The sequence below is a fragment of the Dryas octopetala genome, chromosome 4, assembly GCF_963921425.1.
Source record: "Dryas octopetala chromosome 4, drDryOcto1.1, whole genome shotgun sequence".
NCBI lineage: Eukaryota > Viridiplantae > Streptophyta > Magnoliopsida > Rosales > Rosaceae > Dryas > Dryas octopetala.
The window spans coordinates 11,270,442-11,515,509 of record NC_141369.1 but is presented as its reverse complement, the minus strand read 5'-3'; the positions used below and the strand labels follow the sequence as shown (position 1 = coordinate 11,515,509).

The 245,068-nt window shown below is 36.3% G+C and overlaps 26 protein-coding genes, 1 long non-coding RNA gene, 1 other non-coding gene and 4 pseudogenes across 44 annotated transcripts; 20 read left to right on the top strand and 12 right to left on the bottom strand.

Annotated features, from left to right (window-relative positions):
• The first annotated feature begins 1,978 nt into the window (after nucleotides 1-1,978).
• LOC147286808 (G-type lectin S-receptor-like serine/threonine-protein kinase RLK1) lies at nucleotides 1,979-2,323 on the top strand. The gene has a single exon (XM_086240835.1). The coding sequence runs from the start codon at nucleotides 1,979-1,981 to the stop codon at nucleotides 2,321-2,323; it is 345 nt and encodes a 114-aa protein (XP_086096961.1).
• Nucleotides 2,324-4,450: 2,127 nt separating this feature from the next.
• On the bottom strand, nucleotides 4,451-9,041 carry LOC147286807 (putative alpha,alpha-trehalose-phosphate synthase [UDP-forming] 7). The gene is given in 5 exon segments (XM_086239048.1): nucleotides 4,451-4,469; nucleotides 4,471-4,760; nucleotides 5,387-5,660; nucleotides 6,205-8,249; nucleotides 8,884-9,041. Coding segments are annotated over 4 exon segments (2,562 nt in total). The 5' UTR covers nucleotides 8,184-8,249; nucleotides 8,884-9,041.
• A 1,987-nt stretch (nucleotides 9,042-11,028) lies between these two features.
• On the bottom strand, nucleotides 11,029-11,181 carry LOC147286806 (U4 spliceosomal RNA). Its single transcript, XR_015122140.1, has one exon. It is a non-coding gene; the product is annotated as a U4 spliceosomal RNA (small nuclear RNA).
• An 8,764-nt stretch (nucleotides 11,182-19,945) lies between these two features.
• On the top strand, nucleotides 19,946-22,290 carry LOC147286805 (receptor-like protein 3 pseudogene; annotated as a pseudogene).
• Nucleotides 22,291-24,770: 2,480 nt separating this feature from the next.
• LOC147286804 (uncharacterized) lies at nucleotides 24,771-28,124 on the top strand (annotated as a pseudogene).
• A 9,009-nt stretch (nucleotides 28,125-37,133) lies between these two features.
• Nucleotides 37,134-38,763, top strand: LOC147286803 (receptor-like protein 2; annotated as a pseudogene).
• Nucleotides 38,764-47,150: 8,387 nt separating this feature from the next.
• On the top strand, nucleotides 47,151-55,800 carry LOC147286801 (receptor-like protein 3). Its single transcript, XM_086239304.1, has 2 exons — nucleotides 47,151-49,477; nucleotides 55,665-55,800. The coding sequence occupies exon 1, from the start codon at nucleotides 47,198-47,200 to the stop codon at nucleotides 49,472-49,474; it is 2,277 nt and encodes a 758-aa protein (XP_086095430.1). The 5' UTR covers nucleotides 47,151-47,197; the 3' UTR covers nucleotides 49,475-49,477; nucleotides 55,665-55,800.
• On the top strand, nucleotides 52,531-54,862 carry LOC147286802 (uncharacterized). Its single transcript, XM_086239303.1, has one exon. It carries the CDS (start codon nucleotides 53,348-53,350, stop codon nucleotides 54,860-54,862), a length of 1,515 nt encoding a protein of 504 aa, XP_086095429.1. The 5' UTR covers nucleotides 52,531-53,347.
• LOC147286800 (protein AGENET DOMAIN (AGD)-CONTAINING P1-like) lies at nucleotides 55,698-56,270 on the top strand. Its single transcript, XM_086239308.1, has one exon. The coding sequence runs from the start codon at nucleotides 55,698-55,700 to the stop codon at nucleotides 56,139-56,141; it is 444 nt and encodes a 147-aa protein (XP_086095434.1). The 3' UTR covers nucleotides 56,142-56,270.
• A 2,854-nt stretch (nucleotides 56,271-59,124) lies between these two features.
• Nucleotides 59,125-64,779, top strand: LOC147286799 (ras-related protein Rab11D). The gene is made up of 2 exons (XM_086239307.1): nucleotides 59,125-59,774; nucleotides 64,076-64,779. Exons 1-2 carry the CDS (start codon nucleotides 59,554-59,556, stop codon nucleotides 64,509-64,511), a joined length of 657 nt encoding a protein of 218 aa, XP_086095433.1. The 5' UTR covers nucleotides 59,125-59,553; the 3' UTR covers nucleotides 64,512-64,779.
• Nucleotides 64,780-65,530: 751 nt separating this feature from the next.
• On the bottom strand, nucleotides 65,531-69,615 carry LOC147286798 (putative WRKY transcription factor 69). The gene is made up of 3 exons (XM_086239306.1): nucleotides 69,266-69,615; nucleotides 69,001-69,147; nucleotides 65,531-66,103 (listed from the first exon to the last, which is right to left on the bottom strand). Exons 1-3 carry the CDS (start codon nucleotides 69,400-69,402, stop codon nucleotides 65,596-65,598), a joined length of 792 nt encoding a protein of 263 aa, XP_086095432.1. The 5' UTR covers nucleotides 69,403-69,615; the 3' UTR covers nucleotides 65,531-65,595.
• Nucleotides 69,616-84,217: 14,602 nt separating this feature from the next.
• On the top strand, nucleotides 84,218-85,313 carry LOC147286797 (DUF1685 family protein). The gene has a single exon (XM_086241981.1). The coding sequence runs from the start codon at nucleotides 84,295-84,297 to the stop codon at nucleotides 85,090-85,092; it is 798 nt and encodes a 265-aa protein (XP_086098107.1). The 5' UTR covers nucleotides 84,218-84,294; the 3' UTR covers nucleotides 85,093-85,313.
• A 1,609-nt stretch (nucleotides 85,314-86,922) lies between these two features.
• On the bottom strand, nucleotides 86,923-91,808 carry LOC147286796 (DNAJ heat shock N-terminal domain-containing protein). The gene is made up of 9 exons (XM_086239820.1): nucleotides 91,500-91,808; nucleotides 91,044-91,172; nucleotides 90,816-90,945; nucleotides 90,483-90,603; nucleotides 89,719-89,800; nucleotides 89,424-89,474; nucleotides 88,987-89,025; nucleotides 87,927-88,026; nucleotides 86,923-87,239 (listed from the first exon to the last, which is right to left on the bottom strand). Exons 1-9 carry the CDS (start codon nucleotides 91,725-91,727, stop codon nucleotides 87,109-87,111), a joined length of 1,011 nt encoding a protein of 336 aa, XP_086095946.1. The 5' UTR covers nucleotides 91,728-91,808; the 3' UTR covers nucleotides 86,923-87,108.
• A 2,963-nt stretch (nucleotides 91,809-94,771) lies between these two features.
• On the top strand, nucleotides 94,772-101,412 carry LOC147286795 (T-complex protein 1 subunit theta-like). The gene is made up of 13 exons (XM_086240119.1): nucleotides 94,772-95,029; nucleotides 95,165-95,427; nucleotides 95,511-95,657; nucleotides 95,800-95,961; nucleotides 97,209-97,286; nucleotides 97,590-97,723; nucleotides 97,939-98,011; nucleotides 98,091-98,168; nucleotides 98,279-98,401; nucleotides 98,575-98,669; nucleotides 99,331-99,540; nucleotides 100,317-100,374; nucleotides 101,059-101,412. Exons 1-13 carry the CDS (start codon nucleotides 94,894-94,896, stop codon nucleotides 101,128-101,130), a joined length of 1,629 nt encoding a protein of 542 aa, XP_086096245.1. The 5' UTR covers nucleotides 94,772-94,893; the 3' UTR covers nucleotides 101,131-101,412.
• A 1,620-nt stretch (nucleotides 101,413-103,032) lies between these two features.
• On the top strand, nucleotides 103,033-105,216 carry LOC147286794 (uncharacterized). Its single transcript, XM_086242423.1, has 3 exons — nucleotides 103,033-103,339; nucleotides 103,959-104,069; nucleotides 104,836-105,216. The coding sequence occupies exons 1-3, from the start codon at nucleotides 103,094-103,096 to the stop codon at nucleotides 104,914-104,916; spliced, it is 438 nt and encodes a 145-aa protein (XP_086098549.1). The 5' UTR covers nucleotides 103,033-103,093; the 3' UTR covers nucleotides 104,917-105,216.
• A 510-nt stretch (nucleotides 105,217-105,726) lies between these two features.
• Nucleotides 105,727-107,716, bottom strand: LOC147286793 (large ribosomal subunit protein uL5-like). Of its 2 annotated transcripts, XM_086239688.1 has the most exons (5): nucleotides 107,658-107,716; nucleotides 107,443-107,550; nucleotides 107,314-107,356; nucleotides 106,489-106,684; nucleotides 105,727-106,134 (listed from the first exon to the last, which is right to left on the bottom strand). In XM_086239688.1, the coding sequence occupies exons 1-5, from the start codon at nucleotides 107,658-107,660 to the stop codon at nucleotides 105,933-105,935; spliced, it is 552 nt and encodes a 183-aa protein (XP_086095814.1). In that variant the 5' UTR covers nucleotides 107,661-107,716; the 3' UTR covers nucleotides 105,727-105,932. The 2 variants fall into 2 exon arrangements, with proteins under 2 accessions (XP_086095814.1, XP_086095813.1); XM_086239687.1 differs by lacking the exon at nucleotides 107,658-107,716 and having other exon boundaries at nucleotides 107,443-107,556.
• Nucleotides 107,717-110,682: 2,966 nt separating this feature from the next.
• On the top strand, nucleotides 110,683-118,691 carry LOC147286792 (uncharacterized). The gene is made up of 7 exons (XM_086242128.1): nucleotides 110,683-110,756; nucleotides 110,863-110,894; nucleotides 111,016-111,057; nucleotides 111,139-111,225; nucleotides 117,909-117,997; nucleotides 118,146-118,196; nucleotides 118,327-118,691. The coding sequence occupies exons 1-7, from the start codon at nucleotides 110,683-110,685 to the stop codon at nucleotides 118,348-118,350; spliced, it is 399 nt and encodes a 132-aa protein (XP_086098254.1). The 3' UTR covers nucleotides 118,351-118,691.
• Nucleotides 118,692-119,208: 517 nt separating this feature from the next.
• On the bottom strand, nucleotides 119,209-120,293 carry LOC147286791 (uncharacterized). 2 transcript variants are annotated; one of them, XR_015122105.1, is made up of 3 exons: nucleotides 120,109-120,293; nucleotides 119,752-119,887; nucleotides 119,209-119,355 (listed from the first exon to the last, which is right to left on the bottom strand). It is a non-coding gene; the product is annotated as an uncharacterized LOC147286791 (long non-coding RNA). The 2 variants fall into 2 exon arrangements; XR_015122104.1 differs by having other exon boundaries at nucleotides 119,752-119,867.
• A 1,127-nt stretch (nucleotides 120,294-121,420) lies between these two features.
• LOC147286790 (cytochrome P450 71AP13-like) lies at nucleotides 121,421-123,391 on the top strand. Its single transcript, XM_086241264.1, has 2 exons — nucleotides 121,421-122,459; nucleotides 122,606-123,391. The coding sequence occupies exons 1-2, from the start codon at nucleotides 121,557-121,559 to the stop codon at nucleotides 123,233-123,235; spliced, it is 1,533 nt and encodes a 510-aa protein (XP_086097390.1). The 5' UTR covers nucleotides 121,421-121,556; the 3' UTR covers nucleotides 123,236-123,391.
• Nucleotides 123,392-132,575: 9,184 nt separating this feature from the next.
• On the top strand, nucleotides 132,576-139,478 carry LOC147286789 (T-complex protein 1 subunit theta). Of its 2 annotated transcripts, XM_086240273.1 has the most exons (13): nucleotides 132,576-132,851; nucleotides 132,989-133,251; nucleotides 133,349-133,495; nucleotides 133,637-133,798; nucleotides 134,340-134,417; nucleotides 135,620-135,753; nucleotides 135,977-136,049; nucleotides 136,125-136,202; nucleotides 136,315-136,437; nucleotides 136,607-136,701; nucleotides 137,398-137,607; nucleotides 138,171-138,228; nucleotides 139,161-139,478. In XM_086240273.1, the coding sequence occupies exons 1-13, from the start codon at nucleotides 132,704-132,706 to the stop codon at nucleotides 139,230-139,232; spliced, it is 1,641 nt and encodes a 546-aa protein (XP_086096399.1). In that variant the 5' UTR covers nucleotides 132,576-132,703; the 3' UTR covers nucleotides 139,233-139,478. The 2 variants fall into 2 exon arrangements, with proteins under 2 accessions (XP_086096399.1, XP_086096400.1); XM_086240274.1 differs by lacking the exons at nucleotides 138,171-138,228; nucleotides 139,161-139,478 and adding an exon at nucleotides 136,793-136,837 and having other exon boundaries at nucleotides 137,398-137,539.
• Nucleotides 139,479-141,306: 1,828 nt separating this feature from the next.
• Nucleotides 141,307-143,599, top strand: PNSB2 (NDH-dependent cyclic electron flow 1). Its single transcript, XM_086241528.1, has 3 exons — nucleotides 141,307-141,835; nucleotides 142,463-142,906; nucleotides 143,213-143,599. Exons 1-3 carry the CDS (start codon nucleotides 141,371-141,373, stop codon nucleotides 143,405-143,407), a joined length of 1,104 nt encoding a protein of 367 aa, XP_086097654.1. The 5' UTR covers nucleotides 141,307-141,370; the 3' UTR covers nucleotides 143,408-143,599.
• A 3,803-nt stretch (nucleotides 143,600-147,402) lies between these two features.
• LOC147286787 (Pentatricopeptide repeat (PPR-like) superfamily protein) lies at nucleotides 147,403-152,922 on the top strand. Of its 2 annotated transcripts, XM_086240556.1 has the most exons (4): nucleotides 147,403-147,992; nucleotides 148,249-150,095; nucleotides 150,256-150,353; nucleotides 152,453-152,922. In XM_086240556.1, the coding sequence occupies exon 2, from the start codon at nucleotides 148,339-148,341 to the stop codon at nucleotides 149,707-149,709; it is 1,371 nt and encodes a 456-aa protein (XP_086096682.1). In that variant the 5' UTR covers nucleotides 147,403-147,992; nucleotides 148,249-148,338; the 3' UTR covers nucleotides 149,710-150,095; nucleotides 150,256-150,353; nucleotides 152,453-152,922. The 2 variants fall into 2 exon arrangements, with proteins under 2 accessions (XP_086096682.1, XP_086096681.1); XM_086240555.1 differs by lacking the exon at nucleotides 152,453-152,922 and having other exon boundaries at nucleotides 150,256-151,722.
• A 3,961-nt stretch (nucleotides 152,923-156,883) lies between these two features.
• On the top strand, nucleotides 156,884-162,294 carry ASP1 (aspartate aminotransferase 1). Of its 3 annotated transcripts, none has more exons than XR_015121753.1 (10): nucleotides 156,884-157,161; nucleotides 157,849-157,934; nucleotides 158,892-159,098; nucleotides 159,230-159,335; nucleotides 159,495-159,599; nucleotides 159,693-159,865; nucleotides 160,559-160,718; nucleotides 161,385-161,480; nucleotides 161,764-161,838; nucleotides 161,929-162,294. XR_015121753.1 is itself a non-coding variant. In XM_086240193.1 (10 exons), exons 1-10 carry the CDS (start codon nucleotides 156,991-156,993, stop codon nucleotides 161,980-161,982), a joined length of 1,245 nt encoding a protein of 414 aa, XP_086096319.1. In that variant the 5' UTR covers nucleotides 156,884-156,990; the 3' UTR covers nucleotides 161,983-162,294. The 3 variants fall into 3 exon arrangements, 2 of the variants coding, with proteins under 2 accessions (XP_086096319.1, XP_086096318.1); XM_086240193.1 differs by having other exon boundaries at nucleotides 161,744-161,838; nucleotides 161,937-162,294; XM_086240192.1 differs by having other exon boundaries at nucleotides 156,885-157,161; nucleotides 161,744-161,838.
• A 1,062-nt stretch (nucleotides 162,295-163,356) lies between these two features.
• LOC147286785 (shaggy-related protein kinase eta-like) lies at nucleotides 163,357-169,205 on the bottom strand. Its single transcript, XM_086239614.1, has 12 exons — nucleotides 168,931-169,205; nucleotides 167,221-167,313; nucleotides 166,827-166,886; nucleotides 166,460-166,732; nucleotides 166,281-166,355; nucleotides 166,144-166,200; nucleotides 165,592-165,732; nucleotides 165,433-165,483; nucleotides 165,256-165,351; nucleotides 164,840-164,923; nucleotides 164,482-164,583; nucleotides 163,357-163,853 (listed from the first exon to the last, which is right to left on the bottom strand). The coding sequence occupies exons 1-12, from the start codon at nucleotides 169,054-169,056 to the stop codon at nucleotides 163,758-163,760; spliced, it is 1,254 nt and encodes a 417-aa protein (XP_086095740.1). The 5' UTR covers nucleotides 169,057-169,205; the 3' UTR covers nucleotides 163,357-163,757.
• A 6,584-nt stretch (nucleotides 169,206-175,789) lies between these two features.
• Nucleotides 175,790-177,794, bottom strand: LOC147286784 (peroxidase P7-like). The gene is made up of 3 exons (XM_086239615.1): nucleotides 177,529-177,794; nucleotides 177,114-177,305; nucleotides 175,790-176,494 (listed from the first exon to the last, which is right to left on the bottom strand). Exons 1-3 carry the CDS (start codon nucleotides 177,742-177,744, stop codon nucleotides 175,943-175,945), a joined length of 960 nt encoding a protein of 319 aa, XP_086095741.1. The 5' UTR covers nucleotides 177,745-177,794; the 3' UTR covers nucleotides 175,790-175,942.
• Nucleotides 177,795-185,374: 7,580 nt separating this feature from the next.
• LOC147286783 (peroxidase P7-like) lies at nucleotides 185,375-192,804 on the bottom strand. Of its 10 annotated transcripts, none has more exons than XM_086242405.1 (5): nucleotides 192,622-192,741; nucleotides 188,605-188,619; nucleotides 186,652-186,705; nucleotides 186,335-186,526; nucleotides 185,375-185,929 (listed from the first exon to the last, which is right to left on the bottom strand). In XM_086242405.1, exons 1-5 carry the CDS (start codon nucleotides 192,724-192,726, stop codon nucleotides 185,375-185,377), a joined length of 921 nt encoding a protein of 306 aa, XP_086098531.1. In that variant the 5' UTR covers nucleotides 192,727-192,741. The 10 variants fall into 10 exon arrangements, with proteins under 10 accessions (XP_086098531.1, XP_086098529.1, XP_086098530.1 ...); XM_086242403.1 differs by lacking the exon at nucleotides 188,605-188,619 and adding an exon at nucleotides 191,052-191,056 and having other exon boundaries at nucleotides 186,652-186,722; nucleotides 192,629-192,741; XM_086242404.1 differs by lacking the exon at nucleotides 188,605-188,619 and adding an exon at nucleotides 188,046-188,055 and having other exon boundaries at nucleotides 186,652-186,722; nucleotides 192,634-192,741.
• Nucleotides 192,805-205,285: 12,481 nt separating this feature from the next.
• On the bottom strand, nucleotides 205,286-208,381 carry LOC147286782 (Protein kinase superfamily protein). Its single transcript, XM_086239721.1, has 6 exons — nucleotides 208,135-208,381; nucleotides 207,570-207,808; nucleotides 207,138-207,273; nucleotides 206,397-206,655; nucleotides 206,113-206,245; nucleotides 205,286-205,884 (listed from the first exon to the last, which is right to left on the bottom strand). The coding sequence occupies exons 1-6, from the start codon at nucleotides 208,286-208,288 to the stop codon at nucleotides 205,600-205,602; spliced, it is 1,206 nt and encodes a 401-aa protein (XP_086095847.1). The 5' UTR covers nucleotides 208,289-208,381; the 3' UTR covers nucleotides 205,286-205,599.
• An 8,448-nt stretch (nucleotides 208,382-216,829) lies between these two features.
• Nucleotides 216,830-219,531, top strand: LOC147286781 (putative disease resistance protein RGA3). The gene is made up of 3 exons (XM_086240834.1): nucleotides 216,830-217,221; nucleotides 217,264-218,847; nucleotides 219,348-219,531. The coding sequence occupies exons 1-2, from the start codon at nucleotides 216,936-216,938 to the stop codon at nucleotides 218,688-218,690; spliced, it is 1,713 nt and encodes a 570-aa protein (XP_086096960.1). The 5' UTR covers nucleotides 216,830-216,935; the 3' UTR covers nucleotides 218,691-218,847; nucleotides 219,348-219,531.
• Nucleotides 219,532-220,256: 725 nt separating this feature from the next.
• Nucleotides 220,257-221,382, top strand: LOC147286780 (arogenate dehydrogenase 2, chloroplastic pseudogene; annotated as a pseudogene).
• Nucleotides 221,383-222,082: 700 nt separating this feature from the next.
• On the bottom strand, nucleotides 222,083-227,309 carry LOC147286779 (Ribosomal protein L1p/L10e family). Its single transcript, XM_086239857.1, has 10 exons — nucleotides 226,620-227,309; nucleotides 225,891-225,962; nucleotides 224,757-224,798; nucleotides 224,563-224,665; nucleotides 224,273-224,337; nucleotides 224,118-224,162; nucleotides 223,924-224,031; nucleotides 223,730-223,817; nucleotides 222,415-222,461; nucleotides 222,083-222,283 (listed from the first exon to the last, which is right to left on the bottom strand). The coding sequence occupies exons 1-10, from the start codon at nucleotides 227,262-227,264 to the stop codon at nucleotides 222,203-222,205; spliced, it is 1,296 nt and encodes a 431-aa protein (XP_086095983.1). The 5' UTR covers nucleotides 227,265-227,309; the 3' UTR covers nucleotides 222,083-222,202.
• Nucleotides 227,310-228,075: 766 nt separating this feature from the next.
• On the bottom strand, nucleotides 228,076-234,746 carry LOC147286778 (vesicle docking protein). 2 transcript variants are annotated; one of them, XM_086240294.1, is made up of 8 exons: nucleotides 234,420-234,746; nucleotides 233,694-233,837; nucleotides 232,945-233,094; nucleotides 230,980-231,489; nucleotides 228,859-230,412; nucleotides 228,714-228,782; nucleotides 228,269-228,435; nucleotides 228,076-228,163 (listed from the first exon to the last, which is right to left on the bottom strand). In XM_086240294.1, the coding sequence occupies exons 1-7, from the start codon at nucleotides 234,465-234,467 to the stop codon at nucleotides 228,307-228,309; spliced, it is 2,604 nt and encodes an 867-aa protein (XP_086096420.1). In that variant the 5' UTR covers nucleotides 234,468-234,746; the 3' UTR covers nucleotides 228,076-228,163; nucleotides 228,269-228,306. The 2 variants fall into 2 exon arrangements, with proteins under 2 accessions (XP_086096420.1, XP_086096419.1); XM_086240293.1 differs by having other exon boundaries at nucleotides 228,076-228,435.
• Nucleotides 234,747-239,361: 4,615 nt separating this feature from the next.
• On the top strand, nucleotides 239,362-241,090 carry LOC147286777 (alpha/beta-Hydrolases superfamily protein). The gene has a single exon (XM_086241287.1). The coding sequence runs from the start codon at nucleotides 239,490-239,492 to the stop codon at nucleotides 240,774-240,776; it is 1,287 nt and encodes a 428-aa protein (XP_086097413.1). The 5' UTR covers nucleotides 239,362-239,489; the 3' UTR covers nucleotides 240,777-241,090.
• The last annotated feature ends 3,978 nt before the right edge of the window (nucleotides 241,091-245,068 follow it).

Genomic DNA, 245,068 nt, shown 5'->3' with positions numbered 1-245,068 from the left:
AGACCATGTATATTAGCTCCAGAATCTAACCACCAATCCTTATTTTGATAAGTAAAATTAATTAAAGGGCCATACTTGAAAATTGGTTGAGAGGACTCTTGCTCCAATAGCATATTCACTTGGGCTTTTTGACCTTTTTGATTTAGTTTAGACTTGTATTCCTCAGTCTTCTTGTAATAGCAGTCCTTTGCTACATGATTGGTCCTTCCACAAACAAAGCAAGACCTCTTCTCTCTCCCTTGGTCCTTATTTTTATTTTGACTATTCTTAAAGTTTCTTCCCCTTGGTTGTAAGTTGTTCCTATTGTTCCTATTGTTCCTATTTTTCCAATTGTTTCTATTGTTCTTTCTGTTGTCACTTTCAACCAAATTTACAGTAGGTGAGTTTTCAGTTTCTTTCTTTTGTTTTAACCTATGTTTCTCTTCAACTCTAAGTGAATTTAAGACTTGGCTTAAAGTAAACTCCCCTTGTTTATGTCTTAGAGTTCTTGCAAACTCATCCCAAGATGGAGGCAACTTGTCAATAAGGCAAGAAACTTTAAAATCTTCACTGAACTTGGTTCCTTTCTTTTCTACTCCTCTTAAAAGCTCTTGAAACTTATGAATTTGTTCTCCTACAGGTTTATTGTCAACCATTTTATAGCTATTAAAGTTTGAAGCAGTGAACCTATCAATGCCAGCATCTATAATTCCATATTCTGATTCTAAAACACCCCAAAGTTCTTTGGCTGTTGATGTAGTAGCATGATACACATCATAAAGATGATCAGACAGGGCACTTAAAATTCTATTATGGCAATGGTATTCTATTTGTTCAGGAGTAAACCAAGAAGTAGATTCATTGTTTGGTTCAGAGTCATTTTGTTCAGATTCTTCAAGGGCGGAAATTAGTCCTAAGACTGTTAACCAGTATTTCACTTGTTTTTGCCACCTACGAAAATGTTGGCCACTAAATTTTTCAGGTTTGACACTACTGGCTTCTTCTAAATTTATCATTTTATTAAACTAATATTTAATTAGCAAGAGAGAGATTAGATAGCAAGAACACTGTAGAAATTAAATATTAACCTGTCACTAGATGGATTGACAGATAAATGTTACTCTAATTTATGGATGTCTAAATACACAACAACATAAATTATTTGAAATTAATCTAAGATGATTTCACAGAATGAGAAAGTAAATTTAAGTGAACTGCAACACAACTCCTAATTAATAATGGAGCCCAAATCAATCAGATGCTATATATGGATGATATATAACAAATACGCAGAAAAACTCATATATGCAATGCAATTTCTTTTTACGGCTTTAGATTGTTAAAGTTATAGTAATTAATAATTATATATCAATACATATATGACTAATTAATTATATGACAATCAAGAAGTATATATCAGACTTATCAGTAAATAAATAAGATGAAAGATTCTGGCCTGTGAATTCAAGAGAGGCACGACAGTCGCTGTCCTAAAGCCGTAGACGCCTTCCTACGTGCAGGTTATGGCGGTCGCCTACAACTCCAAGATACAACCCAATGAACTCACAGATGTCTGATCCGCTATGCACGTCAAACGGCAGACCGGTTGTCAAGTCAATATCGATTGCCCAAAATAGAGTATGAAAGTTGAGAGAGTAAGATATGGAAGAGGATGATGAAAGTCAGAATAAAAGACAAGTGTAGAACGTTCTTTCTTCAGTCTGATGAGATTTCTATTAATAGAAATCTACATGCCTCTTTTAAAGAGTCATGACTGTTGTATTAGGCCCATAAGAAGTTACCCTTAGTGAAAGTTGTAACTGTTCAATTAAACTGACAGAATATTTAAAATCAAATAAATTAGTTTTGAATCTTAAATATAAATAAATAATATTATATTATATTATACCAACATAGCTTTGCAGTTGTTCTTCTTGAAATTGTTGCTCAGAGGAGAAATGTTGATGGCTCGTGATCAGAGTCTAGCTTCCATTTTCAGATGCTGCAGAAGAAGGCTGCAGATCAGGACCAACTGATTGATATTGTTGAAGATTTAGACGAAGACATGCAAAATCATAGGGAAGAAGTGGTGAGGATGATCAGGATCGGAGCTTGGTGTTTGCAGGATGATCACACAAGAAGGCCTCTCATGTCAACAGTAGTGAAGGCCTTGCAAGGAGATATGGAAGTAGATCCCAACATCATCTATAAGTTTGCTCATGCAAGTTATGCAGTGGCCTCCCCTATTGCTGCAAATCATGATCATCACATTATTTCTGTGGCACCAAAAGAACCTGTTCTTTCTGCAGCACCACAAGCATCTAATCTTTCTGGTCCAAGATGAAAAGCAATTAAGGTAAAAACAACTTAGAGCATTTTGAAAGTTCTTTTCAACATTTATTTCCATTTGTTATCCTTTGTTTGCAAACAAAGTTAGAAAGTAATTAAGTTTTCATGCATGTGACCAACTATATATATAAATTCATTTCTACATATTTATGATTTGTAAGTGCAAGATCAGCCTGCCAGAAATTGATGTATGATTGCAATCTCAAAAGACAATTTGAATAAGAGTTTGCAATTTCACGTCATTCATTCCCACTACTTCCCTATGTAAAGCCTTTAGCTTATCAAACAAGACTAGGAATAATGTGCATCATTAAAGTATCATTGTAAACAAGCTAGGCAGCTAGCTATAGCTCTGAAATTGTTCTTGAAATGATTTGCTAACAACCAAACATTAGGGCCAAAAATTCATCCATAAAAGTTAAAAACAAATTATAAGTTATGTAGGAATCGGTTGCATGCTCTAGGTTCCATTTTGCAAGATATTTGGGATTACAGGGCTGTTATTTCAATGGAGTTTCCCAGCACTGTCCCAACCATTTTCCGGGGAGTTAAATTAACCCATTTGACCCCATCATCTCTCTATTTGTGTACTGTGTGTGTTTGCTGAGAATAATGTCAAAATTCATGGTGTCTTCATGGTTCATGTAGGTGGGGGCATGAATGCATTCTGCATAAGTATTGGTGTCTTCCTGTTTTTTTGTTCTACTTTCAGATGTTTACTTATTGTATGATGGCTATCATGTGGAATGTATAATAAGCCCATTCATGCTGGTAACTAAGCTAGACTGCTCTGGTGTGAAATGGTAATCCAAGGAAAGGATATGCATATCATGCATCCTCCAACATTGCATCTTTGTGCTCGTTTTTTGTTAAATCAGTGCACTCATTCAGTTGTACCATCAGTTATTGTTTTTATACCTAGTGAAACTGCTAATGGTCGTGGGGTTTTATAGCTATGTCCCCCCACACCAAACATCGGATAAAGTTCGAAAATTGGTAATAGACTAATAGTATAAGTTTATTTAAGGCTTTTCCTCCTATATTGTTTAAGGATAGGGATATCAACTGTCTATTGAGCTGCGAGCTTACTCTGTTTATTAAAACACTTTTCAGGAGAAGTTTAGATAAGCTAGCAGCATAAAGAGGTGTGCTTAATAGTCCACAGATGACAGAACCCTAGTTATTTAAACTTTTCTTTTCCGTTAGACTCTCCAAAATTTAACATTTCGGATTGTAATATGATTATTAAGTTAAGGGATATTATGCTAGAGGTTTTAGAATGATACTTTAAGAATTATGTTTAAATCAATATTAGTTTGCTAAGGGAATTCCCTCACATTGTTCTATCCTTCAGTAAATATCACATGGTTTCCCTTAGTCAACATCACATGGTTTCCTTTTTTTTTACTAATTAGGGATCACCTTCTTGCAGTTATTGAGAAATTATAAAGTACAATAATTTACATATTCATATGACCTTGGAAGAACAGAACAATGAGAAGGAATCTCCTTAGCCAACTCAAGTGACATTTAAAGCTACTGGTTGGAGAATTAAAAAAAAAAAAAAAGACATTTAAAGCTACTGGTAGCAGAGACAAATAGGGGCAGCAGGTTAACCTTCAGATGTGCATATGCTAGCCACCAATGAAATTTAAAAGTTTGGCATTTTAAACCTCTGTCAGAAATTGCATTTTTAGGGCATCATATCAACAAATTGATGCATGTCTAGCGTTCTTGACCCAAAAAAAAAAAAATGTCAAAGTTGCTACTGTAGTAAAACACTGTCAAAACCTGGTCTTTCTAGAGTGCAAAAGTGTGCAAAAAAATTGGATCTTCCTTCATGATTTCAAAGCCTAATTTGATAGTTTTAGGAAGACGAAGACCATGATATCATGACACTGAAAAGTAGAATCTCCCAACATTAACTACCTAGGCTCCCATTTTCTTTCAAACTCAATCAATTTTTTCCTTTTATCATTGTCTGATGAGGAACACTATATACAAAGAGAGGGGGAAGTGATATAGGAAAATCTACAAGCTTTATACTACCCTGTCTAATCTATGCTTATGCCTCAAAAAAAATGGTACTAACTTTCTTATTAAAAAAACTATTGACTTATTTTCATGGAGAGCTTTCATACTTCTTCAATGGCTGGCAAAGAATCAAAGGCTTCAGCAAGACATTCAAGCATGGTTATCACTTCAGTTGTATCGTCCAAATAATATGTAGCCTTGCTTGGCTTTTGTCCAACTGTGCAAGCAAAAACTGAAGGATTGGGAGACAGACTATTTCTTAACATCGCATTCTCAAATATCTCAAACATGTCCTCATCAGATCTGTCATCACCAATACAAAGCACAAAGTCCGCATGTTTTCCATTCTCGGCCATTGATGAGAAGATCTTCTCTGCAACAAGCCCTTTACTAACTCCCTAAAATCATAAACAAACAAATAAAAGTGAAAAGGAAAAAGGTGAATTCTTTCATTCTTTCTGGGCTCCAAATGGATATAAATTCAAATTATTAACTATTAACTTTGTACATGAAATAAAAGACACCAGGTCCATAAAAGAAAAAATTCTCATACATACGGAACGATGACCCATGCCAGCAATAGAAATAACAACAGGAAGGTAAATCAAAACAAAGCCATGGTTTCTTAAGAAAAATAAATATCAAATATTAGTAACAAGACCACTAGCTGCCAGTTTGAATCAGAGTACAAATTTGGAACCCCATATACATGTCCTACATATATATTGAATTGAAACAAAAAGAGTGAGGAAGTAACAAAGGACCATACAAGGCAAAAGTGTGTTACGTAGGTGGGGAAAGCATTGCATGTGAGTGAGAACAAAAACATGAGGGTTTGTTTAGACATATTTTGGTTTTTTAATCCTTACGAAAATTAAGATGTAATTAGGGACTACTAAAAATTCTTCAAGAATCTTCCATTAAACAATTGTCTAAAAGTTATCTTCTTTTGACAGCCTTACTATATGTAGCCCCCTAGAGAAGTTTTTTAGGATTGCAGAAGTTGAGATTCATGGATACATACCTGAGGCTTTACTTCTACAATCGACTGACCCCTCTTGACAGCAACAGGTTCATTTGCTAAAACACTCTCTAGATGATCTAACATCTCCTTTGCTTGGGAGGAACCAAATCCCGGGTCTGCATCCCGATATTGCCACACCAAAGCACTTTCCTTCATTTCAATAGAAGAACCATCAGTAGCCTCTGTATACAAATTCATCACTGGTTCAACAATTTTCATCCAGCCAAACTCAAAACCCTGACGACAGATTTCCCATTCCTGATTTTGCGACCATCTGAGAAGTTACATAAATTGGTGTTAAATTTAATGAAAGTAAAAGATTTTTTAAGCACACTCTACTAGCACAACGCATTTAGCACATTGACAATAAGATTAATATCCTCTAACTGAATACAATAATTTTATTATTGCTCCTGCATATATTTATCTTTGGTATTTTCCCATGATTGGCAAAACCACAAGCTATAACTTCAAAAACACAAAGGACCATAACTTGTGGCATTTTGAGATGTTTCCAAAAGTGGCCCTGATTGAGGAAGGACCAAAGGAATTTGCCTTTTGCCGTAAACTTAAAAATTTTACATCATTAGTTGCAGTAAGCTAATTAATTCTCTAATTCATAAAATTATTTGAAGAGAATGATTCTAAAGTTCAAATTCATTATTTTATAAAATTATCAAGATGGCATGCAATCTTACAAGCAGTGGCCAAACCAGTGTCCAAATAAGTAACCAGGCATATAAACGCATACATGCACATGTGTGTATGACAGCTATGTGTGTGTATGAGGAAGAGAAAGAGAGAGAGTAGAAGCAAACCTCAAGATATACCCATGTTCTGCGGCAATTCCGAGCCTCTGACACGGAGAAAACCACTTGCTTAAGCTCTCCCTCCCTCTACCAGTGACAATGAAAACTGTGCTTTTTGGGTCCTCACAAAGTTTGTTCATAATTGAGATCACCTTCTGACTAGGGGACTTGTTGATTGAGTTCTGTGGCATTACAGTACCATCGTAGTCCAACAGAATGGCCCTAGTTTTTGCTCCTCTGTAAGCCGATACAATAGCATCAATTGAAAGCTTTCTGAAATTAGAATCAAGTGCCACAACTCTGAATCCAAATCCAAAACCAATTCCCCAGCATCTTCTCTTAAAATGGTCAGCACAAGCTCTCTGCATGTCTTGCAAGAAACTGCGCGACCAATAAGCCACATCATGTGTACTAACATACCGATAATGCTTCTCATGTCGTAATTGTTTCTCTGAATCACACATTGAAATAGCCACATTCATTGCTTCCGCAGTTGTTTCAACATTCCATGGATTGACACGGATTGCCCCACTGAGTGATGGAGAACATCCAAGAAATTCTGACACCACTAACATGCTCTTCTTCGGGCCATCAAAATTCGAATGTGATTTGGAACAAGAAATTCCCTGTCTACAGACAACATATTCATAAGGAGTAAGGTTCATCCCATCTCTAACAGCTGTCACAACAACACACTCAGCGATGCTGTAATACGAAATCCTCTCGTTAATGGAAACTGGTCTGTCGATAATAAGTATTGGCTCATAGCCCGGTTGCCCAAATTCTTCATTGATCCTCCTGCAGCTTTCTTGTATTTCTGCTCGTATTTCCTCTAAATCTATCCCTTTACCTCTAGCAGGGTTCAGAATCTGGACCAGCACAGCCCTTCCCTGCCACTTTGGATGTTGCTTGAGCATCTGTTCCATTGCTAGAAGTTTCAAATTAAGACCCTTAAAAATGTCCATATCATCTACACCAAGCAACATTGTTTTCCCTTCAAATTGTTCTTTAAGCTCCCTCACTCTACACTCCTCATCTGCCACTTTCATCACCGACTCTATCCAACCCATATGAACCCCAACTGGCATAATCTTGATCCTAATAGTCCTTCCATAATATTCCAACCCTAAGTATCCCCTCTTTGACTGATATACCAAGCCCAACATTCGGCTGCAACAAGTAAGGAAATGGCGAGCATAGTCAAAGGTATGGAACCCAATAATATCTGAGTTGAGTAAAGCCTTCAGTATTTCTTCTCTTACAGGAAGAGTTCTATAGATCTCAGATGAGGGAAATGGGCTGTGAAGGAAGAAGCCCATCCGAACCCGATTAAAACGCCTCCTCAAGAAGGTTGGCAGCACCATCAAATGGTAATCATGAATCCAGATGTAATCGTCATCTGGGTTTATAAGCTCAACCACTCTTTGAAAAAACAACTTATTAGCTGAAATATAAGCTTCCCACAAAGACCGATCAAATCGGCTTCCTTGATCAGCTGAAAAAGGCAACATGTAATGAAACAGTGGCCACAAATGCCTCTTGCAGAAACCATCGTAGAATTTTTCCAGAATATCAGGCGGTAGAAAAGTAGGGACGCATCTAAATTTATCCAATAAGACATGTGACACATCATCCTGCTCAGTAGGATCGACATAAACCTTCAATGACCCAACATAAAGAACCTCCATGTCTTCTGGCAGCCCATCCTTAAGGTGCAATAGCAAAGAATCCTCATTCCAACTGAAACTCCACCCTTTATTATCCTCCCTTCGCTTTGCTTTCAAAGGAAGCTGGTTAGCTACAATAATCACCCGATCAGAAGAAATCGAGGATGGGTGATCAGATGACACACTACGTGCTTGATCATCATCAAGATTTGACAGATTGCATGGAGCTGTGCTCACCCTTGGAAACCGTCTCCTCTTCCCCTCCATTTCTGGGAAATTCCCCGATGCCAAATCTAAAAGATTTATGTATGATTTTGACATTATTTCCACCCTTTATAAATGGATAATCTCACAACACTTTTACTCCAAATGGTAAAATCAGACAATCTGCAAATAAGCCACCAATTTCACATCAGTAACAAAACAATCCTAATCCAAACCTAGAAAGGATAAATTCCAAAAAAATATAAATAAAGAACTGAAGTGCAATAAAACACAATCTAATTCGTGTAATCTAACAGAGTTCATACATCGATCAATGCAGTGAAAATCAAACACATGACTAAAATAACAGAAAGAACAAAGATTCCCATCTGCAAATAACAAAAACAACTAATATACTTACAATTGTTTCTGTACATATACTAATCTTACCGAATGCAAAAAGTCCAAGATTCTTTTTCCTTCTAAATGGGTTATACTTATACCACAGAATGTTCTCAAGAACTCACCGTTTCTACAAAACATATACACTTAGATACCACATTCAGATCTATGACAACCACAGAGCCACACATTGCACAAAAATCCGATCAAAACCAAACAGAACACCCTCCAAGATCAAGATCATAACGCTACCTATGACACTAAACCACCACCAAAAAAAAAAAAATTGAAATCTAAACCATACCCAGATCCTAAAAGGGTGAAAAAAACAATGACCCAATTCCTCAAAAACCCTAATCTTGCAAAAACAAAAATCATTCTTAAAAAAACAAAAAATAAAGAAAATTGTACTGACCTCTGTATTAAAAGCAATAAGAAATAATCAGTTTGATTTTAGAAGCCAAATTCATGAGCATTTTCCTCTAAGGGGTTTGATTGTATTGTGGTATGAACAAGGGTCTGTCTCAATTTACATGTATTATAGTTCGACATATACAATCTTTCCCAACTTGAACTGTGAAAATTAGGGCTATGAATATTCAGAGAATGGTATCTTACAGATTAATTAGGTAAAAAAATATTAATAAAACGATTAAGTTGCCTCTCTTGAAAACGTGGAACAAATCCAAGAGAAACGTATATAATTACCCGCTAGCCCACGCTAAGAACCAATGAGAGCGTAGAGCGCCACGTGAAAGTGCTGAGCCTAACCAATAAAACAAAACGTTAATGAAGGAGTGTTGTATATGGGGGTAATTTTAACAGAGCCCTATAAGAAATTGGATAAGGTCAGCCAGCTGGCCGCATGCGGCAACTAGACACACGCTCGACACGTGAGCAGTGGGAATTTGACACGTAAGACGTCGCGAGTAGAAACTCGCAGAGGGAGCGAGCGCGTGAGAAATCACCACGGGGTTGGTGTGTACAGGCCGACCAATCAGGGGCGTGAGTTTAGTGCTAACTGGGATTGACAGCTGGGAGGTTGGCACCTGCGAGGAATACGTGGCGAGGAGTGGACAGGTTTACGTAGAAGGCGCGACTTTAAGTGACGACTTTTGGAAAGGACAGCTTGACGTCATTGGAATGAGCTGTGAAAGTGCGAATAATTGTGTGGGGATATTATGATAGTGTTGTGATGTAGAAAGAGTAGCTTTAGATTTAACGATGTGGGGACAGCAGTATAATCCTATCCTTTAATTAAAATTTCTATTAAATGCAAGAATATGGTTTGATTAAAACAAATACAAGAATATTTCTTTTCAAGTACTTGGGAATTCGTAATTGAAAAAAATAAACTTTTTTTTTTTAAGAAAAGAAAATTTAATCTCGTTAACTAAGAAATATCTCACATCAAACATGTAAAACTTTGTATTACAATATATATAATATCATAAGTGTCTCCACCTATTTTTGATGGATTATTTGTTAAATATTTTTAATTTCTATAAAATTGGCTGACCGTGGTTAAATTAATTTTCCAATATAATGTCTGAAAGAAATTTTTTGAAACTGACTAACTAAATGAAAATAATCTACCACAAGAAATGCACTCGTCCTCAACTTTGAACTGAAAATAAACATCGGGAAAAATCCTTTGAAGACCTTCTCATAAAATATAGCATTTAGTAAACAATATTGAAGCAATCCAAGTATTTTCCCTACCTATACTCAGATAAACAACACTATCCTTATTATTAAGTTTCCATGAATTTTATTTTTTTTCTCTATGCAATTTTATAGAAAAGAAAAATATCTAGGAAAGAAAGAGAATCAAATTTGAACTTTGTCTTATGCGTAGGGATAAAATATTCTACTACTAAAATTAGAAACCTCCACGTAAGTTTAAAAATTTAGCTATGATTTGGATGTAGACCGCTCGTTACGGCCTAATGGATTCCAAAATATGAGAATATGTCAAATAGAAAGAATAAATTTTGTCTTCAAAATTGTACTATGGAGATTCATGAAACATTTTGAAAAGCGACTTTTTGTTAATGAATCCAACACTCTTCACGAGTAAATAGTTAAATACTATATATATATATTTTTTTTTTTTTAATGTTCTTACTTTTCTAATTTTTCATTTATCAATTCGAATTCAAGATAGGTCTAATTGTTGGTCAGTGTTATTCTGATCATCTTAGACCACCTTATTTCAAAATTTTAATTTTATTTGTCGGATCATTCGACATTTATTTACATAAATGTTTATAATTATTCAACAATTATCTGTTGAACATTGTGAATTATTTGGTGAATAACCACCAAATGAAAATAAAAAAGGTATTCAGTGAATGGATCTGACAACTTAGTAACTAAGGGTTAATGGATCTGACAACAACTTAGTAAGTTACTAAGGGGGGCATAATTTCACTCCTAATTGTTATACATAAAAAGGACTAAAAATCTGAAAACCATATGATTGTTTGGGCCTTTAAGAGTTAAAAAGGCCTATTTTGCTAACTGGTACTCAAATAAAAAATTTGGACTAGAATTGTAGGGCCTAACCCCGAAGGGTAGCCCTTCCAGAAATTCTCGAAGGCCATAGGCTGAACCCAGGCCTTGGAGGGGGTTTGGAAATAGTTTTCAACCAGCAATAGACGCGCCTCGGTTAGAACCTCATTAGCTGCGTCATTGCCCCAAGCGCAAAGATGCCTTGCAAGCTCACCTTTGGCTTTGTTTTATATCCAGCCGTGAAGCTCACATTTCTATTCATTGTCGATGTGGGACAAAAAGTAGGTGATCAGCTTCAGCTACTAACATTGGCGTATGTAATCCACCACCATTATTATTAGCCAGAAGCAAATTATTAAGATGTCAACAATAAATTCATACTCTACTCCACAAAGTTGTTTGAATAGAAATATATGATAAAGGTGTTGGAAAAAGTGGCTTAGATTAGAATAGAGCCATGTTTGTAATTTCATGTTGGATTTGTGATGAGTTCATCATATGGTGTATACACAATTAGATCATACACACTAACATCGAGGCCTTTTAATAAAACTCTATACTCATTTGGTGTTTTGGCTAGCTAAATTAGAATAAATATGAACCTGTGTAATGTATATGGATCCCTAAAAGTGTGTAATTAAACTCATAACTTGATTTTCGCACAATTAAAGGTACATGAATAGAACACGCCCAAGTTCTTATTTAAGTCACAATTTTGTCTTCCTTCTTTTCCTTTTTTTCAGACTATTCTCTATTAAATGAAAGCATAATAAACATTGTCTGAATGGAACAACCCCAACATTTGAAACATCATATATATGCTTTGTTTATTACCAATACTTATGGAATAATTGCTCCAACTTAATTCATATTCGAAGACATCCCAATAGTATAATACATTCCCTTGTAGAATTAAACTTTATATGAAGCATGTCCATTAAGTACATAACAAACTCAATTATTTCATACTCCTACATTTTTTTATTTATACTACTTTTCCTTGTAAAAATACTGTTGGACAACAAGAATAAAATACCACAGAATAAAACTATTACTCACTTAATGAGGAATCATATATTTTCATATATTTGGGCTTTTTTGTATTTTACCCACCTGAACTTTGGACTCAATCTCACTTTACCACCTAAAAAAATATATATCAATTTACCACTTGAATTAAAAATTTGTTGCAATTGACTAATTTTGTCTAAACTTTTGTTAAAAATAAAAGTGTTTTGGTCTTTTTCAAGTTCCTATTGTTAGAAAAAAAATAGTTTTTTTACATTTTATCTGCTTTGATATAATAAAAATTGACTTGAAAAAACCAAAACATTCTTATTTTTAACAAAAGTTTAGATAAGGAGATAGAGGTGGTACATTGCAACAAAATTTTAATTCATGTGGTAGTTTGACACAAAAAATTTTTTTTGGTGGTGAAGTAAGTATGAGTTCAAAATTCAGGTGAGTAAAGTATAATAAAAGCCCAAATGCAATATCAGTTGGCTTCCTCACAAATTGTTGCTCTCCATCTCTTTGTCTCTATCCTTTCAATCTTCTGACATACTAGTGAAATTAATTAAGTTTTGATCATGTATGTATCACTATAAGCACAGTGCCATTAAGCCTTGGTGCAGCACATGGTGGCAATCCTGGATTATAATGTGTAATTGCCTTTCGTGTGGACCAAGTACTTGGAAAGAATGACACTATCTTTTAATTTTCTAAGAAAAATCATGGTTTTTTATCACAAATAGTTCATCAATTTTTACCAAAACATCAATTTGGTCCATAAGTGTATTTTCACTCAATGTTATCCCTTATCTTTGCCACTGAACATCAATTTGATTCCTAGACACTGTTGAACAAAAATTGTAAATAAATACAAATAATATTACCCAACATAATTTCACCCAAATTCATTTAAGGAATAAGGGTTTTATTATTTTGGGTACGACCCATTCAAGATGGAGTACATCTCTTAATTACAATCCCTTGACTTAAGGGAATACCCTTTGATTCCAATTGCAATGAAACCAACGGATCACTTTGTGAGTATTTGAATTTTTAATAGGTGAAAGACCTATTGAAACGGAATTTATTTGCGGCTGCGGTTGCACCCATATTTTAGGTTGCCTACGTACCCATTGCAGGATCAAACCACACGTAGTTCCAAGCTTTTGGGATTTAAATGAGTAAATGACCCATTTAAATTATTTGAGTAATTTGGGTAGGGTTTAAAGCCCTTGGATTTTATTTGAGAAATTAATTCAGAGATTTTTGTGTGTAGAACTAATTTCTGAAGGATTTGGGCGGATTTGATTTACTAACGATTGCACCTAAATTTTAGTAGGTTGCCTACATACCCAAATGGGATCAAACTGAATGTAGTTCATTAAAGAATTTGACTTGATTGGCCTTGTGCCATTTTGGAGTTAAATTTAGGATTTAGATTTGAGAGATTTGGTTTTGTACCAATTTAAGAGTTTGAATTTGGGATTTGGAGGAAAATGTGCCCATTAATATTTTTGTATCATTTATTTGTTAAATGACACATTTTTTTATAATGGGCTAACATGAATTTGGTTATGTGCCCACTAATATCTTTGTATCAATTACTTATTAATTGACACACTCTTTATTTATTAATGGGCAAAAAGAATTTGAGAGAGATCCATTAGACTTTGTACCAACTAAATGTTAATTGGTAATTATTTATTAATGGGCATTGTAATTTTGGAGGCAAGCCCAGTTAACCTTAATTTGAATTCACACCAATAAAAGATTTGTCAATTGGTGGTTTATTTTGTTGATGGGCTGTTTCGGATAGACACATGGCTATTGAACTTTGATTGAAGACATTTGTCTTTCTACTGGGCTTTCTTTAGTAGGAACTGCTCTTGAGAAATGAGATTTCTTTGTGACTCATTTTGCCTTGAGAGTCCTAGGCAGCAAGTTTTTTGTTTGCTTCTTCCAAAAGAATAGTAATCCATTTGCATGGGTTCTATATTGTGACTTTGAAACCATACATTCTTCACAAAGAGAACAAATGGCTGATTTTCTTTCTCCACCCAAAGGTAACAAGCCTTCCTTGTTATGATTGCCTTATCTTATTGTTTAATTATGTTCAATGGCAACCCAATGGCTTTCCTCAATCTTCCCTTCCGTCTTTTTGTGGGCTGGCCTTTCAATCCTTTTTTTTTTTTGTTGCCTCCGTTGAAGACCTTGCCTTCTCTTGGTCTCTAACTTGCAGCAATCCCAAATAGCAATCTTGTGTCCACAGGCCCGCAAAGTGAGATATTTTTTGTTTACTTTGCTCTTGTAGCTGGAAGTCTCCATTCATTTCTGTTTGACGTACAGAGAGCAAGAAGGCCAGTCATTGCTTTTTGCTTGGCTTTCTTGGCTTTATGCTGCTACAAAGATGACAAATGCCATTTATATTTTCCCTTGGCTTTATGTCATTTCTTTGCTTTCCTTGTCTAATGCAAAGGAAATATATCTCAGCCATGAGACTTGATTTCTTTGTTGGCTGATGGTAGAAAAGGTGATTTCCTTTGTGGGGTTCAGCATAGAACCACCAACTTGGAAAATTAATTTTGTGGGGTTCAGACCAGAACCCTCATCTCTTGAGAGATGATAGATTTATGGGGGGTTCAGACCAGAACCCCCATCTTGAGATGAAAGTAATTTATGAGGGGTTCTGACCTGAACCCCTATCTTAAAAGAAAGAACACCGCCAAGGGCCACTACCTGAATTTGAACAGCAACGGTCTTGCAGTAATTCTCTCTTCTTTCTGCACTTTCTCCTTCAGCCTTTCGGTCTCCCCCCTCTCTTTTTTTTCCTCATTTTTCTGAATCCCTTATGCTCTATTTATAGAGTCCATGAGAAGTCCAAGTGATGAGATCAGATGGAGATGAGATAACTCTCTCCATTTAAATTTAAACTCATCAGATAAGAGATAATTAAGCTTTCAGATAAATCCACATTATCTCACTTTTCAATTTGTTTTCATTTGAAATTAATGTGGCACATGGTATATGGGGATCTTATCTCAACCTCAACCTTTGTATTTTTTTGAATCTTTTTACGGTTCAACAGACACACTTTAAAAATTCGTCAAATATAGTTCAGGATATGAAAAAATTCTCCGAAAATTCTTATGAACTCGTCTTAACTACTACTATTTTTATATGGGGTCAAATTATCAAATTGAAGTTTAGTATTTTTTCAGAAAATTCGGAAAATTAATTTGGGAATTTCAAATTTTCTGGAAAATTAATTTGATAATTTGACCCCATATAAAAATAGTAGTAGTCAAGACGAGTCCGTAGGAATTTTTGGAGAATTTTTTTCGTATCCCGAGCTATTTTTGGCGAATTTTCAAAGTGTGTCTAAGGACCAAATTGATGTTCGATGGCAAAGATGAGGGATGAAATTGATTGAAAATGCACTTTAGGAATCAATTTGATGTTTGAGTGAAAGTAGAGAGATTATTGGTAATAAAAAGCGAAAAATCATTAACAAAGAAAACAACTTAATGCTTGAATTGATGCTGATACAACACATCTACAGCTTCTGATTGATGATCAACCCTACAAAGCGACAAAAGAAATTTTAGCCAATCGGAGAGTCGTGAATTTTATTTTTTAAATCTTCATCATTTCAAATTTGGAACTGGATGTGGGTCAATGTCTAAAAGCATACATGACCTAATTTTAGGTTTTAAATATATATTTTCCAAAAGTAAAATCATAGGGAAAAAGTGGTGAGGATGATCAGGATTGGAGTTTGGTGTTTGCAGAATGATTATACAAGAAGGCCTCTCATGTCAACAGTAGCGAAGGCCTTGCAAGGAGATATGGAAGTAGATCCGGACATCATCTATAAGTTTACTTATGCATTAATGGCTTTGTCTTCTGCAGTAAATGATCACATTATTTTAGTGGCACCACATGGATCTAATCTTTCTGCTCCAAGATAAAAAGAAAGGTAAAGTAAACATAGAGCATTTTGAAATTTTCATTTGTTAATTATATATCCTTGTTTGCAAACAAAATAAAAAATTCATTGCATGTGGTCAACTATATATATAAATTTTCTAAATATGATTTGAAGTGCAAGTTGAGCCTGCCAGCAATTGGAATATGATTCAAATCTGACAAGACACTCTGAATAATAGTTTGCAACTTCACTTGGTGCATTCCCACTACTTCCCTATTGAAATCCTTTAGCTTAATTATCAAACAAGAGGAACCATGTGCATCAATGAAGTTTCATTGTAAAGAGGGCAGCTAGCTATAGCTCTTCAGTCTGAAGTTGTTCTTGACATGATTACCAACCAACCAAACATGAGACAATTGCATGTATTTGATCTCACACAATCCCTAACACTTGTGCCAAGGGCCAGCCGATTTAAATCACTGGATGCTTAATAATTGTTTATTTTTTACATGATAATTTTAACGTGATAATTGATTTCTCAGTCAAACTTGGTTTCCAAGCCGTATGTTGTGGTCTATACCTTATTTGAAAAGTCTAGTCCTCCATCACCTTTTCCTCATTTCTTCTTTTCCGCGTTGGGTTGTCGACAATCGACATCTGGGTAAGGCCAGTTGACTACTTGACTCCATTAAGTGCCTGTGGGGTTAGCATAATAGTATGAGCAAGCTGCAAACAACTACTTTAAGTTTGGCGTCTGTTACGAGTTGATATCCCAATTTTAAAAATAAGAAAATTTAAGCAAAGGACTTTAACTATACCCTATATCTTTATTCATGACATAAATTTTACTTTGTGTCAATTGAGGGCTGAAATTTTCATTTTGTATTAATTAAGAATCTTATTTTTTCAGTTTTTATCTCAACTTTGATCCGACGTTGGACTGATTAAACTTTTACCAAATTCAGAAAAATTATATTGAGTTTAAAGATATACATCTCTTCTTTACAACTATATAAAGATTACCCAAATCGAACCTCTACAATCCCAGATAATCGGCCCCAAATTAGGTCCGATTGAACAATTTTAGATATCCTACTTTGGGGCCGATTATTTGGGATTGTGGATGTTCAATTTGAGTAATCTTTATACAGTTGTAAAGATAAGTTACATAGCTTTAAATCAAGTATAAGTTTACTGAATTTAGTGAAGGTTTGATAGGTTCAATGTCGGGCCAAAGTTGAGATAAAAATTTAAAAAAAAAAAAAACAGGATCCTTAATTGACACAAAATAAAAGTTTCAATCTTCAGTTGACACAAAGTGAAATTCATGTCCTGAATAGAGACATGAGGTATAGTTGGAGTCTTTTAGCTAAAATTTTCCCTTTAAAAATTAGCTTTAAGGTACCTCAACTTCAAAGTCTTAGCTTTTAAATACCTCAATTAAGTTTTCTGTCCATTCTCTCGTTAAATGATGACGTGGAGTGCCAAATAGCCTAACAAAAACGCCACGTGGCTTGACACTATGCCATATAATATAAATAATATTAAAATAATATAAAATTAATTAAAAAATAAACCAAAAATTAAAATTAAATTTTCCCCCTTTTCTTCTTCTTCCCCACACCTTCTGCAAACCTCTCATTCCCATTTTCTTCTTCTTCTTCCTCCCTTAACAATCCACAAAAATTAAACACCCCACCCCAACCAAAAAAATCAACAACAAATCAACCAAAAATTTCATTTTTCTTCTTCTTTTGTCTGCAACTCTCCCATTAATTAAACAAAAAACAATTAGGATATCCAACCCACCCCCACCCCCACCCCCACCCCCACCAAGCAATCTTGTGCCTCCCGTCACCGCTGGCCGATCTAGACGCCGGCACAATATCTTCCCCCCTCATCACCCTCTCTTTCTCTCTTTCCTTTCTCTCTCTCCTTCTTTCTCTCTCTTCCAGGTACAAGGGACGCCAGATTCAATTAGAATGACACTATCTTCCAATTTTCTAAGAAAAATCATTAACAAAGAAAACAACTTAATGCTTGGATTGATGCTGATACGACACGTCTGCAGCTGTTGATTGATGATCAACCCTATAAAGCCACAAAAGAAATTTCAGACAAGTTGAGAGCCGTGAATTTTACTCTTTAAATCTTCGTCATTTCAAATTTGGAATTGCATGTAAGTCAATGTCTAAAAGCATACATGACCTAATTTTACGTTTTAGATATATATTTTTCAAAAGCGTACAATTCTATGAGAACATCAACAATGCGGACACTATATCATGTAGTACAAGCACATTCAATGGTGGAGAATCTATATCTAGTAGTGAAAACGATAATCTGTCAACATCCAAGATTAAAGATCATATGCATAACTGGAGTGTCCACGTTGTAGAATTTTCTCAATTCCTTTTATATACAAACAAATTGTGATCAGCAATCTAAATATACCATAAACATGGCCCAAAAGTAAAGAGACTAGCTAAAGACAAATTGAGATCATGCAGCTATCTAAATATACCATAAACAAATTTTGATCAGCAATCTAAATTGCGATGAGTGCACCTCTTCACTTTTTAGCTGAGATACGCATATAATATAATGTACAAGATTAACTCTATTTGGAAGCTAGATTGCACCTACTTTATATTTTATGTACGTTTTTCAGTTTTTTCTTTTGGCGGCTGATTTAAGGCACAGTTCGTTTCACATAATTCTGATTCTTTTTAAACTATTCTCTATTAAATGAAAGCATACATACTTAAAACATTTTTTATATATCCAGCACTTTTCTTTCTCTATGTTAAATATATGGAACAACCCCAACATTTGAAACATCGTATGTATGCTTTGTTTGGTACCAATACTCATGGAATAATTGCTCCAACTTAATTCATATTCCAAGACATCCCACAAAGTATAACACATCCCTTGTAGAATTAAAACTATGAAGCATGTCCATTAAGTACATAACATGCTCCGTTAATTCAAACTCCATATATATATATATATATATATTATTTATACCTTTAATTAGTTTCCCTTGTAAAATTATAAATTAATTGCTGTGTTGGACAACGATAATAGAATACCACAGAATAAAACTGTTACTCACTTATTAAGGTGTCATATTTTTTCAGTGAATGAATGCAATATCTAGCTTAGCTTCCTCACAGATTGTTGCTCTCTATCTCTCTGTCTCCGTCCTTTTAATTTTGTGACATGTAGTAGTGAAATTATCACTATGAGCACAGCACCATTAAAGCTTGGTGGTGGGGTGGTGGAAAATACCCTCCAGGTGGGCCAAGTAATTGGAAAAATGGCACTATCTTCCAATTTTCTAAGTAAAATCATTAACAAGAAAACAACTTAAAACATGGTCTGGTGCTGGTATCCCATGGAGTCATATATAGTAGGTAGACTTTGAAATAAGCAGGTCATCCCATGGAGACCCTCTAGCTATTCAGATCCATTGACGGGTCTTCCGCTTTGGTCTCAGAACTGGAAATCTCTTTTGACGTATTCACGGGTTTGGAAAATTTGATTTGGGTGCTTCGAGCATTCTTCGCCAATTTGCAAGTGATTTTTTGTCATTTAATCAAGCAGATATATATTTTTTTTTTTTAAAAGAAGGCTTTTTTCTTGGCTCTGATTCCAACTCTTTCTAAACTTGTGATCAGCACTAATTAATCTACCAATTTTCTAAGAATGATCATTAACAAGAAAACAACTTTAAAACTTGGACTTTAAAATAGAGGTTTTTAGTTTAAAGCCCATTTTGGCAATGAAGGTCATCCCATGAAGACCCCCTGTTCAGATCCAATGACAGGTCTTCGCTTTGTTCTCTGTACTGGAAATGGAAATCTCTTTCCACGTATTGAGGGGTTTGGAAAATTTGTATTGGTGCTTCGTGCATTCTTCGCCAATGTGGAAGTTATTGTTTTTCGTTTAATCAAGCATCATTTTCAAGTCAAGATCGTAGAGAAGAAAAAAAAAAAAAGCTTTTTTCTTGGCTCTGCTTCCAACTCTTTATAAACTTGTGACTAGCAATCTAAATCTAACACAAACATGGCCCATCCACAAAGAAACATGCTAGTGCACCCTGCAGATCACCCAATGGCTCATGGCTTCTTTCTCATCATGATCTTATTCTCTTCCATGGTTTCAACAAATATTCATGCATATGCATGCAACCAAACTGAGCGCACCGCTCTTCTGTCCTTCTCCCTCACTCTGTCTTCTCCATCCTTAAATTGGACTTCCTTTAATTGCTGCAATTGGGAGGGCATCACTTGTAATGAGGATGGTTGGGTCACACATTTACACTTACCCTCCAAAGGACTCAAACTCAAAGCAGCTGGTACTTTTCCCTCATTCTCACTTTCAAATCTCACACATCTCAAATACTTGAATCTCTCCAAGAATTCACTTTATGGTACACTCGATCAAACTGGATTCTTCTTGTCCATGAATCGCCTTGAGATCCTTGATTTGAGCTCTAACCTTCTTTCTGGAGAGCTACCATTTTCTTTACCATCTCGAATTCGGACAATGAATTTTTCCAGCAATGATTTCCATGGTGCAATTTCGTCTTCATTTTTCCGCCAAGCTAGGAATTTGACTAGTTTCAGTGTCAGAAACAATACCTTCTCAGGTTCTATCCCAACTTCTGTTTGTCTGCACTCTTCTCCCTTGATTAGGCTCTTGGATTTTTCCATCAATAAATTCAATGGCAGTATCTCTCGTGGGCTAGGAGAGTGTTCCAAACTCCAAGTTTTTCGTGCGGGTCACAATAACTTCTCAGGAGTACTTCCACAAGATATGTATAATGCTACCAAACTTGAAGAAATTGCATTACCTTTTAATTCGCTCTATGGAGCAATTAATGATAGAGTTGTCAACCTCACCAACCTCATAATCTTTGACCTCTACTCTAATCAATTGAGTGGCGTCCTTCCTCTCCATTTTGGGAAGCTCTCTAAGTTGAAATTCTTGCTCCTTGATTTCAACAATCTAGAAGGTTCTTTGCCCCTTTCTTTGATGAATTGCACAAGCCTTCTAGAAATACATCTGGCATTCAACAACTTGGAAGGCAACCTCTCCACCCTTAATTTCTCCAAACTTGGTCAACTTACTAAACTTGACCTAGGGCAAAATAACTTCACTGGTATGTTTCCAGCAAGTCTTTACTCATGCAAGTCCCTGAAAGCAATTCGACTGAGTTATAACAATCTAGAGGGACAAATACAACCTGAGATTCTTTCATTGAAATCTCTGTCCTTCCTCTCCCTTACTTCCAACAGACTGACTAATGTCACAGGAGCACTCAAGATATTAGTGGGTTGCAAAAGTCTCGTATTCCTATCATGTGGTACAAATTTTGTAGGGGAGAAAATGCCAACAGCTAATGATATTGGCATGGTTGATTATGATGGTTTCAAAAATCTTAGATTATTGAGTTTGGCTAAGTGTGGGCTCACTGGTGAAATACCTGTATGGTTGTATAAGCTCAAGAAGCTTGAGATCTTGACACTGGGTGATAATAGAATCACAGGGTCACTTCCTAGTTGGTTGGGGAACCTTCCAAGGCTCTTTGCGATAGACTTGTCATCTAACTTAATTTCAGGTGAATTTCCAAAGGAACTTTGCAGACTACCCATGTTGGTATCTAAACAAATTGCAGCTCAAGTAGATCATAATTATCTTGAATTGCCTATCTTCGACCAGAGTATGGGTGGAATTGCACAGTTCAATTATTTGTCTTACTACCCACCATTCATATACCTACGGAACAATAGCATCAGTGGCAGCATACCTACTGAGATCGGCCAATTGCAGCTTCTCCATTGGTTGGATCTTTCCTTCAACCGATTCTCCGGCATCATTCCAGACCAAATATCAAACCTCAAAAACTTGGAGAAATTGGATCTCTCCATGAATCACTTGTCTAGGACAATTCCAGCATCAGTGGCAAGTCTTAATTTCTTGTCTTATTTCAATGTCTCATACAATAATCTTGAAGGACCAATACCAATAAGCACTCAGCTCCAAGGCTTGAATGCCTCTGCATTTGAGGGGAATCCCAAACTTTGTGGTGACCCACTTCCAAATCATGAGTGTGGATCAACTAGTGGCGTTGATGTAGATACAAAGAATAGCAAAGATGTAAAGAGTGCGCATCGGATTCCATGGTTTTATATTTCTGTTGCACTTGGATTCATTACCGGATTTTGGGGAGTGGTTGGTCCTTTGATGCTCAAGAAGACGTGGAGATATGCATATTTCCAATTCCTAGATAAGGTACAGGATAGGCTCTATGTGATCATAGCGGTGCGTATGACCAGGATGAAGAGAAGCCTTCATTAGAACCTACATTGCACTTACGTAATCTATATTTTATATTTTCAGTTTTTTTTTTTTTGGCTGAAATAAAGCATATCTTGTTCTCATATTATTGTCTTTGTTCGTTTTCTTTTATGAATATTCTTCATCTTAAATGAAACTAGCAAAAACATACTTAAATGAATCTAACAAAGTCTAATAATTCATCTCCAGTTTAACAATTTTATGAAAATGCGTTGCTTCGACCAGGTAAGCCAAGTTGTGTATAAATTAAAAATCTTGTATAAAAATTGTGAATCCAATCACACATTCTTAATTATCAGAAGATCGAAACTCATTTTCATTCAGAAATTGAAATATACCTTTCATAAATATCGACAATTACCCATGCACATTTTAAAAAGAAAATTGATTCTTTTTAATCATTCAAGGAATCCTAAAAGGGACGCATTATGAAGCTCGCACAATTATCAAATGGAAAGCATAAGCATAAAAATTCGATTGCAATAAAAAAATAGCAAAGGTGAATTAATAATTTATTAATTAAGTAATTAACAACCTCCAGGCTTCAGAACTCGTTTTGACGACCTGATAATGAGGTCTTCTCGTAGTACACCAAGCACTCGAACTGCACTGATAATTGGGCCTATTATCATGGGCTAATTACATGATATAATTATGGGTTGTCTTTTGCTTATGAGTTTTTACTATTGCCCACTGCTCTGATGTCTCTATTGGGCTATAAGTGGATGAGTTATGTCAAGAGTGCTGCTATTTGCACTTTTTTTTTTTTTTTTTTCATTTTTGCACACCCTTCTCTTCTATTTTAGTAAATTACAATTTTAACCTAACATAAAATGACCATAAAGGACAACCACACAAACACAGCCACCCCAAGTCCTAACCACCAGCCGCCACTGTTGCCGGTGGTCCGTCCCGCTGGCCTCCCTTCCTTTCTCTCCTTCTGTCTAACTCGTTCCCTTTCTCTCCTCTCTCCCTTTCTCTCTCTGAGTCTCTTCTGTCCCTCTCTGTCCTCACCACAACTCCAAAAAAGACTTCACAGATCTAAGACTTGAAAACAATCCCAATCCATTCAACCCCCACATAAATTCTTTGAGATAATTTGAAAAGCAAAGCAATCTGAAGAAGCAGATTGCAGAAAAGCAATTCCCAAAACTAAAATGGTTGAGATTGCACAAGAAAAGCAATCTCGAATCTGCAGAAAAGCAAGTTCATGAAGCAGAAAATTTGTAGCATCTCTAATCTTTAATAAAAAGGTGAGATTTCTTATCACACAGAACACAAAAAAAAAAAAAAAAATGTTTATAACATAAAATTGAAACATGTTATTAGATCCCCTGCATCAAACAAGAAAACAGAATGAAAAGGGGGGAAGACAAAGAAGAGGGGGATAGAGGAAAGAAGAGAAAATGGAGAGCAAAGAGAGAGGGAAAGAGACAGAGGAGAGAGATGAAGGAAAGAGGGGGAGAGAGAAAGGGAGGCCGGCAGCCAACTCGCCGGCGGCGGAAGGACTGAGTGGTCGGAGGATTGGGTGGCTGGGTTTTGGGTTTTGATTTTTGATTTTCTGATAATGAGGGTATTCTAATAAAATTAAGGATGTGTAATGAGAAATTTAATAAATTGAAAAGAAAAATAGGTGTGAAGTGAGAAAAGTGTGTGAAAAAAAAAAAAATGTGTGCAAATAGCAGCACTGTATGTCAATTGGTGCAAGAAGCTCCCAAAGGATTCCAAGAAGTTAGCCGTTTTCATTTTAGCTTCTCTTTTAAATAGCCAGCTTGAGAATTGTAATAGCATTTTGCTAAGGTTTTTTTTTTTTTTTTCTTCATTCTTTCTTCCCTTTGGGATCTTATCATGCACGAGGTTAACCAGAACTAACATATTAAATTTTCGTAAATTACTAAAAAGTCTATTTTAGAACCTTTTATACAAAAAAAAAAAACGCACCTACAAAATTGGAATAATAAATAAGCTTACTTTGTACAAATAAAATTCATGTTATGTTTTTTTTTCATGGATATTTTTTTTTTATGTTAACTATTTAAAACCCCCAAGTTTGAGCATGGTTATTTATAAACCTCCACCCTTAATAAAACTATTTCCCAACCCCCTATTGGACATTTAATCTCTCCCAAAACCCCCTAGTCAACTAATAGTTTGACCCATATTTTTTAAATATTTCAGTTTTACCCCTGTTTTGTTTTCCTACATCAACAGGTTTAATGACCGTACCGTTTTTTTAGTTAGCCCTGTTCTCGCGCTTGCGATGTTCATCGTGAGCTTGAATCTTCATTGAGCTTGAATCTTCATCATCGTGAGCTTGAATCTTCATCGTGAGTTCTTCATCTTCAAATGCGATTCTCTTCGTGAGGATTTGAATATTCGTGAGCTTGGGATCGGATTCATCGGGGTGTTTTCTGTTCTTGGGCGAGGTCTTCATCGGATTTTGGAGTAATTGAACCTGCGCGAGCTTGTTATCGGATTCTTCGGATTGTGATCGGGAGGTTTTCATCGGAGCTTAGTAGACCAAATTTGATTACTGTGAGTTCTTGAAAATTGAGTTTCAATTGACTAAGTGATTTTAAATTTGTGTGTTGATTATGTTGAATTTAGGATAAATTTGTGTGTTGATTATGTTGAATTTAGGATAAATTTCAATTGATTTACAATTTCTGTGTGTGATTTAGTTACAATTTGTTTGAGTGATTTAGTAACAATTTCTGGGAGTACCAATTCTGTTTCAAAACCTTAAAGAGAATAATTCAGTTTCAGTGTACCAATTCTGTTGAAATTCAGTTTCACTGTAGGAATTTTGTTGAAATTCAGTTTCACTGTAGCAATTATATTGAAATTCAGTTTCACTGTAGCAATTCTGTGGAAATTCAGTTTCAGTTACACTTGTGTTTTTTCTTTGTTTGTTTTATTTTAAGTCACAAATTGAAACTGATATTTCCTAAACTTATTAAGAAATTGAATTGCAATACTGATTATGTTGTTTTGTTTTAACAGTTTCAATTGATTTTATTTTGTTAGTCAGTGTTTACTTACTTTTTTGTTTTATGTTTTCTTATCATGCAGCTTAATGGATGTTGGTGTGATTTCAAGAGTTACTTGTGACAGTAAGTCAGTTCTTTTGTCATTGTTTTCCGGTGTTACCTATGAATGGATTTGTAGTGAAGTAATAAAGAGATTCAATCATTTGAAGGCAGGGCAATTTAGGTTATCTTACTCTTTACCGGATCTTGAAAGTTGCAAATTGGAATGTGATATGGATGTTCACTTGATGTTAGCTTCTTTGCCGTTGTTTAAACTTTCATATGTTGATATACTTGTGAATCACGATGGTGTTCTTGTTGAGTATGTTGCTTGTAGTGCTCCTAGTACATCATCTAAAGATACAAGTGCTAGTGAAGTCTCTTATACAAGAAAGAAAGGTGCAAGTTGTTCATCTTCTGAAGACTTTGAGAGTTTGATTGATCCGAATCAGTATTTAGGTGATTTTGGAACTGCTGAAACTAAAAGTTATCTATCGAAAGAGTGGGAAGGTTATATTGATCATGTTGGACAAAAATTTGAGGGCGGTGTAGCTGAGTTTCGTTTGAAATTGGTGAAATATGCTGTTCAGATGGGATTCAAATTTGTATATGCGAAGAATGACAAAGATCGGATTATAGCTGAATGTTTTGAGAAGAATTCACATGGTTGTAAATGGCGTGTGTATGCAGTGTTATGTAGAGCAAATGGATTTTGCTATATTCGTACTATGAATAATCAGCATACATGCCGTGGAGTTGTTCGTGAGACTAAAGGTAAGATGATGAGTTCACGAATTGTATCATCAATTGTGAAAGATGAGCTTCGTTTGAAGCCATCTTTGAGACCTATTGACATTGTGCAGGAACTGAAACTGAACTATGGTTTGGATATCAGTTATCAAAATGCATGGAAAGGTAAAGAGATGGCAAAGCTTCTTGTTCATGGTGATGAGGAGGCCTCTTTTCAAAAGTTAGCTTGGTACGTTGAAGCTGTGAAGATTTCAAATCCAGGCACACATTGTGTTTTACAGTTGGATGAGTCAAGTGGTCGGTTTTTGAGATTTTTCATTTCATATTCTGCATGTATTCAAGGATATAGATGGTGTCTTCCCATGGTTCATGTTGATGGAACTTTTTTGAAAGGGAAGTATTTGGGTCATTTGCTTGCTGCAAATGGAAGGGATGGTGATAAAGGTACGTCTTCTTTTTTTAGTTGCAGTTGTTTATTGATTTCGTTCATTTACCTTTCAACTCTTTTTTTTTTTTTGCCGTTGCTTCCTTCCTCGATTTTTAAGGATAAATCCCTATTTTTGATCCAATCTCCTCCTAGGGTATAGAATGGGCTTGGTGGAGGCATTATGTTAGGGTTTAGCTACGGGATTTTGGGCGGAGCCCAAAATCCCGTAGCTAAACCCTAACATAAATGCCGACAAACCAGGTATTTGTAATATTGAAACTTTTAATTGACTTAATTATATATGGCTCTAAAGAGATTAATTCAGTTCAGTGTACGAATTTTTTGGTAGTTCAGTTTCAGTGTACCAATTCTGTGGAAATTCAGTTTCAGTCTAATATGGCAGTGAAAGTTAAAAAATAGAAAGATTGAGTTTATTTGACTTAGTAAAATTTATCTTCAGTCCAGTAATTTATCTTAGTCAAATTCAGTTACAGTTCGTAAATTATCATATTTTATTCTTTTGCTTTATTAGTTACACTTCGGCTTTTTCTTTGTTTGTTTTATTTATTTTTCTGTAGGTATATTTCCTCTTGCTTATGCTATTGTGGATTCTGAGTCTGAAGACAATTGGACTTGGTTTTTTGAAAATTTGTATCAAGTTTTGGCACCCCAAGGTCGTACAGTTACATTCATTTCATATCGTAATCCTGGCTTGTTAGAAGGTGTTAACCGTATTTTTCCTTCCCCACCTCATGCATATTGTTATTTTCATTTGGTAGGAAATTTGAAAAATAAGTTTCCTGTGAAAGTAGTTGGTAAATATTTGAGAGAACGTGTTCTGAATTTATTCATGAAATGTGCATATGCGCCAACGGTTGAGATTTTTTACAAACATTTGGCTGATTTGGAAAAAGAAGGGCATGACAATGCTAAGAAATTCTTAGAGAGCATTCCGTTTGAACATTGGGCGTGTGCTTTTTTTAAAGGTAATCGGTATGGGGTTATGGCAAATGGCTTATCTGAGTCTTTTAATTTTTGGATCCTAAAGTTTCGTTCATTGCCTATATTTGAAATGGTATGGTATTAGAGTTCAAATAATGGAAACTATGGACAAAAGAAGGACTGAGGCTAGTAGTTGGCATAATGTTCTTTGTCCTAAAATGGATGAGATGTTGAGGAAGTATATGGAAGTGGGTAGGCATTGGAAGATTGCCCGATCATATGATTCTGTTTATGAGGTGTTCGGTCCACATTCTGTTTTAGTTGATTTGAACTCCAACTTTTGTACTTGTCGTAGATGGAAAATTGAAGGGTTCCCTTGTGCTCATGCTCTTGTAGCAATTCAAAGAGAGGGTAAAAATGTCTATGATTACATTGAAGACGAATTTAAATCTGGTTACTATATGAATTCCTATGTAGCTGCAATTTTTCCCATTCCTGATATTGAGATATCTGCTTATGATGCTTCTGATTTTGTTATTCCTCCTTTTACAAAGAGGCCTCCTGGAAGACCAAGATCAACGAGGTATAAGTCTATTGGAGCCAGTTCAAGATCTATTAAATGTGGTAGATGTGGTAAAGTTGATGGCCATAATAAGAAAACATGTACTGCTCCTTTGAGGAATTGATTTCTTTGTTTTTGTAGTTTAGTTTCAGTTTATGAAATTGAATTTAAGGATTTCTTGGAATTATTACATTGAATTAGATTGATGATTCTCGAAATTTTGATTATGTAGTCCTGTATTCTTGGATTTTGGAATTTTCAAATGGAATCTGTTTGGTTTTCTTGTTTTTAGTATTATTTTCGAAGGTGAAACTGTTTTGATATAGTTTCAGTTGAATATTTTGTATTATTAGGGATTTTGGTTTATGATTGCAGTTGAATGTTATTATCTGACTTATGATACAAATATTATATTCCAGTTGATAGCTTATTAACAATGAGACTGTTCATTCTCTTGAAACTGAAAAGACGTACGCCTCTTTCTTTGAACATGGCAACTGAAACTGTTTTTTAAGTGAAACTGTTTTGTAAGTGAAACTGTTTTGCAAGTGAAATTGTTTTTCAAGAGAAACTGTTTTGTAAAAGTTGACAAGTGCGTTGGTGTTATTGCGAGTTTTTTTGTTCCTACAAGCAAAGTTGACAACATTTAAATACAGTTTCAGTTACTTTTAGTGTCCAATTTTAGTTATTGTTTAACAGTTACACTAACTTAATGATCAAGAAGTTTTTTTTTTTTTAAAGTGAAATTGTTTAGACAGTACAAAAATTACAGATATAAAAGAACTATTTATATACAAGTTATAAATTAAAGAAATTAGATCAATGTTTGAATTTAGCCAAAAATTACAGAAATAAACCAACTACTTATATACAAGTTATAAATATAAAAGTCTCGACATTTTATCAATGTTTGAATTTCGCCATGATATGATCAAACTTGTTGTTGGCTTCTGGTCTCTTAACTTTTTTGCCCAATATGTTCAACCAGCTAAGTGGATGATCCATGAACTTCTTCAGGACTTGTATTTTGAATTTCTGCACATCTGTCTTTGTGAAAGGGTTCTTAAATGGAGCTCCCCTTTGAATTTGCTCTGTGTAGTACATGACTAGGAATCCACAATCATTTATGCAATAGACAAGTTACAATTACAGTCAAACTTACAGTTACAGTCATTCCTTTATTCTGAAATATATATTTGCACTTTTTAAAATATGTAATAATACTTACGTTCCCGATTTTTGCTGGGGACAGTTGTTGTCATCTTCAATTGGCATTTCAATGTTGTGTTCCAACAGCCAAGTCAATGTTACTTTCTCATCCTCATTCAGTTGCACTTGATATAAGTCATCTAGTTTCTGTTGATTTGCCTGGTTTAGGGAAATTGGACCTATTTGTTTCACTAGATTCTGCTTCCTTGTCCCTTTAGCTAAATCTTGTGCAGCATTCTTTTTGGATTCTGTGAGGAATTGATCCACGTAATCTTTCTGCATGTTTAAGACAACATATGTCAGTGTAACTGAATGAATCATATGTTAGTGTAATTTAATGTTAATATACATTTTGTTTGTTTCTTACCAAATACTTTGCATTTTCAAAGCATACATCACTTCCGTTCACATTACTTGATCTGAGGGAATTGAAATGCATCCACTTTCTATTCTTCAAGTCAAGCATAAGTAGTGTGAAGTGGCTCTTTTTTGTAGATAGCATAGGAAACAGGAATTTGTCATATTTTGGCAAGCGTTGCAACAATTCTTTCAAAAGGAATCCAACGATGCCATTGTCGTTTTTCTCTTCCAAAAATCTCTGATGTTCTCAAGAAAAATAGATTTGAATTTGATAAAGCATACATATACACATTTAGAATTAATAGTAGAAATAAATAATGCAGTTTCAGTTCTTACCCAGGCATAAGTACTGAAAATGAATGTACCACTTTCTTGTAGCTCTTCTTGCAATATGTGATTATATGAGTCGACAACCTATGTTTTGTGATGAATTTCAATGTTAGAAATTAGTATTTTAAGGTATAAGAAGTATAGAAGAATGAAATTGAGCATGTGTTACTTTCATGCTTTTATCTTACAGTATTTGCCACATCATGCTCTTTGATCAACTGGTCCACATCCTCGCGTGATACTGTCCATCCAGGTTTACCACACCAAAAGAATTCACTGTTTGATAAAGAAAACAATTTCAATTACAGTATAAATTCAATTGCAGTGTGAAGATTCAGTTTCAGTCTAGTATTGCACTGAAACTTCATATGTAAAAAGATGGAGTTTATTTGACTTACTCAAATTCAGCTTCTTTCCAGTAATATATGATTTGTGCTTTCAATTCAGGTTCCATCATCTTGTACACTGCACATCTGCCCCATGGGATTTTTCTCCTCTTTTGATCTACTACTGCTGAATCAACAGTTGCAGTGGTTTCAACAGTTTCAGTGGTTTGAGTGTTGTCGAGTTCCTCAACATCATCAGGACCCACTTGTGAAATTGGCATTGCAACTTCGGCAGTTTTGATGGTGGTCCTTGTCTTTTTCTTTCCACAGTCATAATCGAATTCAGGGTACTCCAACTTCTTCCTCTTTCTTTGTTTCATCCGTAATATTGCTGACAGGTTTTGGATGAAATGCTTATTTGATATCTTTAATGCCTGGCAGGGAGTTTCAGGAGTATTCTTTTCCTTCAAGAACTCTACCTCTTTGATGAATTCGTTCTTGATGTGGATTATTTCACTTTGGATGTCTTCTAGGTTCTTGATCTGAAGCTCTAGGCTGCAGTTCTCAGTCGCTATTGCCAAAAGGTCATTACTCATTCCCTTCACTTGTTCATTCAATCCATTTACATGTTCATTTAGAGATGCATTTGTAGCATGCAACATTTGCATCTGAAATTCAACTTCAGAATTTTGTTGTTTTTTAAATTGCAACATGTGCTTCAGTTCTTCATTTTCTCTATTTTTTTCCTGTAACTGTTCACGAAGTTTGTCAGCTTCCTCTTTCAGCATGTTGAATTGATGTTTTAGATCATTCCTTTCTCGTGTAAGCTCCTCATTCTCAGTCATTTCTTCTGCCAGCATTTCTTGAGTCGATATTCTTTGATATTCGACTCCATGTGGAACTTTAATTTGCCTATAATTTTCTTCCCTTTCTCTCAGATAATGATCTTCCAATGAGCCAACAATGTCTCGAAAAACATCATTGCCGCCTGTCTGGTCTCCACCTTCGACATCTTCATTTTCAATTGCAGCATCAGATTCAGTTTCAGTTGCACTGCTGTCAGATTCATTCCCTTCTTCTTCATTTTCATCTTCTTCTTCTACAGGTTCATCCTCATCTTTCTTTTCCTCTTGTTTTTTGTTGTCATTTTTCCCCTTTGCAGTGTCATCCACTTGTTCTTCCTCATCAGATTCAGTTTCAGTATTTCCACCTTGCTCTTCTTCCTCATCCTCACTTCCTTCCTCATCATTGCTTTTTCCCTCATCCTCCTCGTCAGATTCAGTTTCAGTGTGTCCACCCTGCTGTTCTTCCTCATCGTCACTTCCTTCCTCACCATCGCTTTTTCCCTCATCTTTCTCTGCAGCCTCATCCAGTACTTTGTGTTTCTTTTTTGGACCCTCTTGGTTTGTATTTCTTCGCCTGATCCTTAAGTTCTTTCTTGCCATCTGCATAGTTGCAATATAAGGTATTGCAATAATAGTTACAATACAATAATTTCAGATTCAGTATAGATAATGTTTTTTTCACTTACCATTTGTACTAATGACATGTCTTCTTCAAAATCATCATCATCATCATCCTCATTACTACTGTCAACATCTTCTTCTGCAAACTGCACATTTACATTAGTGTTAGTATCATTGAGAAAACAGTTTCAGTATATTAATAATACAATTACAGCTTAATTAGAATAGAAATTTTTACCTTTATATCTGCAAGTTTTGTCTTTCTCAAAGCTGCAATCAATTTCAACAAGTCCCACTTTACAATTGTTGGACTCATGTTTTCTCTTCCTTCTATTGGTTTTATAACTCTAGTTTTCTCACAAAACCAATACTGTGAAGATACAATAAATAAAGATATAGTTACAATCATATCAACATATTGTAAAATAATGTTAATAAAAAACAGAAAAATGTAATTACGTACCAAAATCATTATAACACATCCACTGACAGAACTGCCCTGTGGACTATTCCTCAAATTATTTCTCAAGAAATCTCTTATGGCTCTTGCCCATGCAAACGATTTCATTTTCTTGATGTTTTCTATCGGGGAGACTAAATTCCATGCAAGTGTGTACCCCAAATTTGCAAAGAAGATGATAGTTAACATCAAGATAACAATCAGCCTCACCACATCATCCGTTCTGTCTGCTTGAAGGGCTTTTGTAAGTGCATTTTCAGCTTCTTTTTTGGTCACTCTTATGTCTTCACTGAAATATCTCTTTACAAAACTTGAATCACATCTTGTGCAGCCATAGTTGTCGATTTGTACTTCCTTTCCATGACTTGGCAACCCAAACATCTTTGCAACATCTTCAACTTCAATTGCTTCAAATCTTCCCCCAATTTTGAATTTGTGTGTTCTTGTGTCATACAAGCTGAGGATTTGGTGGATCTGCTGGTCTGATTTCCTGTGCTCTTTCTTTGTTATTAATCCTCTGTTGCAGGCATCGAAAAAAGTCTAAAAAGGAGTCTGTTTTAACTTGTCCAGATGCTTCTGCTGTAGACTAGGCTTGATGCTTTGGAGGATATTCAAAAAGCTCACCAGGTTAGATCGATATTGTATACCTTGATTCCTTTTAGCGTCCTTCACTGGTGATTTTTTCTGACTCTATAAATGTTTAAACAGTTACACTTATTAGGATATGCTATGAATTGAAACATGTCAAGGTATACTCAAACATAAGAAACATGTCCAGGTACATTTCCTAGTCCCATATTCAGTTACATTGCATTTATAGTAAAGTAAAGTAAACATATGCAAATGGATAATTATGGTGAAACTGTTTATGTGTAAATGGATAATTATAGTGAATTTATAGCAAGTGAATTTATATCAAGAACAATTATGTGCTTGAAATTAGCTCAGTCAAATGATGAAACCATATTACATTATGCAACTTAGTGAAACTGTTTCCTCCTACACTAAGTGAAACTGTTTCCTCCTACACTAAGTGAAACTGTTTCCTCCTACACTAAGTGAAACTGTTTCCTCCTACACTAAGTGAAACTGTTTTCTCCTACACTAACTGAAACTGTTTTCTCCTACACTAAGTGAAACTGTTTTCTCCTACACTAAGTGAAACTGTATCCTCCTAGACTAAGTGAAACTGTTTCCTCCTAGACTTGGTTATAGTTACATAAATTTGTGCAACTTGCATAAACTAGGTGAAACTACATCAGTCAAATCACGAAACCATATTACATTATGCAACTTAGTGAAACTGTTTCCTCCTACACCAAGTGAAACTATTTCCTCCTACACTAAGTGAAACTGTTCTTATTTAGAAATTGAGTTGCAATTGTTTTTTGTCGTTTTACCTTATGTTTCGGTGCTTTGTTTTGTTTTGTTGCTTGCTTCCCCTTTGCCATTTTTTAAACCCTGCAATTTTGAAAGTAGTCACAGTTATTAGAATATACTAGTGACCTTGCTGAAAGTAGTCACAGTTTTAGAACCCAACAAATTTGCATAAGAAACACAAATTCAATTCAAATATAGTTACATTAGTACACTTATCCAGAATACCCACAAATTTTTATGTCCCAGAATACCGAGAAGAAAATTATGTACACTTACCTTTTCTGCAAAAATTCTTTATGTTTGTTATCGATTTTGGTTTCTTCAGCTAATATATGTGTTGGTTTGTAGGAGAAGGAGTAGATTTCAGAATGAGAAATCGTGGGGGGTGAGTGGCGGAAGTTGAAGAGTGAGTGGGTTCTGAAACTGTTTTCGGAGGGGGGAGTGGGTTCTGAAACTGCTTTCGTGATGGAATCAGAAATCGTGGGGGGGGGGGAGTTGGGGGAAGTTCAGAGGGAGTTGATTCTGAAAATGATTTCGCAATGGAATGAGAAATCGTGGTGGGGAGAAGTGGGGAAGGTTGAAGGGGGATGGGTTCTGAAACTGTTTTCGTGGGGGGCAGTGGGTCTGAAACTCTTTCAGTGATGGAATGAGAAATCTTGGAGGGGGGAGTGGGAAAGTTGAAGGGGGATGGGTTCTGAAACTGTTTTCGTGGGTGGAGGGAGTCGGTTCCAAAAATTTTTCTAATGGAAGGAGAAATCTTGGAGGAGGGAGTGGGGAAAATTGAAATGGGTTCTGAAACTGTTCGTGGGAGAGAGGGTCTGAAACTGTTTTCGTGAGAGATCGTGGGATATTTTCGTGATGTGGGTTGGGCTGCTGGGGGGGTTGGGCTTCCAGCTGTCCTGTGGACTTGCTTGGGTGCGGTTTGTTTGTGGGCTTCTGGCAATTTGTGGGCTTGGTTGCAGTTTCTATGGGATTGGTTGCGGTTTCTGTGGGCTGTGGGCTGTGGGCTTGGTTAATGGCATAGATGTAAATTCTAGTAATTATGAAGCCTAAACTATTGGTAGGCTGTGTTTAGGGTGCGGCTGGTTTGTTGGGTAAGGGCTGGGTGCGGCAACAAATTTTTTGCTATAATTGGGTGGTATAAATTACGGACTATTTTTTTTTTAAACTAAGCTAATTGCCACTGTCAAATAGTGACAATTAATAGAGTATTTTTACAATTTAATTAAATAGTTACTGTCCTACAATAACAATGATTGATAATTAATATAGTATTTTTTGTAATTTAAATAATTACTGTCTCACAATAAAAAATGATTGTCACTATCAATCAACTTCTTCTTCCAGCACCTGGACTTGTCCCAAACCCTGGTCTTCACGCTCAGTCTCCTCCAGTCCTTCGGCACCATCTTCTTCTTCGGCGTCGGCAAGTCCGGCTTCGTCGCCAAGAACGACAACGAATCAGCAATCGTCGGACAAGGTGTAATTTGAATATCAGGCTGGTAAAAGCTGACTTAACTAGGCTTAGTGTATAAGAACGGGTCCATCTTGGAATGGGCTTCTATGGATACCTCAAATTACTCACTATACCCCTCCTATAAATTGTTTTCCTCAAACTTCCATTTTAGTCCTCGAGTTAAGTTTAAAAAAGAAATTAAAAAATAATAAAAATTTGCAGAACTTTTCCCCCACCCCCACCTGCCTTAGCAAGAAGCCTTGTCATTGGCCGAGAGACTCGTCACCGAAAGTATTGGAAATAATATGTTTTTGAATGGGTACTACGAGTTTGCTAAATGCTAATAGGTGATCTTCTCGATATAATGTGCAAATGTCTTTCATGTGGGCCAAGTACTTGGAATTCAAGAATGACACTATCTTCCAATTTTTTAAGAAAAATCATTCACAAGATGTTGATACCCATATTGATCCAGCAAAATTACGCGTGGAAGTGATGAGGCTTAAATGGGGTTCGAATCGTTGTTTTCTCAAGCACGGGTTAAGGAAAGAAGTCCAAGAGACTATAAACGTGTTCATAGGCCCGAAAGGTCTAGTGAATAGGGTGAGGCCCAAGAATGGACTCGAGACCCAGGGACCAAGGCCTAACTGTGGGCTTGGCGACCAATGGGCCAAGGCCAATGAGGCTTGGTGATCCAAAGAAGCGAGGTTAGACTAACCTCGGCTTAGGACACGGGTTAGTAGCCTGTGATGGACCGTGGATTAGCCCCCATGGATATGAATACTCAATATCATAGAAGCGCAAGGCATGAATGGGCTTTGGTGCGATGAACGTGCGAGGCCAAGGGTAGCTCAGCCTTGGCACTCAAGGAAGGCCCAAGCCTCAATGATCTAGGCTCGAGGCTTCGTTTTAAGGAGAGTCTCATAGGCCCACACCCCAAGGGACGCCTTGGGAAAGTGGGGTACTCTGGAGATGGCTCGGTACTAGTGTTGGCCCAAGATGACACTTGGAGACTCATAGAGTCCCAGGTGGTGAGATTCGCAGGCAATTAGGGTAGAGTAGATGGGCTTCTTGGCTAGAAGGCCTAGCTCGCGCAAGAGATAACTTAGGAGGAGGCGTGTTCTACTTGAACAAGGAGTCATGACCCTATCCTAAAGTTAACTTAGGCGGCAAGCTATTATGAATCCCAATCAAACAATGACTAGAAGACCTCGGTCAGAATCACTATAAATAGGGGACCCTTGCCCTCAGGTATGATATGCAATCCTAACTCTCTAGAATACTCTGAAACAAGGTGTGTTTATTGACTTGAGCGTCGGAGGGTCCTTGGCCGGTACCACACCGGTGCCCCCCTTACGCTTAGTGTTCTCTGTCCTAGTGTGCAGGGGAGAAGGAGAGTGACGTAGTGCTCGATATAGGCCTTGACGTGGAGGTCAGAGGCTGGGTTGATCGCGTGACGAATTTTGAGCATCAACACAAGAAAACAACATAAAACTTGGATTGAATGACTGTTGCTGATATGATGTGTCTAGCTGCTGCTGCTGATCGATGCCATCTAAAAGCAGAAAATGAAATTTAGGAAAATTCTCCAATACAGTTATTGCATACTATACAACCACACCTTTCTATTATCAGCCCAATGAAGAGTCCTGAATCTCTTACTCTTTAAATCTTCATCATTTCAAATTTTGATGTACTGAGGGGTTTGGAAAATTTTGTCAAAACTAATGTTTTGGGGTAATTCTGTGTTATTATTCTTCTCCTCATGGGAGGTTTATATAGGAGAAACTCAACAACTCTTAGTTGTACAAACAGCTATGTAGCTCACACAAAGTCAAGAATCTGCCTTAATTACAAATCTCTGTCTAAATTGCAAATCTATGACCTTAACAGCAGCTAACTCTAACTTCTAATTTATTAGCTGAAATCTCTGACTTTAACAAATTTGTATTGGCTGCTTCGTGTAATATTCTTTGCCAATTTCTCAGTTTGCAAGTGATCATTTTTTGTCGTTTAATCAAGCATCATTTTCAAGTCAAAAAATCGAAAAGAAAAAACAAAGGCTTTTTTCTTGCTCTGCATCCAACTCTTTATAAAACTTGTGAATTGTGATCAGAAATCTAAATCAAATATAAACATGGCACATCCACGAAGAAACATGCTAGTGCAGCCTGCAGATCACCCAATGGTTCATGGCTTCTTTCTCACGATCTTATTCTCTTTCCTCTTTTCCACTAATACTCATGCATATGCATGCAACCAAACCGAACGCAACTTTCTTCTGTCCTTCGCCCTCACTTTGTCTTCGCGGACTTCCGTTAATTGTTGCAATTGGGCTGGCATCACTTGTAATGAGGATGGTTGGGTCACACATTTACACTTACCCTCCAAAGGCCTAAAACTCAAAGCAGGTACTTTCCCCTCATTCTCACTTTCAAATCTCACACATCTCACCCACTTGAATCTCTCCCACAATTCACTTTATGGTTCACTTGATCAAACTCAATTCTTCTTGTCCTTGAATCGCCTTGAGATCCTTGATTTTAGCTCTAACCTTCTTTCAGGAGAGCTACCGTTTTCTTTACCATCTCATATTCGGACAGTGAATTTGTCCAGCAATCAATTCCATGCTGCAATTTCGTCTTCATTCTTCCGCCAAGCTAGGAATTTGACTAGTTTCATTGTTAGCAACAATACCTTCTAAGGTTCTATCCCAACCTCTCTTTGTCTCCATTTTTCTCCCTTGATTAAGCTATTGGATTTTTCCATCAATAAATTCAATGGCAGCATTTCTCCTGGAATAGGGAAGTGTTCCAAACTCCAAATTTTTTGTGCTGGTTACAATAACCTCTCAGGAATACTTCCAGAAGATATGTATAATGCTACCAACCTTGAAGAAATTGCATTACCTTTTAATTCGCTCTATGGATCCGTTAACGATAGAGTTGTCAACCTCACCAACCTCACCAATGTCTCCTACAATAATCTTGAAGGATCAAGGCTTAGTTTGGGATTGCTGTGAGAAAAAACGGTTGTGAAGTAAAGCAGCTGTGAAGTAAAGTCAGTTGTGAAGTAAAGCAGTTAAATGTTTGGTAAATTATATTTTCAAAAATGTTGTGAGTACAAAAAATAGTATGAAAGTGTTTGGTAAATTGTAATATAAAACTGCTGTGGCTATTTATAATTACTAAAATAAGGGTATTATGGGTAAAATAAAATTTTCATTATTGCTGTGATTCACTGCAGCTTTCAAAAGCACCTACAAACTTGCTTTCTATTTTTGCTGTGGGAAGTTGAGAATTGTGGGACAAAACACTTTTTCATTTTTTTACCAAACACCAAAACTGCTGTGGGTGATTAAGAATTGTCATCCACAACAGCTTTTGGGTCCTCCACAACAATCCCAAACGGAGCCCAATACCTATAAGCAGTCAGCTCCAAAGCTTCAATGCCTCTGCATTTGAGGGTAATCCGAAACTTTGTGGTGCCCCACTTCCAAATGAGTGTCGATCAACTGGTGAAATTGATGCAGATACTAAGAACAACCAAGATGTGGACAGTGCGCATCGGATTCCATGGTTTTATATAAGCGTTGCACTTGGATTTATTACAGGATTTTGGGCAGTCGTTGGTCCTCTGATACTCATGGGGAGGTGGAGATATGCATATTTTCAATTCCTAGACAATATACAAGATAAGCACTATGTGATGATGAGAAGGCTTGATTAGAAGGTACATCGCACCTACCTACTTTATGGTTTACATTTTCATTTTTTTTTTTTGTGGCTAATGTAATGCACTGTTTTTCTCATAATACTACCTACTTTCTGATTATGACGAAGTATATGGACAATAGTTTCAATAAAAGCTTAATTATTATTAAAATCTATCAGATTCTGATCAACCAAACATACATTAAAAGAGCAATATGAAAGATTGAAATAATTTCTGAATAACTTTTCTTTCATTTAACTAAGTGATGTGAGAATCACATATATATAGTGCTTTGGTTACAAACATCACAATAAGAGACCCAAAAATAGCATCCAGGTCAACATTCAATTACTCAAAATACTACTGCCAGTTTCACTTGTCAGAATAAGCCCCAAGGTGCAACAAGGCATTATGTAGATACTCCAAGTCAGCCTTATACATGCATATACATATCAACACATAGAGGAGACATGTTAAAAAGGAAATTGGATCGTTTAATAAACAATATGTACTATAATATATCTTATTTAGCTCTAATTCTATAAACCAACATGGAATTGCTAGGCTCAACACAACAACAATTCAAAGAATCCCAACAGGAACGCATTAAGAAGCTCACAAAATTATCAAAAGGAAAACATAAGCATAAGCATAAGCATAAAGATTTAATTACAATCAAACATAGCAAAGGTAAATTAATTAACTACCTCCAGAACCTGTTTCAACGACCCTATACAAAAGGTCTTCACGTAGCATCGCTTCTCCAAATTAATGAGGATTATGAGGTTCTCCAATTGGCTGAAGGTGCTACAAGTAACCAGGCTTCAATTGGGCTTTGTGTATAGGAATGGGTCCATCTTGGAACGGACTTCTATTGATACCTCAAATTGCTCACTATACCCATCCTATAATTTTTTTTACTCAAACTTCCATTTTAGTCCTCATATTAAGTAAAATAAAATTATAAAAAATAAAAAAACTTGCAGAACTCCTCCCCCACCCCAACTCCCATCGCCAGAAGCCTTGTCACCGAAAGTATTGGAAATAATATGTTTTTGAATGAGTACTACACGAGTCTGCTAAATGCTAATTGGTGATCTTCTAAATATAATTAATGTGCAATTGTCTTTCACGTGGGCCAAGTACTTGGAAAAAAATGACACTATCTTCCAATTTTCTAAGAAAAATCATTCAAAGAAAACAACTTAAAACTTGAATTGAATGATTGTTGCTGATATGATGTGTTTGCTGCTGACTGATGCCATCCAAAAATCCGAAAATGAAATTTAGGGAAAATTCTACAATGCAATTATTGCATTCCACACCTTTGAGTTTTGACCCTTAGATATAAAAAGGTTCACCTTTTCATTATCAGCAAAATGAAGAGTCGTGAATCGATCTTACTCTTCAAATCTTCATCATTTCAAATTTGGAACTTCATGTAATTCAAAGTCTACAAGCATGAAAGACCTATTTCTAATGTATTATACATGTGGATCAGTATCAATGCTAGTTCTTTAGGGTCATTGTAGACTTTAAAATAAGCAGCCTCTTCAGAAGCAAATTATTAAAATGTCAACAATAAATTCATACTCTACTCCACATAGTTGTTTGAATAGAAATATATGATAAAGGTGTTGGAAAAAGTGGCTTAGATTAGAATAGAGCCATGTTTGTAATTTCATGTTGGATTTGTGATGAGTTCATCATATGGTGTATACACAATTAGATCATACACACTAACATCGAGGTATTTTAATAAAACTCTATACTCGTGTGGTATTTTAGCTAGCTAAATTAGAATAAATATGAACCTGTGTAGTATATATGGATTCCTAAAAGTGTGTAATTAAACTCATAACTTGATTTTCGCACAATTAAAGGTATATGAATAGAACACGCCCAAGTTCTTATTTAAGGCACAGTTTGCTCTCATAATTTTGTCTTCCTTCTTTTACTTTTTTTCAGACTATTCTCTATTAAATGAAAGCATAATTAAACATTGTCTGAATGGAACAACCCCAACATTTGAAACATCATATATATGCTCTGTTTATTACCAACACTTATGGAATAATTGCTCCAACTTAATTCATATTCGAAGACATCCCAATAGTATAATACATTCCCTTGTAGAATTAAACTTTATATGAAGCATGTCCATTAAGTACATAACAAACTCAATTATTTCATACTCCCACATTTTTTTATTTATACTACTTTTCCTTGTAAAAATACTGTTGGACAACAACAATAAAATACCACAGAATAAAACTATTACTCACTTAATGAGGAATCATATATTTTCATAAATTTGGGCTTTTTTACATTTTACCCATCTGAATTTTGGATTCAATCTCACTTCACCACCTAAAAAAAAAATTGTATCAATTTACCACCTGAATTATAAATTTGTTGCAATTGACTAATTTTGTCTAAACTTTTGTTAAAAATAAGAGTGTTTTGGTCTTTTTCAAGTTCCTATTGTTAGAAAAAAAATAGTTTTTTACATTTTATTTGCTTTGATATAATAAAAACTGACTTGAAAAAACCAAAACATCCTTATTTTTAACAAAAGTTTAGATAAGGAGCTAGATGTGGCACATTGCAACAAAATTTTAATTCATGTAGTAAATTGACACAAATTTTTTTTTTTATATAGTGAAGTGAGATTGAGTTCAAAATTCAGGTGGATAAAATGTAATAAAAGCCCAAATGCAATATCAGTTGGCTTCCTCACAAATTGTTGCTGTCCATCTCTTTGTCTCTATCCTTTCAATCTTCTGACATACTAGTGAAATTAATTAAGTTTTGATCATGTATGTATCACTACGAGCATAGTGCCATTAAGCCTTTGTGCACCACGTGGTGGCAATCCTGGATTATAATGAGCAATTGCCGACCAAGTACTTGGAAAGAATGACACTATCTTTTAATTTTCTAAGAAAAATCATGGTTTTTTTATCACAAATAGTCCATCAACTTTTACAAAAACATCAATTTGGTCCATAAAGTGTATTTTCACTCAATGTCATCTCTCATCTTTGTCATTGAACATCAATTTGATTCCTAGACACACTTTGAAAATTCATCAAATATAGTCAGGATATGAAAAAATTCTCCAAAAATTCTTATGGACTCGTCTTGACTACTACTATTTTTATATGGGGTCAAATTATCAAATTGACGTTTAGTAATTTCCAGAAAATTCAGGAAATTAGTTTGGGAATTTCGAATTTTCTATAAAATCAATTTGATAATTTGACCCCATATAAAAATAGTAGTAGTCAAGACGAGTCCGTAAGAATTTTTGGAGTATCCCGAGCTATTTTTGGCGAATTTTCAAAGTGTGTCTAAGGACTAAATTGATGTTCGATAGCAAAGATGAGAGATGAAATTGATTGAAAATGCACTTTAGGGACCAATTTGATGTTTGAGTGAAAGTAGAGGGACTATTGGTGATAAAAAGCGAAAAATCATTAACAAAGAAAACAACTTAATGCTTGAATTGATGCTGATACAACACGTCTACAACTTCTGATTGATGATCAACCCTACAAAGCGACAAAAGAAATTTCAGCCAAGCGGAGAGTCGTGAATTTTACTCTTTAAATCTTCATCATTTCAAATTTGGAACTGCATGTGGGTCAATGTCTAAAAGCATACATGACCTAATTTTTGGTTTTAAATATATATTTTCCAAAAGTAAAATCATAGGGCAAAATTGGTGAGGATGATCAGGATTGGAGTTTGGTGTTTGCAGAATGATTACACAAGAAGGCCTCTCATGTCAACAGTAGCGAAGGCCTTGCAAGGAGATATGGAAGTAGATCCGGACATCATCTATAAGTTTACTTATGCAATGGCTTTGTCTTCTGCAGTAAATGATCACATTATTTTAGTGGCACCACAGGGATCTAATCTTTCTGCTCCAAGCTAGATAAAAAGCAAGGTAAAGTAAACATAGAGCATTTTGAAATTTTCATTTGTTATATATCCTTGTTTGCAAACAAAATAAAAAATTCATATAAGTTTGCATGTGGTCAACTATATAAATTTTCTAAATATGATTTCAAGTGCAAGTTGAGCGTCCCAGCAATTGGAATATGATTCAAATCTGACAAGACACCCTGAATAAGAGTTTGCAACTTCACTTGGTGCATTCTCACTACTTGCCTATTGAACTCCTTTAGCTTAATTATCAAACAAGAGGAACCATGTGCACCAATAAAGTTTCATTGTAAAGAGGGCAGCTAGCTATAGCTCTTCAGTCTTAAGTTGTTCTTGACATGATTACCAACCAACCAAACATGTGACAATTGTATTTGACATGAGAAAATTGTATTTGATCTCACACAATCCATAACACTTGTGCCAAGGGCCAGCCGATTTAAATCACTGGATCGATGCTTAATAAATGTTTATTTTTCACATGATAATTTTAACGTGATACTTGATTTCTCAGTAAAACTTGGTTTCCAAGCCGTACGTTGTGGTCTATACCTTATTGACTTTTCACTTTAGTAATCCCTGAATTTGAAAAGTCTAGTCCTCCATCACCTTTTCCTCATTTATTCCTTTCCGCGTCAATCGACATCTGGGTCAAGGTCAGTTGACTAACTCCATTAAGAGCCTGTGGGGTTAGTATAATAGTATGAGCAAACTGCAAACAACTGCTTCAAGTTTAGGGTTTATTATAAGTTGGTACCTCAATTTTAAAAATAGAAAAATTTTAGTTAAATGACTTTAACTATATTCTATGTCTTTATTCAGGACATAAATTTCACTTTGTGTCAATTGAGGACCGAAACTTTCATTTTGTCTCAATTAAAGACCCTATTTTTTTAGTTTTTATCTCAACTTTGGCCCGATGTTGAATCCATTAAACCTCTACCAAATTCAAAAAAATTATACTAGGTTTAAAGATATGTATCTCTTCTTTACAACCATATAAAGATCACCCAAATCGGATTTTTACAACCCTAGATAATCGGCCAAAAACTATAGTACTCGAAACTATCCAATTTTCCAGATGTTTTCCCAGAGGTCTGATTGGACAGTTTCGGGTACCCTACTTTGGGACCAATTATCAGGAGTTGTACGTAGATGTCCGATTTGAGTGATCTTTATATGGTTGTAAAGATCGGAGTTGCGTAACTTTAAACCTAGTATAAGTTTACTGAATTTGGTGAAGGTTTGATAGGTCTAATGTTAGGCCAAAGTTGAGATAAAAACTGGAAAAAAAAAAAAACAAGGTCCTTAATTGGCACAAAATGATTGTTTCAGTCCTTAGTTGACACAAACTGAAATTCATGTCCTGAATAGAGACATAAGTTGGAGTCCTTTAGCTAAAATTTTCCCTTTAAAAATTTGCTTTGAGGTACTTGATCTCAACTTCAAAGTCTTGACTTTTAAATACCTCTGTACGTTTTCTGTCCATTCTCTTATTAAATGATGACGCGGCGTGCCAAATGGCCTAACAAAAACGCCACATGGCCTGACACTATGCCATGTAATATAAATAATATTAAAATAATATAAATTAAATTAAAAAATAAACCAAAAATTAAAATTAAATCCCCCCCTTTTCTTCTTCTTCCCCACACCTTCTCTCATTCCCATTTTCTTCTTCTTCTTCCTCCCTTAACAATCCACAAAAATTAAAAACCCCTCCCCAACCAAAAAAATGAACAACAAATCAACCAAAAATTTCATTTTTCTTCTTCTTTTGTCTGCAACTCTCCAATTAATTAAACAAAAAAAAAATAGCATATCCAAACCCACGCCCACCAAGCAATCATGCGCCTCCCGTCACCACCGGCCGATCTAGACGCTGGCAACATGTCTTCCTCCCTCATCACCCATAATTCCTCTCTCTCTCTCTCTCTCTCTCTCTCTCTCTCTCTCTCTCTCTCTCTCTCTCCTTCTTTCTCTCCCTTCCTGATACAAAGGACACCAGATTCGATCAAAATGACATTATCTTCCAATTTTCTAAGAAAAATCATTAACAAAGAAAACAATTTAATGCTTAATTGGATTGATGTTGATACGACACGTCTGCAGATGCTGATTGATGATCAACCCTACAAAGCCAGAAAAGAAATTTTAGTCAAGCGGAGAGTCGTGAATTTTACTCTTTAAATCTTCATCATTTCAAATTTGGAATTGCGTGTAAGTCAATGTCTAAAAGCATATATGACCTAATTTTAGGTTTTAGATATATATTTTCCATAAGCGTACAATTCTATGAGAACATCAACAATGCGGACACTATATGTCATACAAGCACATTCAAGGGTGGAGAATTAATCTATATCCAGTAGTGAAAACGATTATCTGTCAACATCCAAGGCTAAAGATCATATGCATAACATGGAATGTCCACATTGTAAAATTTTCATAATTCCTTTTATATACAAACAAATTGTGTTCAGCAATCTAAATATACCATAAACATGGCTCAAAAGTAAAGAGACTAGCTAAAAACAAATTGAGATCAGCTATCTAAATATACCATAAACAAATTTTGATCAGCAATCTAAATTGCGATGAGTGCACCTCTTCACTTTTTAGCTGAGATACGCATATAATATAATGTACAAGATTGACTCTATTTAGAAGCTAGATTGCACCTACTTTATATCTTATGTACGTTTTTCAGTTTTTTCTTTTGGCGGCTGATTTAAGGCACAGTTCGTTCACATAATTCTGATTCTTTTTAAACTATTCTCTTTTAAATGAAAGCATACATACTTAAAACATTTTTTATCCAGAACTTTTCTTTCTCTATGTTAAATATATGGAACAACCCCAACATTTGAAACATTGTATGTATGCTTTGTTTAGTACCAATACTCATGGAATAATTGCTCCAACTTAATTCATATTCCAAGACATCCCACAAAGTATAACACATCCCTTGTAGAATTAAAACTATGAAGCATGTCCATTAAGTACATAACATGCTCAGTTAATTCAAACTCCATATATATATATGTATATATATATATATACAAGAATGCTCTAAAATTAACTAGTTAGTAAGTTAATGCAAAACTAATCACCCTATTGGGCCCACTGCACAATGTAATTTCAAAATCCGAACCGTTTATTTTTTAGGCCCTACTTCAAAGATCATTTCTGTAAAAAATCTTCAAAATCGAAAGTCATTTAGCCATTTAATTATAATAACAACTATTTTTATGCTTTTATCGAAAATACTGATCGTCTATTTATTTGATCTCAATTAGATGACTAAATGATTTTCGATTTAGTTGATTTTTTGCAATGATGATCTTTGAAGTAGGGCCTAACTAATTGATGGTTCGGATTATGAGATTAGTGATGTTGTAGGCCCAAAAGTATGGTTAGCTTCGTATTAACTTGCTAACTGGTTAGCTTTAGAGCACTCCTATATATATATATATTATTTATACAATTACACCTTTAGTTTTCCTTGTAAAATTATCAATTAATTACTGTGTTGGACAACGACAATAGAATACCACAGAATAAAACTGTTACTCACTTATTAAGATGTAATATTTTTTCAGTGAATGAATGCAATATCTAGCTTGGCTTCCTCACAGATTGTTGCTCTCTATCTCTCTGTCTCTGTCCTTTTAATTTTGTGACATGTAGTAGTGAAATTATCACTATGAGCACAGTACCATTAAAGCTTGGTGGTGGGGTGGTGGAAAATACCCTCCAGCCTCCAGGTGTGACAATTGTATTTGACATGAGAAAATTGTATTTGATCTCACACAATCCCTAACACTTGTGCCAAGGGCCAGCCGATTTAAATCACTGGATCGATGCTTAATAAATGTTTATTTTTCACATGATAATTTTAACGTGATACTTGATTTCTCAGTAAAACTTGGTTTCCAAGCCGTCCGTTGTGGTCTATACCTTATTGACTTTTCACTTTAGTAATCCCTGAATTTGAAAAGTCTAGTCCTCCATCACCTTTTCCTCATTTATTCCTTTCCGCGTCAATCGACATCTGGGTCAAGGTCAGTTTGTGAAATTATCACTATGAGCACAGTACCATTAAAGCTTGGTGGTTGGGTGGTGGAAAATACCCTCCAGGTGGTTGGGTGGTGGACTTTAAAATAAGCAGCCTCTTCAGATCCAATGACTGGTCTACGCTTCAGTCTCTGTACTGCAAATCTCTTTCGATGTACTTATCAGGGGTTTGAAAATTTTGTACTGGCTGCAGCTTCGTGTGATATTCTTTGCCAATTTCTCAGTTTGCAAGTGGTTTTTTGTTTTATATCCAGCCGTGAAGCTCACATTTCTATTCATTGTCGATGTGGGACAAAAAGTAGGTGATCAGCTTCAGCTACTAACATTGGCGTATGTAGTCCACCACCATTATTATTAGCCAGAAGCAAATTATTAAGATGTCAACAATAAATTCATACTCACTCCACATAGTTGTTGCATCCAGCTCTTTATAAACTTTTTATCAGCAATCTAAAATCTAATATAAACATGGCACATCCACGAAGAGACATGCTCGTGCAGCCTGCAGATCACCTAATGGTTCATGGCTTCTTTCTCATGATCACGATCTTATTCTCTTTCATCTTTTCCACAAATATTCATGCATATGCATGCAACCAAACCGAACGCAACTCTCTTCTGTCCTTCGTCCTCACTCTGTCTTCGTCTTCCTTAAATTGGACTTCCATTAATTGTTGCAATTGGGATGGCATCACTTGTAATCAGGATGGTTGGGTCACACATTTACACTTACCCTCCAAAGGTCTCAAACTCAAAGTAGGTACTTCCCCTTCATTCTCACTTTCAAATCTCACACATCTCACCCACTTGAATCTCTCCCACAATTCACTTTATGGTACACTCGATCAAACTAGATTCTTTTTTTCCTTGACTCATCTTGAGACCCTTGATTTGAGCAATAATCTTCTTTCTGGAGAGCTACCAGTTTCTTTACCATCTCATATTCGGACAGTGGATTTGTCCAGCAATCACTTCCATGGTGCAATTCCATCTTCATTCTTCCGCCAAGCTAGGAATTTGACTAGTTTCAGGGTCAGCAACAATATCTTCTCAGGTTCTATCCCAACCTCGGTTTGTCTCCATTCTTGTCCCTTGATTAGGCTATTGGATTTTTCCATCAATAAATTCAATGGCAGTATCTCTCGTGGACTAGGGGAGTGTTCCAAACTCCAAGTTTTTTATGCTGGTCACAATAACTTCTCAGGAGTACTTCCAGAAGATATGTATAATGCTACCAAACTCGAACAAATTGCATTACCTTTCAATTCAATCTATGGAGCCATTAATGATAGAGTTGTCAACCTCACCAACCTTGCAATCCTTGACCTCTACTTTAATAAATTGAGTGGTGTCCTTCCTATCCATTTTGGGAAGCTCTCCAAACTGAAATTCTTGCACCTTAGTTTCAACAATCTAGAAGGTTCTTTGCCCCCATCTTTGATGAATTGCACAAACCTTGTTGAAATAGATATGGGACTCAATAACTTGGAAGGCAATATCTCTACCCTCAATTTCTTAAAACTTAGTCAACTTACTAAACTTGACCTGCGGAAAAATCACTTCACTGGTATGTTTCCTATAAGCCTTTACTCATGCAAGTCCCTGAAAGCAATTGAACTGAGTTATAATGATCTAGAGGGACAAATACAACCTGAGATTCTTTCATTGAAATCTCTGTCCTTTCTCTCCGTTGGTTTGAACGGACTGTCTAATGTCACAGGAGCACTCAAGATATTAATGGGTTGCAGAAGTCTCGTATTCCTATCATGTAGTACAAGTTTTGTAGGGGAGAAAATGCCAACAACTGATGATATTGGCATGGTTGATTATGATGGGTTCAAAAATCTTCAAGCTTTGTATTTGAGTCATTGTGATCTTACCGGTGAAATACCTATATGGTTATATAAGCTCAAGAAGCTTGAGATCTTGGATCTGAGTTATAATAGAATCACAGGTACACTTCCTAGTTGGTTGGGGAATCTTCCAAGGCTCTTTTCGATAGATTTGTCATACAACTTAATTTCAGGTGAATTCCCAAAAGAACTTTGCAGATTACCTATGTTGGTATCTCAAAAAATTGCAGCTCAATTAGATCATAATTATCTTGAATTGTCTATCTTCATCCACCGTATTGGTAAAAGCACTCAACAGTACAATTGCTTGTCTAGCTTCCCATCATTGATATACCTAGACAACAATAGCATCAGTGGCAACATACCTACCGAGATCGGACAATTGCAGCTTCTCCAAAGGTTGAGTCTTGCCTCCAACCACTTTTCTGGCATCTTTCCAGACCAAATATCTAACCTCAAAAACTTGGAGCAATTGGATCTCTCCATGAATCACTTGTCTGGGACAATTCCAGCGTCAATGGCGAGTCTTAATTTCTTGTCAGATTTCAACGTCTCATACAATAATCTTGAAGGACCAATACCAACAAGCAGTCAACTCCAAGGCTTCAATGCTTCTGCATTTGAGGGGAATTCAAAACTTTATGGTGCCCCACTTCCAAATCATGAGTGTGGATCAACTGGTGACATTGATACAGATACTAAAAACAGCCAAGATGTGGACACTGCGCATTGGATTCTATGGTTTTATATTTCTGTTGCACTTGGATTCATTACAGGATTTTGGGGAGTTGTTGGTCCTTTGATGCTCAAGAAGACGTGGAGATATGCATATTTTCAATTCCTAGACAATATACAAGATAAGTTCTATGTGATGATGAGAAGGCCTGATTAGAAGGTGCATCGCCTCCCCATCGCACCTATCTACTTTTTGGTTTATATTTTTATTTTGTTTTTTTGTCGGCTAATGTAATGCACTGTGTTTCTCATAATACTACCTTTTTTCTTTTTCTTTTAGACTACTAGCCTCTTGACATGCATAAATGCATTCCGCACATCTTAATTAATTGGCATTTTTATTGTATAATGAGTTCTGATAGTTTTATAGCTTTCCACTGTTTCTATGTTTTTTGGTGCTGGGGAGCTTTCCCTCATTTATTGTACTGATCTTGTGTGACTGTTTTATTTAATAAAATTATTTTAGTCAATTCCATTTTTTAATGAAGCGTTTAACAACACTAAACCTGTTGTTAAACCCTCCTTCTAATTTAAGTGAAACAAACAAAAGCATCCAGATCAAAAAAAATAAATAAATAAATAAAAGCATACTTAAATGAATCTAACATAATCTCATTCTCATCCCAGTCTATGTCCCATATTATAATACAGTACCTGTCCTATTCTCGAAATTCTTTTCTATGTGACGAAATTTAAAATGAAGTCACTTTTCCAATAAATTGTCCTAATTAATTAAGACTCTGTGGTTTTGATTCAATATCATAATGCTCACATACTAGCTAGACTTTCATTCAGTTTTCATTAAACTTAAAAATCATGATCATGCTCTCTCTCATATTCCAAGAATTCAACTATTTTATGAAACCACACAATAGCTCCATTCTACAAATAACTACGCCTAGTCCATTCGAATTTAGTGCATGTATATATAAACTTCATAAAACCAGATTGAGCACTTCACTAACATGATATCCGAATACTCCATCCTTAATTAATTATCAAAAGAAACTTATTCATAAATTAAAATAAAACTCTCATAAATTGAAAATAATTGACGGAGCGGACTGAAGTGAGTAATGTGAAAAAGTTTGTAGACTCAAAAATGTAAAAATAAAGTTCGCATACATAAGTGAGACTTGAGATAAAATTTGCTGATTATTGCTATAATTAACTCTAAACGCAGGCATATATATATATATATATATATATATAAACATATTTGACATTGAAAAATCTATACCTTAGTATTAGAAAACTACCGAACAATAACCTCTTAGGATTACTTCCAGAAGATATGTATAAATGTATAATGCTACCACACAAGAAGAAATTACATAAAGTGTTAATTCACTCTATGGAGCCATGCATTAATAATAGAGTTGTCAACCACACTAACTTCGCAATCCTTGACCTCCACTCTAATCAATTGAGTGGCGTGGTCTAGCTCTCTCCACTTTGGGAAGCTCTCTAAGCTAAAACTCTTGCTTCTTCATTTCAACAATCTAGAAGGTTCTTTGCCCTCGTCTTTGATGAATTGCACAAACCTTGTAGAAATAGATATGGAAACCAACAACTTGGAAGGCGATTTATCCACCCTTAATTTCTCCAAACTTAGTCAACTTACTAAACTTGGCCTACGGAAAAATAACTTATGGAATGTTTCCAATAGGTCTAGTCTCTGAAAGAAAGGGATTCGACTGAGTTGGAACAATATATAGGGACAGATACAACCTGAGACTATTTCATTGAAATCTTTAGGCTTCCTCTCACTTAGTTCGAATAGACCGACTAATGACGTCACAAGTATACAATTTTGTCTTTTTTTTTTTTCACTTTTTATATACCTAGACAACAATAGCATCAATAATCATTAATGGAAACATTTCTCCACACAATGTAGCCTATATATTTTTATTATTTAAAAAAAGGCTAAACAGTTTAAAACTGAAATGTTTATTTTTTTTTATTAAAAAAAAAAAAAGACATATGTTGATATGTGATTGAGACCAGGACATCATTTATAAGAGCTTCACTTTATGAACCATTAAAATGTCCAAAATGCCCACCCATGAGCCAAACACGTGCTATTACGTTAGATTTCCATGTCTAAAATAAATGAAGGTAACGATCTGATCAGGGGCGGATCTACAGTGGGGTCAATGGGGTCAATTGACCCCATGAACCCAGAAATGCTGAGCTTAAGAGAAATTTTTGACCCCATGAAGATTGGGTGTTACTGGCAGGCAGAGGGGCAACTGGCAAGAGAAGCAAGCGTTTGTGAAAATGGCTGAGAGAGAACCAGAGAAATGAAGAACAGATTTGAGGAAGATGAAGGTGTCAACTGGGTCACATGAGATGCATATGTTGTTTTTTGAATTCTAAACTTGCCAAAACGACGTCGTTTTGGCAAGTAAATTAAACTAAGTCTGAGTACCACTACCAGCCACACAGAACAACAAAAATTGAGTAAAATTGAAAGTCTGAAAGACTGAAACCAAAGAAGTGTCGTGGCTGTCGCAGTGTCGCCCCTGGCCCCTTGCTCCTTTACACTCGCCGTCGGCGCCGACGCCTGCTTGGTTGCTTGGCCACTTCTCCCTCGTGACGCGACGCGCCGACGCCCCTTGCTGGCCTGCTTGCTGGCTTGCTGCCGAATGACGAGGCGAGGCCCCTGGACTACCGCTGTCGCCACTGGCTTGCTGTCGCCCCTGGACTACCGCTGCGCTTGCGCGGCTGCGCCTGCTCACTTGCTCAGCCTGCTCCCTCGCCGAGTCGCGACGCGCCGACGCCCCTGGGTTCAATAGATTCGCCCCTGCCTGGGTTATAGTGGTTAGTTACTTTACTTAGTTAGTTTTATGTTTGTTAATTAATTGGGTATTTCAGTATTTGGGTTAGTTTTGTTATTCGGTATTTGGGTTAATTTGTTTAATTGTTAATTGTTAATTGTTAATTGTTAATTGGGTATTTGGATTAATTGGGTATTTGGGTATTTGGGTTAATTGGTTAATTGCTAATTGTTAATTGTTAATTGGGTATTTGGGTTAATTGGGTTAATTGTTAATTGTTAATTATTAATTGAGTATTTGGATTAATTGGTTTGGGTTAATTGGTTAATTGTTAATTATTAATTGGGTTAATTGGGTTAATTGTTAATTGTTAATTGGGTATTTGGGTTAATTGGTTAATTGTTAATTTAAATTTCAAACAGAAACAGTCATGGAGAGGTATTTTAAAAGAAAATTTGGTGAGAGTTCGTCATCTTCTCTGACACCAAATGATAGTATTGAAGTTGAAAGTTCAAAACAAAGTGAGCTAGATGCAATTTTGGCGAACCTTCCTACAGACCCTGGACTTCGACCTCCAATGTCGAATTATGATTTTAATATTCGAGATCAAGTTCGAAGAGCTTATCTACAAAAGGGTCCGTGTCAACCTAGAAATCATACGTTTTAGCCCTCTTTGGTTTAATGAGTTTCCTACTTGGTTGGAGTATAGTATAACTAAAGATGCTGCATTTTGTCTTTGTTGCTATCTCTTTAAATCGAATTTTGAACAAGTGGGTGCGGATGCCTTTACTGGTGAAGGTTTCTCTAATTGGAAGAAAAAAGATAGACTGCAAGTTCATGTTGGAGGCCCAGGTAGCGATCATAATATTGCTTTTCTGGATTGTCAAGCTCTAATGAATCAGAGGCAACATATTGAATCAGTTATCATCAAGCACTCATCTAAATCTCGTACTGACTATCGCAAGCAAATGACTGCAACACTTGATTGCATTCGTTTTTTATTGCGACAAGGTCTTTCTTTCCGTGGCCATGATGAAACAAGAACTTCAAAAAATAGGGGAAATTTTCTTGAGCTCTTGTAATTTCTTGCTGATCATAATGAGAGTATTAAGGCGGTTGTGTTGGAGAATGCTCCTAGGAATCTACAATTAACCGCACATGATATTCAGAAAGAGATTGTAAATGCAGCTGCAACTGAAGTCATTAATGCTATTATTAGTGATATTGGAGATGCATTATTTTCTCTTATGGTTGATGAATCGCGTGATGTGTCAATAAAGAAGCAAATGGCAGTTGTGTTTCCATATGTGGACAAAAAAGGCCAAGTAATTGAAAGGTTTATGGGCATTCAACATGTTACTAGTACAACTGCACTTTCATTAAAAGAGGCTGTTGATCTATTATTCTCTAGACATGGATTGAGTATATCCAAGCTGCGAGGACAAGGATATGACGGAGCTAGTAATATGCAAGGTGAGTTTAATGGCCTTAAAACTCTTATCTTGAATGAAAATCCATGTGCCTTTTGTATTCATTGTTTTGCACATCAACTTCAACTAGCTCTTGTAGCCATGGCAAAGAATCATATTCAAATTGCCACTTTCTTTGTCTTGGTGAGTAGAGTGGCTAATGTTGTTGGGGCTTCATGCAAGCGTCGTGATTCACTTAGAGAGAAACAACAACTTGAAGTTATGGAAGGTATTCAAAATGATGAGATTCTAACGGGGCAAGGTCTAAATCAAGAAACTAGTGTCAAACGTCCTGGTGATACACGTTGGGGTTCACATTATGGTACCTTGCTAAGTATGATTTCTATGTTCTCTTCTATAACTGGTGTGCTTGAAGATATTGTTGAGGATGGATTAAGTGTTGATCAAAAAGGTGAGGCAAATCTTGTGATGGAGTCTATGCACTCTTTCAATTTTGTTTTTTGTCTATTTGTGATGAAAACTATATTGGGAATTACAAATGATTTGTCACAAGCATTACAAAAGAAAGATCAAGATATTGTGCATGCTATGATCTTAGTCAATGGATGCAAGCAACAATTGCAAGTCATGAGGGATCATGAATGGGATACTTTGCTTGATAAAGTCTCTTCTTTTTGTGTGAAGAATGATATTTATGTTCCCAATATGGATGATGCATTTGTTCCTCAAGGAAGATCACGACGTGGAATGCAAGAAATTACCAACCTTCACCATTATCGTTTCGAGCTCCTTTACACTATCATTGATATGCAACTTCAAGAATTAAATAATCGATTCAATGAGGTAAGCACAGAGTTGCTTATTTGTTTGGCATGTTTGAGTCCGGATAATTATTTCTCTGCTTTTGACAAGCAAAAGCTACTTCGTCTTGCTCAATTGTATCCGAATGATTTTTCTGACAAAGAGCTCTTGGCACTTGAAGATCAACTTGGGACTTATATTACTGACATGCGAATGAGTGGTGACTTTTCTCAAGTGAAAGGAATTGGTAATCTAGCAAAAAAAATGGTGGAAACAGGGAGAGACAAATCATACTCATTAGTGTACTTGCTTTTGACATTGGCTTTGATTTTACCAGTTGCGACTGCTTCAGTGGAGAGAGCATTCTCAGCTATGAAGATTGTAAAGAATCCACTTCGTAACAGAATGGGAGATGATTGGATGAATGATAGTTTGATTGTGTACATTGAAAAAGATGTATTTGATAGTATTGATAATGAGGCTATAATGTTGCGTTTTCAAAGTATGAAAACCCGTCGTGGACAATTATGATTTGTAATATTGTGCTATTTTCTATGAATGAAGTTTTTGTTCATTAATATTGAAGAGTTTTTTCCTATCCAAGATAAATATTTTTTAGCTTCTTAATCTTGCCCCCATAACAGAAGGTTTCTGGATCCGCCACTGGATCTGATTGCAACCATTAAGAAACATTTTGACCAAAAATTGCTTCAAGGCCCTTCAACTGAAATGATGGGACTAAAGTGAAAACTGGGTCATACTAGGGATACCAAAAATCTAATTTGACATTGAGCAAATTTATAAGTTGTACCCAAAACAAAACAAAAATATTGTAGTTGTCGGGATTCAGGGTCGGATCAAACTTGGGCCATATCTCAAACCCACCTAAAATGTGAGATCAGACTGGCCCATGGTCAAAAAATAAGACCGGGCTCGTGCCTGCCCGTCAGCTCTTGGCTCTGGCCTCTGTATAGGCCTAACCAGAACTCAATCATTACATTTTGTTTTTGGTCTGATACACATTGCGTTTAAGAATACCTTTTTTCCTTTTTCATTTGTTTTTTTTGTTTTTAATTCAGTTTGAACGACGATGTAACCAGTGTGCTACTACTTCTCAGTAACTCTAGGAAAGTTTCCATATCGTAAAAACCTGGCTTAATCTCCAAGTTTCCTAATTAAACCTGGCTTGGCTATTCCTAGCGCCAATAGGAGAACCAAAACCAAAACCTCTCTATATATACACCAACAAAGCTTTGGCTTGCACACAGTACAGAATTAATAGTGAATTACTGAATTAATCAAAGATTTCAACAACTCTCATTCTACTTAGCAGTTAGCACACAAACAATCAATCAAGCAATCAACAATGGCTGTCCGCACAAAATTCGGTTTCCAAAGAGGCGACGAGGTGGAAATCTGCAGCAAAGAAGAGGGGTTTGTGGGGTCGTACTACGCGGCCACCATAGTCGCCAACATGGGGACCAACTACGTGGTCCAGTACAAGAACCTGGTGGAGAACGACTTCTCCGACGAGCCGCTCAAGGAGACTGTGAAGCCAGAGGAGGTCCGGCCCTGCCCACCCGACCGGATTCGGGCATCCGGGTTCCGGTATCTGGACCGGGTCGACGCTTTTGACAATGACGGTTGGTGGGTCGGAAGTGTTACAGGGAAGAGAGGGTCCAGTTACTATGTGTACTTTGAGACCACTAGGGATGAGATTGCTTACCCTGTGGACAGGTTGAGGGTTCATCTTAATTGGAGGCATGGGAATTGGGTGCCTTCAAAAAAGAGAATGACTGTTTCTTTCTGATTTAGAAACTTTTGTTTATTCAATGTTTCTTTCTGATTTGAATGAATGTTTCTTTCTGACTTGTTGATGTTAATTCGTAGCTACTGTCTGGGTGTATGCATATATGGCTGGGGAAATTGTTGTTGAATTGTTGTTTATTGTTAAATCCAACGTGCGTATGAAACTGCATTTTCGTTCTTTAATTTCCAATATTCATGTTGATTTTCACAATAGGCAAGAATAAATATGCCCCTAATTTCTATTTTAGTTGTATTCTATTTTAGGTGTCAATCTGCCCCTAATTTCTAACATAGGGTATATTTTGATTTGAAGCATATATATAATAGGCCAAGACCACTTATTTGATGTTAACAATACAAGTACAAAACTAACTTTAGAATCAATCCTAAATCCAGGATCTGCAAAAAGCCCAGGACCACCCAATTAGCATTCTTGGAATTCTCAGAGTCTGGAAATTAACTTTCATCTTAATTTCAAGTGATCAGCCTTCACCCAATCCACCCAAACATTCTTTTTCAACCCAACATATATGAGAGATCGACTTGTTTCATAAATCTTAAGTGTAATCTCCTAAGCCCAAGTCAGCTTGGGCCCTTGCCATCTCCTCCCTTGAAACTTTGACAACATAATGAGTTGAGAGTATTATCTACAATATTGTTTCCATACAGTACTAAATATATACTGTCATGAATCTCATGATATGCCCAAAATAAGTGCTAACTCTAAAGGCTGTATTTTTAGAACAATGCTTGGCTTTCTACATATAAGGAGCTATCTCTCTTTATAAACTAATTACAATTTGACCATGTTGACTTACAAAAAAACAAAAAACAAAAAACAAATTGGTCGGTAATAGAAAAAATTCAAACAAAATCAATACAATATTATTGACTTCCAAAGAAGAATGACTCCTTAAAAATTGGTTTTCCTTTTCTTTTCTTTTTTTCTAATTCTAAAAGGAATTCCAAACATACTGGCAATTGCAACCAAAAGAAATATGGGACAATAAGAAATACAAAAATATTTATGGTAATTGTATTAGCTAGAGTGTGTGTGAAATGCTTAACATTTGAGACAGAAATGACTTATGCCACTCCATATTTTCTAACTTCAGTAACCATTAATCTTTATGCTAGAGGAGAAAGCTACTAATGCATCATTACATGTTCTAATTTATCAAACCACAAACTCCTTCAATACATAGCAAAGCTTCTCATAATCATATTTTGCATGTTTCCCCAGAGCAAGCAATTCGGGTTGGTCACTTGTAAGTTGTAATCATGTGATTGTAAGGCCTTTTTTCCCTCCTTAATACCCAATGGAAAGGTAGATTTTTTTCTTATGGGTCTTTCTCTGCCTATGAAGGCAATAAAAGACAACACTCGACACCTAGTTCTTATGTCCGCCAAGGTTCTCAACAGAGCAAAATGACTTGGTTATTAACAATATATGCCTTACCGCTTCTTTAATATCTCCAAACTGTTTTGGACTTGACTTTCTTTGTAGAAGTAAAAATAGAAAAAGAAATTGGGTGGATGGATTCATTTTAGTGTGACTGAAGAGTTGTCTATGTTTTGAGGATTTCTCTAGCATATATTCCTCGTACCGAAGTCTTAATTTAGCTCTAATTCTATATATAAACCAACATGGAATTGCTCGGCTACATCAGAATCAAACAACACAACAATAATTCGAAGAAAATTGAGGTGGGTAAAGGCCCACTTGGGAGCCCAAATTTTGGTAAAATGATGTCGAACACTTGTTCCAGTGTTCAAATGAGGTTCTCAACAAGCTGAAGGTGCTACAAGTAACCAGGCTTCAACTGGCGTTAGTGTCTAGTGTCGAATACATTTTGATATTATAACACGTATATAATAATTAATTTTTAAGACTTTAAAAATTACGAAAAACTTTAAAATTTAAGAAAAATCTTTAAAATCGTCCACATATTATAATTTTAGTAGATTGATAACATCACGTCATTATGTCACGTGGTATTATAGTCACATACAATAATTTTTCCATATTGGAAGGGAATTCTATTTAAGACAACATGTGGACAAAAAAATCAATAAAAAGGACCTACCCGTGCCACATAGGTGCCAGGTCATATTTTCTAATGACTGGGCTCATTTACTTGACCGTTTGAAGTTTGGGAAAAAAGTCAACTATAAAAAATTTGACTTATGGCCAAAGATAATCAGATGCGGAAAAAAACTTAAATCTAATAATTTCTCAAATTATAAAACTATTGACAAAATCATAATTATTTGATTTTATTAAAACAGTACATTTTGGCTAATTTTAAGAATTTTCTCTATTGTCATCATGGGAGTGATCGTCATTGCAATCTCAAATCGAGAGTTAATATAGCATAGGATAGATGCAACTTGGGTGCAGATGCATCAATTCTACCTCTCTTCTTATTTAACTATTACAACTGCAAAAAATATAATTATTTTTTAGTTGAAAAGAGGGGGGATCGAACTTATGTGCTTTATAAGTAATTCTACGATTCTTCCAACTACGAAGAATATTGTGTTATTAGACATACAAATAAATTTAATGGTAAAAAATTACTATACTATTAGAAAAAATGTGACATCTAGATGTTAGTTTAGTAATGTTTATTTCCCCAATATTGAAATATGTTTTGAATTCCCTCCTTTCAGATAAAACATAACAAAAAAATAAATAAATTTAAAACCCTTCAACATTTAAAGATTGGAAACGAGCATTTTATAGCTAAGAACTTTTTAATAGAAATTCGAATTTATAGAATTATAGTGTTGTGTTATCAATTTATCATTTAATATTTTATTTTTATAAATTCTTAATGATCATCATCAAAATCTATATCATCGTCACATCAATGTCAAGTTCATAACAAGACCGCATCATCTTTTGTCTTCTTGTGAGATGAACACGATACATGGTGAGAGCTCAACCAGTAACCGCCACACCAGTTCACGAATTCGATTCCAACAAGTAACCGCAGCAAAAGATATGGGTTCCCGCAATTTTATCCCCAAAGCAAGTAGAGCCTCGTTTGCAAAACATTTGTTGGATATTGGTGTCAGTGTGTCTGTGCGTGTCTACTAGCACCATTCTCGTATCTTCGGCTTTTATACTCTTCCTAGATTCCAGGCTTTCCAAGTTTCCATCCAAACCCACTAAAACAGTCTCTATCATTTTCCATTTTTCCCATTTCAAAGCCTTACCTGGCAAAGTAAAAAATTCTTCACAATATTAAAAACTATACAAAATTAAAGACCAACATATCCCATTTCTCATTTCTCTCTCACGCTAATCTTCCACACCTCTAAGACCAAACCAAGAAAACAAGCTCTGTCCTTTTCTCTTTACTCTTTTCTCTTCTTTCTTGATTTCCTCTCAAGAAACAAGTATATATATGGCTGGGTACAAAGCTGAGGATGAGTATGATTACCTGTTCAAGCTGGTTTTGATTGGTGATTCTGGTGTGGGAAAATCGAACCTGCTCTCCAGGTTCACTAGGAACGAGTTTAATTTGGAGTCCAAGTCCACTATTGGGGTGGAGTTTGCTACCAAGACTTTGAACGTTGATGGCAAGGTCATTAAGGCTCAGATTTGGGACACTGCTGGCCAAGAGAGGTGTGGCTTTTGTTTCCTTTCTTTGTGGTCAAAATTTTTGGTTACTGTGATGTGGGTTTTGATTGTTTTAGCTGATTATACATGGGTTTTATCGAGCATACTGAGAACATTTTGATATTTACTATCTGGGTTTGAGTTTGATAGTATGTTCAGGAGGCTTACTCTTTTTTAAGGTTAAAGATCATGGGTTTTGTTAGCTTGTCAAATTCTTCTGATTATTTAAGATAGTTGTACTTCCCTTTGAAATTTATGGCCTATGAAGCCTTGGAACATAGGGGTTTGTATGTAATACTAAATACTGATAGCTGAGGTAAACAGGACAGAAACAAAATTCAGTTTTGTCAAAAGGGTTTTTACATTTTTTTTTTTCCAAAATTTCATAGGGGTTACGTTGCTATTTCTTTGTCTCCCTAAATTTGAGGCGCTTACAACATAGGTTTTTGAATTCTTATCTGTAATATAGAGGTATAATGGCTTTGTGAAGCCTTTCATACTATGAATATTTCAATCTTATTGTATGCTATTGGTCTCCTAGTGAGTTAGCACGGCATTAACCTTAGGGAAAGGAAACTTCTTTTATGCAGAATTGGTTGAGGAAGCTATTCTATTGTATGATAGTGAAGAACTTGATATTAAATGTGCTTTGATATGTCATTTTATCTGGTTAAAAAATCATTTAATTCACTTGATAATCAGTAGAAAAATGCTGGGAGGCACTACTACTATCCCTATTTTCAGTTTTGAAGTATCCAGCTTCCTATATGGTTATGATTTCAACATCATCTACAGTTCTTTTAAAAGACATGAATTCAATGTCATAGAAAAAAAGTTACAGTCACCCTTGATTAAAAATTGCATCATTATCTAAGTCAGAGGGTAAAATGGATTTTATCAAACTTCTCAAACTATGTTACTTTGTATGAAGGTTGGCAATATCGATGTTATAATGTGAAGGAGGGTTGCCTAATGTATGACCTCCATGTTACATTTCTACATTATTTATATTTATGGTCAATTTTGGAAAGCCTAAGAAACAATTACAGGCGTTCAGAACTGTTGTCTATAGTTTGCTTCTTCTATCAATATTGAAGCAATATGTGTGATATGATATATGAAGGAGTTATAAATCATAAAGTCTATTATTTCTGTAATGCTTTGAACAATTAGTTCTTGTGCTTTTATGTTGGTTCTCCCCCCTCCCCGCTTTTAATCTTCTCCTGATTGAATTATCTTCCCAAATTTCTATAACATAAGTCCAAAACTCTCCCCATCTGTCCCTGATATGTCAAGGTTGTTGCCACCTTTTGCCCCGGCAGCATCTTAGGATTTTAGATAGTGGTAGTTCTTCAACTGGCGATGCTGATAGTACTGTTTTGAGATGTATTAATAGACTTTTCCAATGCATGTGCGTTGTGAGACAATTGTTTTGAAGGAGTCTCAGATACTTTTTGAATTATTACAAGTTTCATTATATTTTTGGGCAACAAGAGATGTGAAGAAAAAGTGATATCTTCTAGCTGGAAAGGATAGGTTATTCTAGATCTTATGGGTCTAAAGCACTATTGTTTCTTTGGTGGACATGTCATAGGTATTAGGCACAAACATGCAGCTGGCATAAGGTGTCATTTAGTTTAAGTTTCCATCATTAGGCTGTGATGGAAATACTTTGTAATTAATTACTAGATGAGTAATGATGAAGAGCTGCATCCTAAAACTTCAAATGAGAGGAGCATGCATTTAATAAGGGTGTGAAGTCTCAAAATGTTTTTGAATGTAATATTAAGCATAAGGAATCACACGATGACAGTTCATTATACTTTTTCTCCTTCTTTGCAACTTTCTTCATGTGGGAAGCTGTAAGATACTTCTCTTGCTTGTGTTTCATTTCACTCTCAGGAAGTTTGAGACTCAGAATTGTTGCTATTATTTAAAGTGTATGCTTACTTAGGCTATTCTTTTATTTTATAAATTAGCTTGTTTTCAATGGTAGGATTTTTCAATTATTTGGTTGTTAGTGTGAATTTGTCCAGTGTTACACAGTTGATCTCAATTATCATTGAAGCATTTACTTGTCTCCCTTATGCCTACTTAAATGTAATTGGTAATTACTCCAGTCTTAAAAAAGTTTGATTTGCCCCTGTGGTGGTTGGAAAACATTAAGTCCTAGGGTGAGTTAAAATTTGATAAGGCGATCAGGGAGGACTCAAAGGGAGAAAGAAAATAAGCAGATATTGATGTATCACGGTCATAATCTCGATATTTAAGGAGAAAGAAAATAGGCAGATATGGAAAGAAAAACTACACAGAGCCATCCCGACACTAGCCAACTCTGACAAGATCAAAGCTGGATTCATTAAGGATTGGAGAGGGAAGTCCAATCATTCAAAATCTGCTGTCAACAATTATATGCCCAAAATTAGCAAGTGGATCTCCACCAGATTCGTCTCCCTGAAAACATTTGGATTTATATGTGCTCCGTGTGGGAGATGATGAAGTGGATAGGATCATCCACAACCACTATGGCATTTTTGTTTTGCCCATGATGCTGACAGTTACTAGTTTGGAGTCGACCTCTATTTGTATCTTCATCCACCTTGTTCCATCGCCCGCTGTAATCACTCCTTTAGGTCTTTAGATTCTGCCATTGGGACAATTCGATAGCCTGGGTTTTTGGTGCCTGCGAAGATAGGGTTTCCATTAGAGTTCCTAATGATAAAGCCAGGCGTGGCATGATTTCGATTCTTGACTGACCATCCAGGTTGAGTTTAATGAGTGCTCCATTTGGGGTTGCCAGCTGATCTTCTTTGTGAGAGGGGATTTGTTTGGTTCTTGTATGGTGTTCTATCAAAATGCAAAGTTGTGAGACATTTAATAGCAATAGTAATGACTTGAATAGATTAGGCTTGTGGTTCTTGCATAACATTGCAGTCCATGGTCCTAGAGCTGCAACACAGCCAACAGTTTTACACTTTTACCAACAAATTAATATTGTCATATGGTCAATGTCTTCCAACACCTCAACGCAAAAGTGGCTGTCTGGTCTATATTTGGATTAATCTCGCAATCTGCAGTTCCATGTTGAGTCTTCCTCGTTGAAGGATCCAACTGAAGATTTTGATTTTGGGCATTATGTTCAGGTCCTGGGTCTGTTTTAGAAGAGGTGCTCTGGGGTGTGCGGCCTCTGTGTCCTCATTTTGATCCAAGGTGTTGATTTGATAGAAAAATAGCCATCTAAATTGATATTGCCTTTAATTTAATGTCATTGTAGCTCAATTTGTGCAGTACTATGCTAAAGAGCACCTGTAATTGTTACCTACATGCCAGTCTTTTGCGGAAAAGAAAAGAGAATCTGAAAGTTCAGTCTTAAGCGTGGTTGTGAACAACTCTGTAGTTCTCTTAGCAGCCATTTTATTTCTCTCTAGTACTTGTAATCTCCATCTGCTGGAGCATGAAACTCTATTTTGGTGTTTGACTTAAGGAAAGCCATTTGTTTATGAGGTCACTGTCTTTCTGGCTTTCGTAGTGACCAGAATTCTGTTCTATGAGTTAGTCATCGTGTTAGAAGAAGAGTTTACCTAATTTTTCTGATAAGAGAAGTGTTTGCCTAATTATCATTGGCAAATGCTTTTAACTATCAGGTCCCTGACATGTGTATGCCTATTATTTCTCAGCTGCCTGTAAGTGATTGGTTTCCACTGAGTCCAGATGGTGAATATTATTTCTAGGTGAAGCATGAATGGGCTAACAACACTATCTGTATGTGGTACACTAAGTCCCTGGCCGGCTAATTGCTGTTACTGCCTAGGAGTGGAGAGTGTTTTGTCTAATTCAGAGCTCAGTATATGCTACACTGTTAACATGATTTTTAGTGTGCCAATTGCTAAACCATAGAGGAATTCAAAACGAGTAGCATGGATGTTCAATTTTCAGGGAGCTAACTGTTATCAGGGCATTTTCTTTTCACAATAATACATGATAATAAGTATAATTTTGATGTTCTAGGATCTATGATGTTATCAGAGAGCAAAAATGGGTGGATTGTTAGATCTGAAGGTGCATATAAAGTCACTTCTAGGCCCCCAGTAATGAACACAGTATTGATTGCCCATATTTTGTATTGGTGTGGTATCCTTAAAATTGAGTGTCATGTTCAAGTGCAAACTGCATCCATTGTGGTTTCAAATGCCCTGCTGGTGAATACTGTTTACGGTTGCAAGTTGGTATTTAAAATTGTAAAATTGCTGATTGGTTATAAATTGACAGATATAATTTCATTTCTACTAATTTCCTTATTCTTATAGGTACCGTGCCATTACAAGCGCATACTACCGGGGAGCTGTTGGTGCTTTGCTAGTGTATGACGTCACTCGGCATGCCACATTTGAGAATGTGGCAAGGTGGTTGAAGGAATTGAGGGACCATACGGACCCCAACATCATTGTCATGCTCATCGGCAACAAATCAGATCTTCGTCACCTGGTGGCTGTCTCAAAAGAGGATGGTAAATCTTTTGCAGAAAGAGAGTCCCTCTACTTCATGGAAACGTCTGCATTGGAAGCAACCAATGTAGAAAGTGCATTTACTGAAGTCTTGACTCAAATATACCGGATTGTAAGCAAGAGGGCAGTCGAGACAGGCAACAATGGAAGTGCTTCCGCCGTTCCATCTCAAGGACAGACCATAGATGTCAAAGATGATGGCTCTGTTTTGAAGAGGTTTGGATGCTGCTCAAACTAGAGTTGGTATTCTCCTGCTGGTGTTTTTTATAGCATTTTTTCTTTTTTCCTTCTCTTTGTATATGATCACCGGCAATCTGTCCTTAGAATAAGAAACTAATTTGTCAGATATATTGTTTGCAAAAATTGCCAAAATAGGTCAGGTTATATTTGTTTGCTTGTTATAATATTTCAGCTGATTCACTCCCCATTTTATGCTCCTTGAAAATCATGAAACTTGTTCTGGTGAAGGAGGAAACTTGTTATGTATGTATTTATGCATGAGAATATATGAGAGATTGTGGGATTCACGTAATATAGTTTAATGATCTGCTCTATTTAATTTTTAAATTTACATTAAAAGATCATTTTTGCAAAAAAAAAATCAGCTAAATCAAATTTGGTATGTCTATATGGATTTGGCGAGCCAATTTTCCACTCCAATTTGGTGATGAATATCGTTGTCATCAAATTTCATCTTCTGCCTCATTTTTGTGGCCAAGGAACCAAATAAATTGCTGCCACTGAAGATGTTTTAATTGTTAAACATGCCAGGTTTTTGCGTCCGAAAAAACATACAAGTTTCTTTTTATGATACAAGGTGAACTAATAATTATAAAAATCACGGGCGGAAAATGATGTTCCAACTTTTGCTGTTTTTGTCCGATTAAATTTTAGACTTCAATTAAGAATTTAAGACAAAAGAAAACAATACAAATTGCAAACATTATTCTCCAAAAAGAAAAGTTGCAAACCTGAAAATTATATAAGAGAAATTTTATACAAGAAAACTCTTATCCTCTTAGGGAGTAGGGTCCAATATTCAATCAATCAACAATGATATTAACTATAAAGATTTTTATTTTTTGAAAAAAAAAAAAAGGTGAAATTTTCTACAATACGGGTAGAAAGACAAAGACTTAAAGGAATCACATTTTCTGACACATTATATAGTAGTTGATATGTCAATTAATAATTTTTCATACCAATTGATGTAAAAAGTATACATCAACAATCACATCATATAACCGGTTAATGTGATTAATTAGAAAATGTAATCCCTTTAGCATTATTCTTAACTATTTGATTGACAGTCTACAATCTCATCATGTATTGCCATAACAAGAAACCGAATTTAAACTACATTTCTGATTCTGTTCGTCCGGTTCCACCATCCTATTTCGGAAAACCACCAAACCCTCTGGTAACTCGCCCAAATCAGCAAATAAATACTCGTCCTCATCCTCCAACCTCGTTGACACGTCATTATTTATGCAATTATTATTTCCTAAACAAATTGGGCTTTCTAGTACAATTGTCGATGCCACGTCATTAAACCAACCAAAGTCGTTAAGCAACGTGGCAGAGTCGTTGCTAAGCTCAAGGTCAACATGGCTCGCAAAGACTGGGAGCTCCTCATTCGGCTCGACTTTGGCGGGAAGTTCGGGTTCGGTGGCGGTGGCAGTTGCGGAGGTGTGGTGTGCTTTGCTGGTGGGCATGGGGTGATTGTGGTCACAAGCGTAGGTGATTAGGAGCATGGTGGGGTCCACACGGCTTCTCTCCACTTGTTTCCTCGCTGGGCAGCCCTTTGAACTACTACATCGATAATATCCCCTGGAAAAGATACCAATGTAGATGAAATTAATATTAAACAACAAGTATTTTCTTATAAAAATAATGGAGAAGAATTATTTATAAGAGAGAGAAAAAAAAGGCATCGGAGAAAATGTCAACAGGTTGATGTCAATAATGTGCACGCATATTGTCCTATACTCCTATCACACCAGCACCAGGGTGTGCTACTGTGCTGTGTGCACAGTAAAATCAATTCATAATCAAATTTATAAGGTTGGAATGTTGGATTCATACGGATATTAAACAAAAAAAGAAAAAAAGGTTGAATTCAGTTTAGTTGCTAAAAATAATTTTTCTTTTTTTACATTCTGTTTTTTATTAGTTAATTAGCGTATTAGTGTTATCCACTAGATCAAATGGTCATTGATTTTTCAATATTCCTTAGTTGCTAAAAAAACTTTTTCTAATCCTGATATCATAGCAAGGAAATTTTTTTTTATGTTTATATACTAAACAAGTGAGATGTAAGCAGAGCTGTCCCTGAGCATGGGCTGGAGGGGCGACCGCCGACGGCCCATCTTCAAGGGGACCCCAAATTTATATATATATATATATACACTATACAATAAAAATATAAATTATAATTAAAAATATGTGATTTGTACGATTCCTATAAAAGTGTACAATACCTTATTTCTAAAAGGCCCAAATTAGTAAAAAGCCCAAACTAATTTTTTTAAACTAACTAGTAAATCAATTTATGTTTTAAACTTTCAATTTTTTATTGAAAAATTTAAACGTCAAAATTTTTTTTTGTTAAAAGAACGGGATTTATTTCTCTCTCTCTTTCTCTCATCTTCCATTCCTTGCATCGGATCGGATCTTAATTCTATAAGCTTCAGCCCGAGAGTCTTCTTGATTCTATTTCAATTTGGGGTTTCTCTTCTTTTAAATTAGGGTTTACTGTAATTAGTTTAATTAGTTTAATTAGTTTGGGGTTTCTCTTTTTTAGTGCTCATTAATTCCCTTTTTAAAGCTTGTATGTCCAAACTCCAAAGGCCCTACAACTTTTTTTTTTTTGGCCAAGGACCTTGCAACTTTAATTAGTTTTGTTTAAAGCTTGTATGACCAAAGGTATGCAGCTTTAATTATTTATTATTCAAAGTTTGTACAAACTGTGATATTATTTCATTTTGTATGAAATTATTATTTTTCAAGAATATATAAATGGAAAACATCTCTATAAAAATTTATAATATTTTTTTTGTAAGATTGTGTACAAAAAGGCTCATTTCATATTTTCGCCCCGAGCCTCCAAAAAGTCAGGAACGGCACTGGATGTAAGTAGTTTGAGGTAAATATTGTTTTGTAGCGTTTGACTTTCATACAATATAAATTTTTTTATAATCCAAACTGGGTAACTGCCTCAAGTCTCATAATTGCATAAAAACCTTATATATTTCTATATTATGTTACGCCAAAATAATATACATAAAAGGTCAAAAGGTTCATTTTTATGGGAATAATGTTATACTCACCACATTTTTATACCACCTCACGTGTCATTACTTTATTAGACAAAGTTTTTCTTTTTCCTTTTGTGGTTTTATTTTTATTTTTTAGTGTTCAATGTATGAATGTCATGTAAGTTGCCACATAAGGTGGTATAAATATATGGTATAAAAATGTGAGATATCTAACACTACTGTTTTTATGGTTCACATTGAGTCATATAATCTCAAAGCCGACCATGTCTAGATATATTTTGGAGCTTAAATTTTAAGTTTTAAACTCTTATAAAATCTTAAACCTAACTTTTAAAGGAAAAGCTTAAATCTTTTTACACCATGATATAAAGGAAGTTATACCATGTGTGACTACTCTACAGTCGCACATCGGTCTAAATGGAAAAAAAATAAGCATTTAAATGTTGGGCTAGATGTTCGAACACTTTGTAAAGGAATTCTGCATCCCAACCTAATTTCACCTCAAACTAATTGGTGTTTTTTAGTTTATTTTAGTATATATATATTTTTTTGTTTTAATAAAGATTACAAAAAATGTTAAAAGAAAATTTTGGATGAAAGGTATATGAAGAAATCCCCTCTCAGTCACTTACGAACTCGATGGCCGATGGTGGATCCACCTCAGTAAATTATTTCAAGAGCGTGATTTTCACGATATTTGTGGGAGCGTTTACAGTTACCTACTACTACAGTACTACCACCACCATATCAGGCGTATTTTAGTAAAGCCGCCTCTAGACTAAAATACGCCGCAGTGTAACAAATAAACGAGATGAGATCATGAGAAAATACAGTTATTAGTTTCGGCGGCCAAAACAAGAATATTGCATGCACATTCATTTTCATTCAAGCACTCCACCACCAAACTTTTAAGAGACAAACCATATTTATGATGATTTCCTCATTTGCATCAGCTATTTTCTTTTATTTTCTAATTTTTTTTATTTAATATGTTTAACATAATGAAGACATAAATTAATGTAAGTCATTGTGTGGTAAAAGTTGACATATTATTATTTTTTAATTAATTAATCGTTATTTATTCCTTTAAAAAAATAATAATAATAATAAAGAGAGATTAAGCGTCATTACCAGACTAAATGATAATTTGCAAATACATTATGTTAAGAGGCTACAAATTTAAGAATCCTTTAATTATAAGGGTTAGATATACACTTTAAATTTTACTTTTTGGAACAAAAATTTTTGTAATTACCAGTTCAAATCTAGCTCAACTACAACTGCAATTACAATACTACAGTTACACTATATATTTATGGTGATATCACTACTATATATCCATATGGCTAGGCAATTAAGACATTTTCATGTTTTCTTTGGAAAATTAAGACATTTTCATTTTGAGAAAATATATGGAGCAACAATAACATTTGATAATAATATACTAACCTGGGATATGGAGAGCCTTTGATGGGCTTTTGTCCGTACTTCCTCCAAGCCCACGAATCTGACGGTGGATATCCCTCCCCTTTGCTCTTGGATCCCTCCACGTCTCCTCCGATCGGTACTGACACCACCCTCTTCTGTACTCCCCTCCTATAACCACCATAACCGTCAATTTCCCAAAATTCAAAAGTAACCCGCAATTTTACTTTTCTGTTTCTTTTAAAAAATAAAACTTAACAATTAAAAAATAAAATCAAGGAGGGCTTACCTTTTTTTGGGTGATGGTGCAGTGGTCACCTTTGTGTAGTCCTCCCCTGAGGAGGGTGAGTCCGGATCATTATTCTCTGAGATGGGCTCTGCTGGGTCTGTGGCAAATGTGTAATTTCTGTAAAATTTAGGGTCCATGATGATATTCCAGAACTCTGCAGGCACAAGCTGATGAGAAGGGATTATATAGAGCGATCACTTTATTAAGTTATATAGATTCTACACCAATTTTGGTGGGAAAGATGATCATGGGTTTCCTGGAAAATGAGAATAAGAAGTGTTTGGCTGGAGAGAAAATTGAAAATGGGAGAGAGGCGAGTGCATGTGTGTGTGTGTGTGTGTGTGTGTGAGTGTGGGAAATGGACCAAATGGTTGGGGTGTTTAATATCGTCATGGTGACAGATGGGCAACATAGTAGTTTATTAGGGACGTGCAAGCAAATAAGCACTAAAATGTATATAATATGTATGATGTTGCATTATATGTTGTATTATATGTTGTATAAACTATAACTATAAACTAAAGTGGGTGATGGATAGGCTAAGACTGAGTTTATCGTAATGACTAAGGAGATGTACTGGAGTCCTGAAATGATTGGATTGGGATTGGGATTGGATGGGACAACAAACGGTCCAAAGCAAGTGGAGATTCATATAGAAATTAAGAAGATTGGGTGAAAGAATGTCAAGTGGTTACAAGTTCATTAATGTTTCTATTTTTGGATTCTTTCAACCAAAAAAGAAAAAAGAAGAGTGTTGCTATTTGCACATTCTTTTTTTTCTTTTTGCACACTCCTATTGAAAAAAAAAAAAAAAAAAAAAAAAAGGACTAAACAGCCCCTCCCCTCCCCTCCCTGTTTCCCTCTTTTTTTTTTTTTTTTTTTCTGTCGTTCAGACCCTCCTCTGTTTTTTTTTTCCTTCCAAGCCCGGTAGCCCTCCTCGGCTCCTCGCTTTCTCCTCTCCACTCGCCCGATTACCATCTTCCTCGCACCACCACTGCACGCAGCACTACCTGAGCCACCACTAACCACCATCTTCCTCCCTCTCCGCATGCACCATCACCACAGCACCCCCAAAACAGCCACCACAACCAGCTCGGCAGCCCTTCCTCGGCTCCTCCCATTCTCCTCTCTCTCTCTCTCTCTCTCTCTCTCTCTCTCTCTCTCCTTCCCTCTCTCCTCTCTCCCTTCTCTCTTCCCTCCCTTTCTCTGTCGCTGCGGTTGGTTCTGTAGACAGCAACCGAACGAAACTAACGGCTTCGGCAGATGACTGCTGAACGAACCCACCGTTTTCGACGGATGGCTGCCGAACGAACCCGCCGGTTTTAGCGGATGACTGCTGAACTGCCTACGAAGCTCATCCTCTTGGCTGGCACTGCGGCGTAGTTGTGCGAGCTGGGCAGAGCTGTCGGGCGTGAAGGAGAGAGAGAAATAAGCTGGGCAGAGTTGTCGGGCAGAGCAGCAGGGAGGAGAGAGAGAAATGTGCAGAAGGTGGTTCTGCGCGCGGTGGTGGTGCGAGGAAGGTGGTGCTGCGCGCGAAGAAGGTCCGGTGGTGGTGCTGCGCCCGGTGGTGCTGCTGCGAGCAGGGTGGTGGGGAAGCTGGTGCTGCGCGGGTGTGTGTTGAGAGAGAAAGAGAGAGAGTGAGAAAGAGAAAAATGGGGTGTGTGGGTGTGTAATGAAATGAGGGTATTTTGGTAATGGGTTAGGTGTGTGTTGAGAGATTTTGAATTTGAGATGAGTGTGTGGGGTGTGTAGGAGAAAAAAAGAGTGAAAAGGTGTGCAAAAAGAAAAAAAAAAGTGTCCAAATAGCAGCATTCAAAAAGAATATGGATAAATCATAATGCCATAATTTAAAAATAAATTACTTTGTTTCATGTTAATGGATTGTTGCAATAATACTTTGGAGTTGCCAAATTATTCATATTAGTACAAAATTGTAGTAATTAAAATTAGAGATAATTAAGCTTAGGTCCTTTAGAAAAATGGTTTTTAAATGAAGACCGGGGGTATTTTAAAATTTATAAGGAAATCATTTTAATTAATAATAAAGTCCTTTAATTTATAAGAATTTTTTTAATTCATAATAAAGTCTTTTTAATTTATAAAAAAATCTTTTTAATTCATAATAAAGTCCTTCCCCGATTTGAATGGTATTTCCTAAGGGTGTGATTTGGATTGGAAAATCCGAATCCGACCGATTCCAATCCAAAAATTTTCAATTTTGGAACGTCCGAATCAAATCCGAAATCTGAAAAATACCGAATTTCGAAAATTTTGAAAAAAAAAATTGGATTGGAATTGAAATGTATCTGTAAATTCCGATCCAATCCAAATTCCGATCCGAAAAATTCTGAAATTTTTCAACGACATTCCGATTCAATATTTCCAAAATTATGTCAATTTATTCCGTATTTATATTAATATTATATCATTTATTTAGTTTTTTACTATATGTTTTATTAATTTGTTATTTGTTTCAAACATACACATACATATATATTAAAAAAATAACTAATATTATTAATATAAACATATGTACATTATAAATATATGTGTATCATACTAACATAAATGCTATCAAAAACACCCACATTTTTTGTACGTGTAATTACTATTTTTTTTTGTTTGTTTTTACTAATAACAAAAGGTAACGTGAAGATTCTGATTTTTTATCTGAAAATTTCAAATTTTTATCCAAAAGTTCCGAAAATATGATATTCCGAAAAAATCCGAAAATTCCGAATTGGAATGAGATGTTGAAATTCTGATTTTTTGGAATCGAAATTTCATTCCGAAATTTTTTTGATTGGAATTGGAACACTCTATTTCTGATCCGATCAGTCCTAAACACACCCCTAGTATTTATCCTCCTAAAGTGTAGAGTGGGCTTTGTAAAGGCTGCATGTAGGTTTTAACTCCAGCCCAAAATTTCGGAGTTAAAACCTAACATAAATCCGTCAAAGAAGAAAAATAAAAGGAGTTGATTAAAAATCCTAAATCACTACCGGTCTTAGTCTAAGAAAAACTCATAAAATAGACTGGATTCTAAATCTTCTTTAAAATTATAAACAGATCCCAAATTTGTATTAGATTAAATGTTCCTGTAAATGGATTATCTTACTAGCATGATAAAGGTGAGCATGTATAAATTTGAGAATTTGAATACGAGTCATTTGTATGGGTCTGAAAGTGTAAGTCATTAGATAACAAGATTTTTTTAATAGGTGCTTTTTAATCCAATAACTTATTTTTTTCATGCTGACATTTTGATTTTACATTTGTGTTAACTCCAACCACTAATTTCTCACTTATCCCTTATTTTAAGTCTTTTAGGTGAGCTTTATTGTGAGAATCATTTTTTGTTTCGAGAGTGTGAGTCATTGGATAACACAATTTTAGTAGGTGATTTTTAGTCAATAACTGAATAACTCACCTTTCCCATATTTATATATGCTTGCATTTATCAGGCTCATACAAAAATTCGTCCTATTAAGTGTTGTATTTGTGAATTTAGTTTTATATTGTTGGGCTTAAATGCGATTCCTCAACCACGGTCCACAATTGCAGTCCAAATCCATGACAATGGCCCATTCGCGTCCAGCACATAGCCCATCCCAGGAAGTATCACATTCTGCCAGCCATGCAGTGTTGTTATGAGGTATGTCAAGTTTTCAGAATTTCCAGAATTTTGAAATTTGCCATGAGTTTTAATTTTTTAATTTTTCACTTGTAAGGAAATAAAAAAAAAAATTAACAAGCAAAAATGAAAATTTTGGCAGCATTTTTGGCATGATGGCCCTTAGGGTAGGCAATCGCTTCAAACTCTGAAATGTTAAAATCTCCTATTTTTTAAATTATTTATATACTTATATACTATGTTCGACCCAAATAATATACGAAGGATCGATGGTCCCATGGTCCCATTTTTATAATTCTAGGGTTGGCCCTCTCTTTTGGAGCTGGGTGTACTAATGAAATGTTTGAATGTAATTAATTAGAAGCTCTCAAGCTGGCACCTTCTAATTTTGTACACCAAGACTGGAGCCATTTGGCCCATTATTGTAGGGTCAAGTCTATAGTGAAGGAAATTGAAAATTTTTATACATGTGGTGCTACTTTAGTCAAACACATGGACAACTTATATTGGGTGACGCACTTGTGACCATTCAGCCTAACACACGTGGATAAACATGCTCTGATAACATAAAATTGTGTTTGTTAAAGAATTTTGAAGTTCTAAGGAATTTTAAATTGATGGAATTTCAAATGAAAGAATTTTAAGTTATGGGATTTGCAAAGTAACTTGTCTGGATGAGGATTTGAAAATGATGTCGTCTGAGGTCAGGTCTAGGTTCGCATCCCAGGTCTGGGATCCAAGTCTTAGGTCGCTTGTTCGGATCTTGGGTTTGGGTCTCAGGTCCAGAGTGCCAAGTCTTGCGTCCTAACAGTGTCGTTCCTGACTTTTTAGAGGTCTCAGGGCGAAAATCTAAAAAGGGCCCTTTTGTATATAAAGGAAAAAAATTATAAAATTATATAGGCATGTTTTCTATTTACTTTTGCTTGAAATAAAAAATAAAATGATACTTTCATTAAACATGAGATAATATTATAGTTTGTACAAATTTTTAACAAAAAAACTTGGGACAATAAATAATCAAAGTTATAGGGCATTTGGACATACAAGCTTTGAACAAAAAGTAATTTAAACTTTGAAAAAAACCCTAATTTCTTTGGAGACAATGGAGAGAATATGAGGACTAAATAAGGGATTAAGAGAAACCGATAGTTAATCGAAGAAGAGCATCGAGTTGAAGCCTTGAGAATTGAAAATCTGATTGAATGGATTATGGATCAGGAACTTCGATTGAGGAAGATAAATTAATTGATTGAGAGTTGAGAGAGTCTGAGACAATGAGGGAGGGAGGGAGAGAGAGAAAACAAAAGACAAAACCCTTATTCGTTTAATATAAAAAAACTTTTGACGTTTAAGCTTTTCAATAAAGAAATAAAAGTCTAAAAACTGAATTTAATTATTACTTTAGTTATTATAAATTTAATTTGGGCCTCTTACAAACTTGAGCCTCTTAGATATAAGCCTTGAACACCTTAGTTACTACTTACTAGGCCTCTATATACCATAGCTTTAAATTTAATTTTTTTAATATTATATATATATATATATATATATATAATTGGGCTCCCCTTGAAAGTAGGCCCTGGGCGGTCGCCCCTCCAGCCCTTGCTCAGGGACGGCTCTGCGTCCCAAGTCCTGTGTTTTTTTGTTGAAGTTTTGACAAAGTCACATTGGAAGGAATTTTGAATTGACACATACTTAGGTCGAACTTTGACAAATCTCATCATTTGGTTCCTAAACAAGGTACTTTAGCAAAAGGGATTTGGAAATCCCAAGTTGACCTTAAATTCCACATCCAAACACACTTAGGAAATTAGAGTATACATCCTAAAATCAATTGGCAAAAATTAGGGGTGAGTTTGAAAATTGAAAAACCGACTAAACCAACCCGGACCAAATCAAAAAAGTTAGTTTTTGACAAAAAAACTGAACCGAACTGACCATCCCGTAGGTTCGTTCAGTTTTGATCTTCAAAAAACCGTAAGAACCAAACCAATGGCCTCCATTTTTCTTTTTCTTTTTTTATCTTTTGGATTGTAATCTTAACTTTGATTTCATGTTGTTTTTTTTTATTTTTATTTTTTTATCTTTTGGACGGTAATCTTAATGAATTTATAGTTTATTTAATTTCTTAGTTGATGCATTGAACTTCCATCAATAGTTTAGGATGTTCTAGCCTTCTAGGCTTCAAAAAAGGCAAAAAAAAAAAACAAAAAAAAAAAAAAACTGAAATTTTCGAACTTTTGGACTCTAAATGTTAAACAGGAAAAAAAAAAAAAAAAACAAGCCCAAACCGATTGAACCAACCGAACCCAAACCTTAATGATTTGGTTCAGTTTAGTTCTGTTGTGAATAATTTTAATGGTGAAACCAAACCGAACTGATTCCTTATAATAGGTTCAGTTCGCAGTTCAGCCATAAAATCGGGCTGAACCAAATTGAACCCATCTCTAGCAAAGATGAAGAGGCCCAAGACTCTTATAAACACTTATATAAGGGTATTATCTTTTTCTTTTTTTTTCATTTATTAGTAATTACCATTGTTTGGCACGAATTTTAATTCATACATATTTTTAAAGGGTTTCATTATCTTCTTCTCACAAAAAAAAAAAAAAAAGGTTTCATTATCAATGCCAAGAACTATGCCTTCAATGATTTTTCATTTGATATGCTGTATATGCACAACGGATTACCATTTTTCATCATTGTTTTTCACAATTTCCTTTTGTAGGGGCACAAGTTTAATTTGTTTGGCTAGGGGAGACCGCCTATAAAATGTTCCACTCAGAAAATTCGAACAATGTTGACATATTTTATACTAGAGGTGGAAGTTGGAACTTGATGTTCCATTCTTTAGGTGGAACACACATGAAATGTTTCACTCTTAGCCTCTTAGGTATAACAACAAAATATGAATGATAAAAGAAGGAAAAGCATGAACCTGTAGTCTTGTACGATGAATTTAAAGTTCGGTGGCTAGAGTTAAGGTTTATGAGAGAGAAGATATGGATAAAGAAAATGGGTGAAATAATAACCTTAAAGGCGTGAAAAGAATGTTAATTAATTAGTAAAGTGAGTAAATTGATAAAGCATTACAGACAATAAGAGGTGAGAAGAGATAATCATTATTATTTAAAATATTTTAAAAAATAGTACAGAGAGTAACAACACTTTATTAGAAATCGCCCTTTCTGTAATGAATAATGACAATTGCAATTGTCTGGTCCGACTATTGTTTTTTTCTTGGGTCAAAAGGATACTTCATTTCAAGAGAGCTAAAGACAATAGTCAAAACCTTTTTTTTTTATCATTTTCATTTCGCAATATGGTTTTATAATCAAAATCGTTCAGTTTTTAATTATTCTATCGAGAAAATTATAAATTTGGTTTACTTATTTTATACTTAATTCAATTTTAGTCCACGATTTTTTTAAAGTTCAATTTTGAACTAGGTATAAAATAAGTGAACCAAATCTGTAATTTTCTCTATCATTTAAAGATCATTTATCCAAATAACCAACCAAATTGAAAGTCATTTTGTTGATTATGTAGTTGTTATCAATAAACAAACAATGAATCTAACTGTTACCAAAAGTATCTGTTTATTTGATATAAGTTACATAACTAAATAATTTTTAATTTAGTTGATTTTTTGAAGAGATAATTGAATGATGATCTAAACAATGAACGGTTCTGATCATTAGACTATATTGCGGAATGAGAATTATCAAAGTGAAGATCGAAGGAGAAGGGAGCCAGCCTTTCTCTGTTCTATTTTAATTGTCACTAACCATTTCTTTCCCCTAAAGATCACACATCCTTTTTCATTTAATTTAATAACTCATCTCATCTTAGTGAAACTTAATCCAAATAAAATGCGCTTACTTGAGTTAAAGATAATGCAAAGTTATATTGTACGTTGTGTGCATGAACAAAGAATGGTCATCTCATCCTTTTAAAAACTGTTTTTTTTTTTTTTTACAAAAAAAAAAAAAAAAAAGAAGAAAGAAAGAAAGAAATCAGGTCATCTCATTATTTGAATATGAAGTAACATAGATTGAACAAATTATGTTCATATATATATATATCAAACCTTGAAAACAATTTTGCTTAATTACCACATTTAGCTGCACCGAAGTATTACTACTTCATTCAATGTGTACCACGTTTTATGTTATAATTAATGGTAGCTAATATGTGTGAATGTATTTGTTACAAGAAGATAACTATGGTTATGAGTGAAGTAATGATAATTACCACCTTTGCTCATCATTAGTACGTTAAGACTACTTAAGGGTGCTGTGCAAACTTAATTGTTTCCCTAAAAAGCTTAATAAGTTGAAGAGGTGATGAAAGCTGACTTCATGGTTTCTTTTTTCTTTATTTTTTGATAGGTTGTATTCTTCTTATGATTAGAGAAAAAAATCATATAAAACCTACAAAAATATCCAGACCAAAAAACAATACCTACAAAAATATCTGTTAAAAGGTTCCAATAATCTTTCTCTGTTTGTCTTGCTCACGTTAAATTAATGGTGTTGACACATGAAGACGTGCTTTGCGTTCCATATATTTAATGCGACTTGCATAGGTTTAGTTCACCGACGAGTCAACTCAACGATACATTAAAATGACACCAAAGTGGATATTAAAAGTTTAAAAGTCTTTAATGGAAACTAAAATAAATTAATTTTTCAAATTTCTCATGATATTTATATTAGGCTTAGGAGTTGGTCTTCTGATAGGGACGCCACACCAATTTATTAGAATTAGTGTGACCAGCCGATAGCTAGCCAGATCAACATCTAATTAGTCAATTTCTCATGGCTCATTAGGCTATTAATTCAATAAGTAATGAAATCTAACAACTAAAAAAGACCATTGTTCTCTTTTAAGAAAAAAATACTAATTTTGGATATTTCACATATTTTTTTAATGACGAGCTGAATTTCAATGGTGCAAATTTGACTGCCACATTACTGCGAAAGTTATCCTTATCACTTATATATGCCACGTTAGCGTAAAATATTTAAATGGATGGTCAGATTAACGAAAGTTACACTGAAATTTTTTGAACAATAAAATTGAGTGTGTATACTTTAGGGATGCAAAATAAAATTAACTCTAGCTTTAAAGTGTTTTTACAGTTACAGGTTAAACTCGCTATTTGAATCCAATCTCATCAATTTAGATGAAGTAATGTTAGAAAAATTACATTTTGAGACTATAATTAGATAACGATTGGACTTTAAATGAGTTAACTCAATCTAATCAAACTCGAATCTCGAAAGTAAATTGAGTTTATCGAGTTGAGTTTGTGTTGACATCTGAACCACTATCAACTTGCTTACTTGCACCCCTATCAACAATCGAAAATTTGCTGAAGAAAATGTGCTGGAGCCCCTGAGTTTCTGGTAGAAATGTTCCACTAGATATATACAATTTTTCTTACAAAAACAAGCAACTTTTAGATAATATTTTAGTTAAAAATATGAGCCTCAAAAGAAGGGCAATAAACCAATATATGTACGGCAACCCCCATCGTTCTTATCTAAAAAAAGTCTTTAGCCTTCTCACATATTCTCAAACCTCTCTCCTTCCCTATAATTGCCAACAAATTCATGGCTGCAGAAGAAGTACTTCTCAACCTCTTTGATTCCTTCTGGTTTGAACATGCAATTCTCAGCTCCAAATCCCCATAAACAACCACAAGTCCTCAAGTGGACCAACCCCAAGAAGAAGAATTTCAAGTCCAAGAAAATCAAATCCAAGAATCACCAAAAGGTCCTCCAAAATTTTCAAGCTTACCAACCCTTAATGTAAGGTCTATGAGTGACCAATTCTTTAAAGATTTTCCTTTAAAGATCATTTATCCAAAAAATCAACCAAATTAAAAATCATTTGCTCGATCATGTAATTATTATCAATAAACAAATAATGAATCTAACTGTAACCAAAACTATCTATTTACTTGATAAAAGTTACATGATCGACTAAACGATTTCCAATTTGGTTGATTTTTTGAAAAAATGATATAAATGGTGATTTAAACAATGAACGGTTCTAATCATGAGATCGACTACATGGCAGAATAAAAATTATCAGAAAGAAGATCGAAGGAGAAAGTAGAAATGAGGAGGAAGCGACTTTCTCTAATATTCTATTTTTTCACTAATATATATGTGTTCATATATATCAAACCTTGAAAACAATTTTGCTTAATTTCCACCTTTGGCTACACGGAAGTATTACTACTTCATTCAATGTGTACCACGTTTTATGTTATAGAGCTAACATGTGTGGATGTATTTGTTACAAAAAAGATAACTATGGTTATGAGTGAAATAATGATAATGTTAGCTCATCGTTAGTACGTTGGGTGCTTTGCAAAATTAATTGTTCCCTAAAAGCTTAATAAGTAAAAGCTTAATAAGTTGAAGAGGTGATGAAAGCTGACTTCATGGTTTCTTTATTCTTTATTTTTTTGATAGAATGTATCTTCTTATGATTAGATTTAGAGAATATAAGAAGAAGAAAAAATATATCATATAAAACCTACAAAATATCCAGAAAAAATATCATATAAAACCTACAAAAATATCGAGAAAAAAAATCATATAAAACCTACAAAAATATCCAGAAAAAATATCATATAAAACCTACAAAATATCTAGAAAAAAAAATCATATAAAACCTACAAAAATATCTGTAAAAAGGTTCCAATAATATTTCTCTTTTTGTCTTGCTCACGTTAAATTAATGGTGTTGACACATGAAGACTCCATCCATCACGTGCTTTGCGTTCCATATATTTTCAATGCAACTTGCATATGTTTAGTTAACCAACGACACATAAAAATGACACCAAAGTGGATTTTGGATGTTCTTTATGTAGTCTTAGGATTTGGTCTTCTGATTGGACGCCACACCAATTAATTGATTAGAATTAGTGTGGCCAGATACTCGATAGCTAGCCAGATCAACATCTAATTAGTCAATTTCTCATGGTTCATTAGACTATTAATCCAATAAGTAATGAAATCTAACAAATGAAAAAGACCATTGTTTTCTTTTAAGATAAAAAAAATACTAATTTTGGATATGTCACATAGTTTTTCAAAGACAAGCTAAATTTCAATGGTGCAAATTTGACTGCCACATCACTGCAAAAGTGAGCCTTATGTATGCCAGGTTAGCATAAAATATTTAAATGGATAGTCGATCAGATTAACGAAGGGTTACACTGAAATTTTTTGAACAATAAAATATTAGTAAAGTTGAGTGTGTATACTTTAGGGATGCAAAATGAAATTAGCTCTATCTTTAAAGTGTTTTTGCTGTTCGGTTAAACTCTATTTGAGTCCAATCTCATAAATTTAGATGAAATAATGTTAGAGAAATCACATTTTAAGACCATAATTAGATAACGAATTGGACTTTAAATGAGTTAAACTCAATTTAATCGAACTCCCATCTCGAATTCAAATTGAGTATATCCAAATTGAGTATATCGGGTTGAGTTTGGGCTGTAAATCGAACTCTCATCCGATTTACAGCCCTAACAATTCAATAAACAATCATTTCTTTTGTTAAAACTTCACTTCTCTGCAGTGCCAACGTGCACTGCAATGTGGCACACTGTGATTTGCAACAACAAATATTTAGACAGCCAGCGCCAAAATTCCAGATTTTTGATGTGAAGTTGTGGGATGTGGACATGGAGGCTAGCGCATTCACACATCCCTGTTGTGAATGCAACATCTTAAATTCTTAATTTCCATTTTAGCCTCATAAAATAAACAAATCAATGCTAAATCCCCTGTTTTCTTAATTTCTTTTTAGGCAAGCAATGCAAGGCTACTAGTATACCAGTACTGTATGCCCTTTTTATGCCTCCTTTGTTTAGCAGAACAAGCAATTATGTAGCATAATTGATTGATTGATAATTATATATCACTATAATTTTTAAACATTTTTGAATAGTTGGCGGCGTGCCATGAATACTCTTCTACCCCATATGTCATACAGTGTTACATATATTATCTATTTTAAACTTATCTTTGTACCCCAAATCCATCCTCTTGAATTGACCAATGTCTACATCTTCCATGTAATTACAAACCTTAGCATTTTCTTTCATGAGAGAGAGAGATTAGTTAGGTTGGTGTATATGACTTCCTATTATGAAGCTAAAATAAAAAAATGGAATCAACTTCATCTCCAGCATCTTTATGTCTTGTCTCATTCTGTTTTCACCACCTTCAAGGCCTATCTATCTCCTTTATTAACCTTAATATTTATAGCTCTTTGAATCCTCCGCTTTAGCATAGTATCAATCTGGAAGGTGATTCCAAGGCTCCAGTTGTAACGAAAACTAAACTATGGGGAAGAAACTAAGCCAAACAACATCACTGAATATATATATCTAAGAAAGAGAAGAAGAGAGAGTTCAACAGTTTGATAAGACTCTTGCGCCCCAAGGTCTACATCACTGACAGCTCAAGCTTCAAGAGGCTTGTAGAAGACCTGACCGGCAATGGAACCTCATCAACGAATTCAATTACAAATTCCTCGCACCCCCAGAAACACAAACTGGTTGAAGAAATCCCAGTAGTTATAGATATTGATGATCAAGGAGACCCTGAAGGCAATGTTGATGTGTCCACTGATGCATCTGTTGATTCTTCGGAATTATGCAACCAAGAGTTCATGAATCAAGAGTTCAACCAATTATGTTATCAGATGTATTCAGATAATCATACAACAACTTTAGAAGGTTCATCAACAGCAAATCAATGGTTGGATATGTTGCCTTTTCAAGATCTTGAGTCATGGTTTTTGGACAGTGAGCCTTATGATCATTTTAACAATGGTTATGCTCAGATTTTTGAGCCGGAGGTCAGCATATATGACTATGAGCTATCGGGGCTACTATGATTGGATTGTTTCTTGTATGACTGTCTGCTTTGTACTATTCTTCCTCTTGATGATTAAGTACGTATGTTCATAGTAAAAGATGTATTTATTCAATGTGTATTCTTTGTATAGAGAGCCTATTTCCGCTTTTACAAATTACTGTCTGTAATTTGTTCAATCCACACTTTGTATCCATCCATGGTTTCTTTCTGATACGTTATTATGCATGCTAACTTTTAAGACTCAATGCAGACAATCGTATGGTAGAATTATGTTCGATGAATTGAATGGTTTGTTTATAAAAGGCAAAGTTCTTAGATTCCCAATATATAAGGCTAATTAAGAGCATCTAGCTAGCTTTATATCCTTTAAAGTTCTAAAATCTTTGTATACAGAAACCTCAACAGCTTGGCTTGATGTCACTGCTGGAGTAATTGGGCAAGAATCACCACCAGGCTGGTTAGGAGAAGTAATGTCAAAGGACAAATTGTTAAGCTGAATCTTAATGCTTCTGATCTGTCCTTGGAATGATTGCAAGGATTGGTATCAATGTTTGTTCACCAAGCATAAGTTACAAAATGTGGATTGATAGCATGCTTTATATGTTGGTTGTTATGTTAAGATATTTGTCGTATCTTAAAAAACCAAACAACATTTAAAAAAAATATTACAACCCTTGGTGAGATAATTGTATGTCACATTATAAACAAAAGATAAGTAATATTTAATTGGTCATTGTTCAAAAACTTTTTGTATGGGTGTTCTGGGGTGGTTAATTTAAAGGGTTTTGGGGGATTCATCTTCACTGTTGGTGGGTTTCTGACTGCTTTTGTGTCTTCTCCATGAGGCTTCTCTTCTTTTTTGCTATCTCATGCAGGGGATTCTATCTTCACTGTTGTCCTTTCCCTTGGTGTCTTGTACTAAATTTTTAAGAAAAGAAACCACAGCAAATTAAATTCACATGTTAAACATTAAGAAAATAAACCATAGCAAACCAACACCATCTCCCAATGAGGAAAACAGGGTCATAAACCAAATGAAATCAACTACATAAATCTTAAACTGCTAAAATGACGAAAAAGGCTATTTGACCCTTAGTTTATTAAATTGACTTGCTTCAGGTCTTTTTTTTTTTTTTTTTTTTTTTTTTTTTTTTTTTTTTTTTTTTTTTTTTTTTTTTTAAGTGAGGACTGTCAGGGTATATAGATTTCAAAACAAATCATAAAGCTATAACATATGTCTAATAGGGCACAGTTGCAAAACAAAACCCAATAAAAAGTGAACAACATAAATTAGGATTTCTTATACCTACTCTAGCATTTTTCTCTTCCAATTCTATCACTGTGTATTCTGGTAATGAAAATTTTTGTTGGGAATCATTTCACCTTGCATCAATTATCTGTCTTCATTCATCCTAATCTAGCGAGTGAAAAAAAAAAAAAATGATTCACCAATTGACACTCACCAACAAACCATATAAAAGACTACGAATTAGAATAAGTGACCATATAATTGATGAGGGACTCAATCAACTCACAAACATATATTAAGTCAAGCATATATATATTTGCCTAAAAACATTGTCACATTTGATAAGCTAGCCAGACATCACTCAAGAAAATAACATTAATTGCAACCATGTCATCCATAGAGATTTTATCTGAATCCATATTGAGTTTGAAACTAGTATTGGCATATATATATATATATATACATAAATTTTTTTTGGCATGTAAATTGTTTCTTTTTACAATTAATCAATATAGAAACTGATAAAGTCATTCACATGAATTAAAAACTCTTCACATCATTTGAGTTTTTTTTTTGGCCACTCACATCATTTGAGTTTTAAAGAATGTTACATCTGAGATTTAGAGATCATTTTCCATTCTCTTTAATTGGTAAGCAACTCCACACTCTAGAATTTGTCAAAAAGTAAGTAATACAAAAATTACGATAGAGATATGTGTGTAGCTCAAATGAAAGACAGTTTATGAGTGCTTAGCTTAATACGGCTGAACCTGGGTATTGTTTTTGGGTATTAAGTCAAGCATATATAGATTTAACCTTAACAAAAATGACTGCCATATTTGACAACACAAAGAGAAAGAATCAGCACACTTAAAAAAAAAAAAAAAAAAAAGCTGTGAGAGAAAACCAAAAGAATGGCAGAAACGTAAAAAATTCAAAAAAGCAGGGGTAAAAGGTAAGTAAAAGTGAAATGAACAAAACGGGCTCAACTTATCCGGTTATCCCACAGATTACAATGAAAAACAACCGAAATAAAAAACCAGAGGGGCAAAGAAGTCTTTTCAGTGAACAGTAAAGAAGGGCAATAAGCCAATATATGTAGTGGCAAAAAAAAAAAAAAAAAGCCGATATATGTAACGTCAACCCCCCATCGTTCTTATCTACAAAACGTCTTTAGCCTTCTCACATAATCTCAAACCTCTCTCCTTCCCTATAATTGCCAACAAAATTCATGGCTGCAGAAGAAGTACTTCTCAACCTCTTTGATTCCTTCTGGTTTGAACATGCAATTCTCAGCTCAAAATCCCCAGAAACAACCACAAGTCCCCAAGTGGACCAACCCCAAGAAGAAGATTTTCAAGTCCAAGAATCACCAAAAGGTCCTCTAAACTTTTCAAGCTTACCAATCCTTAATGTAAGGTCTATGAGTGACCAGTTCTTGGACACCAAACCAATAAGCTGCAGCCTTTTCTCTGGTTCCAGCAGCTTCTCATCTCCACACTCAGTCCTCAGCACCACACAAAAGCTGCAAACAATCCTCTCTGGAAAAGTCACAGAGTTCTCTAAGCAAAGTGTAGTGAAGCAAGAAGAGGTTGGTTGTGTGCAGAAAAGGGCATTTAGGCAAAGAAAAAGAAAAGGCAGAGGAAACAGAGGAGGTAGCAGTAAGAGCTTGTCAGAGCTTGAGTTTGATGAGCTCAAAGGGTTTATGGACCTGGGTTTTGTGTTCACTGAGGAAGACAACAAGGATTCAGAATTGGTCTCCATAATTCCTGGCTTGCAGAGACTGGGATTAAATAAAAGTGGGGATCAAGATGATGGGGAAGAGGATCAGAGGGTGAATATTGATGGAACTCATCACCATGATCATCATGTGGTTTCAAGGCCTTACCTGTCTGAGGCTTGGGATGTTTTGGATCAAAGAAACAAAGAGAAGCAATTGATGAATTGGAGAGTACCAGCTGATTTGGGTAAGGACATGAAGGTTCATCTCAGGTTCTGGGCTCATACAGTTGCATCAACTGTAAGATAACAACACTACTACTTAATTTTCTTTCCTTTTTTTTTCCCCCCCATCTTTAGTTAGATTGTTTGGAGTTAGTCCTGTTTAGGTTAATATTTCTTTATGGCTTTGTATTGCAAAATTTGTATATCATGTGAATTGAGTAGGATACCCTCTTTTTTTGTGCTTAATTTTTCTTGTCTTGTTATTTCAATTCTTTTAAATTTCACTTGGTGCATTTTTCTGGCGAAGTTTGAAAAATGATATTATTTGTTTGTTTCGATTAAAAGAATTTTTAGAAATTTAATTCTCGAATAGTGTTCAAATTTTCATTTGGAAGTGCTCAAACCCACACATGCATTACTCGATAGAAGTTGAGCACTACTCAAATGTGGTTAGAGCACTTCTTAACAGAAGCTCGAGTACATATCGACATCTAGATTTCTAAATTCTTAAAAACAAAAAGAAAAAAGGCTAAAAGTCTAAAAGTCTTTAAATGTAACAAATTGTGACCAAATTTTAAAAATTTCCAATTTTTTTAGGTTTATTTGAAAATTTTGTTGTAAATGATGAAGGAAATTTTTTTCATAGGCTGCGATAAATTGGTAATCGTTTCTGACATCAAAGCTATTATTCACAAGTGATTTGTGCACGTTTATACATCTAATGTTGTGCAGGTATCAAGAGTTTGTTGTGTTCCTATATCATGTATTAAAATAAAATGAAAGAAATAAGCAAAGTAATAAAGAAAAAGATTTAAAAGTGGGGTTGCAGAAACTCTTATTTTATGACAGTGGAGGCTGGCAGGCTGCATCACATATTAAATTGCCTCACCACCTTCCTCGCGAAACAGATGCGCCATGGTAATGGGGTCTTCTAATGTGTACACAATATATATTGACTTGGTAGTCAACTTTGGCCTTGACGATTAATACCTACTCTAATTAGGTATTTAAAAAATAAAAAAAAACGAGATTGGCCAAACAAAAAAAAAACAAAAAAAAAGGAGGTTATAGTTTGAGTATTGTTATCTCTATCATCTTTAACTGTTATAGATTATATTATTTCTTCGTAGGAGTAAACTTTTCATGAAACAAGTATATATTTTTATTGTCTCTATCTCTCTCATCACGTGCTAATGAGAGAAATACATATAGATTGTATATATCCGTTACAGATAAGTTTTTTTCCTCTTACAATAATAGAATTCATATAAATGTCTTACATAAATATATTTCACATCTATTAAAGATATGGTGAGACATGATCAGATGATTAGATCAGATGATACAAATAGTTTTATTCTTACACTTTTAGTCTAAGTCGGTTAATTATCATATAGACTTTTGTGGTATATGATGTATTAAAAAGTTGACCAACTTTGCTAAATAATTTAATTAAAGAGAAATTAGGATCCACCCCTTTTAACAGCCAAAATTAGGCAATACATCCAGCTTTGCTTCGGCATTCGTTGACTATTATACTATGTATTAAAGCTGCTGACCCTGTCTGACTTAGAATAACCTACCAGTCGTGCACCAGTTATAGAGATATTATGAGATGTAGCCAACGCACCACATGACATACCAATTGGGACATGTGAAACAACCGTATTACATAAGGGGATACTTAGTATTAAGACAATGCTCTTGACACTTCATTTTCTATTTTGACACTCCATCATGTCATTGCCAAAAAAAAAAAAAAATTATAAGGAATGTAATAGTGTTGCGCTAGAATTACACGATCTTTTACGTGATTACTTTCCATACTTAAATTTTAAGGATATGGCGTAAAAGGTCGCTGATACAATCAAAAGTTAAAAACCATACCTGCATACTTCCATAAATATATATATATATATATATATTTTTTTTTTTGCCTTTTTCAGCTTCTATACACCATTTTATGGTTATTTGATATCATCATCTATACTAAATATACAGATTTTAAATCTGTGCACATTTTACATGATTACATACAGGCTATAAATTAATTACTTACATTTTGACTCTAAAAAATACAATTGGTGTTATAAATAAATGGTCATTTTTCTTTGTTGGAGGTTTCCTCTGGAAGTTTATAAGTGGGACGCTTATCAACACCCCTCCTAGAGTACTCCCGCCATCTTCGAGCTGCAGCAGCAGCTCTCCTTGCCCTTTCTTTTGCTTCCTCCTCTGCAAAAACAAATTTTAACCTTTAACTTTGATTTCCATATAAGTAATTCACAGTAAGTTTGGAATTAATTTTAATTTTATGATGGGCATGCCTCATTAGAAAACATCTGTTTGCATGAGGTGCAAGCTTTTGACATAGAAGGACAAGCTGGTATACGAGCATTGGGATGAAAAATAAAAAAGGAAAAGTCTAAGGCTTTTATAATCAGATTGCAATTCAAGAGAGGAAGACGGTAGACAGTCTAAAATTTAAAAAGTGTAGCAGTCACTGAAATTTCTAAGAATCAAGGCTAGTTCAGATCAAATTGAGGCATCAACAGTTTTGCAAGTAGTACCTTTTTTTTCTCTTTTTCCTGGAAAGCTTTGCAAGTAGCGTTATTTCCTAAGGTAATGATCAAAGGGAGGAACCTTTTGAGAGCAACTTGATTGCCCTTGTGAAGGAAGATAAGTCAAAACATTCAAACCTCCATAGGGACTAGGTCTACTATGGAAGGAAAGTAATTCTCAAGAGATTATGGAGTAAAATGGTGAGACGTGAAGAAAAGGGTGAATGAAACTCATCTAGAGTAAGTTCCATTATGCTTGTTCGGTAAAGTGATATTTCAAACATTAAGTATCATTGTTTATACTGTTTTTTCTGTATTTTTTTTTATTTTTTTTCTTTTGGAAAAGTAAGGTTCCTTATACCTGAATTTTGGTAGTCTCTGGGCTTGCTCCAAATATTATCCCAGTATGATTCTGTGTTATCTGAATCCTTCTGCTTTGTCATCCTCATTTTAGCTTGTTCCTGCAATAGAACCCAGGTTTTTGAATTGTCATACTTAGTAATTAAATGGAAAGTAGAATGCAATTAGTACGTACAAATTTATAGCCAGCCATCAAGAATTTTTCTGCCAAGAGGAAAGAGCAGCAGAGAAGTCGGAAATTTATGAAGATGGTTCTTTAGGTCAGAATATCAAAATATTCAACCCTTGGTTCATACAACTGACACACCTAGTATCACAGATTTAACATTACAGTCCACTTCCTTTTTCCCTACTTCCACCCCTTGCCACCCCAATATGACTTTCCTTAAAAAATCCTATCTATGGTGAAAAGCATTCATCAATTCTTGCACGTGGTTACAGATGCAAAACCCTGTCTTTTTTTACTTCTCATACTAGCACTCTGGGAGCTATATTACTTACCTGTTGCTTAGGTCACTATGGCTTCATTAGTCTTATCGTCTTTTAGCAAAAGCAAAAGAGTATGTTTTCCATTATATTTGGCATACCCGAGATTGACATAGCATCTTGTCAATCTGTAATAAAGATAATAAATTTGGTGTTGAAAAAGTTTTAGAATTTACAAGGCTGTAATAAAAGGTGCCTTGGAGTAAATCATAGGTTTCAAAAGTATGTGATAGGTTGGAAGTCTTCTATCTCAATATATTCAGGAAAAATGTTAAATTTAATATAAGAATGGTGAGTTTTAAGTGGGTTGAATGATTCCAATCAATTATGTATCATTGTATCACATGTTGACATGACTAAACTTTCATATTTTAACTGCCACATTTACATGTCTTTGGCAAAACCCCAAAAGCAAAAATTTAGTCATGCTGACATTTGAAATTTTGATCACTTCATGTGGGACAATGCAAGTCATGAAAAGGAATGTATTTAAAGGAAAAAAAAAAACAGTAATACACAGCAAAATAATTCACAAAGCATTAGATTAGTTGAAGGTGAAAAGAATGAGTTCCTACCAAGACTTTTGATTGCCTCTTTTGCCATCGAGAGCTTGCCTGCCACACATTAATAAGCAAAATGAATAAAACTGATAAGCCAGTTATAATGAAAATAAAAATAGGCTTTCAATAATATTCGTCCTAAAGAACTTCTAAGCAGATGAGTTTGAGAACCAAGAGTGAAAAATTATGATAACAACAACAACAACAATAAAAATAAATGACTATCAAAACATTTCTACACCTAATCTCCAAATAGCCTCTTGATTACATCCGAACTGTTTCAAGAGCTACAAGGAATAAACTTCCCCATTTTATTTCATTTGATCAGTCTTTTTAAAATATGCAACAGATAATGAAGCAAGTGAATATGAAGATGGCTTCAAGTCATCAAGTGAATATTGTTAAATTGATATAACAGATAATGTACATATTAAAAAGAAAAAGTCACATACCATTCTAAAAACATCCGCTGATGCTCCCATACCTGCAAGCATCAGTGCAACCTGACCATTCACAAAACTCTTTTAGCCACTGGAATGACAAATGAAGCAAAAAACATAAAATGAAATTCTCTTGGTTTAAGAAGGTTTAGAAAGTTAGATAGACTTAGAATTGATTAGCTATTGATTAGAATTTAGAAGGCGTAGATTAGCATTTTGAAATGGTGACATAAGATTAGAATTTAGAAGGTGTAGATTAGAATAAAACTTAAATGAAAATAAATATTACACTGACTGTTTGACTTACATTTACTCTTTCTACTCTGCGCATTTCATCTTCCAGCAATGATAGTTGTGCAGCAGAAGTCCAATGGATGCAATCAACAGGGCTGAACCAAAGAAGATTTTGTCAACTAACAGTTAGGAACCCATTAATCTAGCAATTTCTGGACATCCGACAGTATAATTGATAATTATCTTGATACATGATACTTTTAAACTTCAAGTTTCAGACAGTAGTACAAACATGCATGAAAGCCTAGGAATAATCTGAAGAGTTATAGACTAATTATTTGATTGATTGTCAGAAAACAGAAAACTCTAAATAGCTAATGAAAGACTTTTAAATGAGTCTGAAGACAAATGTTTACTTTTTAGTTTTTAGAACACTTTTTGAGCACTTGCAGCTATATTGGGAAATGAACATAATAAAGCTGCAAACCTGCAACATTTGGTTTCTCACGAGAGTTAAGAGTAAATTAAAGCTCTTCTGTGAAGTGAAATTAATTATCATTCATCTTGGAAGTGCATTCTGTTCTCTACCCATTTAGAATACAAGCATACCATGGACATACAAAGATACCTGATTCCTTATTGATATGTGGTTTAGGGTTATTCTCCTAATGCCACATTGAATATCTGTTCTACAGACCTTAAACAAATGCCAGTAAAGCTAGAAATTATACAAGCATATGAAATTTAAAGAAACAAAAGATAAGAATGAAAGTAAGACTTGACAGTTGTCATCACAAATGTTCATTATATTAGCAAGACCCATGAAACAGGACCTACCAACTATCAATTGCTTGTTGAACTAAATCTGGGTTTCCACACTGATTGTAAACTCTGGCCCTTCCAAAGTCTTCCTCGATTCCAAAAACATCTGGGGCCACATTGGCACAGTTTTTGCAGCCTGCAAAAATTAGAAAAAAAAAAAAATGTTATAGAGTTCCTACCAACATCAGTACTCAAAGATTGCAAGGAGTTCATTCAGCTCCTTTGTCATAGTGGGCAGTATGTCTTTGGCTCAAAGTTTTATTTTCCAGATAGACCTAATGCTCAAAAAATCATGATCCAATATATTTATATATGGAATAGCATCTTAGTATCTTAACTTAGGCTTACCTATGCAGCTAAACTCATCAACAAATGCATGATCCTTTGGTGAGGAGTCATCCACGAAAGGATTGATTGCTGTCAGTGCATAACCATGAATTTCATCGTAAACCATGCGCTGCACAGGGTCACTGAGCACCTGCACTGTCATCCTTTAATTCTAGTGAAAGCACACAAAACATCCAAATTATAATTGCTTCAAAGCTCAAAGAATTCCAGTTCAAACGGGGAACCCACCTCATAGACCTCATTAATAAACATACAGAAATTTGTGGCCTCCAGATTATCACCACTCAAGTCCGGATGGCAAGATTTCATACAATTATAATAGGCTTTTTTGATTTGTGCTGGTGTGGCATCTGGCAGCTAGTAACATAACATAGACCAACCAATGATCAGACATGATATATGAAATCTAAGCATTGCACAAGAACAAAACATAAAAAGCCTCAAGGCAATTACTTACTTTAATCACAAGACAGTGAATGTAATCTGAAAATCATAATTCAAAAACAGTACTTTCCACAAATGGGTATTCATAACTACCTTTAATAGACATACAAGCCTGGCTAAGTATAACATTTTGCATATTCAAGAATATTAAAAAATAAATAAAGAAAATAACTTTCTTCACTTTGTCCTACACTTTCTGAGCAAGCAAACAAATCCCAGATCAAATTATAAAAGCATTACCAAACCCAAGACCGAGTAATAGTCATCAGCCATAGCCCCAGTCGAAGCTGAGTCCTCGGTTGCCACTCTGACCCTGCCGCAGCCTCTTCGTCTCCCACCATGACCCATCAAAGTCAAACCACTGCTGGTCTTGGCTAGCATGCGCCATGGGCTTCTTGGGCACCCATTTAGCAATGGGTTTTGGAATTTGAGAGCTTCAGTGAACACAGGAGACAGTAACTGAGCCATTGGACATGAAACTCAGCGTTGCTTTGGGCTAGTATGGTACAGAGGAAAAGGAGCTCAGAGTCAACGAAAATGAAATAAAATAGAAAAAAAGTCAGATTTTTTGGGAGATAAATGGAATTTTGGCGTGGAAGAGAGTGGCACTGACATGGCAGTTTCAGAGCCAAATGTTTTGGAGAGAGTGGCAAGGTACGTCTAAGCATACATGTGGCACGTGTTGCCCTCGTGAATCATTGTTCCTTCACGCCTCAAGCAACCAACTGGATTTTTGTCAACAGTCCGCATTCCACACTTGGATTCTTCTTTAGTTGTTCAACAAGAAAACTAGAGGTAGAAAATATTCAAAATAACAAGGAATAAATGTTGTTTTTAATTGAATTCCTATAGTTTTGACTTTTTCAATTAGGTACTTGTAATTTAAGTCTTTTAAAATCAAGTCAAATTGAATCCATAAAGTTATCAAACACAATTATACAAATGTTAGTTCTTTATTTTTAAATCAATCTCTTATCCATCAAGCTAGTTGTTTATGAATTCATTAAGTTTTAAAAGAACTGATTTTCCTTTTAAAACAAAAGTTTTAAATAACTGATTTAGGGAGACAATTTTGGAACTCCAAAAATCTCCAATGAATTAGAACTCCAACTCTCATATGAATTAAAGTGGTTTGAATCATTCTCAAATAACGATTAGTATAGAAGTTGGTGGGACCATGAGTAAATTCCCATAAACATCCACGGGCAATTAAGGAAAGCACGTGGAAATCGGGTAGTATCTATAATATGCGTTAGTGCCTATCATAGGTGGAGGTACTTGTAATGGTAAAGGACCTACATCTTAGTTAAGGAAATGACCAATAAAACATGTAACTACCATGAAACTACCATAGTAAGGTGGTTACCAAGTAAGGTAGTCACTAAGTGAGGTAGTCACCTATTTTTAAGGTACTATAAAGACCTCCACTCATTTAAGAAAAATGGAAGTACCTTTTTAAAAGATAATTAATTGAAGAACCTAACAAGATCGAACCTCCTTGCAAGGGTAGTAACTTTGTCGGTACGAACTTTTACAAGGGACAAGTGTTTTCACATTAGAAACGCATGAAGGACCTCCTCATGTTCATCGACAAACAAGGAAGAAGAATCCAATTGGGATTAGACTTCTTCTATAACACAAGATGGACTTGAATCCTCCCCAAAAAAAGATTCAAACATAAAAGTTCACTTCTACAAGGAGTATTCTTTTTGGTGACTACAAGTTTGATGAACTTACAGTCCTAAGACTAAGAGGATTATCCCATCCTCTTTATACCCTTGCACAACTCCTCGGTTTTCACTCAAGCTTCTTGGTATTCGGTGGCAGATTGTTGCCAAGAGGAAATCTCCTTATGGTAAGACTCGAGCATGGTATGATCCCTTCTTCTCATGGATTCTATGGACTTGATATAGTTTTCCATAATAGCTTAGGCCTAGAAGAGAAAGACACAAAATGTACTTCAACAAACAACAACAACCACCAACAATAAAGGTACTTTATTCACTAAGAACATGCCCAAAGTTTACAATACCTAATGGGGGTTGGAAAATGTGCAATCAAAAGCAAAGGGAAACTCACCAAGTATCTTAGGTAGTAAAGCCTCCTCTTGAGCTCACTAGCGTCGTGCTTCTCCAAGGTGGCATTGTTGGCGGGAAGGACTACCCATCACATCATTGTTGAGGCAATAATGTCATCTTTGAGGCGGGAGGATTCTTCCATAATTTATTTTCCTTGGACAAAGAAGATGGGGTGCCAAGGCTTAAAGCAATGGTGGCTCCACCGCGAGGGGATTTGACTCCTAAAGGGGTGCCTTCTCCTTCGATGTTGCGCTAGAAGGACTAACTTTGATGCTACCTTTCCTAAGGTGCGACTATGTCGTCTTGAACATTAAAATGGGTCATGCTTTTCCATTATGTCAAGTTCCAAGTCAAAGCCCTTTGAAAGTGATACCAATATTAATGGGGAGGCCAATATCCCCGTGGAAAAGTATGAGCTTTTGGGGAACATTTGCTAAGACTATTGCCTTCTCCGCATTGGTGCCATTCGCCCCTTTCCTCTTTGAAGGACCTTTCTTCCGCAAACCAACCTGAAAGAGAGGTACCACTATCTCAAGATCGCCAAAAAGTTTGTCGATTTTAGCCTTCTTATGGATCTCGTTCATACCTTTGGAAGTACCCCCACGTTCTTTTGATGTTAGGCTTTTACGTTATCTTTTCTTCACCTCTTTCACCACATTCTCTTTGGGCAAGGTACCCACGGATTCAACTCCGGGAATAAGCATAACTAACAAGAGGATGTGAGCACCAAGCAGCTTGATAGACTCGAGGCCCATGGGACAAAGGTGCGCTGGATCAAGGAATCATTTAAGGTCTCGGTGCTCCGCCTTCAAGATGTGGTACAATATATCAACAAGATCCGCCCAAAACTCTCAACAAAATTCAATTGCTCCAACTCTTGTAAGTGAGACACGAGATATAACATCATGGGATAATGTGAAATAAACCAAACATCATGGGGTGATGTGAGAATTCGAAATACTTTCAGAGGGCAAACCAAATAATAAGCCTAGTTTTTATGCTTTTGGTTTTTAGTTTTATGGATCTAAATAAAATAATAGAAGAAGAAGATAGAGGTGAGGTTGGTGAGGTAGAGAAAAGAAGAAGATGAATTGCCCCTCGAAACATCACATTTTTGTGAAGTAAACTAACGAAAATAGGATTTGGTAGTTAATAGAGACAAAATAATAGTTTGGGTCCTCAATTTGGTCAAATTATAGTTTAGGTATCAATCAGCCAAAGTTTAGGTATTAGAAATGAAAAAAAACCTTTATTTTTTTTGGCCAGATTGCTATAAAAGTTTTTTGTTTTTTGTTTTTTTGTGGCCAGGTTACTATAGAAGTTAAATAATAAAGGGTGACTGATTTAAAAAGTAATATTTATAAAATTGTTACTGTGGTTGAGAACTGTAACACTGTAAAGCTCGGCTTGCCCAACAAAAACAAAAAGTTTAGGTTGAAAGAGAAAAACCTTCAGCTGCAGTGTGAGGTTTAGAACTTAGAAAGCCATTTCTAGGGTTAGGGTTTTGGTGGAAAACAAAGAAGAAAAAGAAGAAGAAGAAGAAGAAAGTGTTCGCAATGCAGCCCTACGGAATACAATCAATGCTGAAGGAGGGGCACAAACATCTCTCCGGTTTGGACGAAGCGGTGGTCAAGAACATCGAGGCCTGCAAGCAACTCTCTACCATCACTCGCACTTCTCTGGGTCCCAATGGTATCGTTTCTTACTCTAGAACTCACAGTCTTTGTAAATCAGATGGATCAGATTTCTTGAACAAGCAGAATCCATTTGCAAGTAGTAGTTTTATTTCTCTATTTCTTAATTGTTTGTTGTTTACTCACTACTCAGGTATGAATAAGATGGTAATCAATCACTTAGACAAGCTGTTTGTCACAAATGATGCTGCCACCATTGTCAATGAGCTTGAGGTTCAGCATCCTGCTGCCAAGCTTTTGGTTTTAGCAGCCAAGGCTCAACAGGAGGAGATTGGTGATGGGGCTAATTTGACCATTTCTTTTGCTGGGGAGCTCCTGCAAAATGCAGAGGAGCTTATTCGGATGGGTCTGCACCCAAGTGAGATTATTAGTGGATACACTAAAGCCATTAAAAAGGTTTGTCAATGCCTTGTTCACTGGGTTTGGTTGTTAAAATTCTTGGGTTTTGATTTTGGTTCTCTGTTTTTGGGATATGTCAGACAATTGAAATCTTAGAAGAACTGGTTGAGGAAGGATCTGAGAACATGGATGTCCGCAATAAAGAACAAGTGGTTGCTAGAATGAGAGGTGCGGTTGCCAGCAAGCAATTCGGACAAGAAGATATCTTATCCTCACTTGTTGCAGATGTAATTAATACTTGCGTATCCTTAATTATAATCGATTAATTTCTATTACAGCTATTTAGCTATTTACAGGAAAATAAAAGAAGAGTATGTCACTCTTTTTAAGAGGGTTCTGAATGTAGCTCTGTTTTATTGGACAATATAGGCATGTATACAAGTATGCCCCAAGAACCCAGCAAACTTTAATGTGGATAATGTACGTGTTGCAAAAATCACGGGAGGGGGTTTGCATAATTGTTCAGTAGTTCGAGGTATGGTGTTGAAAACTGATGCTGTGGGGAGTATAAAGCAGGTGGAGAAAGCCAAGGTTAGCACTCTTTTACAGATATGTATTTAACTTTTGCATAACATATATATATATATGTATACCATTAAATGAAGTGTTGTGTTTGCTCATTGTCTATTATAAACTTTGACAAATTTACTCTTTGAATGACTACTTTGAGTTGTCCTTTTAGTTCCATTTCGTGAGTATTCATGATTCTTTTGCTTTAGCTTTTGCTATAAATGCACAGATGATTGGTTCCTGTTGGTATTTTAACTTGTAATGATAGTTGATTGTGCATCTCATATCAAATTGAAGTAACTTGTAATTACTGGAAGCAAAAGTATGTTATTGCAACTTGCAGCATGGATATCGGGTGTATGGAAAAGGAAATCTAATGATTTTAACATGAATCTGAGCATGATTATCATGCCTTTCCACTACCTTCAAATGTCATTAAGGTGGTTTGTGATTGCAAATGTCAGCAGTCCTAATTCAATTGCTGTTTGTATTAGATAGTATGATGTAATGATATTTCAGACAAATCTATGAAAATGGTAGGTCTGTTGAATGAAATGTTATGATGGAAAATTGATGATAATTAACCAAAAAAAATGTCAGTTAGAATAGGGCAGGTGTTAATCTGTTGTCAACTTACAATGCCCTCTTGCCTATTTGTCCCATTTCACAATTTTTAATTCAGGGAAAATGTTGGCATGAATACCACATTCTAGTGTATTACATTGTGTTTTCAATGACTATGATGACATTCACTTCTGCTTTCATGATCTTAAATTGCGAACCTTCAAAACAATAATTTTAGACATATAATGTTCAACAATATGCTGTGCTCAAAGCATGCAGCAGTCATCTTGTCATGACATGTGCTCAAAGTGTGCAGCAGTCTTCTTCATCAATTTTGTGATTTGTGGTTTAGGGATTGTACATATGTCTTTTAAGAGTGTATTTAATTGTTTCATCTCTACATTGTGAATTATAAAACTAGATTGGGTTTGCTGAGCTACAATTGTTAATAATATGTTTCTGTGTGTGTGTGTGTTTTTTTTTTTGGGAACTGTTAATTTGAATAATATTGACTAGCTCTGTAGTCTTGTGGTGTTATTTAACTTTCAAATATGCTTCTATTGTAGTTTATAATTCTCTATGCATGGTCATACCTGTTTTTTTGTGTGATCCAATTGCAATATTTTATTATAAAATCCCTTACCTTCTTATTTGTTTGAAAGGTTCAGGTTTCTCAGATTGTATCTTCTGTTATACCATTTCAGGTTGCTGTGTTTGTTGGTGGTGTTGATACCTCTGCAACTGAGACTAAAGGAACTGTCCTAATTCATACTGCTAATCAGGTATTTATCGAAGAGGGAGATTCTTTCTGGATTGCAGTTATTTTTTAGAGAACTCTTGTATGTTGTGTATGTAGCAGGAGAATAATCATGCTTAATTAGTGGTCGCTACCTCTCCCTCTTCTTTCTGGTGTCTGTGCATGTGCTTGCAAATTTATGTTTTATGCAGTGATCTGTCATTGAAAATGGCTTCTGGTTGATCTTTCATTGTGTGTGTGTGTGTGATATAACATTGCAAAGTTAGGTTTTATGTGGTTGATCTGTCATTGAATATGGCTTCTAAGGATTTTCTTGGCCATCTTGTAGCTAGAAAACTATGCAAAAACTGAAGAAGCTAAAGTTGAGGAGCTCATCAAAGCAGTTGCAGATTCAGGTGCCAAGGTAATTGTCAGTGGAGCAGCAGTTGGAGAGATGGCACTACATTTCTGTGAGCGTTACAAGTAAGTGTCAATCTAATGTCTTGCTTTATTTTTTATTTTAACCCTTGTTGCAATAATGCATGCATATATGCACTAATGCTGTACTTGTATGATAAATTGAGACTTGGGAGTTTAGATTGGCACTTCATTGTGTAATACCAATGTAAAGTTATTTATATCTCTTTAGAGATCGTTGAGCTATTTTAGTGTTTTAATTTTTGAGTTCTTCCTTCCAGGCTCATGGTCCTGAAAATCAGTTCAAAATTCGAATTGAGACGATTTTGCCGTACAACTGGAGCTGTTGCTATGGTAATTGTACTAGAACTTTTTGACAAAGCAATAGCACCTTATTGAATGCTTCTTAATGCACTTTGTATTTTTGCAACAGTTGAAGCTTAGCCAGCCTAACCCAGATGATCTGGGATATGTTGACTCTGTCTCAGTTGAGGAAATTGCTGGTGTTAGGGTATGTTGAAAGACGTTTTCTTAGACATACTATTTTGTCTATAATTCTCTTATTCTTGGCTCATTTGTTTTTTCTCTTTAGTGTTATTATGTCCAATGATTTGTATGCAGGTAACTGTTGTGAAGAACGAAGAAGGTGGTAACTCTGTATCCACTGTGGTTCTACGAGCAAGTACTGATAGTATATTAGATGACCTTGAAAGAGCAGTTGATGATGGAGTAAACACTTACAAGGTAATTTATGTGGAACATTCGGAATTTTGTATGTTCTTGTTGGGCTGGTTTTGTTTTACGTCTGAAATCATTAGTAGCATATGGTTCTCCGGAACTTTTGAGATAATTGTTTCTTCAGGTGTCCAAACCTTGGACACTAATAACCTTGCTTAACTAATGCATTTCATATCCAGGCTATGTGCAGGGATAGCCGTATTGTTCCTGGGGCTGCAGCTACTGAAATTGAGTTAGCTAGAAGAGTGAAGGAATTCTCTTTTAAAGAAACGGGGTAAATTGTCGCTGCTTTTGAATTTATTTATTTTTAAGTGATTTACATAATGCATATCGATATGCCTACATTCACCACTCTTAGAGCTTTCTGGTTGATTTCTGGGGTGGGAATAGCCTCGTAAGATTTTGTGTATCAGAGTGAAGTCATACCCATATTAGAAATTTTATTGAAAACATGGGGCACGATACATGATGTATACAACTTTAAAATAGTATCCCAATTAACATCTCAGAACTTCAGTAATACCTTAAAGAAGCATCATGGATATTACAAACTAACTAGAGAGTATTACCGGTTACAATTAAAAAAAAAAAAAAACTTAAGTATACGTAAAGGAACAATTGCCTAGCAAAAGATATAAATATGTATAATAATAATCAAGAAGAAAGAAAGAAACAGATATATCATGGATGATCTTGTCTGAAAAAGTTGTGGTTGAGATAGGTAATTCTAAATGGCTAGAATTTTGATATCAATCATTTAGAGTTCTTTTAGTTGATCTGGAACATTGGCTTTCATAATGTGCCTGAAATGTTGTCCCTTGAAGCGTAAAGTAAAATGTGATGCCATTGGAACTTTATTTTTTAATTTTTTGTCCAGTCATGGGTCTCGATTGGCATTAGTGAATTAACCTACTAAAGAAACAATGGTGTTGCAGATTGGATCAGTATGCCATAGCAAAATTTGCCGAAAGTTTTGAGATGGTGCCTAAAACACTGGCTGAGAATGCTGGGCTTAACGCAATGGAGATTATATCTTCTCTATATGCTGAACATGCATCAGGAAATACCAAGGTCGGCATTGATTTGGAGGAAGGCCTTTGCAAAGATGCGTCAACTATAAAAGTTTGGGACCTCCACATAACTAAGTAAGCTTTTCTTTGTCTCGTAAGTTGTAACAGTTGATGCTCTTATGTGAAATTTTCATTACATTGTTCCTAGAACTGTGATGCTTGATACAATATTGGTTCTGAAAACGAGTCTAAAATTTGCTTGTAGAAGAGACTTTTAATCCTATGCCCTTTCTAATGGTTTTGATAGCCAATTAGTTCTTGATGCTTCTTGTAATGGTTCATTAATCCTTTGTGTTGATTTTATGTACCAAACCCTAAATTAGCTTTGTGGGGTATTGTGGTGAGCTTTGAAGTTTCAATATGGCTAACAGGGCATAATAGGCCCTGTTATTTTTACTGTTTGGCTCATGATTTTGTGGTATGATACATTTTTGTGCCAAAAGCCTTGACCTCCGGGTCCCAGTTATTCAATCAATTGCCCTTCATTTTATTCCATTTTCATAAATGACTGTAGCCATATATCCATTTGAAAGCTTTATTTGTCCTTCTTTTACAATAAATTGCCGGTTTCTTGTGGTAACAGATTGACAATGCCAACCTTTTTATAATCCTCCATCAAATAATGTGGATGGGTTCTAGGATTTATATTATTTTGGAATTAGTGAAGATTCATTAGGTTAACTGATGATAATACCTTGAAAAGATATCAAATTCATTCGATGTTTTGTCAATTGTAGATAGTTATTTTTCATTGATTTATTGGAATCATTATTTTTATTTTTATTTTTTGCCAAAAAGTTGTTTCATATGAGATATAGGCATTGATCTTTTTCTTGGGCTGTTCCTTACAGGTTCTTTGCCCTCAAGTATGCTGCAGATGCTGCCTGCACTGTTCTTCGAGTAGATCAAGTAAGTAACTAGTAACTACTGGTCAATGGTTTTTTTAGTTTTGGAGTACCCAACTTTGGTGTGAACTCTGTTTTTTTTGTCCCTAATTGCATCATTCCCCATCTGGTTTGAAAAATGGGTTGAGGAGTTATGATGGATTGTCTATTTGTTTTTTTTTTTTTGTTATGTTTCTTTTCTCCCACAATTTTTTTGTCTTGTTTTTTGTCTTTGAGCTCCTATAAAATATTTCTTTAAAGTTTCTTTTAGGAAATGTAGGATTTATGTAATAAAATATGGCATCATTGCAGAAGGTTTGAAATTTAATAGAAAAAATTTATATGCTTGGTTGATAGATATGAGTTCTGATTTGCCAAGATTGATATAGGGATTAGGCTTTAGCGGTAGCTTGCAAGGATTTTTATTATTAATTGAACTGTGAGGGCCGAGGGGGCATTATTTTTTAAAATGTGTGAGAAAGGGTGTATTTAGAGCTTTCAAAGGTATTCCTAATATACCATCTGTTAGGGATGCTCATATTGTCACAATAGAGTGCATATAAATTGGGGGTTGCTTTTCAAACTCTTAATAAAACTAAAGTTTACAAACACACATGAAAGTAAGTTTACAAGCATATGTGATGTTGGTTATCATTTTTTCTTTTCTTTCATAAAGAAGTTTGTTGACAATGCTTTGACTATGTTGCAGATTATAATGGCAAAACCAGCAGGTGGCCCAAACCCAAGGAGTGCTCAGCCTGCAGGGATGGATGAGGACTAATTTTGTTTGTGTGCACTGACTATCTTGCTTGTATTGTTCTAAGTTAGGCATCTTTTGTTTTCTTCGGATACGGAAAAGGCATGTTTTAGTAGAAATTTTGTAACAAATTGAATGTTGAAAATTACAAAGTTATGATTTTTGGTTGTCAGTTGAAGACCTAAATACACAGAAATTGTAACCTGCATCGAGTGGAGTTTGTTTAGGCTGGTATGACAATTTGAAGGAGCTGAAAACAGTGGTTAAGAAATTTTTTGAATGAACTCTTCTCCCTTTTTAACCTCTTATCCTTTTTGTTTACGTTGCAATATTGTCATATGAAGAATCAATTGCTTTGTTGTGTTGGTGTTTCTTTTGATTAAATTATAGTTTTGGTCCTTATAGTATGAGTTTTTTTTCTTTTATCAAGGCAACAATAGCCATATTATTCATTAGTAATTTCCAAAGCAAAGCCAGGGAGGCCCTTCTTCCATCCAAATACATGGAGTTTCACAACTCAAACCAAATTTTGCTATTTCCCTTATAGTTTAGGTTTGATTGCACTTTTAATCTTTGTAGCTATAATATCAACAAATTTATTTTTGTAGTTTGTTGAAGGTCTTAACATGATCTAAATAGATACAGTATTTGTTCTTTAGTTAATGAAAATGTATGAAATTAGGGCAAAAATTGACGTTTTCCGTTAAATTTGGATCACAACTTTACAAGTAAACTATAAGGAAAAATTGTTTGAAATTAGTACTACATGAACTAAAGTGAAATTGAGTCAAAGCACGCGCTTGTGTCTCCAGATTTCAGGTGTGATAGAAGGTCTTGATTGGTTAATAATGTATTGCAGTTTTAACTATCTAAAGAAGGCCTCTCTATTATTACCAACAAAAAAAAAAAAAAAAAAAGTGGAATCTGAGTACTAAACTAGGACCAGTTTTTCTGAGGAAGAGTAATACATTCAAACATATGATTCAAGATTCACTAGAAGAAAATAGGAGGATTATAATACTCTTTTGGACTTGCTTGGTTTTGTTTAAGTGTACTATTTTCCATCCCATCTTGTGTGTGTGTGTTTTTCTTGTACTGTTTTATTTTTTATTTTGTGTACAAATAGCATTACTTCGAAAGACTTGACATCGATCTCTTAATAAAATGAAGGCTTAACAGCCATTTTGCCCCTTCAAATAAGACATGAGTATTAAATTGGCCCCTCAAATTAAAAATTTGAATAATTAAGCCATCAAACTTTTAAAATAGGATAATTTATGTTCAAAAGATATCATGTGTCTTTCGAGTGATGGCAAAATGGACAATTCATGCTTAAAGTCCAAAGTCTTACATAGGTCATGTAGATTAATTTGTCTCAATTCACTCTCAATTCGACTAAATTTTGTTCATTTTCATGTCCTAAATTTTTAAAAATGAGACGAGTTTTAGTAATATAGAACTATGTCCGACTCATATAAGGTTTTGGGTGTAAATTGTCCATTTTGTCCTCATAAAATATTTTGAACGAAAACTAGTTCAGAATTTACCTATTTTTAAATGTTTAATGGCTTAATTAACCAAATTTTTATTTTATAGGGTAATTTGACTCACAATTCGTAGTTAAGGGGGGCAAAATGACCAGGCAAAGAGCAGAGGAGGTTTTTAATGAAGGTTTTTGAGTGGCCAAAAACAAAAAAAAGGGGGGGGAGGGGGGGGCGCAAAATGACCATTAAAACTTAGAATGAAAACAAATATTATCAAACTTGAATTTGTAATTTTGTACAAATCGCTTACCAAAAGAAAAAAGAAAAAAAAAAAAAAGAACATTGGACTTTCTATGATTTATTGCGGGGACAATACGGTGCGTTTTAAGTGTTTATATCGCAGACACGGGTATCCTTCATTCCTTCCTTGTCGGTAAAAAGATCCCTAAAACCCCAACGAAAACTCTGAAGCTCCTTCCCCCTCAACACCATCCCAACCCCCAATGTCAAGCCCACGCGCCACCGATGGCGACGGCGGCGATGCCAAGGACAACTCCGTGGCCAAGACTGCCGGGTTCGTGGTCTTCTCGGGCATCGCCATGAGCATTCTCAAAAGCTTAAACCCTTTTAACAAAAACAGAAATGAAGAAGCTCCGCCACTCACTGAGTCAACTCAGCCCACTCAGCTCCCACCGCAGCCTCTCCCTCCCCAACAACCCGTTGTCAAGGAACCACACCCTCCTCTGCCAGTACATCACTTCTTCACTCTCTCTGTTACCCATTTCTTTGTTGCTTTTGGGATTCGTTTGATGACATTCATTGCTTGCATTGTTGAATTTTAATTGTTGTTTGAGTGACCTTCATCTGCATTTTTTATTGGTGTTTATACTTTGGAAAAAAACAAAAAAAACCCATTTCTTAGATTTTAAATTTGTTTGATTTGATACATTGGTCATTGAAGGTACCACTACTTGTTCATTGCTTGTGCAGTTGATTAATTATATTTTGGAGAAAGCCATGCCTTTAAACTCTTTTGAATTTTCTGAGTATTTTATAAAAGCCCACTAATTTATATTCATTGCTTGCTTTGGGATTTGTTTGATGACATTCATTGCCTGCATTGTTGGATTTTGGTTGTTTGAGTGACCTTTCATCTGCATTCTGGATTGGTGTTTTTATTTTGGACAAAACCCCATTACTTAGATTTTAAATTTGTTTGATATATTGGTCATTGGAGGTACCACTACTTGAGCATTGCTTGTGCACTTGATTAATTTAATTTTGGAGAAAGCCATGACTTTAAACTCTTTTGAATTTGCTGGGTATCTTGTAAAAGCATATTTAATTGATTTGTGGATATTATTGTAGAAAACCATTAGCAGCATGGACCAAAATGTGCCAGACACACCGAAACTGTCGCATAAAACAATAGAGATTGTGAAAGGAGATACTCTTTGGGGACTCTCTAGAAGGCATGGGGTAAACTTTTATCATCTCTTTAATATTTTGGTCTTACACAGATACATGAATGTTTACATTTGCTTAGTGAAAAATTGCATGAATAGAAGCCCTTCTCAGTTTATGGTTTAAACCATATGGTTTGTCTGAAATATGTTGCATAGATGTTAGAAACACCTCTAACTTGCACCCTTAGAAACTGTTTGAAAATAAATCATATATACTGCCAATATGTCCAGAGACTTCCAAAGATGTAATTTGCATCCTCATGACTACATTTCTGTAAAGTTCTTGCCCTTTTATCCGGGAAGTCAAGGAATTGTCACGACTTGCAATGAAGTGACTGTAATTCTCGTTCAACTAAACTTTGATGCAACTAATTGGCTTAACAGAGTTGAAATTTTACTTGGTTACCAGAACAGCATAATGCTTGACTTTGATTTACTTCCATTCTAAAATGCTTGAGAGCAGCCACTTAAGGGAAATACGAGGGTTAAGAGTCTCAATGTAGATGTCTCTTGCCAATGATCTATTTCATGGAAACAACAATGATGATATGACTTATTATACTTAGTGAAACAGAGGGTGAGAATCCATTTATGGTGGACATATATCAAGAAGGTTAGGAAAGTAATCATATTTGCGTGCCCAGGTGTGTTATTTTCTTAAGAAACATTAACCATGAAATTTTACCACTGATACAGAATGGTGCTATGATATTTTTTTTCGTTTGGTAGTCGTGTGTCTGCTTTTAATGACATATTTATATTTTTGGTACACGTCTTAGGTATCCATTGATGCGATCAAAGAGGCTAATGGTCTTACAGGGGATACCATCTACGCAGGCAAGAAGCTTATCATTCCATGAAAACTCTCTCTGTCATGGGGACATTCAACATGTATTATGTTAAAAACTGATTTTTACAAGTGTTATGGAGAAGTAGTTTTGGTTGCATACTTGCATGGATCCCTATGAGGACCCCTCCGCCTCCTCCATCTCTCACTTAAAAGCCAAGAGCAAGTAGCTATCGTCTAGTCTTATAGTTTAGACATTTTCAAAAAGAATGAAGATAATTCTCTTTTCGTCTGTTTGTAGGGTTTCTTACTTGTCTTGATTTTGTATGGGGTTTACTGGAGTTGTAAACAATTTTCAATGATCTAGTTTTATCAGGCATTTTTAGTGTTGCACTTTTAATTTTTGATCCTTTTAAATGCCTGAAATTTCTTCGACCAAAATAAAAAGCCTGAAATTTGGTTTATTTTGCTGACCCAATAATTAAAAAAAGAAAAAAGATCTGCTTTCCTTTGTTTATTACTTTATTTCATTGTCATGAAATTGAATATGTCACCGTAAATACTTTACCATGACCTTTATCGTATAATGGGATAAATCTTGTATGGGGCTGCCCTGGGGCACGCCCCACTGAAGACTCACTCTCGTATAATGTCCTAGACTTTAAATTGGAGAGCTAGGCACTTGTGTACAGAGATTTTCACAGATTACTTCATTCCTTGAATTTACTTCAATTTATAGATTTTCATCAGATGCGCATGTGTTATCATTGCCCAGCCACAAAGGAATTAGAGTGACTTTGCCGTCTGAAATTAGATATCACCTACTCTCCTCTGTAACTAGGAAAAAAAAATCTTGGCTAGTGCAGACACCGGAAAAAAAAAATTCCAGGCAACTCAGGAAGCTAATCATATATAGTAACTATCAAAAGCTTAAAAGCGTACTACTAGAAAAATGTAATTCAAAAAACAAAACAGCTTACAAACTTTTGTCCACCAAACATTAACTCGAGCTTTGACAAAACTTGAAATTGAAAGACTCTGGTCATGGAGACTGATAAAACTACAATTTCCGAAACTATTCCCAAGAACCTAAGAAGCTGAGAGTTGTTGGGACTTGTTAAGGATCACACCCTCATATTTGACCTGGAACCACTTCATGGAATCCTCCTTTGTGACCCTGTGCTGGATCCCAACACGAGACTTGCATCTACGACGACGACCCACACGATAACCCGGGCGCTCCAAAACAACATAGAAATCCATTCCATAAATACCAGTAGAAGGGTCGTACCTGAAACAATGATTTCAAAATTAACAAAAGGCAGAAAGAGAGGATAGTATTAAAATGAAGTTCAATGCAACCAAACCAGGAAATAGCGATAACATTCTACTGGATGTTACTATGGTATTTGCTTTCTAAGATTCAACTGTAAAATGATCAGACAGTCCTTAACAAACATATGAAACAGTCATGCATCTGCTAATATTAAAATTTAGCAATGAATGCATTCGTTAGTAAGCAGGAAATAGTTCCACCAGTTCCAACGTACATGAATTTATGGTAAGATAATAACAAAATCAATGATGCAGAACTTTTGAGAATAAAAATTTGGATGAACAAAACTTTGTGAAATAAACAGCTCACTTGATTCCCAAATCAATGTGCTCCTGGATACCAAAGCCAAAGCAGCCACTATCACTGAAGTTCCTTCGTAGCAACTCATATTCCTTCACCTTCAACCCACTCTCCAAAAGTTGCATGGCCTTGTCACCCCTGACAGTAACATGGCAGGCAATCTTCTCATTACGCCTGATACCGAAGGACCGAACAGTGTACCTTGCTATATATATCAAAAGATCAAATGACATAAGAATACAATACAAAACAAATGAAAGAAAGAATAAAAAAATAATCATAACCAAAAGTATGGATGCTGTCCAATATGTTATGTATAAGGAAATGCTAAAAATTAATACGTTCATATATTGTAGCTTCATAAACCAAAATAAAATGCCAGATAGCTAAATTCTATTGTATTAGGAAAAATTTACTGCAAGTAACAACCTCAACAATCACTTCTGCTACACTCCATAACAACTCTTCTGATGTATCAGTTCCAATCCAAACTACCCTATTAAACATATCTAAGTAGAAAGTCTAAAAGCACATAATTCAGAACCCAGCTACACCCAATTGAACTTTATGCCTATAAAGAAGCTTATAATTGTGAAGCAATTAAAAAAAGCACAATTTAAGAAAACAAATTGAACAATCACAAGGCATATGAACCTAAATGAAAAGGGTCCAAGAAAACTATCCTCAATTCCAAATTCCTTACCAAAGAAACCCAAGTCAAGAAAGCTAGTATGCAGTAGTATAGAAAACGATAAAGGACATAAAAATGAGTTACAAATAAAACATGATTCAATTATACAGACATTTCTTCAGAACCCAGACTTAAAATGATACCTTTGGAGAAAACAGGGGTTTGGCCACTGAGTTGCTCCAACACCTAAATAAAAATAAAATAAATAATTTATAACAGGTAATAGAGGCATGGGATTTGTGTGAAACAGGTGGTGAGGAAGCAGTGATTACCTTAGCAGCTCTGGTGAGTCTATCACCGCTCTCACCGACAGAGATGTTGAGGACCAGCTTCTGGACCTTGATCTCCCTCATGGGGTTCGCTAACTTCTTCTCTGAAGCCTGCATTTCAAAACCCACAAAAAATCAAAAACAGATAAACAGTAAGAGGTTGAAAATACTCAAATGCAAAGTAAACAGTGAAATCGATGAGAGAGAGAGAGGGAGACCATTAGGGCTTTCTGGTTGCAGCCGCAAGAGGTGGTCTGGGTTGGGATGAGAGGGGCAGAGAGAGATAGAGGCAAAAACCCTAATATGGCGAGCGGATATGGAGCTAGGGTTTTGATGGGAGTGTTCGATTTTAATGTTACACTCAGGACGAAATTACCCCTCTTGAACATTCAAAATTACGGTTTTGTTTCTACTGGGTTTCGGAAGCTTGAAAGCTTGGCTTCGTGCATCCCAGGGGCAAGTTGTCATTTGGCACCGTTAGCCTTCTACTATGGTGAGAGCCAAAATTTGTGACCCAAATTCATTTTGGGCCTGTGCTCAAATTTTGGGTATCAGCTTTTGCAACACTAAGGCCTGCTACAATGCTGATCTCCAATACCAAATCAATTTTGGGTATTAAAAAGTGTAAAAATATAGATTTTGAGGATCACCAACATAATGGTGTTGAGGCCCAAATATGGAATATTAATATTTAACTCATTTATTTGTTGGTGGGCCAGCCATTTAATTTGGTGATGGGATAGCCATTTAATAGCTTTTATTTAGAGCTGGTTTTTTTTACCGATTTACCAAAAAATACCGTTGTCGTACCGATACCGTACCGATCCGTATGATATTTTTTTTTTTAATTTTTCGGTATCGGAGTAAATACCGTACCGTACCGACTAAAAACGTGATTGAAACGGTATTGATATACTCACACCGACGGTATACCAATCTGTACCGATACCTCTTCTTCTTCTCTTATTCTCTTATTCTTCTTCTCTGGTTTCAGATTTGCAGAAAGCAGTTCATCATCTTCTATTTTTGATCTGGTTTGTGGGTCTTTTTATTTTTTTGGCATTTGTCTTGTGTTTTTTTGGGCCTCTGTCGTGTATTTTTATTGGGCCTTTTGTTTTTTTGTTTTTTTTTTTTGTAGTCAAGCCCAAATCTCACACACCCACACCCTTAAATCCCTAATACATTAGTACAATACACCTAATTACTTACCCAGCCACTATCGATCCCAACTCTCTCTTTCTCTCTCTCTGCGATTCTCTCCAACCTCCACCATCAATCCATCATCTCCACCATTTCTGACTTTGAACCACCAGTACCTGATAAATATGTCTAAGCACTAATTCCAGTACCCCAGATCAATTGATTAGTATTATTGTTTTCTGAAATGCCCAAATTAGGTCTTGTCAAACTACGCCCATGGCCATTATCTTCCATTTTCACTAGAGGAGCCCTAGAAGAAGTAGTCGAGGCCATATTGGTCCTTAGTTGCTGGCTGATGCACTCTCCATTAACAATACCACCTTGCTCACCCCCAGTTTGATTAAATGCGTATAACAAACCTGTTGACGGTGTGATTGACTAATCAAACCCACCCATGAAAGGAATTTGCTGCAAATTTCACCACTGATCCACTCCTTGATGATCTCCACCACCACCAGTTGATAAACTATTCATCATGTTGCCACCGATCTTTCTCTCTCTCTCTCTCTCTCTCTCTCTCTCTCTATCTCTCTATCTCCATCTCTCTGTCTCGCTATCTCCATTTCTTTGTCTCTCTCTGTCTTGTTCTCTCGATCTCCATCTCTCTGTCTCGCTGTCTCTCTGAAGTTTCGGCAAGCCGAGTACCATGCCGATGTCGCCCTTCTCCGACCGCAACTGAAAATTGCGATTACCGCAAACCGTCGGCACGGTATCAGAGACAAAAACAGGGGTTTCGACCTCTAGCGGTCGGCATGCGGTATCAAGGTTTCGGTACGGTAACCGTATCGTTCCCACCCCTACTTTTATTTGTTGGTGGGTCAGCCATTTAATTTAGTTTTGGGTATAGCTTATACCCAAAATTGGGGATAACTTTTGGGTCTCAAAAAATTATGGGGATCACATTCCGGCCCATTGTGGTTGGACTATACCCATTTTATACCCAAAAAATGAGTTTGGGGATCTGCATTGTAGAAGGTCTAACGATGTTGAGCCCAAATTTAGGTATCAAACTTTTGTATTAAATTAAAAACTGCCTAAAATTAATTAAGTAACCGTCAATTTATAATTTATTAACTTTAATGTTTAGGAAAATTATATCATTTTTAATATTTTAATGAGATCTTCAAAATGAGATTAATATTGAATATATTTAAAATTTGTTTTAAATACCCATGTTAGATTTTCTCTATTTTACTTTACTTTGATTTATTTTCTCTTTACTATTTTTTTTTTTTACACTTGTTTGGTAATATTGCAATGTTTGAAAAGACTTAAAAACGATAAATTTTATAAATTAGACAACACATAAAGTACAATAGCTCGGCCACGTCAGTTCATGGATCTGGTTCACTCAACTGCACCGATGTATTTGTCATTGCATACTTAGCGTTTTCTAGTAAATTAAACATATGTCATGCAATTAAATATCTTACAAAAAATAAAAATAAACTTATCACGTTGGTGTCATTAGCACCGCTAGGCTGTGTTCTATCGGCCTCCATTAACGAACTATAAAAAATTTGTTGCAAGCCTACACTATGTTCCTCTATCGAGATTTCAAGCCGCCAATCTCACGTACGGTTAGAGTCCCCAAGTTACACTTAAAAATAGCATAAATTTGCTCCCAAACTACTAGGTTTCTTTGATTGGCACCAAGTGTCGCATTTGGACACTTCTGTAGCTAAACTTTCACTAGAGCGTCAACTTCATTTGCTGACCACGAAGCATCTCTAACCATAGTGAAAACTAAAAATTTAATGAAAATTTGGTGTAAAATTGAGAAGGACCTGAAGAAAAACTAGGAATGAATGAGGTATATTATAGAGTTTAGAATTTTTCTGATTTTTTTTTTTTAAATTTTATGAATTTTTAATGATTAAAAAAAATGTAACACACACAAGATCTAGGCCGTTGATTTGTAACGGCCCATAAAAATGGGATCGTTGCATTTAAACCAAGGCCGTCATATTGCAATTGGTTATCTAATCTCGTCCGTACGTTTGCCACACACTCCCTCTCTCTGTCTCACCACCGTCGCCTCCAATGGGTCCTCTACTGTGTCAAGTCTGCTGCGAAGCACAATCCAAGTATAAGTGTCCCTCGTGCCTTGCACCTTAGTAAGCACCTAATCCCAATACCTCAATATTCCTCACGTTTGATTTTGAAAACCCTTTTGGTTCTTACTGCTTCTGATTCTTGAAGAATAAAACTTTTTGCTTGCAGTTGTTCTGTGGGCTGTTTCAAGAAACACAAAGGTAGGACACTTCGACTTTGCATTCTTGTTATTACTGTTTCTTTTAGTTTCAGAAACTATTCAATGCTTTATTTTTGGTGTTGATATCAGAACGAATTTGAGCTTATATATGAATGTTGCAGAAAACCCATGTGCTCTGCCAGTATCTTCTGTGGAAAAACCAAGTAAGAATTCTGTCACTCTACATTTCACTCTAACACGGATGATTTTGACAATTTTATTTTTGTTTATTTCTTATTCTTCAGCTGCAGTTCCGGAATCACAGGTAGAAAGGGCATTAGCTGTTGAGGAACCGAGTGAAGTTCTGCAAAGGTTGCAACTAGAGGCTATAGGTATGGATTTATAACTATCTTGGAAATACTTTAGAGCTTCTGACGCACCTACACAAGATGGGCAACTGGGGCGTGCTGGAACTTGCAACTCATCAGAGCATGTAATTAGTGAGGGGAAACCAGGAAACAAATTGGAAGTGGGATAGCCATGAGAATAATGGACATTGAAAGAGGATATTATCTCTCCACTTTTTCAAGAATTTGACCCTTTTATGGTGCATAGTAAGACTTGTGTGCCAAAATCTTTGGAAGTATAAATGGTGGACATGCCAAATTTAATCTAAATGACTTTTCTCAACTACTTAGAAAGGAAAACCAGACTACTGCTTTTAAGGTGAACTAGGAGAACGGAAGAAGCTGTTTTGAAACCAACCAAATCTTGAATAGAGTGTTAGAGTTTGAGAGCAAATAACGTGGGTTGAACTCAAGATGTGGGCTCTTGGGCTCTAATAATATTAAAAAGTTTCTTCTGGTTTTAACTGCATAATTCAAAATGTTAGGACATATCTTTTCATTTGAATTTTGAAACTTAAAACTGCTCTTAACTGATGTCTCTTTTGAAAGGTTATAATATCTATCTTATAAATACAAGTCCTAACCAGATTAATAGGAACGATCTTTTCATCAGACTTATTAACAAAGAAAAACTTTCTTGTTCATACATACTATATTGGAGAGGAGCACATCCAAGTTCGCCAGAAATCAAAGATCCTGTGCTGGGTCTTTGATTTATAGATAGTTGAATCCTGGGAGATAGACACCTATTGAACTTCAAGCACAGAGAAGGGGTGAAATTCTGTCTTTAGGACATTGCCAAGTTTGCAAGCCTCTATCTACATATTAAGTCAGTACTTTGTTTTCTTCACTACTATTATTTATTTGCAGATTAAGTTTTGTTTGTTTTGTTGTTTACTGTAAGTTATCTATTGAATTAATAGTGTGATCATTAAATTATCACCTACTGATTTTCACTAACAATCTAAAGACAGAATTATCTTCCATGGGAGAATCAGTGAGTGGTGTCAATATGACTGAAGTGGTCAATGGCGTCAAAACTCATGTTAAGGAACCAGAGAAATTCAAGGGAGTGGATTTCAAGCGTTGGCAACAAAAAATGTTGTTCTATTTGACAACACTGAACTTGGCTCACGTGGTCAAGGAAGAAGTTCCTGTGGCAACAGAGAATCCAATTCCTAAAGATAAGTTGAATGCTATTGATGCTTGGAAACATTCTGAGTTTCTCTGCAGGAATTATATTCTCAATTCACTAGATGATACCTTATATGATGTTTATTCATCATATAAGACTGCCAAAGAATTATGGGAGTCTCTAGAAAGGAAATATAAAACAGAGGTTGCTGGGACAAAGAAATTTGTCATTGGCAAGTTTCTGAATTATAAAATGGTGGACTCCAAGTCAGTGGTCAATCAAGTAGAGGAACTCCAAATCATTATGCATGAACTACATAATGAGAATATGATCATGAACGAGAATTTTCAAGTGGGTTCGATCATAGAGAAGTTGCCTCCCTCCTGGAACGATTTTAAGATCTATCTAAAACATAAGAAATCAGAAATGACTCTGGAGGATTTGGTTCTGAAACTACGAGTTGAACAAGATCACAGGATTAATGCGAAAGTGGATGGTGCTTCCTTTGAAGCCAAGGCCAACATTGTTGAAGGGAATGCTGCTACTAAGCCAAAGTTCAATTCTCAGAAGAACAAAGGCAAGTTTTTTGCTGGTAAAATCGCACCAAATGGCAAGAATTTCAAGAAAATCAAAGGGAGTTGCTGGGTGTGTGGAAAGGCTGGTCATAAGGCACAAGATTGCCGCCACAAGAAGGATGGAACATCTGCCAATTTGGCCAACAACAATAATGGTCGAAATAATCAAGCTAATGTGACTGAGGAGTTTTTGGCTGCTGTGGTGTCTGAAACCAACATGGTTTCAGATGCAAATGATTGGTGGATCGACACTGGTGCAACTAGACACATTTGTGGTGACAAAAGTTTGTTCTCTACATATCAAGAAATATCTGGTGGTGAACAACTCTTCATGGGAAATTCCTCAGCCTCTGCTGTTACTGGGAAAGGAAAAGTACTGCTGAAATTTACTTCTGGGAAGGAACTGACCCTTCTTGATGTGCTTCATGTCCCTGAAATTAGGAAGAACTTGGTATCTGGTCCATTGCTTAGCAATAAGGGATTTAAACTTGTATTTGAATCTGACAAGTTTGTTCTTACTAAGGGGGGAATGTTTGTGGGGAAGGGTTATTTGGCTGAAGGCCTATTCAAACTCAATGTATTGTTTGCTAATGCTATTAATAAAATAAATAAGGCTTCTGTTTATATTGTTGAATCTTGTGATATTTGGCATTCTAGACTAGGCCATGTAAATTTTCGTTGCTTGAATAGAATGATTAATCTAGGATTATTGCCAAAGTTTAACATTGATTACAATAATAAATGTGAAATATGCACAGAATCAAAATTTGCAAGGCAGACCTTCAAATCCATTTTTGGAAGGTCAAATGAGTTGTTGGGTTTGATACATTCAGATCTTTGTGATTTTAAATCAACACCAACTCGTGGTGGAAAGAATTATTACATCACTTTTATTGATGATTGCAGTAAGTATTGCTATGTATACTTGATAAATAGCAAAGATGAAGCCTTGAATATGTTTAAGACATATAAGGTAGAAGTTGAGAATCAACTTGAACGAAAAATTAAGGCACTTAGATCAGATAGAGGAGGAGAGTATGAATCTACAGCCTTCTCTGAATTTTGTGCAACACATGGAATTATACATCAAACAACAGCTCCTTACACACCCCAGCAAAATGGTGTTGCTGAAAGGAAAAATAGAACATTCAAAGATATGATTAATTCCATGTTAAATAGTTCAGGGCTTCCACATAATTTTTGGGGTGAAGCTCTACTTACTGCAAACACAATTTTAAATAAAATCCCACATAAGAAGACCAACAAATCTCCTTATGAGGTATGGAAAGGAAGAATTCCTACATACAAAATTTTAAAAGTGTGGGGTTGCCTTGCAAAGGTTCAAGTACCATTACCAAAACGAGTTAAACTTGGACCAAAGACGGTTGATTGTGCATTTATTGGTTTTGCAAATAATAGTGCAGCATATAGATTTTTAGTAGTTAAATCTGATATATCTGATATTCATGTTAACACTATTATTGAATCTGTAAATGCTGAATTTTTTGAACATATATATCCCTATAAAGAAAATAGATTTTGTTCAAATAAAAAGAGGTCATTTGATCAAAGTCAACATGACATTCCATCTTCATCTGGTGTTCACGAAAATGAAGTGGAACCTAGAAGAGGAAGTAGAACGAAAATCCCAAAGAATTTTGGACCTGATTTTCTAACCCTTTTGTCAGAAGCTGAACCACAAACATATAAGGAAGCAATGGCTTCAACTGAGGCTCCTTTTTGGAAGGAAGCTATTAAAAGTGAAATGGATTCCATTTTACAAAACAATACATGGGAATTGGTGGATTTACCTCCTGGTAATAAACCAATTGGCTACAAATGGCTATTCAAAAAGAAATTGAAGGCTGACGGTTCTATAGACAAATATAAGGCACGTTTAGTAGCTAAAGGCTATAGACAAAAAGAAGGGCTGGACTATTTTGATACTTATTCTCCTGTATCAAGAATTACATCCATAAGGATGCTAATCTCAATTGCAGCCATACATAACTTAGAAATACATCAAATGGATGTTAAAACAGCCTTTTTGAATGGAGAATTAGATGAAGAAATCTATATGGATCAACCAGAAGGTTTTGTGGTCAAAGGACAAGAAAAGAAAGTGTGCAAGTTGGTTAGGTCATTATATGGACTTAAACAAGCACCAAAAATGTGGCATGAAAAATTTGATCATATAATGTTGTCAAACGGATTTAAAATTAATGAAAGTGACAAATGTGTGTATGTGAAGAATTTTAAGAATTCTTGTGTCATTGTATGTTTATACGTTGACGACATGTTGATAATGGGAACAAGCAAAGATGTTATCAATTCTACAAAAAAGATGTTAAATTCCAGTTTTGACATGAAGGATTTAGGACTTGCAGATGTCATACTTGGAATTAAAATTAAAAGAACTGAACAAGGTTATTTTTTAACTCAATCCCATTATGCAGAAAAAATACTTAAAAAATTTGGTCACTTTGATGATCCACCCGTTGTGACACCATTTGATACATCAATTCATTTGGTCAAAAATCATGGAGATGCAGTATCTCAGTTGGAATACTCCCAAATAATTGGAAGTTTAATGTATATGATGAGTTGTACTCGACCTGATTTAGCTTATGCAGTAAGTAGACTCAGTCGATATACAAGCAAACCATCCAAAGATCATTGGACCGCTTTGATTAGAGTGCTTCAATTTATTAAAGGCACAATGAATTTTGGATTGCATTATACTAATTATCCACCTATATTAGAAGGATATAGTGATGCAAATTGGATTTCTGGTGAAACTGAAACGAAATCCACAAGTGGCTATGTATTTATATGCGGTGGGGCAGCGATTTCATGGAAATCAAGTAAACAAACATGTATAGCACGTTCAACTATGGAATCAGAATTTATAGCCTTAGATAAGGCTGCTGAAGAAGCAGAATGGCTTCGTAACTTTATGGAAGATATTCCATTACTGTCTAAGCCGATAACAGCCGTATGCATCCATTGTGATAACATGGCAGCCATTGCAAGAGCTAAAAATAAAATTTACAATGGTAGATCAAGGCATATTAGACGAAGACATAGCACAATTAGACAGTTGCTCAAAAATGGAATTATATCCATTGATTATGTGAAGTCAAAGGAAAATATAGCTGATCCTTTTACAAAAGGCCTACCAAGAGAGCAAATTAAGTATGCATCGAGGGGAATGGGTTTACTGCCAATTTCATAATGAGTCAACTTGACGGAAACCTAACCTAGCTGATTGGAGATCCCATGGTCTAGGTTCAATAGGCAAACTGGTTGGGAACGACTCAAAGGTTGAACACACTAAATACTCATTCCTATGACCAAAGTGTGTTGTCTGCAGAAGAATTATTTTAGGATATGTTTTTACATTTAATGACGTTAATATCTTGTTAATCAAGAGAAGTATGGCAGAATACTTTTAATTAACGTTACCTATATGGGAGTAATTGTGGGGTCGCATTTATGAGAATTATATGGCTATGTTCTCTAAAGCTTTCATGAAACCAGGATTTGTTCAGGACCAAAAATGAACACAACCGCATGAACCGAAGTGTGTAGAGATGTGATATATGTGTGGCGTATTGTCTTGGTTTACTACAAAACGGTGAACAGTTCAAGGGTGTTCAGTCCACTGATTCATCAGGTAGATCCGATGCGTCTTCACTAAGGAAAGTTCAAATCCAAAAGACACTTATCCTGAAGTATGTCATATCTTATTTTCTCTCCAGTTTTCGTGTCTGCATGTAGTCTTATTTGCATTCAAATGTGGGGTATTGTTAGAGTTTGAGAGCAAATAACGTGGGTTGAACTCAAGATGTGGGCTCTTGGGCTCTAATAATATTAAAAAGTTTCTTCTGGTTTTAACTGCATAATTCAAAATGTTAGGACATATCTTTTCATTTGAATTTTGAAACTTAAAACTGCTCTTAACTGATGTCTCTTTTGAAAGGTTATAATATCTATCTTATAAATACAAGTCCTAACCAGATTAATAGGAACGATCTTTTCATCAGACTTATTAACAAAGAAAAACTTTCTTGTTCATACATACTATATTGGAGAGGAGCACATCCAAGTTCGCCAGAAATCAAAGATCCTGTGCTGGGTCTTTGATTTATAGATAGTTGAATCCTGGGAGATAGACACCTATTGAACTTCAAGCACAGAGAAGGGGTGAAATTCTGTCTTTAGGACATTGCCAAGTTTGCAAGCCTCTATCTACATATTAAGTCAGTACTTTGTTTTCTTCACTACTATTATTTATTTGCAGATTAAGTTTTGTTTGTTTTGTTGTTTACTGTAAGTTATCTATTGAATTAATAGTGTGATCATTAAATTATCACCTACTGATTTTCACTAACATAGAGTGTTATTTTACAGATAGAAACCATCAAGAGGATAAAAAACCTTTTAGATGGTTTCTGCAATACAAGGCCAAACACTAGAGAAACCACGGTTTATGGTGTTGTTTATTCCAAACCTTGTCATGGTGTTATGGTTTTTGGTAAAACCTTTCTTGTTTCTTTCCATCGTTGGGCCATCACCTTTACCTGAAACTCCATACAAATCTCCCTTTTATTCAGTATTTGAGGTATTCCTAAATGTTGTTTACTTATAGTCATTTATGATGGTTCCAATTATGTCGAACTGCTGGTCTTTTTAGTGAATCTATCTGTTTGGTAGTTTACTTTAGTGAACAATTTGTTATGAGTGGCATGGACTGATGGACATAACTTTAGGATTTTGTAATTTTCTTACCACATGTTTGATGGCCGCTTAAGATCTATGGTTGAAGGGTTGATTACTTCTGCATAAAGAAATTGTTGAAATAGGCAACTAATAATAATTTACAGTTTTGAATCCACAACCGATGAAATTTCTCCCCCTAATTATCAAATCTTCAATTTTTTTTTTTTCTCTTGCAGCTTCTTCCAGTGAAATATGCAATGCTTTGAAAGATGAAAAACTTCAGAAACTTGTTCTGAGTATAGATTGTTCACCAGATGCAGAGAAGGTGAGTAGTGACATTTACTTCAATCAAGACCAAAGTATTTTCTTTATCAAATGTTTTTCATTAAGACATGATACTCATTGTTAAACCAAACTGTGCCTGACTGAAAGGGGGAGCAATGTTTGCTAATCGTGTTGTATACTACTATTAGGAACTTGATAAAGCTCTGGGCGTGGAGGAGTTTCGGATATTTACTGACAAGGTGATTTCTCTGTTGCTACTAATCAATACTCTCCAGTTCTTAAACATATATGTATTGTATTGTGTTTACTGACAATTCACTTGAATTTGCCTGAGCTTTAATTAAATACTGTTTGGATTTCTATCTTCAGATCCTATCAACCCTCGGCCCATAACTACAGGCAGTTTTAGCTAGACAAGGCCAAATTTTCGTGGGGAATTGAAATCTGATTTTAAAGCTCTCCACCATCCAAATCTTTGCCTTCACCAAATCTTGCTGCCATCTTGGTCTTGGTCTTCTACTTTTATATCTTCTTTGGCTCGAGAATTCGGTAACTGGGTTTGAACGATGGCAAGTTTAATGTTCAATAGCTTGATGTAAGTTGAAGAGCTTATAGTTAGAATATCAATGTCTTCTGAGTTTCTTAACTTCTCCATTATCATTTCATCCATTGCTTTTCTACAGGTGTTGAGGCTATGAAACTTTTGGGGAACAATTCTCTTGTTTGCTATAACTATAAAGAATAATATTAGTAGGATAGACTTGTAAGAGTACTTTGTTTTGTGTATGTAATTTTCTCTGTGCTCGTCTTTTACTCTTCTCATGGTTAACCAACTAGTGTGACTTTTCCATGTGTTGTCTTTATCTCTTCTCTCCCATCGTATCCAAGTACCCAACCAAAGGCAAGCACCATAACTTGTTTCGCTTTTGAGAAGAGTCTACTTCATATTAGTAATAAAATTTAATAAAATAAAGAAAATCAGATTTTAGGGTTTTCTTCTCCAGAAAGCATGGATTTTTAGTTAAAGATATTTGATATCCCATATCTTTGGTGGAGCGTGTAGAAATTTAAACATAATTTTTGTGAAATATATTCGGTTTCTGACGCCTGAGCAGATACTGAGCACAAAGATAGACTGGTCCATTTTCATGTGACTAATCGTTTATTGTTTGCTTGGTTGTCCTTTAGTGTTATTAGGAGGTTGTCACTTTCTTCAGCGAGAGAAAAGAAAAGGACCAAACACAAAATAATTACAGGTTAGCTTTGTTATATGGCATTAGCCAGACAAGGGAAACAAACAAACAAAAAAAAAAAAAAGCTACTCTCAGAGCTTAAACTACAAAATTTAGCAGGCAAGAGCCTTCTGTAATCCATCTACTCAGAAGTCAGAGCTTCAACCTGCAATGCACAAAATTTCCACCATTAATTAGTTCATCCAGTTTCCTCCCATCTCTAAACGACCCTCGATAATTAAGAAGGACGTAAAAACAACACTACACTACCATTCTCAGGCAGTTGACACTAACTATATAGAATGCATGTAACTTGTGATTCCTTGGCCAGCCATGGATTCTAGCTAATGATGGATCATGCCTTGTTAGTAAATCATCCAATAAATTTAGTGCTGAAAATATTTAATAGATAGCTTCTGGTAAGATTGTGAGGATTCACTGGGAGAATTTCCATCTGAAGCAATGCTATCAACTAAGGCACTCATCATGTTGTCCTCCCTATTAAAACCAAATTAATCTTGTAATTATATTCAAAAATAAAAAAAAATATAAAGGCACCTACCTTTTTGATGATTTCCAAGATTTTCAGGTCCCCTACTGGAACTTGGCTGAGCCATTGCTTGGTTCTGTAATTCCCATCCCCATTGGCATATACTGCTGAACACCAGGAAACATCATCTGCAGAAATTGGTTACAATCTAATTTTGTCATAAATAATGCAGGAGCTCATCATCATTAATGTGGCCCTAAGATCTTTTCTCTTCTTAATATTTCTTTATCGGATAAAAGATTGATGCTCCATTAATTTGTCACTGTTTTAAGCATTCTTCTTTCTTATTGAAGATTGGACTGTGGTTTTAGTTAACCAACAATTTTCATTCGATACATGGCATTTGAAAACAAGACAATGACAACATACCTGTACTTGCAACTGAAGTGATTTCAAGTACTCAATTGCTTCATCTAGCATTGACGCTTTGTCTGACTGATATGCAGCAAAGGGAAAAAGAAGAAAATATTGTTAGAAAAGATTATATATGTAAGCCAACCTTGTTGCACCGAGGTACTAGTTCCTGTAAAATGTTAGAAAATGGGCTACTAATGTTAAATGTATATCAAGTTGACTCTTTGAACAAGCATAGGAAAATGCTTATTTATGCAAACATACTCTAGCATTCACATGAGCTAAGCATTCAACGAACAGAAAGATCCTCGAGATTCTTTCTCACATGCAGCTCCATAATTGTTTTGTACATTTTCTCTATCGATCTGTAACTTATTTCCGGGACCAGTGGACCACGACGACCTGTATATATAGCGTCATTCATTACCATCTGCCCACCAAAGATGGAAATTATAAGCATTTTGCTGAATTTTCTGGTTAATAAAACAAGGACCACAACATCTAGTGTGGAAAAGCTGAATGATACAAAATAATTGACTTATCTTCATTTTCTAATAATGACAGTAGATGCAAAAGCAAGTCTCCCAGAAAATGTTTCATGAAACAGAAGGGCCATACCAGAAGCAAGTATAAATAGATGAACACATGCATTAAACACAAAGGTAGACTCACCATAATCCTACAACCACTAATTGAACCAATTCCTCGATCTATTACTCATCAATATTGGCAAAGTAGTTGACTTCTTAACAATATGAACTTTTATGTTTTATCTTCTAAAAGTTCAATTAAACAGCTTTACTTCTCTTGAGTTACTTTGAGCGTCCTCCAAATTCCTTAATTACATTATCTAGGGCTCTTCAATTTCTCTTTTCAATGTTTTGTAATAATATTCCTTTTTGAGCCAAACTTTAATAGGATCTAAATATTACGAGTCTACAATACAATGACAAGATTGTTGTATAATTGAGACATTATAACCTACTACTCTTCTCACACATAGGCCTAAACCAAGTGTCCCACATGCAAATTTTCTCCATCTTTTCATTCATGCAATCATTTCACAAATGTCCTACATGGAAAACATCATCTCATGCAATAAGCTTGACATGTGTCATACATCATACGTACATTTCACACACCACTTGCCTCTTTTTTACTTTAATAATTACGTCACATGATATTCATGCAATCACACACCTTCTTCATCATGTGATATCTGTCAAATCGGTAACATTGAGAATGGGCCCTCGCGAAAAACTCACATGGGTAATATCTATCAAAACCTGATACCATAAGCAGTCTAGCGCCATTGTTTCCAAAAACAAGTTTTCCAGAATATTCCTCCACTTTCTATAAAATTGGCCCAAGGATGATAGTTGTGGCACACCAGCAATATCTAGCTCCTTATTCAATTGCTAAGTAGTACCACTCATTACCCAATTTTGTTTTAGAAAACTCCAATGGCTCTTCTTCAAATGCTAAAGGAACCCTCTTTGATTTTTGCATTCAGTTTCCTCTTAGTGTTGCTCAACTTCATCTTTAAGGATAAGTCAAAAAAGAGAAAGTTCAAATTTCCACCAAGCCCTCCAAAGCTACCCTTCATTGGTAATCTTCACCAGCTTGGAAACAAGCCTCACCTATCCCTCCGGTCCTTGGCAGAAAAGTATGGTCCAATAATGTTCTTACAACTTGGTGAGATCCCAACTGTGGTGGTTTCATCAGCTAGAGTAGCCAAGGAAGTACTGAAAACCCATGATCTTGCACTGTCAAGCCGTCCACAAATCTTCTCAGCCAAACACCTCTTCTATAATTGCACTGATATTGCCTTCTCCCCTTACAGTGCTTATTGGAGGCATATACGTAAAATCTGCATACTTGAGCTCCTAAGTGCCAAAAGAGTGCAATCATTTAGCCATGTAAGAGAAGAAGAAGTTGCTCGTCTGGCTCGTCGGGTTGCAGAGTCCTATCCTGGCACCACCAACCTTAGCAAGATGCTTGGACTATACGCAAATGATGTTCTCTGCCGAGTGGCATTTGGAAGAGATTTCTCAGCAGGAGGAGAGTATGATCAACATGGGTTCCAAAAGATGCTGGAGGAACATCAGGAATTGCTTGGAGGGTTTACGATTGGAGATTTCTTCCCTTCCATGGAGTTTATCCACAGCTTAACAGGAATGAAATCTAGACTTCAAGAGGCCTTCAGGCGGTTCGATAAACTCTTTGATGAGATGGTGACTGAACATCTCAATCCCAAGAGAGAAAAAGAGGAACACAAGGACCTTGTAGATGTTTTACTTGATATACAGAAAAGAGGGTCTGCTGAGGTGCCTCTCACCATGGATAATGTCAAGGCTATTATCTTGGTCAGTGTAGATCGACTCTTGGATTATTTAGTTATATTATTCACTCTCGCAGCCATGAAATCCCATATATACTAATTTAAATATGAGTTACACTTAAACTATTTGCACAGAAATTAACACTCATAACACTGCTGCTGCTGCTGCAGGACATGTTTGCTGGAGGAACTGATGCAACCTTCATCACCCTTGATTGGGGAATTACAGAGCTTTTGATGAACCCCAAAGTCTTGGAAAGAGCACAGGCAGAAGTACGAGAAGTTGTCAGAGAAAGAAGGGTTGTGTTAGAGAGTGATCTGCCTCAGCTGGATTACATAAAAGCTGTCATTAAAGAGATATTTCGATTGCATCCACCTGCTCCAGTACTACTCCCTAGAGAATCCATGGAAGATGTAACCATTGATGGGTATGATATTCTAGCAAAAACACGAATTTTTGTCAATGCCTGGGCAATAGGGAGAGACCCAGAATCTTGGGAAAACCCAGAAAGGTTTGAACCAGAAAGGTTTATAGGTAGCAATATCGACTTCAAGGGGCAGGATTTTGAGCTTATACCTTTCGGGGCTGGTAGAAGAGGTTGTCCAGCTATTACATTTGGAACAGCAAGCATTGAGCTAGCTCTGGCTCAACTTCTGCATAGCTTTGATTTGGACCTTCCTCCTGCTATTACAGCTAAAGATTTGGACTTGACAGAAGTTTTTGGCATCACAATGCACAGGATAGCTGATCTGATTGTTGTTGCTAGACCACGTTTCCCTGAGACAAGAAATCATCAATAAACAAGTAACATGGCTACTATATCATGCATCAATTTGTTTTGATTTTTAATGTCGGTCAGGTCATTTATATTGCGTGGGGTAATTAGTTTAATGTGCAATAGCTTGATGTAAGTTGAAGAAAATCACGTCTATATAAAGAACTTATAGTTAGAAAAATTCAGTCAAGCCTGCATATTTCTGCCTCATGGATGGGCTACATTGGGGTTACTACCATCTTAAGCAGAAGCCATAAAAACTTAAATGAGATAATGGGAGAAAAAATTGTAAGCAATTAAGGTACTGAGTAATTAAGGTTTGTCTGGTTGCCCCATGGACTTTCAATGGCTCCATCTGAAATATACATGGAATTGTATTTAGCCACAAGTAAATCATCTCTAGACCAGACCAACTGGGATAACCAGGAAAAATCCAAAAGTCTATAAAACCATCTCTACATTTTTGTATTGGTTTAATCCAAAACATCAATCTAACCAAACCAATTAACTATTTGTCAAAAGTAGTACTATTCTTCACAATCATACAGCCGAGGTCTTTCCTCTAATTCCAATTCGGCTACTCTACTACTTCACATTACCATTGTTGATGCCCAAAAATGGTAAAGCAGTCAACGTCGAGTCGAACCACGTAGGCCCGTTGACCCACCACTGAGTGGATGACACGTCGAAGTGGGGCAGGAACGGGTAGCTGGGTCCGACTGGTGAGTAATGAGAGAGAATGATATCCAAAGCACCCTGCACAGGTACACAAAAGTAAGCGGGAAGGGCACCGGTGTGGTGCCGGCCAAAGCTCCTCCGACGCTCAAGTCAGTGTTCAGAGAGATCTGAGAGCAGAGTGAGTGAATAGTATAATAATGATTTCAGTTGTCCTTTTGTGGCAAGAAGGTACCTCTTTTATAGTACCTTTGGAAGAGTGTCAACCAATCCGGTGATGACACGTGTCCCTTGTGATGGCTTGCACTGTAGGAGCGCCACGTGTCACCGGTCTTGAGGATCCGAGTGAGTTGACACGGGTCGGGGCCTAGAAGGCTGGAGCTTAGGAGGCCGGAGCCTATGAGGCCGGAGCCTAGGAGGTCGGAGCCTAGGGGGCCGGAGCCTATGAGGCCGGAGCCTAGGAGGCCGGAGCCTAAGAGGTCAGGGGCTAGGAGCCCAGGAAGGGTCGGAGCCCAGGAACTTTAGGAGGGGCTTATCCTTTGTGCCCAGGCCCAAACGACATGACGTTAAGCCTTATGTGACTTGTCGTTATGCGCAGATGATTAGTCATATGAACAGAAGTCCCCCAAGTTTCCGAGCAAAAGATACTTCTTGGTTGGGAACTTTGCACACAAAGAAGTCCGAGCAGAACGACAAGTCCACATACTTGTTCCTGCTTAAGATACTGTCTAGAAGTTCCCCAAGTTCCTGAGCAAGAAAAGCTGTACTGTAGGAAAGCTTGGGGGGTTAGATATAAAAGATCGTAATTTTTTTTTTTTTTTTTTTTTGAGTTTCTGATCACTCTGTATTCCGGGCAGTAGACGCTTCGTGTAATCCCAGTGAATCTCGTCCGATTTTAATGGTGGGATGTCGCCCTTTGTAGATGAGAATCTTGCATGAAATGGTAGAGCCCAAATATAAAGATTTCCACACCCTCATCTCTCCCCCCCTTTCCTTTTTTTTTTTGTTTTTTGTTTTTTTGTTTTTTTGTTGGTACTATGTTAGGAGAGAGAGAGCTGCCCCCCTCCCTTTTTATTTTTTTTTTAAAATGACTCAATATAGAGCTGCCCCCCCCTTTTGTTTGTGATAACCGAATACAAGGGCTGCCCCCCCCTTTTTTTTTTTGGCTGTCTTGGAGAGAGTATGTATTTGCTTGGCTGTGTTTGAAAAAAAAAACAGGGAAGCCAAAGGGGGCTCGGGTTGGGGGAAGAGCAACTCGGGTCGGAGGAACCGGGGTGGTGCGCGGATCGGCGGCGAGGATTTGCTCGGGTCGGCGCCGCCTCGCAGTGGCCTCGGATCGGATTGGGCTCGGGCCGGATTTTCTGCGCGGGGCGGAGGTTGCTGGTTTTGGTGGCGGCTCGGAGGGCGAGGGCAGGTCAGCTCGGATTGAAGCTCGGAGGTGCGGCGGGGGGGCTCGGTCGCGTCTCAGAGGTGCTGCGCAGGGAGGGCTCGGGCCGGATCGGAGGAGGAGGCTCGGATCGGGCTGGGTGTGTGCGCGGATCGGGCCGGAGGCGTGGTGTGCGGGCTGGGCTGCTTGGGCTCGGTGCTGTGGGCTGCTCGGCTCGGAGCAGCTGGTGGGCGAGCTGGGCTCGGGCCGGAGGTGTGGGTGGCTGCTCGGGTTGGCGCAGGGGTGGGCTGCGCGCAGTGGTCGAGTTCCTTGCCGGTTGTGGCGCGCAGCCTGTATGTGCCTGGACGGACGACCTCAATGATTTTGTAGGGCATCTGGGGTAGGGCAGGTGTTGGAGACACAAACAGCCATAGAGGGCTTGACCTCTTTTTTCCTCTTGACTGAAGTCATATAGCAGGACCTAGCTGATACTTGATTGCCTTTGACTACCCCCGTTCCACATGGGGTCGGGAACTTGATCAAAAGCAAGTGAGTGGAGATCATAATCCTCAATTGGTTAAGGGCTGGTCGTCCCAGGATGACGTTGTAAGCTGTGGGGCAGTCGACCACCAAAAACTGAGTAGTTGTGGTAGCGGACGAAGGATACCTCCCGAGGGTGAGGGGAAGGTAGATCCCACCAAGAGGGGTGACCATGTCGCCCGAAAAGCTGAGCAAAGGAGCGACCGACTGGTCAAGCCTCTCCTGGTCGATTCCAAGAGCGGTGAAGGCTGGAGCGAAGAGGATGTTGACGGAGCTACCACAATCGATAAGGATCCGAGCCACATCAAAATTAGCTATGGTGGCCTCAATGACCAAAGGGTCATCGTGTGGGAAGATCAAATCACGTTCCTCTTCCTCAGCAAAGGAAATGGGCGACCACCCAAGCTTAGGAGTCTTTTTGCTACGGTGGAAGTCTACAGCCATAACGCCGGAGCATGGTTGAGCACTTCGGGCGTATTCCTTCCTAGCTCTGTTGGAGTTGCCAGCGAGGGTCGGGCCCCCACAGATGGTATTGACCCGCCCCCGGCGTTGTCCGTCGGTCTTGGCCTTCTCGGTGGCCTCCTTGTCTATAAAACCATCCAACTTTCCTTCCTGTACCAAAGTTTCTATTGCCTCCTTAAAAGCTCTGCATGCTTCGGTGTCATGGCCATGGTCGTCATGGTAAAGGCAAAAGAAATTCTTGTTAGCCCGGTACCGTGTTTGTGGTGGGCGGGGTGGGAGCTTAGGAAGTATGTCCTTGATCTGGGGATACAACTCTGTATAAGTAACAGTGAGAATTGTATAGACTTTGAACCTGGAGGCATAGGATGTCTGATAGGTTTCCTCCCTTCGTTGTCCTCCACCTCTACCATCACCAAATTGTTGTTTGGTGAACTTATTGAACTTTTTCCCGGACCCCCTATGCTGGTTACCCGAGTAGGGCTTGGGCTGGGGTGGCACTATGATGGCCTGGTCGGTACTTGGGCGATCCATGGTAGGCGGCTTCTTCCCATATGTTTTGAATTCAGCCGTGACATAGGCAATGGCCTCGTGCATGAGTTCCTTGTAGGTGTGCGGATTGCAGCGGTTGATTTCAAACAGGAAGTCCCCCTTTAGGAGACCACCCTTGAAAGCAGCGAAGGCTACCTTCTCATCACAATCGCGACACCGAGATCGTTCTAGCTGAAATCGAGTGATGTATTCCCTGAGGGATTCCCTGCTGCCCTGGCGGACCCGCGTCAGGTCATCCGTGGTGTAAATTCTATCGGTTTGGATGATATACTGGCCCAGGAAGAGCTCTCGAAGCTCGCTGAAACAATCAACTGAGCCTGGAGGAAGTTGGTAGAACCAGTCCCTTGCACTGCCAGAGAGGGTAGAAGGGAAGATTCGACACTTGGTAACGTCATCAGCACCTTTGGACTCCAGGGCTGACCTAAAACTCATGAGGTGGTCATATGGGTCTTCCTTCCCTGTGTACGGAGTTATTTTGGGAGGTCGGACGTCGCCAACCGGGGGAGTAGACAGGATGCGAGCTGTGAAAGGTCCAGGTAGCTCCCTTATTTCCAAAGATGGGTGCCCACCACGACTTCCTCCCTCCACTCTTCTCAGGCGCTCACTGATGTCCATGAGAAGTTGTTGGAGCTGGTCTGGTGGAAGAGAGCCGCCGTTACCGGAGTCAGCGACTTGTTCACTTATGAAAGTGTTACTTTCTGCGCGGCGCCCAGCCGAGAGGACCTGCTCTTCTCCCCGTCGTCGCTTGGGACGGGGAGCCTGTTCCTCCTCCAAGTCTCGGGGGCGCGGGTTGGATCGCCCCTGCTCCTCCTCCAAGTCTCGGGGACGCGGGTTGGATTCGCCCCGGTTCGTCCGCTGCTCTTCTCGCCGAGAGCGGTTGTCGTCGAGCAGATGACGACAGTCCCGATAAATGTGGAACTCTTCAGAGCGGGTGGGATGCTCGCCAGATCGAGCCCGGGCGACCGGGTGGATAAGTCTCTTTTGGAAACCTGGGGGTGGATGGCTACCTTGCCCTACATCCAATTGGCGGGGAACATTTTGGTCCCTTCGGGGGGGGATCCCTCATCTCACCACTCCGGAGAGTGGTGTGTTCGTCCCTGTCATGGGGGTTCCTCCTCTCACCACTCCGGGGAGTGGTATGTCCTTCCCTGTCACGGAGGAGTCGCTCATAAAGCTGTGTTGCACCTTTTTGGAGGTCGAGCTGTTCCTGGGTTCGTTGGAGCTGAGCCTCCAACCGTTGGATGTACTCTTCCTGATCAGATTCGGCAGTCTTCTTACCTCGCTTGTCAACCAGCGGGGTGTTGTCGACTTGGTCGAGGATAGGACCTCCGTCAGACATTGTGAGGGTCGGTAGCTCGGAAGCTAGGAAGCTCGGAAGCTAGGGAGCTCGGAAGCTCGGGAGCTCGGAAGCTCGGAAGGTTTTTGCACCTCAACTGAGGGTAGAGAATTCAATGGGAAAAAGTTGTAAGTTTCCCACAGACGGCGCCAAACTGTTGATGCCCAAAAATGGTAAAGCAGTCAACGTCGAGTCGAACCACGTAGGCCCGTTGACCCACCACTGAGTGGATGACACGTCGAAGTGGGGCATGAACGGGTAGCTGGGTCCGACTGGTGAGTAATGAGAGAGAATGATATCCAAAGCACCCTGCACAGGTACACAAAAGTGAGCGGGAAGGGCACCGGTGTGGTGCCGGCCAAAGCTCCTCCGACGCTCAAGTCAGTGTTCAGAGAGATCTGAGAGCAGAGTGAGTGAATAGTATAATAATGATTTCAGTTGTCCTTTTGTGGCAAGAAGGTACCTCTTTTATAGTACCTTTGGAAGAGTGTCAACCAATCCGGTGATGACACGTGTCCCTTGTGATGGCTTGCACTGTAGGAGCGCCACGTGTCACCGGTCTTGAGGATCCGAGTGAGTTGACACGGGTCGGGGCCTAGAAGGCTGGAGCTTAGGAGGCCGGAGCCTATGAGGCCGGAGCCTAGGAGGTCGGAGCCTAGGGGGCCGGAGCCTATGAGGCCGGAGCCTAGGAGGCCGGAGCCTAAGAGGTCAGGGGCTAGGAGCCCAGGAAGGGTCGGAGCCCAGGAACTTTAGGAGGGGCTTATCCTTTGTGCCCAGGCCCAAACGACATGACGTTAAGCCTTATGTGACTTGTCGTTATGCGCAGATGATTAGTCATATGAACAACCATGAATTTGATTTCAATCGTGAAGAAATTCTCATTTCCAAAATCCAATATACTATCATAAATAACTCAAGTATCATTTCTTGTTTGATACCAACCCTCTCATGCTTCCATCCACCAAAACACAGAACACCTTACAGTTTTGTAGATAGAGATAGTCCATGAAACCCGCAGTGTAGAATTCACTACATCATCCACCAATCATCCTTCATTCATTGAATTGTTTGCGGATAAATCCACATGGATTTAATAACCAATCACAGATCAACACGTGGTTGGTCGGATCCTTTTTCAACTCTGACTTTTCAATGATCAACTCGGTCAAACTTAAGCCTCCACGTCACCATGCCAGCTCAGCAACACATTTTTTGGTCATATCGGATTGGCTCATCCCGGTGGATCTCCCAAATCTGATCCGAACCGACCTTAAGATTTTCTAAGAATTTGAGTGTTCATCTTTTTTTGGATATCTCAGATCGATTCTGCTCGACAAGAGGTGATCATCCTCTCAAAAAATCCAATAACTACTAGATCACCATTGGAGATGGTCGCTACACTATTCATTGGATCTTTCCAGACAGGTTCATCCATGTCCGATCCGATCATATATAATTTTCATATCTGTGTGTGAAAAATATCTGTGATCGGCTTGGCTCGGGTCCCGCCGCCATCCTAGAAGATCAAAGTTGAGACGAACCGTCATGCTTGAATATCCCTGACATAGCACCCTGATAGATGAGACATTCCCAGCTCACAGTCATGACTATTAGGGCATACCATTTGATCTTTAATGCTTGCATTTAATGCTGCATTGAATACAAAGGAGGTGGGTAGATATGCATGCTACTGTTCATGACTGAGTGTGTGGCCTTGTCTCAACCATCCATCTCCATGCAGGTAACTTAACATTCACTACTTCTTTTGCCTATATATACCCAGCTATGTGCACAAAGACAAATATATTCACATTTACACAAAGAAGACCATTCAAAAAAGAACACATAATCAACTAAGAATAACCTAGAAGATTTTGCCTTGTTATTCATATTCTCTCAAGTTCATCATTTGTTCTTCCTTTTTCTTACACAAACACCTTCAAATACACTTCACTAACTTCAACATAGGAGTGTATTTAGTTGGTACCATACCAGTCCTTCTCCTTGGATCTTGTGTTCATGCAGAAAGATCTCATCAGTTTCAACTAGAAGTTCAGAAAATCTTGATCATCTCAAATCAACATCCAAATCACATCCAACTCATCATTCAACAAGGCTTCCAAACAGCCAAATCATTCACCTCAAGTTGTTGCATCTCTTTTACGAATTTTTGCATCAACATGAATTTCCCTCAGAAAATTTATTATGCCTCCTCCTACATTACACGTGCGAAGCTCATATATATTCATCGTAAGCCACAAACTGCCGTACAATATATATTCATCATAAGCCACTAACTGCCACGTGTACGGCATACAACTGAAGTGACGGGACTAGAAACAGTAACATTTAGGCTCAAAGTAATGTATAGATGCTTATATCAACACCTTTGGAACTGGTGTAACAAAATATACCAGAGAAGAACTGCATTCTAAATTTCTAATACAGCTCAAAGGAACAAAATTTACCATTTTCATTTACTATTGTAGAATTTTTTATTTTTTATTTCAGGACTAGCTTTTAGAGGCTACTTTTCTTCGGCATTAGAACAATGGACCTTTGGACCATCATTCTTAGGATATGGATGAAATTTTCTTGCAGAATACCTCATCAGCCTTAGTCCCCAGGGTACATAAGTTAATGGAGATATTACAACATGCGCGGAAGGTTTGTTTGAAACTACGTACGTGCAGCAGGTCTTCATTCTTCAATACAAGATTGAATCAACCATTTAGTGAAATGTTTTAAACTAAAACTCAGTTTTATTGTTAACAAGGTAATATAAAGTTAAATCAATTTTTTGGGCTATCGATATAATCTCATAATTTGAACAATTCATTTTTTAGACCTCACTTTAAAGATTATTTTTGTAAAAAATCTAAAAAATTGAAAGTCATTTATAATGACAAAAAAAAAACCTTGGCCCGAGGGTCGAAAACGTAATTTGGCCATATTTTAAGAGAGCTACTATTTGCACACAATTTTTTTTCTTTTGCACACCCCACTTAAAAAAAATAAAAACAATCAAAGAGAAAAGACCAAACACACCCCTCCCTCTCTTTCCCACTCTCTCCTTCCCTCCTCACCCAACATACCCCCCATCAATTTATAAAAAAAAAACACAAACCCAGCAGCCCCTCTACTCACCAGTCACCTCAACCAGTAGCCTCTCTACTCACCAATCACCAGCCCCTTCCTTACCAGTCACCCCGACCAGTAGCCCCTCTACTCACCAATCACCAGCCCTTCCCTTACCAGTCACCCCGACCACCTCCCTCCCCAGCCCAATCTATCTCCTCGATTACTTTCCTTCTTTCTCCCGAACCCACTCTCTCTCACCTCACTCTCCTTCTCCTTCTCCCTCACTCTTCTTCCCCACCGTCGGAAACGATGAACTCGCCGGAACCTATGGTTTTGTTCGGCGGGTGGTGGCTTGTTCGGTGGGCCAGTGCCGAAACCTTTGGTTTTGTTTGGCAGGTATTTGCCGATCGAAACCACTAAATTTGGCACTGGCCCAGCGAACCAGCCATCACCTGCAATATTTTTTTAAGGTGGAGAGAGAGACATAGAGAGAGTGGTCGCCGGAGGGGGTGAGTTGGGGTTGTTGTTGGAGCTGGACAGAGACAGAAAATGAGGGAGGGGGAGGGAGGGAGGTGGTCGGGGTGAGTGAGGAAAGGTTGGGAAGGGGCGGGCGGTGGTTGTTGTCACTGGACATAGACATAAATGGAGGGAGGGAGGGAGAGAGGGAGGTGGTCGGGGTGAGGGAGAAGGAGGGGCTGAGAAGGGGTGGGACGAGGTTGTTGTTGCCAGACAGAGACATAAATGGAGGAAGGGAGGTGGTCGGTGAGGGAGGGGGAGAGAGGGAGTTAGGTGGTCGGGTTGTGTATGGTTTTTTTTTTTTTTTGTCAGAGTTGATGGAGCTGTGTTGCATTGAGAAATGTAATTTTTAAATTTTAGAAGAATGTAGAAGGAAAAAAGAGAAAAAAGATGTGCAAAAAGAAAAAAAAAAAGTGTGTAAATAGCAGCACTCTATTTTAAACTCTTTAAAATGGTTAAGGTGAATTTCAATTTGGTCTATTAACTATAAAAAGTGTCAATTTGGTTTACAAACTGTTTAAGTTGTACCAAAGCAGTACAAACGTTAACTTCTATCGAAAAATTTAACAGAATTTGGTCATGTGCATAATAAGTGACCACATTTTTAGGGGCATTTTAGTTTGTTCATCACATTTTCATGTGACCAATACCATTAATTTTCTGATGAAAGTTAACATTTGTACTGTTTTGGTACAACTTAAAAACTTTATAGATTAAATTGATATTTTTTATAATTAATGAACTAAATTAAAAAATAGTGTAAAGTTCGTAGACCAATTTTGTATTTAATCCAGAAAATAAAACTTGAGAAATAGTGTGTAATGTTAGCCAACGCCTTGATTACTTTTAAGAAACTCCGAGAAGAGTCTGGGCTGAGAGTAAGGGCTTCACTCTTCAGTTGCAGAGAGCAGGGTCGGGCAGCCATTTCTAGGGTTTAAGGTTTTGGTGGAAAAAGAAGGAAGGAGAAGATGGGTTTTGGAATGCAGCCGTACGGAATACAATCAATGCTGAAGGAGGGGCACAAGCACCTCTCTGGTTTGGACGAAGCGGTGATCAAGAACATCGATGCCTGCAAGCAACTTTCCACCATCACTCGCACTTCTCTGGGTCCGAATGGTATCGCTTTTCTTACTCTCAAAGTCACAGTCTTTCTGCAACAGTTGAATCAGATTTCTATAACAGTCAGAACCCATTTGCAAGTAGTAGTTTTATTTGTTTATTTCTTAGTTTTTTGTTGTTTACTCACTACTTAGGTATGAATAAGATGGTAATCAATCATTTGGACAAGCTTTTTGTCACAAATGATGCTGCCACCATTGTCAATGAGCTTGAGGTTCAGCATCCTGCTGCCAAGCTTTTGGTTTTGGCAGCCAAGGCTCAACAGGAGGAGATTGGTGATGGGGCTAATTTGACCATTTCCTTTGCTGGGGAGCTCCTGCAAAATGCAGAGGAGCTCATCAGAATGGGCCTGCATCCAAGTGAGATCATTAGTGGATACACTAAAGCTATTAAAAAGGTTTGTCAATGCTTTGCTCACTGTTTTGGGTTATTAGATTTATTCTATCTGATTTTTGTTTTTTGTTTTTTTTTGTTTTGGTTTTTGAATATTTCAGACAATTGAAATCTTAGATGAACTGGTTGAGGAAGGTTCTGAGAATATGGATGTGCGCAAGAAAGAACAAGTGGTTTCCAGGATGAGAGGTGCAGTTGCCAGCAAGCAATTCGGACAAGAAGATATCTTAGCCTCACTAGTTGCCGATGTAATTATAACTTGCATACCCTTATTTATTATTGACTAATTTCTATGTCAGCTACTCTGCCTATTTACAAGAAAACAAAGGAAGAGTATGTCACTATTTATAAACAGGTTCTAAGTGTAACTCTTTTATTGGACAATGTAGTCATGTATACAAGTTTGCCCGAAGAACCCAGAAAGCTTTAATGTGGACAATGTACGTGTTGCAAAAATCGTGGGTGGGGGTTTGCATAATTGTACAGTAGTTCGAGGCATGGTGTTGAAAAGTGATGCCTTGGGGAGTATAAAGCAAATGGAGAAGGCCAAGGTTAGCACTCTTTTACATATATATATTCACTTTTGCATAACGTATATAATTATATGTGTGTGTGCGTGCGCATGTTCCATTAAATGAATTGTTGTGTTTGTTCAGGGTCTATTATAAACTTTGACAGATTTACTAATTTGAGTTGTCATTTTAGCAACGTTTTGTGAGTATTCATGATTGTTTTAGCTCTGAGTTGTACTTTGATTGTTTTAGAAGTGCTTTAATGTTTCATTTCTAGATTGTTGAATTGTAAAGATAGATTGGATTAGGTGACCTAAAATTGTTGTTAATATTATGTGTGTGTTTGTGTTTTTGAACTACTGAGATAAAAAATATTTACTAACTTTGTGGTCCTGGTTGCTAAACTTCAAATGCGCTTCTATTGTAGTTTATAATCTTTATACTAGGTCATACTTGTTTTTTATTGTGCAATCCCATTGCTATTTTTTATTATAAAACCTTATAACCTTTTTATATGGTATAAATGTGTGGTTGAAGAGTTTGGGTTGCTCAGCTTGTAACTTCGGCTATATATTTTCAGGTTGCTGTGTTTGCTGGTGGTGTTGATACCTCTGCAACTGAGACCAAAGGAACTGTCCTAATTCATACTGCTGAACAGGTACTTGTTGAAGAGGAAGATTCTTTCTGCATTGCAGTTATTTTTGAGAAGTCTTTTATAATAATCCTGATTATCTAGATGTCACTCCCTCCCTTTCTCTGTCTCTGTCTCTGTCTCTCTCTGTGCGTGTGTGTTTGTGCTTTAATATGCTTGCCTTCAGGTCTGTAGCACTTGAGTTGGTTGTGAGTCAAGCGTATTAGAATTGCAGCTGAGTGTTACTTCTGTGCTGATGGTTGGCAAAAATATTCTCTTTGTGTTTCTTGTTGGAGAACTTGTAGTTTTGGAAAAATAATATATCTAGAGTTGTAAAAGCAATAGAACAATAACATTTAATTGTTGCTGATAATGCTTTATTCGGTAGAGAATCAACTGTTCTGGTCCCCTAAACATAGTTTTTAGTTTAACCATGATACTAAAACCTGTGTACTTACAAATGAGGATGGTTAAGTACCAACCAAATCCATTGAAGTCTCATTGTTTCTGATTGAAATTATTGTAAACTCTAGACCCCTTGGAATGCAATTATGCAGTAGGATCTGTATATAGTTGTTCGTTTTATTTGATTCTTGAACATGTCATTGGTACACATGTACATTTATATATATATATATATATATAAATGTATTTGCACATCCATATGTAGGAGACTGATTTTTCTTGTTAAAGACACTGTTAGGCTGACATGGGTTCTTAAACGCTGATGAGAAGCCCTTATGTATAAGCAAGCCTCTTTATGTAGGCGACATTCAACGAACATCTTAGATCCTGCAGATTACAAGGAATTGTGGCAGTGGAACTATATTCTGCAAACAAGCTATTTTAAAGTCATCGATTTTTATGCATCGACTTTTGATTATTATTTTATTTATTTAGTTTTTATATCAGGAAGTTGATTCTTGGTAACATATTGGATGGGTTTAAAATTCTCAGGTTTTTATGTCATGATTTATTTATATTGTATTGTAAACTGTTTTGTACTTTTCCTTTTCTAGGCATTGGCAGTATACTGATGTCTATTACTGTAGTCCTGGAATATGAAAGTTGTCTGTAAATTAATATTTTGATATTCTTTCTTGCTTTGCTTGGATATAGGAATTGCCTTTGCCTATCTGATTCCATTATTTATCTGCAAAATTCGATCTTATGTTGTTGATCTGTCACTAAAAATGTCTTATAATAAGTGTTTTCTTGGCATATTGTAGCTACAAAATTATGCAAAAACTGAAGAAGCTAAAATTGAGGAGCTCATCAAAGCAGTTGCTGACTCAGGTGCTAAAGTAATTGTCAGTGGAGCTGCAGTTGGAGAGATGGCACTACATTTCTGTGAACGTTACAAGTAAGTGTCAATTTCTAATGTCTTGTTTTATTTTTTATTTTTTACAATCCTTCTCCTACGTGATGTATGCATCTATGTTCTAATGTTGTACTTGTAGCATAATTTGAGACTGATGACTTTAGATAGACACTTCAATATTTAACACTCATTTTAAAGTTATTTTGGTCTCTTTAGAGATCCTTGAGCTATTCTATTGTTTTAATTGTTAAGTTCTTGATTCCAGGCTCATGGTGCTGAAAATCAGTTCAAAATTTGAATTGAGACGGTTTTGCCGTACAACGGGTGCTGTTGCAATGGTAATTTTGCTAGAGTTTGATGCTATATGAAAGCCTTATTGAATGGTTCTAATATACTTTGTATTTTTGCAACAGTTGAAGCTTAGCCAGCCTAACCCAGATGATCTGGGATATGTTGACTCTGTCTCAGTTGAGGAAATTGCTGGTGTTAGGGTATGCTGTAGGTGTTTTCTTTGACAGTATTTTGTCTATAAATTTGCTTATTCTTGGCGGCTTTGTGTTTTTTCTTTTCACTTGTTAATATGTCCACTGATTTATTATGTAGGTAACTGTTGTGAAGAACGAAGAAGGTGGTAACTCTGTATCCACTGTGGTCCTACGGGGAAGTACTGATAGTATATTAGATGACCTTGAAAGAGCAGTTGATGATGGAGTGAACACTTACAAGGTAACGTATGTGGGTCATTTGGCATTTGTGTTCTTGTTAGGCTGGTTTTGTTTTACCTCTGCAATCATTGTTAGCATATGATTCTCTGGAACTTTTAAAATAATGTTTTAATCAGTTACCCAATCCACTGACTCTAATATCTTGCTTTCTTTATGCATTTCATTGTCAGGCTATGTGCAGGGATAGCCGAATTGTTCCTGGAGCTGCAGCAACTGAAATTGAGTTAGCCAGGAGAGTAAAGGAATTCTCTTTTAAAGAAACAGGGTAAATTGTCTCTGCCTTTTTTATTTATTTTAGGTGTGCACCACTCCTAGAGATTTTTAGTGATTCTATGAAAACTTTTTTGTATAATCAGGTGCAAAGATGACCAATGATCACCAACAGTGGTGGAAATGGCCATGTAATGTTCTGTGTAACAGAGTGAAGTCATACTTTATATTTTATTGAAAATGCGCGATGGGGGCACAATCCAAGTATGCAAGATGCTTACAAATATAAGATTGTATCCCATTAACTTCCCAAAACTTCAGTGTCTCATAAAAAAACTTCCTAGAACTTCAGTAATCTTTTGAAGAGCGACATGGGTATTACAACCTAACCAGACAGCAACACCAGTTGTTACATTTTTAAATACAAATCAAAGTTATGTAATACGTAAAGGAAATTTTTCCTAGCAACAAGAAAAGAAGAAAGAAATGAACAGATATATCATGAATATTACGTGTCTGGAAAAGCGTGGTTGAGATAAGGTAATAAATAGTAGTAGATGGTGTGAATTTGATATGAATCAATTAGAGTTCTTTTAGATGAATCTGGAATTTTCACTCTCATAACGTGCTCATATGTTGTCCTTGAAAGCATAAAGAATGTGGAGGTCTACACCAACTATCGGACCTTGATTTTTATTTTTATTTTCTGATTATTAGTACGATAACCTACTAAAGATACAATGATTTGCAGATTGGAGCAGTATGCTATAGCAAAGTTTGCCGAAAGTTTTGAGATGGTGCCTAAAACTCTGGCCGAGAATGCTGGGCTTAATGCAATGGAGATCATATCTTCTCTATATGCTGAACATGCATCTGGAAATGCCAAAGTTGGCATCGACTTGGAGGAAGGCCTTTGCAAAGATGTGTCAACTGTAAATGTTTGGGATCTCTACATAACTAAGTAAGCTTTTATTTGTCCTATAACAGTTATGCTTTTATGTAAAACTTTTCATTGCATTGTATGTTTTTACAATTTACAACTGTGATGTTTGATCCCTTTTTGGTCGTTTTGATAGCCATTAGTTCAGAGAGATGATGTTTCAATATGGCTAATTGGCCTTTGCTCACCATGAGAACCAGTCATCGAGTTGTTTTTTCTTCATTCATTCCATTTGCATAAATAGCTATAGCGATGTATCCATTTTGAAAGCTTTATTTATCTTTTTATTTATTTCTGTATTTTAAAATGTTATCTTTTAGCTATAGCCAGTATTTTTTAAAATGTTTATACGAATACTGTGGATGGTTTATCATTAAGGATTCTCAGTATGAGCTTCAGCTATATGAAAGGATCAATAGTATGTTGGAAAATAGTGAAGATTCATTAGGTTATTTTATTGGATATTTTATTAATTGTAGATAGTTCTTTTTCATTGATTTATTGGAATCATTATGTTGTATTTGGTCAAGAAGTTCTTTCGAATGAGATATAGGCATTAATTCTTTGTTGGCTGCATATTACAGGTTCTTTGCTCTCAAGTATGCTGCTGATGCTGCCTGCACTGTACTACGTGTAGATCAGGTACTAACCATTGGTCAATGGTTTTCTGAGTTTTAAGTCCCTAATTGCATCTTTCAGGCCATAGGGGAAAAATGAAATAGTGACTACATCTGGTTTAGTTTGTTGAGGAGTTATGGATTAGTTTGTTATTTTTCTTTATTATTTTTTATAATGTTACTTCTCTTTTTTTCTCATCTTTCTTTTTTCTATTTGTGAGCTTCTTTATCAGTAAGCACACACTCACAGCACACACGCACAAACTCCTTTCTAACTCAAAAGCATGGAAGCAAATGTAGATATTTTTACTTTTCAAAAAGCATATTTTTTAATGTGACTTTTAGGAAATGTCGAATTTATTTAATAAATATGGCATCAGAGCAGAAGGCTTGATAGAAAATTGAGAAAATTGTTATATGCTGGGTTGATAGGTTTTCTGGTTGGCTAAATGATTTAATTCTCTCATAATTAGTTTTATGTTTTCAAAATGAATGTGTTATTTCGTTGTCTTGGTTTAACTTCACTATTTGAAAAGGGTTTAATAAGTTCTCACTGAAAAGCTTGAGTTCTTGGCTTAGCAGGTCCACAAGGCTTTTTTTAATTTATTTTTATAAACAATTGAACAGTGAAGGGGGTTTATTTTGAAAATGTACAAGAAAGGATGGACTTATGGGTTTCACCTGTATTGCTGTTATATCATCTGTTAGGGATGCCCACTTTATTACAACTGAGTGCATAAGTTCGAGGTTGCTTTTCAAAGATTTGGCTCTCGATGATTAAGCACTTACTATTAGAAAATTAATAAATAAAATTAAGATTACAAAATACATGAAAGCTGCTTTGATGATTAGTATCAATTAAGCGTCAACAATCATTTATCTAATTACAAGCATGTTTGATGTTCAATATCATCTTTTATCATAAAGTTTGTTGACAATGCTTTGACTGTGTTGCAGATTATAATGGCAAAACCAGCAGGTGGCCCAAACCCAAGGAGTGCTCAGCCTGCAGGGATGGACGAGGACTAATTTTGTGTGTGGCAATTGACTATATTGCTTGTATTGCTCCAAGTTAGGCATCTTTTGTTTTCTTCAGATACAAAAGGCAACAATTTTGTTTATAGTTAAAAGAAATTAATTGCAAATCATGCTTTGTAAATGTCACTTTTCTGTGACAATGATCATGTGATCTGCCCTTGTTGGGCTGTAGGTTTGAATTGGAAAGATGATTGGGTGCTTGAGCTGTGTTTAGTGAAAGCTGAGTTCTCTTTTCTATCTTTTTTGGCCCTTCCTCTTTTCAACATTTAGCTATGAATGCCATGAATTATTCTAGTTGGTAGTAGCATAATTCTGCTGGTGGCTAAGTTGGATTTAACAGCTGTTTGTTTGGTTTTTCTGCCCCTTACTAAATTTCTCAGCCCCTTGAACATGAGGTGCTTTATTTGGTTGAAACTGATTGAGCCTTTCGTGGTCGTGTTGATTTTTTTTTTTGTCTGTGTTATACTGTGAATCATGCTACAATATTCCAACCATTTAGAACTGAAAGAAGTCCCAACTTACTAAAAATGCATGGTTTGGCTGCCAGGTCCTATGGACTTGTGAAGTTGCATGTGGGTTCTTGTGCATAATTATGGAGAGGATTAATACTTGACATGCTTTCACTAAATAATTCATCGAGTGGGAAGGTACTTGATTATTTTACCCAATACATGATGGCTGCTTTCTTTTGGGGGAAGCTTCACTGATGGGTAGGATGCTTTTCTTGGATTTACTAAATTACTAGTGGATGAGGTGTAAGGATTACAAGTCAATGTGTGGTCTTAAAAGTGTTAGTGACTTTCCAAAATTTCCATGCTTTTCCCTACCCCAGATAACATGGTGTTGGGTAAATTCATGGCTCAGAACATAGGTACAGTAATAGGTTTTTCGCATTTAAGAAGTCATTCCTCATTATGAGTAAATCGTAGTTTGACACGTGTCATGGATAATTTATTTAAGATAAAAGAAATAAAATTTAGGCATAAATTTAATTTAGACACATAACTATATAAGCTATTTCAACGGGGTTCATGAACTTTAAAATATTTCTAATATCTACCTGATCTATTATCTAAATTGAAAAATGAATTTTTGTCCATTGATTCGTTGAGAGATCAATTAAATGACAGCTTGGCTTTTGCTGACCGGAATTACTTGGCGATGTGGCACTATCTCATCAAACATTTCCCGCCAAATGAGCGACACATGCCCACAATTTAATAATAATAGAGAGAGAGAGAGAGAGTTTGTGGGCTCGTGTCAGGGGTTAGGTGGACCCGTGTCGCTTATTTCCCGCCAAATGAGCGACATGGGTCCACCTAACCCCTGACATGGGTCCACAAACTCATCATCTCTTTCTCGCTCGTTGAATACAAGTGAGGGATTTATATTCGAATTTAGGGGAAAACGTGATGTTTTTGGGAGACTAAATGGTCAGGAGAGCGTTCGACGAGCAGGAAAGAGATGATAGGTGTGTGGGCTCGTGTCAAGTGGACATGTGTTGCTCATTTGGCGGGAAATGTATGCTGAGTTGGTGCTACGTTGCCAATTAAACCCCGTTAGTAAAAGCCAAGCTGACATTTAACTAATCTCTTAATAAATTGATGGACGAAATTTCATTTTTCAATTTACATAATAAATCAGGTGTATATTTGAAATATTTGAAAGTTCGTGGATCCCGTTGAAATAGCATATATAGTTATGTGTCTAAATTGAATTTATACCTAAAATTTATGTACATGTGTCATGTGTGTGATTTAATTTATTGCTAAGGAATGACTCCTTGCATGTAAGAAGCCGATCATTTTCAAAATATAGTAATAGGTTTGAGGGAAACTAAGATCCTAGTGGAATTCTAGTTATGGATGCTAAGATATGTGTTTTTTTTTTTTGGCCAAACTAAGATATGTGTTTTAACTGATATTTGATGGGTTGAAAGTTGGCCAAAAAAAAAAAAATCTTTGAACTTTGAGCAGATAGGCGCAGGAGAAACAGTGGCAAAGTAGCAGCATACATAAGTCCAAAACATATATCCAAACAAAACAGTTGTGCAAATAAGGATGAGCCTAGCAAACTAGTGACCAGTGTGTGTGGAAGCTGTTAAAAACTTCTTCATTCTCTCCTCCCTCATGGCTTCTCTTCTTTCCTTCTCTCTCCCCAATTCAAAGCTGATAAGAGCTTCATCATCATCATCATCATCATCATCAGTATCATCATCTGCTGCTTCTGCAACAACAATCCTCTCTGTTCCAGAGACCCTCAGTGACAGATTTGGCAGAAAAGGAATCAAGTTCTTGGACTCTGACAACAACACTCCAATTGTTGAGCTCACAGTCAGAAATGGCAGCTCATTGAGGCTCCAAATACCCAATGCTCATGTGACTTCATACAAGCCAAAGGTGTATTGGAAGGATGATGGGTTTGAAGAGGTTCTTTACACCATTCCAGGTGATAGGACAGATTCTGATAAAGCCAAAGGGGGAATTGGTTTGGTGTTGAATGATGCATCAGAAACAGGTTCTAAAGGGTCACTTCTTTCCACTTCTGAATGGACAGTAAAGGATGCTGATTCGGATGCCATTGATGCTCTACAGGTATTGTTTAATTCCATGTTCTTTACTCTCCAGGAGCCATTTGAAACAATAATGCTAGAGAAGACACTGAAGAAGCTTTTTCTAAATTTTTGTTACTATTAAGGTAGGCGACTTGTTAGTATATTAATTGTTGAGGCAGTCAAAATATATGCTGTACAAAGATCAAACCAGAGAGCCTCTTACAATTTGCACACAGCAAAAAACAACTCAGGCATTGTTGGAGCCTCTGTATTGTAATTGCAGTGATTTGAACCGTCTTTTTTTTAAGTCTACATTTCAGAATTATTTTTACAAAAAATTAAACAAATTGAAAATCATTTTGTTATTTAATTGTGATCAAATAAGCAAATAATCAATAATCCTTAAAAAATAAATAGAAGATCAATTGACACTGAACTGATCAATGATGGTAATCAAATGAGTTAACGGTTTTTGATTTAGCTGATTTTTTTTAATGAATGGTTCTCAAGACAAACTTAAAAAATTAGACGGTTTGGATCATTAGTTAACTTCAAATTTGCGTATTGTTCAGTTAAAAGCGGGCCAATTCATTTAAAACAATTCACTTGAGGATAAATTTATGGCTTCCCTCATTTTTCCCATTCATTTGGTGCTTTGTTAATGCAGGTTGAGTTAAGCAGCACTAGTGGAACACTTGATATAACCTATGTTGTCACACTATACCCAGTAAGCATGGCAACGGCTGTTATAGTGAAAAACAAAGGCCGCAAGCCTGTGACTATGAACAATGCAATTCTCAGCCATTTCAAGTTCAAAAGACGAAGTGGGGCAGCAATCCAAGGTCTCAGGGGCTGCAGTTACTGTGCACACCCTCCACTATCTTCTCCTTTTGAAATTCTATCTCCTGCTGAAACAATGAAGGCTGATGACTCTTCTGGGTGGTTCTCTTTTGGGTCTCAGCCTCAAGAAAAACCAGGCTCTTGGTCTCAGCAAGATGTGCCTTACACCATTTTGAAACACAAGCTCAGCAGAGTTTATGCTGCACCTCCTCAAGAGAGACTCAAGGCAGTTTATTACACCCCACCTTCAAAATATGAAACACTTGATCAGGTAACCATTTGTTAAAGTATTCTACTTCTATGAGTTCTAATCAACAAAAACACATGGAATAGGTATGGTAATCAAATTGGTAATCTACATGGTATATGCTGGTAATTTACTAAGATGTAGTAGTTGATGTGTGAATATTAAAACTATGAATCAAATTGAAGTAATCAGTGGATGTATGTGTAATTTTTGAAATTTCAGAAGGTGTATGTGTTATTTTTAAAACTCTAAGAGTAGATGTGAAAAAACGATAAACTTCAAAAGTGTAAATGTAAATAACTCGATTTATTGCTTGCCCATTAATTTCAGGGACGTGAGCTCTTCTTCAGGGTGATAAGGATGGGATTTGAGGATATCTACTTATCGAGCCCTGGTTCCTTCTCTAAAAAATATGGCAAAGAGTATTTTATATGCACTGGCCCTGCTTCAATGTTGGTACCTGTGGTTGTGAAACCGAATGAGGAATGGAGAGGAGCACAAGTCATTGAGCACGATAATTTGTAGTAAATCTTCCAAAATAAAATTCTTTCTTATTTTTTTTGCCATTTTCTTTTAATTCTAAATAAATATCTCTAGAGCACGATTTTTTTTTTTTCTTCTACTAATTGAATCACCTGCTACGTAGGCATGTGACATCAAACATTTTTCTAGCACAATGAATTTATGTATGTATGATGTATATAGTTTGTTCTGTAATATCTTTTCCATATCCTACATAGATGATAAGAAAACTTTGTATGCGTCAGTGGCAGATTTATTAACCTTTTTCATGGGTGCGAGATGAAGAAGTTTTTAAAGAGTCACATTTGTTGTACTATTACTTCCCCGATTAAAAACTTAGTTGTCTCTTTGATGCATTTTATCAAATACACTGCCCTCAATTCTAAAGGGTAGAATAAAACATTTAGTCAATTAGACGGAATCCCTTCACATATATTTTTTCTAATAAAAATACAGATTATATATTTTTTTTTTTGGATTTACCTCTTTGATTAGTTGCCAACTCATCAAATTTTCATATTAAGATTTAATGAGCAAGCCTTATCAAAAAACTATAATTATAGACTTCCTAAACTATCCTTATACATAGTTGACGTTTTATAATGGCTTAATTATCGATTTACCACCCAAAACTATAACTCATTCTCACTTTACCACTTGAAAGTTTTTTTGTCCCAGATTACCACTTGTAACTTACATCCGTGTCCCATTTTATCTTGTTCCGTCAACAATTCCGTTAATACTGACGATCTGGCCGTTAATGCTGACAATCTGATCGTTAATGCTGACGTGGCGCGCTAGATGTGCGCCACGAGTCACATCTTTTTTTATTTTTCGCATTTTTTTATTTTTATAAACTTTGAAAATTAATTAAAAATAGCTCCGAGCTTAGAAAAATACACAAAAAATTCCTACTGACTTGTCTTGACTAGTACTAATTTACTATGGGGTCAAAATGCCAATTTTCCCTCTAAAAATTTCCAAAAAATTTGGAAAGTCTAAATTTATTTCTAGAAAATTAAAATACTCTAAACTCTTTAGAAATTCATAGAATAATCTCCCGAACTCCAAAAAAATATGAGGTCTGCACCGTTAGTCTTCTAAAAACTAACAATACCTTTCTCGTGAAAACTTGCTACCCAAAAGACCTCTCGGTCTTAGAGGAAAATAAAATTCCCTATAAAATAAATTCTAGAAAAATTCTAGAATTTTTGTAAAGTCTCAAAATAATTCTCTAAAACAGGCTTTTGGTAATTTTTCAAAATATTTTTGAGAATTTGTCCAAGAGTTTACGAAAATTCTAGAATTTTTTTCTAGAATTTATTTAATAAAGGAAAATTTATTTTAATTTTTTAGAAATAAATTTAGACTTTCTAATTTTTTTGGAAATTTTTAGAGGGAAAATTGGTAATTTAACCTTATAGTAAATTAGTGCTAGTCAAGACGAGTCTGTAGAAATTTTTCGTGTATTTTTCTGAGTTCGGAGCTATTTTTAAAGTTTATAAAAATAAAAAAATGCGAAAAATAAAAAAAGATGTGACACGTGGCACACATCTAGCACGCCACGTCAGCATTAACGGCCAGATCGTCAGCATTAACGGAATTGTTGACGGAACAAGGTAAAATGGGACACGGATGTAAGTTACAGGTGGGAATCTGGGACAAAAAAACTTTCAGGTGGTAAAGTGGGAATGAGTTACAGTTTTGGGTGGTAAATTGATAATTAAGCCTTTTATAATTAGTAATAACATTTTGTTTTTGCTTTTATTTTTATTTGAATTATTGCTAGCTAGTATCAATTTCAAAAAAAATAAAAAATAAAAAAAATTAGTGGAAACTCTTGAGTAGAGGATTCTCCTTCTCTCTATGCGGAGTTGTGGACAAGGTTTATAATTGCTAATCCAAAATAGTAGAAGAATCTTGTCATCCCTTCATCCCTCCCTTCATCCTTCCCTCGGCCATTCTTTCATGCCTGACTAGTCTTCTTCTCCTACTTCAAGCTCAACAACCTCTAGTCCAAAATATTAGTCCCAAGGTTTGTATTTTTTTTCTTTGATGGGTTTGTGCATTTTGTTTCTTATTGCATTTTTTTAATATATTGATTACTTGATTATATGATTTAACAAAAACAATTTCATCTTGCGATGTAATCAAAATAGTGTATCCATTACTTGATGTAACAAAAATAATGTACCGACTATTTTTTTATATATATATATATATATAATGTATCTACTTTTTCGTGTTTAAGTTGTGTACCTACTTTCTTTGGTGTTTATATAATGATCCTACAATGGTTTTATGTGCTTAAATAGTTTTTATATACGTTTTTGTATAATGTACCTACACCGATGACCGATCTACATAGTTTTTTATGTTTTATATAACGTACCTACATATGATACGTATTTCTTCTTTGCTTTTATGCACCTACTATATCTTATTTATAGATTTACTCAATTTTTTCCCTTTATGTACATATGGCTTATTTTTCAGTGTCATTTATGGTGAATTTCTTTTTCATGTTTTTTTTTTTGGAAATGTATTTATTTACTTATAAATAGATTTTGTTCTTGTATTCATCATTATATTCATTTTTTTTCTTTTTTTTTTTTTAAAAATTTGAAATTAATTGGGATGATAGTTTTTGTCAAATTTAAAATAGAAAATTAGGATTAAATACCAAATATCAATAGTTTTTTAATAAAGCAGCAAGACACTAATTTTTTTTAGTTTAGATACTAACCTAGAGTAAAACATTTTGGATTAGGTCACAAATCAGTTTGTTATACAGTTGTGACTGTCGAACAGTTACAGTAGTAATTGTCGAACAGTCACAGTTGTGACTATTTAAAATTTATAAAAAATCAAAATTTTTAAGGGTTTCATACTTTTGATTTAGGTTTGGGGGATGAAGTCCTATAACCCAAAGACTAAATATTAAAGTTTAAGCCTTGCAAATATTGAAAAAATAATAAATCAATAAAAAAGTTATGACTGTTAGACAGTCACAGTTCGATATAACCATGTTTTTTAAAGTTGGTACCTAAACTGAAATTTAGTACCTAAAGTGAAATGACATAAATATTTTAGTAGTTGAAATGAAAAAACATTATAATTTAGTACTTAAAGTCAATGGACCTAATTTAAAAGGGTGTATTGAATTAATTATGATTAGATTGACTGCCTTCAATTATGGGAGTCGATCAACCTAATTAATCCCTTACATTTAGGAATTAAATTTAATTTACCTCTTAATAAATATGAGGGCACCCATTGTAATTATAAGAGAACTCCTAGGTATATTTCAATCCCCTGTGGCTGGAATTTTTGAATTTGGGCTTAACCTAGCAATAAAAAAGTCAATGAGTTAGAGGCTTGAAAAAAAAAGTTTGAGGGGCTGAGATTCAATTTATGGGAAGAAAATGTTATATTAATACTCTTGCTCCTCACTTTATACTATATGAATTTGGATTATCTCCTAAGCGTACTAATCTCTTAATTTTGCTAATCTTTTAATTATATAGTGTTATATGTCTTTTATAACATTCTATAGTTCATACTCATTTAAAGCTATATATAATCATCAAATTAAAATAATTAAAAATAATAAACGTGTGTAATCCAACCACATATGCAACATTTTTGAAACTTTAGAAGATGTATATGTAATTTTTGAAACTTTAGGAGTGCATGTGAAAAGACGATAAACTTCAAAATGTGTAAATATAAATAAATCTATCTTAAAAATAGTACTAATACTTTTTTTAGAATTTTCGGATTTAATTCAGGTATGCAAAAAATAATTTTCAAATTATAATCGCACCCCTAGCTGTCACAGTGTCACGGCAGTGAGATTTGGCCAAAAATCAAATAAATGAAGGGTAAAGTAGTCAGTACAAAAAAAAAAAAAAAAACTGCAAATGGAACAACCACCTAACCAAAACTGAAAATAGGGTAAGGGTCCTCCAGAAGCCCCAGTTCCCACAGGCCAAAAACCATAGCGGGGTTTCGCTGTGTTGTGTAAAACGATATAGAAAGCTGCTGTCGCCTGATGTTTCTTGAAAATAGGCAACACCACCATTGATTCTGTTAGTACTTCTTATTCGGTTACTCTCATTTTCGAGTAACGAATGCCCAAGGGTGATAAGCTGTGAGGCATTTTCAGTAAATTATTCCCAAACCAATTGGGTCTTTCATAAATACTGTAACTTTTGTAGGATTTGCGTGAAAACCCATTTCTTTTGCACCAAGAAAACAGAGGATTTAGGCAATTTCAGCTGCCAAGAATTGATATTTTCGTGATATTATTTGTGGGTTTTGGCGATTGAGAGACAACCCTCACTCAGCTGCATTGTTGGTTCAGTGAAAAAGCTTGTGAGGCGGGATCTACTGTAAGGGTCTGAATCCACATCTCTCCCTCTTTATCTTTTCTGCTAACTCTTCCTCAAAGACCCAACTATGGCGCAGACCATAAACCCATCACTGCTATCGCTCTAATTTGAGCTGCCATTGTCACTGGAACCCCCAAATCAAACCCAGCTGCCCGTTGTTCTGCTCGACCTCCATTTTTAGGGTTTATTGGCGGGTATGTTCTCTCTCTCTCTCTCTCTCTCTCTCTCTCTCTCTCTCTCTCTCTCTCTCTCTCTCTCTCTCTCCCTCGCCCTCTCTACTGTGGAGCTAATGAATTGCCACTACAATATTATTAGGCTTCTTTTGGGTGCTCTCTCCCATTTTATGTGACAATTAGCTTTTCACAAAATATTGGAGGCTTTTTCTCTGTGTGTTTTTTTTATTTTTCTCGTTGTGAATCTATGGAAATGATATGCGTTTTATGTTTTCAGACAAAATTTGCTCTCTTGGCAATGGAATCTGTGGTGCAAACGCAAATATTTGGGTTTCTCTTTGGGAAGTCATAATGTGTGATGTAAACGATGGTTTGTGGATTATCGACTAGGCTGTTGAACATATGCATAGCTTCATTTTGTAGAGTCCGGCAATTGGAGAAAGCAGAAGCTATTATAATTGACGGAATAAGATTAGGGGTAATCCCGGATGTGGTAACTTACAATACTTTGATCCATGCGTATGGTCAGTTTGTTAGCTTAGATGCAGCTTATTCTGTTATTCATAGAATGAAAGAAGCTGGGATAAGTCCAGATGTTATTACTTACAATTCTTTGATATCCGGGGCCACCAGGAATCGCTTCTTATCACGATCCCTGGATCTGTTTGAGGAAATGTTACAATCAGGTATACATCCTGATGTATGGAGTTACAATATTCTGATGCATTGTTTCTTTAAATTAGGAAATCCTGATGAAGCCAACAGAGTATTTCAGGATATTTTACTTAGCAATCTCACTCCCCATCCAGCTACGTTTAACATAATGATCAATGGTCTTTGTAAAAATGGATACACCGATAATGCCCTTATGTTATTCAGGAATATACAACGTCATGGATTTGTTCCCCAATTAGTGACGTACAATATTCTTCTCAGTGGGCTCTGCAAGGCACGCAGAGTAGGGGCAGCGAGGAGAATTCTCAAGGAACTTGGGCAATCAGGTCATAAGCCAAATGCCATAACCTACACTACAGTTATGAAATGCTGCTTTAGGTGTAAGAAGTATGACCAAGGGCTTGAGATTATGTCAGAGATGAAGAGTAAAGGGTATACTTTTGATGGCTTTGGATACTGCACAGTTATTGCTGCTTTAGTTAAGACTGGGAGGATAGAAGAGCCAAAGGCTTGCATGGAAGAGATGATGAGGAATGGTATTGAACTTGATTTAGTGTCTTTTAATACCTTAATGAATATGTATTGTAAAGAAGGTAAGTTTGAAGCTGCCTATAAGTTGTTGGATGAAATGGAGAATGGAGGTCTGCCATGTGATGAGTATACCCACACAATTATAATTGATGGGTTGTGTAAGGCTGGTAATATTGATGGGGCTCAACAACATTTGCATTATATGAATATGATGGGATTCCATCAAAACTTGGTTGCTGTCAACTGTATGATTGATGGCTTGTGTAAAGCTGGTCAGATTGATCGTGCAATGGAATTGTACAAATCAATGAAGACTAAAGATTCTTTTACCTACACCTCCTTGGTGCACAATCTTTGCCAGGCTGGAAGGTTCCTTTGTGCATCCAAGCTTACGATGAAATGTTTAAGAGATGGCATGAGAATACTCAGGCGTACTCGACTGGCTGTCCTTACTGGTCTTTGTAGTTCAGGGTTTACAGATGAAGCAAGGAGGCTTCGATCAAAAATTCGATTGGCTCGGATATTACATTAAAATTCGGCTATGGTTTTGCTGCTGAAAAGGGCATAAACCTAAGGAATTATCCTATTTGGATTGGCATTTTTTTCAGCACCATTTGAATGCCCCCTCTTTTGTTATATTCTGTAAACATCAGTTGTTTTGGGCTGATAAGCTTGCTCTACCAGGAAGAGATTATTAGTAGTGAAGAGTAATTTTGAATCTCGATGGAAGGTGGCTAATTAACCTGTAATTGCTTTGCATTGCTAATCTTACACTGGCTCTACTGGTGCGTATAGGAAAGACACTACTCGTAGTGAACAAACTAGTTGCCATATTCATGTAAGATTGGACAAGTCCAGAAATGTTTTTCCAAAGTCAACTGTAAGTCACACTGGTTTCTTCAGTTGATGGGCTCACTGGTGAGTTTCTGCTCTTATTCCAACTGATGGATTTCCTTTCAGTTGTAAAACGAACTAATGCTCTTGGAAAGTTACTGAAAGAATATGTGCACTATTTTTCTTATTCTTTTCTTCACTCTCGTGGAAACAAATTTTAAAATCTATGCTTTACTTTTGGCAGGGAAGCTGGTTAGCATTGTTGAAAGTCAGTTTGGATAGAACCCAGGTTATTTAATTACTCCTGAGAGGGGAACTTGTGTCTTGCAGCCTACATTTCATGTGAGTAACTTTTGACATGAAATTTTGATAAATTGGTTTTGTTAAATACATTTCATGGCCACACAAGAGAGGACTAAAATGGTTTTGGTTCCCAAAAAGAGAAAAGAAGATTAATTGTACTCCCTAAAAATCAAAGGATTATAAATTTAATTAAATATTCTGAGGAAATTCCTTGATTCTCTAATTTATTTGTTCTTCCATTCCTTAAATTTATGGAATGATGTTTCAGCAATTCTTTTGGGCTGAGATCTGAGAGTTAATATTTTTCAAATAATATATTCTTTGAAAGCAAAGTACTTCCAAAGTCTTCCCAAAAAATGTTCATAGTTACTTTATTTATATTTGTCTTCCTAGCTTTTTATTCTCTACCAGAATATCTTTTGTCAACTTCTTAGAAGGTGCAGATAGAGAAATATTAATTTCAAATATTTGAATTTTTTTCTTGTCAGCTTAGAGAAGTTTTTGGTTGATGGGTTTCACTTATTGTGTGAGTGTGTCTTTGTTTACTATTTTTATACACTGGGTATATGGAGAAGCATTGACAATATAAGGGGATGGAATGGAAACCGAAATGAGTAGTTCATGAAGATTCAGAATTTTAGATTTTAAGCTCAGAGGATCCTGTTACAGAGCATTTGTAGTTGTTAGGTAACCATATATGTTATTAAGCAGATCTAATTATTCAAATCAAAGAATGGCAACAGAGTAGGTAGAAAAGAAATTAAAAAAAAAAAAGACGTGATAAGGATTGTTGATTGACTGCAAAACCAGGATTTCTTTTGGTAGGGTAAGAAAATTGTTACTGAACATGGTAGAAGCTGGGTTGATTGGCTTTGCTGAGCAGAGTAGAATTTCTGTGGCAGTCATGAGGTTTTTAGGTCTTGGTTGGTTTGTATATACATATATATATATATTTTTTTTTCTTGAATAAAGATTATTTGTCCATTATGGAGTGCTGTATTAGCTTGAAAATCGTGACCAACTTATTGATAAAAAGACTAAAGCTTGAATGAAAATGCAAAATAGAATTCTTCGTTACACAAGAATTCCCAATACGACAAGTGTGAGACTTCTCTTTATATAGCAGAGGAAGGATTACAGTTCTGTTACATTGGATAAGATTGGTCTGACCCATACATAAACCAAATTCAGTTAATTATTTGGAACTTGCTGATCTTGGTGTATTGCCGTGCTGTTGCTGATGTTGTGGGAAATAAAAGAGATAAAAAACTGTTGTTTTTCAGGTGTGACCTTGTAATTTATTACTGCCATGGATGTTGTGGGCTGTTTTAACTAACATAACATGTTGCTTCAATGAAGATGTAGAGTTACTTTGAAGCTGAAGCAGCAAGTTGAAGTGTCATCATTTTAGTTCACACAAGTGGTGAGGGTGGGTGGGGTAATGGATACGATTAAGCTAGGTCTCAGAGTTCAATTCCCTCCAATGTAAAAAAAATAAAATTAAAAAAAAAAAAAAAAAAAAAAAAAAAAAAAAAAAAAAAAAAACAGAAAAGAAGAAACTATTTAATTCTGAGATTCTGCATTAGTCTCACCTAGTTGGCTATAAAAAGTGCTACATAGTGTGATTTTCTGTGGATGTAAAAGGATCTGTGTATTTCTAAGTTTGAAATTATACAAACTGCGCTGAAATCTTAATTACCAAGAGCTCCTATGGAGAAATGTTCAACCTAAAGGGATTGCTAATCTTTGCATATGTATCCATTAAGCCTGCTCAGATTAGGGGAAAAGAAGGCAATTACAGAACATGTATACATTGACCTTACAAATGCTAAGGCAACCATTTGTTACAACTGTGTTTGCTCTTCATGTACAAATGGATCTTTTAGTAATCGAGTGAGTTCCAGTTAAGCTCTGATTGCCTGAGCTTTCAATTCGAGCTCAACTCGAATTTGGATGGATTGGTAGTTTATCAACCAATGCCCACCCCGTTTATACAGACTCAAATTTAGCCTAGGTTCGGTGAATTCGGGTTCAGCTGGCTGATTCAATTTGCACCCTTACACATTGTTCATCCCCAAAAGACTTGTTTCAGGTTTCAGTTTCCCGTGTTCTCCCCTTGATAATTCTTTTTTCTCCAGATTCTGCAAGAATGATCGCAAATTCGCGTTTGATGGAGTTCCACTCATTCCTTGTGATAGAGAATTGATGAATTTTCACTGCCTGGCTTAGTACCTTTGTCATATATTACAGGCTCTAGTGATTCTGACACTTCTATATTCTTCGCATCAAAGCAAGGCACTACAAGAGAGAGGCAGCCATTTTGGTGACCCAAAAAAGCCTGTTCAGCAGATATTCTGTCTCCAAAGTGAATAATATGCCAAAAGCCGAAAGCCTAGGCCCATGAAATCGTTGCCATATAATTCTTGGGAGAGTAGAAGAGGCACAGGCACAAAAACTAAGAAATTGTCTGAACGACCACCTATCCAGATTTATACCCATTTTAATGAATAAGAGGAATGCTAGCAGCATTTTCTTTTATGTCCTTCTCATATTTCCTTTGACACATGTAAATGCACTTAAATCTAAACACTTGGAAACATTATCTCATTTTTCCATATTAATCTCATTGCTTCACCCACGAATCATCTCCATCCTAATTAGATCAATTTGCTATTCTCTCAACTTTGTTGATAGTTTTTACTTTTTAGGCCTCGCATGGCTTTAGCTTAAGGTTTTCTTTCTGTTGGGCCTTTGGCCTCCAAATGTACCATAAAAACCATCATTAGAGATATTAGACCTTTATTTTTTCAATTTATATGACACATGATATGCACACCACATTATTACATTAAAAAAAAAAAGTCTTTGTGGTTAGCCTAAGTTGTGAGGGTGGGTGGGGTAAAGGTTAGGATTAGGCTAGATTCAAGGTTCGATTCCCTCTAATGTAACAAAAAAATTGGATTAAGTAGCATTGCATTCTCACATTGTATTCTACTATATCATCTTCATTTTAATGCAATGACATGGTGTGTATACAATGTGTTACCTAAATTGAGAAAAAAACATTGAGTAACTAGCATTTTCCAATAGTGAAATGTCTAATATTTGCCAAACATTTGTTAAGCATCTGATGAAGTTCGGGATTATGGATAAACTTTGACCAAAGAAGGGATCATTGTTAGTAAATATAATACCGACTCAAATACACTTGAGGGCCCTTGTGTATGCAAGTGACACATAGCATTATAAAGTGATTTATGTTAGAGATGAAAAAGGTTCTAATTGTTTGGGGGAGAGAGTAGATAAAGAATTGTGTCAATTGGAAGTATGGGGAGAAGCTTTGGAGTTAAAAAATTCTTCTTTGTGTGAGGTGGGGGCATGGGGCTCCCTTTCGCCCTTCAAGCAATTTTTGTGTCATAGTAAACTCAACAACGTTTATTATGATATCCACATGATGTCAGGTGGGGTATGACCTTTCTATAAGGACACAAAAACTGGTTAATTTATTACAATTAAATTAGATAATAGTCCAAGAGGACCACTCATTTTCGGTGTCCTAAAAATGATGGAATTGTTACAATCAAGTTAAACCAATAATCCAAAATAACATGTGTATAAGTTATAAGTTATCCTGATGCATGGTTGGACTACTATATAATTAAATTGGACACTAGTTCAATACTTCAATCTCATGCAATCCAGTATAATCCAAAAGCCTACTAAAGAAGTTGAAGATGATGCAGATAACAGTTGGAAATTGGGGGAAGAAAATACAAAAACATTAGATGATATTCACATGGAAACAAGCAAGCAAAACATGTAAGCAAAAATCAATGATAAGCACATTTATATAACTTAATAATCTATTGTGTCAAGTCAGCTTCAAGCCTTGAAGCATGAGGCCCAAATCCCAATCCTGCTAGTGGCAGCATCACATTTGATCTTTTTTGTGCAGATCTGGACCACAGCACAAAGCTTTCTAGTTTCCACCAACATCTAGAAGCAGAGCATCATGTACTTTTTCTGATTCTCATTCAATTCCTAGCCAAGAGTAAGGTCCAAGTGGTTCCCAAAGAGAACAAGATTAAATTTTGGCCCTAAAATAATGACTTTCTTTGAGATTATTAGGTCAAATTACAAATATATGTTTCACTTGTATATAACTTTAAGTTGCCTCTTAATATGTCAAATTGTGTGACAACATTTTCCTATGAAAGACAAAAAAAACTGTAACCGAAATTTTTCATATCGAGTATAGGTAAACGTTATTTGTAATCACATACGAATCACACTTATCAAGTAAATATAAATTTGTTTGCTTTTCATTTGAATTTGAATTTACAACTTGTTTTATACCCACCATTTTATCGTTGAAAAATTCATGCAGTGAAAAATATGTTGCATGTTGTGACTGACTGAAGAGAGTTCATAATTTCATATAATTCATTTTCAGTATTATGAAGGTTTACATGCACCCAAGTGAGTGGTAGGACAAGGATCCAACTTTGTCACGGAAAACCAATGTCCATGACTTTCTTTCTGTCTTTCTTTTACTCCATCAAATATACCAGAATCACTCATGGAGAATGGAGACAATTCACCAGATGAAGAGGGGTCTATTCTTTCCTATCTAAATCTTTGATGAAGTACCTTTTGATTCACTACTTAAGTACGTTATTGATCCACATGACTCTTTCTGAACCACCAATGTTCTTCTTCATCTAGAGCTAGAGTTGGTATGTAAGAATTATTTTTTTTTTTTAATCTTTTATATGTAAAGAATTAGTCTAACTATTCTATTTCTTCTAACTGTATGGTATTGTTAGCTATATACAATACATCACGAAATGGGTATGGGACAATAACTTGAATGAATTCACACAAGCACATACGCGCCTAACTATGCTGCTCGGCTTACTTAATTAATTAAAGAATGGACACGGATTTCTCAGGTCTACTTTTTTTTTTTTCACTTTTTTTTATCTCACTCTAGAAAGAGTTTAATACTTTAGATGTATCATTGATTGAGATATATTTCTTGGTTAAATTTTAAGCAGTTAAAATTTAAAATATAACCTTAAATGATGATTCCACACTTTAAATATTGAAAACTGTCTGATATAAAAATGACAAAAAGTTATTAAAAACACTATTTTCACTCTTCAAATAAAGAATAGACGTCTTACTCAAAGAAGAATATACATTTTTTTTTCTTGAGATACGTGTTTACATTTTTCTTATGAAAATATAAATTGAATACTAAATAACAAATATTTTTCAGCAAAATAGTTGGTACTATACTAGAGTAAAACCTTTTAGATTGGTTCACAAATTTTGTACCAACAAAGAAAATATTTATGTTGATTGATTGATTGTTCTATTGATCTATTGGTAGCTTATGTTTCACTCAATTGCTCTACGGATCATTCTGCCATGCTTTGGTACATTGGTGTGACTGACAATTACAGTCGTGAATATATGAAATTTATAAAAGATTAGGATTTATACGGATTTAAAATTCAGATTTACAAATTAGGGGCTGGGCCCCAATAGTCTAGATAATACACATTAAACCATAATCTAAACACTAAAAAGACAACAAACAAAATAATATGTGATAGTTAATCTGTCAAAAAGTTGTGCTTATTATATAGTCACAGTTGAGTTTGGAGATACAAAAATAAAGTTATTTGGTCGATTGATTAGTGAGAACTTGTACCCCAATTGAAATGATATAAAATTTTGGTATTTAATTCTTTCCGATAAGAAAGAAAAAGGAAATCCAAATTGATTAGAAGGTTTCAATATCTCCCTTTTGGGGAATCACTTTTCCATTTCCAAAAAATAGAAATTATTGTTCAAATATTACACTTAGCAAACATGAAAATGCAATTATTAGTCAATTCCCAAATCTCAAATTCACAAGCCAAATGGAGCTTTCAAGAGTCTTTTGTCTATATTTTTATTCAATTTGATGATAATTTAGAAAAAAAAGTTAGATTTGAAGAAAGGCTTTCTAATGTTAAAGTTGAAATTTTTTCTTTTTTGTTTTTGTTTGGAAATTTAGTCTAAAATTTGATTATTAGAAGTTTGGAGAGAGTTTGAGAAGCCTCATCTATTTAATTTGATTTAGAAAAAATTTTAAGAAAATCTCAAATTTGAAAAAATAGTTGAAACTCTATTTTATATTATTTTTCTTTATATTTAAATTTGAGAAAACATTTAGAAAAGAACCGGAGATGCTTTTATATTCAACCGAGTCAGATCTTCTTACTTATTTTACTTGCCTACTTTGTTCGAAGTTACGTGCTGACTTCTTGGCCAAAAAAACAAGAAGTTACGTGCTGACTAATAACAACAAAATCAGACAAAAGCCGTAATATAATAACAAAAAACAAAAAAACAAAAAAATAATAGTGAAAATTGAAAAAGACGGCAAGCAATGGCGACTGGTGAGGTAGGTCCTAAAAAGTAAAGAAAAAACCGAATATGGAAGGAAGGAACAACGTCACGCACTTCAAGGCCGTTGCAACCAACAAAACCCAAGTGTCATTTCCCTCCTCCCAAGTCCCAACACACTTTCACTTTCACATTCACACTCACTCTTCTCAGCCTTCACCTCACGAGTCACGACTCCTCCTCTCTCGCTCTTTCAGTCTTCACACTTGACACCACCATGGCTCTTTCCAGGAAGCTTCTGCCTCTGCATCGGAGCTCCACCTCCGTATTCGGAGCCCGATCCATGTCCTGGTGGCGGACCGTCGATCCGGCTCCCAAGGATCCCATTCTCGGCGTCACCGAGGCTTTCCTCGCCGATCCCACTCCCCACAAAGTCAATGTTGGAGTTGTAAGTTACTCTTTTTTCGTTTTCTTCTATTTATATGTTTTAAGCTCTGTCAATTATTCGAATAGTGGCAGTAGGAAGAAAATGAAAGATTATTCAGAATCATCATTTCAGTTTTTAGTTTCCTTCTTTAGTATACAATTCAATCTAGTAAGCTATACAGAAAATTATGGAGAGCTTTTAAGTTTTTTTTTTTTGCAAATTCGGCATGAAATAGGCCCTGTAGAATGAATATAACAGTAAAGTAATTTTTTTTTCTTCCAGATTTATTCTTTAATTTTCTTGGAAGCCAAACAGAATCCAAATGGAAAAAAAAGGAAAAACAAAGAATAATTTTATTTTGCCTTTGGCTTTTCATTCTTTTATTTTATTTTATCTTAAATTTTTTTAAGAAGGAAATGCAAATCCGAAGCTGGCGGAGTTGTATCTGGTGCTCGGTTGATGTAAAGCTCTCAGCTTTACGGGATCCCAAAGGACAATAATTTTCAAGTTCAAAGTTTTATATTCATTTCTTAATTCGTTTTTATTTTTCCTGACACATTTTTTAATACTTTTTTATTAGATACATTGTTTAATACTTTATCAGCAGCTAACACAAGATTGATGATCATTTTTCTCTGGCCATGTTATTTTTCTTATCTCATGAATTAATTTTTCTAAATTTCTTTTCTAACCTTTTGGATTATTAAGGGTGCATACCGTAATGATAATGGAAAGCCGGTTGTTCTCGAATGCGTTAGAGAAGCAGAGCGGAGGATTGCCGGAAACTTGAACATGTAAGTGGTTATGTTTTTATTAGTTTAGAACAGTGGAGTTAATAATTCACTAATTTCCTTTTTATGCATTATTTTATTTTAGATTTTGCATTTTATAATGGGAGCTGTGTGAGATTTATGGAGATGGTCATAGTGTTTTACAACTTTCTACTGTTATAGTGGTCCCTTTAGTTTACTTTTATATTGACCTCAAGCATGTTTGGTTCTTTTGTCACATTGCCAACATACTCTGGAATCGTGACACTCTTCGTACCCTTAAGAATATTTTTCTTTTTCACTATTTGCCATTGGATTTGGATTCCTTAACTTTATTCTGTGTCCCAATCATTCAAGTAGAGTTTGGGGTTTGTTTTTGGTTTTGTGGGGGTGGTGGGGGTGAGGGTGGGGGTTCAGTGGAGTTTGGGCATTTCATATGGTGAATCGGGGCTAGCAATTAGCAACTTTAGAAGATAATGTTGTAGAGTCCATGCTTGGATGCAATTTATTGATAGCCAGGTCATGATGGAGTCTCTATCTGCTGATTGCGTCGCGACTCTATAATTTGAGTTTTCTAATGCTGGATTTGATAGTTAATAATTGGATTTGGGTTAAGATTCCATTTCTTTCATAGGAACTGGTGATATAGGATGTTAAGTGGAGGATGAGTCTGTTAGCAGCAGCCAAGGATAACATGTAATCATATTCAGTTATGATGAGAGGGAAAATAGGTAGATAGAGCCCTTCAATATTTTGTTCAGACATTCTGTGAACTGATACTCTTCTCATACCACAAAAGCACCTATACCAGATATGTTACCGTGTCAAATTTTGTGCAAACTAGATGGTAAGGACTGGAATATTGCATATGCATTTCTTACAGTAAACCAAACCTTCCACTGTGCCCTGTAACTAATAATTTTTTCTTATTTTTCATCTTACACGGATGTATATGATTTACAATTTGTTTGTTCTCACCAGGGAGTATCTCCCTATGGGTGGGAGTGTGAAGATGGTGGAAGAAACATTGAAGCTGGCCTATGGGGAGAATTCTGAGTTCATCAAAGATAAAAGGATAGCAGCAGTGCAATCTCTTTCTGGGACCGGTGCATGCCGTCTTTTTGCAGACTTTCAAAAGCGTTTTCGTCCAGATTCTCAAATCTATATACCAGTGCCTACATGGTCCAAGTGAGCATTTGTAGAACTTTTTCAATGCTTAAATCTCTCTCTGATCCCCACCCTCCCCCCCTTTCTTTTTTACACTTAAATTGGTAGTGTTAATAAATTCTGATGCACACTCTAAATTGAAATATCAACAGCCACCATAACATCTGGAGGGATGCCCAGGTCCCTCAAAGGACTTTCCATTACTATCACCCAGAGTCTAAGGGGTTGGACTTTGCAGGACTAGTGGATGACTTAAAGGTATAGAGCACATAGTCTTACTTTCAAATTTGGTTGTTTTAATTGATTCTTTGAATTTTGATACAATTTCTTTTTAGTACTCTTTGCCCTCTATGTGTATTCTCTTTGTTGACACCCTTTTCCCTTCCCTTTCCAACTGGGCATGAATGTTTTATACAGAATGCTCCAGACGGCTCATTCTTTCTACTTCATGCGTGTGCTCACAATCCCACTGGAGTGGATCCATCTGAGGAGCAGTGGAAAGAGATCTCATACCAGTGCAAAGTAAATCTCGCAGAATATTTTCCTTTTTTTTTGCCCTTTAATAAATAATTTTCACTACTCCCCTGGATAGATATTGATTTATGGTTGATTCAGCAAAAAGGTCATTTTGCCTTCTTCGACATGGCATATCAAGGTTTTGCTAGTGGTGACCCAGAGAGAGATGCAAAAGCCATCAGGATTTTTCTTGAGGACGGTCATCTAATTGGAATTGCCCAATCATATGCAAAAAATATGGGACTCTACGGCCAGAGAGTAGGATGCCTTAGGTAATTGTCTGCTTATTATTTAAATACAGTTACTGTATTTAATTTGGATTTTTTAATATGTTTCGTCATTAGTACAATCTCAATGAAAGTAACGACTGCAAGTTTCGTTTTGGTTTATCTGTCATATCTGTAATTGATGGCTAAACATAAACTCTGTGTTCGTTTAGCAATTTTTTGAAGGATGGGATAGAAGTACAACATGGTTTTAGGGATACTATTGTCTACAACCTGCACATTTGATGTTTAGACTAGAATCAATTTCAGATTGATCTCAAACATCACTTTTCTTAATGTTGAAACTGTTTATTTATGTTTTTAATATCCAAATCATATACTGCATCCACAGGTCTATGCCTTTAGCATTATTATCTACATATAAAAGGCACAAGAACAATATATCATATATAATAGGTGGGCAGTCTGCATCTCTCGAGTATTGTAAGCTGCACCAGTGGGTGATGGTGCAAGCAGCTCTAGAAGTAGAATGTGACTTATTCTTTTTTCAATTTCTGTTAAGTGATTTTGTATAGTCTCATGGATTAGCATTTTTATGATTTATGGCCATTACTTTCTGATGCTCTTTAGGTAAATAGTGTAGCATATGGCTTATCTGTCAACTTTACTTTATATAGTGGACTCACAAAGCATCTTTTTGTATCTCTTCTATGCTGAAGCTGTTCTTTATGTATGCAGCGTGCTTTGTGAGGATGAAAAACAAGCTGTGGTTGTAAAAAGTCAGTTACAGCAGCTTGCCAGACCTATGTATAGTAACCCACCAGTTCATGGAGCAACCATAGTTTCAACTATCCTTGGTGATCCAGACTTGAAGAAGTTATGGCTCAAGGAAGTTAAGGTAATTAATCTTATAAATTCCACTATGGTGTAGGATAGAGCTCATTTCAACTCTTTTCCTGAATGGAGATATCTATAAGTGATCAGAACCGACTACTGAGTATAAGTGTATATGCGAGCATAAAATGAGTGAAAGTGATTTCATAGTTCATATGCTTTCTTTGGTTATAGCACATGCTAAAGCTTTAAGGCAATAATTTTGATACTATATGAAAAGCTTGTGTCTCAAAGATAACATTCAATGTGAGATATGCCTCGAAGAGTGAAGTTTGTATGCTCTAGTTTCCCCAATTTCTCCAAGCTTGTGAAAGTTCTCTTATATTGTAACATACCCCCCACAAATTGGTTTTATTGTTGCAACCAAGGGATTTCGGCTGATTTGCACATCTTAATAATAAAATTTCATACATAATATTGCTCACAGAATAAGAGTACAATCAATGCATTGTAATTTATTCTTGATTTCTTCCTTGAAAAATATTTAAGGAAGTCATTGTGCTGATGGCTGTTTGAGAAACAAATATTTTTTGCTGAAAGGTTATGCGACAACCTAAAGATATGTGGATATGCCTGACTGCTATTGTAATATTTAATTATCTTTGGAGGAACTGTCTCTTTGTTCTTGATCATCTGATGCTATCTCTTTTTCATCTTTATTCTTTTCCAGGGCATGGCAGATCGCATCATAGGAATGCGAACTGCTCTACGAGAAAACCTCGAGAAATTGGGGTCACCCTTGTCATGGGAGCACATTACTAATCAGGTGTGGTATTATTCCTAAAATACGATTTTAGGACCTTTTTTAATTGAGAAAAGGACTTGAATTTTACTTGCAACAATTTGAATCTAAGTCATCACATAGAAATTATATTCTGCATATATGTTCATGCTGTTCCTAACTAGGGTCCCTTGTCTGCGGCTCTGTGCTATATTGCCCACCATTAAATTGTGTTGCTTGGTCAGTTTTGGTCTCCAGCTTGTTTTCTAGCTTATGTTATTTACAGTCTTGCTGATACTTACAAACAGATTGGCATGTTTTGCTATAGTGGGATGACACCTGAACAGGTTGATCGTTTGACAAACGAATTTCATACCTATATGACTCGCAATGGTCGAATCAGGTAATCTCTCTCTCTCTCTCTCTCTCTCACTCTCTCTCATGTTTGTATGTTAAGTCGGATATTTCTCACGTGTGATATTGATGCATACAGTATGGCAGGTGTTACAACGGGCAACGTTGGATATCTAGCAAATGCTATACATGAAGTCACAAAGTCTGCATAGAGATTATTCAGTCACAGTTCCTCAAAAGGGACCATAGGGACTGTTTTTACTAGACATTGATTTTTGTTGTCTTCCTCATCTCTATGTGAAAAAGGAAGGAGCAATAAATTGTAACCCATCATTAATGCCCTCTTCTCATTTTCTTCCTCCATTTTTTGGTTTCCGCTAGGGGGAGTTGTGCTCTTGGTTACATCGATTCCTGTAATACAAAGCACGAAATGAGGAGGGACATTTATCCAAATCATCATTTGTTACATCAAAGGATCATCAAGTATAATAATGATTTAATCACATCGGAACTTCTTTTTATCTTTTTATCTTTATAAGCAATCCTACATGCACCAAAAAAGAACACTCCAATCTTAAAATTTTAGATACCAGTCACTGTGACAATTTTTCTTGTCAAAATTGAATGCTTGTTATTCTGAAAGACAACTTGTTAGATGATATTGTACATTTATCCATGTCAATCGACTCAATCCCACGCCTAACTCATTCGTATTTGATTTGACATTCTTGTACATGGCATTATTTCCCAATTCCCACTCAGATATGGCATTAATTGAATTATGGAATTCTCTCCCAGAGCAGCGGAACTAACGACTCTGTTAGAAAGTAGAATTACAAACTTTTACACGAATTTTCAAGTGGATGAGATCGGTCGAGTGGTATCAGTTGGAGATGGGATTGCACGTGTTTATGGATTGAACGAGATTCAAGCTGGGGAAATGGTTGAATTTGCCAGTGGTGTGAAACCCTTGTTGCAGTCAAACCCTCTACCAACCCACTGTCCATGTGTCAATGCAGTCAAACCCTCAACCTACCCCACTGTCCATGTGGACGCTGGACACCTTTGCATAGGTGCTTGGAGAGAACTAGGCATTCTCTAGCATTACAAGAAAAAATTTTATGTAACAAAGATAATGATGTAACACCACAAATAGAAAGAAGAGGATTAGTTCTAAATCTCAATGTCCCAACCTCCCTGGCCCTCTATATTTGTGATGGCATGTCACTATCCCTGCTTGCATTTCATTTGTTCATATTGTTTTTTTTTTGGGGGTAAGGGGCATTTGTTAATCTATGGTCTCAATTTAAAATTCATCTATTTCTAAGACCCATTTCCCATCTTTGTTCGGTTAATTGAAAGCAGTTGAGGTTCCTGGGACTATCAAGGTGGCGCCAACAAACACTTCCAAAACTTGAGCAAGCATATTCTATTATTACATTGTGAAGCTCAAAGCTCCACACAGCATCACATAGCAGAGATTTGAAATTACCCAGAAGGGCCACTGTGTAGAAACAGTAATCATGAAAAGTGAAATATAATTTGAGACAGAGACTGCAACAAACAGTAGAAACAACACCATGATTAAAATTTAAAAGTAAAGACAAGCCGCCACATACTATTAGGCCCCTCAAGGCTCCTGCTGGACTTTGTAGCCCCTACACCTAGCTTACATTTGAATAGCATCACCTTCTTATACACTAGGCTTTCTGGAATCCTTACAATCAAAACGATGTACAGATGCAGGAAGACAGTATGTTTAGGCCAAAATGACGTAGTAAACAGAATCACCAGTTTCCAGGTTAAGCCAGAGACCCAGCATATGTGTGTACATCTTCATCTTCGGAGGGTGAGAACAGCAGAATAGGCCTAAATGCTCAGTGTTATATAGACCACAAAGGGGGCTTCTTTTCCTTTACATCCATCCAGTAGTAGAAGAGACGATTACCTTCTTTTGTAACTTTACATTTAAGTACCTCCTGGGTGTGGGAATCCAAGACCAGTCTGCTGCCGCATATGCTCTGGTATGAGCCTGTTAATCAGTTCGGGTGATGCTCCATTTAACTGCATGTCAATATTGGAGGCAGGGGTGGGAGGAATGAGTCAATTAGCACTCCCAGGAGGAGAAAATATGATTTGCTAAGAGAAACAGACAAGTAGAAATGGCTATATGTCATCCTATGATTGGATAATCAGAGCATTGCTAATTTTCAATCACTTATGCCCCTACTGTGATTCTTCCAGGTTACGCCAACAAACTCAACCTTGAAAGGACAGGTAGCCTTTATAAGAAATTTGAGGAATTCCATATAATTCAGGACTCATTCAACCGGACATGCACATAAAAGGCATGTCCTCTATGGCTCTATCAGGTTATTCCCCTCACACCATGGGGCTCCGAGCCTTCCTGGAAGACTAGAGTGAATTTATATCATGTGCATAAGTACTAAAGTTCAAAGGCCCAGAATATCTGAATCAGTGGCATTGTACTTTGGCCTGCTTTAAGGTGCTAAGATTGATTATTAGTGACTTCAAAACAAGCAAGGAAAAATTTCTGTTGCAGTAACAAAAATCCATGATGAGCAAGCAACAAATACATATATTTAACACTAACATAATTTTATCATTCAGCATGTGATTAACAGGTAATATACATATATATATATATAGAGAGAGAGAGAGAGAGACTCACTTCTTGTTTGAAGTTGAAAAGAGGTGGCAATGAGCGACCATTTGGAAGGCGTGCATTGGGCTCACGAAGTTCATCAAAGAAAGGGTGTGTGCATGCTTCTAGCTGTAATAGGGAAACCAGTGAGAAAATTTGCATATTATGCATGTTCATGAAGTGAAACTAATCAAATTGAACGAAAAAGATCTTTCAATTGCAACAGCCGAGTGCAAAAGTTGCAGCTCAGCACCAAGATAGAAGATGCCATACAGAAGCAGCTCTGCTCAAATATTATGCAAGAGTACATCACAAGGCATGATGTCTTGGTCTGTATATTGAAACAATAGCAGGAGAACTCCATGGTAAGAGAAGTCCAACTCACCGCAGTGCAGCGTAGACTTGGGGAATATTGAAGAAGCCGTGAAGCAAGGTCAATTGCTTCTGGTGGCATTCGCTTGTGGAAAACCTGAATAAGGGAGCAGATGAATAAACAATAGGAATACTGGCAAAAAAAAGTAATCCTGCAGATAACAGTTATTAAATCCCTAGAATTATAACATACTAATACTTAATAAGTCTATTTGTTCAGATCCCAAGAACAGGAGTATGTGTTCAGGAAATAAAAGAAAAAGGAAAAAACCACCCAAATTTTAGACAAAAGGTTTCCTCATGTCCAGAACATATAGACAATACGTATGTGTGTGCACAAACTCCCATGTGGAATTGGGTTATTACATCTCCCTCTATAAACAGCCCTAGGAACCAACTTGTTTTAATGGGTATAATCTAAATGCATACCTTATGCCAAGGGTGAGCTTTAATCTGTGGGAACCTAAAATCTGTATAATTTGGATTCATGCATCGAATTTCTTCTCTAGTTGGAGTACCAAGAACCTGCAGAGACACCTAAACCGTAAGCAAACACATTTACAAGATCCACTATAATTCAACAGAGATAGCGAGGTGAGGCTTCACCTTGATAATCTCTACAAGTTGGTCAACTGCATTCTCTCCTGGAAACAACGGCTGTAAAAGAGTTCGAAATTTTTTTATATGTAAGAAAGTAAATGTACTTTAGATGAATAGTTAACTTAGGCCAAGATTAAGAATATTATTTCCAAAGAAGTAGTTAACCTGGCCAAGAAGGAGCTCAGCAAGGACACAACCAGCTGACCAGATATCAATGGATGTTGTATATTCTGTTGCACCAAAGATGAGTTCAGGAGCCCGATAGTAACGAGAACATATGTATGATATGTTTGCTTCACCCTTGACCTGATCACAAAGAAAGAAAATCAATGAACTGAAAATATTCATGGAAACTGATTTTCTTAGCAACATAGCAATTGCATTAGCATGAAGCCTTCCAAACCGTTATGCTACTATTATTTGGCATGTGAACGCAAATGCTAATGTATTGCAGACTTCAGACTAGCACTAAAATATCTTGTGTTGGAATCATGCATTATTCTTTCATCAAATAGAAAGATGATTGATTATTGGTTTATCATGAAGAAAAAATTAACAATCATAAAAGCAAAGGGACCAAAGATGCCATTCGTTTGATGAGAAATAAAAAGGAATATCGAAAATTTGAGTGGCTGAAGCTGAAGCAGCTAGCTCTAAAAAAATATTTAAATGAATGAATGAAAATAAAGTGAAAAAATGACATCAAGACAAACATACCAAAACTTTTGCACTTCCAAAGTCACATAGCTTAACCTGGTGGGTGAGGGGATCAACCTGCCGAGTAAATATGAAAACTGCATAAATAATCCAATTGATTTAGGTTGAATAAAACAAAAATAACAGAGAACACATACCAAAAGATTTTGAGGCTTCACATCTCTATGGCAAACTCCAGGAACAGCATGGATATAAGCCAGGCCCCTAAAAATCTGAAAAAGATTTTTTTTCCATTTATTATAAGGGCATAAAACAAAAAGATAATTAACAACAAAATAACATCAAGTTAGCAAGAAAAAAGAGCAATAATTCATACTTGATATGTATAAAGTTTCACATATATGAGTGGCATCCTTTGGTTCATACTACTGTAGTGCTTCAGAACCCTGTACATAGTCTCCGGTACATATTCCATAACCAAATTCAGGAAAAGCTCATCTTTACTTGTTGTAGAGAAGAAACAATGCTTCAAGGAAACGACATTTGGGTGATCCAACAAGCGCATCAACTGCAACTCACGATTTTTGTACCTCCTGTCCTGCAAGACCTTCTTTATGGCCACCGTTTCTCCAGTTTCCAAGCATTTTGCCTGAAAAAACAAAAAAACAAAAAAAGTATCAGAGACTTAAATGATGAAATGAAAGCAAGATCACTTTTGTGTCACTAAAGTAAAATGCTTATACCTGAAAAACGATTCCAAATGATCCAGTACCTACAACACGCTCAGCCATGTAACTGATTGTCTGCAACCAGCATCAAAAGGAACACCTCAGAATACAAAATGAATAGGAAACCAAATAATTCTTCAGCAAAAGGAAATGAAAACTTAAAAAGATCAAATAACCAAATAATTCTTGGTTAAAGGACCTCAAATATTAGAATCTCTTATTACAAAAAGAAACGAGAACTTAACCAAGCAATAACTATCACATAGAATTTATCATCTCTCAATACAAGTAATCCTTGATCATGAATGAGAAAAGTGTACTACTTTTTGTGTTATAAGAGAGTTTGGTAAAATTTGCAGCCATCAAATGGGGGAGGGGAAAAGAGAAGGAAGAAACATTCAGTACTAACCCGTTTGGGTTCGCCATGTTTGCCACCAATGGTCGTCGAAATGATGTGACCAGTGACTGCATCATTTCCCTCAATAACAGGAGCTGACATTTCCTGCAATTTTTAGCAACACAAAGGATAAATATAAGCACAAACTGCTGGCTTGCTTTAAAAAGTAATGACTGGCATGCTGGGCGCTTGTTGAGGAAACACCCCTGCCTATATGTAATTGAAAGAAGTTGGCCACCTTAAATGAACAAATGTACAATTCCTTTCTGTTATTATACCAATTCTAACATTTATCATTCATCATTCTTGATTTCAGTTAGGCTCCATGACTTGGCCAAAAGAGAAAAAGTTAGGTTTCTATGGGTCTATAACTCCCACTTAGAAGCCAATTGCATGCATTTACAAATACATTCATATAGACTATTGTCTGTAGGCTTGTGTATATGCTGCGCTACATACTATGCATGGTGAATTCATAAAAACAGACATCCCCATCTATATTATTGAATGTTTGGAAACTTCTATGCTAGAAAACCTGTGTCCTACACAAAGCGAAAATTAACATACACTGAACAACAGTATAAAGCAATCAAATATTTAATACACTGATGATAATTAAAGTTAATACGTAAATATTTGAAGGAGACTCAACAATCCAACCTAACTGCCACAAACAGAAGGATATTCAGAAGGTGAGATTTAGGAAAGGCAAAAGCACAAAGATCTCAAAAGATATTTAAACTAAAAGAAAAATAAGAAGACCCTAGCTTACAAGAAAGCATCACATGCCATAAAACATGCATTTCAAAGGAACAACGGTGGATAAAGAATCAAAGAACATTAACATCCTGAAGCAAACTAGAATACTTTGAAGAACAATCCACTAGACAAAAGAAAAAGGGCAAAGGTTGGCAAATATTACAACATTGTTAAGAAAACTGGAAAACCCAAGAGATAACAGAGAGCAACAGCCGCCGAAGACCAACAATTTAGTACCAAAACAAGTATTAGATCACACACAAAACCCAGTAAAGAAGCAAAGATGTAAAAGAAAGTACAGTATTGTCCAATAAGATTGCCCAAAATATGGTAACGTCAATCTTAAAATAGCAGAAACCTTTTCAAAAATAGATCACAGGAGAGAGTTGAAAGTTAAACAAAGCAAAAATTGGACAAAATGAGAAAACGAAAAAGCAACAAACCCCCAATTGCTCTGATTGCTAAAGCGGGAAAGTTAAAGCAATCCGAATTACCAAATTCAGCTCCACTGAGCATAATTTATTTCCATTTTAGGCAACAAAACAGTTAATAAACACAAATACAATTAATTATACAATTACACATGTTCAATTATGTGCTCCTCCTAATTTTCCTAAGTTATCGTGATCTCATTCATGAAAACAAAAATTAAAAGTAATTATCACAGGTAAATAAAAACAAATGTGAAAGCAAAAAAACATACATAAAACTAAAACAGAAAGTTATAAGATCGACGGCAGCACAAAATCTGGCCGGAGATAAGCTCCGGCGAGGTGGCTCCGACCTCGGAACACAGAAAAAATTGCAGATCGCTTCGAATTAGAGACGAAATTGAAGCGTTGAGCTGGATCGAAGACGATCCAAGCACCAAAACCTGCCTATGCATCCATGTAGACAGAGAGCAAGCTCAAAAGAGGTGGTTGTGAAATGCAAGAGCGAGAGAGAGAGAGAGAGAGAGAGTACCTTGTCGGAGTCCATTTCGGAGGCTCGGCGAGGAGGAGGAGGAGGAGGCGCGTGCTTCAGTGGCTCATTGTGGTCTGCTTGTGCCTCTGGTGGTTGACGCTTTGGTCCCAAACCCAAAGACGCCATGTTAATGTGAGATTTTGAGATTGTGACTCTCTCTCCTCTCACACACACACCCCCCACTCTCTCTCTCTCTCTCTAACTCTCTCACTTTCTCTCTGTTCCCAAATTATTTAATAATTTTTTTTCCTATTTTTTCTCTCTTTCTCAATCTCTGTTTCTCTCTCCTGTGTCTCGGCTGGGAATAGATAAAAAAGGAACAGGGAGAGTCGACCCACGCGCGAGTTCAGGGAGAGTGCCCTCCACGCTCCCATCGGCTGCTCCAGCGCTCTCCAAGCTGTGGGTGAGGATCGGGTGAGTGCGGGTGCAGGGTTAGTGGTTGTGGACCGTCGTTGCAAAAACAGAGCGACAAGGATCACATGGGACGGAACTCCAATGTTAGATACTAACCAATGGTTTTCTCAAATGGATTGGTTTCGTAATCTACAGTGGTATTGTTAAGTAAAGCAATCGAACACAAATATAAAAGGTCAAAAGACTCAAAAACACATTTTTGGTGCACTTTCTTCTAGTTTTTTTATTTTTTGTGATCTTTTTCATTATATTACTACTTTTGTCCAAACTATGAATTGAGTTCATTTTCGTCCATATGTGTTATCTTTGATGTCCTTATAGTTTCATTTATTATCATTTTTGTTTTTATAGTTTAATTATATTACCATCCAAATAAATTTAAGGAAGAGTTAGAGTCTAGTCTATTTTATGAGTTTTTCTTAAACTAAAACCAGTAATGATTTATGATTTTTAATCAAATTCTTTTATTTTTTTTACGGCTTTATATTAAGTTTTAACTCCAGAATTTTGGGTTTCGCCCAAAATCTCAGAATTAAAACCTAACATACAGCTTCTACAAATCTCATTATACACCAGGGGAAATACTTTTCAAATCGGGGGAAATACCCTTTAAATCGGAAGAGGACTTTATTATGAATTAAAATGATTTTTCTTATAAAATAAAAGGACTTTATTATGAATTAAAAAAAATTCTTGTAAATTAAAGGACTTTATTATGGATTAAAAAAAATTTCTTATAAATTTTAAAACACTCTCGTCTCCATCTAAAAACTGTTTTTTCTAAAGAATTCAAGCCTAATTATCTCTGAATGGAATTGGCGGTTTAAATAAAAAATAGTAACGAAATAAATCTATAAGGACAAAAATGAGAAAGAAAAAAGTAACAAATATCAAAATTGAAATTTGGTCAAACCACAAGAACCATTCATCAATTTGAGATATATAAGAACTAAATATATTTTGAATCAATTCATTGACCATAAGTTAATGAAATATCTCCAACTATGGTCTCGGCTTAAAACCCATGGTCCTTGGCTTCATTTTTATTTGATGCCTCGTTCTGTCCAAGGCACCTGCAAGCTCAATGTTGACAAGTGTTTTGCAACAAAAAAAATGGTTATGCATCTGACAAAGTTTTTTAAATCTTAACTCTTTATTGTGGGATTAGCCATTTTTATTGCTCCATTAATCAAAAGGGAATGTTTAATGTATTTTTTTTTTTTTTTGGATTGCAAGGATTCTTAGAGAGTGTTGTTTGATGCTTAACTGTAAAGTGAGTTTATTATACTGTAATTTTTTATTCGATTTGCAGATCTGTGGGTGGCTACTAATGTTGGTTATACTATATATCATATAGCTAGGTACCGTGACATAACTGGGGCACTGTATATAGTGAGACAATGTCATATTGGTACGTTATAAAATGGACAGAAGATCAATTGTACATGTGGGACTTGAAAAGGTACCATAATGTTTGATTTCTACGCATGCTTGTTTGCTAGAGTCAAATTTGTGGAAATGACCTTCTTATTTGTTTATCTATTCTCACCATTATTCTTTAATTCTTTTCAGGTAAGCTTCACAGAGGAGTATCTACGTGAGAACATTGGTGCATTTATGAGTTCTCTTTTGCTAGCAAAGCCTACGAGTTTAAAAAAGTGTAATTAAGTAGCACAAATTACTCGTGTTTCCTGTATTGTTATTTTGGGATAAACTAATTAAATAAAGGTGAAATTTGGTCTGCATGTTGATCGAACTTCAATGTCACACACTAGGTATCTTGCTCTTTCATATCAATGCAATTATAAACATATGCCTAGGATTGCAGAGGATAATATTATTTGTTAGCCATGTTGATTGCTGAACCATTCATGAGCTATTTGTTAGCCATTCAGAATTTTATGCAGCTATAATTAATCATACATACATGTATATAAACTTGATCGATGAACCATGTCTGGGTATGACAAGTAGTAGGTAACCATGCACATATATGTTTATGAAGAAAAGGACATAGTCTTATACTCTTATTTGATGATAATTGAGATGACTGAAATTGACCTACCTTAATTTGAATGTTATTTGGCCCATGTGTATATATGATCTTATTAATTGAGTATAGGTGTGAATTTGCACAAGCTAGCTGCATGCATTATTTTAGTACGAGCAAGCTAGCTAGCTTTAAGCTACCTTATTATATATTAAGCTAAAATAATGTAATTTTTCTTTGTGTTTTCAGTGGAGCAAATCGAGGATCAAGCGATGCAGTTACACCCAAGACCAAATTGATGATGTTCGAGTTGAATGGGGTGACTTTGTTAACTTGAATTATGTGTAGGCTTTGGTATATGTGGTGATGGCTGGATGTATGTGCCATTTTGTGAATATTCTAGAACTTAGATCAATTAATTAAAATGCTGCTATTCCCATATTTTGTAAAAGGGAATGAGAAATTTAGAAAATGTGTGCCTAAGTGCCTAATAGTTTTTGTAAAGGGTCTTTAAATGATGCATAATCTAGCTTTGATATATTTGAAGGAATGGGTTAGAGATGATGAGGTTTCTCCTTAATTTTTGTGATATGTAGACAACTTTTGGGTCCTTGGAGATGTTGAAATTAAATATATGACAATTGAAGACTTTTGATATGAAATTGATGTTTAATTAGCACTTATCTGTGCAGGTTGGCCACTAAATAAATATGCAGTAAATGTTCGATGATATTGACCAATTATCTCAATTTTTAGAAAATAAACCCGATATCAAAACAGGTGTTACGTAACATTAATTTCAAAATATATAAAATTAGTTCTTTCGAAAAACTAGAATGGTATAAAGTTTAGATATCAAAGTTCACTGATGGTCGGCTCTTGGAAGCTTGCTTATGCCACATTATGTGAAGGAGGCTCCGCAACATTTGGTATAAATTATTAAGGCTTTATTATACTTTACCCATCTGAACTTTGAGTTCAATCTCATTTCATCACTTAAATAAAAAATTGTGTCAATTTATCACCTGAATTAAAAATTTGTTGCAATATACCATCTATAGTTCATTTTGTCTAAACTTTTATTAAAAATAAAGATGTTTTGGTCTTTTTAAGTCAGTTTTTTACTATGTCAAAACAAGTAAAGTGTAAAAAAAAAAAACCATCTTTTTCTAACAATAAGAACTTAAAAAAGACCAAAACACTCTTATTTTTAACAAAAATTTAGAGAAAATAAGCTATAAGTGGTATATTGTAACAAATTTTTAATTCAGATGGTAAATTAACACAAATTTTTTTTAAGTAATGAAGTGAAATTGAATTCAAAATTCAGGCAAATAAAGTGTAAAAAAGTCAATTATTAATTATCTTTAAACAACAACCAATTGCAAGTACTATATATGCATTAGTATATATGTTACGCGTTACCCACCAAATTGGAATCAGCCAAGTGATAATAATATTATGGAGAATGGTGCAACCCTCCGCGCGGGAGCATTTCGATATAGCCAAGCCTGTGTTCCTCAATATTGCTGAGTACAAGGCTGGCATTATTCCAATATTAATATATCGCAGGCTAGGTTACCATCATATTTTTTTATTATGATCGATAAGAAAAAATTTCAAACTGTATGACAGAAGAACATTAATTGTTTTATTATTCTCATTTTCAACATGTGAAATAAAATAGCATAATTAAAGAATATGTTCACAATTATTAGGGATTGTTTTGCGGGGCTCCATCATCCATGCCAAAAGAAAGGAGGCTAGCTAGGTATTCGATTTATATATAATTACTGGGAAACCTTATTTCAATGAAGTATTGGTGTGGAATAATGTTGAATGTGCTGGAGATGTGACAAGCCTGCAAGTGAATGACAAGCTTGAATGGACAATGATGAAGCGCATGTGGGGTCAGAGGTGGGTTAGTGACGCCAAGTTGGTTGGGGAGTCATTGACCTTCCTAGTCACAGCAATGCTAATTCAACTTATCAAGAGAGAATACATAAAAACATGGACACTAATTTTAAAACATAAAAAAAGTAGGTACTTTTTTTAACATTGAACACACTAAGCATTAATTAAATTAAGTTTAGATTACATTTTCAAGAGCTAGAGAAATTAATTGGTGACTGTTAAATTATCATTATATATATATAAAGTACTGCTGTTTGCACACCATTTTTTTTTTCTTTTTGCACACCCCACTTAAAAAAAAACCAATCAAAGAGAAAAGACCAAACACACCCTCCCTCTCTTTCCCACTCTCTCATTCCCACACCCAACACACCCCCCCCCCATCAATTCAGACCAAAAAAAAAAAAACACAAACCCAGCAGCCCCTCTTCTTCCCTCACCGGTCACCCCGACCATCTCCCTCCCCCAGCCCAATCTATCTCATTCTCTCTCCTAAACCCACTCTCTCTCCCGAACTCACCCTCTCCCTCACTCTCTTTCTCTCTCCCGAGCCTCACTTTTCTTTCTTGACGCCGCTGGAAACAATGAACTCACCGGAGAAGATGGTAGCTGGTTCGGTAATAAAAAAATTTCCAGGTGGTGGCTGGTTCGGCGGGCCAGTGCCAAAACATATGGTTTTGTTCGACAAGTACCCGCCAAACAAAACCATAGGTTTCAGCACTGGCCCCGCCGAACCAGCCACCATCTACATTTTTTTTTAAGGTGGAGAGAGAGATAGAGAGGGGGAAAGGGAGAAGGTGGTGGCAGTCGGAAGGGCAGGGAGAGGGTGGGCTGGGGTTGTTGTTGGAGCTAGACAGAGACAGATAATGAGGGAGGGGGCGGTCGTTGAGGGAGGGAGGTGATCAGGGGGTGAGGGAGAAGGAGGGGCTGGGAAGGGGTGGGTCGGGTGTTGTCGTCGGAGTTGGACAGAAACAGAGGGAGGGAGGGAGGTGGTCGGGGTGAGGGAGAAGGTTGGGCTGTGGTTTTTTTTATTTTTTATTATTGATGGGGTGTGTTGGGTGATGGGGTGTGTTGTGTTAAATTTTGTGAAATGAATAAAATAGGGGCATTAGGGTAATTAGATGGGTGTGTTAAGAGAGTTTTTAAATTTTAGAAGAGGATAGAGGGTGTGTAGGAGAAAAAAATAGAAAAAGGGCATGCAAAAAGAAAAAAAAAAGATGTGCAAATAGCAGCACTATATATATATATATATATATATACAGGGCCCTTCCAATAAGGGATCCCTCATTTAGTGTTAAATGAGGGATCACCCTGTGTGGCCCAACCAAGTCGTTTTGTATTAATCCAAACCGTCTATTTTTTACATCTTCATTGATAGATCATCTCTGCAAAAAATCAGCTAAATCAGAAATCGTTTAGCCATTTGTTTAAGCGGTCAAAGTTTAAAACAAATGGACGAACAACAAATTCCTCTATAAACACCTAAACTTTGACCGCTTAATCGAACGAGTAAACGATTTTCGATTTGGTTGATTTTTTGCAGGGATGATCTATCAATGAAGATGCAAAAAATGAACGGTTTGGATTAATACAAAACGACTCGTGTGGGCCCCACAAGGTGATCCTTCATTTAACACTAAATGAGGGATTCCTTATTGGAAGGGCCCTCTATATATATATATGCATGTACTCAAAATGTAGGTCGATCTTCACATAATTCTACTCATGGGCCGGGTTCTAGTAGCTATCAATTTCAATTGACGTTGAATCTTTTTCATATTTACTTTCAGCATATAATTAAGTGGCAATTAACCACACGCTTAAGATTTACATCTCCACTATTAATAAAATGATATATAAAAGAGCAAAAGATTCAATAGTTCCTGATCGACAACATTCAATATTACCCAAATGCTTGCATAAGAGAAAATTAGAATTTTTAGTCCTTGTTGAATTAATCTTACCTTAGTAATAAGATTACGAACACTCTTACAACTTCAAATATGCATTTACAACAATGTAACTAAAAATTTATATGTGCATTAAAATTAAGAACCAATATAAGACACTCCGAGTGCATGTATATATATATATATACATATACGTGTTGAGAGGCAAAGTTTTTCTTAAACAAACCCGGCCAACATCGTATTTTGGCAAAAAAACAAAACCCAACGCGGTATCTATTGGTGATAACTGATATGCTACAATATGTCAATATAGTATAAAAATGTGGTGCAAATGCTTTATTGTAAAATTATACCAAGTTTGAAAATGAAGAATAAACTTGTACTCATTTTATTGAGTCAAACGTAAAAGCTTCATTCTAGTCAAAGAACAGAGCTACTACTATATATGTTACAAGATATTATACTCCCCAATAAACCTATATATATATATTTAGATCCAAAAATTAAGCTGCTTCCATGCCTTGATTAATTAGTCCATATCCTAATTGGAGACAATAATATTATTAGTTAAAGAGAAGATATAATTAATATAGTAGTATAGTGTCAAATGAACACTTTATTAATTAATAACTAGCAAGCCAATTATTTCGATCTTGTTTTCAGAAGAAATTAGCAATGCCAATTATTGCAAATTCAAAAGATGGAAACAATCAATGCACCAATATTAATTTATTGTGTGCGGTTATTGCCCGTACTACTACAAAGACTTGTTTTTCAATCAATATCAAGTGTTCACCAGCCTGCAATTTCTTCTGATCTCTCCCTTTGTCCCAGTGAGAGGACTAATCTTACTCATCTTAAACATGGCCGCAGCAAAATCTTTCGAAAATGCCGCGGCGCTGTTGCTATAAGTCCTGACCAAAGCATCTTGAGTCCCATTATTGAACAACTCCTGGTCCGAATGAAGCAGGCCTTGACGACCCACAAGGGCCTTGTAGTAGTTGTTATCGAAACCAACTGGGGTTGAATCGAACGGGGCGGGATTGGTGTCACCGCCGGAAAACGGGCAGCTGGCTTTGCGAGTGGTGGCAAAAGTGGGGTCGATGTTGGTCTCGTTGTATATGCGGGTTCGGAAGAGAGAGCACCGAGCTTGGCCAATGGTGTGAGCGCCCGAGAGGGCGGTCATGTCCTTCGCAGTTAAGCCTTTGGCTGCGAAGTTTGAGATGAGGGTTGCGAGGTTCGCGAATGGGGAGGGGATTTGGGCGTTGGCCGCACTTTGGCTTGCTGTGGTTGTATCTCTTCGCCCTAGTTGGACTCCCCATGAGGGTCCTCCAAGCTGCATGCACGTACAAAGAAAGCGAGTAGGGGGGTTAATTGTGATCAATTTAATTGGTTTTGTTTTATTGTATGTGGATTTGCGGTTGTGAATTGCATTGTACGTACTTGTCCAAAATGGGTTTAATGTATCATTGACTATATATCTGATATTTTGTAACAATGTATACGTAGCATGATTTGTCCACATGCACAATTAAAACCGAATCCAGAAAGTCAGGGACTATAGAGAAAAAAAAAAAAACTCATCCCAAAAAAGAAATTATAAAATTAAAAAGAAATAATAATACTAACGGCCGCTCAAATTTTCTTAGTGTGTACTTCATCCCATTAGCTGATTTTGCTACTTTAATTAGGGCCTGATATATACTAGAATTTACCAAATAAAGTCGCAGGGTTTATCTTAGTTATTACTTCCTTGAAATAAATGAGGTTGGACTCATATATTAACAAATAAAACACTAGCATGAAGTACTTGAAAACTAATTAATCTCGCTCAAGATGAGTGATTTCCTCCGAAAATTTTGGCATGCAAAAGCTTGGTAGTGTTGCTGGTGTCGGTAATATTTGTTTGCTAGCTAAATGTCTATAACTTATAACCAATAAGACAAATTACTAACCAGGACAACTCCATCTCGTGTTGCAAGTGCTACAATATCTGCACAAGACACTGTAGCATTACAAGCTGCTTCCACACGAGTTTTAATGGTGTCAATGACTTCATAACCCCTAACCGAGTTCCGGTTTGGAAATGCATTCTTTTCGCCAGTGAAGGTGGCTGTGTCATCCAACAGTATGGAAGCGTCACAACCCTGGAAAAAAGACCATGTACATTAGTAAACATGCTTATTCAATACTAAACTAGCTAGCCTTATTGATACAGATAAAAAAAAGAGTAAATAAAGAACACCATATATATAGGAAAAGAGATTGGGAGCAATGATGTTTTGTCAATTATCTATCCACGATCTGCAACATAAATTTCATACTGTTTCGTAAATGAAATTATATTACTCTGATCGTATCGATCCTCACATTTACAAAGCAGTCGTGAAAGAATAAGCGTAGGATAGAGGCACCCATCCGTGCTTCCTTAGTAACAGCTTGGCTCATGGCATTGCGCACAATGGTTTGAAGGTTTGGGCAAGTTTTTGCGTAGAAGTTGGCAGAGAGCTGTGCATTGGCACAACAAGCAAAGAGAGGCATGATGAGGAGTGTGATATTGATAAAGAAGTAAGATAGAGAGGCCATGATGATGAGCTTCAATAGTAGGTCGAGCTGAAGAAGATCAGTACTCAAGCTAACTAGCTAAGGGGCTTGTGATGTGAGGAAGGATTGCAGAATATATGGTGTATATATAGAGCATTATTGTGCATGCATGGAGAGAGAGAGAGAGAGAGAGAGAGAGAGAGAGAGAGAGAGAGAGAGAGAGAGAGAGAGAGAGAGAGAGAGAGGTTTTGTGGTTGAATTTCAAACTTTGCTGCGTAAAACGCGTTACTGGCTAGAGTGGGTGGGGTATGGAGGAAGGACATCATACAATTGCTTCAAGACAAAAAAAGACAGCATATATCCCACCAAAAACCAAGTGTTGACTTCATGGTTATATAGACAGCTTTCAAAACCATATGTAAATTAAACGAGGAAAAAACAATTATTCGTGATTGTTCATGACTAGGTATATATATATATATATGTGATTGATCTATATATAGAGCTCAAAAGCAAATATTAAAGGTGCCCTAAATAATTATTCGTGATTGTTCATGACTAGGATATATATGTATGTGATGGATCTATATATAGGGCTCAAAAGCAAATATTAAAGGTGCCCTTCTTCTATTTCGAAGAGTTAATTAATTTGGTCATGCTCTTATGCTGGAGTTGAAGGTTAATACTTAATTAACAATGTATTTGCACTTCTTCGGAGAAAAATTTAAGAAGATGATAGCGCTTTTCATACTTAATAATATATTACTTCCGCTATATTATTAATAAATTCTAGGCTCAAAGACACCTTGACAACCATACCTGTTGAAAACAACACGAATAGGATCTTCTGCTGATTTATTGGTATTAATATTGTACTTATATTCACATGATTATTCTAGAATTACAAGTTAAACGTCTTGAATTTAGATTTTATAATATAAATTTTATATTTAAAAGACAGTTATATAGAAGTCTGAAACAACTTAATCTTCAAGATAACTACAAAATTAACACCAAAATATTAGTAGAGAATCCCAATTCCGAAAACAATGCCTCTTTGAAATTGAAGTACATTCCAAAATTTATTTGGATTAATTCAAATGTACGTATGCTTGAGATCGATTTGGATTTCATCAGCTCCAATATATCACAGTCATACAAATATGTAGAAATACATTAATAAATCCATGCATGTCCTGTAATATATATATTAATCTAATTATAACCAAAACCTCTCTATTTTTAAAATTAGGAAGACGCCAAGGGCCCAAGAGACATACATACTGTAACCAATAGTTTGAATGGAATCGGATTGACGAAAACAACTCCAAGTGGCAAGTGGGATGCATGCATGGGTCGCTTTTTTCTTGTTTTCAACTACTCCGGTCGCGGCTCGGCTTCACCCACTTGCGCTCAATTTTGTTCTGGAACCATAAATTATTAAATTCAGTTTTTGCTTTCCACTCGATAATGGAGAATCAGGAAAGTAGAATGGTTGACTTGGTTTGACTTCCGAAAAAAAAAGGGCACCTACCTTGTTTTTTTTTCGGCCAGGGAAAGCACCTACCTTTTAGATTAGACGTTTAATTAAAACTCTTTTTGAATAATGCCTCATATATGGATACCAAAATTTCAAATGATGTGTTATTGTTTTATTTGTTGTAAATAAATAATCTTGAATCACGAATTTAGATAACCAAGAATACTCTAAAACTAACTGGTTAGTAAGTTTATACAAAACTAACCACCATGTTGGGCTCACCGCACAATGTAATTTCAAAATTCGAACCGTCTATTTTTTAGACCCTAGATCATCTTTGTAAAAAATCTCCAAAATCGAAAGTCATTTAGTTATTTGATTATAATAACAACTATTTATATGCTTTTATCGAAAACACTGATCGTCTATTTATTTGATTTAAATTAGATGACTAAATGATTTTTGATTTAGTTGATTTTTTGCAATGATGATCTTTGAAGTATGGCCTAAATAATTGATGGTTCAGATTATGAGATTAGTTATGTGGTGGTCCCAAAAGTATGATTAGCTTCATATTAACTTGCTAACCAGTTAGTTTTAGAACACTCCTTTAAATAACAATCAATGCAACACTATCATATTATTTGAGGTTTAAATTTAGTACACAATTTCAAATTCCTAGTAGTACTCTAAATTTTTGTTATCAAATTAATAATTGCCAGCTTAAATTTCATCGTAAAGAGTACTATATATGGCATACGTGTATAGTATATGTTTGTGGATAAATCTACTATGTAAATTTGGCGAGTCACAAATTGACAGGTGGCTTGACAAGATGGGGCCGGGGTACGTACATCCACTTTTAACAGTTTGACTTAGACTGGATAGAGGTACATCCTAAGAGCGGAATTATGAGCGTATACCTTGACACTTGTGTCGTTCCTAGAGGGAGGATCTGGCCATGATCGGATCAGTTGAACCCAATACCGTATTGACCCCACCAAAAGATCTTAAGGTGGGATCGATATCCAGGCATACCGCCCAGATTGGGTCATCTCGATATTTTCTCTTTACACTTGAGTACCTGTGGCGTTATCGCTGGGTTGTCTGGCAAATACAGGGCCAATTGGGACATCTTACACAACTAACTCTCCCCAAAGGCATCATTACATTTAATGTAAACCCTCTTGGTGGATGTGCATGGTACTATTCTGACCTGGGGACGTGGCCTTACCTCCATTCTACATCTGTACACAAGTAAAAATCTTCCCACCTACATTTTCTTTTAAAAGGGAAGATACTAACTCTATTAGAGTACACACAACAATATTTGCACAAAAACTCTGTCAAAATCTAGCCAAACTAGCATGACTTTACCATCGGAGGCTGTTAAGTTGGTATCACATCGGTGCCACTTCCGGCCAGTGACTTTCATTCTAGTTTGTGCAGGAACTTGCTATCAATGTCACTCCCAAGCTTGGACACTCCAAGCCCTAGAGATCATTCACTTTGGAGGAGACAGTGAAGAATAAGTTTATTATTCTACGTTAATACTTTGACTCTCCAGTTTTTGACATCAACAACATATAATACTTAATGTGATAAAATAATACACTATTTAGGAAATGATGGAAGTGCCCCTTCAAGATATATATAAGGATAAGTCTTGTATCTCTCCATAGAATATGGACACGGTGTCAGTTAAAAACTCTCTGATGATGAAAATGTCAAAAAAATTGTTTGAGAAAGCTAGTTCTAATGAATTTGGAAGATGTTTGGGTAAGAGAACTTCTCCTAATTATATATGGGAATATTAAAGTTTAAGGCTGCAAAGTGAGAACAAAAGTTACTTTTAGGGGCCTTTAAGAAATGATATATTATTTTTTTTATGGCCATTAAGAAATGATATGTTATAATTTCCTTGTTTTGGTTAATGAGAAAAAATAAATAAATTGGAATTTGAAGGCTATAAATCTCAACTTTGAATTTCATCTAAGTTGGTGTCATTTTCAAAATTTTAAGAAAATGAAAGATTTTTTACAGAAGAAAAATAAGTCACAACCACCCACCACTTTGCCAATTAATCACAATATATACCACCACCACTACCACCAAGCTACCATCACCATCACCCTTGTTGTCGCCGCCACCAACATCAACACTATTACTTTCGCCACCAATTCTTTCGTCATCCATCACTTCTGCCACCATTAATTTCTTCTACCGCTCTGGGCCATCACCCCTACCACTATCATCACCTAACCACAACCATCATCCGTGTTGTTGTTGCCACCACCGTCACTTTAATACATAAAAAAATGAAACTATAAATTTTGTATTTAAATTCTATTATGTTTAATAGGTTAGACAAACAAGATAATTTACAAATTTTATAATTTTAAATCACATATGTCAAATTCCATCATATTAGAATTTCTTAATACTTTGAAACTCCTTCATCCAAACACACCATAAGAGTAAGTCAAGTTGGACAAGTCTGACAAAATATCTTGTTAGGACTAAAATACCTCTAATAATTTTTTTAAAAAAATGCATACATTGAACGGCGCTGAACACCACCTTCGCCATTTGTTCTCAGCTACATCCGATTGATTTCATTTGCATGCGAAGGTTATAGAGCACGAAGAACGTCTAATCATTATGGTACCCAAAAAGTTATTATATAGTGCTAGAATAGCGAAAAACTAGAAAACACGACGACAAATCCCTGCGACTTTCGAGGTCGATCATTTCTCTATCATGCTTGGCCCTTGAGAAAAAACGGAGAAGACTAGAAGAATCAGTAGCCAAAGATGAACTGATCACAATAGAATCGGGCCTAATGGAGGCCAAAAAAGTTGGTTGTACTTAGGACGAGTTGCACATGTGTAACCAAGTCACGCCTAGATGCAGATTTGACTATGATATATTCAAGTTTTAAATGACAATAATGCCCCTATATTTCAAACATCCATAAGTTCTTTATTTTAACTTTGATTCGTACGTCGTTTATGCCAAAATTCAGTGTTAGTTTTTTCCGTGATTGTGATTCAGTGTCAGGTTTATGTCACTTAAATGCAGTATTAGTTTTTTTTTTTTTTAACTATGATGGAGTGACTTTTTTTTGTGTGCCTTTCATGTCAAAAAAACTCATGCTCTCTAAATATCCATCAATAGATCAATTTCAATTAGGCCCCGCAAGACATTCACAACAATTAGGCATGACTTTCAAAAATAAATTAGACACTGCATGACACATGTCACACTGTGGGTACATGGTTGTGAAGTGACATGTGACGGTTTGCTAGTGGTGACACATGACACTGCATGAAAATTAGAGACAAAATGACACGTGGTGCATTATGGGTGATTGGGAAATGACATGTGGCGATTGGCTAACTAGTGGTGATACATGACACTGTTTTAAAATTAGACATTGCATGACTTATGGACCTTATGGTGCACTGTGGATCGTTGGGAAATGACATGTAGCGGTTGGTCAATGGTGACATATGATACTACATAAAAATTAGACACTGCATGACATTCAGTGCACTGTGGGTGGTTGGGAAGTGTCATGTGGCCGTTGGTAGTGGTGACACATGACACTACATGAAAATAAGACACTACATATATGCATGTGGATTTTCGTGGTTGGGAAATGACATGTGGCAATTGGCTAGTAGTGACACATGGTAGTCGCTATGTGGAAGAGATATATACACATGGTAGTCACTATGTGGGAGGGATACACATGGCACTTACATTAAATCTCATGAAAGGGTAAAATAGACTTTTTCTATTATAAAAAGTCAACCATAAAAGTTTGACTTGTGACCTAAAATTAACCAAACTTGAAGCACCATTGATTATACCTTTAAAGAAATTTATGACCATTGTTTTCTTATATGCTAAATTGCATTTTTGGTCCCAGTACTTTAACGAAGTTTCTACTTTGGTCAAGTTCTTTCAATTTTGAAAATTTTAGTCCCGTATTTTCATTATGTTTGCAATTGAGTCCAAATCATTAATTAGGTTTAAATTATTGGCGAAAATATAATGTAGCCGAGATATTTTGAACATTTAAAATAACTTATGAGTGAAACTCATTTAATCGAGTGACATTGCCCAATCACATTTAGACCCATATCTTTTTTTCTTAATTATTTCATTATTTGTTTTTTTTTCTTTCTTAAGTATATTTTATTTAACTTTTTAAATTGTTTATTTGGACCGTATTAATTACGAAATGTCTAAAATATACATTCATATACATTGTCACGTCATAATTTCTGTTTAAAAATAAATTGAGTTAACAGTTTGGACTTAATTGCAAATATAATGAAAGTACAGGATTAAAATTGCCAAAATTAAAAGAACAGGGATCAAAGTGAAAACTTCGTTAAAGTACTACAAAGATCAAAAATGTAATTTGGCCTTTCTTATATTGTCAAACAATTGATTGACCTAATGATAGTTTTCTAATAAACATTTACCCAGCCGTAAACCAAATTATATGTACCACAGCCTTGGCCTGCAATGATCAATCCAATGTTTCTCTCTCAATATATTTATTAATTAGGCTGTCCCGCCATGTTCCTCACACATACTGACTGATACAAATGTGATAACACAGATGGGGAAGCCGACCTCTTGAATCAAAGGAATCAAAGTTAACAATGTTCTTAGCTCTATAGCTCTATAAATAGACTCTTAATTAACAATCTTTAAGGCACAAGTACAACCCAAAGACACAGAGTTCAATTCTTACTTGGAGAAGAGTTAATTTAGAAGGCATGGCTAAGGCTAGCAACAAAGTGGCAACAATTCATAACTTGATCCTCCTGCTCTCTCTTCTTCTCATGATTTCCATATCTGAGAGTAGACAACTTGGCAGTAAGAGCTAACAAGTTTTCATTTTCATTTTCATTTTTAGTTTCCTATATATTGAATATTCTTAATTGTTCCCATTTAATTAATACATCAAAGTTGCATGTAGTTGGATTTGGAGAGGACAAAACTGGCCCAGTTTGCAAATCAGTTTTGTGGTGCAGATGAGGGTGATACCTGCGCTGGTGTTATTCAAAAGTTCCAATTGACTGCTGACTTCTTCCTTTCAATCAATCCTAATGTCAATTGCAACAATTTCTTTGTGGGTCAATGGCTTTGTATTTCTGGGACTGCAAATTGAATTGCAAGTGAAGAACATTCATGTTCAATTGAAGAAAAACTAATTGTATGAATAAAAGAGGATGAAGCTATAGCTCTGATTTCTTCTCAAGACTCACTGCTACTATTGTGGTTATTTCTTTGTTAATTTATTTCATTGCCCTGTTTATTAATTAGTCACCAGTGTTTAATGCAATGTTCTTCTCTACAAGGCTGCAGTAATTGGATCTTGTCTCAGGTCCACCGAGTTTAATTATATATAACTTTAAGGCATGAGGAGATGTTGCTACACGTTCTTCATGATATGATCTCTTGTATATATCAACCTTTATGTACGAAAGATCTAACAATAGGTGACCATGAAATTAGTTCCTCTCTGTTAGACTGTAATTAGTTCGTTAATTAGGCTGCTGGTGCTTGGTGGCCTGTCTTAATTGTTTGGCATTAATTCCTCCATTTTCCAGCTATGCAGGCTGTTTCCTTTGTGCCCTTTTAGAGCTTGGATTCTCTTTCTTTCTTTGTTTTTTATTTAGGAGACAGGAGAGTCGAACTTGAGACATCTTCCAACATTTTGGAACAATAGTACACCAACAATAAAACTATTTCGACACAATATAGCTTAAATTTCTAATAAAAATGTGACTCATTCACATATGTGAGTCCACTTTTATTTACAAATATAGTTCATGTAGCATCACTTGCTCACAAACTATTTTGCTTTTACACAAGATCTGGCCGGTGTACTTTAACAGCATGACCTTCCTTAGGACTAGCTTCTTCATTCATCAAGCTAGCCAAGAAGTAACTTATTCGAATACCAAACTATATATATATATATAGAGAGAGAGAGAGAGAGAGAGAGAGAGAGAGAGAGAGAAATTCGCTTATTAGACAGTATGACATGTTATATGTGTTATAAACCGTCAATCTTAACCATAGATTAAGTGAGATTATATATAAATGTATGGTTAAGATTATCGGTCTAACAATATAACAGACCAAATATCAAGTAAATAAGTGATATCAGTTGACGAATCTGCAGTTTCTTCTGATCTCTCCATTTGTGCCCGTTAGAGGACTAATATTCCCCATCTTCACAATGGACTCAGCAAAATCTGCTCTCCAATCTGTATTGTTGATACTATACATCCTAACCAATCCATCCTTGGGCCCATTATTGTAGAACTCCTGGTCCGAATGAAGAAGCCCACGAAGGCCCACAAGGGCCCTGTAGTAGTCATTGTCAAAAGCAATGGGTGTTCCATCCAAAGGGGCAATATTGTTATCACCACTACCAGAGTTGGCAGGGCAACCAGCCCTTCTAACGGAAGCGAAAAGGGGACTTATGTTGGCGTCGTTGTATATGCGGTTCCTGAAATTAGCACACTGTGCGTAGCCTATTGAGTGGGCCCCCACCAGCACCGTCATGGCCTCGGCATCTAAGCCTTTGGCTGCGAAGTTTGCGGTCAGGGTTGCGAGGTTCGAGAATGGGGACGGGATTTGGGTGTTGGCGTCGCTCTGGCTTGCTGTTCGTGCGTCTCTTCGGCCTAGTGGTACTGTCCATGTGGGTCCCCCAAGCTACGTATGCATTGAAATTAGAAACAACAAAAAAACAAGTATAGCAAAGAATTTAAATATCATGATATTACAATAAAAATCATGATATATAATTTGGTTTTTTAATTTTTCAATCGTATATATATCTATGGATGGGCCTATAATCAAAATGCGTTATGTTCATGCAAAATTTATATGTTTAATTCTATTTATTGGCTTTGGCTATAGGGTTGTCCAGACACACACGATCCATGATGATGGGTTAATTGGTTGAAATTATAGAATCCAATATTCGTGAAACTCTATCTATTATCAGTTAATTTTGGATTTGATATTATAACTTCAGTAAAATCAAGTAATTTATTTGTTATCTTAGCCACAAGCTAGTACTCTATGTTACCTAATTGTCACCAACTACGTACTAACCAAAACAACTCCATCTCGTGCTGCAAGTGTTAAAATATCTGCACAAGATACAGTAGCATTACAAGCTGCTTCCACACGAGCTTTAATGGTGTCAATCACTTCAAAACCCCTGGCCGAGTTCTGGTTTGGGAGTGCATTCTTTTCGCCTGTGAAGTTGGTCGTGTCATCCAACAGTACGGAACCATCGCAACCCTACGAAAAAAAAAAATAACCAATTAAATTGATGGTGTACTTGAAGGTTCTTAAACCGCTTGACCTCAAAAGTTTAACTATTAATTAAGAAATGAATCGACAATGTATGTGAAGCTAATACTTACATTTACGAAGCAGTCGTGGAAGTGCAAGCGGAGGATGGAGGCGGCCATCCGTGGCTCCTTAAGAACAGCCACTACAAGAAAAATGTCGATAGATATCAGTCGTGGACTGATATCTATTTGGGTAGCCGCCTGATATAGCGCGTCGTGATATCTAATGTATGGTATTTTAGATATCAGTTTTAAACTGATATGTAAACATTGTTTATTATATCATTTTTCTTTTTCAACCTGATATCCTAAATACAAAATGGATATCCAATTTGATATTATTTCTGATATCTATAAAATCCAAGTACCAACAGGATTGGTCAATAGATATCGTATTGGATACTAATACTGACATATAACTCGATATCAATATCAGGTTTGAGGTAGAATATGATATAAAACTATAGTATCAATATCAGGTCTATAGTAGAATCTGATATATATAATCTTGATATCAATATCAGGTATGGAATAGGTTCTGATATCTAAATATTGTTTTTATATCAGATCTGAGAAAGAATCTGATATCAAAGCGTTATAAAATATCAATTATTAGTCTAAAACTGATATCGTTTAGTATGTCGATTTCACAAAAGAAAATTGGAATACAACTTGCTATATCAGTTTTTTTTCACCTAAAAAATGATATGAATACATAAATTTGAGCCTGTACATAAATTTGTGCAGCCATAAAATCTTCCATGCATTCTCATTCCATATATTTCAATAATCACCAATAACAATATTCAAAGCTGCCTACATGTACATAATCACCAATAACAATACAAATATCCAACAAGATAACCATATATATATTTTTTGTTTTGTAGAGGTCTAAACATACCATGCCACCAGCCTAATAACTAAGGCAATATTGCCTAAACCCTGCTTGTTAAGACCTTTACAAAACCAAAACAATGTACCAAACGCTGCCCACATGTACAAAATAACATGACAGCACCTAGCCTAATTAATCTGCAAATCAGCACTATGTCTAGCTAGCTAGCTAGTTCTATCTTCAATTCTGCCATCCTTTACAAAATAGTCATGGCAGCATGTATGATCTAATTAAAAGCACCAAATCTTCAATCTTCTTCCATGCTTTACAAAAAATGAGCATGCACGACAGCTTTCTTCTATCCACAAAAAAGGCAAAATGCACACCACCTACCAATTAACTTGTCGGTAAATACTTAGTTCACTTGTTTAATTAGAAAACTTTTTGTGATGTAAATGGAGGATGTATGTGCAGAATGGTTAACTTCAGGAAATTAAAATGCTAATAATGTTAATACGTTAATCAATATATTTTAGGGGAATCTCAACTATTTGCAAACATCCATAAGAGAAATTCTTCATTTTCAGACAAATTGAATAGCCCTGAGTTTGTCCAAAAGGCAAAGCACTATTCATTACCTGTATCAAATTAACCGCTTGCTTGACAGCCCATCCAAATAAACTCAAACCAACAAGAACAGAAAGAGGTGTAATATGATTTGCAAGATCCATGAAAACCTGAAAGAAGGAAAAATTCAGAAACCAAAATAATCTGGGAATACCCTCTTTACATCCAAGAAAAACTGCAGCACTTACATCAATCAAATTATCAGTTTCGTTCTTTGCAAGAAGAAATAGAATTATATAAAGCACCTGCAGAGTAAACAATCGAATCAAGTTAAGAGCAGGAACTACACCTATTGAAAAATTTCTATAGGTAGATAGACAAACCATGTTACAATTACCTCACATGCCACACAACAATAAGCCATAAACATTCGATTCCCATAGTATGCTTTAAAAAGCCAATTAGTGCTGTCTTTCACATCTTTGTGACTAGCCTTGCCTAACAGGAAAGTACTGCAAATAAATGTATTGAAGTGTAAGCATAATATATTTAATGGATCAAATAAAATAAATTCGTCCAATAGATTAAGCTAATAAAATATATAAGAACATTACCTGTACATCTGAAGCCAGTGGCTGCCAATATCTAAGGCAAGCAATGAGAGGAAAACCAAGCCAGGCCTGCATTGACATCCCACCAAAAGCTAATATAAACATGCATACATGGATACAGCAACAAGTAGACAATAAATAAAATGTTTTACCTATATACTTGTGAAAGAATGACCAAGAGACAAGCAGTGCTTATCCTGAGATACAAGACATGTTAATCAATATGGTCAATATAAATAAGAAATCATTTAAGCAATACCTGAAATTAGTACATGTTTCTATTTTCTTGTGCATGTGTGTGTGTGTGTGTCTGAAAGAGAGAGAGAGAGAGAGAGAGAGAGAGATCAAAGATCACCTGTCTGTTACCATGTCCAAAACAGCTCCAAAGGTCGAAACTGAACCAGGAAGGGGGAAAAAGCTTAATCGAATGCAACATTTTAAGGGTTTGCTTATGATCAATTACCAATTTCTGCTCATAATATGCAATAAGATAACTTAATCACACATGCCAACAAAAAAACTCTTCCTTACAGTCAATCAGGCCACAGAAAAAAAGACAGCACTTCAGTAATGTAACTATTTTAAGGTTCACTAGAATAAGAAATCTCCTATCCGTAATATACTGCAATCTCTAAAATAAGGAGACACTGATGGTTAAATTTCTGTATAGAGATCTAATAGTCGAATATAAAACTGTATTGTCTAGCTCTGTATAACAGTATAATATGAAGATAATTCAAGTCAACCGCACCATGTACAGTGAGAAAGTGCAAATCAGGGTCAAGAAATGTAGCCCCTATAGAACTGAAAGGCAAATGAGTTGGTGAAGTCAAAATGATCTTGATAAGTGTGTACTGAGTGGATACTGTTAGTGATAATCATCTTGATACAATATACTAACCATGCACTCAAAAGTGCAAAAGTGCAACAATTTGTTTGTGCTAATGTATATATGCACAAACTACACAATCCTTCCAATCAAAAACAACATTGCAAACTACACAATCCTTCCAATCAAAAACAACATTGCAAACTACACAAAATCCCATACCTTGATTGAATTTGCGAGCACACCAACCATCTATGCCATCACAGACAAAGCTGGAACAGCAAATTTAATCATATTATACCCAACACAGACGAATTGAACAAGATGGCTTAAACACTAATGTTGCATTTGGATTGCAGTTTTGAAAGGAAAGATTTAGACTTGACTATTTAGTTTAAATTGTGTTTGCATCAAATGTTTAGGGAAGAAAGCATAAAAAGAGAGTTTTGACCATTTTTGTTGTGGGTTGAAAATTGCTCTACATTAGTGATTTCAAGGTGAAATTGAAATAACCTATTTGTCTTCAGTATTTGAAATTCAATCTACCCATTTCAAATATTCAAATTCACATATGGATTTCATCAACATACAAAAAGTAAATAAATGAACTAATACTTTTAAAATCTTATTGAACAATTTACATTGATAATTCAATCCAAAACTCTTCCTCTAAATCCAGAAATCCAAACACAACATAAATGAATTCCAGAAAAGCATTAATTCTCACCTGAAAAAATAGAGAACGGAGAAAAGCTGTTTGTTGGAGAAGCATTGGGCAAAGGCAAAACAGTTCATAAGAATCCTTATGTAGCCTGCATTCCCAGTAAGCATAAAATCATTTCAGAAAAAGAAAATATACTTTCAGTTAAGTTTGCAATGTAGTATTAAAGTAACATGCTTTCAAGAACATGTAAACAAAACACATGTCAAGCATAGAAATACTTACCAATTATATTGGGTATGTAAAGGTAGACTGACAGTTTTGTTAGCCTTTGTTTTGGTTGTGGTACAGATTTCTTGGCCATTGAAACTTCCTTTTTAAACTTAAAATTATGTCAAATGCATTGGTTTAGCCAGTAAATGATGCTCCTGCACAAATATACATGCAACATTTTCTTGTTATAACCCATAAATTTCCTTTTTTATAACCCATTTATTGTACTTGTAAAAGCATAAACACCAAATACATGCGAAGCAAAATGAGTGAAAATGATAACTTGTGTTTCATCTTAGTTAACAAAAAAGTATGATAACTTGGCAAAATAAGTCAATTTAAAACATGAAATATGAAAAAGTGAAATAGGAGTATAGTTCAGCTAGTAGAAGACTAATGGTTTTTTTTTAAGAGATATCTTAAAAGTAATATGTACTAACTTTCAAAAATTGCAAGCACAAAGAAAAGATGAATACAATGCATTATGCTACTTCTGGTATTATCTTTCAACGTGGATTACATTGAACTTCCAGAAAATTAAAGAAAACATCTTAAAAGAAAAAGTTACAGTATGAGTATTTACTTAGATGTATTTACTTAGACCTCATAGTTTAATCTGATGACCCTAACTGTGTTTTAGGCTCTTTGTACTGAAAAATAAAATTTGATTCTATAATCAACTATCATAGTAACTCTCACTAAACTCAATTATAAGACGAAAATAATCCTTGAGAAATTTCAAATAGAAAGTATTAAAGAAATGGAAAGATTTATTCTTTTCACCAACTGTATATCTTACAAATCAATCTTCTGATGGTGGCCCAAAAAAAAAATCATTCTACAAAGCACCAAAATTGAAAATTACCTTTATAACTTTTCAATGGGAACTGGACGTGGGTATTTATTCTTTTCACCAACTGTATATCTTACAAATCAATCTCCTGATGGTGGCCAAAAAAAAAAATCATTCTACAAAGCACCAAAATTGAAAATTACCTTTATAACTTTTCAATGGGAACTGGACGTGGGTTTGGCTATATTTCAACCTTGAAGTGTACCCTTGCACAGCAGAAACTAAAGCCAACAAAATTTAAGTATTTTGATTAGTCAGTATGAGCTTTTCATTGGACAGAAGCAAAATAACTAAAACTCATTTTTTCTGAAGCAAAGCAACTATAAAAAGAAACCCATCATTCTAATAACTTCTAAGCACCCAGAAAGAGATCCAAAATCCTTTTTTTGTTTTCATTTTCTTCCCAAGGGTAAATCAAAACTAAAAACTCTTACCTTTTCTTACATTCTCTCAGCAACCAAACATAAAGCACGTGTAATCCACCCTAAGTCACAACATGACAATATAACCCGCTAATTCATAAATCAATTATCCTTTGCAACCACATACAAATACAGAGAAAGCTGCTCATATCTTAGATCTCAAAATCCATATTGGACTTCAGATTTTCTAATTTTTTTCCTAAATAAATATTCAGATGTAAACAATTGTATTTCCATGTGTGTACATGTGTTTATGTTCCTGTGCTTTTATATGACCTAGGGTTCAAAATAGTGAAGATATAATCAAAATCATACTTCACCTGTCGAAAGGATCTTCAAGCGGTGGCGGCGATGGCAAGAGAGAGGCTGGGGTGCGACTGGTCAGGTTGTTCTTTGACGTCTGTGAATGGAGAGGCTAAGAGTCAGAGGGTGAGAGAGAGACAGAGAAGTGAGAGTGACAGAGAAGTGAGAGTACTGAGAGAGACAGACGAACTCACAATGAAGTCTGGGCCTGGAGTGGCGACGGCGACGGCGACTCCGACGATGAGTGTGTGACACTGATGAGCTGAGACAGTTTTTGCGAGATGGAATTTGCGAGAGATCGAGAGACAGATCGAGATCGAAGTGAGCTGAGAGATAGATCGACCTAGGTTTTTAATTTTTAGTATATTCTGTATATGTCTAAGTGTTGGGACTTGGGAGTAGGACAAAAAAATTTAAGTCAGATAAAACACATTACATATCAGTGTAAGGATAAAAAAATTATAAGTGTTGTTTTAAGATATCAGTTAACAATTTATACTGATGTCTTTATAAGTTCTTAGAAAAATGACAATATTATATATCAGTTGAAAAAAATCATGTGATATCTAATAAAGTTTAGAAATCAGTAAAAAAATTATCTGATATTATAATTTTTATAATATCAGTTACATTAAAATCTGATATAAAATGGGTGATATCTATTGACATTTTTCTTGTAGTGAGCTTGAAGCATGGCATTGCGCACAATTGTTTGAAGATTTGGGCAACTTGTTGCGTAGAAGTTGGGAGAGAGCTGTGCATTGGCACACCAGCCAAAGAGTGGAATCATGAGGACTACTACAATAATATTCATGATGAAGAAGTAGGATACAGACGAGGCCATGATGATATATCTCAGTTAGCTAGCTAGATAGCTTCCTTAATTAATTAGCGAGAGCTGAAGGGGATTAATAGCCATATATCAGCCTAGCTTTGTGGTGTAAGGAAGGATTGGAGAAGTACGCTATATATAGACTTATAGAGTAATCAATAATGTTGTGATTGTGCATGCATGGAGATTGGGAGAGAGAGAGAGAGAGAGAGAGAGAGAGAGAGAGAGAGAGAGAGAGGACTTTGTATTTATTTGTTTGAGTTTGTTTGAATTGTTTCAAACTTTGCTGCATAGCGGTTTATGGGAAACAACATGCATGCATCATCAAAACTCAAAGACACAGAAAGAAAAAGGAAATAAAAAACTAATAATTGGAAAATTGATCTCGATCTTGATTGTTTACCAAAAGTTTTAAAATCGAATCCATCCTAAAGTGTAAAGAAGTAACGTGTTCTCAGCCAGGCAATTGCATAAGTCCAACCCTTGAAGCTAATAATCATTTGGCCTAGTGGCACTCAGTTTCTCTTTGTGGGAGGAGGTATGAATTCAAATCTTATGAGTGACATACGTTGTTGCTAATAAATATAAGAGTGAATTACAGTAATGGTTCTCGAACTCTATTGCAAGTATCATTTTGGTTAATGAAGCTGTTTTTTGAATTCTATAATACGTCCCACGTACAAACTTTCACCCGTATATCATTTAAGTTTATGCCGTAAATTTCATCCATTTTTTCAGTCAATTTTAATCACATGTAACACATTGGAGGAAGAAATAGGAAATAAGTTGTCATTTTTACATCTCAAAATGGGGTCACGTGCTTGTCACATGAACAATTTTTGATAAGTATATTAAATAAAGCTGTTTGTTAACTAATTAATGTAACAACTGCTTAATTAACTCTAATTTAAACATAAAATATTTTCTAAATGGGTGTATACATTTTTTTTTTAAATGCATACAATGGTTATAAAATATTATTGACAATATTGTTACTAGCAGTTGGTTCTGCATAGAGAAGTTTTTCAACATTAAAATTAATAAAATCGCCAAAGTAAAAAAAAAAAAAAAAAAAAGTCAATAAAATCGTACTAAAAATATAGATTAATTATATGCTAACAAAATACAATAAATTTTTAATACAAAATCTAATTAATAATAAATATCAAGATCTAGCCAAGAGGCCTACTTTAGAAATTCTTTCAAATGGTCTCAAATTGTGGGGCTCTAACGTGGCTGACACTTGATCACAATATATCACAAGTTGACAACTCACCAATAATTTGGATAATGGAAACGGATTCGGCTCTACAGTGACGAAAAGAACACCAAGTGGGATTGAGAATGACTCATTCATTCCAAGTGGGATATGGTTTTGAAGGTTTGTTTGGCTCCATTCCAGCCTATGCACTTAATGGTCCACGGTTCCCCAATTTGCAGTTTGGAACAAATAACGACCTTTATGTCACAGTGATCTGTTAACACTCAGAAGATTTGATGATGTACATGTAGCGTGGAGTTTGTTACACATTTATTATTTATTAATTAAACTTGGCCCAAATTGTAGAAACAAAAAATGCAATTCTAACAAATTTTAATGACAACCTGTTTAGGCCTAATTATGGATTGAAAACCCTTGAGCCAACTTCAGACACGAATTACTTTGGCCCATGCATTGAACATTTGCTGAGTTTAATGTGTTTGGGCTTAATCGTTTTGAAGGGTAGTTCAGGCAAAGGCCGTATGCCAAAATCGATCAACTCAGTTCCGAAAGGTTAACTTTTGTTTCAATGGAATCCTGAGTCCTGAATCCTAAAAGGTTAACTCAGTTCCGAAAGGTTAACTTTTGTTTCAGTGGAAGTAGGGATGACAATGGTAGGGTTCGGGTCGGGTTTGCCAATACCATATCCGCCCTGTCAGGTATTTGGAGTTTCTATTATTTTTTTATTAATAACATATCAAATCAATATAAATACATAATATAGTATAAATAAAATACATTAAAATTTATCGTATTATATTACAACAAAACTAAATTATAAAAAGAATACCATTTAAATTTTAAAGACTACAAAAATAAAGATAGGAAATTAAAATATAAATTTTTTTATTAAGCGGGTATACAGGAAGCAAGAATAGGAATGATATTATTATACCTGCTTAATCAAGGCGGGTTCCCGCGGAGATTTTCGGAGGTAGAGAATTTTGCCATCCTACAGTTGGAAGTGTTTTTTGGACCAAAAAAAGAAGAAAACTTCAAATCACCCGCCATTTGGTAAAGTCAAACTAAAAGAAGGAAGTCATCAAAGAGGCTTATTAGAAGGAAGTCATCAAAGAAATAAAGGGTGTGAGGTGGTCCCTCTATATCTTACTTGTTTTTTGCAAATGATCATTTACTTTTTCTTCATGCAGATGGTAGGGCGTGCAGTAAATTGAAAGAATTGATTAATCTCTACGAGAGGGCAGTAGGGCAAAAGATAAACTATCAAAAATCGGCGTTGACTCTTCATTAGAAGACATACTGATTCGGGTATTATGTATGCCATTCAAAATATTCCCGCTGTTCCGATTGTTTTTTTGCCATGAAAAATATTTTGGATTACCAACTTTCGCAGGAAGAAATAAGCACATTATTTTTCAGAAAAAAGACTAAAGTGATACTTGTGCAATAGTTAATGTACTGAATTTCAAAACAAAACTTATAGACAAAACTGATACTCAAAGTATAATTCATAGATTATTTCTATAATTAATTCTATATAGCTTTTATTAAGAGATCCCTTTCATAAGATTATTGAGGAATACATTCTAGGATCAACTCTGAATTATATTTCAATAATCCAAATAGTTTATTTTCTAAGTTTCCATAGAGTAATATCTTTACATAAAATTAGCACTATTGGAAAAATGCCTTGTGACAACAAGGATTTAGCATCGTGCATTTAATGTGTTTGGTGGAATATCTACTTTGACAAAGTTGCTACCATATGCATTGTTAAAAGTGTAACTATTGATTAAAAAAATTGGTAAAGTTCAAATCTAAGAAAACAACTCCTATAATAAGCACGCCCACCTTTCTTTACATAACTATTTTTTGGAAGTTCTACCAATGCAATATGAAGACACGTCTTACAACTTATTAGACGAATGTCTCCAGTGCATTAAGCCGCACCATATATTGAATCGGTTCTATTGGATATCCCAAGCTTTAGCTTACCATAAGCATACAACGGGTAATTATGCGGAGCTTTTTTACATAACTTAGTTAACAACACAATAACTTTCAAATCAAACAAAAAGGGATCGACATCAACAAGTCTGTTATTCTTCACATAAATCCCATTAATGTGGTCACTTATACCAAAAAAATCTGTATTTGAATATTTTAGGAGGCAATTATTGTACCAAATAATAGCTCCTCGATTAAGAGGGCATTGCTTGCGAAGCTCCTTCGTTGCTGCACTAATGCACTTTTCGCAATATATGTGGTCAAATGAAGTCATCCAACATTGTGCTAGCCCATAAATGACTTGATCATTTTGTGTAGTATGTTCAAAGGCAATTTCATATCTTCTATATGAAATTTTTTCATTTAATCTTATAAGTAACTTATTCAAGTAGACCTCATAACTCTTCTTGGGTGGAAATAGTAATGGATTAAAACAGATATGCTCCACAAGAGCACCTCCAGCCGCATGTAGGAAAAGGGAGAAACATAAAAGACTCAAAGTTGAGATTAATGGCTTTGAATGAAACATGTTCAGTATATAGAATTGAACTTTAACTCTATTCAATTTAACCGATTAATCTTAATACAAACGCATAAAACAATTGAAGTTATAGGCACATATATGTTTCTATATATATATATATATACACATATGATATGTATAACACACTTTATAGTATACAAATATTATATAGAATTAACTAGAAGCTGTTAATGCTGCATATAAGAGCCATATATGCTTATTTTATTTACATTAAAAATTATATTTTAAAATTGTTATTGGATAAAAATTTTAAAATTATCTTGATCACTTCCTTCCCAAATAACAAAACATTAAGATGAGGATATATATATATATATATACATAATCAAATTATATGTTGTTAATAATATATATATATATATATAATCAAATTAAACTTTGTCCTTTGAGATAGTCAAATCATATATATATTGTGTGGTCCAATAGCTAGTCACTAGCACCCTTGTCATCTATTATATTGAATCAAACCCTTCAATGCCACACGTAGCCTTTGCAATCTAATTTTGTTTATTTGAATGTAATCGACACTATGTATATCTAAGTTTATAACATGCTATTGTCCCTCATATATCATTTTTTTATATGAAGTAAAGTAATTGTATAATTGCATAAGATTCGGGCATCATTAACAGTTAGCTACTCGTCTAGTTGTATATCTCACTACTTTGATGGATGAGTTCCCAAGCTTGAATCCCACCCTCCCAAGATGGAAAAAAAAAATGTTCATCATTTATGAAGTTGTCCATAATATAAGTATTTATCCATATGTGTTTGGTTTACAAAGAGGCATAATATAAAATAATATAATGTAAAGTTTTGAGAAATAATATAAAATAAAACTGAATGGCTCTTAATGTTAGTCTTGCTATATGAAATTTTTGTTCTTTACATTTGCACTTTATAGGATTACAAAAGACATGCTAAATATGTTAATCCTTTTTTTTTTTTCCTAATTAATTTATGCCATAAAAAGTTATTCATGCTGTAAATATATTATTAAGTGTGGCTATTCCTGTAATTAGTTGTAGGGGCATACTAGTAAATATTTAAAACCTAGTAAACTTTACCTCTATATAAGGATATTTATAAGATAAATGAAAGAGACAGACATATTCTCTCTGCCTCTCTTTTCCACAAACCCAATTTTCTACATACTTTTACAACACGTTATCAGCATGAAAAACTCTTTGGATTGTGGATCGCCAAACAAAAAAGAATCATCATTCAATCTGTTCTTCAACCAAGTAAGTTTTATAAAATAATTTTATATTCATGGTTATTTAACCTTGATTGATTGAAAATCCCCATGAAGCATGAACCCTAAATTTATGAGATTGATTTATTTAAAATTATATATTTTATATATGTATTTGGGTTAAATGATTAAATAATAAAAATAAGAAATTTATCGGGGTGATCGGAAACCACCCCGCGCGGCCAGCCCCTACACCCACGCGCGCTGTCTTGCCAACTCGCTGTCAGCAGCCCACCTCGCAACTGCCGCTGCCACGTGGACGCCACGCGAGCTGCCACGCAGGCAGCCGTGGACGCCACGCCGCTACCACGTGGCCGCCACGCAAGCGCCATGTCATTGACACGTCGCTGCCACTCCTACGTTGACACATGGTGAGCCTTCTGAAACTTTGTAAAAAGGAAATGTTAATTCTTGCCATGCCTGGGGTTTGAACCTAGGATCTCTTGTGCACCACCTTGCACCTTAACTACTGTGCTGCTGATGGTTTATTGTTAGTATGCAAACCGTTTAATATATATATCCCAAATGCCAGAAACTTTTATTCAAACAATTTTGTGATATTTTTCTGTTCTACTTAGGTATATGAATATTTTACTTGTTTAAATTTTTGCACTAGAGTATATGTGTAGAAATTGCAGGTAATTAATGAACCAGTAGTTCATACATAAATATTGAACCTGTAGCTTCAATAATGCCGTATAAGGAACTTGAAGTTTCCTTTATAAATTCACCATACATGATAAAATCAGTAGATTTTACATGTCTATACCATGTTATAGAACTTGAAGTTCTTATTTATTGCTTATGGATGTTATTGCCCAAAGCATTAATTATGATTATTTGTTCCTTTCAACCAAAGAATGTCAAATCTCAATAAGCTTGATATTTCGCTTTGGAAGTTTCCGGAAGAAACTATCTAAAGTGGACTCAAGATGTTAAGCTTCACTTGACTGCCAAGAAGATGAGGTCGAAATCAATGCTGACAATATTGTCGCAGAGTCCCTTAAGGCAAGTCTCATGATCTTCATTAGGAAATATATGAAGGAAGCACTCCAAGTTGAGTACCTCGCTGAAAAAGATCCACGAGCTCTTTGGGTTGCTCTAGAAGAGCGGTTTAACCATCAGAAGACCATTTTCTTGCCTGAAGCAAGACATGATTGGCAGAACATCCGTTTTCAGGATTTCAAATCCGTGAATGAGTATAATTCGAAAATCTGCCGGATCCGGTCACTCCTCAAATTTTGTGGGCAGGAGCTCACCGAAGCTGACCTATTAGAGAAGTCTTTCTCCACCTTCCTTACCTGTTGTTTGGTCCTGCAGTAACAATACAGGGAGATGAATTTTACCAAGTTCTCGGCATTGATCACTACTTTATTGTTCGCTGAAAAGAACAACAACTTATTAATGAGAAATGATCAAGTTCGACCTGTCGGTACTAAAATAGCACCATTGCCTGAAGCAAATGTTGTTGCTCATCGCGATTCAAACTGCAAAAGAGGATACCGAAGTCATGGAAAGGACGAAAAGTCCGATCGCCCCGAGATATGGAAGGAAAGGTTCTCAGAGGAATGACCCGTATGACCGAGGCCAACGTGGCCATGGCCCACGTGGTAGGAACCACAGTCTCTCGGCTTCAAGAACTCGAAATGAGAGGAACACTGATCCGGCCCGTCGCCACTAGAATCAGAATCAGAATGATCTCTGTTACCGATGTGGAGGAACTGATCATTGGTCCCGCACCTGCCGTGCATCAGCGCAAGTTGTAAATGAGTATCACGCCAGTCGCGGAACTCGAGAGACCAACCTCATTGAGAGATCATTTTCTATGGATACCACCCTAGAGGTCACTGATTTCAGGCTGAATCTGGACACTTCGAGGACTAGAAACTCGATGACATGGATATGATCGGCACTTGTGCCGTATTTATTTTCTGAATAATGTTTTTCTTATTCGGATTGTTTTGGTGATTTATGACTTGGATTATTTGTTATGAAAATTTGGTTATGCTCGAATATGATTTAATTCAATAATATTATTGATACATGTGATCCATTGAATTAAATTTATGAATAAGCATGTTTAGTGGGGAAGTTTGTTGTCTGGCAGACAGTGCTACTACGCACACCATACTCCAAGATTAGAAGTATTTTTCAAACTTATTGCTTACTCATACTTCTGTGACAACCATATCAGGCCAATCCAACCTGATAGAGGGCCATGGCAAAGCTCATTTTTATGTTGTCCAATGGTACTGAATTACCATTAATGAGGCCTTATATTCTCCAAGTTCCAGAAGAACGTTGTTGAGTTTTAAGAATATTCGAGCCAACGGTTATCACGTTGAAACCACTAAGAAAAATGAAGTAAAATATCTTTGCATAACCTCCAATTTGTATGGCCAGAAGCGTACATTGGAGAAATTGAAATGTCTCTCGAACAGTCTCTCGAACGGTCTCTACATGACCACCATTAGATCGATTGAGGCCAATCACATAGTTAACGCCAATCACATAGTTAACAAGAAGTTAACCAATTCGAGCAGTTTCTTGCTATGGCATGACCGGTTGGGATATCCAGGTCAAAGTATGATGCGCCGTATCCTCAATTCATCACACGGGCATCCCCTTACTAATTAGGATCTTGTGTTTAGTGACACACTATGCTAAACTTGCTTGCTCAGAAAGTTGAATACTAGACCATCATATGCAAATACTAGTAAAGACTTCATCCTTTTCCTGCAAAGGATACAATGGGATATTTGTGGACCTATCCAACCACCATGCGGACCATTTAAATATATCATGGTTTTGGTTGATGTATCGACAAAGTGATCACATGTTACACTATTGTCCACAAGAAACGCTGCTTTTGCTAAACTTCTCGCCCAGAAGGCTCATCACACGGATTATTCTATAAAGTCCAGAAGACTTCATAATGCCGGAGAGTTTACATCGAAAACTTTCGATGATTATTGCATGTCCTTTGAGATTAATGTTGAACATCGAGTTTCCTATGTTCACACCCAGAATGGTCTCGCAGAAACGTTCATTAAAAGATTATAAATGATCGCACGAACCTTGGTTATGCGCACCAAACTTCCAATTTCTGCGTGGGGCTATGCAATCATGCATGCAGCCATGTTGGTCCGGTTGAGGCCCACTGCTACCCAACCTTACTCCGCGTTACAGCTGGTGACTGGGTACGAACTTGACGTTTCATACTTACGCGTATTTGGGTATGCAGTTTACATGCCAGTTGCGCCGCTACAACCTACCAAAATGGGTCCTCAACGAACGATGGGCATATATGTCGATTATGAATCTTAATCTATTATACGCTTTTTAGAGCCCTTGACAGGCGATCTCTTTATCGCCAGATTTGCGAATTGTCACTTTGATGAGACAGTCTTCCCGCCGTTAGAGGGAGATAAGAACGTCACCGTTCCTGAAGAACGACGTGAATTGACGTAGAATGTCCCCACTATGTCTCATCTCGATCCCCGAACCGTACAATGTGATAGCGAAGTGCGGAGAACTCTAAATCTATAGAGTATCCATAATATGCCAGATGCATAATATGCAAGACGCATTCTCTGATCTAGCTAAAGTGACGAGATCACATATACCTGCTGCAAACGTGCCTGCAAGGATATTCTTCCCCGAAGGACGTGTCGTCCCAGATGGACGAGGTACGACCATAACGGCTAACTAGTCATATGTCCTTGCCCATAAGTGAGGTTGACCACTAGGTTCGATGGACTCTTATCCCCGGAAGAGGATAAATTTGGCACAAACGAGTCCCCTTGACATCGCGTTCTCAATCGATTCATCTCACGAAATAGTTTCAGATTATGGGTCAGTCCCAGAAGAGACGATGTTGGGGGATGCTCCAACGTTTGAACCCACTCCCGAGAACATAGAGATCTCTATAAATTATGCATGCTTAACTGAGCTCTGGAATCGAAACAAGATTATCATCGATGATATATTTGTATTCGCGGTAGCTACCGAAATCATAACTAGCGATGACATCGAACCTCGCTCCGTTGATGAATGTCAACGTCGAGACGACTGGCCAAAATGGAAATAAGCAATACAGGTCGAATTAGATTCCTTGATAAAGAGAAAGGTGTTTGGGCTTGTCGTTCCTACACATTCCCCATGTTAAACCTGTACAATTTAAATGGGTATTTGTAAGGAAGCGTAATGAGAAAAATGAGATTATGAGATACAAGGCTCGTCTAGTGGCGCAAGGATTTTCTCAACGCCCTGGGATTGATTACGAGGAAGTGTATTCCCCCGTAATGGACGTCATAACGTTCCGCTACCTTATCAGTTTGGTAGTTTCCGAAAAACTGAGTATGCAGCTTATGGATGTGGTCACTGCTTATCTCTATGGGGATCTTGATACAGATATATATATATATATATATATGAAAGTTCCCGAAGGACTTAAGACACCTGATGCAAATAGTTCCAGACCACGGAACACGCTCTCCATTAGTTTGAGGCGTTCACTTTATGGATTGAAACAATCCGGACAGAGGTGGTACAACCGTCTAAGTGAGTATTTGATCGGGATGAGATATGTGAATAATGTTCTATGCCCTTGCGTGTTTATTAAGAAAACAAGTTCCGGTTTTGCTATTGTAGCTGTTTATGTCGATGACATGAATCTAATTGGTACTCCTAAAGAGATAAAGGAAACTGCTAAACACCTGAAGTTGGAATTCGAGATGAAAGATTTTGGGAGAACGAATTTTTGTCTCGGCCTGGAGCTCGAGCACCGTGCAGATGAAATTCTAGTCCATCAATCGAATTACATCAAGAAGATGTTAAGGCGCTTTAATGAGGATAAAACGAAGCCTTCTAGCACGCTCATGATTGTCCGTAGTCTAGATCCTAAGAATGATCCGTTTCGTCCCGTAGATGATAACGAAGAGATATTGTCACCAGAAGTCTCATATCTAAGTGCAATAGGCGCATTATTGTACTTGACTCAATGTACTAGATCAGACATCTCATTCGCTATAAACTTGTTAGTTATATATAGCTCTGCGTCAACACGCCGCCACTGGAATGGCATAAAAGACATTTTCCGCTACCTTAGAGGTACGACGAATATGGGCTTATTATATCCCTACACATCAAGGAATGGATCGAACCCTCTCGATCCTCGGAACGATGCCCGCCTTGTTGGATATGCTGACGCAGGGTATCTATCAGACCCGCATAATGCGTATTCTCAAATTGGTTATGTTTTTACCATTGGAAATACAACAATATCTTAGAGGTCTACGAAACAGACCCTTGTTGCTACCTCTTCGAATCATGCTGAGATTCTAGCCCTTCACGAAGCAGTTCGTGAATGTATATGGCTAAGAGTAGTTTCCAAACATGTTCGAAGTACGTGTGGACTGAATTACACCACTAATGAACCAACGATTATCTATGAGGATAATGCCGCTTGCATCGAGCAGATGAAGACGGGTTTCATCAAAAGAGACAACACTAAGCATATTCCACCGAAGTTCTTCTTCAATCAACAACAACAAGAGCATCAGATGATTGAAGTCAAGCAGCTCTGATCTCAAGACAACCATGCAAACCTTTTCACCAAGTCACTGCCAAAATCCACGTTCTTGATGCATGTTCGAGGTATTGGTTTGCGTAGATTGGCTGATTTACCTAGTATGTAGTCTTCAGGGGGAGTCGACATCAGGGGGAGTATCCCGAAGCATACTCGCTTGACCATCGTGTACTCTTTTGTCTTTCGTCCAAGGTTATTTTGTCCCACTGGGTTTTGTTACCTGGCAAGGTTTTAATAAGGCACATTTTGGCATGATCACCCTACTCATACTACATCCTGAAGATGTGTTGATATGATATATATGCATTTGCTCATCTTTTCCCTTCGACCACGGGTTTTTCCCATTGGGTTTACCGGGCAAGGTTTTGGTGTAGCAACTCTAATGCACCCCGCTCCCATAGACATACTATCTGTTTATGATCCAGAAGATATGACTTCACCTACTTTCGAGGTTATGGTGCGACTACTCCACACTCACACGCGTTGCACTCTTTTTCCTTCGACCAGGGTTGTTTTTGTTCCCTCATGGTTTTTATTACCTGGCAATGTTTTAACGAGGCAATTTAGAAGCGCATAGCAAAGACAACACTAATGACATGGAAAATCCAAGGGGGAGTGTTGTAAATACATTATTAAGTGTGGCTATTCCTGTAATTAGTTGTAGGGGCATACTAGTAAATATTCAAAACCTAGTAAACCCTACCTCTATATAAGGATATTTATAAGATAAATGAAATAGGCAGATATATTCTCTCTGCCTTTCTTTTCCACAAACCCTATTTTCTACATACTTTTACAACAATTCCTTCTTTTTTTCAAAAATCTGTGCCATCAGTTCCGTTTCGTCCATAGAGAAGCCGCCATCAGTGGTTTTAGTTGCAGCCACAACAATATGCCCCTCATCATCTCCAATAACAACTCCAAGGCCGCCGCGCCGACTGTCATGACAAAGTCCTCCATCAGTATTGATCTTGAAGAAACCTGCACTTGGTTTTTCCCATGAGCAGCGCACAGGTGGGACTGAAAGGCGAGAGTTGGTTGCATGGTGTGCATGTTCGTACTCCATTGCGCACTACATCAAGCGACCAGATAGCTTTCCAATGGTTCAGATATATATCAACCCCCAACTTTTTTGAAAGCCAGTAACCACTTTTAACTTGATACAACCCATCTTTTGTATAGTGTCAAATCAGTCAGTCTGGGCGGGGAGAAATGCCCAAAGGAATGCTAGATATCAAGTCTGCCTCTTCCAAACTGAAGTGATCATAAAGCATTTCAGACCACCATCTTCTTTCTAGGGTAATATGTTCTTGCTACCTTCATGTCAAGAGGAAGAGATGGTGCAAATTGAATCTTAAAAGTAATAGGTTGTGGCAGCCATCTATCTCCATAAATATTCACCTCCTTTCCATCACCAATTCTCCATCTAAGCCCATTTTTAAGCAAATTCCTTGCCCAGAGAAGAAATCTCCACATAAGGGAGGGACGAGTACCAATTATCGGCCTGCCGAGCCCTTAGTGACCTGCCAAGTACTCAGTAGTGTAATTTTTCTCCTCCGTGTCCACGTACACATATAGATTGGCCTGGAAATTAATTTTTTATTGTGGGCTTCCGGTGAAAAATCTTTTAAAAATTGGGTTTATGAATAATTTATTTATGTATATATGCACTCAACAAAAAGGCTAATTCATATCCTAGATGATATAAACAAATCAAGTAGTTCTAAGGCAGAAAAGGGAAACACAGACACAGGGGGTAGAGAGAGATGAAACACATTTAGGCAGACCATTATGAATTAAGCTGCACAGTCAGTAACGGCCAAAGAAACAAAAACAGCTGCACAGTTAATGACCTTTCAACCAATCTTGTGACTCAAGAATTTTTCAATCATCCCCTGGATTAAGAGCCTCAGCATTTCCACCATAACTAGTTTCTTAATAACATCTTGAACAGGAAATTCTAAGCATCTTAACTAGCTCCAATATTTCCTATTACATAATACCGATAACTAGTTTCTTGATAAGATCTTGAACAGGAAAATTCTAAGCATGTTAACTAGATTACATGTTTTCAATTACATTATTACATAGCTCCGATAACATCATATTTACTTAGATCTAGTTTCCTCTCCGATCAAATTAGAACACTACAAAAACCCTAGAAGACTGAAAATGAAATTACACAAAAACGTAAGCCACCTTTATGCTTGTATTCAATTAGTTTCATGGACTTGCTTTTCTAGAATCTGCGTTGTAGGTGATTTTGTTGCATGCAGGCTAGAACAGCTTGCTACCTTTGAAGCTGACCTGTGAATTTTCACGAGTGGCACAAGTGACTGCACAACATCTGCCATCAGCGGCCTGTAATCTGCCTCTGGTTGCACACACATAGCAGCAATTGCTGCCACTTGAATGACCTCCTTCATCGAGTACTGACCCTCCAACGCAGGATCCATAATCTGTACAACTTGCTCTCTATCTGTCAGCTGGGGCAAAGCCTACAGTACAGATCATTTAAAAGAACTCTTAAGAATTAAGGGGAAATATGATTATAAGGGAATGTTAAAAAATGGAAGAAAATAATGTCAGGAAATAGAGTGCCGATAATCCAAAAATAAATGGTAAAGTGTCCACTCCTTATATGTTAGAAAGTATCATTCTATTTTTTGATAAGAAGAAAGTATCACTCTATCGCAGGAACTGAATAAGAGAGCTAAGAAACCCACCCAAGAAACAAGAACACCTTCTCCAGGAGGTCTCTTCATATCAACTGGAACTCTGCCTGTGAGCAACTCCAAAAGTACAACCCCATAACTGTACACATCTGATTTAGTTGTCAGATGCCCTGTTAATGCATACCTGGATAACAAAACACATGTATACAAGTGAATTAACACAGTTTCTGTTTAATAATATTTGAAATTACAATGGGAATTAAAAACAAGGGTAATTCTGACAATATAAAACAGACTAATATGATAATTTTAGTTCAAAGTTTAGAAGTCCTTACTCAGGGGCAACATATCCCTGTGTGCCCAATACTCTGGTAGAAACATAACCTCCAGCTTTGTCAGATCCAAGCTTGGCCAATCCGAAATCAGAAACTTTGGCATGGAAAGTTCTGTCCAAGAGAATGTTGCTGCTCTTAAAATCTCTGTGAATCACAGGAGGACTAACATGTTCATGGAGATACTCCAAACCCTTCGCAGCTTCAAGAGCTATTCTCAACCGGGTTTCCCAGTCTAACTTTATGGAGAGAGCATTAGAACCTGCAGAATAGAACTCAAGTGGTTAATCCCACAGCAAAGCACCTTTTTCAGAGAACTTTTTATAGAAATTTAGAAAAGGTAAAAACAAAAAGCATTAGTGACCAGGACAAATACAATCATGCACAGAAAATATGCCAACTGTAATACAAAAAACAAAAATTGTAATGTCAGCAAGCTTTCTCAACCAATAAGATAACTCTGAAAGGTACATGTACATGAACGCACACACATACAGGCAAAGAAGTATATGACTGAATAGAAGGGGGCAGGGGAGGGGAAAACATAGAGAAAATAATGCAAGCAACAAAGATTAAAGCCTGCTTCACCTCACATGATGCAGATGAAAGACTACCATAGGACATGAATTCAAAGTACAGGGGTTTTTCTTAATATTTTCGTACCCCTGAACAACCAGGCAAAAGAACATTATCCAATCAGCACATCATAAAAGCAACAAACTACTAGAAAAAAGTTATACTTACCACTGACAGGATACAAATGTTCCTGCAAACCACCATTTGCCATGAACTCATACACTAACAATTTATGATTGTTATCTGAGCAATACCCAAGCAGTGCCAGCAAATATGGAGAGTGCAGTCGACTTAGCAACTCCACCTACATTTAAATTGATCAAACAATCACGGACCATTTTCATGTAATCCACAAAGTTAATTTAATTCTTCAAATACTGTTGAAAACCAATAAGATGGGAAATAAAAAGAAAATTAAATCATTCGGTGTTTTGGTACAAGGGAGCCACCAAATACTGCAAAATTATTTGGCTCAGTATTATTACTTGTCCATTTTCGAAGGGGCAAAGATAGAACAGTGAACTTCAACCATCTTTTTCCCATCACTTTCCTAGGAACCCAAAAGAGCCAAAGTAAACAGTAGGTATACTAAAAACAAACCTCTGCTTCAAATTCCTCTTCTCCCTGCTTTCCTGCTTGATCCATAAACTTAATTGCAACTTTCCTCCCATCATGGAGCACCCCTCGGTACACCAACCCAAATCCGCCTTTGCCAACCACATTAGACTTGCTGAAACCACCAGTTGCAGAATGCAGCTGCTTGAAGGTGAAGACCTGAAGTCCTTTATTGACAGAAACTTGTAGATTTTCAAAACCAACTTTGTCCTCATGGTCAGCTCCTTCAAAGAGAATGAAAACCAACATCAAAGAGAAATACCCATTTTGATTCCAAGCACATGCATTTTAAATCCAACATTAGTATAGAACAAAGACTCAAAATTTTGCCTTTATGTCCTTACATAGTTACATTTCCACAGCAACTAAACAGAAGGTAAGTGATTTTAACAGAAAGTAGTAATGTAATTAACTGGGTAACTACTCAAAAGCTCTTGGAAGTATAATTCTAACTCCTACCCACAAAATAAACATGAATAAAATGCTTAAAAAGAAGAAACTTTCTGTTTTAGCCACCAATTAATAGAAGGTAATGTGACTCAGTCAGTACCCTTGTGGTTCTTGAGGCGCTTGGCGACCTTGTTACGAATGTAGCAGTAGTAGCTGAAGGCAACGAGTAATGAAGCCACGGCCAGTGAAGCAAGCACCACAATAACCACCAACGCCACGCGCTCCTTCCTTCTGTACTCCTCTGCCTCCATCATTCACCTAAAAAAATTTCAAGAAGAAAAACCAAACCCTAACCCTAACACGAGTCAGTAGAGAGCATCACATTTTGGAGCTTTGGAGTTTGTACTTTGTAAGACTCTCTCTCTCACTATGGTTTTTGTATTTGTCTTGATTTGTGGCGCGGAGAACAGTAATAGACTAATAGTGTGGACTTCTTTTTTTTTGAAAGGCGTAATGACGCGGACTTTTGAGTGTGTTTTTGCGTTGAAGTATTAATTAAGAAAATTACATTCAATAACCCCTTTTAATACATCTCTTACTTTCTTAACCCTTTTCAGTTAACTCTTACTTTACTTTAGACCTCATTTACAATTTTACATACAGACATTTTATCTGCCACATAAAATTGATGATAAAAAATTAAGTTAGTAATTGGTGCCCCTAGAATTTTTGTCTAGCCCACAAACTCCTACGAGGATTGTAAGTCCCATATTCTGAAGATCAACTTATTTAATATTTATAGAGATACACATGTGTTTCTGTATTTAATATTTATAAATATGTATATATATATATCTTTTTTTCTTATCACATAATAAGATGATAAAAAAGGTAAATACAAAATAAATATATACATTTATTATATAAAAATCTTATTTCATACTCAAATATATTCGTGGGCGGGCGTGTCCCTATTGGAGACTGACTCGAGAGAATATATTCGAATATTTTAACATATTTATGAAACAGAAAAGATGCATGCAACTATGTAGGTGAAGACAGACTATGAGAATGGGCCATACATAAATTAACCAAAACAATTAATGATGCAGTGACAAAAAAAAAATGAAGGATATTGCAATGCAAACTCGTCTGAGGCTGCCACGTTCGTCCACTATGATTGGGCACAAATTTGTATTGTTTGTGTTTCTTTTTATCCATGGAGTGAAATGCAGCTGATATTATTACACAATGCATTAGTTAATACGTAATAGTTATTACTTAGTAGGGTGGGTCGGTGTTGGTAACCGAACCGATCACCGAACCGCCACCGGGGGAATGGCCAACTTCGCAACTGAGGCAGCTATGGACATGTCGGTTACGACGGCCTCAGATAAGGTGGTTGTCGGTCGGTGTGGTCGGTAACGGAACGCAGGTGCTTCATCCTCTAGTAAGTAATATATTACATCGTATCTGTTTATGTTACTGTATAATATTATTGATCTATCATATTCCTATATATTCATTGTATGGGAAATTTGTCACTTACTTTCACTTGTTATAATCATTAATCACTATTGGCTAGGCAATGCTAAATGACAAATGGTGACTTGCAATGCGCGCAAGTTAGGTGGCATCCATTTTCTGTAGTCTTCCATTAAAATTGATAAGGTATTAATTACTTTTTCCTTCAATATATTTTTGTTAGTCAAATTTAATTACTTCATTTTCATCTTTAATTTCCCATCATAGTTGTTGATGCAAATTTCCGTAAGAGAGATGCAACAACTTAGAGGTGGTGACCTGGCTGATCCGAAGTCTTGCTGGACGATGATGTGAGATCTTCCTGTAAGAGAAACAAGATCAAAGGAGATGGACCGGTGTGGTACCAGCCAAACACGCTCCGGTGATGAAGTCAGTGATATGTGTTTTGTGGTAGGTGAGGAAGAACAAAGGATGAACTTGGGAGAATGGGAAGAACAAGGCAAATGTTCTGGGCTTATTCCCAGCAAGTTGGGTATGCTCTTGGGTGAGTGAAGGTTTCTTTGTAAGTGTTTGTCTGGTGAGGAGTTGATAGCTAGATCCATCTTTTGCATATATGAGTTGGTATATATAGGCAAAGGAGATTGTGATGAGTAAGTTACCTGCATGTGACTGGCTAGTTGAGAAAGATCCACGTGTTCGGTCATGAACAGTGGCATGCACAGCTACCCACCTCCTTTGCATTCAATGCTGCATTGAATGCAAGTATGGAAGGTCCAGGTGAACTACCTCAGTAGTTATGAATGCAGGCTGGATTGTCTTTTCTGTCAGAAGACCTTTGTCAGGTGCATTTAAGTGTGGCGGTTCCTCCTAATCGTGATCTTCCTAGGTATGGCGGCGGAGAGCCGAGCCGACCCGAATACATGTTCTTATGTGTATACATGAAGTCCATGCGTGATCGGATCGGACACGGGACTCCCGACCGAACCGATCCAGCAGATAGGGGTCCTCCAGAGTCGTAGCTGGCTGACGCTAGAACCCGAAACGAGGTTCCTTCCGCGCCGAGCCGATCCAAACCGGGATGATCGTGGAAAGATGAACACTCAATCCCTTGGGAGATCATCGGTTCGGCTCAGACCGGGCACGGCAGACACGGCAGACACGGCATGGAGAACCGATCTAATCTGGCAGAGGAAGTACCGAGCTGTGATGATGTGAAGGTCAAAGTTTGACCACTGAGAAGTCAAACACTGAAGTTGAATCTGACCAGCCACGTGTCCAGCCATGGTTGGCTGTTGGATCGGTGGGGGTTTATCCACAAACAATAGTTACACTCTTATTCATTCTGGCCTCTTTTAATTCAGATATCAACTTTTACAACTTTTGTCAGAGGAAATTAAAGGCCTTGTGGACACCTCATCTCATCTGTAATATCATATCTGTAACATGCATGGTGAGCTTGATGCATCAAATTCAATTTATAAAATTTGGAATTACCTTATTTTCAGCTTAATTATTTCTTTTATGCATATCTGACGGAACACATGAGGGTACTGCAGGGTCAAAGATTGTATATATTATGCTTCCTGATCTGATGCCACAACTCAACTCGATCCCTATCACGTACACCCGTCTTTACATTTTCAGCTCCGTACGTTACTTCAAGATATAGGTAAGTGCTGAGATTTGTCATGTAAAAATATAATAATCACTCAGAAAGGAGCTTTAATGATCAAAGTTGTGACTCGTGAGGTAGAATTTTCCAAATTTCCAGATACCAAATTTTAAATAAATCTTTAGGTAGTTTGGAATTGATCATTTACTTTTAATTCAGGTTATAGACAAATGTTGATGCAAATTTCCGTAAGATAGATGCAACAACTTAGAAATGGTGATCTGGATGATCAGAAGCCTTGTTGGATGATGACGTGAGATCTTCTTGTATGAAAAACAAGATCAAATGAGATGGACCGGTGTGGTACCAGCCAAACACGCTCCGATGATGAAGTCAGTGATGTGTATTTGGTGATGTTTGGATGAAGATGGGGAAGAACTGGGTGATGAACTTGGGAGAATGGGAAGAACAAGGTAAATGTTCTGGGTTTATTCTCAGCAAGTTGGGTATGCTTTTGATGAGTGAAAGTTTCTGTAAGTGTTTGCCTGATAGTCGATACTTATGTGAATTTGTGCATATTAGTTGGTTTATATAGGCAAAGGAAGTTGTGAGAAGTAAGTTACCTGCATGTGATTGACTGGTTGAGAAAGATCCACGTGTTCGGTCATGAACAGTGGTATGCACAACTACTCACCTCCTTTGCATTCAATGCTGCATTGAATGTAAGTATGGAAGGTTCAAGTGAACTGCCCCAATAGTCATAAATGTGAGTAGGGAAGTCTCATTTGTTAAAGGGTCCTGTCAGGTACACTTGAGTATAGCGGTTCGTCCCAACGTGATATTCCTTGGAATGGCCGCGAGAAGCTGAGCCGACCCGAATACATGTCCTCATGCGCATGCATAGAATCCATGTGTGATCGGATCAGACATGGACTTTCAAACCGAGCTGATCCGGTAGATGAAGATCCCTCCGAGTCATAGCTGACTATGACTTGAATTTGAAGAGATGTTTCCTCAACGCCGAGCCGAGCCGAACCGGGATAACCAGGGGAAGATGAACACTCAATTCTCTGGAAGATTCTCGGTTCGCGTCGGACCGGACATGAAGGGCTCGGCACGAAGATCCGATCTGAGCTGACAGAGGGAGTGCCGAGCTGCATGATGATGTGAAGGTCAAAACTTTGACCATTAAAAAGTCAAACTCTGAGGTCGATTTTGACCGGCCACGTGTCCAATCATGATTGACTATTGGGTCGGTGTGGTTTTACCCACAGACAACAATTCCTCTAATTATGTCTATTGCATACGGAAATCGCACCAATTAAGGTACATGTACAGCTCACATTGAAACTTTGCATTTAGAATTATTGTCAGTATTGGAGTTGTCAACCTCGATAGTCGATACCTTTTGGATGGGATGCTACGTACTGTGGTAAGCGACAACCTCTATATCATATCATTACTTGAAGTTCTTGGTTTATGAGTGTTTGTGGCATGGACAGCTGTATTCATATGCTTCACTTTCAAATACTCTGTGCATTTTACCTTTTTTTTACTTCCTATTCTATAAATTGTTTTTTTTCCTGTATTAAAAATAATATTACTCTGTGCAAACGTGCATTGTCATTCAGTGAAAAAAATTTAATTTTGCATTCCAGTTTATGTAATTTTAAATATTTGAATTTTAACTGGTTTCTACCAATCTGTGTGTCTTATACATGTCACTGGCAAGACTGGCCCAACTCCCACATGCAATCCAATCATCAAACTTGATGATAATCATCCATGCAGTAATATGACCGGCCATTATTTAGTCGATCATTGCATCTTCCTGCGGCAATCGAATCGACTATAGATGATATATATATATATATATATATATAACTTTCCATTATAGTCATGGTCTTATTCCTTTTGGTCTCTTTTAATTAAGACTTCAACTTCTCTTAAATTAGAAGAACTTTTGTTAGAGGAAAGGCCTTCCGGACAGTTCATATTGTAATATCATGTTTAATTGTAACACGGTGAACTTAATGCCTCAGATGGTTTTATTGAGAGATTTATGTCACATGAGGACTCATTTAAAACTGAATTGGGCAATGCCCATGTGTCATGTGTATTGTTTGAACTTATATAATTAGTTACAATTTTTTATTGCATTTATAAAATCAGGTGATTGATTATTCTCAGGTTATGCATTGAAGTTAGTGATGCCTAGATTTCTGACATTATAAGCATGTGAGTTTCTTACACAATGATTTCTTAAGGATATATTATATGCAGTTCATTCCTTGTACATATCTTGAGGACCTGAACGATTTCTTATAGTTATCATTTACTTTGATGTAATACAATGCAGTTACCGGTGAGTGAAGGGAATGCGATGTTTTGCTAGCTTTGCAAAACACTGACATTCCTTTTCTGGAAATTTATTTCCTGGTGAAGGTGGCTCTCTGCAGTAACCATTGGACAAGACATTCGATCCTTTTTCTGAAAATTCATTACACGATGCCCATCCTATACCCAAGAAATAAAATTTCGGGTTTCGAGAAAATTTCGATGGAAATTTCGATGGAAATTTCGACGGAAATTTCGAAGATTTTTAAATTTCGACAAAAATTCGACGAAAACGACGGAAATTGTTATCAAAATACGGAAATTTTGAATGAAACTTTACCATATGTTTATTTAACATATTATCTACTATATTGATAAAAAATATTGAAAAAATCAAATTATATGATAGGTTTCATGTGATATGTGATGAATATAATGCGCGCTGGAGGCAAATACTATTAAATAAAATTAGTATAATGAATAAATAAAATTATTATATTCTTTATACTCTATAATTTATACACTAAATCATATATACTCTATATACTAAATCTTATATACTCTATAATATATACACTAAATTTTATATATTTTATAATGTGTATTTTATATTCTTTAGGATATGGTATAAGATATTAAAGTTTAGGCTCTTTAAGATATTTTTAAAGGTCCGTTGATTTTGGGTACCAAATTATAATGTTTTTTTATTTTAACTACCAAAACATTTATGTCATTTTACTTTAGGTACTAAATTTCAATTTAGGTACCAATTTTAAAAAACATGGTTATATCGAGCTGTGATTGTCTAACAATCATAACTTTTTTATTGATTTATTGTTTTTTCAATATTTGTAAGGCTTAAACTTTACTGTTTAGGCTTTGAGTTATATGACTTCATTCCCTAAGCCTAAATAAAAAATATTAAACTCTTAAAAATTTTAAATTTTTATAAATTTGAAACAGTCACAGTTTAATCACAACTGTGATTGTTCGATAGTCACAACTATATAACAAACTGATTTATGACCTAATCCAAAATGTCTTACTCTAGGTTAGTACCTAAACTAAAAAAAATTAGTGGCTTGCTGCTTTATTGAAAAACTATTGATATTTGGTATTTAATCCTAATTTTCTATATTTTTAATTATTTTTATATAAAAATGTAATAGGATTTAAAATTTAAAAACAACTAAACGAAATCCCAAATTTTTTTTTTCTTTAAGACCCCAAATCTCAAGTCCTCAACCAATTCTAAACTTTTTTTTTCCTTTCTCTTTTCTTTTTTTCTTTTCTTTTCTTTTCTTTTTCTTTTCTTTCTTTCTTTTCCTTTTTTCTTTCTTTTCTTTTCTTTTTCTTTTCTTTTTCTTTTCTTTTCTTTTTCCTTCCTTTCCTTCTTTTCTTCTTTCTTCCCTTGACTTCACCTTTTCCTTCTTTTCTTCTTTCCCACTGCCCAGCCACCATACCCATTCTCCTTCTTCTTTCCCACTGCATGCCCAGCCACCAGACCCACGCCAAGATCTTCTCTCTCCTCCCTCTTTCTCCTCCCTCCTTATCTTCCTCTTTTCTCCTTCTTTCCCACTGCCCAGCCACCAGACCCACGCCGATCTCTTCTCTCTCTTCGTTCTACTGTCTTCAGCGACGGCCGGCGACGAGGCCAGCTCGCCTCTTTCTCCCCTCTATTCCTCTGGTCTCTGCTTCCTTCCTCAGTGGCTCAGTCCTTCACTCACTGGCTTCAGCTGGGTATTTAGCGAAATTTCGGCGAAATTTTTCGAAATTTGCTCGAATGAGTGTTAAAATTTCGGAACCCTTAAAAATCGAAATTTAAACCCTTGCCTATACCAGAACGTTTCTATATAGTAATAAATAATTCTCATCCCTATACATGCATAAAAGCGTTCAAGACATCATGTATTGCCGTATATGGACGTTCTGATATAAGATAAACATCATGTATCTCACTACAAAAAAAACCTTAATTTGTCCCTACTAATTAATTACTCTTGTATCAAAAAATATTGGACTGTCCTTAGATTTGGGTTGCTCCATCCTTGTTGCAAGCAGTCCCTTATTTATGATGTGATTGGGTTGCACCAACCTTTGTCTTTTGCTTTGTCTTTGGGCTCTTGGCCCCAGTTTTGCCAAAAAAAAAAAACAATTAGGATTAAATAACAAATGCAATAATTTTTCAGCAAAATAGTAAGTTATTTTAGTTTAGGTAGTAATTTATAACTTAGAGTAAGACATTTTAAATTAGACCACAAATATGTACTAAACGTACATTTTTGTCGCCGAGCACTTGGGAAAGTGCTGAGTGCTTGGTGATCTTTGTTGTCTTTTTTTTTTTTTTTTTTTAGTTTGGTACGTAGTTATGATTATATGAAGTTTATAAAAATTCAGAATTTATAAGGCCTTTGATTTAGACATGGGGGATGAAGTCCTATAACTTATAGACTAAACATTAAATCTTAAGCTTTAAACCATAATACAAACATTGAAAAAACAACAAATGAACTAAGTTGTGACCGTGTCTCAGTAAAAAAGTTGTGACTGTTGTATTATCATAGTTGAATGATTTTGACGAGCACTCGGTGAACAATACCAAGTGCTCGGTAAATACACATTTTAAAAATATGGTACTTAAACTTAAATTTGGTAACTAAAGTGAAATGTCATAATATTTGGATAATTAAAATGAAAAAAATATTAAAATTTAGTATTTAAAGTCAACGGATCTATAAAAAACATATGCTAATAATATATATAACAAGCTGGACATTAGATGGATAAATTAAAATCAAATATATAAGGATCATGATCACGTGGGTGAGTGGAGCATTATTTTCTGAAAATGAAAATAGAGAAAAAGAAAAAACAAATAGAATAACTAGCTCTGTCAAAAGGAAAAGGTAAGGGAGTGGGAGACAAATATGTCAATTCTGCTTTTCTTTATGTTGTGTATTTGACGATGTTGTGTAGCCACTGATTGAAACTCCTCCTTGCAAATGGCTAGCCAATTGTTCTTTTTCTCTGTCCTCAAACAGTTTCTTGATTTTGCGTGATTCTCGCTATTATAATTAAAGCCAATTGTCAAATGACAATTTGATCATGCTAAAGATCGATTAGAGCATTCAACTTAAAATGGGTAAAGAGTTCCTTGATATCATATATTGTAAGGTACGTAATAGAAATATGTTGAGAGACTATGACTAGGCACCCACAACGTCGCTGCTGGCAAGCACCATAGAATTCTTATCAAAGAATTGATCCTTTAAAGGATCAATTCCTTAATTAAAAGGAGATCGATGGTCCCAAAATAAGGAATTGATCCTTTTAACTTCATTTTTCGGCCAACACCTTCATTGATGCTATAAGGAAGACAGCAGGTATAAATTGGCCTAATTACACAATTAAGTCCATATATAAAGGAAGACCATAGCACGTACGCCCATTCTGCATTTCTTTCTTCATATTTCTCATACTTAATTCTCTTTTTCACTCTCAATCTGCTTCAAACCTACGACAAGAATATGGCGGAAGCACTCATTAACGTACTCATAGAACGTTTGGCTTTGATCCCCCTTAACGAGGCAGAAAGAGAGATCCAACTGGTCATAGGTGTTGACAAACAAGTCGCAGATCTCACCAGCAATCTCGAAGCTATTCGAGGTGTGCTCGAGGACGCAGAGCACAGACAAGTGAAGGATGCCAACGTGAGACGTTGGCTGAAAAATCTGGAACAAGTATCCTACGAGATGGACAACGTGTTGGATGAGTGGATCACTGAAATTCTAAAACAGAAAATGGAGAATATATGGAGATAAAGAAAGTGACAATGCTCTTGTTACTAAGAAGAAGGTATGGGAGGAGTTGGAAAGTCAACTCTTGCCCAACTAGCCTATAACGATGAAAACGTGAAGGCTCATTTTGATTTGAGAATATGGGTTTGTGTCTCAGACCCCTTTGACGAGATCAAAATTGCCAAAGCTATCATTGAAGGTCTTGATAAAAACAATGTCCCGGATTCAAAAGAGTTGCAAACATTTGTGCAATATATATATGAATCCATCAAGGGAAAAAAATTCCTTCTTGTTCTAGATGATGTGTGGAACCCAAAACATAGTCAGTGGGAACAATTAAGCAAACCTTTGCTTAATGGTGGTATAGGCAGCAGAATAGTGGTCACGACGCGAAAGGAAAATGTTGCTAATGTGATGGGGGGAACCACTCACATGATCCATTTGAAGGAATTAGGTGAAGAATATTGTCGGTCATTGTTCTATCATATTGCATTCATTGATAGGGATAGAGACCAAATTAAAATGTTTGAAGTTGTTGGCAATGATATTATAAAAAAGTGTAAGGGTTTGCCTCTTGCTGCGAAAGCTATAGGCAGTCTCATGCGTGGTAAGAAAAAATTGAAAGAATGGGAAGATGTTTTGAACAGTAAGATATGGGAATTAGAAGAGTTTGAGCAAGAGGTTTTCCAACCGTTGTTACTAAGTTATTATGATTTGAGCCCAATAGTCAGACGTTGTCTTTCATATTGTGCAATTTTTTCAAAAGATTTCGTGATTGATAAAGATGATTTGATTGAGCTGTGGATGTCACAAGATTATCTTAAAGTTGAGGGAAACAAAGAAGAAAAAGAAGAAGGTCAAACATATTTTGATGACTTAGTAATGCGGTCTTTCTTCCAAGATTTTGAAAAAAATGAGGATGAAAATATAATAAGTTGCAAAATGCATGATATTGTACATGATTTTGTGCAGTATTTGACCAAGAACGAATGCTTTATTATGGAGATTAAATGTGCTAATGAGAGAAAGCTATCGGATGATAAGATTCTTCATTTGACTGTGATGTTTGCTGTGGGTCCATGTCCAATTTCTTTTTGCAATTTTAAAAATCTGCGTACCCTTACAACTTTTGATTCAGATATTACCACAATTGGGCCAGATTTAATTTTGCAATTGAAATGTCTGAGGACATTAAATTTGAGTTGTAACCATATCAAAGAAATTCCAGAGGAAGTCGGTAAACTAATACATCTGAGGTATCTTGATCTTTCTGGGAATTTTCTTTTGGAGGCATTACCTGAATCTATATGTGAATTATACAACCTGCAAACCTTGCGAATTAAAGGGTGTATTAGTCTCCACAAATTACCTGAGGCTATGGGAAGGCTAGTTAACTTAAAGCATCTTTATGTTAAGGGCTGTCGGTGTCTAATGTTAGAAGGGATCATTGGGAGTTTAAGAAATCTGCAAACGATAGATCGATGAGTTTCATGTCCATGGTGGTGTATAAGAAACGTACACCTTGCTCCTTCATTTGGAACTGGTTTCGAGTGAGGCCAAATTTGGTTACAGGAAAGGCCTTGTGGACACCTTATGATATTGTGCTTCCTCTGATGCTAGAACTCAACTCGATCCCTATCAGGTACACCCCTCCTTACATTTTCAATTCAGTTCCTATAGTAATGCAGAGCTTTAACATGTCAAAATTTAATAATCACTCATCCATGTATCCAGACTTTACTCATTAGGTCATGCGTAATGCTTCCATTTTCGTTTTTTTAAGTCTCTGGAGCTATAAACCAAATTAAGTTGCTCATATGAGATAATTATATAGTTGCAGAAAATGAGTGTTAATCTTCATGAAAAATAGGAGTTGTCTATAACATAACTTGAAGTTGTTGGTTAATGAGTGTTTTGTGGCATGGACAGCTGTATTGATGTTGTTGACTTACAAGTACTCGATCTCTGCATTTTACTGTTTTTACTTCTTATTCTCTAGTATTGTTCTGTTTCCTGTATTTGAGAAAAATATTACTCTGTTCATTGTTCATTTTGTGTTCATTGTTCATTTTGATATATAACTTTCCATCATATATACTTATATAGTTATGGTCTCATTTCTATTGGTCTCTTTTAATTCAGACTTCAACTTCTTGGAACAAGAAAAACTGCTGTTAGAGGAAAGACCTTGAGGACAGCTGATTTTTGTAACGTCATACTTGTAACGTGGTGAGCTTAATGCCCACGTGTCTTCTTTATTTTTGTTTTCTTTTGAATTTATAAAATTAGTTAGAATTACCTTATTTATAAAATTTAAAGAAATTGAGTAAAATTCTCATAGAATTTGTTATGATGCATTTAAATTCTTTACTTAATCAAATCCATGACTTTTTTAAAATACTTGGATTTCATTGGAATCCATTAAAATTAGAGACACCTAAATTTCATTGGACTTTTAAAATCCAATAAAATTTAAGTTGGAAATGACATGGACAGCCGGACAGTGATGGCGTCACTAATTGATGACAATAGATGGAACTACTTGTAGCCTTGTAGGTACACAATTAGTAGGTTTCCAACTCTCACACTACTGTGCTGCAAAGTTTCATCTAGCTTTTATTGGACCAAACAAAATAACTTACTAGTTTTTATTTTCCTTTTAACCCCTCTTATAACTCCTATAAGCCATTGTATATGGCCGAATCTTTTGGTCTGATCAAATAAAAAGAAGGGAAAAATTTTCAAAAAGGACACGTATTTTGGGGTCAATCTTAGTTTAGGACACCAGTTTGAGTTTGTGTTAGTTTAGGACATATAGTTTGAGTTTGTATCAGTTTGGGCTTTTCCGTCACCTCTGTCAAATCCTCCGTTAAAAACAGACCACGTGACTTGCACCTGACTTATTTTAAAGGGCAAAATTGTCACTCCCTAAACCCTAAGACAGATCCAACTGCAAGATTAACTTTAAACAAAAGGGAATTCAGTTTAATGATTTAGAATTCAATCTGATCGCGCAAAAGTGTTCGCTGGTTAGGGTTGGAACTTGGAAGAGCTCCTCTTTCAACCTCCACAACCCAAATGCTCAAAATCGCCATCATTGGCTCCAGCAACTTGGGCCAACTCCTCGCCAAGACCCTCGTCAACCAAGGCCACACCGTTCTCACCCATTCTCAATGCGACTGTGACCACTCCAAAACGTCACAAGACCTGGCCGTTTCCTTCTTCTCCGACCCACACGACCTCTTCGACCAAAACCCACAAGTCGTTTTGCTCTGCACCTCCGTAACCTCGGCCGAAGCCGTACTCAAATCGCTGCCTCTTCACCTCCTCACGCGCGACACGTTGTTCGTCGACGCGCTTCCCGTCAAAGAGTTTTCAAAAGCGTTATTACTCAAGTGCTTGCCTAGCTATTTCGATGTCGTTTGTGCCCACCCGATGTTCGGACCCGACAGCTGTGAAAACGGGTCGAATTGGTTTTTGTTTGTGTACAAAAAGGCCCGAATTGGGTCCGGGGGGTTGGGGGCTTCGTGGTGCGACAAGTTCTTGAACATTTTTGAGAGGGAAGGGTTTGATATGGTGGAGTTGAGCTGCGCTGAGCACGATAAGTACGCGGCGGGTTCGGAGTTTTTGACCCACACAGTTGGGAGAGTGTTGGGGATGTTGAAATTGGAGTCTACATTGATAAATACAAAAACTGTGTCTCCAGCAACCTGTGTCTCCAGCAAACTTTGTTTCCTTAGCAATCCAGGTATCACTTGCCTTGACCTTGCACACATGGGAGGATCAACCCATCTGAAAAAATCACATCCTCCCTGGGTTTCTGCAAATAAAAACATAAATTACTTACCTAAACAACCCATATTAATCTACATGTGTAACGAAAATCAAACAAACACAGAGCTTTTATACACCCTACCCTGGAACAGCCATCGAATCTTCTACCAGGGTTTGCATCAGTCCAAGCCGTGACCCTTGCAGCTGGAAAACCACAATAGCAGTACCTCCGACCCACCGGTTTCATCATCGCAAGTATGTTATTCAAAACCCAAAACCTCTATTTTATTCTCAAATGAGCAGAATTTTGTGTTTTTATACAGACTTAAGGTCAGATTTTAGGGGGAAATCCCAGAAAATTGGAGGGATTCAATGTTCTGTGGCGGGAAGACGAACGGGGTAGATGCTTGCAGTTGGATCTGTCTTAAAAGCAAGGGAGTGACAATTTTGCCCTTTAAAATAAGTCAGGTGCAAGTCACGTGGTCTGTTTTTAACGGAGGATTTGACAGAGGTGACGGAAAAGCCCAAACTGATACAAACTCAAACTATATGTCCTAAACTAACACAAATCCAAACTGGTGTCCTAAACTAAGATTGACCCCAAAGTACGTGTCCTTTTTGAAAATTTTTCTCTAAAAAGAATTCGGTCCAATGTAACAAAACCAAAAACCCAAAAAAGGAACGGTGATCTGTCAGTCACCAACAAGAGAAAAAATAATTGTATTTTTAAGGGTAATTCTCACGTCCATACCAGATCATTTGCTTATAATCTGATTTATAAACTACAAGTGTTATGTTTAAATAACATTATTTTATTTTACTATCAAATAATGCTCTTTATTAATTTTATTAAACTAATAAATGAAGACAACCTAGGACATTAATAACTATCAAATGCCTAAAAATTAGTAGAAAAGGGTCATTGAGGCCAGCCAGCCGATTTACCCCTTCGGCCTAATTGGTATTCTTTTAAGCCCATGTGAAATATGTGCCACTTTCATAAAATCTATATACATTTTTTAAATGGATAAAATGATCATTGCCAATAAAATGAGTAAAAGAGATTTATAATTTTATTTGTTAAAAATGGGTAAAAGAAATCAGAACTCAAAATGATAATCCAAGATTAAAACAAATTTAACCAAATTTGTATTTATCAACTTCCTTATCGATTGGAAGAGAAACAAAAAAATCTATTCTAGACCCCATGTCTTGGCCACTTCTTAAGCCTTAAGGTGCACTTTATTGTAGTGATCTGCAGCTTTGGATAATGATTGTATTGAAACTGGGAACCCTGGACCCATCTGCACATAATGGATTGGATTAATTTAAACCATGCAAGGCTGGACTTAGTTAAAGTTGTAGCACCTATGCATGCCCCAAAGTAAAAAGTACAGATTATATGAAAAACAAAAACACGGGTTAATGAGCTTACCGTGCTACATATATGGAAGGAGTTGATATACCCAGCATATTTGGAAGCTGTGAAAATGAAAATTGTAAATGGTAATCATAAACATGAAAAAAAGATAGCTCTACATATCTAGGCTAACTCAAAGTAGAATCCTTTCACTACTTGTGAAAAAGCATTTTCCTAACAGTTTGGCGTCTTTTACGGTGTTACAATAAAGAAAGTAAACACCAAAAACACTGCTAATTTTCAAATCAATCCAAGTTTGGCAATGAACAACTAAATTCTTCTTACCAGATGAAAAGAGAGAAAAGTTACACATGGAAAAAAGGTTGTCACACCAAAAAACAAGAAATATCACGCTCAACAAAAAAGCTTCCAATGTCGCCCAATATTATGCTTTTTGCCAAATAATTTTACCATATAAAGCTTTAAAAACCTCAGCCAACCAGCCAAGAGCATCCTAGAAGCATCCAAGAGAATCTTTTGATGATCATAAATTATGTGTAACTAGAACCCCGCTACTGCCACACCCTTGTATGAAAACTTTTAATTTCAAGTATGTCTTTCTATAAAATTACTGACATACATTAGAAAATAGAATTGGGATGCATTGCTGCCAGTGTGGCAACAAGCCTTTAACTATTATTTGTTGTATCTGAAAGATCTCCACTTCTCTTCTTAATGACACGGGGTGGGCAGAATGAAAAATATTAGATACACCATGAACTTGAGCTGACTATCAGCCATCCTAGACTGCTTCAAATACTAGACCTATAATTAAAATTATCGTCGTCTAAGATTATCCCAAATAAGCAGGGAATGGGATGAGAGGTTTCTTGATAAGAAATAAGTGAGGAATGGGAAGAGTGGTTTCTAAGCAAAGATCTCCTGGAACCAAAGCTCCAAACCATGTCAGAATACCATTGTATGTCTCATAAGCTTTTGAGGCATAGGATAACAATGTATATAAAGTTAACACGACAACATTGACAAGAAAAAAACAAAGTTCAATAATTTTTTATAAATTCATGACCAAGCCTAATTTCTTTGGACTTGGGCTTATCAAAATAGCCTGGACCTCAGTATCAAGTTTGATTCATTTATCTAACAAGCAAACTGAGCAGAGCCAAATAGCCCATGAATGGTTCAGCAATCAACATGGCTAACAAATAGTATCCTCTGCAATCCTAGGCATATGTGTATAACTGCATTGATATGCTAGAGCAAGAAACCTAGTGTGTAAAATTAAAGTTCAACATGCAGACCAAATTTCACCTTTATCTAGTTTATCCCACAAATAACAATATAGGAAACATGAGTAATTTGTGCCACTTACACTTTTTTAAACCTGTAGGCTTTGCCAGCAAAAGAGAACTCATAAATGCACCAATGTTCTCGCGCAGATACTCCTCTGTAAAGCTTACCTGAAAATAAAGAATAGTGATGAGAATAGATAAACAAATAAGAAGGTGATTTCCACAAATTTGACTCCAGCAAACAAGCATATGTAGAAATCAAACATTATGGTACCTTTCCAAGTCCCACATGTACAATTGATGTTCTGTCCATTTTATACTCAATATGACCTTGTCTCACTTTTTGCAGTGCCCCAGCTATGTCATTAGTCACAGTACCTAGCTATACGATATACATAGTATAACCAACATTAGTAGCCATCCACAGATCTGCGAATTGAATAAAAAATTACAGTATGATAAACTCACTTTACGGTCAGGCATCAAACCACGCTCTCTAAGAATCCTTGCAATCTGAAAAAAAAAAAAAAAAAAAAAAACATTAAACATTAAACATTCCCTTTTGATTAATGTAGCAATGAAAATGGCTAATCCCACAACTAAAGAAATTAAGATTTAAAAACCTTTGCCAGACGCATAACCATTTCATTTGTTGCAAAACACTTGTCAACATTGAGCTTGCGAGTGCCTGCATGATACAAGCTCAGATAATAAATTGAAATTATAAATTTTCGATTACTTCTTCAATTGAAACAATGACACATCCACATAAACACACATATGTTCCAAAACTCGGAAATTCTGAAATGGCAAAATCAATGCATAGTATATCTAGTGAACAGGAATTTTCTTTTTGGCATAATATTAGAATGCAAATAGATCGCCGTAGAAGCAACAAGGGTTGGTTCATTACTTGCAATTTCCTCCACAAGGTCAACACCACCCACAATATCTGCTCCTGCGGCTCTAGCTTCTTCTGCATCACTGCCTTCAGCAAAGAAAGCAACCCTGACAACCTGAAAAATGACAGTGGTCATGCACAAACCAACTAGAATTTAAACTAGAGAAAAACACTCCGACATTATCTTGCAAATTTCAGATAACTACCTTCCCGCTACCGTGAGGTAAAGTCATGTTACCACGAACTGCCTGCACTTCAATCAGGTAGTAGTCCATGTAAATTGGATCTTTTTCAGAGTAGTTTGGAAAAATAAAATAATAATGAAATTAAAAAAAGTGTAAGCATAAAAAAATAAAAAATAAAACAAATTATTAAAACTTTTATATATTTACTTTCTCATAGGCATAGAACTGGGATCAGTTTGAAAAAATAATTATAATAATGACATAAGAAAATGTAAGCATAAAATAAACAATAAAACAGTTATGAGCTTTTATTTATTTACTTTTGGATAAGCATAACAATGGGATACCTTACTGAAAATATGAATGACACAATCAAATGAAGCCACAACATTATGATCTAAAAGTATAGTCAAATGAGACAATATGATAAATCTAGAGACCCCTCAGTCAAGGTTAAGATGTTTGGGTGTATATTCCCATAAACAGTGGAGGTCTACATCCCTAATTGAATAAACGAGTACAAGGAACCTACAGACAATGGTTTAGACAGATTATTTACATAACAAAGTTATTCAAAGAATTATTTGTTGGCTTCATAACATGTGGAATCCGGAACATGCAAATGATACAATATCCTGAAATGCCAATCAACAATCATGAAGTCCAACCATGATAAACAGTTATAATGCTTTCTTCAAAATATCATTTAAAATATTAAGAGTTTCAACAATTCTGCCCTACAATTAACACCTATCAACCATCTCACGCACGCTCACACACATATGAGATTGTTCACCCTATTCAAAATGTACATGGGTAGCTATAAAAACTCTTGGAGGTTTACCTTGTTATCACAACTATCATGCCCAAACGTTTTTACATATTACCTTCTAGAGGGTTATTTTTCTAAATTTAGTGGTTACTGAATCATGAAATGAATTGCAAGCCTAAAACTCAAGACTTGCTATTATATATTCATTTAGCTAAACCCCAAAGGTTACAAGTCAACACATCAAAGTCTATTTTCACAGGAAAGAATTATTATTTTATTTTTTAAGGAGGCAAGAATTATGCTTGAGATAAAAGAATATTGTTTTTTTTTTCTTTTGAACAGGAGATAAGAGAAGATTTTACTCAGATGAGTTGGCATATTACATTTCGCTTCGCATCAATACCCAATTGTACATGAGCTTCAATAGTTTCATCAAACTTGCACTCGGCATTAGCCTGTAAAATAACTAGAAAATGAGGATAAGAGATTAGAAATAACAGGAACTTCAAAATAAGACAAAATACTGATAAGTAAACTAGGTCAATAAAATAAAATAAAACAAGTCTGAATATATTAATATCACCCATGCTACAAATAATTAAAATAAAGCTATTATCTTGAAGAAACTAAAAGATGAATCCAAATGTACTGAAAGAGGAAGAACATCTTATGGTGTCAAATTACGTTCGAATTTATATATGTTCCTACCTAACTTCAGCTCAACCACAACCACAACTAATAATTGTTCAAAACAAATTGTCAAGCTTAAACCCTTGCATCACAAACCTTACTAAACCAAATTGAGTGAATACAATATAACTCCAATTCCTACATATTACCCAAAAGGCAAAAAATTGAAATAAAAACTCTCAATTTTAATGGATAACTTCACCCACATTTTCTTCCGCCAAAGATTGAAATAAAAACCCACTTTTTTAATGAAAGACAAATACAGCCAAGCCAAATAAACAGTGTATTAATTCATTAAGTAAAACCCATTCCAATCTAATATCAAGGAAAGGAAAAACTTAGTTTCACTAACTTTCCCACATTTTCTCAGGCAACAAACAGAAACATTGTTTAAACACAAGAAGAGAAAACTATACACTGACCTTGACTTCGCGAATGGCGTCCGCCAAATCAAGAATGGACTTCCTTTCCTTCTTCTCAACCCTAATCAAAGTGGGAAAAGGAACCACCACCTCCTCCTCCGGAACCCTAAAAAGTCGCCTTTTCAACCGACCCTCAGCCTCGATCTTCTGCTTCTCTTTCTCCAAGTTCACACTCTCCTGCTCCTGCTCAGCTCCGGTTTCGCCTAATCTGGCCTCCTCCGAGACCCTATCTTCCGGCAACGGAGCAACTCGGGTCGGGTACGACACCAGGGATATGGAGGGCACGTCGCGAACGAAGCGAGCATCCTCACGGGTCCACCCGGAGCGAGTTTCCTGACTTGGCGAGTCAGGCGAGTCGCGAGGCCTACGTGGCGGTGGTGGTGGTGATGTTTGTAGTGGTTTGGTAGTCGGGTCCGGGTCCAATGAGGAATCATCTTTGGGTTTGGGAGCGTATGAAACGATTTCGATCGACGGCACGGATTGTTGTCGTTTTGGGAGTTCAGGAGAAGAAGAGTTGGGGTTCGGGTCGGATTCGGAGCTTAGGGATCTGTGGTAGCTTAGAAATGGAGGTGGGTGAATACGGGAGTGAGGGTTGGAGAGGCAGTGACGGCGAGCTGAGGAGAGGAGAAGCTTCAGGGCAGCCATGGAAAAGGGGTTTAGGAGGTTTAAGCCAACGCAGCGTTTCAAATGCCACCCTTCTACTTCGAGACTTAAAAGTGCTAAAATTAAATAAGAGATTTATTCAGACTTTTATTACAATTTTTTTTTTAAATACTTGCAAATTATTTTAAATTACAGTTAATAATCCAAACATCCACTTTGCCACTAATTCACTGGTGAGGACTGACCGACTGAGGAGTAAGGACGGATATAACACCACTTTTGCAGTTTTGCCTCCATTGCCAATGTCACGATTCTTGTATAATTTACAATATGATAAATTTTTATAATTAATTTTAGTTTTTTTGTTTATAATGATATTTTATATTGTTATATTATATATGATGTGTTCTAATGTATTAATTTGTGATATAAATATGTAAGGTATTTAGAGTGCGTTTGCTCAAATTTGTATATGCCTATATGGCTTGTTAAAAAGTTTTGATTATATAGTCCATTTCTTACAATTATTGTAATTGGTGCTTATTGTGCCCAAAGTCCAACAACATATGGATGAGATACTTGCTTTGGTCAAGTAAGGAATAACATTCTTGACATGAAGTTCTTTTTATGACTTTGAAAGGAGAAAGGGATGCTAAGGGCGGGGAGGAAATAGATATACAATGAGTATGACAATATTAAAATATTATTTTCGGTTAAATTCAATTTAAGTGGTTTAAAAATAGTTCAAACCGCTTATCGAATGCAAATAATAGTTGTTTGGTTCGATTCATGAGCTGATAAACTTTTTTTCATGAAAAATCAAACCAATAGCCACAACGATTTGGTTTGATCAGTTAAAATTGTTTCCTTTCACTTTTTTCAACGGTCTAATGACATTGCTGTGTCATCTTAGCTTCCCCAAACTTGCACCTAAAGAACGGCTGAAAATTTCAGCATTAGCATGCAGCATTCAGTAGTTCGGAGCAAAGGAAAAACAAAGGGATTTGTTGTACATGAAATATTAACCAAAAATGTCTCAAATTCACCTATTTAGCTCTCTCTATCGTTGTCCAGACTTGAACAATCAGAAATAACTAGACTTCCCTAGTAGCAACTCAAGCATGTCGTCAGGAGTTAGGAGAGTTGTTCCACCAAGAATCAATTCTATGTCCGGTCTTCCACTTTCAGATAATGCCTCTTGAGCTTCACAAACCTTGTTATACATTAAAAACACCACGGTCATGTTTCTTTTCCAAGCAAAAAGGATGTCATTTCTTTTCAAGGAAAAAATACAATAAGTCTTCATGTACAATAAAGACAGGTATCCATCCATGCCAAATGTATTCAATTAAAAATTCAACAGGAATAGTATTACTTTCGTTGGATAACCAAATGCGTGAAGTCAAGCAGGAGAGTAGGTTTTGAAAGGAAAGATTGGGGGTGCAGAAAAGAAGAATTAAAGAACAGGTAAAGGGTTTAAGAAACACAGACCTCCACGCCATTGATTCCCCCAATAACAAAAACCAGGATGATATTTTGGTCGGCTAAAGTTGGTTTTGCCTGAAGAAAACCAGGAAAGGTTATTAAGCATATATGGAGTACTGAACCAAAATCTGGAAAAGTGACTAGAACTTACCTGCCCAAGGCCAAATCTCCTGAACCCACTTTTAAAAAGTTGCCCCACAGTTGAAGAGTGATACTCCAAACCAGGTACTTCATTCTTGCCCAAAACCCTCGTTAGAAGCTTATAAAGTAGTCCTCTACTTGCATATGGATCTCCACTGAAATTATCTTCTGAAGCCAATGCCCCATCCTTCAATGGTATGTTCCGACTCTTCAAACTAGATAACTTGTGAAGGAATTTGAAAAGGTTATCCACCCTATCACGCAACTCCAACTTCAGCTGCATGTCACCATACACTTGCTCTTTATTGTTGTTTTTATTACTATCTTCATCACCCCAGTTACCCCATTGATCGTCATCAAAATCATCAATATCTATTTGATCTGAAGATGTTTCTTTGCTTTCCTCTGATTTGCTTCCGCTTAAGTTGGTCTCAAGCTCTTCCATTAGACCATGAAGAAACTTCAGTTTTGCTATTGATGGGTTTTCAAGAATTGCTTCAACAATAGAATCCTTCAACAATTGCTCCTCTTGCCAAGAAAAAGGGCCTTCAGACCCAGATGTTGGGAAATTCTCACCACCTAATATATATCCAGAAATCATAAGGAGCAATGCATCCTGAAAAGAAAGTACCCCTTGTGAGGCCTCCAATTTAAAATTCTTCTGCCTGTGCAATCCCGCCAAGTGCTTATTGATAAGATCACCAATTTGTGCAGCAAGATTCTGGCTTGTGTCTCCAGCAGCACTTACACTTAACATTTTCTCTGCACTAATAAATGCTTCCCATCTGGCAGCATGACATTCGTCAAGGGCAACCAGTGCAGCCGATGCTAATTGAATAATTCCTTTGTTTTTCAGTAAAGATGACTGGGTTTTAGCCAGTGCTTTTATCATAGGTTGCAACTCTGACTTTGTAGCAAAACCAGGACGGGATTTCACATTCACTGTTATATTTTCCCGACGAAGAGCTTCTTGAAGCCACTTCTTTACCAGTATGGCTCCATCTTTTGTCCTCCTATCTAGTATAGCTTCCAAGTATGGCGTTCCCCGAAAATTTTCAGTGGAAACAAAAGACCCACTTAGAAGCTCAATCTTGGACTGAAGGGGCTTCTCATTATGAATTTTGTTCTTAAGATTAACCAAATCAAAACTTTGAGAAACAGAGTTTCCAGAATCCCACCCATATAAAAAAGCTTCGATGCTTTCTAAAAGCCGAGAGTTATCTGTTTTGCAATCTTCTTCAGTTAGAACTTTAGCAAGTGGTATCTGAACATCAAGAGAAGGACGTTCCAGGTTAGAAGGGCCGTGTTTGAGTTGGCTATGTGAGCTTTTCATGTGGGTAAAGGAGGTTGTTTTTTCCCTACGGGGCAAGGATGAAAATACACGATCAACAAGTGAATCTCCATGACAGCATGGAGTAAGAAGATCAAGTGTACGGTCGACCAGTAATAGCCCTGCTGATCGCTTACGACGGCCTACATCATAAAGACTTGACATGTCTGTCAAAATCCTCCCCACAGTTTTTGAGAGATCACCAAGTGAAAATATTTCCATCTTCAAGTCCATCTACATAATTAAGTAAAACAAACCACAGTCAGGGTACACTAAACAGCTAAAGCAATCTGCACAGGCATCATAACAAATTAATCCTTGATGGTACCACACAATAGATAAAATAGCACTAATGTAATTATCAACGTGTTTAAAAATTTTCTTGTGTTTTACTTCATATTACTTCTTTTTGGGGTGGAATACTTCATATTACATTAAATGTTCCCATGCCATTATAATACTACACATGATTACATGATTTCTATCCCAAGCACAACAGAGAATACTCAAAAGTAATAGAACTGAATTTTGGCAGGAATCATTGTCGTATTTAAAGTGTTGTCTATATCATGGAAAATGACCATGTGGAAATTTTGGTTGTTGAATTTTTAATATTTATAGATACTATAATACAGGGTTTTGGAAATTCAACATTTATAAACTAGTGAGTCAGCATTTCTAGCTCTAGGGTAATAAGTGATAAGTATAATCTACACTTTGAAGACAATCAATTAAAAACTGAAGAAATGAACGCAAGAAACTAAATACTGGACATGGGGAAGAGGGTAGCATGCATAGCACCTTGGAAGCAAGATGGTAGAGAAAATTTGCTGTAAGAGCTGCCCCAGGGAGAATATCATCACCATCAGAAGGCAATCCAGTACTTAAGGGGGGCAACCCTGGACTAAGGGCATCCTCATGTTCAACTGATAAGTATGCTTCAGCAACTGATCCCTCTGAAGGTAAAACAAAGACTCTTGGTGAAAAAGTACACAAAATCATTGGGAAGTGATGCACAGAAACAACCAGTTTTTTCCCTACATCTTCTGTATCAACTATCAGATTCTCTTCATAGAAATCTCTTGGACTTGAACTAGCTTCAAGATGAGATATGTCCTCTTCACCGGAAACAAGTTGTGACCATCCTTGAGCTCCCAATTGTAAATTATCCTTTAAGTTGCTGCCTTCTGTCTGTCTGGATTGTTTCTCACCTTTCTTTACAAGCTCTTCATAATCTTGAACAAGCAAGGATTCATATTCACGAAATGCATCTGGCCCCAGAGGTGAATCAGGATATGCTGAATGAGCTATCTGCAATTAGTAAAGCATTCAATTAGACTAAACTGTAACATGCATCACAGTGGCACAATTGACAAATCTGCAAATGCCAGTGCTGTATTGTTTTGAATGAAAATATGTAAGGATGATTCTCAGCATTTGATCCCAAGCATGCAAACTTATCATCATCAGCATGGAATGTCAAGCATTTGCAGCACAAACATGACAGAGGAACATTATATAAATGCATTTAATTATTAATGCTTACATTCACCAATGAATTTTTTTTTTGAGTAAATTTCACCAATGCCCCATGAACTTTGACCTGTATCTCACTTTAGTCCCTGAACTCCAAACTGATTCCTTGAACTTTAATTTTGCTTTTAATTGGTCCAAAATCCAAACTTCAGTTAAATTTTGAACAGAAGTGGTCATCTGACTTTCACATGACCACTTAAGTAAGGGTACTTTCCTTATTTCCAACATAACCCACCAGTTGACCTGATCCTTCCCTTCCATTTGCAATACTCATAAGGAGCCTTTAAAGGTGGTTAAGGGCATAGCGCCACTAGCGCATCAAAGGGACAGAACCAAATTGAAAGCTGGATCAAAACCATCTATCTTCAGGTTAAGAGCAACAGGTCCAATACAATAGCCTCATTGCGTATAATAAGAGAGGAAGGCATGGCTCAATGCCAAATGCTGCATAAATACCGGATTGCGAAAGAGCAAACATTGCAGAACCTTCATTGTGCATCACTCAAATCACTACTACTAAGGAGGTTTTATTTCCAAGTGTTCACATAAACAAAAGCAGCTAAGATGAGGTAGCTGAAACTTTTGCAATACTAGAAAAGATGTAACTAAAAACAAACAAATCTACAATCTTCTAGTTCCACGACTACTTGCCTTCAAGTTTTAAATATGTTAACAGAAAAATATATTAACAGCAGATGCAGATCTAGTTGGCTGGCTTTTAGTGTGGTTTTGCTAGCTTTTTTTAGTTGGTTTGGTTCAGGTGGACTCCTTGTCCATCTTCTTCTGAGTATGTTTCCCTCTTTTAATAAAGTTCTTGTTTCCTACAAATAGTTATAAATTAACAGAAAATCGAATGCAAAGCATCTGCATTCCTACTTGCACTACTTGCACATTTCAAGGGTCTGCCACAAAGTAACAAAACAAATACAGATCAACATATTTAGTTTTTGAATAGCACATTACCCAACCATTTTTCCCGCAAGGACATCAACTAGCTTCTAACCATATCAACTTGTTAATCATATGCAGAGCCTAAAAAAGAGGATTGATAAAACATATGATTTGCATTAATTGAAAGAAATACAGTTTTAAACTTTTGTAGATAGTAGAAATAACGATTTAATTTCAAATATAAAATGAATATTAAAATTAATAAGAGAAAATTGATTATTGGTAGAAAAGAGTGAACATTATAAACTCCATCCAAAAGCTGTAACTCCAAAGAAGCACCTCTGAGATAGATGTGAATATAGTACAACAACGGACAGCTTGATGTGTGCTCAGACAACGTAAAATATATCGATGTGCATCACTTAGTAGACGAGATGTGAACACCACGATTTTCCTTCCAGGATCAGAATTGGCATTCCAATCAACCACCTGGAAAAACAAAGCATATAGACAGTAAAAAAAAAGGGATCAAGGATCTATACTTATACATAATGTTTCAGCTGCAATCATAAGCATAACTATAACAAAATGAGGACTGGAAGTATGGTATCTCATGGAAGGTATATACATGCAGCACTATTCTTTATCCTTAATCAATTTGGTTCCACTACTGTTAGAGGACTGGTATAGCTGCAAATAAGCCTAAACATCTTATAGTATAATATTAATTTCTCAATGACCGCTTGATTGGGGCTCACAAAAGATAGTGAATAAAATGAAAGTTTAATAAACAGCACTTCATAGTATTTGGAGGGAACTAATAGGGAAGTAATTAACGTTGATTTCTTTCACGAAAAATCGTGCATACGATATATCTTACTCAAGTTTCGGTGCTTGGGACCAGAAGATAACACTTCAATGAAGATGATATGTTGGTCAACAAGAAAAAGGCTCTCTAAAGAAAAATGACATCTGATTTGAGAAAATGGTATTCAAGCTCAATATTAACACTTAAAAAAAAACCCCTTGCACATAAAAAATGCATGAAACAGCCAAAGCTCATATTACGACTGAAAAAATTAGCTTACCACATCAAGAGAACGCATGTTTTCCAAACTGCAAATTGCACGTACTCCATGGTTCAGTAACAGAGGAAACGCCCCAATTAATTGGAAACTCTCTGTGGTTCCAGCATCTAGGTAAAGAACAGAACCTTCAATGTGCTCTGATATCTAAAAAGAGAAAATGAAGAAATGAATAATCTTACCGGACAAATATACATGAGAAATTCAACTGAGATATTAGCGTGTCTAGTTGTTACACGACAATTAATTTGAAACTCACAAATTTACGCAGCTCAAATTGCACACTTGGCTACAAACTAATTTCATAGGAGACCCTCTATTCTAAATCCAAGTATGATTCAATATAGAGGAAGGAAACAAAACTTCTCCACTCAATTCAAGACTCATGAGAGTTTGATTCGAATGGATTAAAGATGGAAGAACACCAGATGCAGTTTATGAATGAGGGTGGAGTATGACAATAAGCCGAGCACCAACCCCATGGATGTGCAGATTCCGAGCTACTTGTGGCCCATTTTTCATATAACCTTTAACACCTTCTTCTCACTTTCACAAGGAAATTCATATAAAAACTAAATATCAACTACCAGCATTTGTATTCTCAAACAAGCATCATTAATAAGTCAAATGGGTTGTCACTGAAATTCATCCACGCAATTGATTCATTTCGTATTGAAGTACACAAAATCAACATCATTCAATTGAAAGCTCATCCAAAATTGAACTTACCTGGCTAATGGAGTCGAGGCAGGATTTGGTAACATCAACCAAAGCCATATTTCGCTTCAGTTATAAATTAATGCAAGAAGAAAATCAGCACAGCAAGTATTCTAAAGGCTTTGTTTGGTTCCATGGATTTGAGTCAGTGCATTGCATTGAGTATGATTATCACTGCAAGCCCTAATATTGCGATTTCGATTCTCCTCTCTCTGCAAACCCTGATTGTAAGCTATGGAGGACAATCAGAACGATACGTAGGTGGTGTACTGGTGTGGAATCGAAGGCAGCCTCTGCAATGTCTTTTTTCTTTTCTGTACAAAATATTACAATGTCAAAGTGTCAAACTTAATTTTTGCAAATAATAATTTTTTTTTTTTTTTTTTTTTGTCAAAATTTGCAAATAGTTTCCTTTGGTAGATTAAGATATATGATGTTTCAAACAAAACAAAAAATTGATGTTTAGTAGAAAAGCCCAAACCACACTTTATATTAGAGCCCAGACACAACACAAGAGGCCAAGCCCAACCAAAACAAACAAAACAGAAACAACCTGAAAAAGGAGGCTTCTAAATGTACCCCAATTATCTTTCCTTGCCCCTCCAATTTTTCTTCGGGGTCGGGGGGAGGGTGTTCAGACCACCCAAAATCACTTAGTTGATCACCCCATTAATTTTTTGCTCATTTTTTCTTATTTTGCCCCTGTATTAAAAAAAAAAACACATTTTGCCAATTTTGGCTGGCCACCCCTCCCCGCCCCCGGCGCGACCCCACCCCTCCCCTTCGCCGGTCGACTCCACCCCTCCCCATCGCCAGCGCGACCCACCCACCCCTCCCCTTCGCCCGATCTCCCTTCTCTCTCTCTCTCTTCCTTCTCTCTGCCTTCTTCTCTCTCTCCCCTCTCTCTGCCTCCCTCCCTCACCGGACCACCATGGGTGGCCGACGCGACCCCCGATCTGGAGGTCTATGGGGTCGCGCCAGCCACCCATGGTGGTCCGGTGAGGGAGGGAGGCAGAGAGAGGGGAGAGAAAGAAGAAGGCAGAGAGAGGGAAGAGAGAAAAGAAGGCAGAGAGAGGGAAGAGAGAGAGAGAAGGGAGATTGGGCGAAGGGGAGGGGTGGGTGGGTCGCACCGGCGATGGGGAGGGGTGGGGTCGCGCCGACGGTGGGGAGGGGGTGGGTTGCGCTGGCAGCGAGGATGGGTGGCCGGCCAAAATTGGCAAAATGTGTGTTTTTTTTAAATATAGGGGCAAAATAGGAAAAAATGGGAAAAAACATAAGGGGGTGGTCTTAATAGCCCCCCCCCCCCCTTTTTCTTCTTCAATATTTCAACTATGCCCTCAATTGAAAAAATGAAAAACCCAAAACTCAAAAGTCAGACAACTCCCCACGCAACACCACCCTTCCGCTCCGCGATCGGCCCACCACTGACTAGCAATGCCTCTCTCTCTCTGTCTCTGTCTCTCTCTTCCTCACACCCGAAGTCGGCAACCCTATTGAAGTCATTTTTAAGAAAAAAAATCAAGAACTATCATTCATAAGGTTTGAATTTAAGACTTTCTTTCACAAAATAGAAATTGAGTGTCATCCGCTAAACCAAATAGTCATCTAACTATTAAAGTCATCTAGCATATTATAAATAAGAGTGACGGTACATACAATATTAAAATTTAACCAAAACTACCATTTTCCTCATTTTTCATTTGCGGACCACCTTTCAAAAAGGCATTGGATATGCACACCAATAAAAAGATGAAAAAACAAACAGACTCGAGCAAGTCTTTATGAAACTGTTACAATAACGAATAATTTAATACTTATGAGACTTAAGATTCAAACTGATACATCAAATTTGAGAATTTCTGCAACTCAAATTACAATTAAAACTGAAATTGAATCTAAAATTACAACTCAAACTAAAATTGTATACAGCAAAAATAAATCTACAAAATCGATTATAGAGATTGATTTCAATGGACTCAGCTACAAATCTGGGCGTGAAATAGAGATAAATATTGATCTTCAAAATTGGAAATCAAACTCAAACTCAAACTGAAACTGTAGCTGCAGCAAATATAAATCTGGAAAATTGATTATAGAGATTAATTTCAATGCAATCAGTTACAAATCTATTAATCTAAGCATGAAATAGAGGTAAATATCAATCTGCAAAATTGGAAATCAAAAATTAAACTTCAGTTACAAATCTGAGCGTGAAATAGAGGTAAATATCGATCTGCAAAATTGGAAATCAAATTGAAACGAAAACTGTAGCTACAACAAAAATAAATATGCAAAATCGATTTCAATGCAATCAGCTACAAATCTAAGCTCGAAATAAAGGTAAATATCGATCTACAAATTTGGAAATCAAAAATCAAAATAAAAAACAAAAAAAGAAACAAAAATTAATCATAAATTGAAAGCCAAATATACCTTAAAACTCAGAAAGAAGAAGATCGATGTGTGAAATTGCCAAAGAGAAATCAAGAAGAGAGAAGAAAATTGCAGTAGGCTTGAAGACTCCTTGTTCTGGAAGAGAACGCTATGTTGTGCTGTGTGTGGCAAGTGAGTTAAGGTGACTAACCTAATTGTTAAAAATTTGACCTTATTATTACATTTTCAAAATAAATGTATTATAAGGTAAATGATATAACTATCAATCTATCATGCATCCTATAGTAATTAGTTCTATAAATAACTATGAACAACTTTAGTACAAGAGTACCATAAATAGTATAAGTTGAGCCTAACCTATTAATTACACCCAAGTTGGTGGGCTAGCCCAGTTGAAATGACTGTAGAATTACCCCTTTTACACCCAAGTTCGATTCCCCCTCCGTCTAATAAAAAAAACCTATTAATTACAATTGTAAACAATAATGTCAGAATATTCTACACATGGATATTCCACAAGCATTCTATCATACCAACAAATGCAATGGAAATAAAGAAGGGGAGGTTGAGGGTAGTGGGGTGGGGGACGGGATAATGGGTCTGATTTTTCTATTTTCTTGTCTTTTTTCCTTTTTATGTTTTATTTTTACATATAATGATTATAAAATCCACTTTTGGACTCTTAATGATAAGCTAACCTACCTACTTTACCCAAATGATAAAAAGGTTAACTTAATTAGTTTTAAACCCACCTTAAAAAAGCAGTTTGTCTCTCTCCTTCCCCAATTTTCTCCTCTTCGATCTTTCCTTGTTTTCTCTCCTTGCTCTCTCTCTCTCTCATCGTCTACTGCTCTCTCTCTCTCTCTCATCGTTTGTTGTTCTCTTATTTTCAATATGCATATCTCTCCATCTCTATGTCTTTTTCTCTCTCTGTTCTTCATCATATCCCATTGCCAGAGCCTTGAACGAGGCCGGAGACCTCCATATTGGAGTTTTTGGGCGAGATCTGAAAGTGATGGACGATTGTTATTGTCGAACAATAACTATCTAGGATGATAGTTATTGTTGAACAGTGGTAATTATTTGTTACCGTTAAAATTAAGATTTTTTACTCCAAAACTTGAATTTTTTTTATTTGTGTTGGTTTTATGTTTTTTTTTTTACATGTTTTTGCATGAAAAAAGCAGAATATTTATACGAGTTGCATTGATTTTTGGTGTCGTTGCACAGTGGCAATTGCCACTATAGGACAATGGCAATTCTCAAAAAAAAAAAAAAAAGAGGAAGTTGCACGCATTGGGTACGAATGCATTTTTTCACATGATTTTATTAAAGTAGACTGCATTGAGACCTGATTTTTTATAATGGGCCTTAAAAAAAGCTTATTTTACAAATTAGGCTTTAAAAAACATAACCATTTTTAGAACTTTTTTAAATATTAGAGGTTTAGAATAATTTTTGTAAATTTTTTTTAATCAATGTGGCAAACTAAGGGTTCAAACTTCAAACAATGACAACATAACATAAATGACAAAAATGAACAAATAATTTATGTAGTTGGTAGGAAGGCTTGACGAAGTCGGGCTTTTTAAAAAATGCAATTAGAAATTCGGATGGAAATGGCAGACACCTAACATTTGCACTTTTGCAGGATATAGTGAAACAAAGTCTTAGTTTCATACGACATTGGAATAAATAAGCATTTAAAAATAAAATAATACCTTTCAAAAGCCATATTCATGTATGGAAGTATGGAACAATGAGACTTCTCATTGGTTGGAGTCTCATGTTCTCAATGATCATGTAATTCTTGATCTAACATCAATACACTTTCGGTTATAATTTTTTTTTTTTTTAAACTTAGTAGTGATGCATAGAATTTTATTCAGGTGCAGACGTCTATACTTACGAATATCTCACATCGAGCGCTCGATGTATGTATGCCGAGAACTCGGTGTAAGACATTCGCACGGTGCGAACGTCCGCACCTGATCGAGCCTGTGATGTATATCCCTCATTTTTTAACTTTGAACTGAAAAACCACCACATTTTGACATTGAAAATCTAACATAATTTCTATTTAAAAAAATGAAAATCTAACTGAATTTCGTAATAGGATTGAATCATCAAACTTTCCTAATTGGCTGGATTAGGAAAGGTCATTTGTAGTTCTCACAACATGTTGACTTTGATTCCAACTTGAACGAATCAATTACAAGTTGCTAAAGTTTAGTAATTATGTTACTATGAAAATTAGTTTCTGAGTATTATGATACATTAATGATTAATTAGTTGCTTGTGGATTCCAAAAACTAGGTCGTTAAATCAACCATATTGACCCATATGATGTTACAATTCATTTGTGAGCATTATAATGCATTAGTTGCGATAGATACTCAAAAAGCATATATATAGAGAAATATTTGGCTCTTCATGCACAAAGAGTTATTATCTCTTACATGTAAATCACAATTTAACATTTGCCCATTTATCTTTTTATTATTTTTGTATGTATGTTTTTCTCCTTAAACAGACACCACCCTGGCCATTTATAACCAGCCAGCTCTTATCCCCAACAGGGACACTTCTCTTTCCCTCCACCTCCTCAAAAGTCTCTCTCTCTCTCTCTCTCTCTCTCTCTCTCTCTCTCTCTCTCTCTCTCTCGGTCTCTCCTACTAGTCTCTGCCCATGGAGACCACCCAAAAAACCTTACCAGCATGGCCAGAGCTTCTGGGCCGAAACAACTGGGCCGGGCTTCTGGACCCACTGGACCTCAACCTCCTGACCCTCATCCTCCGCTGCGGCGACTTCTGCCAAGCCACCTACGACGCCTTCAACAGCGACGCCAACTCCAAGTACTGCGGCTCCAGCCGCTACGGCAAGCGCTCCTTCTTCAACAAAGTCATGCTCCAAGACGCCGCCGACTACCAGGTCACGTGCTTCCTCTACGCCACCGCACGTGTCGGCGTCCCCGAGGCCCTCCTCCTCCACTCCCAGTCCCGCGAGTCCTGGGACCGCGAGTCCAACTGGATCGGCTACGTCGCCGTCACCTCCGATGACGTCACCAAGGCCATCGGACGGCGCGAAATCTACGTCGTCTGGCGCGGTACGACCAGGAATTACGAGTGGATCAACGTGATGGGGGCTGACCTCGAATCTGCTGCTCCCCTGCTTCGCTCCAGCGAGAATTCTTCGAATTCGAATTTGAATACCCACTTGCAGAAAAATGGCGGAACTGGAAGTAGTACTAGTAGCAGCGACAACGATGATGACGACGACGACAAAGTGCCGAAAGTGATGAGGGGTTGGCTTTCGATGTACATTTCGGACGACCCCAAATCGCCATTCACGAAATCGAGCGCGAGAACACAACTTGTGACCACAATCAACAATCTCAGGGACAAGTACAAGGACGAGAAGCTGAGCATAGCGTTGACCGGGCACAGTCTCGGAGCAAGCCTTGCAATTTTGAGCGCTTTCGATTTGGTCGAAAACGGGGTCTCCGATATCCCAGTGGCTGCTTTCGTATTCGGGTCTCCCCAAATCGGAAACGAGGCACTCAAATCGAGAATCGAGCAGTACCCAAATCTGAAGATCTTGCACATCAAGAACACAATCGATTTAATCCCGCACTACCCAGGAAGGCTATTGGGGTACACTTCTATAGGGACTGGGCTGTTGATCGATACTCGGAAGTCGCCATTTTTGAAGGACTCCAAGGACCCCGGGGACTGGCACAACTTGCAGGCGATGCTGCACGTGGTGGCGGGGTGGAATGGGAAAGATGGTGAGTTTGGGCTGAGGGTGAAGAGGAGCATCGCACTGGTGAACAAGTCGTGTGATTTTTTGAACAAGGAGTGCTATGTGCCTGCGCTGTGGTGGGTTGAGAAGAACAGAGGGATGGTGTTGGATGAAAGTGGAGACTGGGTCTTGGCTCCTCCGGCCGATGAGGACCTACCAGTCCCTGAGTTTTGATTGGTAGTGGTGGAGCTACCAGCACAGTCGATGGTTGGTCTCTGTGTATTTGTTGTCTCTGACAAACAACGTGTTTAGGGTTTAATAATTTCAGCATATTTCATTAATCACATAAAAAAGGTATTTATACCTGTACAAGTGAGGGTCTAAATAGCAAATACATCTATTCCTATAATTACAAGAAAACCCATATAAACTAGGAATTTAACACTCCCCCTCAAGTTGGTGCATAAACATCACACATGCCCAACTTGATAAGTGAACAATCAAATATCCTACTCGACACAGCCTTGGTAAGAACATCAGCCAGCTGGTCTTCAGATTTCACAAAAGGGAACTCAACAATCTTAGCCTCTAATTTCTCCTTAATGAAATGACGATCAATTTCCACGTGCTTCGTACGATCGTGTTGAACCGGATTATGAGCAATCTCAATCGCAGATTTATTATCACAAAATAACTTCATAGCGACCTTGGGTTTACACCCCAAATCTATCAACAACCTCCTTAGCCACAGGAGCTCACAAATACCATTTGCCATACCTCGGTACTCCGCTTCGGCACTGGATCTAGACACCACCTGTTGTTTCTTACTTCGCCAAGTAACTAAATTACCACCAACAAAGGTGAAATACCCAGCTGTAGACCTCCTATCATCTGCTGATCCTGCCCAATCAGCATCTGTAAATCCAATAACATCCAAATGGTCATGTTTACTAAATAACAACCCTTTACCTGGTGCGGATTTCAGATACCTCAAGATACGTTCAACTCCATCCATATGCAATTTCCGTGGGTCATGCATGAACTGACTCACCACATTAACAGCATAGGCAATGTCCGGTCGAGTGTGAGCTAGATAAATTAGTCTCCCCACAAGTCTTTGATATCTTCCTCTGTCAGTCGGAGCAGAATTGTAGCTTTCAAACAACTTATGGTTCTGCTCAATAGGAGTTGCAGCAGGCTTACAAGCCAGCATACCTGTTTCTGTCAAGAGATCAAGAACATACTTTCTCTGGGACAAAAAAATCCCATGTGAAGATCTCGCTACTTCAATCCCAAGGAAATACTTCAGGTTACCTAATTCTTTCATCTCAAACTCAGAAGCCAGGTAAGTTTGTAGCGAGGCCATCTCCTCCTGATCATCTCCTGTCAAAACCATATCATCCACATATATAATGAGTACAGTACGCTTGTTACCTCTTCGTTTAATGAATAGTGTATGGTCTGAATTACTTTGTTTATAGCCTGCAGCTTTCATTGACTTGGAGAACCGTCCAAACCAGGCTCTAGGTGATTGCTTTAGGCCATACAATGCCTTTCTTAGTCTGCACACCATACCAGACTGTTCTAGTTCAGGAATTCCAGGAGGAGGATCCATATAGACCTCTTCTTCAAGATCGCCATGCAAGAATGCATTCTTGACATCAAACTGAAGAAGAGGCCACTCCAGATTAGCAGCTAGAGACAACAACACCCTCACAGTATTCAACTTTGCTACTGGAGCAAATGTCTCCTGATAGTCAATTCCATAAGACTGAGTGTACCCCTTGGCAACCAACCGAGCTTTATATCTCTCTATGGAACCATCAGCTCTATGTTTAACCGCATAGACCCATCTGCATCCCACAGGTTTCTTCCCTTTAGGTAACTGAACCAACTCCCAAGTTCTATTTTTCACCAATGCCTCCATTTCTTCTGCCATTGCCTTAGTCCATCTTGAATCTGCTAAAGCATCCTGCAAATTTCTTGGGACAGATACAGAAGATAATTGATGCACAAATGACTTATATGACTCGGATAGCCTATGCGTAGACACATGACTATTTATAGAGTATTTGGCTTTGGCATTAGGATCTGGTTCATAAGATGTAGGTGGAATACCTCGGGTTGACCTATGTGGAAGCTTATACCTAGAGGTGTCAGGCTCAGACTCAGATTGGATACTCAAATCACCAGAAAAAGAAGGGGAAATAGGATGTACCTCATGAGACGCTTCTGGAGAAGATTGTATCAGTGGTGAAGTATGAGGACTGAGAGTTGTACTATCATCAAACAAACCTCCAAACACTGAAGAGTCAGAACGATCACTGTCACACTGCACCGCCGAGTCTGTAGGTAAGCAAGATTGATCTACCAGAGGAGGTATTTCACCCACCATACCCACTGAGCGCTCGATACTACATTGCTCGTCCTTTTTGTCCTGTAACCTGAAACCATTGAAAAACTCCATATCTATGGCATTCGACCCTTCACCAACGTTCTCCCCCTGAAGGGAAGATGCGGAACACTCATAAAAAAATTGTTCCTCATGAAATGTAACATCCATAGAGACATAGAACCGACGAGATGGAGGATGATAGCACTTGTATCCTTTTGTAGCACGACCATAGCCAACAAATACACATTTCAAAGCTCGGGGCTCCAATTTGGTACGTTGATGCCCATGTAAATGGACATACACAACGCAGCCAAACACTCGAGGTTCCAAATGCAAAATAGACGGAAGCTCACAAGAGTCAGCAAGGACATCCAATGGGCGCCGAAAATCGAGAACACTAGATGGAGTGCGGTTAATTAAGTACACGGCTGAGCTAAGGGCATCGCCCCATAAGAAGGTCGGTACCCGACCGCCAATCAACAATGATCGAGCAACCTCTAGTAAGTGTCTATTCTTCCGTTCAGCCACCCCATTCTGTTGGGGAGAATAAGAACAAGATGTCTGATGGATAATGCCATGTAAACCAAAGTAATCTGTCAGTCCTTGGTTAACATATTCACCACCATTATCCGAGCGGAGAATACGAATCGAATGATTGAACTGAGTTTTCACCATTTTATGGAACAATTGGAATACTTCACATACATCACTTTTATGATGAAGAAAATAAATCCAGGTCATACGCGTGCAATCATCTATGAACGTGACAAACCATCGAACGCCATTACAAGTAGCAAGAGGGGCAGGTCCCCAAACATCAGAGTGAACCAAACCAAAAGGAATTCCACATTTATTATCATTAGAAGGAAACACTATTCGGTGACTCTTAGCCAACACACAAGTTTCACATTGGAAATCCTGGAAATTACAACCACGAAACAACGAGGGAAATAACCTCCTTAGATAACTAAACGAAGGATGACCCAACCGCTGATGCCAGAGCCAGATCTTCTTCTTATTCGCAACTAACTGAGTACCACTAACATGATGAGCCTTACTTACACCATCCAGACCCAAAGTATCACCATCCAGATAGTACAAGTCCCCATCTCTCCTACCACTGCCAATCCTCTCCTTGGTATGAATATCCTGAAAAATACAGTGAGTAGGAAAGAAAACAACAACACAACCACGAGATGCAGTTAGTTGACTAACAGACAATAAATTGCAGTTTAAGGACGGAACAAACAAGGTATTACACAAGGTAAGAGACGAAACAGACACAGTTCCAATGCCAAGGACTGGAGAAGACACACCATTGGCATTAGTAATGAATGGTTTAGGACTACTAGATGACAAGGATTGGAATGCATATCTATCACAAGTCATATGATCGGTGGCACCTGTGTCAATTATCCATGTATTTGTACAAGAATTAACAGGAGTACGCAAAGCACAATAAGATATACCTGACTTAGCAGCAAAAATAGAAGTATTGACCAAATTTCCCTTACTCAATTCAGCCTTCTTGCCATCAGTCTTGGAAGAGTCAGCCATGATACCAAATAGCAATTCAACTATGGCAAATACCAATTCTAATACCAAATAGCAAATAGCAAATATGGCAGCGGAACCAAATAGCAAATATGGCAGCGGAACCAAAAAGAAAACTAATACCAAAGACTGATTTATAGCAGCGGAACAAGTCAGAATGTACCAGCCGTCGTTCAGTCAACAAACTGATTCAAACAAGTCAAAAAACTGATTCAAATACGGTGGTACCAGCCGTCGTTCAGTCAACGTCGCAAGAAGCAGTGCACAGTAGTCGCACAGCGGGTTGGCGTCGTCGAGCAAGCGGGCTGACGGCGGGTTAAGTCGCTGGCGTCGCGCACGGTGGTCGCACAGCAGGTTGGCGTCGTCGGGCAAGCGGCTGGCGTCGCGCACGGTGGTCGCACAGCAGGTTGGCGTCGTCGGGCAAGCGGGCTGACGGGGCGTCGCTGCTGGTTGACTGGGCGTCGTCGGGCAAGCGGGCTGGCGGCGGGTTAAGTTGCTGGCGTCGCTGCTGGTTGACTGGAGCAGCAGAGGACGGTCGGCGCACAGAGAAACAGTCGGCGTCGACGTCGTCTGGGCT

What these genes read in the sequence shown, in the direction of transcription:
- LOC147286787 (XM_086240556.1), top strand. Translation starts at nt 148,339, where the DNA reads ATGGTTTGTGGATTATCGACTAGGCTGTTGAACATATGCATAGCTTCA.
- LOC147286801 (XM_086239304.1), top strand. Translation starts at nt 47,198, where the DNA reads ATGGCACATCCACGAAGAGACATGCTCGTGCAGCCTGCAGATCACCTA.
- PNSB2 (XM_086241528.1), top strand. Translation starts at nt 141,371, where the DNA reads ATGGCTTCTCTTCTTTCCTTCTCTCTCCCCAATTCAAAGCTGATAAGA. An exon ending in ATGCCATTGATGCTCTACAG is followed by an intron (nt 141,836 to 142,462) that starts GTATTGTTTAAT and finishes TTGTTAATGCAG; the next exon opens with GTTGAGTTAAGCAGCACTAG. An exon ending in AATATGAAACACTTGATCAG is followed by an intron (nt 142,907 to 143,212) that starts GTAACCATTTGT and finishes CATTAATTTCAG; the next exon opens with GGACGTGAGCTCTTCTTCAG.
- LOC147286793 (XM_086239687.1), bottom strand. Translation starts at nt 107,556, where the DNA reads ATGCAGGCTTCAGAGAAGAAGTTAGCGAACCCCATGAGGGAGATCAAG. An exon ending in GACTCACCAGAGCTGCTAAG is followed by an intron (nt 107,357 to 107,442) that starts GTAATCACTGCT and finishes ATTTTTATTTAG; the next exon opens with GTGTTGGAGCAACTCAGTGG. An exon ending in CACATTGATTTGGGAATCAA is followed by an intron (nt 106,135 to 106,488) that starts GTGAGCTGTTTA and finishes TCATTGTTTCAG; the next exon opens with GTACGACCCTTCTACTGGTA.
- LOC147286777 (XM_086241287.1), top strand. Translation starts at nt 239,490, where the DNA reads ATGGAGACCACCCAAAAAACCTTACCAGCATGGCCAGAGCTTCTGGGC.
- ASP1 (XM_086240192.1), top strand. Translation starts at nt 156,991, where the DNA reads ATGGCTCTTTCCAGGAAGCTTCTGCCTCTGCATCGGAGCTCCACCTCC. An exon ending in CCAGTGCCTACATGGTCCAA is followed by an intron (nt 159,099 to 159,229) that starts GTGAGCATTTGT and finishes AAATATCAACAG; the next exon opens with CCACCATAACATCTGGAGGG. An exon ending in GACTAGTGGATGACTTAAAG is followed by an intron (nt 159,336 to 159,494) that starts GTATAGAGCACA and finishes TGTTTTATACAG; the next exon opens with AATGCTCCAGACGGCTCATT.
- LOC147286790 (XM_086241264.1), top strand. Translation starts at nt 121,557, where the DNA reads ATGGCTCTTCTTCAAATGCTAAAGGAACCCTCTTTGATTTTTGCATTC. An exon ending in ATGTCAAGGCTATTATCTTG is followed by an intron (nt 122,460 to 122,605) that starts GTCAGTGTAGAT and finishes CTGCTGCTGCAG; the next exon opens with GACATGTTTGCTGGAGGAAC.
- LOC147286779 (XM_086239857.1), bottom strand. Translation starts at nt 227,264, where the DNA reads ATGGCTGCCCTGAAGCTTCTCCTCTCCTCAGCTCGCCGTCACTGCCTC. An exon ending in GTATTGATGCGAAGCGAAAT is followed by an intron (nt 224,799 to 225,890) that starts GTAATATGCCAA and finishes ATTGAAGTGCAG; the next exon opens with GCAGTTCGTGGTAACATGAC. An exon ending in TACCTCACGGTAGCGGGAAG is followed by an intron (nt 224,666 to 224,756) that starts GTAGTTATCTGA and finishes GTCATTTTTCAG; the next exon opens with GTTGTCAGGGTTGCTTTCTT.
- LOC147286789 (XM_086240273.1), top strand. Translation starts at nt 132,704, where the DNA reads ATGGGTTTTGGAATGCAGCCGTACGGAATACAATCAATGCTGAAGGAG. An exon ending in CACTTCTCTGGGTCCGAATG is followed by an intron (nt 132,852 to 132,988) that starts GTATCGCTTTTC and finishes CTCACTACTTAG; the next exon opens with GTATGAATAAGATGGTAATC. An exon ending in TGGGATCTCTACATAACTAA is followed by an intron (nt 137,608 to 138,170) that starts GTAAGCTTTTAT and finishes TGCATATTACAG; the next exon opens with GTTCTTTGCTCTCAAGTATG.
- LOC147286798 (XM_086239306.1), bottom strand. Translation starts at nt 69,402, where the DNA reads ATGGACCCTAAATTTTACAGAAATTACACATTTGCCACAGACCCAGCA. An exon ending in GCACCATCACCCAAAAAAAG is followed by an intron (nt 69,148 to 69,265) that starts GTAAGCCCTCCT and finishes TGGTGGTTATAG; the next exon opens with GAGGGGAGTACAGAAGAGGG. An exon ending in AAAGGCTCTCCATATCCCAG is followed by an intron (nt 66,104 to 69,000) that starts GTTAGTATATTA and finishes TATCTTTTCCAG; the next exon opens with GGGATATTATCGATGTAGTA.
- LOC147286785 (XM_086239614.1), bottom strand. Translation starts at nt 169,056, where the DNA reads ATGGCGTCTTTGGGTTTGGGACCAAAGCGTCAACCACCAGAGGCACAA. An exon ending in TGAAGCCTCAAAATCTTTTG is followed by an intron (nt 166,201 to 166,280) that starts GTATGTGTTCTC and finishes TTTACTCGGCAG; the next exon opens with GTTGATCCCCTCACCCACCA. An exon ending in AACTTGTAGAGATTATCAAG is followed by an intron (nt 165,352 to 165,432) that starts GTGAAGCCTCAC and finishes GTGTCTCTGCAG; the next exon opens with GTTCTTGGTACTCCAACTAG.
- LOC147286796 (XM_086239820.1), bottom strand. Translation starts at nt 91,727, where the DNA reads ATGGCTCAGTTACTGTCTCCTGTGTTCACTGAAGCTCTCAAATTCCAA. An exon ending in ATTACTCGGTCTTGGGTTTG is followed by an intron (nt 91,173 to 91,499) that starts GTAATGCTTTTA and finishes TTATGTTACTAG; the next exon opens with CTGCCAGATGCCACACCAGC. An exon ending in GCAGAGTAGAAAGAGTAAAT is followed by an intron (nt 89,475 to 89,718) that starts GTAAGTCAAACA and finishes GTGAATGGTCAG; the next exon opens with GTTGCACTGATGCTTGCAGG.
- LOC147286792 (XM_086242128.1), top strand. Translation starts at nt 110,683, where the DNA reads ATGGGTCCTCTACTGTGTCAAGTCTGCTGCGAAGCACAATCCAAGTAT. An exon ending in CTGTTTCAAGAAACACAAAG is followed by an intron (nt 110,895 to 111,015) that starts GTAGGACACTTC and finishes TGAATGTTGCAG; the next exon opens with AAAACCCATGTGCTCTGCCA. An exon ending in ATCTTCTGTGGAAAAACCAA is followed by an intron (nt 111,058 to 111,138) that starts GTAAGAATTCTG and finishes CTTATTCTTCAG; the next exon opens with CTGCAGTTCCGGAATCACAG.
- LOC147286783 (XM_086242397.1), bottom strand. Translation starts at nt 192,780, where the DNA reads ATGGCCTCGTCTGTATCCTACTTCTTCATCATGAATATTATTGTAGTA. An exon ending in AAGCTCACTACAAGAAAAAT is followed by an intron (nt 186,709 to 192,603) that starts GTCAATAGATAT and finishes GCTGTTCTTAAG; the next exon opens with GAGCCACGGATGGCCGCCTC. An exon ending in CACGAGATGGAGTTGTTTTG is followed by an intron (nt 185,930 to 186,334) that starts GTTAGTACGTAG and finishes ATGCATACGTAG; the next exon opens with CTTGGGGGACCCACATGGAC.
- LOC147286784 (XM_086239615.1), bottom strand. Translation starts at nt 177,744, where the DNA reads ATGGCCTCTCTATCTTACTTCTTTATCAATATCACACTCCTCATCATG. An exon ending in TTCACGACTGCTTTGTAAAT is followed by an intron (nt 177,306 to 177,528) that starts GTGAGGATCGAT and finishes TCTTTTTTCCAG; the next exon opens with GGTTGTGACGCTTCCATACT. An exon ending in CACGAGATGGAGTTGTCCTG is followed by an intron (nt 176,495 to 177,113) that starts GTTAGTAATTTG and finishes ACGTGCATGCAG; the next exon opens with CTTGGAGGACCCTCATGGGG.
- LOC147286781 (XM_086240834.1), top strand. Translation starts at nt 216,936, where the DNA reads ATGGCGGAAGCACTCATTAACGTACTCATAGAACGTTTGGCTTTGATC. An exon ending in ACAGAAAATGGAGAATATAT is followed by an intron (nt 217,222 to 217,263) that starts GGAGATAAAGAA and finishes ACTAAGAAGAAG; the next exon opens with GTATGGGAGGAGTTGGAAAG.
- LOC147286778 (XM_086240293.1), bottom strand. Translation starts at nt 234,467, where the DNA reads ATGGCTTTGGTTGATGTTACCAAATCCTGCCTCGACTCCATTAGCCAG. An exon ending in ACATGCGTTCTCTTGATGTG is followed by an intron (nt 233,095 to 233,693) that starts GTAAGCTAATTT and finishes TTGTTTTTCCAG; the next exon opens with GTGGTTGATTGGAATGCCAA. An exon ending in GGAGATTTGGCCTTGGGCAG is followed by an intron (nt 228,783 to 228,858) that starts GTAAGTTCTAGT and finishes GGTTTTCTTCAG; the next exon opens with GCAAAACCAACTTTAGCCGA.
- LOC147286794 (XM_086242423.1), top strand. Translation starts at nt 103,094, where the DNA reads ATGTCAAGCCCACGCGCCACCGATGGCGACGGCGGCGATGCCAAGGAC. An exon ending in AACCACACCCTCCTCTGCCA is followed by an intron (nt 103,340 to 103,958) that starts GTACATCACTTC and finishes ATATTATTGTAG; the next exon opens with AAAACCATTAGCAGCATGGA. An exon ending in GACTCTCTAGAAGGCATGGG is followed by an intron (nt 104,070 to 104,835) that starts GTAAACTTTTAT and finishes TACACGTCTTAG; the next exon opens with GTATCCATTGATGCGATCAA.
- LOC147286808 (XM_086240835.1), top strand. Translation starts at nt 1,979, where the DNA reads ATGCTGCAGAAGAAGGCTGCAGATCAGGACCAACTGATTGATATTGTT.
- LOC147286795 (XM_086240119.1), top strand. Translation starts at nt 94,894, where the DNA reads ATGCAGCCCTACGGAATACAATCAATGCTGAAGGAGGGGCACAAACAT. An exon ending in TATCCTCACTTGTTGCAGAT is followed by an intron (nt 95,658 to 95,799) that starts GTAATTAATACT and finishes TGGACAATATAG; the next exon opens with GCATGTATACAAGTATGCCC. An exon ending in TAATTCATACTGCTAATCAG is followed by an intron (nt 97,287 to 97,589) that starts GTATTTATCGAA and finishes GCCATCTTGTAG; the next exon opens with CTAGAAAACTATGCAAAAAC.
- LOC147286797 (XM_086241981.1), top strand. Translation starts at nt 84,295, where the DNA reads ATGGCTGCAGAAGAAGTACTTCTCAACCTCTTTGATTCCTTCTGGTTT.
- LOC147286799 (XM_086239307.1), top strand. Translation starts at nt 59,554, where the DNA reads ATGGCTGGGTACAAAGCTGAGGATGAGTATGATTACCTGTTCAAGCTG. An exon ending in GACACTGCTGGCCAAGAGAG is followed by an intron (nt 59,775 to 64,075) that starts GTGTGGCTTTTG and finishes TTATTCTTATAG; the next exon opens with GTACCGTGCCATTACAAGCG.
- LOC147286782 (XM_086239721.1), bottom strand. Translation starts at nt 208,288, where the DNA reads ATGATGGAGGCAGAGGAGTACAGAAGGAAGGAGCGCGTGGCGTTGGTG. An exon ending in CAGGGATATGTTGCCCCTGA is followed by an intron (nt 206,246 to 206,396) that starts GTAAGGACTTCT and finishes TTTGTTATCCAG; the next exon opens with GTATGCATTAACAGGGCATC. An exon ending in AAGGTGTTCTTGTTTCTTGG is followed by an intron (nt 205,885 to 206,112) that starts GTGGGTTTCTTA and finishes TCTGTACTGTAG; the next exon opens with GCTTTGCCCCAGCTGACAGA.
- LOC147286800 (XM_086239308.1), top strand. Translation starts at nt 55,698, where the DNA reads ATGGCTGTCCGCACAAAATTCGGTTTCCAAAGAGGCGACGAGGTGGAA.
- LOC147286802 (XM_086239303.1), top strand. Translation starts at nt 53,348, where the DNA reads ATGGTTGATGAATCGCGTGATGTGTCAATAAAGAAGCAAATGGCAGTT.